The 238,059-nt window shown below is 49.9% G+C and overlaps 2 protein-coding genes, 1 non-coding gene and 2 pseudogenes across 3 annotated transcripts; 4 read left to right on the forward strand and 1 right to left on the reverse strand.

Moving 5' to 3' along the window:
• The first annotated feature begins 46,000 nt into the window (after positions 1–46,000).
• On the forward strand, positions 46,001–46,206 carry LOC119951094 (annotated as a pseudogene).
• A 3,991-nt stretch (positions 46,207–50,197) lies between these two features.
• LOC119951042 (rho guanine nucleotide exchange factor 19-like) lies at positions 50,198–75,906 on the forward strand. Its single transcript, XM_038774077.1, has 5 exons — positions 50,198–50,281; positions 64,233–64,393; positions 67,716–67,842; positions 72,598–72,690; positions 75,751–75,906. Exons 1-5 carry the CDS (start codon positions 50,198–50,200, stop codon positions 75,904–75,906), a joined length of 621 nt encoding a protein of 206 aa, XP_038630005.1.
• Positions 75,907–76,279: 373 nt separating this feature from the next.
• On the forward strand, positions 76,280–77,116 carry LOC119950799 (annotated as a pseudogene).
• A 13,110-nt stretch (positions 77,117–90,226) lies between these two features.
• Positions 90,227–214,559, reverse strand: arhgef19 (Rho guanine nucleotide exchange factor (GEF) 19). Its single transcript, XM_038773088.1, has 16 exons — positions 214,124–214,559; positions 155,923–156,543; positions 145,351–145,788; positions 137,842–137,974; positions 132,229–132,302; positions 123,956–124,203; positions 121,060–121,220; positions 113,972–114,124; positions 112,331–112,460; positions 111,238–111,312; positions 109,323–109,412; positions 107,820–107,983; positions 102,623–102,781; positions 95,848–95,930; positions 93,398–93,502; positions 90,227–91,949 (listed from the first exon to the last, which is right to left on the reverse strand). Exons 1-16 carry the CDS (start codon positions 214,176–214,178, stop codon positions 91,792–91,794), a joined length of 2,847 nt encoding a protein of 948 aa, XP_038629016.1. The 5' UTR covers positions 214,179–214,559; the 3' UTR covers positions 90,227–91,791.
• On the forward strand, positions 94,526–94,597 carry trnae-uuc. The gene has a single exon. It is a non-coding gene; the product is annotated as a tRNA-Glu (tRNA).
• Positions 214,560–238,059: the final 23,500 nt, after the last annotated feature.

Here is a 238,059-nt window from a genome sequence, read left to right on the forward strand (position 1 = left end):
CTTCCCACATACCGCACTCTGACTTTGCCCTGTCATTTCTTTTTTTTTGAACGCAGCCGACAGGCCCGGGCAGGTAAAGCCTGCCGAGAATCGAATTGTCCAGTTGCAAAGAATTGCAGTTCACCCAACACCTGAGCCCGGACATCCACTTTCTGTCGCCTCCAACCTGTCTCCACGTTTTAAAAAAAAAACATATACTCGGTCCTTTGACTTCCTCGCCAACCCTGACACCCCACTCCCTGGGGGCGCGATTCTCCGACCCCACGCCGGGTGGGAGAATCGCGGGAGTGCCAGGCGAATCACGCCACGCCGCCCTGGCATCCCCAAGCAATTCTCCCACCCCCCCCCCCCCAAAACGGCGTGTCGCGCTTTGCGACAGGCCGCTCGGAGAATCAATGGATGGGCCGAGCGGCCTGCCGAATCCGACCGGTTCACGCTGGCGCCAACCACACCTGGTCGCTGCCGGCGTGAACATCGCGCGACCGCTGCGTGTGGGGTCCTGTGGTGGGCAGAGGGAGGATCGAGCACCAGGGGCGTGTTCAGGAGGGGTCTGGCCCGCGATCGGTGCCCACCGATCGTCGGGCCGACGTCTCTGAAAGACGCACTCTTTTCCCTCCGCCGCCCCGCAAGATCAATCCGCCATGTCTTGCGGGGCAGCGGAGGGGAAGACGGCAACCGCGTCATTCAGTCCGCGCCGCTTTGACGCAACCGTGAGATTGACGCGCCGCCGCTCCTAGCCCCCGGGGGGGGGGGGGGGGGGGGGGGAGAATAGGGGGCAAGGAGCAGCTCCGAGAAACACTCCGAGTTTCACTCCAGCATCGGCACTTTGTCTCCCATTGGGAGAATTTCGCCCCCTGCACCCTAGATGGTGCGGAACCCCATCTCCTGAATAAAAGCAAATTACTGCGGATGCCGCAGTCTGAAACCAAAGAGAAAAGCTTTGACAAAGGGTCATCTGTACTCTTTTCTCTCCCTACAGATGCTGCCAGACCTGCTGAGAGTTTCCAGCATTTTCTCTTTGGTTTCACCCCATCCCCTACCCTAGTATATATCATTCTTTTCCCAGTCCTAAGAAACTGCAAAATCCTCATTGCCTGTCAGTCACCTCAATGTCCTAAAAAGTGGCTAGAAGCTAGACTTGGCAGTCACCCAACAACCCCTGCTTGTGAGAGCAATGTGCTATGTACATTTCAGAGGATGAACGAGGGGAGGCAATGTAAAATTAAGGTACAAATCTAAAGGGCAGCATGGTGGTGCAGAGGTAGCACTGCAGTCTCACGGCACCGAGATCCCAGGTTCGATTCTGGGTCACTGTCCGTGTGGAGTTTGCACACTCTCCCTGTGTTTGCGTGGAAACATGAATTGGGCACTCTAAATTTATTTTTAAAATGAAAAATAAGGATACAAATCCAAAGAGGGAGCAGCAGCAGAGGGACCTCGGGGTACGTGGGCAGGGAAATTGGCAGGGCATAGTGATTAATGAGGCATACAGAATCCTGGGTTTATAGAGTCGCAGAGTTCTACAGTAACCAAAAGGGAGCTTCAGCCCATCATGTCCATAACAGCCATAGAGCACCTGTTTATTCTAGTTCCATTTTCCATTGAATCCCTATTGTGCAGAAGGAGGCCATCCGGCCCATCAAATCTGAACGGCCCTCTGAAAGAGCACTCTATCACTGCCCGCTCTCCTCTCCCCCCCCCCCCCCCCGTCCATGATCATGGCCAATCCACCTAACCTGCACATCTTTGGACTGCAGGAGGAAACAGGAGCACCCGGAGGAAACCCACGCAGTCACAGACAGTCACCCGAGGCCAGGATAGAACCCGGGTCTCTGGCGGCGTGAGGCAGCAGTGCTAACCACTGTGCCACCGTGCTGGCCATTTCCAGCATTTGGTCCATGGAATCCAAAAGTAAGGAAGTTACAGCACACTGGCTCAGCTTAAAATGGAGCACTGTGCCCGATGCCAGGCACACACTTTAGGAAAGATGTCATAACATCAGTTTGGTTGGGATCCTGCTATCAGCGAAAAATGGTGGGAATGTAGCCTCAGAACTTTAATGAAGCCAGACTGTGATCAGCTGCTGTACTTCTCTCGATGGCTAAGCAAGGCCATTCTGAAAAGGCATGAGAGCGGGCCCAGAAAAGGTTATTAGAATGGCACCAGGGATGAGGGTCTTCATTAGCTAGGGGAGATTGGAGAAGCTCGGATTGTTCCCTTGAGAGAAGGTCAAGGGAAGAATTGATCGAGGTGTTTGCAATCATGAGGGACCAAGACAAGGGCAGCACGGTGGCGCAGTGGTTAGCACTGCTGCCTCATGGCGCCGAGGTCCCAGGTTCGATCCCGGCTCTGGGTCACTGTCTGTGTGGAGTTTGCACATTCTCCCCGTGTTTGCATGGGTTTCGCCCCCACAACCCAAAGATGTGCAGGGTAGGTGGATTGGCCACGCTAAATTGCCCCTTAATTGGAAAAAAATGAATTGGGTACTCTAAATTTTTTTTAAAACTGAGGGACCAAGACAGAGTAGAGAGGGAGAAACCCCGTCACCACTGGACGAAGAGTCGAGAAGTAGAGGCCACTGATTTAAGGTGAAAGGTAGAAGAACTGAAACAACAGGAGGGGCGAATAGTTTCTGCAGAGATTAGGATCTGGGATGAACTGCCAGTTTGATGGAGGCAGATTCAATTGTGGCTTCCAAAAGTGTATTGAATCTGAAGAGACTGCAGGGCAATGGGGAAAAGGCAGGGGAGTGGGGTGGTTACTAAAATGGTTACTGTGCTGTAACCATTTTATGATTCCATGGTTTGACTCTCCTTTCTGAGCCTTGACCGGGTATAATGGATTTATGCCTCTTTGCACCGCGTTTATTAGAGTCCTGTGTGCAAGTGGGTGAATGAGTACATACGTACAATACTTCAGAATGCCAACAGCAGACGGGTGGCATGGTGGTGCAGTAGTTAGCACTGCTGCCTCATGGCACCGAGGACCCGGATTCGATCCCAGCTTGGGTCACTGTCCGTGTGGAGTTTGCACTTTTTCTCCCCATGTCTGCGTGGGTTTCCTCCAGGTGCTCTGGTTTCCTCCCACAGTCCAAAGATGTGCAGGTTTGGCCATGCTAAATTGCCCTCAGTGTCCAAAACGGTTGGGTGGGGTTACTGGGTTATGGTGGAGGTGTGGGCTTAGGTAGGTTGCTCTTTCCAAGGGCCAGTGCAGACTTGATGGGCCAAATGATTAAGTTCAGACAGGAGCTACAGAACCATATACTGCTCCACTGATATCCAGGTTGTGATTGGCTGGCCAGAGCACTTGGTCAAGCCCTGTGCTTTCAGATCAGGGCAACAACAGTCTTCTGACTCCTTTATTAACATGTTTTTTATTACCACAGCACTTTATTGCATGACATGCAACCCCTCTACCCCCACCCCCTTCCCACCACCATGCGTCCCCCTTTGGGGATCAAAGCTTCCCCTCTGCCTGAGGTAGCACCAGTGTGAGGCTCTCAGTCCGACTCAGATTCTCAAACAAGCTTTATTTACTGAGCAAACACAGCAACTAAATTACATCAACAGCCATTAGTGTCTTAGGTCAAGGAGACAATCAGGGCTCCTCTCAGCTATTGAATGTTCTTGACTCATGATAGCATGAGCTGCAGCTACAGTGCCACGTCGATGACCCTTTATCAGAAGTGAAGGAACAGCGGCACAGTGGTTAGCACTGCTGCCTCACACTTTCAGGGACCCGGATTCGATTCCGGCCTTGGGTGACTGTGCGGAGTCTGCATGGTCTCCCAGTGTATTATGTGGGCTCCCTCGGATGCTCCGGTTTCCGCCCACATTCCAGCGTTGTGCAGGTCAGGTCACGGGGATAGGGCAGGGCGGGGCGGGGGGGGGAGTGAACCTGGGTCGGGTGCTCTTTCGGAAAGTCAGTGTAGACTAGGTGCGCAGTGATTAGCATTGCTGCCTCATGGCACTGAGGTCCCAGGTTCGATTCTGGGTCACTGTCCGTGTGGCGTTTGCACATTCTCCCCATGTTTGCGTGGGTTTTGCCCCCACAACCCAATGAGGTGCAGGGTAGGTGGATTGGCCACGCAAAATTGCCTCTTAATTGGGAAAACAAATGAATTGGGTACTCTAAAAAAAAAATTTTAAGTGCAGACTCAGTGGACTAAAAGGCCTCCTTCTGCACTGTAGCGATTCTATCTTCTCTCCATTGATGTGGACTGTTTCCAACATTTGAAATTCATTGCTTGTTATTCCTTCCTCCACTGCCCCCAGGACTTTACCTGAAGGCTGCTGCTGGTGAGGCAAATGCGTCAAATTAGCTTCCAGCACACCAGCAAACTGCCTCTAGAGACAGGCCCTGGCAAATTGCCTGAGACCTTATTTGTGTTGGGCCCTGGGCTTCTTGGATCAGGTGGAAGTGTGTTGTCATTTGGGTGCCTAGAAATGGGCTGTAACAAATATTATGCCCCAAATATCACCTCGTCTGAGTCCCAGTGCTAAGAACACAAACTAATCCCTCTGCCTCTCTGCCAAACAACGCTCTAAAAATGTAACAATCTCTCTCTGCTTTCTCTTATCACCAGTCAATGCAATTCACCACCCATCCCAAGCATATTATCTTCCCAATTAGAATCTTGTTAAAGGTGGAAGCAATTATCTGTGAAAGTGTAAATAGAGAATGCGATGTCCAGGTCCCTCACAGACTTGTGCCATCAATCACAATCCTCCATGTTATATCTGGCAACACTACACATCCTCAACGGAACATCTACCAAACTCAAAACTAGGGTCATATAACTGAGTCTTTTCTACTGTTCTTACTATAGATTTTCAGGCTTCCAGATTTTCGATTATTCTCTGAGGTGAAACCTTATTTTCACCAGCCTTTAAACCGAGATAGGCTTTCAGTCATCTGTCCAAGATAATTAACAGAGCCAACTTCCTGGTGATTATTTTAATTACTCAGATTATCCTGGGCCTCTATAGGATATCTGCCCCCATCGATAATTAAAAAGCATCTCAACATCTGGCCTCATTTTAATGGTAAATTATTCAGTGAATTCAGTCCAAAGAAATAAGTGATTGGAAATCATACAATACATATACATAATTTATAATAAATAAAAAAAATTAAATCTGCATGTATTCCCTGCTGACTATCCCATGGTTCTTGGCGTCATCTTTACATGAATGAAGAGCAGGAGGAGGCCATTCAGCCCCTCAAACACATCTGATTGTGACCTCAGCTCTACTTTCCTGTCTGCCCCCCCACACACCCCGGTCCCCCATAACCCTTGACTCTCTAATCAATCAAACATCTAACTTGGCCTTGAATGGCATTCAATGACCCAGCCTCCGTAGCTCTCTGAGGACGATAATTCCACAGACTAACCATCTTTTCTCTGTCGACGTTACAAATTATATAAATGTCCACATTTCCAAATGTAACCGTCTTTGCAAATATGTCATGCTATAATTATATCCTTCTGTTGTGCAACAGCAAGTGTTTTGCTCCTCCAATTTCCCCAGTTTGTACATCAGAGAAACTCCGATGTTTCAGCCACCTAACACCACTAATGTCCTTTAGGGAAGGAAATGTGCCACCCATATGTGGTCTGGTCTACATGCGCCTCCACAGCAATGTGGTTGACTCTTAACATGCCCTTAGGGATAGGCAATAAATGCTGGCCCAGCCAGCGATGCCTACATCCCATGAACGAAGAAATAAAAACGTCCTAAATTTTTGCAAGCCTTGTTGCTTCTTATAAATAATATAAATCAAAGTATTATGCAATAATAAGGACAGAACATGTCACTTTAAAATGGAGATTAAATTATGTCTGCTAACCATGGTCCAATTATTGCATTCTCCGCTCCCTGACTCTTTTATTATTTTGCTTTCCAAATTTTTCAATCTCAAGGATCCAACTCCCTCAGCCTTCACAAGTGTTTTCACTTCTCTTGATAGCTAAGCAATATATGTCATCAACAGAACAATCTTTTTGATGATTATTTTATCCTACGTTCCAATTGAATCTCTCCTGTTTTGATTAGTAATAGACTTCTTGCTCCTTCATGTCTCTTCCCGAAGGCAGTTCCAACCCTGTGCCAGTTATCAGAGTCTGCCATAGGAGAGGGAAAGGAGGAAGGTCCTGAATCCACCCCAGCCAGAATGGGGCGTGGACCCTGTGTTGATAGCACCACTCCCTTTTTAAAATAAATTCAGACTACCCAATTAATTTTTTCCAATTAAGGGCCAATTTAGCGTGACCAATCCACCTACCCTACAGATTTTTGGGCTGTGGGGGCGAAACCCACACAGACACGGGGAGAATGTGCAAAATCCACATGGACAGTGACCCAGAGCCGGGATCGAACCTGGGACCTCAGCGCCGTGAGGCTGCAGGGCTAACCCACTGCACCACTGTACTGCCCTGATCGCACCACTCCTAACCACATCAGCCATCCAGCCAAATGAGCCGATCGGCCTTCCAAATTGTGCGGGTTGCTGTGACAACACACCCTTTTACATGCATGTTATAGCCTGGAGCTCTGGATAGTGATTGTCGAGGCTCCAATTTCTTCCTATCTCATGGTTGACCAGGGATCTCTTCCGCTCTCACTGCCTGCCATTAGCGTATGTTGGATGAATTAACATTTGGCTTGGGATGGCATGGTGGCGCAGTGGTTAGCACCAGCCCTGGGTCACTGTCCGTGTGAAGTTTGCACATTCTCCCCGTGTCTGCGTGGGTCTCACCCCCACAACCTAAAGGTGTGCAGGGTAGGTGGATTGGCCACGCTGAATTGCCCCTTAATTGGAAAAAAAAGGATAAGGTATTTTAGATTTTTAAAAAAACCTTACATTTGGCTGCAATATGAACACATCCTTTTTTAAAATAATTTAGCGTGGCCAATACATCTACCCTGCACATCTTTAGGTTGTAGGGGCGAAACCCACGCAACACGGGGAGAATGTGCAAACTCCACATCGACAGTGACCCAGAGCCGGGATCGAACCTGGGACATCGCGCTGTGCGGCAGCAGGGCTAACCCACTGCGCCACCGTGCTGCCCTATGAGTACAGCATCCTTGGGCATCAAGTCCTGGAGTGCCCGGCTCTGGGTCACTGTCCGTGTGGAGTTTGCACATTCTCCCCGTGTTTGCATGGGTTTCGCCCCCACAACCAAAAGATGTGCAGGGTAGGTGGATTGGCTGCATTAAATTGCCCTTTAATTGGAAAAAATGAATTGGATACTCTAAAAATTTTTTTTAAAGTCCTGGAGTGGAACTCGGAACCAGAGCTTCTGGGATGATACCAGAGTTGATATCCTAAGAGACAATCACAGTTTATGTTACAAGCATTGGGCAAGTGAATAACAGACAGTGATAAAATACACTGTCATATTTAATAGGTGTCATTCACATAATTGAACCAATTATACAGTCTATACAATTTGAAATCTTTGGCTCCATTTATCTTAAGGCTACCATCATGGAAAAAAACTAATAAACTTTGCCACCCACATATCCATGCTAAACCCACCACCACCCATTCCAAACGTGCTACACAGCACTCTGCAAACCACCATCCCCAACCTATTTTAAACATTTCAGTTCCTCATCCGAAATCCACCAACTGTCCATCCTAAAGCAGATCCATCTTCGCCCCACCGTCCACCTGCCCCTCAATCTACTTTCTCACAGATTAAACTGTCCTGCCCCACTACCAATGAGGTTCGTGGGACGTTATGTATTGACGCTGTCACGTTGACAGTGCCTGATGTACGCTGACAGGGTTAGACCAGCACCCGGACACAGTTTTACAATAGGCTGCCAGAACACCTAGTGCACATACCGGGATATCCGTGTAACAATATCTTTGGCCCAGCCACAGACTGTCCACGCTTACACATGGAAAGGAGGCTCTTGGCTGAGGTTCAGGAGAGTGGCTGTGTGTGCTACTGACAGCAGGAAACCCTGTTGGATTGGTCCGAGTGCCAATTATCAGACTGTGTAAAGTGGAAGAATTCCACAGACAAAGACAAGCATCAGTTCTGCAGAGACAACAGCCAAAATCCCCAAGGGGTCAATAATGATACAAAAGGCAAGCCAAAACTGTCACACAAAGCTCATTCCTTTCACTTCGCCTCCCTTTAATGAGTGTCCAGGTTAATTGTACTGGAATAACCTGATACCATTTTGAACAATTACGTAACAAATAGGATTCTGTTAAAGGTGAAGGGCCTGTTTGTCTCCCTCTTAAATCATTGTATTCAAGCAGCAGAGGAAAATGAATTGAATCTCATTCAGCCGTGTCATGCAGCTTGAAGTTGATGATTTATTTTACTGTCAGTCAACCAAAAGAGGCCTACAATGTTGATGTCAAAGGAGCCTCTAATTACTGACAGTTTGTCAGAGGGACTTTGGATTACTTATCGTCTGTGGAAGGAGCTTTCTGTCACTGCCAGTCGCAAACAGTCATGTAGAACAGTTGCTGCCATTGTAGTTGCTTGATTGATCATTAGACGGGAGTTTTCTCCATTTTTCCTCTCCACAGATGCTGCTCGACCTATTGAGTGTTTCCAGAACTTCTTCCATCTTGGGATGGGAAATAAATCTGGCCTTGTTACTGACATCCCTGTCCGTGGACTCATTTTTGTAAAATAACCAAAGGTATTATGACCGCACAAATACATCTTTTTTTTAATAAACAATTTTATTGAGGTAGTTTTTGGCTTTATAAACAGTTACAGACATCATCAGAAAGGAAGCAAAAAAGGCAAAAATGTGCAAACATCCACGTACTTTCAATACTTCCATCGTAACCGTATTGCAAAGCCCGCTCCCCTCCCACCCGTACTACCCCGCCATATTTTCCCTCCTACTCTACTCTACCCCCCCCCCCCCACCCCCCTGCTGACGCTCACTCTCCCGCAAAGAAGTCAATAAATGGTTGCCACCTCTGGGTGAACCCCTGCACAGATCCCCTCAAGGCGAACTTAATTTTTTCCATCCCCAGGAAACTTGACATGTCCGCAAGCCACCACTCAGTCTTCGGGGGCTTTGAGTCCCTCCACGCCAATAATATTCGTCGCCGGGCTATCAGGGAAGCAAAGGCCAGCACATCGGCCGCTTTCTCCCCCCTGGACGCCCGGGTCTTCCGAAACCCCAAAAATTGCCACCCCTGGACTCATCACCACCCTTGTTTTTAGCCGCACAAATACATCTGGCCACATTCAGTCATTCAGTTGCCGTGAGGTTTTGAGCAGGGGCAGGAGGAGAGGGGGTTTCTCCTTTGTGAGAATGGATGAAAGCCCCTTCCTCTCTCATCCTGTTCAAGAATTCTCACTTCACTACAATGAGGGCAGGGATTCGAAGGTGTCCAGGATGTGGGTAGGTAGGGGGGGGCTCTTTTCAGAGGAGTGGATTAAACATCTAACTGAAAAAGCATGAGGGCACTTGGTGACATTATCAATGTGCTGTGAATAGATTCTACATTTGCAGGAAGAAAGACGTTGGACCGGATTCTCCATTGCCCAACGCCTATATCGTAATCGCCGATTGGGCGGAGAATCGACTCTGACGTCCAAATCTGGGCCGGCGCCAGTTTGACGCCATTCAGCCATGCTCTGCCCCCTCTGAAATGGCAATATTGCATCGCGTGGCGTGCGCCGTTGCAACGCCGTTGCCGCATCATTGACAGGCCCTCCCGCGATGCTCCGCCCCTGATGGGCCGAGTTCCCGACGGCGCGGGAGACGTGTGGTGTCAGCAGTCGGGAACCCGGCGTGGTGGCTGCAGACTGTGTCCAGCGCCGCCACACTCGGCCGGGATCCATGCCGCTGGCCGGGGGTGCTTCCGTGAGGACTGGGGTGGGGGGACTGGTGGGTGGTGGCCAGGGGATGGCCTGTGGGGTCGCGGATGGCGGGTCAGGTCTCCACACGGCCGGCACCATGTTGTACGGCGTGACCGCTGCAGGCCGTCAGCTGTCAGCCATGCGTATTCGCGGCCAGAGACCCGGCCATTTTCGGCGCAGGAGCTGGGAGTTTCACTGGGACCAGTGAGGGTTTCAGCGCCGGATTTCTCGCTGTAGACCACCCGCGAATTCTCCGTTTGAGCCGGCACTTAGCTGCTGAAATGGAGAATCCAGCCCGTTATTTTTAGTCTATGTGGGCACTGCCAGCAAGCCCAATGTTTATTTCCCATCCCTAATTGCCCTTGAACTGAGTGGCTTGCTCAGACATTCCAGAGGGGCAGGTAAGAGTCAAACACATTGTAGAGGATGTGGAGTCACATGTAGGCCAGACCGGGTAAGGATGGCGGATTTTCTTCCCTATATTCTATTTGTGAACCAGATGGGTTTTTACAACCATCAATGATATGTTACCATGGCCACCATTACTCAGGCTAACTTTATAATTCCAGATTTGCCAATTGAATTTAAATTCTACCCAGCTGCTGCGGGATTTGAACCCGTGTCAAGGGCATTACCTTGGGCATATGCATTATTTCCAATGACATACCATCATGTCACCATTACCAACAGCCCCCCCTCCACCAACCTATAGCTGCATTTAGATACCAATTTTCATGACGTCAGACTATCCCAATGCTTTACATCCACTTCACTGCATTGGCATTGCTGATAGGTGCGCAGCAGGGTCCCACAAACAGGATGGGGACAAATCTGTTTAAATGAGGGATAAGCATTGGCCAGGACATGAGGAGAAGCAACTTTGGACCATTTCAAATAATCGCCGTGGGACCTTTTGCGTCCATGTGAGGTGGTAGACTGAGTTCAGAATTGCAGGAATTACTGAATGAACTGATTGCCAACTTCATCGCTGTGAAATGCTTATTTAGGAAATACTATCTACCCACACCTTCCTTTGAATGTGTTCAGGACTGATCAAAGAGATTAATCATTGACCACAGATCTTTAAACGTCAATGAGTCAGGTATTAAAATTTACCTTTGCTCTCAGGTTTCTTCCTGCTGCTGTCAGTCACAGTTTCGTTGCTTTGACTTTCGGTTCCAATGACTTACAGTCAGAGCAACAGTGGGACATAGTGGGTGGCACAATGGCGCGGAGGTTAGCACTGCTGCCTCACGGCACTGAGGACCCGGGTTCATCCGTGTGGAGTTTGCACATTCTCCCCGTGTCTGCGTGGGTCTCACCCCCACCACCCAAAAAGATGTGCCGGGTCGGCAGATTGGCCTGGCTAAATTGCCTCTTAATTGGAAAAATAAAGAACAGTGGGACACAATTTTTTACACTATCCATTTCCATTTCGAATGATCTTCCCTCTTCCCCTGAAGTTGCTAACTAATGTTGGGGGGGGGGGGGGGGGTATGTGGAGTGAGGTAGGCGGATGCAATTAATTGTTTCCTTTATTATTTCTCACACAATAAAATATGCAAATTGAATGGGCAAGTTTTGGCAGGATAGCTTTGCCCTTGGGAACCGCGTAGCCTGTTTTCACCTAATGTCGACAGACAGGTACTTTCCAGCAGAGTTTATGGGATGTTGGTCAGGAGTGGGAGCCCCGGTGGAACTTTACCCTCGAGCTCAGGTTCTCCCATATCCTGGACCCCTGCCCCCATAGTGAACTGAGATTCCTTCAATAGCAAGACAGGTCGGTGCTTTCACCCCTTTCCCGAGGGGGGACCAGCCCTCCCAGCCCAACTGCACGGCCACCGGAACAAGGCTAAATCTTCACAGTTGTACCAGGAAGAAAAGTCCGAGCTCTACATCAAATGCAAAATGCTGAAACCGGAAAGGTGAGACTGCCACAGTACAAAGAGAAATGCAGCACACCGCAACAAACATTGAGAGGCCCTTTGCAGGGCGGGCATGTTGGGACAACCCACCCCAGGGTGACACAGCAGAAAGTCACAGACAAAACTGGGCAAGATAAATGGGTTTGAAGAGAACTGGATTTGAGCACGATAACAAGAGTCAAACACTTCCCGAGGTCCCAGGTTCGATTCCGGCTCTGGGTTCACTGTCCGTGTGGAGTTTGCACATTCGCCCCCTGTCTGCGTGGGTTTTGCCCCCACAACCCAAAGATGTGTAGGTTAGGTGGATTGGCCACGCTAAATTGCCCCTTAATTGGAAAAAATGAATTGGGTACTTAAAATTTTTTTTTAAATGGACAAAAAAAAAAGAGTCAAACACCACAATTAATGGGCAAGCTGTTTGCTCAGACAGGTGCTGATACCAAACAGGGATTTCAAGACCTTAATAAAAGGTAACAATTTGCTTATTTTTTCCCTTTGAATCAATTGCACTTTAATATTTGCGTATTAATAATACCTTTTGTTATTTTACAAAGATCATTCCAGGGATATGGACATCATTAACATGGCCAGCATTTATTTCTCATCCCTAGTTGTCCTCAAGAAGTATTTCCTTCTCGTTGTTCCTGACCCTGGCCTTCCCTGCAGATATGGTAGGAGTTTCCCTGCAAACTAGGGCAGGCAGTAAACACTGCAATCTGTCCAGACTCAAACTGAAGTCAGAAATACCGAATGTCTTTATCAGATAAACCTTCTACACTAATAATCTGGGGGCTGGTTGCTCACGTGGAAATCGAACAACAACTTGCCTTTTTCGTAACCATAGCAGTCGCTGTGGTGAAGGTTCCCCCCCCCCCCCCCCCCCCCGTAACCATAGCAGTCGCTGTGGTGAAGGTCTCTCCCCCCCCCCCCCCCCCAGCAACACTGTAAGGAATTCCAGGATTTTGACACAGTTACCAGAAAGTGATGACAATGTATGTCCACGTCTGGGTGGTATCTGACTCAGAGGTCTGCTAAAGAAGCCTCAATGAGTTGTTGATTGTTCAAATATCCACAGATTCCTCAATAAACAAACAGATCTCATTTGGGGAGTTGGTGGAATATTGGCATTATCGTGATGATGCTGAAGGGGTAATCCAGTGGCCCGGGCAAATTCCCTGAGTACATGGGTAGCTGGTGGAATTTGAATTCAATTAATAATCCTGGAATATAAAGCTAATCATAGTAGTGATTTGTTGTAAAAACCCAATCTGGTTCCCATCATTACCTGGTCTGCCTTACATGTGACTCCAGACCCATGGCAATGTGGTCCATTCTTAACTGCCCTCTGAAATGGCCGAGCGAGCCACTCAATTCAAGGGCAATTAGAGATGGGCACTAAATGTGATGCCTACATCCCATGAAAGAACAGAGAGAAAGAAAGCTGGTCTACTATCTCAGGGGGAGGAAAGTGAGGGCAGAAATCAGCCAGGAATCATGGTCCTCCATTCTATCAATGGTCTTGGCTTAAAAGTGCAAGCTTGGATATTGAGTAAGGATAGGATTGAGTTTGATGTCATGCCATTAGAGTGAAATAGTTGGCCACGCTTCATTCTCTGGATGCTCACATGACCAATGACCATTTAGATTTATCAGAATGGGTTTGGTTCCTATGGAACCCCACATTTAGCAAGAGAGAGGAAAAGTGTTCACAGATTGATACAAGTATAAAGGCTTCTTTTACCATATCATGTGGGAGATTAGCATTAATGTATTGCCTTAAAATAATAATAACAAAAGGAAGCATGGGGGCGCAGTGGGTTAGACCTGCTGCCTCACGGTGCCAAGGTCCCATGTTCAATCCCAGCTCTGGGTCACTCGCCGTGTGGAGTTTGCATATTCTCCGTGGGTTTGCAGGATAGGTGGATTGGCCATGCTAAATTGCCCCTCAATTGGAAAAAATGAATTGGGTACTCTAAATTTTTTTTAAGATGTCAATTAATGGGCAATTTTGTGTGGCGAATTATTTTGGGTTATGGGGGTGAGATCCACCCAGACACGGGGAGAATGTTCACAGGGAGACAGTGACCAGGGGCTGGGATCGAATCAGGGTCCACAGCCGTCATAAGACAGCAGTGCTAGTATTAAAATAATAATTGAATAATTTCCCCAAGTAGAAGCTACGTATGGTTTTCAAGATAATTTTCTTCTGAACATTTTGATAAAAGGAGGAAGTAGGACATATGCTTCAAGGAAATTAAGTTTCCAATGTCATTTCCCCCAGTCTGGACTCTTTAGGTTGCAAAATGGGGCTGGGCCACCAGAAGCACAGCCTGGAGCAAGCAGGAAGAATTACTCAGTTGAAAACAATCAAGGGCGGAGACTGGAAGGCAGGGTGCCAAAGGTCATCTTCAGGGGAGACAGTGGCGTAGTGGTAAAGTGATTGGACGAATAATCCAGAGGCCCAGGTTAATGCTCTGGGTCGTGGATTCAAATCCCACCCATGGCAGCTGGTGGCATTTGAATTCGATTAATAAATCTGGAATATGAAGCTGGTCTCAGAAGTGGTGACCATGGCAACAATTATTGGTTGTAGTTAAAACCCATACAGATAGATTCATAGACATTTACAGCTCAGAGGAAGTACATTCATGGCCCATCATGTCCACATCGGTCAACAAAGATCTGACTACACTAATCCAATTTTCTAGCGTTTGGCCTATAGCCCTGTAGGAGGGCTGTGCCACCATCTGAGAAGGAAATCTGCCTCCCTTTCCATAAATCTGGCCTGCTTGTGATTCTAGTTCCACAGCTATGTGGTTGACTCTTAACTGCCCTCTAAAATGGCATAGCAAGCTACTTGGTCAAGGACAATTCGTGATGGGCAACAAATATTAATCTTGCCAATGATGCCCAAATCCCTTGAAAGAATTAAAAGACCACCTATCTCAGGATGGAGCCATTCTATTTTTATTCTGCAGTTTCTGGTCTTTTTCCCTCCTATACCCCCAATCCGCAAGGAGAGGAATGTGGGCAGCTGCAATTTGAGTCACCCAAAAAAAAAAACGTGAGTTTCCAGTAATTAGAGAGAGAAAAAAACTTCAGGACTTTCCAGGTAAAGATTGGTGTCTGTCATGATACGGTAGCATTGTGGATAGCACAATGGCTTCACAGCTCCAGGGTCCCAGGTTCGATTCCGGCTTGGGTCACTGTCTGTGCGGAGTCTGCACATCCTCCCCGTGTGTGCGTGGGTTTCCTCCGGGTGCTCCGGTTTCCTCCCGCAGTCCAAAGATGTGCAGGTTAGGTGGATTGGCCATGATAAATTTCCCTTAGTGTCCAAAATTGCCCTTAGTGTTGGGTGGGGTTATTGGGTTATGGGGATAGGGTGGAGGTGTTGAACTTGGGTAGGGTGCTCTTTCCAAGAGCCAGTGCAGACTCGATGGGCCGAATGACCTCCTTCTGCACTGTAAATTCTATGATTTATGACTAGTTTAGCAGCAGTGAGTATAAGGCCAGGCTGTCGCAATACTATTCTCATCAATGCATTGACTCAGATCTGAGACACAGGTTCCTCTGATCCCGCCTTGGCTATTAATGTCAGTCTCTCAACCTTGCTCAAAGCCTCAGGCAAATACAGAGAGAGAGAGAGATCGACTCCTATTATGGCAAAGTTCAACTGTGGTCTGCACACCACCACACGGCAGGCGCCGAGGCGGAGGATGAGCTTTAGGCCTAGTCAGCTGCAGGGAAGATCTGTGGAACATGTCCGTGCAGGGATATCAAAGTTGTGGGAGGGGTACTGGGGGATTTAAACCTCTATTATTGTGGTGATATGATTTGCATAGCTGTCTGCCATTGGGGCAGAACACCGGCTTACCATTGGCCCTTGTCGGTCATGTGCCTCTCGACCGATTGGTTGAGACCAGTCATGTGACAGCTCTCCGATTGGTCGAGAGGCTGAGTTAAACACGCCTCCTTACCGAGGTATAAATAGTCGAAACGCCCGGCGATCGTCCATTTTATTGTAGACAGCCGCAGGGCTAAGTTCTAGCTTATTAAAGCCTAACTTTTGTACAGCAACTCGTCTCTCGTGCAATTGATGGCTCATCAGTTATTATCCTATATTTTTATATAAAACAAACAAACATGGTAATGTGTTGCCAAGTAAACTTTGCAAAGTATGGCAAAACGGTACAAATTTTATTGGATGACTGATGAGGACAATTAGTGAAGGTAACCAAACCAAAGCATTTAGGGCAGGCAGTGGTGATAAGGTTATTGTACTGGTAATCCAGAGGCCCAGTTTAAAGATTTGGGGACAGGTGGATTCACATCCCACCGCGGCAGTTGGTGGAATTTGAAATTGATTGATAGAAATCTGGAATATAAAGCAGGTCTCAGCAATGGTGAAACCAGGGCAGCATGGTATCGCAGTGGGTTAGCCCTGCTGCCTCACGGTGCGGAGGTCCCAGGTTCAATCCCGGCTCTGAGTCGCTGTCCGTGTGGAGTTTGCACATTCCCCCCGTGTCTGCGTGAGTCTCACCCCCACGACCCAAAGATGTGCAATGTAGGTGAATTGGCCACGCTAAATTGCCCCTGAATTGGGTAATTTAAATTTATCTTTAAAGAAAATTTCTTGTCAAAGAAACCTCTGGTTCACTATGTCCTTTAGGGAAGGAAATCTGCCACCCTTAACTGGTCTGACCTACATGTGACTCCAGACCAACAGCAAAATGTGGTTGACTCTTAGCTGCCCACTGAAACGGCCTAGCAAGCCACTCAGTTCAAGGGCAATTAGGGATGGGCAACAAATGCTGACATTGCCAATGATGCCCACAGTCCACAACAGAATAAATAAATAAAATATTTTTTAAAAAATTTAGATTACCCAATTATTTTTTCCAATTAAGGGGCAATCTAGTGTGGCCAATCCACCTACCCTGTACATTTTTGGGTTGTGGGGGTGAAACCCACGCAAACACGGGGAGAATGTGCAAACTCCACACAGACAGTGACCCAGAGCCGGGATCGAACCTGGGACCTCAGCGCCGTGAGGCAGTTGTGCTAACTACAAGGCCACCGTGCTGCCCATAAATAAAACATTTGGGGATCTGTTAGCACTGCTGCCTCACGGCGCTGTGGTCCCAGGTTCCATCCCGATCTGGGTCACTGTCCATGTGGAGTTTGCAAATTCTCTCCGTGTTTGCGTGGGTTTCGCCCCCACAACCCAAAGATGTGCAGGGTAGGTGCATTGACCACGCTAAATTGCCCCTTAATTAGAAAAAATGAATGAGATCATCTAAAAAAATTTTTTAAAACTGTATCTTGCAGGAATTAATCAACTCATTCATCGTACGTCCATTGCACACTGACTGACTTCCACTCCTTTCCTGAAGCACCAGTAACATTTCCCTTCTACCACGGCCATATGGTCCGAATATATCAGTCACTGCCCGGTGCACCAACTGTAAAACAAGAATAAGGGTTGGTTTGTCAAGATTCTGGGTGTACATCCCTGAGGAGATGAGACGGTGAGTCTGGATCAATACTGAGATGGTAGCATTTAACTTTTTTTTCAAATGATGTTTTTTTTTGTTTTATAAATGTAGAGTAGCCAATTCATTTTTCGCAATTAAGGGGCAATTTAGCGTGGCCAATCCACCTACCCTGCACATCTTTTTTGGGTTATGGGAGCGAAACCCACGCAAGCACGGGGAGAATGTGCAAACTCCACACGGACAGTGACCCAGAGCCGGGATCGAACCTTGGACCTCGGCGCCATGAGGCAGCAGGGCTAACCCACTGAGCCACCGTGCTGCCCTGACGTTTTTTCTTTAACGCAAATGCGAGTACCCTCTTAGTGAAATTCTTTTCAATTTGAATTTTTCATTGACACCAGGACGTGTTTAATAATATTACAGTACTTATCACTGCTGCATCACGGCGCCAAGGTCCCAGGTTCAATCCCGACTCTGGGTCACTGTGCGTGTGGAGTTTGCACATTCTCCCCGTGTTTGCGTAGGTTTCACCCCCACTATCCAAAAGATGTGCAGGGTAGGAGGCTGGAGCGGCGTGAACTCAACGGCGTTCACGACGGCACGAACGCTTGGGCTCCATTTTGGAGAATCGCCCCCATCGTGCCTTCAGAACTTCAGGGCATGTATGAAGTATTTTTGAACTGTAGTTACCTGTTGGAATGTGGAAAAGCACGGCAGCCAGTTTATGCACAGCAAGCTCCCACAAGCAGCAATGTGATAATGATCTATTTCTGTGATGTTGATCGAGAGATAAACATAGGCCAGGACACCCAGTTGTAACTCCCCGACCTTTCCCAAAAATGGTCCCATGGGATCTTTTTATGTCCACTTAACAGAGCCTCAGTTTAACGTCTCATCTGTAAGGCTGCACTTTCAACAACGCAGTGCCTCCCCGGCACCACACCCAAGCGCCAACCTAGATTTCAGTGCTCAAACCTGGAGCAGGACCTGAACTCATAACCTTCCGACTCAGGAGAAAGAGAGAGCTATACCAGCTGAGCTATAGCTAAACCAAAAAGACAGAAGGTAAAAGATTGCATGGCCCTTTGAATAAGAGCAGGGCACTCTCTTGGTGCCCTCCTGGTTAATATTTACCCTCAAGCTTCACATTCACAAGCAGTACGCACTTGTATAGAACAAATCACAAGAAAGATCTGGTAGCCGGCCACCTTACATTATTCTGGAACACAAGTAATATCATCCCAAAAGGACACCAAACTTGTTAAATCGACCTCCCAACGAGAGTGGCAAACCAAGCTACAGGTATCTTGTTTTTAAAATTTAGAGTACCCAATTATCTTTTCCAATTAAGGGGAAATTTAGTGTGGCCAATCCACCTAACCTACACATCTTTGGGTTGTGGGGGTGAAACCCACGTAGACACGGGAAGAATGTGCAAACTCCACACAGAGCTACAGGTATCTTGAAGGAGCAAAGAGGGGGGGGCGGCACTGTGGCGCAGTGGTTAGCACTGCTGCCTCATGGCGCCGAGGGCTCGGGTTCAATCCCAGCCCCGGGTAACTGTCTGAGAGGAGTTTGCACATTCTCCCCGTGTTTGCATGGATGTCACCCCCCACAACCCAAAGATGTGCAGGATAGGGGCAGCACGGTGGCACAGTGGTTAGCACTGCTGCCTACGGCGCTGAGGACCTGGGTCACTGTCCTTGTGGAGTTTGCAATTTCTCCCCATGTCTGCGTGGGTTTCACCCCCACAATCCAAAAAGATGTGCAGAGTAGGTGGATTGGCCACGCTAAATTGCCCCTTAATTGGGAAAAAAAATTACTGGCTACTTTTAAAAAATGTTTTAAAAAGATGTGCATGGCAGGTGGATTGGCCAGGCTGAATTGAAATTTAAATTAAAAATGAAGGTAAGAGGCAGAGAGATGTAAGGAGGGAAGTGGCCTGGACAATTGAAAACGGAGTGTTTAGAATCAGGGATGCGCAGGAGACTAGAATTCGAGAAACGCAGATAGAAAGGTGAACTCTACTTTCTCCCCACCATTTTTCTGCTAACTTTCTGTCTTTCGGTCACTGCTGGAGTGACAATTCTGCGATAAGGTTCCATAGATAGGGCGTTCACCCAGTATCTTGTTCAAGTGCCGTACGCCTTGTGCGAGCTTGAGCAGAGATTGAGTGCTGCCCTGGTTGACCCTCAGCCGAGACTGACCCTACCCTCACCTGCCATTCTCACGCATTTGCTTGTCATGAGGAAATGGAATATGCAGCAAGATTCCTGAGTGACTCTGCCCCAGCCTGGGGTGATAGAGATCAATTGCAGCTGAGGTAGTACATTGTAATAGGATATCTATGTGCACCATTCGACATTAACAGAAAGCAGTTATGAAAACTAGCTGAAAGATACACCAGTTAACACATAATGTGGTGCCAGTACAGGGTTTAAAGCGGGCGCCTACATATGTATGGTTACCGTGGAGACCACTACAATAGAAATGGGACGAGTTTGTGTAATTTAGAACACAAGCCATGATTCACAGAACAGGTTCAAGCTCAGCAGTCAGGTCAGCTGCTATCATTTTGATGGTATCTGCCAACGGTGGAGGCAGTTTGCACTGTCGTGTGCATAGAATGGGAGATTAATGAGAAGACGTAACAGTTTGGGTGTTGAATTAATAATAAAACTTATTAACCAGCAGCACTATAAACATTTCACTTCTAATCTCGTCAAGATATTGGAGTTTGTAACCCGAGAACAGTTGTGCCACAAGAGTGGAAAAGACAGACCGGTCGGTCCCTGCCCTGTAGACTTCCCAAAATTCCAGATGGTGTCAAGTGACAGGGAGCCCCTCCTCGTGAGTCACTGCAGAACAGCAAAATCGCAAATGGCCATTGAAAACCTCACCAATCTGCGAATCATCAGATTCAGTCGAGCAGAATGAATCTTGGAAGCACCTCTGAGGCTAAACTATTGCACAGCTCCAGATGAATGAAGCATATTGGCCTGATGTAGCTGTGTGAGCTGGTCTTAGTCAGGATGACAGTAGTGGGCCTATTGTTGACCACAATGTCCTTTGGTTAGGAAGGAAAATATGAGCCAGGTTTCATGGTCTGTGTCACAAACCTGTCAGCGCAGTTGGAATGTGTGTGTGTATGTTGCATATGTGCATGGATGTGATTAGGGCCGGGTACTTGAGCATTGCCCAGTATGATGAACAATCTACCAAGGCTGTTAGACTCAAAGAACAATTCAGCCCAAGAACAGGCCCTTCGGCCCTCCAAGCCTGTCCCGGAAATTGTGAGGAAGAGCCACTTAAGCAGGGCAGTAGCACAGGGACGTCAAGCATACAGTCAGCGGAACAGTTTCATCCCATCTGCCCCTAGGGACCCCCAAGCAGGTCTGGAAAGCTTCATTCTGCCTCAGGCCTGGGAGCGCGGAGGCCAACAATCCAGGGATCAGAGCCTTGAGAATCATAGCACCGCAGAGAGAAACACAGAACAAGCCAGCGTGAAATCAAGCTGCCCACCCCGAGCCCACAGCCGGGCTCTGAGCCCGAAGGCAGTAAGGCCAGCACATCAGAAAGATCCGTGGATTTCCTCAGCTAACTTTGGTTACAAAATAAATAGTGGCAGCTATGCCCAGAGAACCCGTACTGCATAAAAACTTAAGCATTGAGAGCTTGTCTAATGTAAACACAATTGATGGATTTATCTGGCACCAAGGCATCGTGAAGGTTACATTCCAATACCTGTATTGCTGAGAATAAAATAGTATAACATTGTCCACCAAAGAAGCATCAGGATGATATACGAGTGTGAGTGAGTGTCGATTATTCAGTAACTGAAGCTGTTTTTGCCAGATATGATTTTGGATCATAAATCGCTAGAATTTAGAAAGTTAAGGGGTGATCTGATCGAGGTATTCAAGATATTAACAGGGAAGGTCAGGGTAGATAAAGATACCCTATTTCCACTGGTTGGAGATTCGAAAACTAGTCTAAAAATTAGGGCTAGACAATTCAGGAGAGATGTTAGGAAACATTGCTTCACTCAAAGGGTGGTAGAGGTTTGGAACTCTCTCCACAACAGCAGCTAAGGAAGATCAGTTGTTAATTTTAAATGTGAGATGGGCGGCACGGTGGCGCAGTGGTTAGCACTGCTGCCTACGGTGCTGAGGACCCAGGTTAGATCCCGGCCCTGGTCACTATCAATGTGGAGTTTGCACATTCTCCCGTGTCTGTTTCACTTCCACAAAACCAAAGATGCAGGCTAGGTGGATTGGCCATGTTAAATTGCCCCTTATTTGGAAAAAAAATAATTGGGTACTCCGAATATATTTTTTAAAATTTTAAATCTGAGATAGATAGACTTGTGTTCAGCAAAGATGTTGAGGGCTATGGGCCAAAGGCAGGTAAATGGAGTTAGGTCACAGATCAGCCATGATTTCAGCAAATGGTGGGACAGGCTCGAGGGCAGAATGATCAACTCCTGTTCCTATATTCCTTTTTAAAAATAAATTTAGAGTACCCAATTGATTTTTTCCAATTAAGGGGCAATTTAGCATGGCCAATCCACCTAATCAGCACATTTTTGGACTGTGGGGGTGAAAGCCATGCAAACACGGGGAGAATGTGTAAACTCCACACGGACAATGACCCAGAGCTGGGATCGAACCTGAGACCTCGGTGTCGTGAGGCAACAGGGCTAACCCACTGCGCCACCATGCTGCCCCTATTCCTATATTCCTAAATCACAGTTGTAACAGCAGCAACAAAGCTTGGTAAAAGAGGTAGGTTTTAAGGAGCGCTTTAAATGAAGAAAGCGAGTTTGAGAGGCAATGTTTTGGGTGGCACAGTGGTTAGCACTGCTGCCTCACGGCGCTGAGGATCCAGGTTCGATCCCGGCCCCAGGTCAATGTCCGTGTGGAGCTTGTACATTCTCCCCGTGTCTGCGTGAGTCTCACCCCCACAACCCAAAGATGTGCAGGGTAGGTGGATTGGCCACGCTAAATTGCCCCTTAATTGGAAAAACAAACAAACTGGGTACTCTAAAAAAAATTTTAAAAGAGAGGCAATGTTTTTGATTAATTGGATATGAGCACCGCTGGTTGGGCCAGCATTTATTGCCCATCCCTAATTGCCCTTGAACTGTGAGTTTGTCAGCCATGTCAGGGGACATCCACATTGGATCTGGAGTCACATGTCGGCTAGATGGGGGAATCTCCTTCCCGAAAGAAAACAGGTGTGATTTTACGACAATCCACAAATGGTTAGATTTTAAATCCAAAATTTTACTGAATGCAAATGTCACCATCTGCCATGATGGGATTTGAACCTGGGCACCTGATTTATTTGAGCAGTGACAATACCGCTACACCGCCCAGAGCTAGGACTGAGGCAACTGAAGACATGACCACCAATGGTGGGGTAATTCTAATTGGGAATGCTCAAGAGACTAGAATTAGATGTGCACGGGTATCCCGGAGGGTTGTACTGCTGGAGATGATTACAGAGATAGGAAGGGGTGAGGGAATTGGGTGATTTGAAAAGAAGGATATGAAAAGAAGAATAAAAATATTAAAATTGATATTTTGCTTAGCCGAGGACCAATGTAGGTTGACGAGTATAGGAGTGATGCATAAACAGGACTTAGGCCAGCAGAGTTAGAAAATTAAGTTGCAGGGGCGGCACGTGGCGCAGTGGTTAGCACTGGGATTGCGGCGCTGAGGTCCCAGGTTCGATCCCGACCCTGGGTCACTGTCCGTGTGGAGTTTGCACATTTTCCCCATGTCTGCGTGGGTTTCGCCCCGACAACCCAAAGGTATGCAGGAGAGGTGGATTGGCCATGCTAAATTGCCCCTTAATTGGAGAAAAAATAACGGGGGATTCTAAGTTCTAAAGCAAACTAAGTTGCAGGAAACCATTTGAAACAATGGGTATCATGGAAATGTTCTAAAAAAACAAAATCTAAATCTAATTACGTAAAACCTACAGCAGAGAAATAGGCCATTTGGCCCATCTGGTACATGTCAGTGTTTAAGGCACACAAGAGTCTCCTCCTTTATCCTATCATTGTTATGGGCCAGGGATTAGAGAACCCCAAAGTGTATCATGGAGTTCACCTGACCCACAACTTTTAAGAGATTGTGGTATGGGGAGCACACTGCCCACTCTACAGGGGTGGTACAGCCAAAATGGAAAAGTATTTTCAAAAGCAAAACAATGTTTATTCTATGAACTCAAGTTAACCTTTTTAAAACATACAGTGGACATCTTAGCAACCATTAATTCAAATACAACCCCAAAGAATACAACACTAAGTAATCCTTACTTTCCTTTTAACATCCATAAGTCTTTAAAAAACTTTTCAACAGAAGCATATCAGGTTTAAATTAACTACTGAGAACAGTTATAACTCTGAATTCACCAAATGATCAAGAGATAGTCTACCATGGCAGAGAGAACAGCATTGCACATTATGTGGCTAACTGCAGCTCCAATACTGAAATGAAACCAAAAAAACATAGGCACACCCAAACTTTTCCCAAAGTGAAACTAAAAGCTGACAGACAGCCCAGCTCCACCCACAATCTGACATCACTGCAGTAATAAGCACCCATTTCTTAAAGGTACACCCACTACAGTTATTCTATAGAAAACACCCATTTCTTAAAGGTACTCTCACATGACATCAGTTTAACCTATTCCTTAATTCTCCCTCATGTGCTCTTCCAGATTCCTCTTCAATGTATCTGTGCTATTTGTTTTGACTGCTCCATTCAGCAGTGAGTGCCACATTCTTTTTTTTTTAGTTTTAGTGTATCCAACTCTTTCTTTTTTATAAAATTTAGAGTAACCAATTATTTTTTTCCAATTAAGGGACTATTTAGTATGGCCAACCCACCCACCCTTCACATTATTGGGCTGTGGGGGAGGAAACCCACGTCAACACAGGGAGAATACATCCTCATGGATGGTGACCCAGGGCTGGGATCGAACCTGGGCCCTCGGCGCCATGAGGCAGCAGTGCTAACCACTGCACCAATGTGCCACCCGAGTTCCACATTCTAAACACTCTTTAGGTAAAGAAATTCCTCTCGAAGCTCCTATTAATTTTATTGATGATGAATTTATGTATTGATGGCCCAATAAAAGGACATATAAGGAAGTACCAATGTAATGTACCATTATCTATGTGTATTTTAATACCTTGTGCTGAATGTGACTCATACCAGTGTCAGAATATCAGATCAGGGGCAGCACGGTGGCGCAGTGGGTTAGCCCTGTAGCCTCACAGCACCAAGGTCCCAGGTTCGATCCTGGCTCTGGGTCACTGTCTGTGTGGAGTTTGCCATTATCCCAGTGTTTGGGTGGGTTTCGCCCCCACAACCCAAAGATGTGCAGGGTAGGTGGATTTGCCATGCTAAATTACCCCTTAATAGGAAAAAATTAATTGGGTACTGTAAATTTTAAAATTAATACAAAAAGAATATCAGATCAGGAACACAATATAAGACGTTCTTAACTCCCCCACATTAGGAGGGAATTGCCCTACACTAAGGGGCAATTTAGCATGGCCAATCCACCTAACCTGCATGTCTTTGGACTGTGGGAGTAAACCAGAGCACCCGGAGGAAACCCACACAGACACGGGTAGAATGTGCAAACTCCACACAGACAGTGACCCAGGGCCGGGATCGAACCTGAGGCCTCACCGCCGTGAAGCAGCAGTGCTAACCACTGTGCTGCCCTCTCCACAAAACAAAAATGTGCAGGATAGGTGGATTGGCCACACTAAATTGCCCCTTAATTGAAAAAAAAAGATTTGGGTACTCTAAATTTATACAGAAATACAATACAGCAACTTACAACAACAGCATTTATTTATACTGTGCATAACGTTTTGGTCAAAGGCATAGGGCTGGATTCTCCGCAGCCCCACGCCAAACGAGAATCAACTTTCACACTGACATTGGGACCGGCGGTGATCTGGCGGTTCTCTAGGACCCGAGAATCGGCGTGTACACGGAATACTCTGCGCGACTGGGGGCCCATTGCCAGAGGCCAGCCATGGCGCTCGGCGCAGCTGCTGGATGCCCCCGCCGTGCACATGCGCGGACTCGAAACCAGGGGCAGGATTCTCCCCTACCCGGCGTGACGGGGGGTCCCGGCATAGGGGAGTGCCGCCAACCACTCCGGGGTCAGAGAATTCCCCACCTTTGGGGGCTAGCCCCGCGTCGGAGCGGTTGGCACCAGAAGACTGGTGCAAAAAACCGGCGCCCCCGGCAGCGGGGCTGGCCGAAAGGCTTTCGCCGGTCGGCGCATGCGCCGGCAGTGACGTCAGCGGCCTGCTGCCGCTGACGTCACCACAGGCGCATGCGCGATGTGGGTTTCTCTTCCGCTTCCGCCATGGCGGAGGCCGTGGCGGCCGCGGAAGAGAAAGAGTGCACCCAGGGCACTGGCCCGGAGTCTGAGCGGGGGGCCCCGATCGCGGGCCTGGCCACCGTGGGGGCACCCCCGGGGTCCGTTCGCCCCCCGCCTTCCCGGGGGCCCGCTCGCGCCGCCGATCCCGCCGCCACCAGAGGTGGTTCAAACCTCGGCGGCAGGAGCGGCATTCCAGCGGCGGGACTTCGGCCCATCCAGGCCGGAGAATCGCCACAGGGGCCTCGCCGATCGGAGTGGCGTGATTCCCGCCACCGCCACTTCCCGGGTGGCGGAGAATCTCTGCCACGGCAGGGGCCGGATTTTCGGCGGCCCCAGGCGATTCTCCGACCCTGCTGGGGGTCAGAGAATTTCGCCCCAGAAGTGCACGGGCCCATATCCACAGCTAATGCTGCGTAAAGCCCGCCGGGTCCCTGCTAGCCCCCTTAAGGTGAGTGAATTAGCTTAGCATTTTTTGTGGAAAGTCCGGAGTGAAATGCCAGTGTTCTTAAGCGGCGTGGGGACATGGTCCCATTTTGGGAGAATCCAACCCATAGGTTTTAAAGAGCACTTTCAGGGAGGAAAAATGAGATAGAGAGACGGAGAGGTGTAGAGAGTCAGAGGCTGGGAATTCTGTGGAGAGTAACTCACCTCCTGACTCCCCAAAGCCTGTCCACCATCTACAAGGCACAATTCAGGAGTGTGATGGAATACTTTCCACTTGCCTTCATGACTGCAGATCCAACAACACTCAAGAAGCTGAACACCATCCAGGACCAAGCAACCCGCTTGATTAGCACACATCCATCACCTCTAATATCTACTCCCTCCATCACCGACGCACAGACGCGTGTACCATTGCAAGATGCACTGCAGCATCTCACCAAGGCTCCATCGACAGAACCTTTCAAACCCATGGCCTCTACCATCTAGAAGGACAAGGGCAGCAAATGCACGGGAACACCACCATCTGAAAGTTCCCCCTCCAGCCACACACCATCCTGACTTGGAAATATATTGGCGTACCTTCATTGTCGCTGGGTCAAAATCCTGGAACTCACCCCCTAACAGCACTGTGGGTGCTCCACCACAGACTGCAGCTTACCACCACCTTCTCTTTTTTTTTTTTTATAAATTTAGAGTACCCAATTATTTTTTCCAATTAAGGGGCAATTTAGTGTGGCCAATTCACCTAACCTGCACATCTTTTGGGTTGTGGGGGCGAAACCCACGCAGACACGGGGAGAATGTGCAAACTCCACACGAACAGTGACCCAGGGCCGGGATTCGAACCCGGGTCCTCAGCGCCGTAGGCAGCAATGCTAACCACTGTGCCACCGTGCTGCCCTACCACCACCTTCTCAAGGGCAATTAGTGATGGGCAATGAGAATTCTATCACAGCCAGCGACACCTACGTCCCATTAAAGAAGAAAACAATATTCCGGGGCCGCACGATGGCGCAGTGGTTAGCACTGCTGCCTCACGGCACCGAGGACCCGGGTTCAATCCCGGCTCCGGGTCAGTGATCGTATGGAGTTTGCGCATTCTCCCCGTGTCTGCGTGGGTCTCATCCTCACAACCCAAAGATGTGCAGGTAGGTGAATTGGCCACGCTAAATTGCCCCTTAATTGGAAAATAAAAATTGGTTGCTCTAAATCTATTAAAAAATAAATAAATAATATAAAATTCCAGAACTTGGGACAGAACTTCCAGACACCAATGGTGGAGCAATTGGGAACTCACAAGTGTCCAGAATTACAGGAGCATAGATATGCCGGAGGGTTGTGGGGCTGGAGAAGATTACAGAGATAGGGAGGGGCAAGGCCATGGAGGGATTAGAAAGCAAGGATGATTATTTTAAAATGAAGATATCAATTGACAGAGAGCCAATATAGGTCAACAAGCACAGGACCTAAGGGGAAACCTTGCTGCGATTTAAGACACGGGCAGCAGAGCGTTATCGGATAATTGTATTAAAATTCCCTATTTAAAATAATCAAACTAAACTCCAGCAAGCCTATGATAAGAAAAAGTTGAATCAGAAGGTTCAGACTTTGTGTTTAATTGACCTCTTAAATTGCCGAGTGTCTCAGTCAACAGTTTTATCTCAGGGTGTGGTGGGCCACTTCAAACACCAGGCAGAGAAATCTCCAATTAATTCATTTCCTACGTTCCTTCGTGGTGCTTATCAAATACCTCATCGAGTGGTTATTTGGTTGCTAGGCAAGTGCACTCGAAACAACTTTGGAGATCTGCCACCAAATGGCATTGCATTCGAAACCCGGGGAAGTACTTTGTAGAAGATATTTTTGTTGCTTGTGTAAACTCATAAATACTGGACTCTGAGCCAGACTGGAATAACAAAAAGACTAAACTCAGACTGGAGTCAAAAGCAGAAGCAGACTAGAATCGGAACTGGAATTAAATGGGAATTCAAACAAGATCTAGAAGCCGAACCATATTTAGAATCAGACTAGAAGTAATGATTATTTTAAAATGAAGATATCAATTGACAGAGAGCCAATATAGGTCAACAAGCACAGGACCTAAGGGGAAACCTTGCTGCGATTTAAGACACGGGCAGCAGAGCGTTATCGGACATCTATGAATTTGTCTATATATATGTTTCTGGAACATACCTCTTCATTCACCTGAGGAAGGAGCAGTCCTCCGAAAGCCAGTGTTTGAAACAAACATGTTGGACTTTAACCTGGTGTTGTAAGACTTCTTACCAGACTAGAAGTAGGCCGAAATCAAAGTGTTTTATTCCAGGGATCTTTTTGGAGAAATTACTTCATCGGGAAATGCGCTTCTCAATGTGGTGCTGAACCATTTAAACCAAGGCCACATGTTTGGTCAATGCCAGTGCTACCAATATCACCAGGGTCACTCAGCTCCTGACCTCAATTACAGCCTTGGTTCAAACATGGACAAAAGAGCTGGGGCGGGATTCTCTGACCCCCCCCCCCCCCCCCCCCCCCCCCGCCAGTTCGGAGAATTGCCGGGGGAGACGCCGTGAATCCCGCCCCCGCCGGCTGCTGAATTCTCCGGCGGCAGTGATTTGGCGGGGCCGGGAATCGCGTTGCGCCGGTCGGCGGCCGCTGGCAGTGTCCCCAACGGTGATTCTCTGGCCCGCGATGGGCCAAGTGGCTGCCCATTTTCGGCCAGTCCTGCCGGTGTATGTTACACCAGGTATTTTCTGGCAGGACCTGGCTGCGCGGGCGGCCTCCGGGGTCCTGGGGTGGGTGCGGGGGGATCTGGCCCCGGGAGGTGCCCCCATGGTGGCCTGGCCCGCGATCGGGGCCCACCAATCCGTGGGCGGGCCTGTGCCGTGGGGGCACTCCATTCCTCCGCGTCGGCCACTGTGGTCCTCCGCGATGGCCGACGTGAAGATGAACCCCCCTGCGCATTGGCTGGGATGACGGCAGCACACACTGGCGCTCCGCGCATGCGCCAACTCGCGCCAGCCGGCGGAGGCCCTTCGGCACCGGTTGGCGTGGCGCCAAGCCCCTTCCCCGCCAGCCGGCGCGGCGCAAACCACTCGGGCGCCGGCCGAGCCCCTGAAGGTGCGGAGGAAGCCGCACCTTTGGGGCAGCCCAACGCCGGAGCGGTTCATGCCACTCCTCGGTGCCAGGACCCCCCGCCCTGCCAGGTAGGGGAGAATCCCACCCCTGAACTCCAGAGATGAGGGGAGAGTCACTGCCCTTAACATCAAGGCAGCATTTGACCGAGTAGGGAATCAAGGAGCTCGAGCTAAACTGGAGTTAATGGGAATCAGGGATGCAATTCTCCATTGGCTGGAGATATATCTAATGCAAAAGATGATACTTGTGGTTGTTGGAGATTAGCCACCTCAGTTCCAGAACATCACTGCAGGAGTTCCTCAGGGTAGTGTGCAAGGCCCAACCATCTTCAGCTGGTTCATAAATGACCATCCTTCTTTTAAAAATAAAGTTAGAGTACCCAATTCATTTTTCCCAATTAAGGGGCAATTTAGTGTGGCCAAGCCACCTACCCTGCACTTCTTTGGGTTGTGGGGGTGAAACCCACGCAGACACGGGGAGAATGTGCAAACGCCACACGGACAGTGACCCAGAGCCGCGATTGAACCTGGGATCTCGGCACAGCACTAATCACCACGCCACCGTTCTGCTCAACCATCCTTCCATCGTAAGGTCAGATGTGAGGATGTTCGCTGCCGATTGCACAATGTTCAGCACCATTTACATCTCCTCAGATACTGAGGTAGTCCAGGTCCAAATGCAGGAAGACCTGGACAGTATCCAGGCTTGGGCTGACAATTAGCAAGTAACATTCAAGCCACACAAACACCAGGCATTGACCATCTCCATAAAGAGAGAATCCAACCATTGGCCCTTGACATTCAATGGCTTTACCATCGCTGAATCCCCCACTATCAACATCATGGGGGTGGATCAGAAACTGAACTGGACTAGCCACATTAATCCTTTGACTACAAGAGCAGGTCAAATGCTAGGAATCCTGTGGAGAGTAACTCACCTCCTAACTCACCAAATCCTGTCACCATCTACAAGGCAAGTCAGGAGTGTGATGGAATACTCTCCACTTGTTTGGATGAGTGCAGCTTCAACAACATTCAGGAAGTTCGACACCATCCTGGACGAAGCAACCCATTTGATCCGCACCCCTTCCACAAACATTCACTCATCTGCCACTGATGTAGTAGCAGCTGTGTGTACCATACACAAGATGTACTGCAGCAACTCATCAAGGTTCCTTAGATAGCACCTTCCAAACTCACTAACACCACCATCTAGAAGGACAAGGGGACCAGATGCATGGGAACACCATCACCTGGAAGTTCCCCTCCAAGACACGCGCCATACTTTTTTAAAAAGAAATTTAGAGTACCCAATTCAATTTTTCCAATTAAAGGGCAATTTAGCGGGACCAATGCACCCAGCCTGCACATCTTTGGGTTGTGGGAGCGAAACCCACGCGAACACGGGGAGAATGTGCTAACTCCGCACAGCCAGTGACCCAAAGCCGGGATCGAACCTGGGACCTCGGCGCCGTGAGGCCACAGGGCTAACCCACTGCACCACCGTGCTGCCCCGCCACACGCCATCCTGATTTGGAAACATATCGTGTTCCCTCACTGTAGCTGGGTAAAATCCTGGAACTCCCTCCCTAGCAGCACTGTGGGTGCACCTACACCACATGGACTGCTGCAGTTCAAGAAGGCCACTCACCATCACCTTCTCAAGGGCATTTAGGAATGGACTATAAATGGGAATGAGCAGCACGGTAGCATCGTAGATAGCACAATGGCTTCACAGCTCCAGGGTCCCAGGTTCGATTCTGGCTTGGGTCACTGTCTGTGCCGAGTCTGCACGTTCTCCCCGTGTCTGTGTGGATTTCCTCCGGGGGCTCCGGTTTCCTCCCACAGTCCAAAGATCAGGTCAGGTCAAAGTGCAGATCAGATGGATTGGCCATGATAAATTGCCCTTAGTGTCCAAAATTGCCCTTAGTGTTGGGTGGGGTTACTGGGTTATGGGGATAGGGTGGAGGTGTTGACCTTGGGTAGGGTGCTCTTTCCAAGAGCCGGTGCAGTCTTGATGGGCTGAATGGCCTCCTTCTACACTGTAAATTCTATAAATGCTGAGCTAACCAGTGACGCCCACATCCCATGAATGAATAAAAAAGGTGACCTCCTCCAGAGCATTAAAAGTAGCTCTGCAGACGGCTTTGGCATGTGTGAGTTAGGAATGGGAGAATGAAACGTCAACCAGGTGTCCATTGAGGACAAAAGACTAGATTTGGTGGTTGTTCTGCTCTCCCACAGTGGAAGCCCAGGCTACCGCATGTGCTTACATATGAAGTGAAACCATGAGCAAAAGTTGGACCTCAGTAAGTCTCAGCACCCTAGGGAGAGAGATATCTGGGGCCGGATTCTCCGTTATTGGGACTATGTCCCCATGCCGTCGTAAAAACTGTGGCCTTTCATGACAGAAAAACTGGCGTGAAAGGGCCACGTATTTATAACCCTGCAGGGGGCTAGTAACCCATCGAGAAGCTCGCAGCTTTCGCTGCAGATACGGGCCCCCGCATTTCCGGGTCAGAGGCCGCGCATGCGCACGGCGGCGGCCTCCAGCGGCCGCACCGTGCTCCATGGTGGACTCAGACCGTGGAGCTGGACCTCCCAAATAGTGCCCCCAATCGGCCGCGCGCCCGTCCCGGGTTGCCCGCCAAAAATTAGCCTGGAGCCGCCCCGAACGTGGCAGAGTCCCCAGTCGCCATGCGAGTATCCCGAAAGGCTGGACCACATTAGATCCTCACCGTCAGGGCTTCGGCCGGTCAGAGGTGGAGAATGGCCGGGTGGGCCTCCAGCAATAGCCGCAGGCAGGCGATATGCAGAGAGTACGCTGCTTTTCGGGGCCCGGGTAATTGGGGAACTGGCGCCGGTCCCGATTTTGTGTGCGGAAGTGGATTCTCCGCCCTGCCGCCGGCCACGATTTCGGCGTCAGGGTGCGGATAATCCAGCCCCAGAAGTTCCCTATCTTCTTTACATATTTCTAAATCAATTACTTCCTAGATATCTAGCCCTCTTTTAAATGCCTCAACTAATTTTATATCCACAACCTTCTGAAACAGGGGGGTGACCTGGCGGCGCAGTGGTTAGCACTACCTCCTCACGTTGCCGAACACACGGGTTCGATCTTGGCCCAGGGTCACTGTTTGTGTGGAGTTTCACCTCCACAACCCAAAGATGTGCAGGGTAGGTGGATTGGCCGCGCTAAATTGCTTCTTAATTGGAAAAAATATTGGGTATTCTAAATTTTATTCAAAATTTTCTGAAACAGTGGGCGGAATCTTTTTTTAAAATTTAGACTACCCAATTGTTATTTTTTTCCAATTAAGGGGCAATTTAGCGCGACCAATCCACCTACCCTGCACATCTTTGGGTTGTGGGGGCAAAACCCATGCAGCACTCCCAGCACCCCCAGTACCCCCAGCACTCCCAGAACCCCCAGCACTCCCAACACCCAGCACTCCCAGCACTCCCAGCACCCCACAGCTCTCCCAGAATCCCCAACACTCCCAGAACACCCAGCACTCCCAGTACCCCCAGCTCTCCCAGAACTCCCAGCACTCCTAGAACCCCCAGCACTCCCAGAAATCCTAGCACCCCCAGCACTCCAGCGCTCCCAGCACTCCCAGAACCCCCAGCACCTCCAGCACCCCCAGACCCCCAGCACTCCCAGTACCCCCGCAGCCCCAGACCTCCAGCACCCCAGACCACCAGAACTCCCAGAACCCCCAGCACTCCCAGATCCCCAGCACTCCCAACACCCAGCACCCTCAGCACTCCCAGAACTCCCTGCACCCCCAGCACTCCCAGAACCCCCAGCACTCCCAGAAATCCTAGCACCCCCAGCACTCCCAGCGCTCCCAGAACCCCCAGCACCTCCAGCACTCCCAGAACCCCCAGCACCCCCGCAGCCCGAGAGCCCCAGCACCCCAGACCCCCAGCACTCCCAGAACCCACAGCACTCCCAGATCCCCAGCCCTCCCAACGCCCAGCACCCCCAGCACTCCCAGCACTCCCAGCACCCCCAGCACCCCCAGCACCCCCAGCACTCCCAGCACCCCCAGCACTCCCGCAGCCCCAGACCCCCAGCACCCCAGACCCCCAGCACCCCAGATCCCCAGCACTCCCAATGCCCAGAACCCCCAGCACTCCCAGAACTCCCAGCACCCCCAGCACTCCCAGCACCCCCAGTACTCCCAGCACCCCCAGCACTCCCAGAACCCGCAGCACTCCCAGCACCCACAGCACCCCCAGCACTCCCAGAACCCCCAGCACTCCCAGAACACCCAGCACTCCCAGAAATCCTAGCACTCCCAGCACTCCAGCGCTCCCAGCACTCCCAGAACCCCCAGCACCTCCAGCACTCCCAGAACCCCCAGCACTCCCAGCACCCCCAGACCCCCAGCACTCCCAGTACCCCCGCAGCCCCAGACCCCCAGCACCCCAGACCACCAGCACTCCCAACACCCAGCACTCCCAGAACTCCCAGCACCCCCAGCACTCCCAGAACCCCCAGCACTCCCAGAAATCCTAGCACCCCCAGCATTCCCAGCGCTCCCAGAACCCCCAGCACCTCCAGCACTCCCAGAACCCCCAGCACCCCCGCAGCCCCAGACCCCCAGCACCCCAGACCCCCAGCACTCCCAGAACCCCCAGCACTCCCAGCTCCCCAGCACTCCCAACGCCCAGCACCCCCAGCACTCCCAGAACTCCCAGCACTCCCAGCACCCCCAGCACTCCCAGCACCCCCAGTACTCCCAGCACCCCCAGCACTCCCAGAACCTGCAGCACTCCCAGCACCCACAGCACCCCCAGCGCTCCCGGAACCCCCAGCACTCCCAGAACCCCCAGTACTCCCATCACCCACAGCACCCCCAGCACTCCCAGAACCCCCAGCACTCCCAATACCCAGCACCCCCAGCACTCCCAGAACCCCAGCACTCCCAATACCCAGCACTCCCAGAACCCCCAGAACTCCCGGAACCCCCAGCACCCCCAGAAATCCTAGCACCCCCAACACCCCATCACCCACAGCACCCCCAGCACTCCCAGCACCCCCAGCACCCCATCACCCCAGCACTCCCAGCATTTCGAGCACCACAGCACCCCCAGCACCCCCAGCACTCCCAGAAATCCTAGCACCCCCATCACCCCAGCATTCCCCAGACCCCCAGCACCCCCAGCACTCTCAGAACCCCCAGAACTCCCAGAACCCCCAGCACTCCCAGAAATCCTAGCACCCCAGCACCCCCATCACCCCAGCACCCCCAGAACGCCCAGCACCCGCAGCACCCCCAGCACTCCCAGCACCCTCAGCACCCCCAGCATGTTCCAGATCCATTGTAGGTGAGATAGAAGCCAGGAAGCCAACGCCAAGATTTTCCAAGGGCGACCTCACCAGATTTCTGAATGGAGACCAGCAGAGGCGGGACGTCCTGTGTCCGCACTCCAGGAAGCGGCCCACCACAAAGGCGACTCACCCCACCTGGGAGGCAGTGACTATATTAGTAAGTGGCAGCTCCCTGCAGAAGATGACAGGGCAGCAGTGCCCGGAGTAGATGAGTGACTTGCTTCGTGCGACCAGGGTAAATCTGCCACTTCCAATTCCTCAATGCACCCTGTCAGCCATCCCTCGCACCTCCAAGGTGATCTCTCTCTCAGTCACCTCGCGGGTTGCCTGTCATGAGGTCCTCTTTCTGCCCCCACCCCCCCTCCCCCCAAACTACCTTGGTACCTCCCCAGCCCTAAGCTCCCCACATCCCTGCTCCCACTGCAGTTCCATGTATGCCGCTCCTCAACCATCTGAACTGGTACTACTCCCGCCTACACCCTCCCCATCTGTATCCCCGCAGGACATATCGAGCGCAACCAGCGTGAGAGGACACAACCACCCGGAGTCACGTGGGAGCTCCACACCCTCACCCCCATGAGCCGTCCTTGAGCTGGCCGGGGAGGAGCAAGACCGTGCTTGCCCTGATGAAGAATTGGGGACAGTGAGCGACAGTGAGAACCCCAGGGGCAAGCAGTCATTCCTGATATTCCAGGTGAATGAACATCTCGCATCATTTATCCCCCGTGATGTACTAACGCATCTCCCTTCCCTTGCAGGGCAATCAGAGGAGCAGCCCGGACCATCATTGTGCCCCCTGGGAACCACGGACCCGAGCAGCTCCGAGGGGGAATTCTTGGATCAGACACAACGGTACAAGAGGTCTCGCATCCATCACCCGCACCCTCCACCAGCGCGATAGCCACACCTGGGTGGGATTGAGTCGGCAGGTTTCTGGGTCACAGCAGGTGGAGGCAGGGACGTCCCAGGGATCCAGGAGGGATGCCAGAGCCCAGGTCACTGCTGAGCCCCTGGCCGATGAAGTGTCCCTGGGTCCGGTCGGCCCTGAGCTGATGGAACTTCAAAGAAAGAGTGGCGAAAATCAGGGTCGTATGACAGCATCTCCTCTCTGCAAGGCCGACTGGAAGAGTCCAATCGCCTTCTGACCGAGGAGGTTGTGCCGTCAATGCAAAACAGTGAGCCAACACTGCGAGGGTTGCATCTGCATCCTGAGTGGAGACCTTGGTGCAGGACGTGCGCTCCATGGCAGGGCTAAACCCAGGACCTCCTGTGGGCTTCAACCGCATGGTGCAACCGCTGGTGGAAAATCACAGGTGTCTATGCCACAGGGCGGCGGGGCTTCTGGATCTCACTCCAGCTGCCTCTCTGCTTCATGGAGGGGCAGAGGGGCCCCCAGATGGAGGGGCAGAGGGGCCCCCAGATGTCCATAGGGAAGAGGGGCCCCCAGATGGAGGGGCAGAGGGGCCCCCAGATGGAGGGGAAGAGGGGCCCCCAGATGGAGGGGAAGAGGGGCCCCCAGATGGAGGGGCAGAGGGGCCCCCAGATGGAGGGGCAGAGGGGCCCCCAGATGGAGGGGCAGAGGGGCCCCCAGATGGAGGGGCAGAAGGGCCCCCAGATGGAGGGGCAGAGGGGCTCCCAGATGGAGGGGCAGAAGGGCCCCAGATGGAGGGGGAGAGGGGCCCCCAGATGGAGGGGCAGAGGGGCCCCCAGATGGAGGGGGAGAGGGGCCCCCAGATGGAGGGGCAGAGGGGCCCCCAGATGGAGGGGCAGAGGGGCCCCCAGATGGAGGGGGAGAGGGGCCCCCAGATGGAGGGGGAGAGGGGCCCCAGATGGAGGGGGAGAGGGGCCCCCATAGGGAAGAGGAAGAGCATGAGTGCAGCCTGGGACCCTCCACCCAGGGGACCCCAGGGTTGTCCAGGCCATCTGACACCCCACTCACTGTGAGTAACGCACCTCCAGCCCCGAACACCGAGGAGGGTAACACTGCAACGCCCGTGCTGTGCGATTCCAGGCCCCCTCGGGGACGCCCGCCAAAGTCGTATCAGGCAACCTAGTGTGAAGGCAGCAGAGCGCCTCAATCTCAGTTGTGGATCCTGGGGAAACACTTAGACATAGCGGGAGGGTGAGGAAAGGTGAGAAACTGTAGACACCCAGTGGACATGGGTGGGCAGAGGAACGAGTTGAGAGAGATCATCCCATTAAAAAAGCAAAGAGAGTGGTCAGCACTGCTGCCTGACAGCTCCAGGGTCACAGGTGACTGTCTGTGGAGTTTTCTTTTTAAATTTAGAGTACCCAATTATTTTTTTCCAATTAAGGGGCAATTTAGCATGGCCAATCCATCTAACCTGCCCATCTTTGGGTTGTGGGGGTGAAACCCATGCAGACATGGGGAGAATGTGCAAAGTCCACATGGACAGTGACCCAGGGCTGGGATTCGAACCTGGGTCCTCAGCGCTGTGGTCCCAGTGCTAAGCACTGTGTCACGCGCCGCCCTAACATTAAATATATTCAAGAGGCGGCTAGATATAGCACTTGGGGAGAATGGGATCAAAGGCTTTGGGGAGAAAACAGGATTGGGCTATTGAGTTGGATGAGCAGCCATGATCGTGATCAATGGCGGAGCAGGCTCGAAGGGCCAAAAGGCCTCCTCCTGCTCCTATCTTCTATGTATCTATGCAAGCCCAGAGAAGCAGTGATTTTAAGGGCCACTGGCAGTGGGTGCATCCCCATTCCATACGGTGCCAGCTCTTGCAGCACATGGCAAAGGTCCACCGTACCCCGGGACAGGCGCAGTGTCCTCCGGCACTATGGTTCCAACATCTGCAGTTAAGAAGTCCAACATCGGAAGACACTTTGCTGGCACGGCCTCAAACAGGCTGCTCCCTCTGTGGTGCTGCTCCCTGTACAGCTGTGGGCTCAGCCTCCCCCTCCTCAGTGGGGCTCTGGTCCTGGCTGCGTGCAGCATCACGTCTCTGTCTCTGCTTCCGCTCTACCGCAAGTAGTAGAAATAATTAAGTAGGGTACAATCTAAAACATAGATAAGCATGGCCCACGGACCCCACAAGGCCCGCACCTTGGGACTGTGAACCGATGTAACCATGGGACTGCTGCATGCAACACTGTCCACCCCAGGTCCCCCGGGTTGAAAAGGGAGGACTCCTCCCTAGAGGGACCCCGAGTGGGGACCCCCCGCTACCAGCCGGCAATGCTTGGGACTCCAATCAGTGGCAGTGAACCTCAGCTCTGCATATTTCATTGGCACAATTGACTTGTCAATGATGGGCGAAATAGCACATCAAGCACATCTTGTGACAGATGAGGGACAACTGATTAAAGTGAAGCCTGCAATTAGATCACAAGCGCATACCCAGAGGGCACCCTCATTCTCCCACTTCACAGCCCTACACACTAATTCCTGACAGACAAACTTTCGAGACAATTGGAATTAAAATTCAATAGAGTTTAACCCCTTGATCCTCAGAGTGCTGCCTGAGTGTGGGGTTCTACTCTCAGTTCAGGTGTGCTTCCCCAAGTGAGAGGGCCATTAGGCAGGGATGTAGCCCATTCAGGAGAATCCCACCCTGCCCATGCAGTTTGCCCTCTCATAGGACTCCACCCAGGAACCTCACAGTAGCCCCCAGTGCTGATCCTCAGTATTCACTTCCTCCCACCCATGACGGATGGCCACTCCCCCAGCAGTGATTTGGCCCCAAGCCCAGTAAGGAGGACGCAGGAAGCGATGCTGGCCTCCAGACCCCCTTAAAGCAAGGGGCGCCTTGAAGGAAATGGAAGGTACGACCTGCCAGTGACGCCCCCCCACCCCTCCGAGATTAAGTGACTGAACCCCAGCCTTGCCTCTGAGTTGAACTTCTCTACGTCCCTCACGTCCTCTCCCGTGTACAGAGCAGTGAAAACCCTGGAGTATCATGGCTGTCAGAGCCTTCACCTCCGTCATTCCCCTCGGAGGTGAGGCCGCCACGTTCACGCTTTTGTAGATCAGAGACAGAGAGAAAGAGAGAGACACGCACATAGACATAAAGAGAGACACACAGAAAGAGACACACACAAAGAAAGAGGGGAACAGAGAGAGAGAGACAGACAGAGAAAGAGAGACACACACACAAACTCAGAGCATGACAGAGACACGCACACCGACTCATGCAGGCACCCGGTTAATATTCCATGAGGAATATTCTCACGGCGCTGAGGACCCGGGTTCGATCCCGGCCCTGGGTCACTATCTGTGTAGAGTTTGCACATTCTCCCCGTGTATGTGTGGGTCTCACCCCCATAACCCAAAATGTGCAGGGTAGGCGAATTGGCCACGCTAAATGGCCCCTTAATTGGAAAAAAAGGAATCGGGCACTTTAAATTAAAAACAAAAGAAAAAAATTGAACTTTATATCCTCTTGTTCTGGAGAGAGTGCTATCTAATGACCTGCTAAAGTATTAAAATGAGGTTCTCAGGCTCCCCCAGAGTGATTCACACTACTCCACTGAGGAAAGGGAGGGGGGAGTGAAAACTGTAAATCCCAATCATGCCAGAGGGAATTGCGTTTTCCGATTCCCTCTGGATTTTGAGCCCGTGCCAAGTTTCTCACGGACGGAGAGTGTGGGCTCAAAATTACCCCCAGTATTTTAGATAACACTACAAATAAATTGTCACTGGATTTATTTTTAACCATCTGAGCTTTAAGTTTAGCTTTATATCGGGCAGCACGGCGGCGCAGTGGTTAGCACTTCTGCCTCACGACACCGAGGTCCCAGGTTCGATCCCGGCTCTGGGTCACTATCCGTGTGGAGTTTGCACATTCTCCCTGTGTCTGCGTGGGTCTCACCCCCACAACCCAAAGATGAGCAGGGTAGGTGGATTGGCCATGCTAAATTGCCCCTTAATTGGAAAAGAAAAATGGTCACTTTAAATTTAAAATAAAAAATTGAACGTTATATCCTCGTGTCCTGGTTTCTCATATTTCAGTAATATTCTCTAACTACCCGACAAATTCAGGAACACAACACCAAGCTACCCGAGGAATTGGGACCCAATAACTAATTTTGGTTTTGTGAAAAAAATCATACTTTTGATTTTGATCCAGGCAAACCTGGATTTTGTCTGCAGTCGACTAGACGTTAAGCCCCGAGCCTTTTGTCTGAACATTCCTGAGCTTTTCAGGGAATCCCGTGACCAGGAAAGAGTAGCCCTACGCCTCGGATGTCAATGGACATTTCCATTTCCTTGTTTATGTTGAGCTTCCAGGCAAACCTTGGAATGTCCGGCATGTGACTTCCTTCCCCCCCAACCCCGGTTGGGATTCTCTGCAGAGGTCCATGCTTTGAATTGCCACCTCTCCTGGCTGGGCAATCGAGTTGATACTTCTACTCTATTTATTGTAAATCTGGGTGTGTAATTGACTATAAGAATTTTCTACATCAGCCATCTTTGTAGTCTCTCTGAGTGAGGGTGCTATTTGAGAAAAATTATGGGCAATTTTCAATTCTGTATTTACATACTTTGGAACGAAAGTAAGGCTGCACAACCCATCTGGCGTGGCACTGCTGGAATGGCAGAAAGAAGAGATTTTTTTCTCCTAAAAATGTACTTTATTCATAAAATTTGGGAAAGTACACTGTAAACGATTTTGACTTGAAAATTGCGATAAAATTCAACTTGTCTCCAAACAGTGCGTTCCTCTCTGAGGTTGCTGTTGTTTCGCTTCCCGCATAAGGCAGACGTTCACCTGTTCCCATCGTGAGGCTTTTCCCAGAATAGTTTTTCCTAGAACAGTTGCCAGAGGCTTACAACTTGAGGCGGCCACTCGGCGTCAAGCGTGGCTGACCAGGGGTCTGTCCCCCTTTTACCACTTGCCATTGGCGTGGTGCAAGGATTTTACAAGTCCCCCCCATCCACCCAGGTGATGGATGGAAGACGTTCCTAACCAGGGAACTAAATGCGATGAAGGATGACATCAAGGCTGAGATAAAGGCGTCAGTCAAGGTGGCGGAGTGCTAGGCGCCATGCAGATGGCTCTCAACTGCATTGGAAAGAGACTGGAAGCCCAGGGGAGCACCATAGGGGAGCTGGAAAAGGCATCAATGGACCAGAGCGACCTAATTGTTGCCCTGGAGGCCGGGATCAAGAGTTGGTGGCAACCCAGGGGAGGCTGAAAGGGAAGGTTGAGGACCAGGAGAATCGGTCGGGGTGGCAGATCCTCTGACTAGTGAGCCTGCTGGAGAGAATCAAGCGACTACATGGCCCAAATGCTGGGCAACCTAGTTTGGAGGGACAGCTTCCCCAAACCACCAGCGATCGACAGGGCTCACAGGTCGCTCCGAACAATGCCCAGATCCAGGGAGCAACCAAGAGAGATAATAGCTAAGCTGCACAAGTACCTGGACTGGGAAAGGATCCTTCGCTGGGCAACTGGGAGGGTCATAAAATCAGAATGTACCAGGACATAGGGGCGGCACGTAGCCTAGTGGGTAGCACTGCAGCCTACAGCGCTGAGGACCCAGGTTCGAATCCCGGCCCTGGGTCACTGTCCATGTGGAGTTTGCACATTCTCCCCGTGTCTGCATGGGTTTCACCCCTAACAACCCAAAGATGTGCAGGATCGGTGGATTGATCACACTAATTGGAAAAACCCTTAATTGGAAAAAATAGTAATTGGGTACTCTACATTTATATTTTTAAAAAAAGAATGCACCAGGACATTGAGGCGGACCTGGCAGAGAGAAGGGCTGAATTTAACCATGCAAAGTCGGCCCTATATAGAAACAAGGTCAGATTCGGGATGTTATTCCCAGACAGGCTCTGGGAACTTACCAGGGCAAAGAGCATTATTTCACTGTCCCTGCAGAGACGGACTAGTTCATCCATAAGAAAGGTTTGGACAGGCAGCAAGAGAGGAGAGGTGAGGAAGACACAGAGGCGGTGAAGGAAATAAATGAACAATTTTGTGTGGAATTTCATCTGCTCACTATGAACAGGAGAACCAGCTCGCAGGAGCGAGGAATCAAGGGCAGCAGATGGCAGGAGAGGGTGTGGAGGAGATAGAAGGGACACCAGCTGATCAGGTGTAAGAGGGGGTTGGATGAAGCCTAGGAGGAGGGCCAACACGTTAGCGGGAAAGGTAGTGCCGGGAGGTAAGAGTGAGAGGGGAGTCAAGGTGCACCTCCCACCGGGGTGAGAGAGCGTCTCATGGGGAGGGGGGAAGACAGCAGTAGGGGGGGAGGCGGGGGTAGACAGAGAGGATGGATACAGGAGGGGGCGGGGGCAGGGTGGGGGTAGAGGGGGAATCAAACACGGGGGGAACAAAACGACAATGGGAAAGGGCTGTGGAATGGTTTCAACAGGTCACTCACAGAACTGTGGAACAAGATGGCAATGTGGAGGGTCCCTGATGGCATACACACAGTTGGCAGCCATGTTGGGTGGCCCCTGGACAAGGGGAAACCCCGGAGCGCAGAGGCCCAGCCTCATGGAGAGTAAGTGACAGTGGCCATTTTGGTTGGCCCCCTAACAAAGGGAAACCCCAGAGTGCAGGGGTGCATCCGCAAGGTAAGTATGGTTGATCCTGCAGGAGGTGGGGGGGAGAGCAAAACCCCCCATCAGGATAGTCTCCTGGAACATCAGGGGACTTAGCAGCCCAGTGAAAAGATCTAGAGTCTTCGCCCACCTTAAAGGTATGAAAGCTGACATAGTCTTCCTTCAAGAGACACACCTGAGGGAGAAGGGTTGACTGCGAGTAAGGAAGGACAGGGTGGGGCAGACCTACCATTCCTGCTGCCGGCCGAAAGCTGGGAGGCGGTGGGGGGGTGGGGTGGGGGGGTGGGGGGGGGGGGGGGGGGGTAGCCATATTGGTAGGTGGATGATGGTTTTTCTTTCTTTTAAAAAAAAATTTAGATTACCCAATTATTTTTTCCAATTAAGGGGCAATTTAGCGTGGCCAGTCCACCGACCCTGCCCATTTTTGGGTTGTGGGGGCGAAACCCACGCAGACACGGGGAGAATGTGCAAACTCCACACGGACAGTGACGCAGAGCTGCGATCGAACCTGGGACCTCAGCGCCGTGAGGCAGCTGTGCTAACCACTAGGCCACCGTGCTGCCCCCTGGGTGGATGATGTTTAAGGCGACAACGACAATTACGGACCGAGCAGGACGGTACGTCATGGTCAGCGGCGTCCTAGATGGGGCACCGGTAATCCTGGTAAACATGTACGTGGGATGACATGGAATTCATAAAGAAGACCGTGGTGGAAATCCCCGACGTAGTTATGCGGGGTGGGGGGTGGGGACTTTAACTGTGTACAGGACTCACTGACAGACAGGTCAAACCCCAGAACGGGAGAAACGACAGGCATGGCTAGGGAACTGGGAATGTTTATGGAGCAGATGGGGCCAGTGGACCCATGGCGGGTCATGCACCTGGGTGAGAATAAATTCTCATTTTTCTCACCAGTACACAGGGTTTCTAACTGCACCGAATTCTTTGTAGTGGGGAAATCGGTGCTTCCAGAGATAGTAAGAGCGGAATGCTCTGCGATTGTAATCTCCACACTACATGGATGTGAGGTTGCAGATGGGCTGAGCCCAATGCCCCACATAGAGGTTGGACCCTCTTGGCTGACAAGGTCTTCTGCCAGAAAACATCTCAGGCCATAGGCAAGTACGTCACTAACAACCGGAACGGGGAAGTCTCACCTTCCATGTTCCGGGAGGCACTGAAGGATGTGATTAGGGGAGAAATTATCATCTGTAAGACTCGCAGATCAACTTCATTCTTGTGGTCGAAAGTACTCCGAGGCCCGGTGGGCGGCACGGTAGCACAGTGATTAGCATTGTCGCTTCACAGCTCCAGCGCCCCAGGTTCGGTTCCTGGCTTGGGTCACTGTCTGTGCGGAGTCTGCACGTTCTCCCCGTGTCTGCGTGGGTTTCCTCCGGGTGCTCCAGTTTCCTCCCACAGTCCAAAGATGTGCAGGTTAGGTGGACTGGCCGTGATAACTTGTCCTAAGTGTCCAAAAGGGAGGGGTGGGGTTGCTGGGTTACGGGTATGGGGCGGAGGTATGGGGTGCTCTTTCCAAGGATCAGTGCAGACTCGATGGGCCGAATTGCCCCTTTCTGCACTGTAAATTCTATGTCTATGTCTATGTCCCGACCGCAGAGCCTCTGGCGGAGAGGAAAAAGCTACAAATGGACTTTAACCTGCTATCCATCAGGAAAGCAGTGCACCCACTGCGGCAGACACGGGGGACCCTTTACGAGCATGGAGACAAGGCTAGCCGCCTGCCGCTCACCAGCTGAGAAAGCAGGCAACCATGAGGGAAATAGCCCAGGTAAAGGATAACAAAGGCAGACTGGTAGCCAAACCAAAAAAGGTCAATGAAGCATTCGAAGCCTTGTACCGAGGACTGTACACCTCCGAGCCCCACAATGGGGACTCGGGATGAAACAGTTCCTTGATGGACTGGACATGCCAGTCGTGGGGGACGACAGACAGAGGGGGCTGGAGCCACCACCGGGACTGGGCGAGGTCGTGGAGAGCACCAACTCCATGCAGGCAGGGGAAGGCGCCAGGCCCAACAGATTCCCGGAGGACATATATAAAAACTTTGCTGTGGCACGGGCTCTGCACCTGTGGGAGCTATTCGCAGACACTCTGCCTCCAACGCTAACACAGGCTACCATATCGGCCTCGGGTGACTGTGCGGAGTCTGCACGTTCTCCCCGTGTCTGCATGGGTTTCTTCCGGGTGCTCCGGTTTTCTCCCACAGTCCAAAGATGTGCAGGTTAGGTGGATTGGCCATGATAAATTGCCCCTTAGTGTCCAGCGATGTGCCAGTTAGGTGGGGTTCCGGGGATAGGGCATGCGGGTGGGCCTAGGTAGGGTGCTCTTTCAGAGGGCCAGTGCAGACTCGATGGGCCGAATAGTCTCCTTCAGCACTAGGGATTCTATGGTTCTATAGTTTTTTTTTTTAAATTTAGATTAGCCAATTATTTTTTCCAATTAAGGGGCAATTTAGCATGGCCAATCCACCTACCCTGCACATTTTTGGGTTGTGGGGGCGAAACCCACGCAGACACGGGGAGAACGTGCAAACTCCACACGGACAGTGACCCAGAGCCGGGATTGAACCTGGGACCTCAGCGCCGTGAGGCGGTTGTGCTAACCACTAGGCCACCGTGCTGCCCGTTATGGTTCTATAGTTAAGAGAGCTATAGCTTGGAACAGGGCCAGACGTTAGAGCGACCCAGGATATAAAATGGTGCCCAGGGTTAAGAATGGGCCCAGGATTTAGAACAGGCTTTTGATTAGAATGCAGAATCTAGATTGGTTTCCTTCAAACCAACGATTCTAATTCTGATTCCCGACGGGCACCACTATGTAGATTGGGCCCGGTGTTTAGGATGGGAAAAGAGTTCAAAATGGAGCCATTGATTAGAATGGTGGCAGGGTTTGGAATGTGTCCTGTGTTTAGAAAAAGTTCGGGAGGGCAGCACGGTGGCTCAGTGGGTTAGCACGGCGCCGAGGTCCCAGGTTCAATCCCGGCTCTGGGTCACTGTCCATCTGGAGTTTTCACATTCTCCCCGTGTTTGCGTGGGTCTCACATCCGCAACCCAAAGATGTGCAGGGTAGGTGGATTGGCCACGCTAAATTGCCCCTTAATTGGGAAAAATGAATTGGATACTCTAAAAATTTAAAAAAAAGATGTGCAGGGTAGGTGGATTGGCCATGCTAAATTGCCCCTTAATTGGAAAAAATGCATTGAGTACTCTAAATTTATTTTTAAAAAAGGGTTTGGGTCTTAGCTCCTATTCTTCTCAAGCACAGAGTAATCCTGATCTGTAGAACATTCTCATTTAACCTGCGGTAAATGTGGCTGAGAGTATTCCTGAACCTTCTCCTTATCCAATAAAGAAAACAGTGAACATAGCTGAACAGAGAGGGCACACAGCTAGAGGGCAAGGTACATATGGATACGGCTGTGGGCAGAGCACAGGTAGAGAATAATAAAGGCATTTCAAATCACGTGTGGACAATGCTTAAGATCCCATTCATATCTGACCTTTGAACTTCCTGTTTGTGCGACTGAAAACAAAATTTTGGGGACGTGGAGCAGCCTTGCTCCGTCAAACAAACACGATGGCTATAGAGAAACAGCTGCCTCAGCGCATCTCAGGATTATGCTGCCTCAATGGGCGTACAGGGCCGAGGCAGGAATGTTCCATTGAAACTCTTCCAAAACGATACTTAACACTTTCATTACTAATGAGAGATGCGGTCAGTTTCTCACTCAGTATTAGCAACAACTGTACTGAAAATTCCACATCAAAAGCAAATGGCGCACCAGTGTTATGGAAAAACAACAAAAAAGACAAAACCAATCGTTTCTCGGCCTTTTGGCTAAGATCAAGGGTAGTATCTGCTTTGCCTTTTAGCTCAGATCCGGTACGTCTCTCTTGTGGGGGCCATGAATTAGATTCAATTTGATTTGAATTGGTTTTTGGAGCAGGCAAGGAGCTGGATTAGGGGTTTGCCCCTTGTCCACACTCTGAACCCTGGCTTTGTAACTCAGAAAAAGTAATTAAAAAAAGAAAAGGCAAAACCAGTCGGTATGAAGAGGCCATTCAGCCCATCTACCTTATCCTCACGTAGACCTGCAATCCCCTATCACAGCACCTAGCTCCTTTTTGAATGGCTGCAGAGTTTGTTCCTCCACTAGCCTATGCAGAAATCATTCTCGGTATTAATCATGCTTTATGCCAGTGATGGGTAATCTTGGCTGGTGAGTGAACCACATGAGTGACCCTCCTTCATCTCAGTGGGCGGCAAGATTGAAATCAGGCTTGTTCACGAACCATGACCCCATGAATAAGATTAAATACATTTAATACATGCTGAATATTTCATAACAAGTTATAGAAAATGCTTCACCATTTATGTATTAATCGAACTAGCAACAACTTCAAATGGTAAAAACAGAAGTTTACACTTTGCACACAGAGGGAGCGCACTGCTCTCACAGTCAGTTTTTAAAAATAGATTTGGACTACCCAATTCATTTTTTTTTCCCAATTAAGGGGCAATTTAGTGTGTTCGATCCACCTACCCTGCACATCTTTGGGTTGTGGGAGTGAAACCCACGCAACTCACAGTCAACGTTGTGAGCAATCAGCACGCACCTCACTTCACTCGTCCTTGCTTTACGTGGGAATCACTTCAGTCAAAGCGGTAGGTAACAAAACTACACGGATGGAAATCAGTGGAATGCGACGATCCTGCGCGAGGTCAACAAAATGCCTCGTGGGCTGCCCTCAGAATCCAGGTGGGCCACAGGTTTCCCATCACTGCTTTATGTGTACAACACTTCCAGATATCAGCCCTGAGTTGATCCTTTATTAGAATCCAGTCTGAGACCTTTCCTTTCGCCTTGTTGTTTTAACTTGCCGTCGACTTGTCACATGCCGGAACTCAAGATAGCAGTTAATTCTGACCAGGAGCATTTCCACATCCCACAGGAGCTAAATCAGATATTAGACAATTAGAATTCTGCTGCCTGGGTGTATCAGGCCCCGCCTGCCGGACCCACTGGTTCTGGGGGACGGTTCAAGACCCAATGGCATCAGTTGAAAAATAGCAAGAAGGTTTCCCAGTATTCTGGTCAACAATCCCCTCCCTCCCCCCACCAACACAGTGTCTTCTACACATTATGTGCACAAAATGGCTTCTGTGCTCACTTAAAGACTATCAATGCCCTTCAAAGTACTTAACTGAGGGAAATGTTCTGGGATGGTGGTGAATTATAGACCTACTAATTCACACTGTGTTCCAGTATATGTATTGTGTCCCTGTGGGCTCTGTATACGAGCCGTTGCGCGGCTCTGCCCATAGGGGGAGATGAGGAGTTTGTACTGGTCTCCACCCTTGGCTCCGCCCATGGCTCCTCCCACTAACCGGAAGTATAAAGCGTTGCAGTCGTGAGCCTGCCTGCCAGTTCATCTTGCCTGCCTGCCAATTCATCTCGTCGCAGGCAGGCTCTGTTGTAAGATTATTAAAACCACTGTTCACTTCCAATCACGTGTCTTGTGAATTGATGGTCACATCAGATGGTTTTAAGGATTGCGATAAGGGGCGAGACATTTCCTATTCAGTCCCTGTGGGCAGGATTTATTAGCTGGGTACAATTTTTAAATGCAGGATAATCCGAGGATCTAAGGTCTTGACAATTGCCCTTGCCAACAGTCGAAGTCAGTTCTAGTTCTTTGTATTCGAGCTTTCTTGTGAAAGATCCGCTGCATCAACTATTGAGATTAAAATTAAAGTGGCTATTGTTTATTCAGGAGGATTGTTAGGAGATTAAAAGTAATAAACCATAATCATAACTACTTTGTCTTGTCAGATTACCTCAGTATTTTAATTCTTGGAATTACGCACTAAAGCTTTGAATTAATTACCCATTGCAGACCCAGGAATCCATCAGGTGAGAGAGGCACAATGCAGAGGAGTCGATGACAAAGGCACTTTTGTTACAATGAGCAAAACCATTATTTGATTGGATATAATTGTTGTAAACCCACTGAGGTAACAAAGCCTTTCTGTTGGAACTAAGGCGTATCATTACTGTGGAGACATTGTGGGAACTTTGCTGCTGAGGTAAAGTTGCAATTACCATAAGGTCTGCCGATCTGCCATCTCTAAATGGAGGGTGTTCCTCATCATTAAGAAATAATGCCAGATATGTCTTAAGTACACATGTCTTGACAATTAGTCTGCCTTAATGTTTCAGCATGACCTCTGTACCATTTGGCAACGCTCATTGGCTCACAGATTCGTTGTGGCATCCAGTCATTGTTGATGAATGTCTTCCATTTCACAGTGTGAGGCTGATTGATGGTGAGCACAGTTTAAACAAAGGGCTGATCTGTATGGCGGATTCATGGACGTTGTTTAAACAAGTGCGTCATGTGATACCCTGGGATTCTTTTCCCTCCGTATTGCCTTTCACCTGAAGATGCTGCTCAGTGTCAGAATTCAGTCCAATTAGCACTGACGGCCATTCTCTGCATGAGCCACTGGCTATCTGAGCAGAGGAGGCATCACAATGGAGACTTATCTCATCCTCACCTGATGAATAGTCATTGTGGTGATTGTTCCTTTAAGGGCAACACAGCAGAGTAAAGGTCACATGACCTGGGTGGCCAATTGGGTCTCAGAGTGTGAAATGACCCCATGGTGCGATAGGATGTTAGACAAGGAGACATTTTGGGAGCTGACTACAGCCTTGAGGTTGCTGTACAATTCTTATCAACAAAAACCTTTAGTGTTCATTAATGATGTCTATAAAAGTGCATCTTTATACCTGCTTTCCCATTATGGTAATTCCATGGCGCTTAATGTTGATATTAATGTACCTTGACTTCAATTCAGCACAAACCAGATGCCAGTCTGGGACGGGGAGAACGTGCAAACCCTACTCAGTCACCCAAGGCCGGGATTGAACCCGGGCCCCTGGCGCTGTGAGGCAGCAGTGCTAACCACTGTGTCACTGTGCCATCCTGAGTAGAACTGCTTTGTTTGTGATGCCGCAGGCTGTGCACCTGAGCAGGGCTGTGTGTGTCCTCCATCATCTATGGGGGGGGGCTCTGCGGGCGGCATGGTGGCACAGTGGTTAGCACTGCTGCCTCTCGGTGCTGAGGACACGGGCTCGATCCTGGCCCCGGGTCACTGTCCGCGGGGAGTTTGCACATTCTCCCTGTGTCTGCGTGGGTCTCACCCCAACAACCCAAAGATGTTCAGGGTAGGTGGATTGGCCACGCTAAATTGCCCCATCATTGGAAGTGTTTTTTAAAAATCTACGGGGGACTGCTATCAGCTGCCTCTCCTTCTCTCACCTCCTGCTCACTATTGACATGTTCCTCATCCAGTGCCAGCCTTTCTAACCGCGCATAAGGACCCACCGGCTGGTGGAGAGTGTGTTTGAATACTGTGATGGTGTTGGGTTTGTGGCGTTCATGTTATCTGAGGATCTCGGTAATGCTGCAATTATACTGGCATGATGCCCCCTCCTCCGAACTGGCCCTGTGGGAGGTAGAAGGGGATAATGAGAACAGACAGCTGCTGTAACACAGGGAGGAGTTTCCCTCCATCCCCTTCACCTTCTGAATTCAGTAACCTTTCACCCTCGGCACCTTCACTTCCTCAGCAGGTGCCACTCTCTCAATGCCAAGCGCTGCCTCCTCCACTGCAGTCAGGTTGACGGGCTGGGGCACTCGTCCTCCTGTGCCCACCCTCTCCCTCGAGTTTGTGCCCTCCTCTCCGGCAAGGAGAGAAAAAGGAGAGATGACGCAGCGGCCTTTCTCAACAGCTTCTTTAAATAAGATGCTGCATTTATCCATGCTGCTGGCTTCTCTGTGGCTGTTAGGTTGGGACTCTGGGCCTTGCTGATGGGTCAGTGATTCCCTTGGGTACACATTCCCTCGATGTTTAGGAACACTCAGGCTGCCCTGCTGGTGTTTATGCTGGTAGGTGTAGACCTGGAGGTCAGTCATATTGGTGTCACATTGCATTCACCTTGGGCAGAATGAAGGAGATCATCAAACCTCTTACGGCGCTGATAATACTGAGGCAGAAGAAATGCTCTTCATCTTCCAGCCAGGCCTACTTGGTTTGGCAGGGCGGCCTTTTCCTGCCAACTTCCAGGAATAAGCCTCCGCAACTTTCTCGCAACGCCTTCAGCCTGACCTCAAAGATGGCATCGCTCATCTGTGTGGTGGCTCAGAGACAGTTTCCCGGCCTCTCCCTCTCTTCCTGCTGACATCTGCCTGTCTTACGGTTCCATGACAAGCTGACACCTTGCCTCTAAATCGGACATATAGCCTCCCATGTTTCCCATGCTGTCACCATTAATTGGCTGCCAAACGCGCCCTTAAGCCAATCACATCCAACCTTGGAGAAAATCATGCCTGGATCAGGGATGGGACCCGGAATTGGTCCCACATCAGGATCCCGACCCCAAGGGCAGCACGGTGGCCTAGTGGTTAGCACAACCGCCTCACGGCGCTGAGGTCCCAGGTTCGATCCCGGCTCTGGGTCACTGTCCATGTGGAGTTTGCACATTCTCCCCGTGTCTGAGTGGGTTTCGCCCCCACAACCCAAAAAATGTGCAGAGTAGGTGGATTGGCCACGCTAAATTGCCCCTTAATTGGAAAAAATAATTGGGTAATCTAAATTTATAAAAAAAAAAGGATCCCGACCCCAGATAGAAAGCCGTGCTCAAAGAGTTTCGGGTGAGTGTAACAGGCGGCTGAGGGACATGGTTAACAAAGATGACAAACACTGCTGCCTCACGATGCTGAGGACCCGGGTTCGATCCCGGCTCCGGGTCACTCTCCGTCTGGAATTGAAAAATGAAAATCGCTTATTGTCACGAGTAGGCTTCAATGAAGTTACTGTGAAAAGCCCCTAGTCGCCACATTCCGGCGCCTGTCCGGGGAGGCTGGTACGGGAATCGAACCGTGCTGCTGGCCTGCTTGGTCTGCTTTAAAAGCCAGCGATTTAGCCCAGTGAGCTAAACCAGCCCCTGCTGCTGTGCGGAATTTGCACATTCTTCCCGTGTCTGCGTGGGTCTCACCCCCACAACCCGAAAAAATGTGCAGGGTAAGTGGATTGGCCAAGCTAAATTGCCCTTTAATTGGAAAAAAAGAACTGGATAATAAAAAAAATTTTTTTTTTAAACAAAGATGACAAAACAAATTTCCGGCCTAATCTCTCTCAGTTAGAGAGGGACAATTGGTGACATAGCTTGAGGGCACCATTCTGCATCAAGCATGGGGCAGAGACAAAGAGGCAAGTTCCAAGTCAGTCAGAATGGGAGTTGAACCCATGTTGCTGCCATTTATTCTGAACCGTACATGTTATAACCGCAATGGAGGTCCCGGGGTCAGGACTATACGATTTCCTGTGACATCCCCGGAATATGAACGTCCCCTTTAAGACAGGCAGGCTTTCCCTTTTAAGGGGACAGGGTTTCCCATTTATTTATTTTTTAAATTTAGAGTACCCAATTATTTTTTTCCAATTAAGGGGCAATTTAGCATGGCCAATCCACCTACCCTGCACATCTTTGGGTTGTGGGGCTGAAGCCCATGCAGACACGGGAGAATGTGCAAACTCCACACGGACAGTGACCCGGGGCCGTAATCGAATCGGGGTCCTCAGTGCAGTAGGCAGCAGTGCTAACCACTGAGCCACCGTGCCGACCCGGTTTTCCCCTTTACTTTAAAAAAAATGTTTTTATTAAATTTAGAGTTCCCAATTACTTTTTTTCCATTTAAGGGGCAATTTTAGCATGTTAAATCCACCTACCCTGCACATCTTTGGGTTGCGGGGGCGAAACCCACGCAAACACGGGGAGAATGTGCAAACTCCACACGGACAGTGACCCAGAACCAGGATCGAACCTGGGAGCTCGGCGCCCTGAGGGTTTCCCCTTTACAAGGAGAGTCCTAGGTGTGTTAAAAACCCGGTCTCGCTGCAGGTCGGGGAAGGAGACCCTTTGGGGAGTGGAGGAGCGTTGTAATTGTACCAAAATGAACCTTGTTCTGTAATTTCTACTTTTGTCTATGCGTCCAGCCTTTCATGAATTCAACACTGGCGATGAGGATTCAGTGGAGCTGCCATCGACACCGTTGCTACGCGCACATCCCACCTGATCTAGGTTTCAGCAGGCCCCACTACTAACCACTGAAAGGCCACTCATAGGAAAGTTGGAACCTTTTGATGCAGATACAGATGATTGGGGGCAATATGTTGAACGCATGGACAATTCCTTTGAATTAATATGATTACTGGCGATGCACGAAACGCTGTTATATAACTGACTGCTTACAGGGGGCCCACCTACAATGTGATAAAATGCTTGGCTGGGGCCACATGGTGGCACAGTGGCTAGCATTGCTGCCTCACAGCACTGAGGACACAGGTGCGATCCCAACCCCAGATCACTTTAGCCTGGCCAATCCACCTACCCTGCACATCTTTGGATTGTGGGGCGAAACCCACGCAAACACGGGGAGAATGTGCAAACTCCACACAGACAGTGACCCAGAGCCAGGATCGAATCTGGGATCTCAGTGCCGTGATGCACCAGTGCTAACCACTGCGCCACCGTGCTGCCCGTTAAAGGAGACTCTTAGGGGAGTGGAGGAGTACTGTAATTGTATCAAAATATACAATTTGATTACTTGAATTTCTTTCATTTCTACTTTTGTCTATGCGTTCTGCCTACCGCGGGTTCAACAGTACATTAGCCAAGCTAGTTAACCATCCACCTCCTCCCTCACAAATGTGTGACAGACCCCTTTTCAATAAATCTGACTCTTGCAACAGGGTGATCTGCTTAACTCACATTCCCATCCTCTGTGAGTTCAGTGTTTCCCCTAACCCTAACCCAAATGAAGTAAATTTGGGCAGGTATTCAAGTGCCCAAAACTTTGAAAGGAAACAAACCCAAATAAACTGCCCATGTAAACGTGGCAGAGTAGACAGTGCACAGACAATGGGAAGGACTTAAACAGGAGACGGTCAGGGTACAAACTATACATACTCCACAAGATTGGGCAACAAAGTCCAATGTTCCATGGATGAGTATAAAACTTAGAAAAGAAACATCTGCCAAATCTCGGGCTAACAAAACAAATTGTTCAACGAGCATTAGGTGGAGCTGAGCCAAGAGAATGTTGAGATAAGAAGAGGAATGTCAGCACTGGGGTTTCGTGGATGCTGAGAAGTCACGTATAATTGTTGGGCCACATGCCCATGGATTACTGATTGGCTTGTTAAGCCACTTCAGAGGGTTAATAGATCTGGAGTCACATACAGACCAGACAGGTATGGCAGATTTAAAGGGCATCAATGAACCCAGATGGGTTTTTATAAGTGATAATGGTCATCATTAGACTTTTAATTCCAGATTATTAAAGTTTGAATTCAGATTTTTCCAGCTGCCATGGTGGGGATTTGAACCCCTTCTTCCAGAGCATTATGCTGGGTTTTGGGAACGCTAGTCCAGTGACAATACCACTATGCCCCTGCACTGCCCCCCCTCCCCGTAGGTAATGATTGTCCAGTTTATTGTGATTGTCATTTTGATTACTTCAATTTGTGCAATTAGACAAACCATCAGTGTTTCACTGTGTTTCAGTGTTTCACACAGTGTGCACTCTGTATGCCGTTAAGAAAGGCATGGCTAGGGCAGCACGGTGGCCTAGTGGTTAGCACAACCGCCACACGGCGCTGAGGTCCCAGGTTCGAATCCCGGCCCTGGGTCACTGTCTGTGTGGAGTTTGTACATTCTCCCCGTGTCTGCGTGGGTTTCGCCCCCACAACCCAAAAATGTGCAGAGTAGGTGGATTGGCCACACTAAATTGCCCCTTAATTGGAAAAAATAATTGGGTAATCTAAATTTTAAAAAAAAGAAAGGCATGGCTTGCTTCCGGCGCTGAGGATCCGGGTTTGATCCCGGCCCTGGGACACTGTCCGTGTGGAGTTTGCACGTTCTCCCCATGTCTGCATGGGTCTCACCCCCACAACCCAAAGGTGTGCAGGGTAGGTGGATTGGCCACTCTAAATTGCCCCTTAATTGGACAAAAACTCTGAATTTATAAAAACAATAGCAAGTGCCTGCAACATAGTTTGCAACTGTGTTCCTGGGGTAACACAGTGGTGCAGTGGTTAGCACTGCTGTCTCGCGGCGCTGCGGTCCCAGGTTTGGTCCCGGTTCTGGATCACTCTGGAGTTTGTGCATTCTCCCCGTGTCTGCGTGGGTCTCACCCCCACAACCCAAAGATATGCAGGGTAGGTGAATTGGCTATGCTAAATTGCCCCTTAATTGGGAAATAATAATTGGGTCGTCTAAATTTATGAAAAACATAAATAGGGCTGGATTCTCCGATTTTGAGGCTATGTCTGGAGGAAGTGTCTAGTTTTATGCCAATAAAGTTGGTGCCGCCGCCGCACCAATCCTCCAACCGATGAGGGACTAGCAGCTGCGCCACGTAAAAATCCAGGCCTCCACAAAACAAACGGCCGGAGAGTTTCCGGGTCGGTGGCTGCGCGGGGCACGGCGGCGGACGCGCTGTACAACATGGCGCTGGCTGTGCACGGACCTGGCCTGCCAGTTAGTGTCCCCCCTGGCCACTCCCCACCAGTCCTCCCGCCCTCACCAAAGCCCCCCTGCCAGAAGCACGCCCCCCCCCCCCCCCCCCAACCGACTGTGGCGGCGCTGGGGACAGTCTGAGGCTGCCACGCCAGATTCACGAAAACTGAGAGCGCACGCGCCCCGCACCGTCAGGAACTCAACCCATCGGGGGCTGAGCATTGGGGGAGGGCTTCCAAGTGACACGTTGGCGCCGTGGCAATGGCGTGCAGAGCGCTCCTAGATGGTGCTGTTTTAAAGGAGGCGGAGCATGCGAAAATAGGTGGCGCTCCCGATTCGGTCGTAAACAGGGATGCTCCGCCCGATCGCCGATTACGATTTTGGCATCGGCAAACCAAGAATCTCGCCCTTTATCTCTTGGATTCTCCGGCTTTAAGTGATTTCCTTGAGGGATGGCAGGTAACTAACCAATTAATCGGGGACTGAGTTCAGGCATCAGGTGAGCTGAATGGTTTAAACTGATCATAAAAAATTGTGTGCCAGCCAACGTAGAGTGAAGAATGTGGGATCTTCTTTTCCCACTTAAAAAGAACATTCCATCTCTCTTGCTCCCTCTTGTTCCCTCCCTCGGGTCATCTTCACTGCACATTACCCTGGCAGGGACGGTGCTGCTTCCCAGCAATCCAGTTCACTTCAGTTAGCCAGGGTCACTGCACACTGTGAATTGAAGCGAGCGGAGCCAACATGATGGGTTTTTTTTTGTGTTTGACAGAAGTTGGAAGGTCCCTGTTGGAAAAAGGGAAATATTTGAAAAAACTGAGCTGCTGCAGAAAAGGGAATCCAAGTATATCCGGACACGTCAGTGGTCCAGTCCTCTGAGTCAAAAGGTTGATGATTCAAGTCCCATTGCAGAGGCTCAGAGCACAAAAACAGTTTTGCCAACCCTCCAGGATTGGCCTGGAGTCTCCAGGAATTGAAGATCAATCTCCGGGACATGAGTGTGTGCAAGCCTGGAGAAAAATCATCGGGACATTTAATTTATCTTTTGCTGATTTCCAATTTTCATAGGAAGGCAGTGCGTCACAAGGATGAATGTGTTGGCCAACTAATGGTAAGAATCTGGGTGTGGGGGGGGAGGGGGGGGCGCGGTGGGGGGGGGGGGAGTCATGTGATAAAAGTTCTGGGAATTCATTTAATCACAGTTGGCAACCCAAAACTCCAGTAGAACATAGAAAATACAGCACAGAACAAGCCCTTCGGCCCACGATGTTGTGCCGGACTTTTGTCCTAGAGTGCTGGACTGTTGGAAGTCACCATCATTCAGGTGAGTTGATTACACCAAAACCTCCTCAGTGCATAAAAAAGATCCCATGGCTCCATTTTCAAGAAGTGTTGGGGAATACCAGTTGTATTTTTTAGTGTACCCAATTAATTTTTTCCAATTAAGGGGCAATTTAGCGTGGCCAATCCACCTACCCTGCTCATCTTTGGGTTGTGGGGGCAAAACCCACACAAACAATGGGTAAAATGTGCAAATTCCACATGGACAGTGACCCAGAGCTGGGATCGAACCTAGGATCTCAGCGGCATAGAGCAGCAATGCTAACCACTGTGCCACCGCGCTACCAGTCGTACTTAACCATTACAAATGGAACAAAAAGGAATGAAACAGGACGACCATCTGGCATCGATCTAAGCTCCGGAAATGACAATAGCAAACCCAGCCCTGTCAATGTCTATGTTGAACACTTGGAGGAAGCTCTGAGGGTGGCAAGGGTGACGAATATACTCTGGATGGGGCTTCAATATCCATCACCAAGGGCGGCTTGGTAGTACCACCACAGACTGAGTTGGCCGGGTCCTAATGGATGTGGCTGCGAGACTGGGACTGTGGCAGGTGGTGAGGAACCCAACAAGAGGGCAAAGTATACTTGACCTCATCCTCTCACCAACCTGCCTGCCGCAGATACATCTGTCCATGGCAGTATCGACAGGAGTGACCACCGCCCAGTACTTGTAGAAACAAAGTCCCGTGTTCACATTGTGGATACCCTCCATCGTGTTGTGTGGCACTGTCACTGTGCTAGATGGGATAGACTCCAAACAGATATAACAACTCAAGACTGGGCAACCATGAGGTCATCAGCAGAATTATACTCCACCACAATCTGTAACCTCATTGCTCGGCATATCCCCCACTCTACCATTACCACCAAGCCAGGGGATCAACCCTGGATCAATGAAGAGTGCAGGAGAGCATGTCAGGAGCAACTCCAGCCATAGATAAAAATGAGGTGTCAACCTGGTGAAGCTACAACACAGGACTGCTGACATGCCAAACAGCATAAGCAGCAAGTGATAGACAGAGCTAAGTGACCCCACAACCAGCGGATCAGATCTAAGCTCTGCAGACCTGCCACATCCAGCTGTGGATGGTGATGGACAATTAGACAACTCACTGGAGGAGGAAGCTCCACAAATATCCCCCAATCTCAATGATCGCAACAATCTTCAGCCAGAAGTGCTGAGTGGATGGTCCATCTCTGCCTCCTCCAGAGTCCCCAGCACCATAGATGCCCATCTTCAACCAACTCAATTCACTCCACGTGATATCGAGAAACGGCACTGGATACTGCAAAGTCTATAATTCAATATTCCAGCAGTAGTCCTGAAGATTTGTGCTCCAGAACTTGCCATGCCCCTAGCAAAGCTGATCCAGAACAGCTACAGCACTGACATATACCTGAAAATGTGGAAAATTGTTTTAATATGTCCTGTATACAAGAAACAGGACAAATCCCACCGAACCTGCACATTTTTGGGTTATGAGGGTGAAACGGTGAGAATGTGCAAACTCCACATGGACAGTGACCCAGAGCCAGGATCGAACCTGGGACCTTGGCACCGTGAGGCTGCAGTGCTAACCACTGCGCCACCGTGCTGCCCTTAAACCTGTTGGACTTTAACCTGGTGTTGTAAGACTTCTTACTGTGCGCACCCCAGTCCAATGCCGGCATCTCCACTTCATGATTATCAAGCTGATGGAAGGAATCATTTACTATACTGGTTGGAGTCATACCTGGCGCAAAGGAAGATGGTTGTGGTGGTCGGAGGTCAATCATCTCAGCACCAGGACACCAGGACCAGGAGTTCCTCAGGGTAGTGTCTGAGGCCCAACCATCTTCAGCTGCTTCATCAATGACCTCCCTTCCATCATAAAGTCAGAAGTGCAGATGTTCGTAGATGACTGCACAATGTTCAGCACCATTTACAAATATCCAGGCTTACCATTGACCCAGAAACTGAACTGAATTAGCCAAATAAACACTGTGACTAAAGAGTATGTCAGATGCTGGGAATCTTGCGGCGAGTAACTCATCTCCTGACTCCCCAAAGCCTGTCCACCATTATATACATTGCCATTCGTTCTGATTTATTGTACAGTACAAAAAGGCTTCTTCTTAGGTTTCTCTATTTAGAGTCTGTTGCCGTCTGGCTCAGTATACAATCCTCCCTACCCCGCCCCCCTCGTTGAGACTTTCTAAGGTTGTGAAAGGTGCTAGTCAAATGCAAGTCTTTCTTCTACTATCCCAGATGTTCTTCTGGTAAATCGATTTAATGGCTGTTGAAGAGTCTTGTGGTTGAGGAGTTGTTGATGTCGGATCGTCAATTTAAAATGCTCACCAATAGAGCGGGGTTAGGAAGGAGTTCTTCAGGCAATGATTTCCATTTTGTTTTTTTCAACTTAGAGTACCCAATTATTTTTTTCCAATCAAGGGGCAATTTAGCGTGGCCAAACCACCTAGCCTGCACATCTTTAGGTTGTGGGGGCAGCACGGTGGCCTAGTGGTTAACACAGCTGCCTCACAACACTGAGATCCCAGGTTTGATCCTGGCTCTGGGTCACTGTCCGTGTGGAGTTTGCACATTCTCCCCGTGTTTGCGTGGGTTTCACCCCCAGAACCCAAAGATGTGCAGAGTAGGTGGATTGCCCACACTAAATTGCCTCTTAATTGGAAAAAATAATCGGGTAATCTAAATTTAAAAAAAGATCTTTGAGTTGTGGGGGGTGAAACCCACGCAGACATGGGGAGAATGTGCAAACTCCACATGGACAGTGACCCAAGGCCGGGAGTTGAACTTGGGTTCTCAGTGCCATAATCCCAGTTCTAACCACTGTGCCACCATGCTGCCCCATGACTTCCATTTACATAGCACTTTTTTGAAACAATGAAATGTCTTCAGGTGCTTCACAAAACAAATCACTGAGCTACATTAACCTGGCACATGGATGGAGGTTTTCAGGAAGTGCTTTTTATTTTATAAATTTAGAGTGGCCAGTTAATTTTTCCAATTAAGGAGCAATTTAGCGTGGCCAATCCACCTAGCCTGCACATCTTTTGGGTTGTGGGGTCGAAACCCACGCAAACATGGGGAGAATATGCAAACTCCACACGGACAGTGACCCAGGGCCGGGATCGAACCTGGGACCTCGGCACCATGCCTAGCCCACTGCGCCACCATGATGCCCATGGAGTGCTTTTTAAAGGAGGAAAGTGACTTGGAGGGAATTCCAGAGCTCGGACCACCAAGACTGGAGCAATTTTCTGATTGATAATCACAAGAGGCCAGAATAAAGGAATGCAGGTATCTGAGAGTTGTGGGGTTGGAGGAGATTACATATCAGGGAGTGGGTCAAGGCCATAGAAGGATTTGAAAGCAGCGATGCAGAAAGAATACGTTGCAATATATAATAGGCAAAAATAAACATTTGAAGCTGAGATTGGTAGAGGTGTATAACGAACGTGCAGGGCAGTGGGGTTATTTTTGGATTGGCAGGGGGCAGCATGTGGCGCAGTGGTTAGCACTGGGACTGCGGTGCTGAGGACCCAGGTTCGATCCCGGTCCTGGGTCACTGTCCGTGTGGAGTTTGCACATTCTCCCCGTGTCTGCGTGGGTTTCACCCCCACAACCCAAAATATGTGCAGGTTACGTGGATTGGCCACGCTAAATTGCCCCTGAATTGGAAAAAATGAATTGGGTACTCTAAATCAAAAAAAAAAATTGGAGCCCTTTGTGTCGGAATGTGAGACTTAGGAGCAGGAATATGTCGCTCTGTCCTTCTAGCCTGTTCAATTTTTATTTGAAATTTAGAGTACCCAATTGATTTTTTTCCAATTAAGGGGCAATTTAGTGTGGACAATCCACCTTTGGACTGTGAGGGCGAAACCCACGCAAACATGGGGAGAATGTGCAAACTCCACACGGACAGTGACCCAGGGTCGGGATCGAACCTGGGATCTCAGCGCCGTGAGGCAGAAATGCTAACTACTGCGCCACCGTGCTGCCCTATAAACACCCATTTCTTCAAGATACTCTCACATGACACCCTTAATTGGAAAAAAATATTGGATACTCTAAATTTATTTTAAAAGAATTAACCACTAGACAAAAAGTGACTGGCCTGAAGTGTTAACTGTTTTTCTCTTCACAGATGCTGCCGGACTTGCAGAATGTTTCCAGCATTTTCTTTCCATAATTAACTGAATTGAAATGGCCCTTTTCTGATTTATATTCACATAATGGAATTCCATTGGAAATTGTAGTTTAAAATTGGAGCAATTGACACTGGGTAACAAAACGTTTTTCTGATCCATCCCAGTTACTGATAGCAGCGCACTCTCCAGACATAATTTGCCAGGTAACTATCCAGTTATCTCCATTCCAGCTGGGATTTATGTCATTTCTTACGTGGCCGATATTAAACTGCTGAACTGAGTTTTATTTTGTAGTGCATATTTGATTTTCAGATATAGTGAGTGGGCTTTTCCACGCAACCTGCAGCGTGTTTCGGAGAGGCGGCCTGTGTTGTCAGTGGGGGTTTCCTGTACTATGGAGGTGTGGCCTAGCCAGGAAATCTGTGGCGGGGGTTCAACATAAGCGGGACTGGAAGATACCGCCAGCGAGAATGGCCGAGTTTTCGCGCAAGTGTCCTGTCTCTATCCTGTGCTTCTGGATTTTTAAAAATAAATTTAGAGTACCCAATTCTTTTTTTTCTAATTAAGGGGCAATTTAGCGTGGCCAATTCACCTAACCTGCACATCTTTTTGTTGTGGGGGTAAAACCCACGCAGACACGGAGAGAATGTGCGAACTCCACACGGACAGTGACCCAGAGCCGGGATCAAACCCGGGTTGTGAGGCAGCAGTGCCAACCACTGTTCCACCGTGCTGCCCTCTGGCCCAAGCCCAATAGCCTGAAACAAATACAACTTCCAGGATCATTTTATATTCCTGTCCATCTTAACCATTGGAAAAAAAAAATCCTAAGTTCACAGATGCACAAAATAGCAACAGTTGGCAAGGATGACTGAAAGTCTTGAAGTTGTTACGGTGGAGAGAAATATTTAAGAAGGACATTTTCCCGTACAGTAGGATGGCGGAGCCATTGATGGTGGATTGAAGGGGAGGAGTGATGGTCTGAGGAACAGGGTGTTCAGAGGAGAATGGGACGTGAATGTCAAACTGGAAGCAGTTGCTGATCTGCAGTAGGGCAATGCCGTAAAGGGGTTCATAGTATTTACAGTGCAGAAGGAGGCCATTCGGCCCATCGAGTCTGCACCGGCTCTTGGAACGAGCACCCTACCCAAGATCAACACCTCCACTCTATCCCCATAACCCAGTAACCCCACCCAACACTAAGGGCAATTTTTGGACACGAAGGGTAATTTATCATGGCCAATCCACCTAACCTGCACATCTTTGGACTGTGGGAGGAAACCAGAGCACCCGGAGGAGACCCACGCACACACGGGGAGGATGTGCAGACTCCGCACAGACAATCACGCAAGCTGGAATCGAACCTGGGACCCTGGAGCTGTGAAGCAATTGTACTATCCACAATGCTACCGTGCTGCATTTTAAATCTAGGGGGTGGGATTCTCCAATAATGGGGCTATGTCCCCACTCCAGCGTCAAAACACGGGCAAATCACTCTGGACTTTCCTGTAGAAAGTCCAGAGTGATTCTACTACCTGAAAGGGGCTAGCAGGGCCCCGGACTACTCCTTGCAGCTCCGGCTGCCGATACAGGGCCCTGCACTTCCGGTCGGGGGTCCGTGCATGCGCACGACGGCAGCCTGCGGCGGCTGCCCCGCACGACATGGCGGACCCACACCGCGGACTGGCACGAAAAAGCTAGGCCCCCTTGAGATCGCGCTAGCCTGCGGATCGGTGGGCCCCGATCGATAGCCTGGCCATCTGTGAGGTCCCCCCAGGTGAAGGATCCCCCCTTCCCCCAAGCAGGGTGGTCGCGGACTGAGTCCGCAGCCACCTCGCCGAGTTCCCGATGGGTGGGACCATAAGGGACCCATCGGCCAGTTACACTTGAAGAATCAATGGCCCCCTACCCGCGCCGCATAAACTGCCTGTAGGTGATTCGTGGCGATTCTCCAGGGACTGGAGATTCACAATTGCGCTGGATTTTGGCGTCAATGCCCATTCTCCGCCCCCGCGCTGATTGCGATTTCGGCACGAAGGCTCGGAGAATCCCGCCCAGGGTATCTAGGAACAAGGTCAGGTGATATGTGAGCCCAACTTAATGCCCAACGTGTGGTTGGATTTTGGCAAAGGTGGGAGCTTATAATAATAATCATCTTTTTATTGTCACAAGTTGGCTTACAGTAACACTGCAATGATGTTACTGTGGAAAGCTCCTAGTCACCACATTCCGGCAGCTGTTCAGGTATACACAGGGAGAATTCAGATTTCTCAGCTGGTACGGGAATTGAAACCGCGCTGCTGGCCTTGTTCTGCCTCACAAACCAGCTGTCTAGCCCACTGAGCTAAACAGGACAGTATGTTACCCCGCTGCTGGTTTAGTATTTTCTATCCAGATTAACGAGCGATATGTGTTAGGATACCGGACCAGGCCGCAACGTATGTTAGGGTAGCGGACAAGAATCCCAAACAATTCCTTTACATTTGTAAAATTTTGAGGAAAGCATACTTCACTCCAGGAATGATGACTCTGACCAATGGTATCTTTTATGTTGAAACAAACTTTAATTTAAATATGGAATCAGCTACATTATCATCAAAGAACATCTGTGGGAGTCTCCTGGCCACGTTTTCCTGTGTGGCGCACCCTCGGCGGTAACGAGATCCTCCGTTATGGCAGATGACCAGCGGGATTTCCCATTGTGGCCACCCCACGCTGGCAGGAATCCCGCAGACATGGGTGTGCTGCTGGGTGAGCGGAGGATCCTGCTGATGGGGAACTCCGCACCGTAGCTTTACAATTATCCGTTAAACAGGTCTTTTTAAAAATAAATTTAGAGTACCCAATTCATTTTTTCCAATTAAAGGGCAATTTAGCATGTTCAATCCACCTACCCTGCACATTTTTGGGTTGTGGGGGCGAAACCCATGCAGACACGGGAAGAATGTGCAAACTCCACACGGACTCCACACGGACAGTGACCCAGAGCCGGGATGGAACCTGGGACCTCGGCGCCGTGAGACTGCAGTGCTACCACTGCGCCACCGTGCTGCCCTCGTTAAACAGTTCTTACGCACAAGAAAAAACTTAAACTTACTATCTACACCTGCTAATAACTCCAATTAAGCAACCCAAATGCCACTTATAAGTAAAGTTAACAAAACTTATTTGCTTGCTCAGCTGTGTGGAAACTTTTAGAAAGAGACCCTTTCAAGGGCAGATCCAGAACACTTCTGTCTTGTCAGGCTCAAATCCTCCGGCAAACTGCAAAACTACAGACAGGCCTGGCTCCTCCCACTAATTACATCATCTGTGTCCCAATAAGATGTCACACGACCTGCTTAGCTAAGGACTAAATGCAACCCCTCATAAATGACCTATTCTCCAGGGTATCTCCAGCAATCAAAGCACAATTCCATTAACTGCTTTTCCGTAACCAAGGAAGTGGTTGGAATCAATCATGACCTCATCTTTTGGGACTCTTAATTATAGTTGTAGCAGACACACAGTCTGGATACCTTAACCTAGGTTCTTTAATAATATTACTGCAACAGATATGTGCCTCAACCCAGGCTAGTTATAACATTACTGCCACAAATATAAAATATAATATATAACATTTTCTGCATTCACCACCAAATACCATCCTAGATATTCTCCAGTTACCAATCTGCTGTGTTTGAGGTCAATTATTAAATCAAGGCTACGATAACCAAAACAGAGAAAGATTTCTAGGTCCTCGAGTAAGAGTTTTTATGTGGATGGGATGTGAACTGAACAGTTGAATCCACATACATTCAGGCCCTCTGTGGAATAGACTAAATTTGCGCAAGAGCACTTTGTTTATTTTTCTCGATGTTCTCGAAGTTCATCTGGTGATAACAGAGGTGCGAGTGGGAATAGAGTTCGTGAGACTCGGCACTTAAAGTTGTAGTTGTGTTTCCACTGTTTCCACTCCTCAGGCAATGTTTGAAGTTATTACCTCCGAGGAGTCATACCTGGGGAGCTTGACGGTGGCCGTCAATCATTTCAGTGAGTGCCCAGAGCTGGTGGATATGCTGACCCTCACAGACAGGCACATGCTCTTCTCCAATATGCAGGAGGTGAAGGACACGACTGAAAGGTAGGTGCACAGGCCAAAAGGTTACTAAACCCATAATTATTCTTCCAGAAAGCAAATCTGAACATTTTAAGAAAGCATCTGAGCAAAAAGAGCTTACTGAAACACCGAGCATGGGGTAAAGGCATCATCATAGTGTACTACTGTTGCCTCACAGCGCTAGAGACCCGGGTTCAATTCTGACCTTGGGTCACTGTCTATGTGGAGTTTGCACATTCTCCTTGCACCTGCGTGGGTTTCCTCCGGGGGCTCCGAGTTTTCTCCCACGGTCCAAAGATGTGGAGGTTTGGTAAATTGCCCCTTAGTGTCCAAAAGAAAAGATGCGTAGGTTGGGTTGAGGGGTTATTGAGATAGAGCGGGGAGATTGAGCTTGGAGTACTCTTTCAGAGCCCCTGTGCAGACTCGATGGGCCGAATGGCCTCCCACTGCACCATAGGGATCCCATGATTCTATGAAAGTTACCAATTTGAACTCTTATATATGTAGCTGGACAGTGGTGAGTGTTCTATAGTTCATTCAGTATCCCCCCCACCCCTTCTCATTTCCCCCTCGGGGGAAAGCACATATGCAGGAAAATGTACAGGCCTGGTTGTTGGTACCCTTGATTTATGAATAGTTTGCCTCTGTTCATTGTTTGGGATCAAACACCAAAGACCATTTACACAAGATTTTGTAGACAGCCATGCATCTGGATCATAGCAAGAGTTGAGTGCTGCTTGGAGAGGGGGGAGAATGGAGGGAGAGAGAAACACTGAAGCGAGGGTTGCCTGGCCAGCCAGATTATTTTGGACATGAGGACAATGTTAACTGGGAGCTTTGTAGGTTTCCTCATTCATACAGTAAATTGCTTGAAGTGGGCCCCGATGCACATTTATCTGCACACTTGTCTTTCTAGTTAAACTGACTGTAGCTTGTTATGGGACAGGTTTCAACTGGACCTGGAGGAACGTCTGGGGGAGAATATCTTGTTAAGAGACATTAGTGACATTGTGCTTCAGCACTGTGCTAATTTTCACAGAGTCTATGTCCTGTATAATGATCCAGTCTAATGATACTAGGTTGCGCCAGAGATCCAGCGTATTCAACATGCTCCACGACCCACTGACTGCTGTATGATCCTTCCACACGCCTGGCTACACACTCACACACACATACACACACACAAACCCTTAACAAGTCTACACTGCTGTCTGCTCAGTTGCACCTCCTGATCTCCCTCCTTCCTCTTCAGCAGCCCACCCCCCCACACCCCCCTTTCACAGGACCCAAATTGTTAAGGGGACGGAAGGAGGCCATTCGACCCATCTCCGCTGCACTGGTTCTCTGAAATGAGCAATGTCTCTGGTGCCATTCTCCCATCTTCTCCCTGTTACCCTGTACATTATTCCTTTTCAGATGATAATAGAATCACAGACCCCAGAGTGCAGAAGGAGGCCATTCGGCCCATCGTGTCTCCACCAATCCTCTGAAAGAGCACCCTGTCCAGGCCCACTCCCCACTCCATCCCCAGAACCCCGTTGATCCACCTAATCTGCACATCTTTGGACACTAAGGGGCAATTTAGCATGGTCAGTCCACCTTAACCTGCACATATTTGGACTGTGGGTGGAAACCAGAGCACCCGGAGGAAACCCATGCAGACACGGGAGAACGTGCAAACTCCGCACAGAAGTGGAAGCCAAGTCACTGAATGTATTCAAGAAAGAGATAGATGTGATTTAGGTTTTAATGGCATCAAGGGGTATGGGGAGAAAGCAGCAGTCATGATCATATTAAATGGTGGAGCAAACTCGAAGGGCCAAATGGCCTACTCCAGCTCCTAGTTTCTATGCCTCCATTGCATCTTTTGTCGGATACCGTTAATCTGTGCCCTCTCGTCCTCGATCCTTCCATCCGTAAGAACAGTTTTCCCCTATCTCCTCTATCCAGATCCTCTCAATTGTGAACACCTCTCCCAAATCTCCCCAAACCCCTCTTCTCCAAGGGAAAGAGTGCCAACATCTCCAATCGATTGACGTATCAGAAGTTGCTCATCCTTGGAACCATTCACGTGAACCCTTTCTGCTCAAATGCCATCACATCTTTGCGCTGCACTGCTGATGGTTTGTAGCCACCTGGGTTGGCCACTTCCCTAGTTTCAAATGGAGATTCGCAAAGAACGCAGGGAAAAATGGACAGGCTCAGAGAAGCAAGCAGTTTGCAAAGCTTTCCTGTATATTCGACTCGCAGAAAGCAGACAGCATTGAAACCAGCAATTTGAATATTAATGAGCGATTCCCGGGCACAATGGTAACAGTCGAGAACGGTCAAAACAAGACTCCTCGGCGCCAGCAGGAGTCCAAGACAAAAGAGACTAACGAGCACCCAAGGAACGCCCAACGATCAGCGAACAGCCCCATTATTGGGGGAATTCAAACCGATCGATTGGTACATGATCCAATTAATTGGAGGCAGGAACGGGGTCCGCCCAAAAGGGCACAAAGCCCCTGGGGCCTATAAAAGACAGGTCCCAAGTTCAATTCACTCTCTTAGCCGGCCCTCCCAGCAGAGCATCTTAGCAGCTTGGAAGAACTCTTGACCGTGAGAAGGAGAGGCCTAGCTAACAGCTACACCGACAAGTAAGTGTCCAGTCAATGCACGCTACGAGATAGACGCTCCTGACCCTTAGTCCATACCAGTTGGAAGCCTGCAGTCTCAGGATTGAACAAGAAGCCATTGTTCCCTGACCCAGTGGGTTCTTTTCCAAAGATAAGTATTGGCCTGTAGTGGTAGAGATAGTCTAGTTTTGTAGTGTTTATGCATGAGTAGCGATTAACTGTATATAATAAACGTGTTTTGATTTGAACCTTACTAATTGGTGTACCGAGTTATTGATCAGCACTTGAACTTGAACCTCGTGGTGGTATCATAAAGATACCTGGCGACTCTAGAGCAAGGTAATAAAACAGAGCCAATTGAGTGTAAAGCACACTCACCAGAACGAGCAACAGGTTCAACAAGACTGAGTTCTGTTCTGCCTGTCCCAAGACCGTGTGGCTGGGTCCATCAGGCTTCAGGCTGAAATGAAGAGGTTGCAGGATAAAATGTGATGGGAGAAAGTGGCCTATGACTGAGCCGCTAACCAACTGGCCAGTGAATCCCAGATAGGCGGGCAAGTCTAAGTAGCAGGAGGTAGCGTTGCAGTTTGAAAATATGCTGTCAGCTGATGCGGGCAAGAAGGAGGTGGGGGGGGGGGGGGGGGTGGCGGTGACCAGAGAGGGTGTGTGAGCTGCTCGTGTGTAATCCCCATCTCTAACCCCTGCATTTCTGCCTGGTTCTCCAACAGGCTGGATAAGGAATTTGTGCAGGTTCTGAAGAAACTGGAGGAGCAGCCAATCTGCCAGCGGCAATTGCTGAAGTCCTTTCTGATCCTGCCATTCCAATGCATCACCCGGCTGACGATTATGCTCGAGGTAAAGGCCTTCAGTATCTCACTCTCTCTCTGCATTTAAAACCTTTGTACCCAAAGCCATCCCTCTCTTTCTCTTTGTTCTTCCCTTACATTGGGCTGGTTTAGCTCAGTGGGCTAGACAGCTGGTTTGTAATGCAGAACAAGGCCAGCAGTGTTCAGATTCCCGAACCGGCCCCCCTTCCGAACAGGCGCCGGAATGTGGCAACTAGGGGCTTTTCTCAGTGACTTCATACTCGTGACAATGAAAGTTTATTATTATTATTATTATTACCCCCTCCTAAAGACGTTTAACCCCAGTGAGACCAAGTGATCAGTCGAGGTGATGATTTTCACCCTATAGTTTCAGGGCTCATAGACACCTTTTCTTCTTTTTTTTTATAGAGTCGCCAATTTTTTTTTCCAATTAAGGGGCAATTTAGCCTGGCCAATCCATCTACCCTGCACATCTTTTGGGTTGTGGGGGTGAGAGCCACACAGACACGGTGAGAATGTGCAAACTCCACAAGGACAGTGACCCGGGGCCGTGCGGCAGCAGTGCTAACCACTGCGTCACCGTGCCGCCCCGTCTCATAGACATTTTAGCCCATGTAGGAGTGAAGTTGGTTTCCAGCTGCTTACTGTAAAGGCTGCTTGTTCTGCCCATACTTGGTGCAGCTTACCTCTATTAAGACAAACGGACAGCGGTGTGTGCATTGTAAGAGCAGTTGCCATGGTAACGAGATGGAAACTGCCATCTATCGTGGAGTCTTCCCCAAAATCAAAGTGCTGGGTCAGGCGAGAAAAGTGGAACTCACTGGTTCCACAGCAGCTTTTCCCAGCCCGATTAAAACAGCGCTCTTTTTTAAAAATAGTAATCTTTTGGGCTTACACTAACACTGCAATGAAGTTACTGTGAAAAGCCCCTAGTCGCCACATTCCGGCGCCTGTTCGGGTACACAGAGGGAGAATTCAGAATGTCCAATTCACCACAAGCAAGTCTTTTGGGACTTGCGGGAGGAAACCGGAGCACCCGGAGGAAACCCACGCACACACGGGGAGAACGTGCAGACTCCGCACAGACAGTAACCCAAGCCGGGAATCAAACCTGGGACCCTGGAGCTGTGAAGCAACAGTGCTAACCACTGTGCTACCGTGTCTCCCACTCTGTGCAATTTCAAAGCGCTGGCGAGGACCACACAGACAACTGGGGGGAGGGTGGGGCGGGGGGGTGGGGGGGGCTGCTGGTGTGGCCTAAACCTATCGGCAAAGCTGGGATTCAGAGATTAGGGCATCCCAATCTCAAAGAAAGCCCCCCGGGACATCAGGACCAACCGCAGAACCTCTCCAATGGGTTACCAAGAGGTTCCACCCCTCTCCAATTGGGTTACCATTTTGGAGTGTATTCTTTTGCCTTGTTAGTCCTCTCAAAATTCATCAGCCATATCGCGGGTGGTTTGAGAGACTTCAAATCCTGGAAGTGGGAGAGAGGACGGTTCTCCGACCCCCTGCCGGGTCGGAGAATCGCCGGGGGGGCGGCGTGAATCCTGCCGTCTCCTGAAGTCTCCGGCACCAGAGATTTGGCGGGGCCAGGAATCGCGCCGCGACTGTCGGCGGGCCCCCCCCCCCCGGCGATTCTCCGGCCCGCGATGGGCCGAAGTCCCGCTGCTGAAACGCCGGTCCCGCCGGCGTGAATCAAAACACCTCCCTTACCGGCGGGATTGGCGGCGCGGGCGGGCTCCGGGGTCCAAGGGGGGCGGCGCGGGGCGATCTGGCCCTGGGGGGGTGCCCCCACGGTGGCCTGGCCCGCGATCGAGGCCCACCGATCGGCGGGCGGGCCTGTGCCATGGGGGCACTCTTTTCCTTCCGCGTTGGCCATAGCCTTCACGATGGCCGACGCGGAAGTGACCCCCTCCCCTGCGCATGCGCGGACGTCCGCAGGCCACGCCAGCCGGCGGGACGGGAACCACTCCGGCGTGAGCCTAGCCCCTCAAGGTGAGGGCTTGGCCCCTAAAGGTGCGGAGAAATCTGCACCTTTGGGGCGGCCCGACGCCGGAGTGGTTCACGCCACTCCATCCCGCCGGGACCCCCCCGCCCCGCCGGGTAGAGGAGAATCCAGCCCCTGCTGATTCTGATTGTGAGATGAAATGAAAGCTTTTCTTAGCAAAGCCTTGAGGCTGGGGCAAACCTAGTTTCATGGGAAGCCTCCATGGGAAGTCTGGAGGCTTCTCTCCCAAATCTATTGGTTTTAGATGAAGAGTCAAAGGACTCGAAACGTTAACTCTGTTTCTCTCCTAATAGAGCTGGCAGACCTGCTGAGTTTGTTCCAGCGTACCATTTCTAGTTTTAAACTTGTCTTGCATTCTGTCTCTTCACTCCAGCATTTTAAATATAGTTGCTGCAATGAATTGGACTGTTGACATCGGAGGTGGAGAAATTTCTCACTTGTCCCATGCAAGTCAAGTCTTTGGGCTGTGTTGGAGAGAGAGCCCCATCTTTGATGGCTGTCCAGCAACCAGTTATCTTTGGGGTCTGTTTCAGAAAATCCTACTGCTGGCTTCACCAGAGTGAGTGATGGCAGGTGAAAAACTGTGGAGGCAATCGGGGAGGGGAGGCTCATTACCTTTTTGTTGGGCAAACTGTCTGACCTGAGGGCAGCCCCTGTTTGTCTGAGTAGCTGCTTTTACTTTACAGCCTAGACTTGAACGACATTGACGCTACAGTTGTGAACTGAATGTTGTTCTGTCAGCTCTTTATAGGCCTTGCTGCCCATGGGACTGAGTGAAAGCAAGATTCATGTCCTGTGGAAAGGTTTGCACCCAGATCTTGGATAATGCACAGTGGTTAGCACTGCTGCCTCACAGTGCCAGGGACCCAGGTTCAACTCCGGCCTTGGGTGACTGTCTGTGTGGAGTTTGCATGTTCTCCCCGTCTCTGCATGGGTTTCCTCCGGGTGCTGCAGTTTCCTCCCACAGTCCAAAGTTGTGCAGGTTAGGTGGATTGGCCGTGCTAAATTGCCCCTCATTCTGCAGGAATGTGCAGGTTTTTAAAAATAAATTTAGAGTACCCAATTATTTTTGTTTCCCAATTGAGGGGCAATTTAGTGTGGTCGAACCTGGGACTTCGGCACCGTGAGGACACAGTGCTAACCCACTACGCCACCATGATGCCCCTGATGCCTTTATTTAAAAAAAAACAACATACGCAAACAAGCATAATAATATAGTCCATTTTGTTTCTTCAGCGCGGTGGGGCAGCAGTGCTAAACACTGCGCTACCATGCTACCCCAGGGTTGTGCAAGTTAGGTTATGAGGATAGGGTGAGGTGGACGGGGGGGATTTGACCTGGGTGGTGATCCTTCAGAGGGTCATTGCAAGCTCACTGGGTTAAATCGCTGGCTTTTAAAGCAGACCAAGCAGGCCAGCAGCACGGTTCGATTCCCGTATCAGCCTCCCCGGACAGGCGCCGGAATGTGGCGACTAGGGGCTTTTCACAGTAACTTAATTGAAGCCTACTCGTGACAATAAGCGATTTTCATTTTTCATTTTTCATTTAATTTCCGTGGCCGCCTTCTGCATTGTAGGGGTTGTTATGGGCCAGGGTTTACAGAAGTGTATCATGGAGTTCACCTGACCCACAACTTGTAATAGATTGTGGTATGGGGAGCACATGGCCCACTCTACAGGTGTGGTACAGCAGAAATGGAAAAGTATTTTTTAAAGCAAAACAATGTTTATTCTATAAACTCAAGTTAACCTTTTTAAAACTTACAGTGAACATCTTAGCAACCATCAGTTCAAATACAACCCCAAAGAATATAACACTACGTAATCCTTAAGCTGTCCTTTTAACATCCATAAGACTTAAAAAAGAACTTTTAACAGAAGCACATCAGGTTAAAGTCACTACTGAGAGCAGTTATTCGTTTTAAATCACCAAAGGATCGATTTACAGTTTTTAGATTAGAGAGAGAGCGACTCATACACCTTCTGTCTGTGACTGCAGCTATCCAGCTCTGAAAATGAAACTAAAACATACTCTGCAGCAAGCAGCCTAAAACAAAAGTAAAAAGCTGACAGACAGCCCAGCTTCACCCACATTCTGACATCACTGCAGTAATAAACACCCATTTCTTAAAGGTACTCTCACATGATAGGGTTTTCTGATTCTATCCCTCAGTACATGTCTACACATGCAGTGAGAAATCATTACTGTAGCATTCCATTCACTCATTTAAAAAATAAATTTAGCGTACCTAATTCATTTTTTCCAATTAAGGGACAATTTAGCACGGCCAATCCACTTATCCTGCACATCTTTGGGTTGCGGGGGCGAAACCCACGCAAACACGGGGAGAATGTGCAAACTCCACAGGGACAGTGACCCAGAGCCGGGAGCGAACCTGGGACCTCGGCACTGTGAGGCAGCATTGCTAACCACTGCGCCACCGTGCTACCCGCACTCCATTTACTCAAACCATTTACAAATGGCCGTCTTAGAAAAGCTGGTTGGTCTTGTTGGCAGGTACATGAAGGACGCATGGATTAAATATTGGTATTTCACCAGAGCATTGTGCAGCGTTGGAATACTCAACCAAAGCTGCTTTGAACCCTCCTTGTGTGTCACTCCAATCTTATTTTGTTTTATTTGAAAGAAACCAGTTTTTCAGGTTATGAAGGAGAGCGATTACTTCACAAACATGGGCAGGAGGGGGTAGTGGTTACGCAGCAAGGTTTGAGGATCAGAGGAAAAAATATCCTTCTGCTGTTCCTCCTACAGATAGTACAGGAATGTAACGAAAATGTGAAGAGGATGCGACAGATTGAAGACCTCGTGTCTCTGGAGAAACAACTGGAATTTGCCAGGACCAAGGTGTGCCTTGATAGTGAGACACTGAAATGAAATGCGGGAGGTGCTTGGTTTCCTGATGTTTAGCTCCAGATGCACACCATCAGGAAATCGATCAGCAAAATGCATCGACTCCTCACTGCCAGAGGTAGTTGACTCTTCAAAGTCTTGTTGCGAAGGGCGAAGAATATTTGGTACAAAACAGCACGGAATCAATATTTGGAAAACACAGCATCTGTGGAAAGTAACACCAATGGGCAGCACGGTAGCACAGTGGTTAGCATAATTGCTTCACAGCTCCAGGGTCCCAGGTTTGATTCCGGCTTGGGTCACTGTCTCGGCGGAGTCTGCAAATCCTCACCGTGTGTGCTTGGGTTTCCTCCGGGTGTTCCGGCTTCCTCCCACAGTCCAAAGATGTGGGGCGGAATTCTCCACAGGGGGCCAAATTCGTGAAGGCCGTCGTGAACTCGGCCGAGGTTCACGACGGCCTCGGAGCCCACTCCCCGCACCTAATTTACCCCCACCCGGGGGGCTAGGAGCGGGCCTCCGTTTTTCTTGGCAGCGACCTTGTCACACCGAGAATGTGAAGTCATCTGCGCATGCGCGGGTTGCCGGTTCCCGCGCATGCGCGGATGACTTCATCACGCAGACGGCACGAACCCGCGCATGCGCGGTGGCCGTCTTTCTCCTCAGCCGCCCGGCAAGATGTGGCGGCTTGATCTTGCCGGGCGGCGGAGGGGAAAGAGAGCGTCCGTTTTGGACGCTGGCCCAACGATAGGTGGGCACCGATCGCGGGCATGCCCCCTCCCGAGTACAGTCGTGGTGCTCCCGTCCCAATCCGACCCCTAGATGCCCCAAACGGGCATCTGCCGCCCGTTTCACGAATGCAGCGACCAGGTGTGGTTGCTGCCGTGGTGAAACGGGCGTGAAGGGCCGGCCGCTCGGCCCATCGGGCTCGGAGAATCGCCGTTCGCCGTGAAAAACGGCGAGTGGCAATTTTTCCGAGCCCGGGGGGGGGGGGGGGGGGGGGGGGGGGGGGGGGTGGTGGTGGTGGTGGTGGGGGGGGGGGAGAGAGAATCGCTGGGGGTCGTAAAAAATGTCGGGAGGCCCTCCCACGATTCTCCAACGGCACGTGGGGAGCAGAGAAATCCGCCCGTTCAGGTTAGGTGAATTGGCCGTGCTAACTTGCCCCTTAATGTCCAAAATTGCCCTTAGTGTTGGGTGGGGTTACTGGGTTATGGGGATAGGGTGGAGGTGTGGACCTTGGGTAGGGTGCTCTTTCCAAGAGCCGGTGCAGACTTGATGGGCCGAATGGCCTCCTTCTGCACTGCAAATTCTTTGTAAAAAAAATTCAAGTCATTACGATTCATCAGAACCCATATTTGGTTCCTGCCCTTGTACAATTTCTTTTGGAATTGCTGTTTTATTGCTGACCCACACTGAATGTTTGAGTAGAAAGGATTCGTACTCCCAACTGCTTGGCAGCCAACAATGAACGGAAGAAGTTTAAACCAGAGTAATAAATCGTCAGAAATGTCCATGCCACCTTTGCCAACTCTCTCCTACGCTGACCTGACCCTATCCTGCTCCACCTGCCTCTCGGGCTACATAATTTGTTACATTTCCACCTCTCTTCATTTCGGAAGAAGAGCCATACGGACCCGGAATGTTAACTGTTTCTCTCTCTTTTTTTAAGAAAAATTTAGATTACCCAATTATTTTTTCCAATTAAGGGGCAATTTAGCGTGGCCAATCCACCTACTCTGCACATTTTTGGGTTGTGGGGGCGAAACCCACGCAGACACGGGGAGAATGTGCAAACTCCACACGGACAGTGACCCAGAGCCGGGATCGAACCTGGGACCTCAGCGCCGTGAGGCGGTTGTGCTAACCACTAGGCCACCGTGCTGTCCTCTGTTTCTCTCTCTTGACAGATGCTGCCAGACCAGCTGGGTTTATTCAGCATTTTTTATTTTTATTTGTAATAATAATTTTTTGGCACACAACATTATTCATAAAAACTCAGAGCAGCATTAGACAATTCAGGCCCGCGAGTCCGCTCCGCCATTCAATACGATCATGGCTGATCTCATCTTGGCCTCAACTCCACTTTCCTGCCCGTTCTCCATAACCCGTCAACCCATGATTAATTTAGAGATCTGCCCATCTCCTCCTTCAATTCACTCAAAGTCCCGGCATCCACTGGCACTCTGGGTAGTGAATTCCACAGATTCACGACCCTTAGAGAGAAATAATTTTTCCTCAAAAATCTCTTTGTATAAATCTGTTTGAAGTGCGTGTGTGTGTGTGTGTGTGTGTGTGTGTGCCCAGCCCTAAACCTTCAGGGCAAGTTTTGTTGAAGAGCCATAATAAACCGCTTAAGCCTTAGGCAGAGGTTGGTGGGGGTGGGGATTGACTCCATTTCAAAAGGTTCATTCTTAGCCGCCTGGACGGCTGTGAACTACCTTTTCTATCCGCCAAGCCATTGCTGTGATCCTGTCCAGCAAGGATCAAGGTGGGCCAGGGCCGTTTTCAGTGTTGAAACGCTGAGGATGAGGTGCTAAAAAGAGTGAAAAGTAAAGGCCTCTTGTAGAAATTAATCCAAATAACCCTGAGCTTGGCTGACTGTGACAAGGGTTTGGAGAATGTGTTGAGAATTGAGATAGAACATAGAACATAGAACAGTACAGCACAGAACAGGCCCTTCGGCCCTCAATGTTGTGCCGAGCCATGATCACCCTACTCAAACCCACGTATCCACCCTATACCCGTAACCCAACAACCCCCCCCCCCCCTTAACCTTACTTTTATTAGGACACTACGGGCAATTTAGCATGGCCAATCCACCTAACCCGCACATCTTTGGACTGTGGGAGGAAACCGGAGCACCCGGAGGAAACCCACGCACACACGGGGAGGATGTGCAGACTCCACACAGACAGTGACCCAGCCGGGAATCGAACCTGGGACCCTGGAGCTGTGAAGCATTTATGCTAACCACCATGCTACCCTGCTGCCCTTTTCTTTTTGCTTTTCCGGTTTTACCACTGAGCAATGAACAACTCTCTTCCTCCTACTCTGCAGTTTCTTCCTCTTATTTCCCAAACACGTTTCCTGGTCAAAGAAGGTGAACTTAATGAGATATCTGGCCCTGAATCTGGACAGAAACCTGGAAGTGCAACTACTTCTATCTATATTCATCTATTTAATGATCTCCTGTTGCTGTCTAGGAAAGAGTAAGTGTGTCATTTATTTTGCATTTTGTTTCCATGAGTCAAATGGCTACGTTGGCCATTTGCATTGATTCTAAACTTAGAAATGTTTCTGGGGCGGCACAGTGGGGCAGTGGTTAGCACTGCTGCCTCACGCCGCTGAGTACCCGGGCTCGATCCCGTGTGGAGTTTGCACATTCCCCCCATGTCTGCGTGGGTCTCACCCCCACAACCCGAAGATGTGCAGGGCAGATGAATTGGCTCCTTAAATCACCCCTTAATTGGAAAAGAAAGAATTGGGTGCTCCAAATTTATAAATTTATAAAATAATAAGAAATAAGTAAACGTGCTCTTTCAATGCTGACCTTTTCGGGCGAGGATTGGGTGGATTGGACCTGAAAATGCAGATCTTTGTGATAACCCTCACGGGGAAAACGATAACCATCGAGGTTGAGCCCTCAGATACTATTGAAAATGTAAAGGCTAAGATTCAAGACATAGAACATAGAACATAGAACAGTACAGCACAGAACAGGCCCTTCGGCCCTCAATGTTGTGCCGAGCCATGATCACCCCACTCAAACCCACGTATCCACCCTATACCCGTAACCCAACAACCCCCCCCCTTAACCTTACTTTTTATTAGGACACTACGGGCACTTTAGCATGGCCAATCCACCTAACCCGCACATCTTTGGACTGTGGGAGGAAACCGGAGCACCCGGAGGAAACCCACGCAACAGGGGGAGGACGTGCAGACTCCACACAGACAGTGACCCAGCCGGGAATCGAACCTGGGACCCTGGAGCTGTGAAGCATTTATGCTAACCACCATGCTACCCTGCTGCCCCAAAGAAGGTATTCCCCCTGATCAGCAGCGACTGACCTTTGCTGGAAAACAGTTGGAGGATGGCCGTACACTCTCTGATTCCAACATCCAAAAGGAGTCAACTTTGCATCTTGTATTGAGGCTTTGTGGTGGTGCCAAGAGAGGAAGAAGAAGTCTTACACCACACCAAAGAAAAACCAGCATGAGAGGAAGAAGGTCAAGCTTGCTGTCCTTAAACCTTACAAGGTGTTGAATATGGAAAAATCTATTGTCTGCGGTGTGATGTCCGTCTGAGGAGTGTGGTGCTGGTGTGTTCATGTCACTTCAACAGGCAATATTGTGGGAAGTGTTGTCTGACATGCTGCTTCAACAAGGCTGAAGATGCATAATTAAATGGATTATAATAAAATATGATGGAAAATGGAAAAAGAAGTAAATGTTACTGACATTTTACTCAAGTATATCAGATCCCTATCCATGGGGACAGGAAACCGAGGGCGACAATCAGTCAGTCACAAACTCATGATGGGTGAGGGGCCAACTCCTACATTGCTACCAGTTCCACATACAGCCCATTTGATTGGGATTGGCATCCCTTCCACAAACATTCACTCCCTTCATCTCCGACACACATTAGCAGCAGTGTGTACCATCTACAAGATGCACTGTAGGAACCCACAACCGTTGCCACCTAGAAGGACAAAGGTAGCAGCCACATGGGAACATCACCCACCTGGAGGTTCCCCTCCAAGCCGCTCACCACCCTGGCTTGGAAATATATTTCTTTCACTGTCGCTAGGCCCAAATCCTGGCGCACCCTCTCCCTAACAGCACCTACACCAGATAGACTGCAGCGGTTCAAGGGGGCAGCTCACCACCACCTTCTCCAAGGCAACTGGGAATGGAAATTATTTGCTGGCCTAGCCAGCAACGCATCCTTAAATGATGAAGAAAAAGATTACTGGTTAGCGTTGAACCGTTATAAATTTTCGCAAATTAGACAGATTTCTGTAATGCTTAGTTGGAGTCGATCCTATTCATTTTATTTTTACTAATTTAGAGTACCCAATTCTTTTATTTTCCAATTAAGGTGCATTTTAGCATGGCCAATCCACCTACCCTGCACATCTTTGGGTTGTGGGGGTGAGAGACCCACACAGACACAGGGAGAATGTGCAAACTCCACACAGACACGGCAAACTCCGGCACCGGGATCGAACCCAGGTCCTCAGCGCCGTGAGGATACAATGCCGCCCCCTAGTCAATCCTATTAATAAGGTCTTTTTGTTTCTTAAATTCAAAGCCGGAAATGATTACTGGATTTCAACCCTCCAACTATTCTCGCACAACTCAGGATTTTGATTTTCTCTCTCCTTCCGCCAGGAATGGTAGATTTCCTGGACTGGACAATGCCAGCATCTCAAAGGTGAGAGTTAACTGCTTCGAGGCGAAGGTGCTGGTTTTTGTTCTCTGTCTTGTCGAGAATGACAAGGCATCCAAACAGAAATGTTATCGTGGGAGCAGGAAATGAGTAAGTGTTTATGGATAAACAACATAGATAAAATCCTACGATCAAAGCACTGGAAATTCTTAGCAAGTCAGTGTATGAAGGGGCAGGTTGACATTTAAGATAAGTAGTTTGACTTGCCCATCATAACATTTGTTTGCTCTTCCATCTTGCTCCTGTTTCTTCTGCTCGCTTGCATTTTCTTCCCCTCTTACTCTTATAGAAGCCCTACAGTGTAGAAGGAGGCCATTCGGCCCATCGAGTCTACACCGACCCTCTGAACGAGCACCCCACTCCCCCACCCTATCCCTGCAACCCCACCTAACCTTTTGGACATTACACTACAGGCAATTTCAAATGGCTAATCCACCTAACCTAGCTTTCTGTTTTTTTTTATTTTAGAGTGTCCAATTCTTTTTTTCCAATAAGGAGCAATTTAGTGTGGCCAATCTACCGATCCTGCACAACTTTTGGGTTTGTGGCTATGGGACCCACGCAGACACGGGGCAAATGTGCAAATGCCACATGGACAGTGACCTGGGGCCGGGATCGAACCTGGGTCCTCGGTGCCTTGAGGCAGCAGTGCTCACCACTCCGCCACTGTGCCACCCCTCTAGCATCTTAATTGCAAGATTTCTATTTTCTCCAGAAGAATTTGGGGTCCAATTCTAAATCCTAAAAGCAGTCAGTGATCAGGGTATCCTTTTACTGTGGAGAGAGAAGGGAGCAAACGTTTAGATTCTGGATGACTCTTTGTCAACCCCATCCTGACAAAGTCATCCCGACTTGAAACATTAGCTCCCTTCCCTCTCCACAGATGCTGTCAGACCTGCATTCGCAATCATTTGCTCTTTACCTTCTACTCGATTGGTTTTATTAATCCATTTTCATGTGTGTCATTCTGAATGGGATGAATCGTAACCTTGCCCTTCAATATGTCTGCTCTGTGTTTGGACTGTGCAGGAGTGAAATGCAAGAGTGGGTTGCAGCCATTTCTACTTTGCAACAGGTGGGAAGCGAGCCACCAAACAAGGGTGAGTAAGCTTGTCGCATCTGTGAGGAATGCTCCATTATATCAGACTCAGAGTGAGAAAAGACCCCACATTTATCCCCGCCCTGGACATCCCCGCCCTGTTCATTTAATTGTAGTCAGCAACTTCTCCTCTCTTCCCGCATTGGCTAAAAATCAATTTCTTTACTCCTATTTGTGAGGCATTTTGCCGCTGCAACATTATCCATTTGCAATCTGCTCTACATTGGAGAGGTGAGGGTGGATCCCTTACCTTGTGAGATTTAAAGTCCAATATATACGTGTGCTTGCAAAATGGATGACGCCGGCTAGGCTGCATTTATTCCCTGACACTGGTTGCCCTCGTTTTGTTATGATTAACCTTGTCTGTCTGTTGGGGCAGCACGGTAGCATGGTGGTTAGCATAAGTACTTCACAGCTCCAGGGTCCCAGGTCCGATTCCCGGCTGGGTCACTGTCTGTGCGGAGTCTGCACGTCCTCCCCGTGTGTGCGTGGGTTTCCTCCGGGTGCTCCGGTTTCCTCCCACAGTCCAAAGATGTGCGGGTTAGGGGCAGCACGGTGGCTTAGTGGTTAGCACAACCGCCTCACGGCGCTGAGGTCCCAGGTTCGATCCTGGCTCTGGGTCACTGTCTGTGTGAGTTTGCACATTCTCCCCGTGTCTGCGTGGGTTACGCCCCCACAACCCAAAAAAAAAATGTGCAGAGTAGGTGGATTGGCCATGCTAAATTGCCCCTTAATTGGAAGAAATAATTGTGTACTCTAAATTTTTATTTAAAAAAAGATGTGCGGGTTAGGTGGATTGGCCAAGCTAAATTGCCCGTAGTGTCCTAAAAAGTAAGGTTAAGAGGGGGTTGTTGGGTTACGGGTATAGGGTGGATACATGGGTTTGAGTAGGGTGATCATTGCTCGGCACAACATCGAGGGCCGAAGGGCCTGTTCTGTGCTGTACCGTTCTATGTTCTATGTTCTTGTAACTTTGCTCCACTCTTCTTTCTCTTAGGAATCCCAGGAAATGTGGAACATTGGCCTGCGTCAGGATCTGGAAGGATAGAAGTGGACCCGATGTCTGAACTGGCGGTCCAGCCTGTCAATTGTCAGTTATGACTTTGACTGTTGAACGACGATCCTGGTACCTGGTAGTTGTTATTCTTCCAACTACCTGTGAAGCCCTGAGGATTGTGTGCTTTGCTGCAATGAAATGACCTCCTACGATGATCGCTGTGACTGCTGTTATTCTCACAGTACAATGCAAACTAATCTCTTGAAAGTGAAGGAGCAATAATTTATTTAACTTTGCAGCAACTTGGTATGTGGAAATGAGTAAAATCTTTTTTTAAAATAAATTTAGACTACTTAATTCATTCTTTTTTCCAATTAAGGGGCAATTTAGCGTGGCCAATTCACCTACCCCGCACATCTTTTGGGTTTTGGGGGCAAAACCCATGGAAACACGGGGAGAATGTGCAAACTCCACACGGACAGTGACCCAGAGCCGGGATCGAACCTGGAACCTTGGCGCCGTGAGGCCGCTGGGCTAACCCACTATGCCACCGTGCTGCCCATAAATGAGTAAAATCCGATCATTCCTCAATCTAAGGGGCAATTGGAAGACCACTTGTGTGTTTGAAACAATTGCGATTAAGAGGGCAAGAGATTGGAGTTTGATTGAACAGGCACAATTTTAAACTGATGTAGAGAATTATAATTGCAACACTGGGGGATCACATGGCCAAAGAATCCATTGACAGCCACTCAGAGTTCAAGTCCTTTCCTTGGGCAATTCTTACTCCAATTATTTAGACATTATCTGAATGAGCCAGTCCTCCATTTCAAACCTCTTCTACTTTTTAATTTTGGCACTGCACTAGTTTCAGAGAAGACCAGGGGTTGTCTACTGTATGTTGGATTGGTTGGAGCCTGCCCTCGTGGATACTTCTGAAAATGGCGACTTATTTTGGAAGATGGAAACTTTTGATGCTTGCGTTTCTTTCCAATCCCTTATGCAGAGAACTATAGTGTTTACTAAATTTCTTCCAAGTGCACTTAATTTTTCCAAGTTTCCCCCCACCCCCACCCTCCTTCCATATAACTGATTACTCCTGAGTTTGGGAGGAGCTTTCTTTGCCTATTGCAAGATCTCAATGCTCAGTATGAGTGACCAAGGCACAACGTGGCACTTGATTCAAGGCACGTATTGAAATGGAGAGGGATTGAGAGGCTTCTCAATTGGGGTATCTCTGTCAAAGTAGGGACTCTACTGTTGGTTCAAGGGAGATCATCTTGAAAGATGGGTGGATGTAGAATGGTGGTTAGACTGCTTGCTACTTCAGAGAATGAGCGGGGTACTTGGTGTAAAAATGTTCTCTCTCTCTCTCTCCCTCTCCCTCTCTCTCTCCCTCTCTCTGGAGGCAGTGACATACTGGTATTGTCAATGGTCTAGTAAACCAGAAACCCAGGGTAATGATCTGGGGACCCGAGTTTGATTCCCACCATTGCAGATAGGGAAATTTGAATTGAATACAACTCTGGAATTAAATATCTAATGATGACCATGAATCCATTGTTGATTGTCATAAAAAACCATCTGATTCACTAATGAACTTTAGGGGAGGAAATCTGCTGCCTTTATCTGGTCTGGCTTACATGTGACTCCAGACACACAGCAATCTGGTTGACTCTTAACTCAAGGGCAATTAGGGATGGGCAATAAATGCTGGCCCAGCCTGCGACGCCCACATCGCATGAATGAAAAAACTCTGCCTCTCACTCTGCCCCTTCTCTCTGGTTCTCTCCACTCTCACTTCCCTCTCTCGCTCTCTCTCTCTCAATCCCCCTCTCTCTCTCTCCTCCTGTGCTCTCTCTCTCAATCCCTCTCTCACTCTCCCCCTCTCTCTATCTTTCCCCCTTCCCCCTCTCTCTCTCTCTTCCTGCGCTCTCTCTCTCAATCCCTCTCTCACTCTCCCCCTCTTTCTATCTTCCCCCTTCCCTCTCTCTCTCTCTCTCTCTCAATCCCTCTCTCTCACTCTCCCCCTCTTTCTATCTTCCCCCTTCCTCCTCTCTCTCTCCCTTCTTTCTCTTTCTCTCAGCCGTAAAGTGCCACTGATGATCTAATCTAAAGATTATCACTTCACTCTTTCCCAATTCTTCCCGTGCCTGCAGTGTTTGTTAACCCTTCCTCCACTCTGTCTATCCCAGTAATATAGCTGAAATCAGAATTTCGCACTGGGCAGGTACAGGGTAGCTATGAATCAGTGTGGCTGTAACAGTGATCAAAAGGAATGTTTGTTAGTCCAGGTTCCATTTTGTTTCCTTCTCTGCTACGTTATTTTTTAAAAAAAATTTAGAGTAGCCAATTGTGTATTTTTTTTCCAATGAAGGGGCAATTTAGCGTGGCCAATCTACCTACCCTGCACATCTTTGGGTTGTGGGGGTGAGACACATGCAGACACGGGGAGAATGTGCAAACTTCACATGGACAGTGACTCTGTTTCAGTTTAATCTGTTTTTTTTGATGCATCTCCAATGCCAGATGGCAGCTTGTTCCAAAATTAAAAGGAATAACATCTTCACAATTAAATTGTACTCAGTTTATCCTTGTCAACAACATTCCATCTCCACCCCCTTTCATGTCCACTCTACTGATTGTCTTTTATTTAAAAAACCCTTGAATCATCATTCCCCTCCCAGAACAGAGGAACATAGCTATTAGGAGCAGATGGAGGCCATTCAGCCCTTCGAGGCTGCTCCGCCTTTCAATCACATCATGGCTGATCTCTTCCTGGTCTCAAATTCACCTCGCCATCTGTTGCCCATATACCTTTAACCTGTTTTAAAATCAGAAATGTATCTATCTCCTTCTTGAAACCATTTAATTTATTAAAAAATTTTTTAGAGTACACAATTCATTTTTTCCAGTCAAAGGGCAATTTATTGTGGCCAATTCACCTACCCTGCACATCTTTAGGTTGTGGGAGTGAAACCCACGCAAAGACGGGGAGAATGCGCAAACTCCACATTGACAGTAATCCAGGGCCGGGATCGAACCTGAGACCTCAGTGCCGTGAGGCAGCAGTGCTAACCACTGTGCCACCAGGCTGCGCCTTGAAACCATTGAATGACTCAAATTCCACTGCACAATGGGGCAGCGAGTTCCATTAATTCACCACCCTCTGTGAGAACATAGAACATACAGTGCGGAAGGAGGCCATTCGGCCCATCGAGTCTGCACCGACCCACTTAAACCCTCACTTCCGCACTATCCCCGTGACCCAGTAACTCCTCCTAACCTTTTTGGACACAAAGGAAAATTTAGCATGGCCAATCCACCTAACCTGCATGTCTTTGGACCGTGGGAGGAAACCGGATCCGGCATCCAGAGGAAAGCCACGCAGAGATGGGGAGAACGTGCAGACTCCGCACAGACAGTGACCCAGTGGGGAATCGAACCTGGGACACTGGCGCTGTGAAGCCACGGTGCTCGCCATTTGTGCTACCCTGCTGCCCATTGTGCTACTGTGCTGCTCATAAGTAGTAGGAGAAGTAGTTCCTCCTCATTTCAGTTCTAAATCTACCGCCTCTCAACCTATATCTGTGACTACATCTGAAGTTTAACAACTCCCAACTGCTCTCTCCACAATGGTCTGAAGCTCAAACCAACTTTGCTCCGTGAATATCTAAGGTGAGAGCTAGGATTCCTGTAGATGCCTCGGAGTCTGTGTTTAATAAACACACGAAGAGTCCACACCGAGTGAAAATAAGAACAAAGTTTTATTTACAAACAAGATATGTACACTTCCTGGTAGATCCGTACATTGATCCATCTAGTCAGGGCCTTACTGGCTGACCTGATATACACTGGATCATTGAGATTACCCACCCCTCGCGGGGCAGCCCGTACTCTGCAAGGAGCATGGGGAAGACAAGCATTGCCACCCTGTCGATCCCATGCGGTATATATTACATTCCTCCCTCCCCCTAAACACCCACTCAACGAGCAATTAGACGGAGAAGGAGGAGCAGGCTGTTGATGTCAAAGCCTCATCAGCTCCGGTAAGTCCTCATGGAGCTGATGCACCGCATTGTCGACAAGGCTGAACGACGGAGTCGGCATCCGAGACCTCTGGGATTTGTGACTCCATCTTGGACATGAAGACGCAACGTTGGGCATGTCGGTGTCGAGGGAGACTGGAGGTGTCACAGCAGGCTGGTTTGGCAATGGAGCCGGAGGATCCGGGACTGGCTTCTTTCGAGGCACTTCACGAGGGAACATCCTCCAGGAGCGAAAGTGATCGAGGTGTCATTTCATTAGGTGCCCCTGGACCCCATCTTAGTAAGAGACTGGTCCCGTTTGACAGACGACAATCCCCGTAAGCCAGTGAGCACCATTGTTGAAGTCACAAATGTGAACACTATGTCATCAGGTGCGAAGCAACAAAGAGGTCGATGTCGAACTGGGCAATGCCCTTGCAAATGTTGGTTACAACCCACCTTCGCTACAAAATCTATGACCCATTAACATCTCAGCGGGGGCTACCCCAGTTACTGCATGTGCAGAACGTTGGGAACTGCGCATGTGCAGCATGTTGGGAACAGCGCATGTGCGTTGCATTGGGAACTGCGCATGTGCAGCATGTTGGGAACAGCGCATGTGCCTTGCATTGGAACTGCGCATGTGCAGCATGTTGGGAACTGTGATGTGCAGCATGTTGGGAACTGTGCATGTGCAGCATGTTGGGAACAGCGCATGTGCCTTGCATTGGAACTGCGCATGTGCAGCATGTTGGGAACTGTGCATGTGCAGCATGTTGGGAACTGTGCATGTGCAGCATGTTGGGAACGACGCATGTGCAGCATGTTGGGAACGGCACATGTACAGCATGTTGGGAACGGCACATGTGCGTTGCATTGGGAATGGAGCATGTGCGGCACGTTGGCAACTGCGCATATATGGCACATATGCAACATGTTGGGAACTGCACATATGCAACATGTTGGGAACTGCACATATGCAGTGTGTTGGGAACTGTGCATGCGTACCGAGTGTTGGGAACGGCGCATGTTCAGCATGTTGGGAACGGCGCATGTGCAGCATGTTGGGAACGGCGCATGCGCGTTGCATTGGGAACTGCGCATGTGCGGCACGTTGGCAACTGCGCATATATGGCACATATGCAACATGTTGGGAACTGCACATATGCAGTGTGTTGGGAACTGTGCATGCATGCCATGTGTTGGGAACTGCACATGTGCAGCATGTTGGGGACAGCACATGTGCATTGCATTGGGAACTGTGCATGTGCAGCATGTTGGGAACGGCGCATGTGCAGCATGTTGGGAACTGTGCATGTGCAGCATGTTGGGAACGGCGCATGTGCAGCATGTTGGGAACGCGCATGTGCAGCATGTTGGGAACTGTGCATGCGTGGGAACCACACGTGTATGGCACATTGGGAATTGCGCATGTGCAGTGTGTTGAGAACTGCGCATGTGCGGTACATTGGGAACAGCACATGTGCAGCATGTTGAGAACTGCGCATGTGCGGCCTCTTGTGTCTGCCCGGGACCTATGCCCATCCTGGCCCTCCTCCGCATCCTCCTCGTCGGACGAGGCCTGGCGCTCATCCTCCTCCTCCAGTATATTTAGGGGAGGCAGTGACGTGGTGGTATTGTCACTGGACAAGTAATCCAGAGACCCAGGGTCCTGCTCTGGGGACCATAAGACATAGGAGCAGAATTAGGCAAGTTGGCCCATGGAGTCTGCTCCTCCATTCAATCATGGCTGATATGACACGGGTTTGAATCCTGCCATGGCAGATGGTGAAATTTGTATTCAATAAAAATCTGGAATTAGAAGTCTGAAGGACCCTGGGTAACTGCCTGTGTGGAAAATCTCTGTGTCTGGGTGGGTCTCACCCCCACAACCACAAAGAGATGTGGAGTGGCCACGCTAAATTGCCCCTTAATTGAAAAAAAAGAATTGGAAAAAAAGAAAAGTCTAAAGGTGACCATGAAACTATTGTCGATTGTCTGGTTCACTATGATGTCTCTCAGGGAAGGAAATCTGCCATCCTTACCTTGTCTGGCCTATATGTGACTCCAGATTGACAGCAATTTGGTTGACTCTTAATTGCCCTGAAGGATGGGCAATAAATGCTGGCCCAGCCAGCAAAGCCCACATCCAATGGACAAGTACCACAAGTTGGGAGCCCCTCCTAGGGCTCTCCTGGAGGGCTCCTCCAGAGCGGTCCAGGCATCTGAACTGTCTCTCTTCAGGACACCAATGCACCACTCGATGATGCTCCTGGTCGTGACAGGGTAGTTGTTGTCGCAGGTTCCCGTGTTAGCCTGTGGCCTCCAGGTAGGCATCATCAGCCACCACCGCAGCAGAAAGCCCCTGTCGCCCAGAAGCCAACCCCTCACCCGGGGGGAGGGCCTCGAAGGTGTCGGGTACCGTCGAGTGCACCAGGATGAAGGCGTCGTGCACGCTGCCAGGTAGCGGGAGCAGACATGCATGATGTGGTCACACACCAACTGCACGTTCATGGAATGGTACCGCTTACGGTTCATGAAGTGCACCTCCTTATGCAACGGTGGTTGTTGGGGGCTTGTGTATGTCAATCACCCCTTGAACCTGGGGCATCCTCACGATGGGAGTGAATCGCGTTGCCCGGGAAACCTGGTGGACTCGGTCCATATTCAGGTTGACGTGTCGTGCTGTCTGGGCATATAGGGTCTCCGTTATGATGCAGATGCACTTGTGCATCGGCGTCTGGAAGAATCCAATGGCGTAAAGATTCAGAGTGCCCGTCACCTTGACAACCACCGGGATCAGGTGTCCACCCCAAACCCCCCCCCGGGCTCAAGGTGCGCCATGATGTGGCAGATATGCCCTACAGCCTCCTTGGTCAGCCGGTGTCGCCAACGACACGCCTGGTCCAGCACGTCTGTGAATGACAGGCACTGCAGGGTACACATGGGCCTGATGCAGTGCCAACTTCCCACTTCCTCCCCCCCCCCCCAGCCTGTTGGGTGGATGGCTCGCCATCCTCACTGGCTGGCTCCTAGTCCTCTGGAACAGTCTCTGCCGCTGCAGGGCCCTCCCCGAGCAGCTCCTGCTCATACAGCCTCACTGCATCCCCCACCACAGTGGCAGCTGGGCAGATGCCAACCACTCCTGGTTGGATACCGAAATCCATTCTCTGCAGCGGGTAAAGGGTGGACATGTTAGCATGGTGGGTACCCAACTGCCCAACCAGGTCCAGCGAGCTGCACGGTGGCCCCGGCCTGCACAGCAGCCTCTGCCCTGCATGTCCCACCTCCTCCCACAACCCGACCTTTCCCCCTGACGCTTTACCCTCCGCATCCCCGGCCCCGTCGGTGGTTGGCACCGAGGGGGCCTCGGACTCCAGCACCCGTCCCTGCCACCGGTGCTGCGCTCTGCGGCTCCTGTATGTGACCTCCTGTGGGGTCTCCTATGGGCATCCTCGAGTGGGCCAAATGGTGCCCTGCCACAAGGTGAACGTGCAGACTCCGCAAAGATAGTGACCCAGCAGGGAATCGAACCTGGGACCCTGGCGCTGTGAAGCCACAGTGCTATCCACTGTGCTACTCCTCCTTGAGTGAGCCACAAGATGCCCCCGCCACAAGGTGGTGCCTGGTTGTGGGGCCGGGGGGGGGGGGGGGGGGGGGGGTCAGCTGGTGACGCTCTGCGCAAACACAGGCCACGTTGGGCGGTCAGCGTGGTGAGCAGCTGGATGGATGTCTTGCAGGGTGTAGTAATGGCAGTCCATGCCTGGACACCCTGGTCCTGGGGAAACAGCCCGACCCCACGGCTCATTCCCTGGTCACCACCCTCTACTCCCCCCGGGGCCTTAGCAGACACGCCCCCCCCAGCCAGCGGCAGGACTGGCCGCCCACGTCTGTGCCTTTGGGAACATGTCTTATCTTCTCCCTCAGCAGCCACGGCGCCTGGTTCTCAATTTTAAATACCACAAGTGAAGCTCGCCGACGGACTGCCACCTGGCAGAGGCGGGAAACTGCGGGAGGCCGGGGAATGCCAGGTCGGGCCTGTTAATGATACGCCAATGGTCATTACTGTACAATTAGCATGCCCATGGCAGCATGCAGCGTGGAACACGTTCACGCCGTTGTCGAGGAACCGGAGCATGGCATTCCGTTGGACGCCCGGCGCCAGTCGTGGTTTTCAGCTGACGCACATTTCCCCGTCCAATCACGATCCGGTGGACAGAGAATCCCACCTCTTGTGTTTAATCCGGAAGCAAAGCGGGTCATGTTTTGACCGATGCCCGCTTCAAATACATGGTCCATTCCCAATTATAAAACTGATCTTCCCCCACTCTGAAGCCAAAATGTAAGGGAAGTGAAGCAGGGACCATGATGATGGTGCCACACGGCCAGTGAGACTGGGTAAACCTGCCCAGTGCATTGCCCAACCACAAGAGCCCCATGGTTAATTATCTGGCTGCGCTGGTCTGAATTGTGGCTAATTTTGCTCAGCTGCCCCCCCCCCCCCCCCCCCTCCTGTGGAGTCTGTGGAGAAAGTGGGGCAGGGGGTGAGGGCAGCCTCGGCCTTGCTTGCTTTGGGTGTTGTGATCATCTGACCTGCCGCCGCTTGATCTGCGATCGATGGTGCAAGTGAAGCACAGGAGGGGGTGGGCGGCACGTTTTTGTGCATCTGGAGCCCATTGGGAGGAGGAGAGCGGAAAGAGAGACAATTAGCAAAATAAATCACTCTGCTCATTGCAACTTATCACGTGACAGCAATCATGGATCACTTTAATTAATACACCAGAGTAGAAATGTTCCAACAGTGCTTTGATGGTGTACAACATGAAACATCAGACATTTTCTGCACACTGTTGTGTTATTGCAATGTATAAATCAACTGTCAATAACCATATATTGGATCCACGCATCAAATCGTTGTGCTCAGGAATCCTGGAATAATGCTGCGCCCATGCTTTGCATTCACCAGGTGTGCAGACTATTTCAGCTCTCTCCTGGATATGTACAAAGTGCCTTTACAAATGCTCCCTCAGAGGGAAAACTCTGAGATGGCACTGGTGAAATCATCTCAGCTGTCACAAAAAGAGACCTTGACAATAATGCAATGACTTTCAGCCAACACATACCGCCTTTCACCAGTGACATGTTGTGGTTAGGTACGGGTGCCAGGAACGCGGAAGTTAAAAAGATCTTTCAGCGGCATCCAACCCTTTTTATTGGGCACCCAATGAAGGCCCCTCAGAGGCTCCCGAGCTGGACCACAGTCAGGGGGAGAGGAATCGCTCTCTGAGCATTCCCACCTCAGCACAGCTCGTCAATCTGCGCCAGGCAGACTGCGTTGTGTCTCGTGGCCTCTCGTTTCTCCTGAGAAATATATAAACGCGCGAATATCGCCGTCGGACGAATGCCGCCCCCATTCGCCCTCCAGGGTCCAAACAACCCAGGCTCCGAAAGGTGAGTCCTTATCTACTGCCACCAGCTAAGGTGATCGTCTACTCTCCTCGTACAAAAAGCAGGAATGATTCCGTATCAAACTGACAATATTTATAAATTGAACAGCTTCCAAATCTGGGAATTTTGTTACAATAACTTAGCGCTTTAGCAGAAATGTCAGTTACTAGCAATGGCCGGGTGCAGTTCATACCAATTGTAGGCATCACCCCGTCATCATGGACACTCAGCAAATGGGTGTACAGAACGTTAGTGATTACAGTTGCTGTAATGGTTCAGTGAGCGGCTTCAGGGGCTGTTTTCATCGCGAGCAAGCGCTCCCTTTGTAGACATCCTAATCTGCTATTGTTGCGATGTGGGCAATCTGTGGAGAGGCGCATTTATTGTCCATCATTGATTGTCCTCGGAAGCTGGTGGATGATTGTTGATACCATTTGACCGCCTCTGAAGGAACTGAGTCAAGCAAATGGGCTGGCTAATTGAGGAGTCATTCCCCCCCCCCCCCCCAAAAAAAAGAATGAACCGGTTGGCATTTTAACATCTCTAGGCATCAAATTTTCCAGTGCTACATTTGTTTAATACAAAGTGCCATCTTGCCGTGGTGAGAATTGATGCCTAGATTGCTAGAGCTGCAGCGTTACCTCCGTGCCAGCTGTACCCTCGGCTGTGGTGGCATGGCAGGGTACCAGAGGGTGACTGGTGCCTGTATGTGGGCAGAGGAGGCGGAGGGCCTGGGGGGGGGTGGTCCGCGGCAGAATGTGGAGGTTCTGGCAGACATGTTCATGATGTCTCTGCCATTCTGTTGCTTGCCGATTCCTCAGACGATTGAGTCCTCGCCTCGTGCACGTGTCTCTCAACCCTGAGGTCAGTCCCAGGCTGAGGCTGTGTCAGAGTTCCAGAATGTTCCATTTCGAAATGAGGCAAAGGTGACTGATTGGTGGTTCCACACCTTGGAAGAATCTTTTTCCCTCCAGGTCTGGCAGGGGTGGGGAGTTGACCTGAAGGGGCCAGTTTTATTTACACAGGGAATTGGTGACTAAAACAGTGGTTGTTTTTGATGAGTTTGATGGGGCAGAGTGCTAGACTGCTGTATGGAGATAGGAATGGTACCCGCACAGGGAACCCCACAAACACACAGCTGTCTGCACCGAGTCTGCTCGATCGTGGCAATTTGATCAGTGTGACTTATGACCATTCGGCCCCACTGACTTGGAACTGCTGACTCAGTCTCTGCCTGGCTAAACGTGGGCAGTTTGAAGGTTTGTTAGCGTATGTTAAGGGATGTCGCTTTGAAAGCCCTATTGCCTACCTAAAGCAGTGACAGCTTGCGGACTGTGAATGATGCCTCCTTTTTACCCAGCGGAATGTAGAGAACCCCAACAACCTCCCCACCCACACGCCCTGAATGCCAAAGGCTCACCGGTTCTTGGGGAGAAGTGGAGCGCGGTTGCGGGAGACACAAGCCAGATACAAAAACACATCCCCCCCTTCAACTCTGAGGGCAATCATTTTAAGGTTCAGTTTGAATTGTTGCCAATAAATAGGAGACTGACCGATTGCTGGGGCTGTCCTGTTTGGGCAGAGCAAGGATGAAAATGAGGGCTTGACTGTGTCGATGTAGCAAAATAATTCCCAGCACCCGCCATCTCCCCCCCTATCCCTGCTGCTTAATAACCTTCCCCACAGACCCCCAATCTTGACCTACAAGCCTCATGATTCAGATACAAAGGGAATTGGCCCTTTGCCACTCAGAGTTATTGGAGCAGCCAATATGACTTGGGCCCTGTAGCCTCTTCCCTCCAGCCCCCTGAACTGCCGCTGTAGAAACCTATGGACAACCACTTGGTGTCTTCTTAGAAGCTGGGGTGCAAGGGGAATCTAACGTGTGATATGCCTTAGCATTCCTGCCCGCACCCAAAATGAAGTTTGCTCCTTGAGGAACAATGTCAGCGCTTGTCACCCGTGGGCTCCGCACTCGGGTATTCGAACCCCTGTTGTTTCCTCCGCAAAATCTGGGAAGCGTTGAGTGTCCACGCTCCACATATTGTCTCCAACACTGCCCAGCCTCCCGCTACTGAGATTCCTCCTGGAGCTTCTGGGTGGCATGCTTAATCCGATTCTTTTCCCTTAGGTTTCGTATCCTGGCGTTCCGGTTTGTTATCTCTTCCACGTGACTGTTTGGAAACCAGCCTCGCTCTCCATCCGACAATCGGACCCCCTCAATCCAGCCTGGAAAGAGATTTGGAAAACCGGGTCAATGAGAAGAAAGGAACAGTGGCTGGGCAGATAAAAGTGACTGATCGAGCAATTTCCCACAAATCCTGGAGAACCTCAGGTGCTTCTTTTACATGTTTCGGTCCCTCTTCTCTCTGAGGCGGGGGGCGTGGCGGGGGGCGTGGGGGGGGGGGGGGGGCGTGCCCATTGGTGAATATTTTTAAGGCTGGGTGGGGTAGGCCGGTCCCTCGGGATGAAGGGATGAAGGGATATGCAGAGCTGTTGGAAAAGTGGTGATTAAGGCAAAAACAGAATCATGGAATGACAGGATTGTTATGATGCATAAGGGCACCATTCGGCCCCATTGTGTCGGCACTGGCTCTCCAAATGAGGATCATGACTTGGTGTCATTCCCCATCCTTTCCCCCCCATACCCTGTACATTGCATCTATTCAAATAATCATCTAATGCCCACTGAAAAGCTGGATTGAACTTGCCTCCAACACATTCCCAGGCAAAGCCTTCCAGACCCCAACCACTCGTTGTGTGAAAACGTTTTCCCTCACCTCACATTTGCTTCTTTTGCAAATCACTTTAAGGGTGTGCCCTCTCGTCCGTGATTCTTTTTGTCAGCGGGATGACTTTCTCCCGATTTAATCGGGCCAGCCCCCTCATTAGAGCATTGAAAGTTTCAGCATTGGCCGCAGAAACATGGTTTGCAGTCCTCTGAACAAAGGGAACTGAGGGAGGATTGAATTGAGGTATTTTAAAAGTTAAAAGAATTGGATAAAGTAGATACGGAGGGATTATTTTCCCTGGGCTGAGGGAGTCCAGAACAAGGAGACGTGGGCCATGATTCTTCGTTGTGAGTCCGCCCCATCACCGCTGCCAGCGAGAAGGGAGGATTTGGCGCTCGACCAGAAATCTCCAATCCCGTTAGGGTGAACAGAGGGGAAATTCCGCCCGTAATGTCCATGGGGAGTGAGATGAGGGAGCAATTTCTGACCCGGAGAGTTACAGAAATTTGGAACTTTAAAAAACAATTTGGAGTACCCAATAAATTTTTTCCAATTTAGCGTGGCCAATCCACCCACCCTGCACATCTTTGGGTTGTGGGGGCGAAACCCACGCAGACACTGGGAGAACGTGCAAATTCCACACGGACAGTGACCCAGAGCCGGGATCGAACCTGGGACCTCGGCACCGTGAGGTAGCAGGGCTAACCCACTGCGCCACCGCGCTGCCCGAGAAATTTGGAAGTTTGCCGCTAAAGAGGCTGTGCACACTGGAGGAGTGTTCAAGACTGAGTTGAGGGTATCAGAGGATATGGAGCAAAGATGAAATGATGGAAGGATAGATCAGCCATGATCTAATTGAATGGAGGAGCAGGCCGAGGGGCTGAATGGCCTCCTCACGTTCCTGTTTTTGCTCCGGTCTGAGTTCCCGAGCAATACTTTTCTCACCGTCTTTGGTTTTCGTCTTTACTTCGAGGACATCAGCTTTCTCCAGTGCCAGCTCATCAGCTTCCTGCGCTTTGTATGTCTTGACGCACTGCACCTGCGGGATGTCTGCATTGGAAAGGAAAAGGTCAGCTTTTGGGCAGGTGCTTCATGGTGTCAATTCTTGTTCATTACACTGTTGCCGGTTTCACGGCAATTCCGTTGCTAAACAGGCGATGGGTGTTTGGACACCTATGAATGGGGATAGCTGGGACACTGGGGATGGTGAACTAGGTCAATAAACTCTCTCCAGCAAAACAGTTGTGTCTTAGTTTCATCTTTGTCAACCCGGGTGGATTTGATTAGCACACGGTTTGAAACCAGGTTTTCAAACCAAAAGCATTTCCTGTTATTTGTAGAAGCTGAACTATACGGGGCAGTTCCCACTCCCTGTACTGTACTGAGTTGGCTGGTCTTGGCCAGGGCAACAGCTGACACACAGGGTTACAGCCTCAGGTACCTGGGTTAGTGAGCGAGAGAATCAGCCATGGCCAAAAATCCTATAGAATAGAGGAAAGAAATTGCATTCATATAGCACCTTTCACAACGTCAGTGTGTCGCAGGGTGCAAGATGGTACTTTTGATGTGTCGACGCTGTTGTAATGTATGAACAACAATAGCCAAGTTATGCACAGCAGGACCACAAAAGCAGCCATTTTAAAGTGACCAGGTGCTCTGTTCTCGTGACCTTGCTTGGCAAATATGTATTGGCCAGGACAATATGAAGGGCTCCTCAGTACTTGGTAAAAAGTGTCAAAGGATTTGTCACATTCAATCTAACTGGGCAGACAAGGCTTTGTTTTAACTTCTCGTTTGAAAGACAGCGTTTCCGACAGGCAGCGCAGAACTCCCTCGCAGAACTGCACTGTGCTCAGGTCTCTGGAGTGGGGCTCGAGTCCATAAGGTTCAGGCTCGGAGATGAGAGTGAAACTAATCGAGAAGGGCTGGATTTTACCAGCCGTATGGTCACAGGTTAGGGAGCGCATCGGGAGGGGGGGGGGGGTCCAATGTTTACCCTCCACCGTGACATGTTACCAGCGGCACAAACTCCACCCGGTGGCCAACAGCCAGTTAAGTACCCAATTGTCAGTTTCCCTGGTGGTCTAGTGGTCAGGATTCGGCGCTTTCACCGCCGCGGCCCGGGTTCGATTCCCGGTCAGGGAATGATGAATTATTTAAGTACCCAATTAAGGGCCACATTTTGCATTTGACTAGCGCCGGAATGGGCCGTTGCCACCGCATGGGGAGTCTGTGAGGTAAATCCAAGTGGCGTCCCCAAGTGGGGGTGGGTTGGGAGGAGCCCTCTTGAATATCAGCTCCATGGGGAGGGGGTGGGGGGGGGAGGGCCCTCCTTAATAGCAGCTCTTTAGTTGGGGGGGCACTCCTTAACAGAAACTCCCTGGTCCAATGAGAGCCCTCTACCAGTGTCAATGGCCACCCCTTTGGCTACAGTTCACAATTGCACTGGCACCCCTTGGGACGGGGATTAGGGGGGGTCTAATCATTGCAATGGCCACCAGTACCTCAGAAATGGGGGCAGTCGCTCCCTATAGTCAGTATGTGCAATGAGCCCATATCCTCTCCAATGAAGAAAGTCTGCTTCTCTCTTCATAACGTCTCCCGCCTGCCTGTACCTCAGCCCATCTGCTAATGAAGCCCTCCTTACACTCGCTAACTTCTCTCAATCGGATATCCCAGCATCTTCTATTCTTTACTCTTTGTAAACTCCCAACTTATCCGAAACTCACATCCCGCCTGCACCCGTGCCTTCATCGATCTCCAGACCTCACTGCTCCAACTTCAAATTCTTATATTCCTGGTTAGTTCCCGGCAAGAGCTCACCCTTCCCTTATTCTCAATGTACATTATCCTCTGCCTTTGACCCACCATCGACAGCTGTGTCGTTAACTGCCTGGCTCTCACCGGCTGGTCATCTCTTCCTAATCCTCTTCCAGCTTACCTGAAGCCCAACTCGGTGACCAGTCTCCTGGTTCAATGTCAGTTTTCCTCACACATCTGGAGCACCTTGAGATATTCACCGACATTAAATATTTACCTCTTCTGTGCTCCTATGAATTGTGTCTGACCCCCTAATGCCCAACAGAATGAGGCAGCTTCAGGGATTGATTAAACCACCTAGTTTGTGACCAAACATTTAGGGGAAGCGGATTGAGACATATTATTATGTTAAAGTTGCTATATAAATGCAAGTTGTTATTGAAGTTCAGCTACCAGCAGGGAATCTCTATGTAGAGTCAGTCTCACGTATAGAGAAATTATTATCATACCACCCACAATATTCCTTTCATTAATCATTGGGAGTGTTCTAGGAATATTCTGATAAGCACAGAGAGCCAGCATGGCATCCTGCCAATGGTATAAACTCTGACAGTGACCCTGTGTGAGAACCTCACCATCCTTCTCCAGCTCAATTTCGTCTGTGTCAATTGCTTTGTCTGCAAGGAGCATGGCTGTTATCCAACGCTGTTTCTCACTCCTGTGGAAAGATGGGAAAAATACAATGGATTCTGTACATAAGCAGGATTGGATACATGGGCTCTGTTTAAGACTATGATTCGGTACATGGGCGGCATGTGGCACAGTGGTTAGCATTGCTGCCTACAACGCTGAGGACCCGGGTTCGAATCCCGGCCCTGGGTCACTGTCTGTGTGGAGTTTGCACATTCCTCCCCGTGTCTGCATGGGTTTCACCCCCACAACCCAAAGATGTGCAGGCTAGGTGAATTGGCCACACTAAATTGCCCCTTAATTGGAAAAAAAATAATTGGCTACTCCAAATAAAAAAAAAATGATTCAGTACATGAACTCTGTACATGAGCAGGATTGGGTACATGCACATTCTCCCCATGTTTGCGTGGGTCTGACTCCCACATCCCAAAAGATGTACAGGCTAGGTGGATTGACCACGTTAAATTGCCCCTTTATTGGAAAATAATTAATTGGGTACTCTAAATTTTAAAAAAATGTTTTGGGTACATGGGCTCATACTAGAGTATAATTGGGTACATGAGCTCTGTAAAAGGGTAGGATCGAGTACATGAGCTCCGTACATGAGCAGGATTGGGCACATGGGCTACATACATGAGCAGGATTGAATACGTGAGCAGGATTGGGCACACCAATTGGGTACACTGTTCACTGCATGTCCACCAATCCAGTAAATACTGTTCACTGCATGTCCACCAAACCAGTATACACTGTTCACTGCATGTCCACCAATCCAGTATACACCGTTCACTGCATGTCCACCAAACCAGTAAATACTGTTCACTGCATGTCCACCAATCCAGTAAATACTGTTCACTGAATGTCCACCAAACCAGTGTACACCGTTCACTCCATGTTCACCAATCCAGTATACACTGTTCACTGCATGTTCACCAATCCAGTATACACTGTTCACTGCATGTTCACCAATCCAGTATACACTGTTCACTGCATGCTCACCATTCAGTATACACTGTTCACTGCATGTCCACCAAACCAGTATACACTGTTCACTGCATGTCCACCAATCCAGTATACACTGTTCACTGCATGTTCACCAATCCAGTATACACTGTTCACTGCATGTTCACCAAACCAGTATACACTGTTCACTGCATGTTCACCATTCAGTATACACCGTTCACTGCATGTCCACCAATCTAGTACACACTGTTCATTGCATGTCCATCAATCTAATATACACTGCTCACTGCAAGTTCATCAACCCAGTATAATAATAATAATCTTTATTGTCACAAGTAGGATTACATTAACACTGCAATGAAGTTACTGTGAAAAGCCCAAAGTTGCCACATTCCGGCACCTGTTACACAGAGAGAGAATTCAGAATGTCCAAATGACCTAACAGCAAGTCTTTCGGGACTTGTGGGAGGAAACCGGACCACCCGGAGGAAATCCACGCAAACACGCGGTGAACGTGCAGACTCAGCACAGACAGTGACCCGAGGCGGGAATCGGCCCTGGAGCTGTGAAGCAACAGTGCTAAACACTGTGCTACCATGTGACCCAACTGCATGTCCACCAATACAGTATACACCGTTCACTGCATGTCCACCAATACAGTATACACCGTTCACTGCATGTCCACCAATCCAGTATACACCGTTCACTGCATGTCCACCAATCCAGTATACACCGTTCACTGCATGGTCATAAATCCAGTATACATTGCTCACTGCATGTTCACCAATCCATATACACTGTTCACTGCATGGTCATAAATCCAGTATACACCGTTCACTGCATGTCCACCAATCCAGTATACACCATTCACTCCATGTCCACCAATCCAGTATACACCATTCACTCCATGTCCACCAATCCAGTATACACCATTCACTCCATGCCCACCAATCCAGTATACACCATTCACTCCATGTCCACCAATCCAGTATACACCATTCACTCCATGCCCACCAATCCAGTATACACCTTTCACTCCATGTCCACTAATCCAGTATACACCGTTCACTGCATGTCCACCAATCCAGTATACACCATTCACTCCATGTCCACCAATCCAGTATACACCATTCACTCCATGTCCACCAATCCAGTATACACCGTTCACTCCATGCCCACCAATCCAGTATACACCGTTCACTCCCTGTTCACCAATCCAGTATACACCATTCACTCCCTGTTCACCATTCAGTATACACCATTCACTCCCTGTTCACCATTCAGTATACACTGTTCACTGAATGTCCACCAAACCAGTATACACTGTTCACTGCATGTTCACCATTCAGTATACACTGTTCACTGCATGTCCACCAAACCAGTATACACTGTTCACTGCATGTTCATCAATCCAGTATACACTGTTCACTGCATGTTTACCAAACCAGTATACACTGTTCACTGCATGTTCATCAATCCAGTATACACTGTTCACTGCATGTTCACCAAACCAGTATACACTGTTCACTCCATGCCCACCAATCCAGTATACACCATTCACTCCATGCCCACCAATCCAGTATACACCATTCACTCCATGTCCACCAATCCAGTATACACCATTCACTTCATGTCCACCAATCCAGTATACACCATTCACTCCATGTCCACCAATCCAGTATACACCATTCACTCCATGTCCACCAATCCAGTATACAATGCTCACTGCACCATTCCTTTCTCGATCGGCATCTTTGTTACTCTGTGCACACGTTCACACCTGCCACTTGAATTCTTCCATTCCCACTCTGGCCTCTCCCATGGTTCTCGGCAGGTTTAACACGAGAAGTTTATGTTTCCCTGGGGGCTCTGCAGCTGTCTGGTCTGACTGTGGCTTGAAAACTTCAGAGCTAAGCTGTACCCTTCGTACTGATCGCAACCAGCGATGCTGGGGTGGTGGTTTCCAAGGGGAGGTTAAGTTCGATTGACCTGGGGCAGCATGGTGGCACAGTGGTTAGCACTGCTGCCTCATGGCGCTGAGGACCCGGGTTTGAATCCTGGCTCTGGGTCACTGTCCGTGAGGAGTTTGCACATTCTCTCCGTGTCTGCGTGGGTTTCGCCCCCACAACCCAAAAGATGTGCAGGGTAGGTGGATTGGCCATGCTAAATTGCCTCTTAATTGGAAAAATAATTGGGTACTCTAAATTTTAAAGAAAAAAAAAGTTTGATTGCCCTTTCAGGTTCAGTGTGTGAGGAAGGGGGCTGTGCCGATGATACTTATCCTCTTGTGAAATTCATATCAATCTTCCTCCGAGTATCTTCGGTTTCCATTTCCGGCCTACAGCATTTGGGATTCCTTCCTTCACTTTTCCCTATTCCCTATCTCTTTGCCTGGGTTTCACCCATAGCTTTTCACCCTCTTAATTATTCACATGCCTTTTTACCTTTCTTTCCTTTTTTTTCAAATTTAGATTAGCCAATTATTTTTTTCCAATTAAGGGGCAATTTAGTGTGGCCAATCTACCTACTTTGCACATCTTTGGGTTGTGGAGGCGAAACCCACGCAGACACGGGGAGAACGTGCAAACTCCACACGGACAGTGACCCAGAGCCGGGGTCGAACCTGGGACCTCAGCGCCGTGAGGCAGTTGTGCTAACCACTAGGCCACCGTGCTGCCCTACCTTTCTTTCCTTTGCCTTCAACTATTCTGATTGAGCCAAATAAACTAAACATGCTGAGGGCCAGTCCCTTAAAGGGATACTGCCTGAAACAAAAACAAAGAGCAAATGAACATCAAACTGAAAGGTGATGAAAAGGTCAGTAAAGCCCCCCAGACCTTGCGGTGCCCACATGGCACGGAAGGCCCCGATGGTGCCCATGGGCACCGCATGTTCCCTCTCCAGGGTCACCTGACCGCGGATGTAGCTGTGGAAGTTCCCTTGCTGTTATAAGTTGCTTTGTTATGGTCTGGCAACAGTTTCCTATTGAAGAGTTGTGGGTTATTCAGCCCATTAGAGTCAATCTTTGTGATTGGAGGTTCTGCTGCTGCCCCACTCAACGTTCAGTTCGACCAGAGATTTTTCATCCCGTTTGTTCATTTGCCTCTTCCCTTGACAGGTTTCTGGACTTTGGTGTCACCTGCTGGTTCACTGGGAGCTTGCAAGGCCCAGAGTGATTGTGACTCACTGGAGAATTGCCATTCCCCTGGTGTAACGTCTGCATTGTGGCAATTTAGTTGAGCTCAGCCAGCAGGGCAGTTGTGCCCCTCGGTGCTGGAGAAACATCCACCCAAAGATGTTGATCTCTTTCCAAGTGGTAACAACTGAAACTGGGGGTGAAAGCTGGGACTGAACAGAGTTTGACACCCCGTAGCTTGCTGAAACGTATAAAGCCCATGCTAATGATCACAGAACTAACATGTCTGACTCGCTGGAGGGCATTTGACATCTGTCGATCTGTACCCCAGCCCTGAACTTGTGTCTCCAGGTGACTGGCCTCCAGTGTCCAGGAGTCTGCGCCCGAACCCTTGTCACTGGCTGTCTATCCCTCTGCGACTGCCCATCAATACCTGTGTGGCTCTTCCCCATGTGAATTTACTCTTAAAGAGAAGATCTAGAAGATTTAGGGCAGCACGGTAGCATGGTGGTTAGCATAAATGCTTCACAGCTCCAGGGTCCCAGGTTCGGTTCCCGGCTGGGTCACTGTCTGTGCGGAGTCTGCACGTCCTCCCCGTGTGTGCGTGGGTTTCCTCCGGGTGCTCCGGTTTCCTCCCACAGGCCAAAGATGTGCGGGTTAGGTGGATTGGCCATGCTAAATTGCCCGTAGTGTCCTAAAAAGTAAGGTGGGGGGGGGGGGGGGTGTTGGGTTACAGGTATAGGGTGGATACGTGGGTTTGAGTAGGGTGATCATTGCTCGGCACAACATCGAGGGCCGAAGGGCCTGTTCTGTGCTGTACTGTTCTATGTTCTATTTAGGGCAGCACGGTAGCATTGTGGATAGCACAATGGCTTCACAGCTTCAGGGTCCCAGGTTCGATTCTGGCTTGGGTCACTGTCTGTGCGGAGTCTGCACATCCTCCCCGTGTGTGCGTGGGTTTCCTCCGGGTGCTCCGGTTTCCTCCCACAGTCCAAAGATGTGCAGGTTAGGTGGATTGGACATGATAAATTGCCCTTAGTGAACAAAATTGCCCTTAGTGTTGGGTGGGGTTACTGGGTTATTGGGATAGGGGGAGGTGTTGACCTTGGGTAGGGTGCTCTTTCCAAGAGCTGGTGCAGACTCGATGGGCTGAATGGCCTCCTTCTGCACTGTAAATTCTATGATCTGAAAAATTTTGCTCGCAGCCCTCTCGTCCAGGTGATAACCTAGTTAAACCCTCGGTCTTGTCACTTCGAGGAGTGAGGTGGTTTCATGGATAATTGTGAGAAATGTGCTGTGAATTCAGGTGAGGTGAGACTTGTAACAGGAAGACTATCAAGGGACATGACTAGTTTTTCAATTAGCCTAAGTTTTTTTTTCCCCAATTCAGGGGGAATTTAGCGTGACCAATCCACCTACTCCGAACATCTTTGGGTTGTGGGGTGAAACCCACACAGACACAGGTAGAAAGGGTGGCACGGTGGCGCAGTGGTTAGCCCTACTGCCTCACGGCGCTGAGGTCCCAGGTTAAATCCTCGCCCTGGGTCACTGTCCGTGTGGAGTTTACACATTCTCCCCGTGTCTGCGTGGGTCTCACCCCCACAACCCAAAGATGTGCAGGTTAGGTGGATTGGCCGCGCTGAATTGCCCCTTCATTGGTTAAAAAAAAAGAATTAGGTACTCTAAATGTATTTAAAAAAAGACACGGATAGAATGTACAAACTCCACATGGTCAATGACCCGGGACCGTGATCAAACCCAGATCCTCGGTGCCGTGAGGTAACAGTGCTAACCATTGTGCCACCGTGCCGCCCAGCTTAAGTTATTTAACAATAAAGTAGGATTCAGTTATACGGCTATGGGTCCCAGATTCTAGAATAAACTGTCACTGATTGATTACTGATAGCAGGTTCCTGGGTCTTTTGAAAGGTGAAGGTTTAAAAACATTCCTTTTGTTGCAGAGAGCAGGTCCTTATGAAGGAATGTAGGTCACTTCTAGCAAACGTGAATGGGCTACAAGCCAGACTGATCATCTTAAATTGATTGGTAGTATAAGCATTAGCGCACCCAGGATTGTTCAGCAAGTGCGGCCCAATCGTAAACATGGCTCATTTACACCTGCATACGCAGGGACCCATCCTCTGCAAACAAAAGGAATATGTTCAAGCCTTGCACCCATTTTTGAATTACCCAAGTACTTGAGTGCCGTTGTTCTCTATTGCTATATCCATGGCAACACCTCGGCCAATCAGAGCCGTCTTGCCAACTAATCAGCACCGTTTTCCGCTGCAGCATAAATTGTTTGTGGTCATTTGAAATCTGTCATTCTAGCGTTTGCCCCGATGAGTGCAAGATGAAAAGCTTCGACAACACGTCTCTCTTTTCAACAATATTCAAGTTCTGTCCGACAAGCGGCTTTTCCTGCAATTGGGTCTATGTTGGTTCATGTCCGTTAGTTTATGTCCGTTAGTTTGTCTTGAAGGAAAAAGAGGTCTGTCCAATAAAGGATTGGATGAAAAGTCCTGCTTTATAAGAAGTCCTATGCTCCCAGGACCTCCATTACCAGCAGATACTGGCAGTGCCCAATCACTACTCTGTCATGCCAATGCCAGGTCACTCACTCTGTGCGGGCCCGTAGCAGAATCTGCTTCTTCATGCGATGCTTCTCGAGGAGCTGCAGGTGGAAGACGTGCCCCGGGATCCCGTGTACCTTCATATTCAGGTCCTTTGCTCTCAGCTGATGCGTCTTTGCGTGGACGAACACAGCAAACTTCCCTGTACTGAGAGAGAGAGAGAGAGAGAGAGACAGAGTTTCAGTCAGCAACCGCATTGTAAACAGCCTGTTCATTTTAATCTGCCCACGGTCATGAAAGAAAATACAATCCTCTTGGCACCTGGAGGAAGTTGGACCACAAAACAATTGAATACTTCGAGCCGAGGAACAGTTGGAATGGAGGCCGTTGCTATCCTTTGAAGAAAATACAGATCCTTGGGAAGAGAGCAGAGTAGTTAGATTTGTTTGGCATTGCTCCAGCAAAGAACTGGCATTGGCACGAAGGGCAGAATGGCCTCCTTTGTGCCGTTGGTTGAAAGGTTGGAATTCAGGACAATGCCTGGGTCAGGAATTGCAATTGTCCCCTAAAAGTTTGCATTTACATTGTGCCTTCAACATCCTCAAGTTATACCAATACACTTTATAGCGGGTAAATAACTTATGAAGTGTAGCAGCAGCAAATTTGTCCGCAGCAAAATCCTGCAAACAGCATGGTGATAAAGACTATGTAATCTGTTTTTTTTTTAATAAACAATTTTATTGAGGTAGTTTTTGGCTTTATAAACAGTTACAGACATCATCAGAAAGGAAGCAAAAAAGGCAAAAATGTGCAAACATCCACGTACTTTCAATACTTCCATCGTAACATATTGCACAAGCCCGCTCTGTAATCTGTTTTAGCAATGTCAAATGAGGGATAAAGAATGTTCAGGATCCTGCGGATAACTGTCTCTATTCTTCTTTGTAAAATACCGTGGGATCATAGAATCATAGAATTTACAGTGCAGAAGGAGGCCATTCAGCCCATCGAGTCTGCACCGGCCCATGGATAGAACACCCTACCTAAGCCCACACCTGAATCCTATCCTCACACCTCCGCCCTATACCCGTAACCCCACCTATCCGTTTTATGGTCACTAAGGGCAATTTATCATGGCCAATCCACCTAACCTGCACATCTTTGGACTGTAGGAGGAAACCGGAGCACCCGGAGGAAACCCACACAGACAGGTGGAGAACATGCAGACTCCGCACAGACAGTGACCCAAGCCGGGAATCGAACCTGGGACCCTGGAGCTGTGAAGCAACTGTGCTAACCACTGTGCTACCGTGCTGCCCCATGCACCCGAGAAAGCACTTTACTTTGTCCAGAAGTGCATCCTGTTGTCACTTAATGGATAACCTGATTCCCAAGCCAGTCAGTGAAGTATGAAACTAATGGGCGGCACAGTGATTAGCACTGCTGATTCACGGCGCCGAGGACCCGGATTCGATCCCAGCCTGGGTCACTGTCCGCGTGGAATTTGCACGTTCTCCCCGTGTCTGCGTGGGTCTCACCCCCACAACCCAAAAAAAAAATGGGCAGGGTAGGGGAATTGGCCACGCTAAAATTGCCCCTCAATTGGAAAATAATTTTCTTTGAAGTTCGATACGAGGCACAGATTGTTATCTTGATAGTTTAATAGTTTGTTTATTTGCAGAGTGCAGCATGACTCATGCCTGCCCCTCCTATCTGCTCCACAGCCAGTGCCCCAACAATGCCTCTTTTATACCCCTTATGAAGTATCAATTAACAACAAAATAAATGCATAGCCCCTTTAAAGAGGCAGGTTCACGTTATTGCAACTCAGACTGAAAACGTCACGGCAACTTGTTAAATGAAAAAGTCTTTAAATGTGTCCAAGATACTTAATGAATCAAGGCTCCCAATTTGTTAATCCTTTATTTCAACAACACAATTGACATATTATTAACATTATCTATATTTATGCTGGCCACTTTGATGACCTTTTCCAGTAACCTTTGACGAAAAGATTCCATTTGAGCTCCCTTCCCACCCTTTCCCTGACCACTTGGGTCCCTGAGGTTTGAACCCTGTTACTATAAACGATATTCCCGGACTAACTTTGTCAATTCCCTCCAGTTCTTATTTTGGAATGTTCCAATTAGGTGACCTTATGGCCTCCTCTTTTCCACAGTAAATAAACTCAACCTCCTTTAACCTTTGTTTATAATCTCAATTCCTGCTGTTCAGTCGGTGACCGTGGTGGGTTCTGGGTATTTCTCAAGGACTGAGTCTCAATCCAGCTCTCAAGGGCCTGATTTTCAAATCAGCTTCGGCAGCCCCTGTTTTGCTCCTTTCATTCCCTTCTGGTTTTCTCTGCAGGACACAGGGTATGTACATGTGGACACTGTGGGCGGGATTATCCGAGCCCCCCCCCCCCCCCCCCCCCCCCCCCCCCCCGGCCGAGTCGGAGAATCGCCGGGGGGGTGGCGTGAATCCCGCCCCTGCCGGCTGCCGAATTCTCCGGCGAATGAGATTTGGTGAGGGTGGGAATCGCGCTGCACCGGTCGCCGGCCGTTGGCAGAGGGACCCCCCCCCCCCCCCCCCCCCCCAGCCCCCCAGTGATTTTCCGGCCCGCGTTGGGCCGAGTGGCCGCCCGTTTTTTTGCCGGTCCCGCCAGCGTAAATTTGAGTAGGTCCTTACCGGCGGGACCTGGCTGCGCAGGCGGCCTCCGGGGTCCTCGGTGGGGAGGGGGGGGCGTGGGGGTATCTGGCCCCAGGCGGTGCCCCCACGGAGGCCTGGCCCACGATCGGGGCCCACCAATCCGCAGGCCGGACTGTGCCGTGGGTGCACTCTAATCTCTATTCCTCCGTGCGTATAGGCACTGGGTGTGTACATGTGGGCACTGGGTGTGTACGCATAGGCACTGGGTGTGTACATGTGGGCACTGGGTGTGTACGTATAGGCACTGGGTGTGTACATGTGAGCATTGGGTGTGTACGTATAGGCACTGGGTGTGTACATGTGAGCACTGGGTGTGTACGTATAGGCACTGTGTGTGTACATGTGGGCACTGGGTGTGTACGTATAGGCACTGGGTGTGTACGTATAGGCACTGGGTGTGTACGTATAGGCACTGGGTGTGTACGCATAGGCACTGGGTGTGTACATGTGGGCACTGGGTGTGTACGTATAGGCACTGGGTGTGTACGCATAGGCACTGGGTGTGTACATGTGGGCACTGGGTGTGTACGTATAGGCACTGGGTGTGTACGCATAGGCACTGGGTTTGTACATGTGGGCACTGGCATGTACGTGTGAACCCTAGATGTGTATGTGTGGACTCTGGCTGTGTACATGTAGGTGCTGGGTGTGTAGATGTGGACACCGGCTGTGTACACCTGGGGGTGTATGTGTAGACATTGGGGGTGGGATTCCCCGCCGGCGGGATGCTCCATTTTTCCAGTAGTCCGGGGGTTTCACGATGGCGTGGGGCTGCCCCACAATGGGAAACCCCACTGACCGGCCGGAGAATCCTGCCGGTGGGTCGGGGAATAAATGTGGCGCGGCAGGGCGGAGAATCCAGTCCAGGGTGTGTAAATATAAACATTGGGCATGTACATGTGGACACTGGGTATGTATGTGTGGACACTGGGTGTGTACGTGTGGACACTGGGTGTGTACGTGTGGACACTATGTGTGTACGTGTGGACACTGGGTGTGTACGTGTGGACACTGGGTGTGTACGTGTGGACACTGGGTGTGTACGTGTGGACACTGTGTGTGTCCGTGTGGACACTGGGTGTGTACGTGTGGACACTGGGTGTGTACGTGTGGACACTGGGTGTGTCCGTGTGGACACTGGGTGTGTACGTGTGGACACTGGGTGTGTCCGTGTGGACACTGGGTGTGTCCGTGTGGACACTGGGTGTGTATGTGTGGACACTGGGTGTGTACGTGTGAACACTGGGTGTGTACGTGTGGACACTGTGTGTGTCCGTGTGGACACTGTGTGTGTCCGTGTGGACACTGGGTGTGTACGTGTGGACACTGGGTGTGTACGTGTGGACACTGGGTGTGTACGTGTGGACACTGGGTGTGTACGTGTGGACACTGGGTGTGTACGTGTGGTCACTGGGTTTGTACCTGTGGACACTGGGTGTGTACGTGTGGACAGTGGGTGTGTACGTGTGGACACTGGGTGTGTACGTGTGGACAGTGGGTGTGTACGTGTGGGCACTGGGTGTGTACCTGTGGACACTGGGTGTGTACCTGTGGACACGGGGTGTGTTGATGAAGGATAGGGTCACAATCAGGCTTGGTCAATATCCTGTGGATACTCACAGTCCACATCAAGAGGAAAATTGTAAGCTCGCTGAGGCACCGACCCTGGAGTGGGACTGGAACAGGAATCAGTGTCTTCAGGAGAGTTGGGGAAACTGAATGTAATGTTTCGATTTACACAGGTCAGTAGAATAGAAACATGGAATGGTTACAGCACAGAAGGAGGCTATTCAGCCCATTGTCTCTGTGCTGGCTCTCTTGCAGGAGCAATTCTCCGAGTGCCGCTCCCTGTCTTTCTCCCGTAACCCTGCAAATCCTTCCTTTATTATCCAGTTCCCTTTTGAAAGCCTCGATTGAATCTGTCTCCACCACACTCACAGACAGTGCATTCCAGATCCTAACCACTCGCTGTGTGAATCTGCCTCCACCACACACTCAGACAGACAGGGCATTCCAGATCCTAACCACTCTCTGCGTGAATCTGCCTCCACCAAACTCTCAGACAGTGCATTCCACATCCTAACCACCCTCTGTGTGAATCTGCCTCCACCACACTCTCAGACAGTGGATTCCATATCCCAACACTCGCTGTGTGAATCTGTCCCCACCACACTCTCAGACAGTGGATTCCATATCCCAACACTCGCTGTGTGAATCTGTCCCCACCACACTCTCAGACAGTGCAGTGCAGATCCTAACCACTCGCTGCGTGATAAAGGCTTTTCTCATGTTGCCATTCGATTCTTTTGCCAAAGACATCGGCTGTTTTCCCCTTTTGCAAAACAATTTGAATTTTAAAAAAAATCTGATCAGGTTCCGCCATCTAGTGGTGTACAATAGGAATTGCCTCCAGCCAGGTCGAATTGAGCTGGTTTCATCAATGAACTGGACTTTAAAAGCCACAGGACAGAAAAGAAAACATAGAAATCACAGAAGTGGCAGCAGTTTATTCTTATCAAATGGAGAGCACACTTACTCCTTCTTTCGGGAAAGCAGGAGGCAGTCGTTGAAGAGATGCAGGTAAATCGGCCTGGTGGAAAGCTTGAATTTTGATCCGGCCGTATTATTGACCTGGGAATCCACTTCGGTCAGCTCACCGTGCTTCACCAGCCAGCGGGACTGTGAGATCAGCGGGAAAATCTGGGGGGGGGGGGGGGGAGAAAGGCCCGAAAATTCAGAAATCTGCCACTGGAATTGGAGAAGCGCCGACATGAGCCTTATTGATTGCCTGCCAAGAATCAGGCTCCATGATCCTGACTCACCCGTGAGTTGAACTGAAACCATCTTTCCCGAAATGCGAGTGAGTTTTCTGTAAATGAGGAATCGTCTGGCAAGCGTGCAGCGGGTGGGACTTTTCCCATTCAATTTGGGGAGTGAGATGGAATCCAGTCAGTGTGGACAGAGTGAATTCTCCTCTGTTTGCTGGCTCTCCTGGTAAATGTATTTAATCTTATTCATGGGGGTCATTGTTTTTTAAAAAAATTTAGATTACCCAATTATTTTTTCCAATTAAGGGGCAATTTAGCATGGCCAATCCACCTACTCTGCACATTTTTGGGTTGTGGGGGTGAAACCCACGCAGACACGGGGAGAATGTGCAAACTCCACACGGACAGTGACCCAGAGCCGGGATCGAACCTGGGACCTCAGCGCCATGAGGCGGTTGTGCTAACCACTAGGCCACCGTGCTGCCCATGGGGGTCATTGTTACTGAACAATCCTGATTTGAATCGTGCCGCTCACTGAGAATGAAGGAGGGCCGCTCATGCGGCCCACTCACTCGCCTTGGTTGCCCATCGCTGAGTTAAAAGGAAGATAGTGCAGTAGAGGTGTCTGAATCTTCTGAGTAAGAAGTCTTACAACACCAGGTTAAAGTCCAACAGGTTTGATTCAAACACTAGCTTTCGGAGCACTGCTCCGGAGTGAGGAAGGTGCAGTGCTCCCAAAGCTAGTGTTTGAAACAAACCTGTTGGACTTTAACCTGGTGTAAGACTTCTTACTGTGCTCACCCCAGTCCAACGCCGGCATCTCCACATCATGAATCTTTTGAGGCTGAGCTGCACGATCATAGCCAAGTTTTATTCTATATTAAGCCAGCCCAGCACCCCTAAGCTGGGTATGCTTAATGCTGACAGTTAGTTACACACTCTTTCTCACACTGCTCAGCCCACAAGCTCTGTCTCGGCTTGTCGTCAGCAGTCACATGGATGTGTGCCCAAAGGCTCTGGTCTCACGGTTTCCCTCGGATCTGGACCCCTGGTTGGCTCTTTTAACAAAACGTCACTCTCACCTCTTCCACTGACACCACCGTGGATTGGGAGCCACCCAAGGGTGGCCCTGGCTCGCTTCTCAAAGGTTCATCCTCTCTCTCACCCGCCCCCCCCCCCCCCCCCCCCCCCCCCCCCCCCCCCCCAGCGCATAGGTCGAGGAGCCATGTCTGTGGGGCGGGGTGGGCCATACTTTGCCCACGGTAGCTTACCTTACTTTCAAAGTGGATTTTGTTGTTCAGGTGAATGAGTTCCTCTGTCCTCTTCATTGACTGAACGCTGGAATTACATTCCTGCGTGAGCTGAGGGGAGAAAGAGGATTGAGTTACTACACAGCCCACATTTTCCCAGGTTGGCTTGATCTGGGACTATGTTTCAAACTCCCATTGAATTCTTCCTCATCCAATCTGTTATAATATTCACTCATGGATATCATGAGATGCAGACAGGCAGTGATTGACACACAGGATAACCAATGAACACACACGGCACATTGATGTACCATCAATTCGACTCAAGACACATTTAGGATCCGAACTGTGGCTTTAATCAGCTAGTTGTTAGCCCGGTGGTCGACTACAGAGAATGGCCGACCGCTGGGAACTCTGGGTACTTATACCCCGCCTCGGAGGTGGGGCCTACCTGCCTCGTGACCAATTGGAGAGCAGTCACATGACTAGTCCCAGCCAATCGGACGAGAGGCACATGACCAGCCAGAGCCAATGGGAAGCCAGTGCTCTGCACCAATGGCAGTGCTCATATCCATACCACCACACACAGAATAACCAATCACCAGACAGGACACCACCACTATAAAGCCCACAGGGCATTAAGGCTAACTCTCTCTCATAGGACATGGAGATAGTCACAGTGCACAGGCCAATGAACATCATCACCATGTGGTACAGAGCTGGTCTGGTCAAGCCAGTAGGAGGTTATCAGTTAGGTTAATAGAGTGTCAACCCACAGCAGATTATGTACAGCAATCAGCAAGTTCAATAAAACAGTGTTGGACCATCTCCTGTGTCGGAGCCTGTTTTTTGTTTTACTGCATCCAGTTGCAGTCGATGTTAGACCAGCACAGATAACACATCACAATCCTTGCCAGAACCCCCCAAAGCCTATCTGAACTCCCAAACCCCATCTAAAACCACGAGCCACCCCCAAACCCATCACCTCCTGCGCATATCACCAAATCCTGTTGAAACCCACAAAATCAGGACCAAAATTCTCCGGCCGTTACGATTCTCTTTTCCCACCGGCAGCTCACCCCCATCCCAGGGTTTCACGCCAGCGTGCGGTGGAATCAAAGGGGAAAACCTATTGACCGGCAATGGGAGGCCAGAATACCGCTAGCAGAGAAGGATGGGCTACCGAGAAACACACGGATGTGGCACCGGATAATCCAGCCACAGAAGAATTCGGAGTCGGCCATTCGGCCCCTCGAGCCTGCTCTACCATTCAATAATATCATGGCTGATTTGACGGTGACATCAACTCCACTTTGCTGCCCCCATAACCCTGTACTCCCTTGTCAACCACTAAGCTACCTAACTCTTGCCTTGAATATATTCAATGACCCAGCCTCCACTGCTCCCAGTCGAAGAGAATTCCAAAGACTCTCCCCAGAGAAGAAATTGTTTTTCATCTCCATCTCTAATGGGAGAATCCTTATTTTTGAAATTGTGGCCTGTACTTTGAGAATCCCCCTGCGAGGGGAAATATCCGCTTGCCATCTATCCGGCTAAGCCCCCGTAGGATCCCACATGTTTCAATAAAATCACCTGTCGTTCTTCTAAACTCCTATGAGTACAGGCCCAAGCCGCTCAGCCTTTCCTCATGAGGTAACCTTTGTCCCAGGCATCAATTGAGTGATTCTTCTTTGAACTGCCTCCAATGCTATGATATCTTTTATTACAGGAGGTGACCAAAACTATGCACAGTACTCTCAGCGATGTTGCGTCAATGCCATGTACAGCTGTAGCAGGCCTGGCCTGGACTTTGCCCAGGCCTGGCCTGGACTTTGCCCAGGCCTGGCCTGGACTTTGCCCAGGCCTCGCGTGCAACCTCCACCCCGCTACCTCCCGTCCCGTGTCTCCTTCGAGTTGAAATTCAGAGCCTTTTTACCTTCTTGAGTTTGTCGAAGGCCTTTGTGGCTGTCTCTTCCTCTTGGGATCCCTGTTTGGTGCGTTTCAGTATGTTCTGTAATGCAGAGGATTCATCCTTCAGTTAACTCTAGAGACTAGAAGAGTTAAGGTTTTGTTTGCCCGAGAGCAGACGTGAGAGGAGATTTAATCGAGGCGTTCAAAGATGGTGAGGGGCTTTGAGGGGAGATGAGGCAAAACGATTTCGCGCACTGAATTGTTGTTATTTGGGTCGCTCTGTTCAAAAGGATGGCTGAAACAGATTCAGTATTAACTCTCAAGAGGGAATTAGGTATATACGCGAATATACGGGCCTACGGGGAAAGAGCAGACACGTGGGACTGTTAAAGAAACATAGGAATTAGGAGCAGACGTAGGCCATTCAGCCCCTTGAACCTGCTCCCCCATTCAATCAGATCATGGCAGATCTCTTCCTGGTCTGAACTCTACCTCCTACTTCTTCCTCATATCCCTTTAACCTGTGTTTAAAATCAGAAACCTATCTATCTCCTTCTTGAAACCATTTAATGATTCAGACTCCGCCGTACTATGGGGCAACGAGTTCCACAAATTCACCACCCTGTCCAAAAAGTGGGACTGTTCTATAAGAGTGTTTCAGGACAGTCAGATTTTCACAGTAACTTTGTTGCAGTGTTAATGTGAGCCTAATTGTGACAATAAAGATTATTATTAATTAATTAGTGTGGGTCTGGAGAACAGTCCTTCCCACAGTATGTTGTAGAGAGTCACATAATGGTGTACCATGTGCAGAAGAGTCTTAAAGGTGCCGTCACGGGGACAGCACCCATGGGTGGTTGTGCCTTGGATATGTCAATAGTTATGGGTGACCAATAAACGGTCTAGTTCAGCCATACAAGCACAAGCAACCGGCCTCTTAATGAGACGCCAAATAACCTTGTAACAGATGAGTTGGATCATTTTTTTTTTACAAACAGTCAATATAATTAGGACTGATGCCACCCCCACCCCACCTTCCGAGTTTTAAGATTCTATGATTTGTAGATTTGTGGAATTAATGTTTTAAGTCTGACCGATTTGTAACATGTGGGTTTTACCTCCACCAACATCTTCAGTCGCATTATCCTCTGGAATGGCAGGATTAGGAACGAGGTAAGGGGCAGCCGCTGGCAAACGGGATCCTCCTCCAACTTGGCCAGGATACTGGAAAATCTGGGATTCTCCTGTCTGCAAAGGTGACCCACAGAAAAAAAAACACTCAGTCACTAAATGTGTTCACGGGGCAGGTGTGAGTTAACTGTAGCTCAGGTGGGGTGGCAGGCTTACCTCTGTGACACGAGGTCCTTGGTTCAAGTCCCACTCCAGGGCTTGGGCACAAGAATGAAGGCTGCCACCCCGGTGCAGTACTGAGGGAGCGTTGCATTGTCAGAGGTGTTGGGCGGGATTCTCTGAGCCGTAATCGGGCTCGGCGTGGGGGGCAGAGAATGGGGCGTCAGACCCGCGGACCGGAGAATCGTCACCAGTCGCGCGCGCAGTCGACGCGGCGCCGGTCGGGGCCATTGAAAGAGGCCCCCGCAGGGATTCTCAGCCGGCAGCTGGCCACGGTCCTGCTGGTGTGGTTCACTCATGGTTCTACCCGGCGGGCACTCGGAGTGGCGGCTGCGGACACAGTCCGCATGTGCCGCGGATCCGCGGCCGGAAGTGCAGGGCCCTGTATAAACAGCCGGAGCTGCGTGGACTACCCTGAGGCCTGCAAGCCCCCTTCAAACCGGAGCATCACTCTGGCCTTTCCAGAAAAAAGTCCAGAGTGATTTGCACCCATTTTCTCACAGGCTTGGGGACATAGCCCCATTTTCAGAGAATTCCGCCTGTTGTCTGTTGGGTGGGTTGTTAAGCCGAGGGGGTTGGGGGTGGAGGGATCATTCCTTTGAAGAGGAGAGGAGTTCTCCCGGGTGTCCTGGCCCAATGTTGTTCTTTAAAAAATTTAGAGTACCCAATTATTTTTTCCAATTAAGGGGCAATTTAGCGTGGCCAATCCACCTACCCTGCACTTCTTTTGAGTTGTGGGGGCGAAACCCACGCAGCCACGGGGAGAATGTGCAAACTCCACACAGACAGTGACCCAGAGCCGGGATTCGAACCCGGGCCCTCAGCGCCGTAGGCAGCAATGCTAACCACTGTGCCACCGTGCTGCCCAGTCCTGGCCCAATGTTTGTCACCCAACCAAGATCACAAATAACAGATTATCGGGTCAGTGTCTCATTGTGGGATCTTGCTGTGCACAATTTGGCTGCCATATTCCACACATTACAGCAGTGGCTTCACTTCAAAAAGTACTTCATCGATTATAAAGCACCTTGGGACATCTGGTGGCCAGGAACGGTGCTACATAAATGAACATCTTTCTTTTTCTTAACAAAAGAAACTCCAAAACACACCTCCGTTTTCCAGATGGACTGAGTGGATTTCAATCAGGACAGGACCCCCCCCGCCCCCAAAGGACAGGACCCCCCCCCCCCAATATCTAACCCTGGGCCCCCCAAGCTAGCAGCACAGGCAGGAGGTCGAACCTGGTTCCTCCTTGTCTCCCTGTTCAGGACTACAACAGGTGGGTGTATCAATTTGCCGAGCCATCCCTACATCCAATACTTGGTAAAAGTAGATGCTGCCCAAGTGCAGACTGGCCTGCTCGCTCACTGCTTTACCCTGGGGGGGGGGAGAGAAATGTTCATACGTACAGCAGCCGCTGGTAGGTCTGTTCCTGGTAGGCCTGGTTGGTCACGTAAGGCAGGTACACTCTCCTGAAGTCAGGGCAGTGAGCCAGCACAATGTCGCACAGGTCAAAGTTGAGGATGTCCTTCTCCAGCCTCTCCTCCAGCTCCTGCAGGAACCTGAGAACAACAGAAACAGAAGACACTGAACTAAAGACCAAACTGGCAACGAAAAAGATCGTGGCCAGTGTGGTGAATGAGAATTCACACGGTATTATAATCTGTATATATATGCATCAATATTGTAAGTGCAGTTGCACTACCTGACCACCAGGGGGGAGTAGCTCTGGGAGTACTCGAGAGTTTGTACTGGGCTCCTCCCTTGGCTCCGCCCAGGACTCCTCCCCCTGGCGCTGCTGTAAAAAGATCCGTGCCACAGGGTCAGCCAGCCAGTTCACCGAAAGTTCAAAGGCTAACAGGCTGGCTCTGTTGTAAGTATATTTAAACCGCTATTCTAATCCTACAAGCACGTAGCACTCTGCAAACTCGTCACAACCAGAATGATAATGGAAGCAGAAGCCAGCCAGCGACACCCACAGCCCGTGGAAAAAAAAATATTCTGAGCATCCCTCCTTCTCACTCGATTCTCAGAGATTCCAACACCATCTCTCTATCTTCCAGCCCTTTCCCACAATCCCACTTTCCCACCGCCTCTGTCTTGCCCTCAATCCTGTCACCTGAAACAGATGTTATCATCTCTGGACTCTGCTCACGTCAAAACCCCTCCTTGGCAACTTAATCCGCAACTCAATTAAGCATTATCTGGAGAGGAGACTCCAGCTCTCAGTCCTCGTTTCACTGGTACCAACGCGGGTGCGCTGACTGCAGTGTGGACGGACGGGTGTGCCCGAGACTGGCGGGCGGGAATAGACTCCGCCAGCCTCGGCCCTACCTGACCTCCGCCACCCTGAGCCACAAACAGGACTCAGGCTGCCCTTCACTGAGGCATGATGTGGGTATTATCTTGCATCATTGGCTTTGTCACGCAGCTTGGGAGGTGGGGGTTGGGGGGGGGGAATAGGGGGGCGGGGAATCCGGGTTGCTGCTGGAATGGCCAATAACGAGCTGGAGCGTGCAGAGGGGGTCGGGATGGCGGTCTGTTGCTGTGGGGAACGGGCTGAGCGGGGGGGCACGGGCACGTGGCGGACTACAGAAGGGTGATGGCTAGTTGACGGGGGAGGGGGGCAAGTGGCCCTCTGATCCGGCTGATCACCTGGAATGTGAGGGGACTGAATGGGCCGGTCAAACGGTCCCGCGTGTTCGCGCACCTGAGGGGGTTGAAGGCGGACGTGGCTATGCTTCAGGAGACGCACCTGAAGGTGGCGGATCAGGTCAGGTTGAGGAAGGGGTGGGTGGGCCAAGTGTTTCATTTGGGGCTGGATGCAATCCTGGTGGGGAAGAGGGTGTCGTTTGAGGCATCGAGTGTGGTGGCAGACAGCGGCGGGAGGTACGTGATGGTGAGTGGCAAGCTGCAAGGGGAGCGGGTGGTGCTGGTCAATGTATACGCCCCGAATTGGGATGATGCGGGTTTCATGCGCCGCATGTTGGGCCGGATTCCAGATTTGGAGGTGGGGGGCCTGGTAATGGGGGGGGATTTCAACACGGTCCTGGATCCTCCACTGGATCGATCCAGTTCCAGGACGGGTAGGAGGCCTGCGGAGGCTAAGGTGCTGAGGGGGTTTATGGACCAGATGGGAGGGGTGGATCCATGGAGGTTTGCGAGGCCGAGGGCCAGGGAATTTTCATACTTCTCCCGTGTGCATAAGGCCGACTCCCGGATCGATTTTTTCGTTTTAAGTAGGGCGCTGATTGCGAGGGTAGTAGACGCTGAGTACTCGGCGATAGCCATTTCTGACCATGCCCCGCATTGGGTGGACCTCGAGCTGGGGGAGGAGAGGGACCAGCGCCCGTTGTGGTGCTTGGAGGTGGGGCTGCTGGCGGACGAGGATGTGAGGGGGCGGGTTCGAGGATGCATCGAGAGGTGCCTGGAGGCCAACGATAATGGGGAGGTCCGAGTGGGGACGGTCTGGGAGGCGCTGAAGGCGGTGGTTCGGGGGGAGTTGATCTCCATTTGGGCCCACAGGGAGAGAGGGGAACAAAGAGAAAGGGAGAGATTGGTGGGGGAGATGGTGAGGGTGGACAGGAGGTACGCGGAGGCCCCGGAGGAGGGTTTGCTGAGGGAGCGGCGCAGCCTTCGTGCTGAATTCGACTTGTTGACCACCAGAAAGGCGGAGGCTCAATGGAGAAAGGTTCAGGGTGCGGTGTACGAGTATGGGGAGAAGGCGGGTAGGATGCTGGCACACCAGCTCCGTAAGCGGGATGAGGCTAGGGAGATTGGGGGAGTTAAGGACCGGGGAGGAAATGTGGTGCGGAGGGGGGTAGACATTAATGGGGTCTTCAGGGACTTTTATGAGAGACTATATCGGTCCGAACCTCCGGCGGAGAAGGGGGGGATGGGGCGCTTTTTGGACCGGCTGAGATTCCCGAGGGTGGAGGACGGACGGGTGGAGGGTCTGGGGGCACCAGTTGAGCTTGAGGAGCTGGTTAAAGGGATAGGGAACATGCAGTCGGGGAAGGCGCCAGGGCCGGATGGGTTCCCGGTTGAATTTTACAAGGCGTATGCAGACCTGCTGGGCCCCCTGTTGGTTAGGACCTTCAACGAGGCGAGGGAGGGGGGGGGGGGGGGGGGGGGGGGGGGCTTTGCCCCTGACGATGTCTCGGGCGCTGATCTCCTTGATCCTTAAGCGAGACAAGGATCCCCTGCAGTGTGGGTCATACAGGCCGATCTCACTCCTGAATGTGGACGCCAAGTTGTTGGCAAAGATCTTAGCCACGAGGATAGAAGATTGTGTGCCGTAGGTTATCCACGAGGATCAAACGGCGTTTGTGAAGGGGAGGCAGCTGAACACTAATATACGGAGGCTCTTGAACATTATTATGATGCCGGCGGTGGAAGGGGAGGCGGAGATAGTGGTGGCGCTGGATGCGGAGAAGGCCTTTGATAGGGTCGAGTGGGGGTACTTGTGGGAGGTGCTGGAAAGGTTCGGGTTTGGGGAGGGGTTTGTCAGTTGGGTGAGGCTGTTGTATGAGGCCCCGATGGCGAGTGTGGCCACGAATAAGAGGAGGTCGGAGTATTTTCGACTATACCGAGGGACGAGGCAGGGGTGTCCCCTGTCCCCCCTACTTTTTGCGCTGGCAATTGAACCCCTGGTTATGGCGCTGAGGGAGTCGGGGGATTGGACAGGGCTGGTCCGGGGTGGGGAGGAGCACCGAGTGTCGCTCTATGCGGATGACCTATTGTTTTATGTGGCGGACCCGGTGGGGGGAATGCCGGTGGTGATGGGGATTCTCTGAGAATTTGGGGATTTCTCAGGGTATAAGCTTAACTTTGGGAAAAGCGAGCTGTTTGTGGTACACCCGGGGGACCAGGAGGGGGGGATTGGGAGGCTCCCACTGAAAAGGGCGGAGAGGAGCTTCAGGTACTTGGGGGTTCAGGTGGCCAGGAGCTGGGGGGCCTTGCATAAGCTAAACCTCACAACGCTGGTGGAGCAAATGGAGGAGGAGTTTAAGAGGTGGGACAAGCTGCCGCTGTCTCTGGCGGGTAGGGTGCAGTCAGTCAAGATGACGGTGCTCCCGAGGTTTCTGTTCCTGTTCCAGTGCCTCCCCATCCTTATCCCGAAGGCCTTTTTCAGGCGGGTTAACAGGAGCATTATGGGGTTTGTGTGGGCGCATGGGACTCCAAGGGTGAGACGGGTGTTCTTGGAGCGGGGCAGGGATGGGGGGGGGGGGGGGGGGGGGGGGCTGGCATTGCCCAACCTCTGTGGGTATTATTGGGCTGCCAACGCAGCGATGGTGCGTAAGTGGGTAATGGACGGGGAGGGGGCAGCATGGAAGAGGATGGAGATGGCATCCTGTGTGGGCACGAGCCTGGGAGCGCTGGTAACGGCGCCGCTGCCGCTCCCTCCAATGAGGTATACCACGAGCCCGGTGGTGGCAGCTACCCTCAAGATCTGGGGGCAATGGAGGTGGCACAGGGGGGAGGTGGGGGTCTCGATGGGGTCCCCGATACGGGGGAACCACCGGTTTGTTCCGGGGAGAATTGATGGCAGGTTCCTGAGTTGGCACAGGGCAGGTGTCAGGAGGCTGGGGGACCTGTTCATAGATGGGAAGTTCGCGAGCCTGGGTGAGCTGGAGGGGAAGTTTCGGCTCCCCCCGGGGAACACCTTTAGGTACATGCAAGTAAGGGCGTTTGTCAGGCGGCAGGTGGCGGGGTTCCCTCTGCTGCCGCCGCGTGGGGTCCAGGACAGGGTGCTCTCGGGGGTGTAGGTTGGAGAGGGGAGGATCTCGGAAGTGTACCAGGTGATGCAGGAGGTAGACGAGGCCTCGGTGGAGGAGATGAAAGGTAAATTGGAGGAGGAGCTGGGGGAGAAGATTGAGGAGGGGACGTGGGAGGATGCCCTGGAAAGGGTGAACTCCTCCTCTTCGTGTGCGAGGCTTAGCCTCATACAGTTTAAGGCGCTGCATAGGGCTCATATGACCGGGACAAGGATGAGCCGGTTTTTTGGGACCGAGGGCAGGTGTATTAGGTGCTCAGGGAGCCCAGCAAACCATGTCCACATGTTCTGGGCATGCCCAGCGCTTGGGGAATTTTGGAAGGGTGTAGCAAGGACGTTATCGAGGGTGGTGGGATCCAGGGTCAATCCAGGCTGGGGACTCGCAATATTTGGGGTTGCAGTGGAGCCGGGAGTGCAGGAGGCGAAAGAGGCCGGTGTTCTGGCCTTTGTGTCCCTAGTAGCCTGGCGGAGGATTCTTCTTCAGTGGAAGGATGCGAGGCCCCCAAGCGTGGAGGCCTGGGTCAACGATATGGCGGGGTTTATTAAATTGGAGAGGGTGAAATTTTCCCTAAGGGGGTCAGTGCAGGGGTTTTTCAGGAGATGGCAACCATTCCTAGATCTCCTGGCAGAACAGTAAAAACAAAAGGTCAGCAGCAGCAGCAACCCGGGGGGGGGGGGGGGGGGGTTCTGTTCTTTTTGTTCTTTGAATTTTCTGTTATTGTTTTCTTTTTTGTGAAAATGTGAAAATTTGAATAAAAATTATTTTAAAAAAATCATTGGCTTTATTTATATATGTGTTCGTGCAACCTACCTCTTCACTCACCTGATGAAGGAGCTGTGGTAGTATGACTAGGGGTATTACAGTACCTGGAAGTGTGAGCTGCCATTGGTGCAGAGGACTCGCTGCCCATTGGCCCAGGTATGTCATGTGCCTCTCAGCCGATTGGCTGAGAGGTAGATAGCTCCGCCTACGAGGCAGGGTATAAGAACCCGTGTGCCCCGGCAGTCTGCCATTCTTCTGTACGTCTGCTGCCGGGTCCACTTCTTGTGTATTAAAGCTTATCGTTCGGACTTTATCTACGTTTCGTGTCCATTGATTGTGCATCAGGAGCTACGCTCCGAAAGCTAGTGACTCCAAACAAACCTGTTGGACTTTAACCTGGTGTTGGAAGACTTCTTACTGTACTTTCACTGAGACAGCAGCAACCAACATCCCGGTGATTGGCACTTCACCGAGGGGCACAGTTCCATGCATCTGCCACAGTTCTGTATTGGGATGGTTGTGGTACCTGTAACCACCCCCCCCCCCCCCCCCACCCCACACACACACACACACACACCACCCATTCCACCATTGACAATACATCAGGGGCACAAACGCAATCGGCTGCCCACGACAGAGCATTTCATCAAGCAGAAACTATAAAGCCGCCAATTAGGAGCCATCACAGTGTGGTGAACATTTAATTAGAGAACTCTCATCATAATATGCAGTGAGTAGAATTTGCCAAAATATAACTCTACTCTATGGGCAATTCAGTCTCCAGCTGTAAGTAGAGAAGTAAGCATCGCAGGCAGGTTTAATGTGGATCATTGCTGGCTGCCAGATTTTAATCGTGCCCATTGGCCCTGAAGCAGACAGCACTGATACCATGCAACTGTGTTTCAGTAACTGCAGCAAACAATAGTCAAAGCTGCGTTGCTACCCAACTGCCCATGAGCAGAGCCGGAGTGGTAACGTTGGCACAGTCCCAGTTGCAATTTCTAATGTTGCAGGAAAAATGCTGGGTTTCCGAGAAGATCACGCTTTAGTCAGGCCACATTAAAGCACCATCTTTAAAGCTGGCATTGCCCAACCTCAAGCCAATCTCTGAGGGTAAGAGAATTTCAGACAGTCAAGCAAACCGGGTATTGTTTCCGCCTTGAATTATTTCCCCCTCCCCTCCTCGGGCAGGGGTCTTACAGAAACTGCCTTGGCTCCTGCTACAGGGATCTGGGTGCAGCTTCCTCTGTGCTGCTGCCCACCTTGTGGTAAGGTGCTCAATTCCGAAAGTTGCATGTCGAGCATTATCAAGGGGGTGGGGGGGGGGGGGGGGGGTCACACTGCAACATATACAATTCTGACAGGGCGGGACAGACTGGGTGGAAGAATATCATTTCCTCTGGCTGGGGTGGGCGGGGAGCCTGGGGGGGGGGGGGGCTAGAACACGGGATCACAGTCTAAGCATGGGGTAGGCTTTTTTGAACTGAGATGACTTCTTCACACAGAGGTTGGTGACCCTGTGGAATTCTTAATCACAGAAGGCCGTGGAGGCCAAGTCACTGAATATATGAAGGGGCTGCTTTAGCTCACTCAGCTAAATCGCTGGCTTTTAAAGCAGACCAAGCAGGCCAGCAGCACGGTTCGATTCCCGTACCAGCCTCCCCGGACAGGCGCCGGAATGTGGCGACTAGGGGCTTTTCACAGTAACTTCATTGAAGCTTACTCGTGACAATAAGCGGTTTTCATTTCAGAAAGGTGTCAAGGGCTATGGGGAGAGAGCGAGAGGAGGCACATTAGGCCGAATGGCCTCCTGCTCCTATTTTCGATGCTTCAAATTTAGTCCAGTTAAAACCATGGCGCCACAGAATCCCTACAGTGCAGATGGGGGCCATTCAACCCATCGTGTCTACACCGGGCCCTCTGAAAGGGTTCTTCCCTCCCACTGCTGCAACACTTACTTTTCGCTGACTTCTTTGACGTCGGGCAGCTTGGAGAACAGCCACTGCTTTTCCTGAGTGTTGAGACATTCCTGGAGATCCCTGGAGTTCTGGAAATGTTCGACGGTGATGGTGAGACTGCGGAGGTAGGATCCTTCCGAAGTGACCAGTTCAAACTTGGCCTAATGGGCACAGAGATGGCGGCTGAGGTGGAACTGTGACACAGACTGTACACGGTACACAGGCACACGGTACACAGGCACACGGTACACGGGCACATGGTACACAGGCACTAGGTAGACAGGCACTCGGTACTCAGGCACACAGCACACGGGCACACGGTACACAGGCACACGGTACACAGGCACACGGTACTCAGGCACACGGTACACGGGCACACGGTACACGGGCACACGGTACACGGGCACACTTTACACAGGCACTAGGTAGACAGGCACTCGGTACTCAGGCACACGGTACACGGGCACACGGTACACGGGCACACGGTACTCAGGCACACGGTACACAGGCACACGGTACACAGGCACACGGTACTCAGGCACACGGTACTCAGGCACACGGTACTCAGGCACACGGTACTCAGGTACACGGTACACAGGTACACGGTACACAGGCACACGGTACTCAGGCACACGGTACTCAGGCACACGGTACTCAGGTACACGGTATACAGGTACACGGTACACAGGCACACGGTACTCAGGCACACGGTACATCGGCACACGGTACATGGGCACACGGGCACACTTTACATGGGCACATTTTACACAGGCACTCGGTACTCAGGCACACGGTACTCAGGCACACGGTACACGGGCACACGGTACACGGGCAGCCGGTACTCAGGCACACGGTACTCAGGCACACGGTACACAGGCACACGGTACACGGGCAGCCGGTACTCAGGCACACGGTACTCAGGCACACGGTACACAGGCACACGGTACTCAGGCACACGGTACACAGGCACACGGTACACAGGCACACGGTACACAGGCACACGGTACACAGGCACACGGTACTCAGGCACACGGTACTCAGGTACACGGTACACAGGCACACGGTACACGGGCACACGGTACTCAGGCACACGGTACTCAGGTACACGGTACACAGGTACACGGTACACAGGCACACGGTACTCAGGCACACGGTACACAGGCACACGGTACACAGGCACACGGTACATGGGCACACGGTACACAGGCACACGGTACACGGGCACACGGTACTCAGGCACACGGTACTCAGGCACACGGTACTCAGGCACACGGTACACAGGCACACGGTACACAGGCACACGGTACACAGGCACACGGTACTCAGGCACACGGTACTCAGGCACACGGTACACAGGCACACGGTACTCAGGCACACGGTACTCAGGCACACGGTACTCAGGCACACGGTACACAGGCACACGGTACTCAGGCACACGGTACTCAGGCACACGGTACACAGGCACACGGTACTCAGGTACACGGTACTCAGGTACACGGTACACAGGTACACGGTACTCAGGTACACGGTACATGGGTACACAGGCACACGGTACATGGGTACACAGGCACACGGTACACGGGCACACGGTACACAGGCACACAGTACACAGGCACACGGTACATGGGCACACGGTACACAGGCACACGGTACTCAGGCACACGGTACACAGGCACACAGTACACAGGCACACGGTACATGGGCACACGGTACACAGGCACACGGTACACGGGCAGCCGGTACTCAGGCACACGGTACTCAGGCACACGGTACACGGGCACACGGTACTCAGGCACACGGTACACAGGCACACGGTACACGGGCACACGGTACTCAGGCACTCAGAGAAAAGGCGAAAAGCGCCAAAGGAAACGCAAATGAGTTTGACGCTAAACATGGTGGAGAACACCCATTACATTGAATCGGCCAGGAGCCCTGTCAGTAAGGTGACGATCAGCAGTGTAACATAGTCTGAATATTGGAGGCCCAGTCCAAGGACTGGGCAGTAATATCAATGGGCAGTGAGGCTTATATATAGAAGAGATAACAATTAAAATGCTTCTGATGTTTCCACATTTGATCCCTAATGAGGGAAACCAGAAGATGAATCTGAATCCTATTTCTTTTTTAAACTAAATTTAGAGTATCCAATTCATTCTTTCCAATTAAGGGGCAATTTAGCGTGGCCAATCCACCTATCCTGCACATCTTTGTGGGTTGTTGGGGGGGAAACCCACGCAGACACGGGGAGAATGTGCAAACTCCACATGGACAGAGACCCAGGGCCGGAATCGAACCTGGGAATTCAGTGCCGTGAGGCAGCAGTGCTAACCCCCTGCGCCACCATGCTGCCCTTGAATCCCATTTCTTAAACACAAATGGCGACTATGATTGTGGGGGGTGGGGCGGGATCACTGAAGGGGCCCTTTCTCCACTGCACTGATGGAGATTAGACCCCACTAGCCGCCCAGAGCTTCACAAGCTACAGGTCGCTGTTCCGAGACCACAACAGCAGTACAAATAATTCTTACGTCTAGCGATTCAATCTGGATCGCCCCAGAGAGAGGCCAGGCACTTTGTAGAAAAGAATAAAAACTGCTGACTCTGGACAGGGCCTAGGCAACACATTACAGCCTGCTCATGCACCTCAGGCAAGTCTGCTTCACAATCAAGGAATGACACAGTGACGGGAAGAGAGAGGAACAATGAATTGTTAAGAGATGTGAGACAGACAAATGTACAAAAGGAGAACAAATGGACACGGGCTTTGCTGGATATTTGGGTTTTTATCTGGGCCCAGTAATACGTCTGGATACTGCTACAGGGGAGATGTGCACCGTTGCTGTGTTCCTAGATGCAGCCGAAGACAGTGTTTAACACCAAGGGATTCGCTCACCTCCTGCAGCTTGCGTTGCTCGTTGCACATTCGGTCCAATAAGCCACTTAGCCGGACATCGGGGATATCTTGCCAAAGAGCAAATGCATTCCCCCGGGCTGCTCGCTGGGACCAGACTGCGTTGTGTGGTAACGATCTGTACTTGCTGACCAGGATTGGATCGTCTTCCTCGATGACCGTGTCTGCACGTTTCTGCCTCTGGATTTCACGGTCACTTGCGACGTTGCTGTAATCCTGGTACAGGATTGCTGTGACAAACAACCAGTCAAGGGAGGAATACTCAGGCTGCACATTGGACGTTACGTTTGATGGATCCGCCAACACCCGGAACCAGAAATAAACAGACAAAGATGGAGCAGGAAAAGGTGTAAGGGCTGCCTGGCCTATATGGCAACACCCGAGGGCTGGCTCACCAACCGAACACAATCTCCTCGAGGGCCCAGACAATGCTGCCAATTGGACAACACCCTGACTTCTTTGCACTAACTCGTTTGTGATCATTTGTGGTGATTGTGCTGATGGGTTAGTGCGCTGATGGGTCAGTGCGCTGATGGGTCAGTGTAATGTGCTGATGGGTCAGTGTGCTGATGGGTCAGTGTAATGTGCTGATGGGTCAGTGTGCTGATGGGTCAGTGCGCTGTGCTGATGGGTCAGTGCGCTGTGCTGATGGGTCAGTGCGCTGATGGGTCAGTGCACTGTGCTGATGGGTCAGTGCGCTGCGCTGATGGGTCAGTGCGCTGATGGGTCAGTGCGCTGTGCTGATGGGTCAGTGCGCTGTGCTGATGGGTCAGTGCGCTGTGCTGATGGGTCAGTGCGCTGATGGGTCAGTGCGCTGCGCTGATGGGTCAGTGCGCTGATGGGTCAGTGTGCTGATGGGTCAGTGCGCTGATGGGTCAGTGCACTGTGCTGATGGGTCAGTGCGCTGTGCTGATGGGTTAGTGTGCTGATGGGTCAGTGCGCTGATGGGTCAGTGCGCTGTGCTGATGGGTCAGTGCGCTGATGGGTCAGTGCGCTGTGCTGATGGGTCAGTGTGCTGATGGGTCAGTGCGCTGTGCTGATGGGTCAGTGCGCTGTGCTGATGGGTCAGTGCGCTGATGGGTCAGTGTGCTGATGGGTCAGTGCGCTGATGGGTCAGTGCGCTGTGCTGATGGGTCAGTGCGCTGATGGGTCAGTGCGCTGTGCTGATGGGTCAGTGCGCTGTGCTGATGGGTCAGTGCGCTGTGCTGATGGGTCAGTGCGCTGTGCTGATGGGTCAGTGCGCTGATGGGTCTGTGCGCTGTGCTGATGGGTCAGTGCGCTGATGGGTCAGTGCGCTGTGCTGATGGGTCAGTGTGCTGATGGGTCAGTGCGCTGATGGGTCAGTGCGCTGTGCTGATGGGTCAGTGTGCTGATGGGTCAGTGCGCTGTGCTGATGGGTCAGTGCGCTGTGCTGATGGGTCAGTGTGCTGATGGGTCAGTGCGCTGTGCTGATGGGTCAGTGCGCTGATGGGTCAGTGCGCTGTGCTGATGGGTCAGTGTGCTGATGGGTCAGTGTGCTGATGGGTCAGTGCGCTGTGTTGATGGGTCAGTGTAATGTGCTGATGGGTCAGTGTGCTGATGGGTCAGTGCGCTGATGGGTCAGTGCGCTGTGCTGATGGGTCAGTGCGCTGATGGGTCAGTGCGCTGCGCTGATGGGTCAGTGCACTGTGCTGATGGGTCAGTGCGCTGCGCTGATGGGTCAGTGCGCTGATGGGTCAGTGCGCTGTGCTGATGGGTCAGTGCGCTGTGCTGATGGGTCAGTGCGCTGTGCTGATGGGTCAGTGCGCTGATGGGTCAGTGCGCTGCGCTGATGGGTCAGTGCGCTGTGCTGATGGGTCAGTGCGCTGATGGGTCAGTGCACTGTGCTGATGGGTCAGTGCGCTGTGCTGATGGGTCAGTGTGCTGATGGGTCAGTGCACTGTGCTGATGGGTCAGTGCGCTGTGCTGATGGGTCAGTGCGCTGTGCTGATGGGTCAGTGCGCTGTGCTGATGGGTTAGTGTGCTGATGGGTCAGTGCGCTGTGCTGATGGGTCAGTGCGCTGATGGGTCAGTGCGCTGTGCTGATGGGTCAGTGTGCTGATGGGTCAGTGCGCTGATGGGTCAGTGCACTGTGCTGATGGGTCAGTGCGCTGTGCTGATGGGTCAGTGCGCTGTGCTGATGGGTTAGTGTGCTGATGGGTCAGTGCGCTGTGCTGATGGGTCAGTGCGCTGATGGGCCAGTGCGCTGTGCTGATGGGTCAGTGTGCTGATGGGTCAGTGCGCTGTGCTGATGGGTCAGTGCGCTGTGCTGATGGGTCAGTGCGCTGTGCTGATGGGTCAGTGTGCTGATGGGTCAGTGCGCTGATGGGTCAGTGCGCTGTGCTGATGGGTCAGTGCGCTGTGCTGATGGGTCAGTGCGCTGATGGGTCAGTGCGCTGTGCTGATGGGTCAGTGCGCTGTGCTGATGGGTCAGTGCGCTGTGCTGATGGGTCAGTGCGCTGATGGGTCAGTGCGCTGTGCTGATGGGTCAGTGTGCTGATGGGTCAGTGCGCTGTGCTGATGGGTCAGTGCGCTGTGCTGATGGGTCAGTGTGCTATTGGGTCAGTGCGCTGTGCTGATGGGTCAGTGCGCTGATGGGTCAGTGTGCTGATGGGTCAGTGTGCTGATGGGTCAGTGCGCTGTGCTGATGGGTCAGTGCGCTGCGCTGATGGGTCAGTGCGCTGTGCTGATGGGTCAGTGCGCTGCGCTGATGGGTCAGTGCGCTGTGCTGATGGGTCAGTGCGCTGATGGGTCAGTGCGCTGTGCTGATGGGTCAGTGCACTGTGCTGATGGGTCAGTGCGCTGTGCTGATGGGTCAGTGCGCTGATGGGTCAGTGCGCTGTGCTGATGGGTCAGTGCGCTGATGGGTCAGTGCGCTGTGCTGATGGGTCAGTGTGCTGATGGGTCAGTGCACTGTGCTGATGGGTCAGTGCGCTGTGCTGATGGGTCAGTGCGCTGATGGGTCAGTGCGCTGTGCTGATGGGTCAGTGCGCTGTGCTGATGGGTCAGTGCGCTGTGCTGATGGGTCAGTGTGCTGATGGGTCAGTGCGCTGTGCTGATGGGTCAGTGCGCTGTGCTGATGGGTCAGTGCGCTGTGCTGATGGGTCAGTGCGCTGATGGGTCAGTGCGCTGTGCTGATGGGTCAGTGCGCTGTGCTGATGGGTCAGTGTGCTGTGCTGATGGGTCAGTGTGCTGATGGGTCAGTGCGCTGTGCTGATGGGTCAGTGCGCTGTGCTGATGGGTCAGTGCGCTGTGCTGATGGGTCAGTGCGCTATGCTGATGGGTCAGTGTGCTGATGGGTCAGTGCGCTGTGCTGATGGGTCAGTGCGCTGTGCTGATGGGTCAGTGCGCTGATGGGTCAGTGTGCTGATGGGTCAGTGCGCTGATGGGTCAGTGCGCTGTGCTGATGGGTCAGTGCGCTGATGGGTCAGTGCGCTGTGCTGATGGGTCAGTGCGCTGTGCTGATGGGTCAGTGCGCTGTGCTGATGGGTCAGTGCGCTGATGGGTCAGTGCGCTGTGCTGATGGGTCAGTGCGCTGTGCTGATGGGTCAGTGTGCTGATGGGTCAGTGTGCTGATGGGTCAGTGCGCTGTGCTGATGGGTCAGTGTGCTGATGGGTCAGTGCGCTGTGCTGATGGGTCAGTGCGCTGTGTTGATGGGTCAGTGCGCTGTGCTGATGGGTCAGTGCGCTGTGCTGATGGGTCAGTGCGCTGTGCTGATGGGTCAGTGCGCTGTGCTGATGGGTCAGTGCGCTGTGCTGATGGGTCAGTGCGCTGATGGGTCAGTGTAATGTGCTGATGGGTCAGTGCGCTGATGGGTCAGTGTAATGTGCTGATGGGTCAATGCGCTGTGCTGATGGGTCAGTGTGCTGATGGGTCAGTGCGCTGTGCTGATGGGTCAGTGCGCTGTGCTGATGGGTCAGTGCGCTGTGCTGATGGGTCAGTGCGCTGTGCTGATGGGTCAGTGCGCTGATGGGTCAGTGCGCTGTGCTGATGGGTCAGTGTGCTGATGGGTCAGTGCGCTGTGCTGATGGGTCAGTGTGCTGATGGGTCAGTGCGCTGTGCTGATGGGTCAGTGCGCTGTGCTGATGGGTCAGTGTGCTGATGGGTCAGTGCGCTGTGCTGATGGGTCAGTGTGCTGATGGGTCAGTGCGCTGTGCTGATGGGTCAGTGCGCTGTGCTGATGGGTCAGTGCGCTGTGCTGATGGGTCAGTGCGCTGATCGGTCAGTGCGCTGTGCTGATGGGTCAGTGCGCTGTGCTGATGGGTCAATGCGCTGTGCTGATGGGTCAGTGCGCTGTGCTGATGGGTCAGTGCGCTGTGCTGATGGGTCAGTGCGCTGTGCTGATGGGTCAGTGCGCTGTGCTGATGGGTCAGTGCGCTGATCGGTCAGTGCGCTGTGCTGATTGGTCAGTGCGCTGTGCTGATGGGTCAGTGTGCTGATGGGTCAGTGCGCTGTGCTGATGGGTCAGTGCGCTGTGCTGATGGGTCAGTGTGCTGATGGGTCAGTGCGCTGTGCTGATGGGTCAGTGCGCTGTGCTGATGGGTCAGTGCGCTGTGCTGATGGGTCAGTGCGCTGTGCTGATGGGTCAGTGCGCTGTGCTGATGGGTCAGTGCGCTGTGCTGATGGGTCAGTGCGCTGATGGGTCAGTGCGCTGTGCTGATGGGTCAGTGCGCTGATGGGTCAGTGCGCTGTGCTGATGGGTCAGTGCGCTGTGCTGATGGGTCAGTGCGCTGTGCTGATGGGTCAGTGCGCTGTGCTGATGGGTCAGTGCGCTGTGCTGATGGGTCAGTGCGCTGTGCTGATGGGTCAGTGTGCTGATGGGTCAGTGCGCTGTGCTGATGGGTCAGTGCGCTGTGCTGATGGGTCAGTGCGCTGTGCTGAGGGGTCAGTGCGCTGTGCTGATGGGTCAGTGTAATGTGCTGATGGGTCAGTGCGCTGATGGGTCAGTGCGCTGTGCTGATGGGTCAGTGTGCTGATGGGTCAGTGTAATGTGCTGATGGGTCAGTGTAATGTGCTGATGGGTCAGTGTAATGTGCTGATGGGTCAGTGTAATGTGCTGATGGGTCAGTGCGCTGTGCTGATGGGTCAGTGCGCTGATGGGTCAGTGTGCTGATGGGTCAGTGCGCTGATGGGTCAGTGCGCTGTGCTGATGGGTCAGTGCGCTGATGGGCCAGTGTGCTGATGGGTCAGTGCGCTGTGCTGATGGGTCAGTGCGCTGTGCTGATGGGTCAGTGCGCTGTGCTGATGGGTCAGTGCGCTGTGCTGATGGGTCAGTGCGCTGATGGGTCAGTGCGCTGTGCTGATGGGTCAGTGCGCTGTGCTGATGGGTCAGTGCGCTGTGCTGATGGGTCAGTGCGCTGATGGGTCAGTGCGCTGTGCTGATGGGTCAGTGTAATGTGCTGATGGGTCAGTGTGCTGATGGGTCAGTGCGCTGTGCTGATGGGTCAGTGTAATGTGCTGATGGGTCAGTGTGCTGATGGGTCAGTGCGCTGTGCTGATGGGTCAGTGTAATGTGCTGATGGGTCAGTGCGCTGATGGGTCAGTGCGCTGATGGGTCAGTGTGCTGTGCTGATGGGTCAGTGTAATGTGCTGATGGGTCAGTGCGCTGTGCTGATGGGTCAGTGTGCTGATGGGTCAGTGCGCTGTGCTGATGGGTCAGTGCGCTGTGCTGATGGGTCAGTGCGCTGTGCTGATGGGTCAGTGCGCTGTGCTGATGGGTCAGTGCGCTGATGGGTCAGTGCGCTGTGCTGATGGGTCAGTGCGCTGATGGGTCAGTGCGCTGTGCTGATGGGTCAGTGTGCTGATGGGTCAGTGCGCTGTGCTGATGGGTCAGTGCGCTGTGCTGATGGGTCAGTGCGCTGTGCTGATGGGTCAGTGCGTTGATGGGTCAGTGCGCTGATGGGTCAGTGCGCTGTGCTGATGGGTCAGTGCGTTGATGGGTCAGTGCGCTGTGCTGATGGGTCAGTGCGCTGATGGGTCAGTGCGCTGTGCTGATGGGTCAGTGCGCTGTGCTGATGGGTCAGTGCGCTGTGCTGATGGGTCAGTGCGTTGATGGGTCAGTGCGCTGATGGGTCAATGCGCTGTGCTGATGGGTCAGTGCGCTGATGGGTCAGTGTAATGTGCTGATGGGTCAGTGTGCCGATGGGTCAGTGCGCTGATGGGTCAGTGTAATGTGCTGATGGGTCAGTGTGCTGATGGGTCAGTGCGCTGTGCTGATGGGTCAGTGCGCTGTGCTGATGGGTCAGTGCGCTGTGCTGATGGGTCAGTGCGTTGATGGGTCAGTGCGCTGATGGGTCAGTGCGCTGTGCTGATGGGTCAGTGCGTTGATGGGTCAGTGCGCTGATGGGTCAATGCGCTGTGCTGATGGGTCAGTGCGCTGATGGGTCAGTGTAATGTGCTGATGGGTCAGTGTAATGTGCTGATGGGTCAGTGTGCTGATGGGTCAGTGCGCTGTGCTGATGGGTCAGTGTAATGTGCTGATGGGTCAGTGTGCTGATGGGTCAGTGCGCTGTGCTGATGGGTCAGTGCGCTGTGCTGATGGGTCAGTGCGCTGATGGGTCAGTGCGCTGTGCTGATGGGTCAGTGCGCTGTGCTGATGGGTCAGTGCGCTGTGCTGATGGGTCAGTGCGCTGTGCTGATGGGTCAGTGTGCTGATGGGTCTGTGCGCTGTGCTGATGGGTCAGTGTAATGTGCTGATGGGTCAGTATAATGTGCTGATGGGTCAGTGTGCTGATGGGTCTGTGCGCTGTGCTGATGGGTCAGTGCGCTGTGCTGATGGGTCAGTGCGCTGATGGGTCAGTGTAATGTGCTGATGGGTCAGTGTAATGTGCTGATGGGTCAGTGTGCTGATGGGTCAGTGCGCTGATGGGTCAGTGTAATGTGCTGATGGGTCAGTGTGCTGATGGGTCAGTGCGCTGATGGGTCAGTGTAATATGCTGCCCACCGTAAGTGCTGAAGCGAGCAAACCAGATGAAAACCCTTTGATTTCTGGCCAGGAGGGCGTTAGCTGATGTCTGTCAAATTGCTCCAGAATCAGGCTGGGCTGGGCTCAGCGCCATTTTAAATTCCATGAAGATAAAGACGTTCATGTATACAGCTCACTACAGGATGGGTCAAAGTTCTTTACAGTCAATGAAAATGTCAATGGGAATGAGTAAACCTGTTTTGCGATGTTGGTTGAAAGGTAAATATTGAGCCAGATTTCTGGGTATAACTACTCTCCCCCATGAATCACCCTGAGATTTCACAACTTGCTGAGAGGGCAAACAATTCCTCAGTTTAACATCTCATCCACAGAACAACACCATCAACAGTACAGCAGTCCCTCCGCACTGCACTAACGCCAGCCATTGATTTTTGTGCTCAAGGCTTGGAGTGGGTATTGAACCTCCAACTTTAGACTCTGAGGCGAGACTGCCACCAGCTGAACAAGTGCTGACACCATTTTTTTTTTTTCATTCTAAATTTAGAGTACCTGATTATTTATATATTTCTTTCCAATTAAGGACCAATTTAGCGTGGCCAATCCACCTACCCTGCACATCTTTTTGGGTTGTGGGGTGAGACCCACGCAGACATGGAGAGAATGTGCAAACTCCACACGGACAGTGACCCGAGGCCAGGATTCGAACCCCGTTCCTCAGCGCCGTGAGGCAGCAGTGCTAGACATTGCAAAACCATGCTGCCGAACAGCTGACCCCATGGACGACTATCATGTCAACTCATTTTCGTAGGTCAGGCATGCAGACATTATTGGTCTACGCGGTGGCACAGTGGTTAGCACTGCTGCCTCACAGCACCAGGGACGGGTCCAATTCCAGCCTGGGGTGACTGCGTGGGTTTCCTCTGGGTGCTCCCGTTTCCCCCCGCAGTCCAAAGATGTGCAGGGTAGGTGGGTTGGCCATGCTAAATTGCCCCTTCGCAAGCAAAGGTTAGGTGGAATTATGGGGATGGGGCAGGGGAGCGGGCCTAGGTAGGGTGCCCTACGGGAGGGTCGGTGCAGACTCGATGGGCCGAATGCCCTCCTTCTGCACTGTCGTGATTCTATGAGTGTATGAAGCATGGCGATTTCGGGGAGTCACTAGATCGCATGGACACCAATGGAACCAAAGCACAGCAAGAATCAGCATCCTCTGAAGAGGAGGGAAACAGATTGGGCAGGACATGGAATCTTTATGCAACATCGTGCAGGACATTCGCATGAGGAGGAAAGAACAGAGAATTCTCTTTTACTCACAGTGCAGCAGAAACCTGGAGTGTCTCCTTTCGTTCATCTGCATTGCATTCAGTTCCCCCTCTGATCCCACTCTCCTGAACAACAGAAGCAGAAACAGGTCCAGGTCACATTTAACGTCATTCCTTCTCTGACACACAGGGCATTACTTTGAAATATTCATTGTCCGGGATTTCAGACGCTCTGCAGAATCTTTACGATTAACATTTCTATTGTTAGTATTAGTGCTGGAGTTTGTATGAGTTGCTGCATTAGTGACTGTGCACAAGTACCAGAGTGTTTATGAGGGAGAGTGTGAGGCTGTTACGGCAAGTGTGTGCGCGTATGTGTGTGGGGACGATGACAATGTATGTGTGTGAGGCCAATGTGAGAGTGTGTGCGTAAATATGTATGATTGGGTGTATTTGTGAGTGAGTATTTGTGCGTGTCGGTCTGTAGAAGGAGGTTACGCGGGCCAGTGAGTGCACCGATCCCTCAAACGAGCACTCTATGCAAGTCCACTCCCCTGTCCATCCTGCCCTCTCCCCATATCCTAACTTGCACATCCCTGGACACTAAGGGGCAATCTAGCACAGCAAAGGCTGAAGGACCTGAGGCTGTTTTCGTTAGAGAGAAGAAGGTTAGGAGGGGACTTAATTGAGGCATACTGTGTTGTTACTCGTGTCTAAATAAAGCTCGTAGTCTCAAATGTGGAGAAGATGCTTTATTGTGAGTTCGTTCTCTCTTCAGTGCTGTTACCTATGGCTACCTTCAGTGTTCCTAGCTGGCGTGTGTCCTGCTCCAAGTTCTGCCCTCTGTGAAGTGTGTCCTCACTTCCTGTCCCCGTCTATTTATATGGCTCTCCCGTGCCCCCTCTAGTGTTTGCTCAGTTGTATTGCATCTAGTTAACTTGTGATCACCACATCCCCCTTTTTCTCTTTACATATTTTCTGTACATCGTTAAAGAAAATTGTACATCCTGTCCCGGTGTATTTATAGCTCTCCCTCTGGTGTTTGCTCAGTTGTTTTGTATTTAGTCAATCTACGATCACCACATCCCCCTTTTTCTCTTTACATATTTGCTGTACATCGTTAAAGAAAATTATAGAAAACAGTTACTTATGATATGCGTATCTATACAGGTGATGGTGCTATTGCATATTTTACAAAGCCAATGTAGATATATGTCCAATCTTAATAAAAACATTTATGAGTCCAAACTTGATGAATTTGTTCAGAGCTTTTTTTCTTTTTGTTGTTGATGACGTGGTGATATTGATATTGCAAGTCCACTGTGAATGTTGTTGGTGTTCCTTGTTATTTTAAGTACCCAATGCATCATCCCGAGGTGTTTGCATGGTCACCTCACTGATGTTGACTGGCATGGACTTTTTTCTGTGCTTGTGGTATTGATTTATTGTCTCATCCGCCTTGGATGCTGGTGTGCTTGCTCGTTCTGGAGCAGACGTGAGTTTGTGCGATTCGTTGTCATCCCATGACATGTTTGTGGTCTTGTCATCGTTTTGCAGTGTGCTGTGGCATTGTCCTTCATGTGCCGAGTAGTACCATTGTGTACAAGTCGTTGTTTCATTGCTGTTGTCTCTGTCGTTCCTGTTTTTGTTGTTTCCGTTGCCGTACTTGTTGCTGTTTTTGTCGTTTCTGTCTTTGGTGTTGGCACTGTCGTTGTTCCTGACTTTGTTGTTTTCCTTGACGTTCGTGTTGCTGTTTTTGTCGTTTCTGTCTTTGGTGTTGTCGCTATCTTTGTTCCTGACTTTGTTGTTTTCGTTGCCGTTCTTGTTGTTTCTGTTTCTGTCGTTGTCGCTATCTTTGTGCCTGACTTTGTGGTTTGTCTTGTCGCGCTTCATGTTGCTTTTGTTCTTACTGTTGTCGTTCTCGTTTCTGCTGTGCTTCTTGCTATTGTTGTTGGTCTTGTCGCGCTTCATGTTGCTTTTGTTCTTGCTGTTGTTTGTCCCGTTTCTGCTGTGCTTCTTTTGACTTTTGTTTTTCTTGTTATACTCTATTCGTGTCCCGAGTGGATAATTTGAGTCATTGAGCATTTCGTCTCGAGAGTGGTGCGAATGATCTGATGTTGCATCGGTGCAGGTGACATCAATCATTTGTGGAGAATTGGATTCCTCATCTTTGCTTTCTTGGTGCTCCTCTTCCGGAGTCAAATTCTTCTCGATTTCATTTGACGCGGTGTCTCTTTAGACTCTTGGTGCTCCGCTTCTGGAGTTGAAATCTTCATGATTTCTGTTGATGTTGTCTCACTGGACTCCAGGTGCTCCTCTTCTGGAGTCAAAATCTGCATGGTTTCTTTTGGCTTGGTCTCTCTGGACTCCAGGTGCTCCTCTTCTGGAGTCAGAATCTGCATGGTTTCTTTCGGCGTTGTCTCTCTGGACTGTTGGGTGGCCCGACTCTGTGCTTCTGTACAGACAAGCTGAGAACTGTCAGTCTCGCTGTGATCCTGTACGTCGAGTGCGATCACCTTGTTACTGTTTCGCTCTGTGCTTCGGTACAGACAAGCTGAGAACTGTCAGTCTCGCTGTGATCCTGTACATCGAGTGTGATCACCTTGTCACTGTCTTCGCATGCAGTGGGTAGAGGTGCATTGTCTTCTTCTTGTTCATGTGAGCTTGTTAGACTTTCATAGTCTGCTTGTGGTTGCTCAGATATGGCAGGTTGACCTTCATGGTCTTGTGCATGCATGGTGTCAGTGGTTAGATGTACGTTGCCTTCTTCTTGTTCCTGTGAGCTTGGTAGACTTTCATAGTCTGCTTGCCGTTGCTCAGATACAGCGGGTTTACCTTCATGGTCTTGTTCATGCATGGTGTTCGCCAGGGAGTGTGTGCTTGCATCCCTTTTGGAGTCTTTCATCACTCGCACTATGGAGCCTGTCATCGCTCGCTCTGTGGAGTCTTCCTGTGCTCTCTGTGTGGCGTCGTCTTCGTCTAGGGTATTGCTGTCATCCAATGTATCGACGAGCTGCCATGGCATCATGGTGTTGGATTCATCTACCATGAGTAGAGTCGTGTTGAGCTTTGCAACGGTGTCGCTGGTGCTGTGATCAGCATGTCCAAATAACTCCTCCATGTCTGAGTAGTATTCTTTGAAACCCATTTCATCTTCGTTGGCTTCTTCTACCACGAGTTGATTCGTGTTGAACTTTGCGACCGTGTCGCTGATGCTGTGATAAGCATATCCGACTGACTCAGCTGTGTCTGAGTAGTATTCTTCGAAAACCAAATCATCCTGGTTGGATTCTTCTACCACGAGTTGATTCGTGTTGAACTTTGCGACCGTGTCGCTGATGCTGTGATAAGCATATCCGACTGACTCAGCCATGTCTGAGTAGTATTCTTTGAAAACCAAATCATCTTGGTTGGATTCATCTACCACGAGTTGGTTCGTGTTGTGCTTTGCGACCGTGTCGCTGATGCTGTGATAAGCATGTCCGACTGACTCAGCCATGTCTGAGAGGTAATCTTTGAAAAACAAATCATCTTTTGTTGTTTCGGAATTCTTTTTGTTCTCTTCACTTTGGGTGGTGCAGACTGCTTTTTTCAGGGTGTTGTGCAAGTTGTTTTTAACTGTTGGTTTAAGTTCAGGCGTTTTTCTGTGTTCTGAGGCAAGAAAATTTGTGTTTACCACTTTAAGTGTCTTGTTTTCAATTTTCGGGCATTTCCCTTTTAAGTGGGCGTGGTCGGGATGCTCAGACGTCATGACGTCACGCGCAGGAATGCATTGCGCATGCGCAAATCGGCCTTCCTCCTTCACTGTGCGGTTTTGTTTCCATTGCGCATGCGCGGATTGCGCATGCGCATTACGATCCGCGACCAAAACTTTTTTTGACTGCGCATGCGCGGCTTGCGCATGCGCATAACGATCGGCACCGCGATATTTTTTAAACTGCGCATGCGCGGCTTCCGGTTCCTGCGCATGCGCAGACGCAATTTGTAGTTCTTTGCTTACCGGAGACTGCAAAATGTGCTCCGACGCCATTTTTTCGCGGATTTCAGCGATTTTTCTGTCCCATCTGGACTGGATTTCTAAAAGTTGTAAGTTACCTTCTCTTCCCGATCTGGACTGGGTTTCAGCGTTTTGGCTTTGTGATAAATTCGTGTTATTTCTTCTTTTTGATCTGTACTTTTCATTCGCGATTTCTTGTTCTTTTCGTGATTTTTTAAGTTTTGCATCACTCAGTCTCTGTGCAGTTTGGACTCTGAGCATGCCTTGCTGTTCAAATTTCTCACAGTACTCTTCAAATTTGTTTAGTACCGTTTGTAAGCTGTTTCTGTCTTCACCTTTTGAGTATTTAAATCCATTATAAACTTTCGTAGCTTCATGTCCTTCGATGAGAATTGCTATTTTAATTTCGTCTGAGGCTGCTTCTGCATCATATGCTATGATACCGATATCGAACCATTGTTTAAACGTTTCCCAGACACTTTTTACATTTCCAGTCGTGTCCAGCTGAAGTGTGAATCCAAGGCACTTCCTCCCATCAGCGATGCCTTCCCAAGTCGAATGTCCAGTAGGAGATTTCCATGCCATTTTGAGCTTTCTGTATCTGCCACTGAGTTGTCCTGTAGTAAGCGTCTGAAGCCACTCCTGGGTACCATGTGTTGTTACTCGTGTCTTAATAAAGCTCGTAGTCTCAAATGTGGAGAAGATGCTTTATTGTGAGTTTGTTCTCTCTTCAGTGCTGTTACCTATGGCTACCTTCAGTGTTCCTAGCTGGCGTGTGTCCTGCTCCAAGTTCTGCCCTCTGTGAAGTGTGTCCTCACTTCCTGTCCCCGTCTATTTATATGGCTCTCCCATGCCCCCTCTAGTGTTTGCTCAGTTGTATTGCATCTAGTTAACTTGTGATCACCACATCCCCCTTTTTCTCTTTACATATTTTCTGTACATCGTTAAAGAAAATTGTACATCCTGTCCCGGTGTATTTATAGCTCTCCCTCTGGTGTTTGCTCAGTTGTTTTGTATTTAGTCAATCTACGATCACCACACATACAAGATGATCAGAGGATTAGATAGGGTGGACATCGAGAGCCTTTTTCCTCGGATGGTGATGTCCAGCACGAGGGGACATACCTTTAAATTGAGGGGAGATAGATATAGCACAGATGTCAGAGGTAGCTTCTTTACTCAGAGAGTAGTAAGGGCGTGGAATGCCCTGCCTGCAACAGTAGTGGACTCGCCAACACTAAACGCATTCAAATGGTCATTGGATAGGCATATGGACGATAAGGGAATAGTGTAGAGGGACTTTAGAAGGGTATCACAGGACGGTGCAACATCGTGGGCCGAAGGGCCTGTACTGCGCTGTAATGTTCTATGTTCTAACCCACCTAACCTACACAGCTTTGGACTGTGGCAGGAACAAGAGCAGAAAGTGCAAACTCAATGTATGAGTGTGTGTGACAATGTATGATTGAGTGTATATGTGTGTGAGTAATTGTGTGAGTGTGCCTGTTAATCAGTGATTAACCTAAAGTGGACAATCACAAATGATGCGCGTGCCTTTATCTCAGAGATATCTCCATGTCCCAGTCCCCAGTGTCTGACCCAGTCCCAGGAGTTAGCGTCTGTTTGGAGTCCCCGGATGCTGGTCTATAAAGCAAGCCTAGATGTTACCTTGGAATGGTGCGTGTTTTCCTAATGCTGGGCGGAGGACTGTCAAAGATGAGGCCTCCTCTTTGTGGCTTTGGAGACACACTTCTGTTGATCGCGATGAGGGACTTACTCTTTTGCTTTGCGTTCCGTCTATCTGTGAACATGATGCAAGACAGGGAACAGTGAGCTACCCAGAACATCAAGATGCCCTGCCACACACACATACTCACACTTCACTCGCATACACACACACTTCACTCACTCACACACACTCACACACACTTCACTCACTCACACACACTTCACTCACTCACACACACTCACACACACTTCACTCACACACACACACACTTCACTCACTCACACACATTTCACTCACTCACACACATTTCACTCACACACTCACACACACTTCACTCACACTTCACTCACACACACACTTCACTCGCATACACACACACTTCACTCACACACACACATTTCACTCACACACTCACACACACTTCACTCACACACTCACACACACTTCACTCACACACACACACTTCACTCGCATACACACACTTCACTCACACACACACATTTCACTCACACACTCACACACTTCACTCACACACTCACACACACTTCACTCACACACACACACTTCACTCGCATACACACACTTCACTCACACACACACATTTCACTCACACACTCACACACACTTCACTCACACACACACACTTCACTTCATTTTCATTTTTCACACACACTTCACTCGCATACACACACACTTCACTCACACACACTTCACTCACACACACACACTTCACTCGCATACACACACACACTTCACACACTCACTCACACACACTTCACTCACACACTTCACTCACACACATGCACTTCACTCACACACACTTCACTCACACACACACTACACACACACACTTCACTCACACACTCGCACACGCTTTACACTCATACACACTTCACTCACTCACTCACACACACTCACACACATTTCACTCACACACACACTTCACACACACTCACCACTCATACACATTTCACTCACACACACTCACCACTCACACACACGTCACTCACACACTTCACTCACACACACATATTCACGCACACACTTCCCTCACACTCATACATACAATTCACTCACTCACAAACACACAATTCACCCACAGCCCAGGAAATACCAAGCAGAGGTTGTGGATGTGAATGCCAAATGACTAATATCAGACACCGCCATACCCTTCACAACAAGATTCAAGAGCTGATTGGGCAGTGTTCCAGAGGCAGTGAAGCCAGTCACGTGTGTGAGGGAGCTCCCCACACTTTCCACAAGCTGTCCGACAAAATTTGACACCGAGCCACGTGAGGAGATGCGATAATAATCTTTCTTAGTGTCACAAGGAGGCTGACGCGATATTCGGACAGGTGATCAAAAGCTTGGTAGAAGAGGTAGGTTTTCAGGTGCATCTTAAAGAAGGAAGCGCGGTGGAAGAGGTGAGTTTAAGAAACAAAGACTGCGCTGAGGGTCATTGCTGGGAATGAAGAGTAAAAACCTGCGCACTGAGTGGCATCGAATGTGAAGCATTCCCATGACAACCGACAAGGATGATACGAAGTAAAAAGAAAATCATTGTAAATATTGGAAACCTTGGGCGGGACTCCCTAATCCCGCGTCGCGTTTCACGATAGCGTGAACGGGCCGACCCGACGCCTAATTGTGGCCCGCAAAAGGGGCCAGCACGGCACTGGAGTGGTTCACGCCGCTCCAGCTGCTGATCCTGGCACGAACTGGGCACCGCGGGATCCGCGCATGTGTAGTGGCGCCGCATGAGCAGTGGTGCCGGCGCCAATGCGAGCATGCGCAGTGGCTTCCTTCAACGCGCCGGCCCCAACGCAACATAGGGCAGGACTACAGGGGTCGGCGCAGAAGAAACGGGGTCACCAGTCAGAGTGGCCGGCCTGCCAATTGGTGGGCCCTGATTGCGGGGTCGGACCCCCCTATAGGCCGCCCCCGACCCTTCCACGCCTAGGCCCTGCCGGCTGAGAGCTGGTGTGGACGGCGCCGATGGGACTCGGCGTTTTTACGACGGCCGCTCGGCCCATCCTTTGGCGGCCCGGCCACGTAGAGCGGCCCCCCGACTGCCGCCAATAGCCCCGATTCTCCGCTCTGCAAGAGAATCCCGCTCCTTAAATAGAAACTGAAAATAAGCACAGCATCGAAAAGAGAAAAATATTGAGAGAACGCTTCTGATCTTTTGACAGAGCCTAAGGATAACAGTCGCAAAGAACTGCTGATACTCTGCTGTTGCAGTTAGGGATTTGCTTCTCACCCGGGTCTTAAATAATTAAAAAATAAATTCATATTTTGAAAATTCTTGGAAAAAAAGAATTGGTTACTCTAAATTCATTTTCAAAATGGCTGGCCATGAGCTGAGTGGTCACATGAAAGGTGGCTCTCGTTTAAGAACTTCGACTACGGCCTTTTAATCCCAACAAAAAGGCCCCAAAAGTACTCATAATCCCCCAGACTAACCCCCCCACTGACCTCCGAGCCAAGTGAATGGGTAAGAAGCAGCCCCCCAGCCGACAAGCCAGTAAAGACGAGGGGAGGGAAACCACAGCCTCGGAGCAGGGAACCGCACTTGGAGGCACAGAACCGGTGAGGGTTGACACCGCAGAGCTCCCGGCGCAGACCCAGGCGGTGATGGACAAATGTGTCATCATCTCCCAGCTCCAGAGACATAGGGAGACGAGGAAAGATCTCCTGCCAGCGATCGAGGTGGCCGTGGAAGCTGCAAAGGCCCCAATGAGGGAGGCAATGGACAATATGGAGCGGAAGCTAGAAGCCCAGGTAAAGACGTCACGGGTCTTCGAAAAAGCAGCTATGGACCAAGTGGACCAGATCGCAGCACTCGAGGCCGAGGTAGCGAGCCCGCTCAACATGCAGAAGGGATTGAAGGATAAAGTCAACAATCAGGAGAACCGATCCCGTCGGCAAAACCTGATGGGAGGACTGCTGGAGGGAACGGCGGGTAGAAGATCAGACCGGGTTTGTCAAGGGCAGACAACTAACAGTGAACATTAAACGCCTGCTGAATGTGAAGAAGGCCTATAGTGTGCTAGCGTTTATTAGCAGAGGGATTGAATTTAAGAGCCGTGAGGTGATGATGCAGCTGTACAAAACCTTGGTACGGCTACATTTGGAGTACTGTGTGCAGTTCTGGTCACCTCATTTTAGGAAGGATGTGGAAGCTTTGGAAAAGGTGCAAAGGAGATTAACCAGGATGTTGCCTGGAATGGAGAGTAGGTCATACGAGGAAAGGTTGAAGGTGCTAGGCCTTTTCTCATTAGAACGGAGAAGGATGAGGGGCGACTTGATAGAGGTTTATAAGATGATCAGGGGAATAGATAGAGTAGACAGTCAGAGACTTTTTCCCGGGGTGGAACAAACCATTACAAGGGGACATAAATTTAAGGTAAATGGTGGAAGATATAGGGGGGATGTCAGAGGTAGGTTCTTTACCCAGAGAGTAGTGGGGGCATAGAATGCACTGCCTGTGGAAGTAGTTGAGTCAGAAACGTTAGGGACCTTCAAGTGGCTATTGGATAGGTACATGGATTAGGGTAGAATAATGGAGTGTAGATTAATTTCTTCTTAAGGGCAGCACGATAGCATTGTGAATAGCACAATTGCTTCACAGTTCCAGGGTCCCAGGTTCGATTTCGACTTGGGTCACTGTCTGTGTGGAGTCTGCACATCCTCCCCGTGTGTGCGTTGGTTTCCTCCGGGTGCTCCGGTTTCCTCCCACAGTCCAAAGATGTGCAAGTTGGGTGGATTGGCCATGATAAATTGCCCTTAGTGTCCAAAATTCTATGATTAACCTAGGACAAAGGTTTGGCACAACATCGTTGGCCGAAGGGCCTGTTCTGTGCTGTATTTCTCTATCTCTATCTCTACTGGTGTTTAATGCGAACTACTGGTGTTTAATGTGAGCTACTGGTGTTTAATGAGAGCTACTGGTGTTTAATGAGAGCTACTGGTGTTTAATGCTAACTACTGGTGTTTAATGCTAGCTACTGGTGTTTAATGCTAGCTACTGGTATTTAATGCTCGCTACTGGTGTTTAATGCTAACTACTGGTGTTTAATGCTAGCTACTGGTGTTTCATGCTAGCTACTGGTGTTTAATGTGAGCTACTGGTGTTTAATGCTAGCTACTGGTGTTTAATGCTAGCTACTGGTGTTTCATGCTAACTAGTGGTGTTTAATGCTAACTACTGGGCAGGAATAACATTGAGAAAAATGGCATGCTTTTCAAACCATTCTTGAGCAGAAGGATGCCATGTATGTATGCAGGTTTATCAGGAAGGCACAACGGCAAAATAAAAATAAATAAGCTAACTAGACACATCCAAAGTCAGAATCATAGAAAGTTTATGCCACAGAAAGAGGTTTGTCAATAATATGACATTGACTTGATGCTGGAATTTGAACCCATTAAAGCGGATGTGGATATGTTTCTTGCCGGAGGTGGAGCTCTTTAAAGACATTAGGCTGTTGGCACCTTATGGCAAACACCTGCAGATGTTCAAACTATGTGGTTCGTGTTGGGAGGCTCGCTTGCTGATATATTTAAATAGCTCACTGGGTTCTGGTCTTATCCCCATGCCGTTTAAACCACCATCAGTCAGCTCTCCCCATCAAAGAGGAAAGCAGCCTATGGTCATCTGGGACTATGGCAACTTTACCTTGACTTTGCCTTCTCCCCATGAGCTGCACAGAGTGTGATGGCAATACTTTTAAAAGGCAGTAAGTCAGGACTGAGATAACTGTGGGAAACTGGTTTCACTCCAGCTGTAGGCTGCAGTTCAAATGATTAAGTGCTGATCCTCCTGAAAGGTACAAGATTGTGTTGGAGCTTGACAGGATAGACCAGTGATGGGCAACCTAGGCTGGTGAGTGGGCCGCATGAGTGACCCTCCTTCATCTCAGTGGGCGGCAAGATTGAAATCGGCCTTGTTCACTAACCACGACCCCAGGAATAAGACTGAATAAGACTAAATACATTTAATCTATGTTGAATATTTTGTAACAAGTTGTAGAAAATGCTTCATCATTCATATCTTAATAGAACTGTCATCAACTTCAAATGGAAACAAAAAAAGAAATACTAACGCTTTTTGAGTGGACGCAGAGGGAGCTCAAGGCTCCCACAGTCAGTGTTGTGAGCAATCAGCACCTACCTCACTTCACTTGCCCTTACTTTATGTGCGAATCACTTCAGTCATATCGGTAGGAAAACAAACCACGCAGACCAAAACAAACAGAATCTGGCAACCCTGCGTGCGGGTAAAGGTCAGCAACCAATCATGGGCTGCGCTCAGAGCCCAGGTGGGCCGCATGTGGCCCCCGGGCTGGGGAACCTAGAACATGGGGAGTGGGGGAGAACAATCTCAGGATAAAGGCTCGAGCAGTTAGGGTTGAGAATTTGAGTATTGCTGAAAAAGGACATTTTATCGAAGTTTTTTGTCTTGCACTCATCAGAACATTCGCAAGAATACCAACGTCAGAGGGAATAACAACCGTATACTGCGTGAGAAGGGAGTGCTGCTTGATTGGCTAGTGGACTCTGATTTTTTTTAAATGCGTTTATGGCATATGGGCGTCGCTGGATAGGCCAGCACTTATTGTCCATCCCTAGTTACCCTTCAGATTGGTGGAGGTGTTGCCATGGGCAATGTAGCAGCGAGTGGTGACTAACTGTCAATTGCAAAGCATTGTTTAAAATTTTGAACCAAGCATCTTGACTCTGATCGGTCAAAGCATTGCCCTAAGGTATGAATCGGTGAATGGCTATCACTCATTTTGTTAAGCTGAAACAGGCGCAATGGATGTATATGTTCTTTCTGGCTACAAAGAACAGGGCTCAGTGTATTAATATATGTAGCTTGCTGTGCATGCAAATACGGCACACTGCAAAGTCCACTGACAATCTTAAATTGGTTGCCAGAGTAAAATTTAGCACACTGAAGATTATTTAGCAACTGTCCAATCACAAATTTACATCTAATGTTGGACACAGTGTTTTGAGATTTGCAAACACATGCTGGTTGGGAATCTGTGGAGTTCTCTGCATCAGAGGATTGTGGATGCTCCATTATTGAATAGATTGAAGGCTGGATAGGCAGATTTTTGGTCTCTCAGTGAACTAAGGGATATGGGGAGCAGGTGGGAAAGCGAAGTTGAAGCTAAAGATCCACCATGATCGTACTGAATAGCAAACAAGCCATATAATCCTGCTCCTTTTTCTCATGTTCTTCTTTTTCTTTTTTTTAAAAGTTAGAGTACCCAATTCATTTTTTCCAATTAAGGGGCAATTTAGGATGGCCAATCCACCTACCCTGCACATCTTTTGGGTTGTGGGGGTGAAACCCACGCAAACACGGGGAGAATATGCAAACTTCACTCGGACAGTGACCCGGAGCCGGGATCGAACCTGGGACCTCAGCGCCGTGAGGCTGCAGCACTAACCACTGCGCCACCGTGCTGCCCTTTTCTCATGTTCTTAAGTTGTTCATAGAATCATTCAAAACTCACTGATAGTTGACTTGAAAGAAAAGGGAATCTCAATGTGACTTTGTTTTATGAGGAGGTCCTGTCTTACTAAGCTGGCTGAATGTTTTGAGAGGAAGTTAAAAAGTTGGTGGCTGGTCGAAGTATCAATCGAACTATCATCTGGACTTTCAAAAGGCCTTTGATAAAATGGGTAACGTAACTGATGTTGGACTAACTGATCCACATTCAGTTTTGCTACCTTCTTGAACAAAGTTGTTACACTGGTCGTTCTCAGTTTGCATATCCAGATGTCTGTCATTACAAATTAGTGGAGCTGCCTTGGCCAACACTCCACCCTCAGTATCACTAAAAGGAAGATTAATACTCATTAATACTCATTCATCGTATCTTCATTTCGTAGAACCTTGCGAAGTGCAAAATGGCTGGCCCTTTCCCACATTTCAAGCATGGGTTTTGAGTCGGTTTGGAGAGTAGAACATAGAACAGTACAGCACAGAACAGGCCCTTCAGCCCTCGATGTTGTGCCGAGCAATGATCACCCTCCTCAAACCCGCGTATCCACCCTATACCCGTAACCCAACAACCCCCCCCCCCTTAACCTTACTTTTTAGGACACTACGGGCAATTTAGCATGGCCAACCCACCTAACCCGCACATCTTTGGACTGTGGGAGGAAACCGGAGCACCCGGAGGAAACCCATGCACACACGGGGAGGACGTGCAGACTCCACACAGACAGTGACCCAGCCAGGAATCGAACCTGGGACCCTGGAGCTGTGAAGCATTTATGCTAACCACCATGCTACCGTGCTGCCTAAATGATAGGAAATCTATCTAAATGATAGTAATGATAGGATGCTTTCAAAATGCAAGCTACCTTATTCCATTCTGTTTTCCAGTGCAGAAATCATTAGACCTCCCCGTTTCGCGATTAAACCTTACCTTCGAAGGAAAGGGCGGATGTCTTCTCTCGAGATATGGATCTTCCTGACAGGGATTTGCTGAGTTTCAAAGCTTGTGCTACCTTCTTTTGGGAGAGATGCAGTCTGTTTATCAGTTCCGACGCTGAAAACCGCCGCTTCTCCTGCTCGATGCAGCCGGCGATGAACGAAATCGGATTCAAACTGTTTGTGGCAGGTAAGTGACATTGGCTCTCCGGGTCTGGCTCCAGTCCAGGCAGTGAATCCGATGGGAGCTCATCGGAAGAGGCAGAGTCGTCCGAAGCATCATCCTCCAGTGAGAAGCTGTTTATTAGGAAATCATTGTCTTTCAAGTCATTGTCGAACAAGGTCCCAGAGAATATGGACCCACAGTCTAGGCTCTCACTGCTGAAGGACTCATCACTTGGGGTATTTGTGGAGTAAACTCTCACTTTTCTCCCTAGAAAAATAACAAGGTTGTGTCAGCAAAAAGCAGAACATGCAAGCTCCAACCAAATGCTAAATATACTCGAGGCATTTTGAAGCAATGATCTGAAATGTCATAACTTCTGCACCGGGGAGCATCTGCAACTTCACCTTACACTCTTGAGCACGAATGAGAGAAGGAAAAGTTCTTCTCTCACATGTCACTGCTTGTCCATCACAACCTTTCACATCTGTCACCATTGTACCTGCTCTGGCCTGTTGTGCCATGAACATTTCCTCCAGCTCTAAGTCTGCCACCTTCTTCACCTTTCCTACTTCTTCACCATGTTGTGATTCAGTCATCTCACAGTCTCCTAACTCTCATTCATTCTGCACCACCACGCAAAGGTTTTTGTAACCCAAGCCTGGTCTCACCCAATCACAAATTGAGTGTTTTGACCAAGCCGATGTCCCGCACTGAAGAATTAAAAAAAAACATTTTTGTTCGAGTTTGGGCAGCACAATAGCACAAGTAGCTAGCTTCACAGCGCCAGGGTCCCAGGTTTGATTCCACACTGGGTCACTGTCTGTGTGGAGTCTGCACGTCCTCCCCGTGTCTGCGTGGGTTTCCTCCGGGTGCTCCGGTTTCCTCCCACAGTCCAAAGACGTGCAGGTTAGGTGGATTGGCCATGATAAATTGCCCGTAGTGATCAAAAAGGTTAGGAGGGGTTAATGGGTTACGGGGATAGGGTGGAAGTGAGGGCTTAAGTGGGTTGGTGCAGACTCGATGGGCCGAATGGCCTCCTTCTGCACTGTATGTTCTATGTATCCAATTCATTTTTTTTTTCCAATTAAGGGGCAATTTAGCATGGCCAATCTCCTACCCTACACATCTTTGGGTTGTGGGAGGGCAGCACGGTGGCGCAGTGAGTAGCACTGCTGCCTCACGGCGCCGAGGTCCCAGGTTCGATCCCGGCTCTGGGTCACTGTCCGTGTGGAGTTTGCACATTCTCCCCGTGTTTGCGTGGGTTTCGCCCCCACAACCCAAAAAAAAAAGGTGCAAGCTAGGTGGATTGGCCACTCTAAATTGCCCCTTAATTGGAAAAATGATTGGGTACACTAAATTTAAAAAAAAAAAAAAAATCTTTGGGTTGTGGGGCTGAGACCCATGCAAATACAGGGGGAGAATGTGCAAACACCACATAGACAGTGGCCCTGGGCCGGTATCGAACCCGGGTCCTCAGCACCATGAGGCAGCAGTGCTAACCACTGTGCTACCATGCCGCCGTGAGTCAGCACGGTAGCACAATGGTTAGCATTGTGTCTTCACAGCGACAGGGTCCCAGGTTCGATTCCCACTTGGGTCATTGTCTGTGCGGAGTCTGCACGTTCTCCCCGTGTCTGCGTGGGATTTCTCCAGGTGCTCCTCCCACAGGACCCGAAAGACGTGCTGTTAGGTGAATTGAACATTCTGAATTCTCCCTCAGTGTACCCGAACAGGGGCTGCAGCGTTGCAACTCGGGGCTTTTCACAATAACTTAATTGCAGTGTTAATGTAAACCTACTTGTGACAATAAAGATTATTATTATTTCACTTGCTCTGTGGAAGTTGGGATAACTCCGCCTCCTCATAACGGTGGCCCGGAATTGGCAAGGCTTTCAATGGTGAAGCTGTCGCCAGCCGTCATTGTCATCCTGAATCTGACCACAATTGCAGGACTTCCCACGAGCGAGGAATGATGGGAAATTTCTGAAATTGTGGCCAATCATTCACTGTTCCAGCACAGACAGAAATGTGTGGACATCCCTACCCAGATCCAGCAATCAGATAATTTCCCCCCTCACATATCATTGTTAGAAACACATCTTGTTCAATGAGATGTAACTGTGGATGTGATTCTACCTTCACCCTGTGTGTTTGTTGCAATCTTAATTTCAGTAACATTTCTTAAAAGTGATTTGATTATTAATGCTTTTTTATTTCCTGGTTGAAAGTTTTCCAAATAAGTTTTCACAAAACCTCCAACCAGGGAATAAAATGCATTAATGCTCAAATCACTTCTAAGACATTAAGACGCATACATAAGGAGGCCATTTGGCCCATCGTGTCTGCACCAACTCTTCGCAAGAGCATCCTACCTACGCCCATTGCCCCGCCCTATCCCCACAACCCCAAACCCGCACATCTTTTGACACTAAGGGGTAATTTAGCATAGCCAATCCACCTAACCTACACACCTTTGGACTGTGGGAGGAAACTGGAGCAGACACCGGGAGAAAGTACAAACTCCACACAGTCGCCCAAGATCGGAATCGAACATGGGTCCCTGGAGCTGTGAAGCAGCAGTGCTAACCACTGTGACACCACGCTGCCCTGTGCCACTCTGCCCACCACAGCTTGAGTGGATGCCTGTGTCAACATATACACAAAGTTTCCTGAAATCCACAGGGCAATTAGCCTCCGTAAAGAACATCAGTGGCTGACAGCTAACAAATCTCTGTCTGAAATCCATAGCCACTGCTGAAATGCACTCCACACCCTTAAAAAACTGACAACCGCCCATGATGCCCCTCCTGATTCACTGAAAACATCACCAACCCAGCAACTAGGCAACTGACCCGGGTGATGAAGTTCGAGGTTTCAAACTTCCCTGGAACATTTGGACATCCCTCAGGTGTTTGAGGATGGGCCAGGAAAGTTGTGGCCATTGGCTACACAAGTGCAATGTGAGGAACAGCTCAAATTATGACAGTGACTATCCAGGTCAGACCATTGCCCATCTACTGAACCTCTGCCTACAGAGATCAATCCCTGGTCACATCATAATCACTCATGCTCTGCCAGCTGAAGCCTTTGTATGGATATTTAACCTCGACACTGGACTACATGTGTTTCCTCAGCCAGATAAATACAAAAAATCCTGGTTGGCTGTCTGTGAGAATTCTTTAATGTGATTGGTTGCTTAAAGAGTTCCCCACCAAGGTAAAAAAAAACAACAATGTGCCGTTGAATAGCAGGGGCGTTTCTTGACACTGCAGAAACTACCGGCTAAAATCGCCCATACGTGGACTTTTTTTTTGCGTTAAATCACACCCTAGATCTCTAAATGAGGTTTCTTCAAATCTCTTGAACAGTTTCACCATTGACCACAAAAACGTAGACCATTACCTTACTTTCCTTCAGATGTAAGGAAACCGGATAGTATTAAAGATTCTTAAGTTAAATCAACATCACTCATTGTCAGGCTCATTTTTGATTGAAACATGCCTTTAGCTCTCCGATAGCCAGCCACCTGACTGTCAGTGAGGGAAACTGGATGGCTTCACAAGTATTAGAGGTAATTCCCATCTTGTACCGAATGGTCTCAGAGCAATCTCAAGGAAGCATGTGTGGATATTGCCCTGATTCCATAGCAACAGTTAGTCTGCCAAAAATTGTTATCTTAATAAATATTCACAATGTAAGTAAATATGAGGGGGTTCCTCCAAAAATTGTTCCGTTCCTATAGCAACCGTCATCCGGTCATGTCTGGCTTTTGGTGGAACAACATAATGAATCTTTAAGAGCTAAAAATAAGAGTTTTTGAATATCACGTGCCCCACTTCATAACTCAAATCTTCTCACAGACACACACTCTATCACAGACAGTCACAACCTCAGGCCTTACACACACACATCAACAATCATTGCCAGGTTTCTCTGTTTCAGAGGCTAAGTGCTGGCACCGGGACTGAATCTCATGAGTTCTACTGCTCTGAAAATGACAACCGTCCTAGAGCGATTCTGGATATCCTAATGGGCTAGCTCCGCCGCCACCTGGAACTAGTGCAATTCCAACAAACACGGGCGTGTGATTCGCCGGGATCGGGATTGGCACTCGAGAGCCTGACAAGCAGGAGCTGCATATAGGCACTCCACTCCCCACACACCCGCACCCCAGCCAAGAAGATGGCTCTGGTTGTGCTGGAGCACATCCATCCTGTTGAAGGGTCAGTTGGGGCCAGAGGGTAACTGAGGGGCTGGCCTGGGGAGGCACCCATACGACCCCTGGCGCTAAGTTCACAGTGGGCAGTCAGCGATGTGCGCAGCCTCATGGCTGCCCTGCCGGCCGCGGAAATGGTAATCCGTGCCCATCCAGTCTGACTCGAGGACCCACCTCCTGGCCACCCCCCCCACAATTCCCCCCGGCCCTGGCAGAAGCTCCCCGGCCAGTGGCACAACTGTCAGCACATCAAAGCGCTGTTGGACACTTTCCGTACCCCCTCTCTCTCCCTCAGCAGCCATGGCGCCTATTTCCCGATTTTAAATAACACAAGTGAACCTCAGAGGAGGAGCATTTTGGGAGGCCCAGAAATTGCCTGGTCTGGCCAGTTAATGATATGCCAACGGCATTTACTGTACCATTTGCATACCCACACCGGGGAATGCATTCACGCCACCGTCGAGGCACCAGAGCGCCTGGCGCCGGACTCAATTTTCGGCTGACGCACGGTGCTCTGTCCGATCGCGCTTCGTGATTCCGGCATCACTGAAAAGAAAATCCCGCCCATGTCTTTTGTGCACTAAGACATACACACATACGCTTTCTCACATGTAAACTCACCCTCTTGTTTACTCAGCCAAACATACACTCACATATATAGGCTCTCACATTCTCAACTGCTATCATTTTTACACATTTCCATATGTAAACTTGCATACTTTCACTCATGCACAATTAATGTTGTGCACACATGTACTTACTTACTTACAGCATTGCACCCTGGTAGACGCATACACTAGTGCTCAAGGTTGCATTTTTATATTGATATAAAGGTACCAATCACTCATAAGGGAACTCGCATGAAAACATTGATACAAAGGTAGAAAACTTGAAGATATCAGCAGCAGAGCTGTATGTTCTGTGTTCTGCTCACAGGCCAAAGTGAAACTGAGACTGGATCACAAGATACACCTCCATTCTACTGATGTCATGCTGCTGTTCCTTAAAGATAGACAATTCTCAATACACTGGCGCAAGATGTACATTCATATGTTATTTTCAACTTACAATTAAGCACATGTGCACCAGTGGTGCACGGACTCACAAAAGCACATACTTATGCAAATACCCACACATGCAGAAACATGTCCTTATGGGCATATACATATGTACACATACAAACTTGCACTGTACGTGGGTGGTACATGCACACTTGCAAAGACGGAACACACTGCTGCAATCCCACACTCTTGAGTACATTTACACTGATTAAACACATAGTAATGGGTAATGCACTTCGACATTGCCAACCACATATCCATAGCATCACTCAGCTCTCTTATTTCCAAGGGTAGTATGGTGGGGCAGTGGTTAGCACTGCTGCCTACGGCGCTGAGGACCCGGGTTCGATCCTAGCCGTGGATCACTGGCTGTGTGGAGTTTTCACATTCTCCCAATATCTGTGTGGGTTTCACCCCCATAACCCAAAGATGTGCAGGTTAGGGGGATTGGCCACGCTATATTGCCTCTTCATTTGAAAAAAAAAGTGGGTACTCTAAAGAGCAGGAGTAGAGCATTTGGGCACTCAAGCCTGCTATCATTCTATAAGCTCAAGGCTGATCTCATTAACTCCACTTTCCTGCATGCTCCCCCTCCCCCCCCCCCCCCCCCCACCCCCACCCTCTCCCCCGGAATCCTTGACTCCCTGGTTGATCGCAACTCTGTCTATCGCAGCCTTGAATATATTCAATGACCAAAGATGCTTGATTTTCAGAAGGCTTTTGACAAAGTCCCGCCTTAGAAATTGGTGTGTAAAATTAAAGCACATGAGATTAGGGATAGTGTTTTGAGATGAATAGAAAACTGGTTGGCAGATAGGAAACAAAGAGTAGGAATTAACGGGTTCTTTCCAAATTGGCAGGCAGTGACTAGTGGGGTCCCGCAGGGATCGGTGCTGGGGCCCCAGCTATTCACAATAAAAATTAATGATTTAGATGAGGGATCAAAATGTCATATCTCCAAATTTGCAGATGACACCAAGTTGGGTGGGAGGGTGAGCTGTGAGGAGGATGGCAGAGTTCCCTCAGTGTGATTTGGACAAGTTGAGTGAGTGGGCAAATGACTGGCAGATGCAGTAAATTTTGGATAGATGTGAGTTATCTACTTTGGCAGGAAAAACAAGGAGGCAGACTATTATCTGAATGGCCGTAAATTAGGAGAGAGGAACGTGCAATGAGACTTGGGTGTCCTGAGACACCAGTCACTGAAGGTAAGCATGCAGGAGCTTATTAGGCTTGTATTCACTGGAGTTCAGAAGAATGAGGGGGGATCACATAGAAACATATAAATTTCTAACAGGAGTAGACAGGGTAGATGCAGGAAGGACGTTTGTCCAAAACCAGGGGTCTCAAACTGAGGATACGGGCTGGACCATTTAGGACAGAGATGAGAAGAAATGTCTTCACCCAGAGAGTTGTGAGCCTGTGGAATTCGTTACCACAGGAAGTAGTTGCGGCCAAGGCGGCATTCTCGTCTCCGGGATGCCCGGAATGTGTTCCCCAATGGGACGGAGAATTGGGCATCGGGGCAAAATCAGGGTCAGTGCCAATACCATGCCCCAACACCCCTACCCTTGCTCGTGGCATGAACAGATTTCATGCCACACACAAGCGGGAACATGGAAATAAATGCAGTGGGCCAAGGAGCAATTGTTGCCCCCTTGACCCACTCTGAGATCCACTGTGTAGAGACCATCTAAGCCCATCCCCTCTCCACCCCACAGTGCACAGCTGCCCCCAATTCCAGATTGCCTGGGTGTGCCCCCACTCCAACGTACAAGGGTGATCCGACCCATCCCTCCCAGGGACCCCGTAATAGGGTGACCCCCACAGGGACCCGTACAATAGAGAGACACCCCCCCCGCAGGAACCCCTGCAATAGAGAGTTCCCCCACAGGGACCCCTCTGATAGGTGGACTCCAAACACAGACCCCAGTTATAGGCGGACCCACCACAGGAAACCCTGTAATAGGGGGACCACCCCAGCAGCCCCTTGCCTAAAGGAGCCCCCCAACACACAGACATCCCACACACAGACCCCCTCTTCCAACAGAAAGGGATTCCTGCCTGGAAGTTAGAGAGCAGTCCAGACAGGGGGCTGTGGGAAGTATCAAGCTGTAATACTCACCTTGCAACTCCACCTGTTCATTCCTCCAAGGAGAACCACCATGCTTTAGTCTGGTTCCCACAGACCCACTGTCTGCTGCTTTGATCCATTCATGTCCCTTCACACTTTAGTGGTCTAAGTGGTGAAACCCCAATATTTGTAAACATTGGCCAAATCAAAGGGAGGTAAGTGCGGTGAAATTGTATGCCTGAGTGATTGAAATACACTTAGTGCACTTTCATATCTTTGATGTGGACAATGTGTACAAACTGAGGAAGGAGCAGTGCTCCGAAAGCTAGTGATTTGAAACAAACCTGTTGGACTTTAACCTGGTGTTGTAAGACTTCTTACTGTGCTCACCCCAGTCCAAAGCCGGCATCTCCACGTCATGAATGTTTGCAGGCAGTGGATCTGTGGGAACCAGGCGCAGCCACAACTGCTGTCCTGAGAGGAATGGCCATGTGGAGCTGCAAGGTAAGTATTACAACTGTAATCCTTTCCTCAGCCCCTGTCTGGACTGCTCTCTAGCTTCCAGACAGGGCTCACTTTTCTGGGGGGGGGGGGGGGGGGAGGGGTACAGTCTGTGTGGGAGTTGTTTGTGTGTGGGGGGGTGTCAGTGGAGGGGGTTCCTTTAAGCAGGGGGCCCTTGGGGGGACTCCCCCTATTCCAGGCGTCTCTGGGGGTTCCCCTATTACAGGGGTTCCTGTGGGGGTCTGTCTATTACAGGGGTCCCTTTGGGGTCTGCCTATTACCGGGGTCCCTGTGGGGGGGGGGGGTCCGCCCATTACAGGGGTCCCTGGTGAGGGCGGGCGGGTTGGGTCACCCCCATACTTGGTTATGGTGAGGCACCCAGGCAATCCCGGGATGAAGGGGCTGCCATGTGATGGGGGGGGCTGGGTTGGGGAAATCTGGGTTGTGGCGGGAGGTTGGGACCAACCTGCGGTGCGGGTGGGTGGGTGGCCAGCCACAGCACTCCACTATTGGCGGCCCAATATCGGGACAGCCCCCAGAATCCCTCGCATTCTACGCCATGCTTAAATTTGCATGATGTGGACACTGAATTGCATCACGGTTTACAACCGCATGCGAATCGTAAAACTGGTGCAATTGAGTTCCCAAGGGAGAACAACGGTCTCCCAAATGGAGAATCCTGCCCTGTAGGTTTTCAAGAAGCAGTTAGACATTGCATTTAGGGCAAAGGGGATCAATGGGTCTAGGGGAAAGCGGGATTAGGCCATGATCATAATGAATGGTGGAGCAGGCTCAAAGGGCCGAATGGCCTCCCCGTGCTACTATTTTCAATGTCTCTATGTGCAGATTTGGTGGAGTGGCCATGATCAATGCACAGGGTCATGGGGATAGGGCGGGGGAATGGGCCTCGGTCGAGTGCTTTATCGGAGGGTTGGTGCAGACTCGATGGGCTGTACGGCCTCCTTCTGTAGGGATTCTCTGGACCCTATTCTCCATTGCTCCCTGGGGAAGAGAGTTCCAAATAGTAACTACCCTCTGAGAGAAGGAATTCCTCCTCATCTCAGTTCAAATGGGAGACCCCTTCTTTTGAAACAGCGCCCTCTAGTTCTAGATACCCCGGGAGGAGAAACATCTTCTCAGCATTCACCCTGTCAATCCCGTCAGAATTTATATGTTTCAATACGATCGCCTCTCATTCGTCTAAACTGCAATGAGTATAGGCCCAGCCTGCTCAACCTGACCTCGTGAGGCAACCCCTTTATCCCAGTAATCAGCCGAGTGAACTTCCTGTGAACCACCTCCAACAACATCTTTGAGTGAGCGCAGGGTGTAACAGGAGGGTGGGAGTGTTCTTTCAAATTTTTTTTTAAATAAAAGTTTGGTTTAGAGATGCAAACAGTTTAGTTCGTGGGTGGGGAGGGGTTGGAGGTGGGGGGAGGGGGGGGGGTTGTGTGGACGGTAACAAATGATACAAAATATTTTGAAACAAAATATTCTGGTGACTGGAAATGTGGAATAAAAGTTGCTGGGAAGACTCAGCAAGACTTTGCAGCATTTGCGGAGTGACGATGTTAATCTTCTCTCCGCAGGTGGTACCAGAGGATTCCCAGCAATCGCAGTATCTTACTTCCAGGCAGTAGCCTTGTGGGGAAGGAGGGGAGTTGCTTTGTCTGTTGTTAATGGTTTGTGAAGATTTGCTCCACAAAGTATTTGACGTTTATGAATTTGCCACACTTGGCAGTCAGGGCCGTATTTACAGATGGCAAATGACAGGGATCAAATGTTGCCCATGACTGGTGATTCCATCAGATAACTCTGGCAGGGGTGCGAATGATAAAATAGCTTTTGTAGGGCGGCACCGTGGCGCAGTGGTTAGCACTGCCTCCTCACGACGCCGGGTCCCGGGTTCGATCCCGGACCCGGGTCACTGTCTGTGTGGAGTTTGCACATTGACCCCGTGTCTGCATTGGTCTCACCCCCGCACAACCCAAAAGATGTGCAGGGTAGATGGATTGGCCATGCTAAATTGCCCCTTCACTGGAAAAAAAAGAATGGGGTACTAGAACATAGAACAGCACAGTACCGGTCCTTCAACCCACGATGTTGTGCCGACCATTTATCCTAATCTAAGATCAACCTAACCTACACCCCTTCAATTTACTGCTGTCCATGTGCCTGTCTAAGAGTCGTTTAAATGTCCCTAATGACTCTGACTCCACCACCTCTGCTGGCAGTGCATTCCACACACCCACCACTCTCTGTGTAAAGAACCGACCTCTGACATCTCCCCTTTACCTTCCTCCAATCACCTTAAAATGATGTCCCCCTAATGGCAGCCATTTCCGCCCTGGGGAAAAGTCTCTGGCTATCCACTCTATCCATGCCTCTCATCACCTTGTACACCTCTGTCTTAAGTTAAAATTCTAAATTAAAAACTCTAAATTTTAAAGAAAACTTTACATTTTAGTAAATGTTCACACTTTGGTTTCAATTCAGTCGTGAGCATAACTGGACAGCAGAGCTAGGGCAGAGAAGCAAGAAATATTTACTTGTTGTTTTCTCCTGGTCTGACCCTTGCGAGGGCCGTCTCTGCAGACCACTGGGCTCGCCCCTCTCAGACTTTGCCAGCAGTGTCTCGAGGGAGCCGTCACTCTTGGAAGTGGTCGTGAAGTTGCTCTTGGTGGGCAGGCTCTGGTGAGGCCAGCTGTCAGCCTTGCCCATCACTTGCCGGCCTGACAGGGCAGGCCCATTGCCCTCGCTGGCATGGTACGGAGACAAGCTCTCTGCCGATCCGCGCCCTGGAGTGAGTTCTGACTGCGAAGCTCTGAAGTACAGTTGAGGGTCCCTTTCATCATTCCATTCAGTGAACGGCGAGGCATATTGTCTTTTCAGGTCTGCTTTGGGTCTCAAACCTTGCTGCCTGCAAAGAGGATGCGTGGATTCCCTCTGAGTCTCTGCGTCCTGTCTCTCCTCTGCTCTCCCCTCCTCACCGTTTGGCCTCTCTGGCGCGTCAGGACCGAGGGAAGTGTTGATCCACTTTTTGCCAATCAGCATAAGGTCCGGCAGCACATTGTCCTCCTTGCGGATGGTAATATGGTTCTTCAAGCAAGGGCTGTCCTGTAGGCAATCCTTAAGCGGCTCCATTTCCTCGCCATTGGAAATATGCATTTCTGCAGGACATAAAAGGGAAACCAATCAGAAAGTGAGGAACAGAATTGAAACCAGTAACAGCGCCAAAGCTGAGAATGAGAAAAATGTCTAGTATTATTGTAATTATGACTCTCATTAAACTTGCCTCATACCTCAGTCACAAAGTGCGCTGGCCCCTGTATAGCTGAACACTACACTGTGAAAGGTCCCAGGGTTTGGACATGTTCAGTTTGGTGGTCACAACTTGGACAGGCAGTCTGGGCAGTATAATTGATCTCTGGAGGCTAGGGGGAGACAAAATCAGACAAGGCCTCCACTCCGCGGACTCTTTGTTGAAAAGTGCATCCGTGTGGGGACCAGGTGCTGGCGCTAGGCAGTCGAAAGGCCCCCTAGATTCACAGCCGAGGTTTCATCCCTCAACAATGGCCACTTGGGCAAGGATGTGTACTTGGCATTAGGGGAATAATGCCTTAGCTCTCTGGGACCATCCAAACATACAAAGTAGGAGCAAGAGTAGGCCACTCGGCTCTTTGAGCCCATTCTGTCATCCAAACAAAATCATGGATGACTGGATTGTAACCTCAACTCCACATGCCCACCTACCCCGATAACCTTTCACCCCCAAACACTAACCCCCCCCCCCCCCCCCCCCCACCCCCCACCCCCATCACCCTATCCCCCATCCCTTCCAACACACCGTTTATCAAGAATCTATCTGGCTCTGCCTTAAAAGTATCCACCACCTTGTGAGGGAGAGAGTTCCAAAGACTCACAACCCTCTGAAAGAAAAAATGTCACCTTATTCCTAAGACCAATTAACATGACAAGCAGGATAGACCATAAGACTGTAAAACATAGGAGCAGAAGTAGGCCATTCAGCCCATTGAGTTAGCTCTGCATTCAATGAGATCATGGCTAATCTGAAATCCTCAACTCCATTTTCCCACCTTATTTCCATAACCGTGGATTACCTTTCTGATTAAAAACCTGTCTATCTCAGCCTTGAACACACTTAACCACCCCATCTCTAGAGCTCTCTGAGGTAAAGAATTCCACAGATTCACTACCCTCTTGAGAGAAGAAATTCCTCCCCATCTCTGTCTTAACTCTGAGGTTATGCCAATTGATCCCAGACTCTCCCACAAGAGGAAACACCCTCTCAGCATCTACTTTGTCAAACTCCCTGAGAATCCGATATTCTCATTCTTCCAAACTCCCATGAATACAGGCCCAATCTACTCAACCACTCCTCGTAAGAAAATCCCTCCATACCCGGGATCAACCTAGTGAACCTTCTCTGGACAGCCTCCAAAGCTAGTATATCTTTCCTTAGATAAAGGGAACAAACTGTTCACAGTATTCCAGGTGTGCCCTGACTGTAGAATCCTTACAGTGCAGAAGGAGGCCATTCAGCCCATCAAGTCTGCAAAACCCTATGAAAGAGCACCCTACCTAGGCCCCCACCCCTACCCTATCCCTGTAACCCCACCTAACCTGCACATCTTTGGACTGTCGGAGAAAATCCAAGCACCCAGAGGAAACCCATGCAGACACAGAGAGAACGTGCAAACTACACACAGACTGTAACCTATGGCCGGAATTGAACCTGGGTCCCTGGTGCTGTGAGGCAGTAGTGCTAACCACTGTGCCATCATGTCACCCACTAGTGTCGTGCATTGTTTTAGCAACACTTCCCACAGTCCATTTGTCTGGAGTAGATATGGTTAACTTTAGGGCATATCTTCAATTGGATGTCATTGATGTCAGTGTGAACAAAGAACAAAGAAAAGTACAGCACAGGAACAGGCCCTCCCACCCTCCAAGCCTGCGCCGAACACACTGCCCGTCTAAACTAAAATCTTCTATATTTCCGGGGTTTGTATCCCTCTATTCCCATCATATTCATGTATTTGTCAAGATGCCCCTATTATACCTACTTCCACCACTTCCTCCAGCAGCGAGTTCCGGGCGCATTACCCTCTGTGTAAAAAATTCCCTCGCACATCTCCTTTAAACTTTGCCCCTCGCACCTTAAAACTTTGCCCCCTAGTAATTGACTCTTCCACCCTGGGAAAAAGTTTCTGACTATCCACTCTGTCTGTACCCTCATAACTTTTGTAGACCTCTATCAGGTCGCACCTCAACCTCCATCGTTCCAGTGAGAGCAAACCGAGTTTATCCAACCTCTCCTCACAGCTAATGCCCTCCATACCATCCTGGTAAACCTCTTCTGTACCCTCTCCAAAACCTGCAAATCCTTCTGACAGTGTGGCGACCAGAATTGAACACTGTATTCCAAGTGCGGCCCAACTAAGGTTCTATACAGCTGCAGCAAGACCTGCCAATTTCTATACTTGATGCCCCGACTGAATGCGTATGCCTTCTTGACTACTTTCTCCACATGCCTTCCACTTTCAATGACCTGTGGACCTGTACACCAAGTTCCCTGTGCTGGTTACTGTGGGAAGCAATACTGTAGAAGTGGGCATGTGCAAGCTGAAGGGACACAGAACAAATTTATCCCTTTTGCTGCTTAAAACCAAAGGAGCATTTATTTCCAAATGAATCAGAAACATCCACAGTCAGCCACAATGTACACATCTCCAGTGTTCATAGGTAAAGAAATCAAATCCATCAAGATAAAATTAACTATATCTACTCCGAGATAAGCAGTAACCTGCTCACCTTCACCCAGTCAGAAGAAGGATTACTTGTATTTTATCTAACGTCTTTAACTTGGCAAAATTCCCCAAGATGTTTCACTGGAGATGGGGGCAGCATGGTAGCATGGTGGTTAGCATAAATGCCTCACAGCTCCAGGGTCCCAGGTTCGATTCCCGGCTGGGTCACTGTCTGTGCGGAGTCTGCACGTCCTCCCCGTGTGTGCGTGGGTTTCCTCCGGGTGCTCCGGTTTCCTCCCACAGTCCAAAGATGTGCGGGTTAGGTGGATTGGCCATGCTAAATTGCCCGTAGTGTCCTAAAAAGTAAGGTTAAGGGGGGGGGTTGTTGGGTTACGGGTATAGGGTGGATACGTGGGTTTGAGTAGGGTGATCATTGCTCGGCGCAACATTGAGGGCCGAAGGGCCTGTTCTGTGCTGTACTGTTCTAAGTCTAAGTCTAAGAACTTGACACTGAGTCATACAAGGAGATAGTACGACAGGTGACCAATAACGTGGTCAAAGAGGTAGGTTTTAAGGAGGATCCTGTTGTAGGAAAGGGAGATTAAGCAGTTTAGGGAAGGAATTGCAGGGTTTAAGGCCTAAGCAGCTTGATATGGCCGCACACTTGTGGAGTGATTAAAATTGGGCCTGTGAAAGAGGCTGAAGTTGCAGGAGTGCAGAGATCTCGGAGGATAAGGCAGGAAGAGTTAAAGCAATAGGGAGCATCGAGACCACGGTGAGAAACAAGGATGAGAATTTTCAAAACGAGCCAGATGGGTTGGACAATGAATACAGGAGTGACAAGTGATCAGGACAATGCATGTTGCAATACTTGCAGCAGAGTTTTGGATGAGCGTAGGTCCACAGAGATCGGAAGATGAGGATTTCACAGCAGATGCAGGGGCATGGACAGGCCATATTCCAGAGATGGATGCTCTTTGTGACAGAGAAGATATGGAGCTGGATTTTCCAGGGGCATGAGGGGCATATTGTTTGCTCCCGAAAGAAAACTCGCTCAAAAGGCTGCCCTGCTGTTTATTATACTATGATCGGCCTTAAAAGATGAGGGACGAACTTCGGGGAAAGGAAGTCCAGTCCTTAAGAGCTGCGGCCAACGTGATTGGTAGCCAGTCCTTCCAGTCCCTACAACAGGTCCTGGGAAGAAGACAATATGGATCTCGGGAATGGTTAATGCGGCTCCTTTTGGGCGGAAAATAATCGGGCACCCTAGGGAGGGGGTGGAGGAGGGGGTGGGTTATGGAGGCCAGGCTGAGGGCAGTACGGTGGCACAGTGGTTAGCACTGCTGCCTCACGGCGCTGAGGACCCGGGTTCGAATCCCGGCCCTGGGTCACTGTCCGTGTGGACTTTGCACATTCTCCCCGTGTCTGCGTGGGTTTCGCCCCCACAACCCAAAGATGTGCAGGGTCGGTGGGTTGGCCACACTAAATTGTCCCTCAATTGGAAAAAAATAATTGGGTACTCTAAATTTAAAAAGAAAAATGGAGGCCAGACTGGGAGGCACAAAGACAGGGTAAAATCTTGAGCGGGTACGTGGGGGTGGTGGTGTGTGGCGGTGGCGCTGTAAGGTAGTAATGCTAACCAACTGGGCCACCATGCTGCCCTCCCGTCCATAAGGAACACCTTGGGGGTTGGCAGGAAGTCGGTGGGATGGGTACTCATCATTTCTGGTCTGCCCCACCATCCCCGTCTTAAGAGCTCCCACCGGGGTGGGGTTTAGCCATAAAACTACCCCATGGGTGTATACAGTTTGGTTCAGTGGAGAGAGTGGCCAGGGGGAGAGATGGAGTCAGTGACTGGATGACGGAGATTTTAGCAGTGACCGGCCTTCCCAATATTTAAATTCCTGCTCACCCGCCTGTTGGACAAGCAGTTGTGACAAATCAGAGGCAGTGGGGGAGTGGAGAGAGGTTAGTGAGGTAGAGCTGGGTATCATCAGTGCACGTGTCGAACCCAACATGTTATTGGACAAGACCGCTGAGAATGAAAACGGAGGACAGCACGGTGGGGCAGTGGGTTAGCCCTGCCAGGTTCCCAGGTTCGATCCCGGCTCTGGGTCACTGTCCGTGTGGAGTTTGCACGTTCTCCCCGTGTTTCTGTGGGTTTCTCCCCCACAACCCAAAGATGTGCAGGGTAGGTGGATTGGCCACGCTAAATTGCCCCTTAATTGGAAAAAATGAATTGGGTACTCTAAATTTAAAAAAAAGAGAATGAAAACGAAAGGGGACTAATGATAGGTCCTTGAGTCACTCCAGAGATAGTGGCAAGGGAGCAGAGAGCCATTTCAGGAGATTTTCTGGTTGGATAAATCGGAATGAAACCTGGCGAGTGTCATCCTAGCTGGACAGCAGAGGAGAGAGCGTTGGAGAAGGATTATGTGGTCAACTACAAATCAAAGATGGCCAGCAATTTGAGAAGAACGAATAAGGATAGTTCACCACGGTCACGCAGGAAGTTATTTGTGACTTTGAGAAGGGCTATTTCACTTAGGTGGCAACGTGGGAACCTGATTGAAGGGAATCAAAGGTAGAGTGGCAAGATTTTGGAATGAAAGTTAAGTTCGATTTGGGGCAATCGTTTGCAAGAACAGTGTCCGAGCGTGGGCTGTTTGTGGAGGGAGACGGGACCTAAGGTGAGTGGACCATTAGCGAACAGTGAAGAGAAGCTGGGGATGAAATTTCACACAATCAGAGAATTGTTACAGTGTAGCAGGAGGCCATTCAGTCCATCGTGCTTGCACCAGTTCTCCAAATGAGCATCTTAACTTTGTATTCCAGGGTGGTACTGGCAGTTTCAGCATTGACATAATCATGCACAATACCATGATACTTCATGTGGTCCAGTCAGATCAGCTAACACAATTGTTGCCATAAACATTCAATTCTGCATCCTATCAAATCAATATTTTGCTCCATAGCAGTTAAAGCTACTTAACCCCCATCCAGTGCCCTCCCTTCTGCCCTGTGAATTTTTTCAACCTACCATAATTATCGCTCTTCACCCCATGTGACATTCCTAGTCGACCTAACTCCACCTCCGTAACCTTTCCTGATTCTGCCCCGACTCAGTTCGTCAGTTGCTGAAACCCTCATCCGTGGCTATTTCTATCTTTTCCTAACCTCTCCACCCTGCATAAACTTGGGTTCACCGAAACTCTGCTCCCTATATCCTAATTCGCACCATGTGCTCGCTGATGCACATTAGCTCCGGCACATCAATGCCTCTGTTTTAAAATTCCCATCCTTGTTTTCAAATCCGTAAATGACCTTGCAACCCCTCCCTATTTCTACAACCTTTTGAGGTCTCTGCAATCGCCCAATCTTTCTCACGATGCATGAATTACATGAGATCCCCCAGCCACACCGAAGCACTGGGTGGAGAAGCTGACCTCCGCTCCAACCGGACCTGCCTGCGAGCGATCAACGAGGTGAAGGCTCAAACATCTGCCCCTGCACCCGTCTGCAACTCCGACAGGTCTGATACCCCAGATATGGCCACTAGGGGACTGGGCTCCAAATCCATCTGTAATATCTCCAACAGGGGCTGAAGAAGGAGACCCAAAATCTCACCAGCTCAGGACATGCCCAGAACATGTGCACATGGCTTTCCGGGCCTCTCCCACAGCGCTCGTACTTATCATCCACCCCCTCAAACAACCCACTCAACCTAGCCCAAGTTAACTGTGCCTTGTGTATCAACTTCAACTCTATCAACCCTGGTCTCGCGCACGACGAAGTGGCCAACCCAGCTCCTCCTCCCACTTAGCCTTAATTCCGACCAAGGACACAATGTCCTCCGCCATTACCCTCCTGTAAATTCCCACGGTACTCCCCTCTTCCAACCCCGCGAGCATCTTTCCAACAGTGTGGGCGGCGGCGCTACCGGAAACAATGGGAAATCCTTCCTCACAAAGTCCCTCACCTGCAGATATCGAAAACTTTCCGCCTGCGAAAACTCCTCCAAGCAAGCGAACCGCCTCTCCGAAAATCAAGTCCCCCATGCCATCCACCCTCTTATTCCCCCATCCCTGAAACCTGGTATTCCCAGCCTTGCTGGCTCAAACACACGACTATCACAAATCGGCGCCTTCTTAAAATCCTACCTAATTTAAAAAACTGCTGAAATTGACGCCAGATTTTCAACGTCGCGACCACCACCGGATTGCCTGCATACTTCCCTGGAGAGAACAGCAGCGAGGCCCTTACCAGCGCCCGCAGCCCCGTCCCCTTAATATGAGCCCGACTCCATCCTCACCCACATTGTCTCCTGGTCCCCAAAAGAACCCAACACCTTCTCTGCGTTCTCTGCCCGATAGTAGTAGATCAAACTCGGCAACACCAAAACCCCTATTGCCGGTCCCTTTGTAGGACCATTCGGAATTCCCGCTTTAAATCTCTTTGCCGCTTCTTTCTTCCTCTAATACACTCTTTAAAACCTACCTTTTTAGCCAAGTATTATCATCTATGTGACTCAATGTTAAATGTTGTTCGACAATGCTTCTGAAGCATCTTGGGATATTTAACTATGTTGCGTGTCAGACAAGGTTCAACTGGTAGTAACCGGCCTCCCAGTCACAAAGTTTCAGGTTCAAGTCTCACTCCAGGGCATGAGTACAAAATCAATATTAATAAAAATAAAAGGATAAAGATCTTCGATGCACTGGGATGACTTCCAGTCAATGTCTTTCTGAAGTTCAGGCTTTTGTTTTGGTACTTCTTCCTTCTATAGAACATAGAACATAGAACAGTACAGCACAGAACAGGCCCTTCGGCCCTCGATGTTGTGCCGAACAATGATCACCCTACATAAACCCATGTAACCCGTATACCCATAACCCAACAATCCCCCCATTAACCTTACACTACGGGCAATTTAGCATGGCCAATCCACCTAACCCGCACATCTTTGGACTGTGGGAGGAAACCGGAGCACCCGGAGGAAACCCACGCACACATGGGGAGGACGTGCAGACTCCACACAGACTAGGCTAGAGATGGTTTTCTCTGGCAAGGTTATCTACTTTCTCTGCAAACTCATCATAATTTCAGGTTCACATCAAAGGATGTGCCAGGCACTCACTGCTTTCAGAACAATAGAGCAGTTCTTTCACTTCAGCAAGCAGGAAAGAGAGAGAGAGTTCCTTTCACTTTCAAGGTCAAAACACTTCTGCTGAGTTATCTCAGAAAGCATTACGCAGGAACCAATCACTGACTGTTGTCAGGCAGAACACTGTCCCTGGCCAGTCCACTAGTTTCCAGTTAACCAATCGGACTGAATCCCTCCAAAGCTGGTTCCTAAGATACACTTGGTGCCGAGGGGTCTGGTTTCTCCTTTCCAAAACGCAAAACCTGGGAACACAGTGTCCTGGCAAACAGACTGTCTCAACATTGAATCTTCTGCTAAAAGGTACATCCCGATTATGGGACCGTTGACCAAAATAATAAAATTGAAATAAAATGAATGGGGACAAAGAAAATACATAGGAAGGACTCTTACACTATCAGCAATCAGTAAAGGTGAGATTCTGCAGGCTTTTCCAGTAATATGGACATTAGTGAGGAGTTAGAGTTTTCAGTTTATATGAGGAAAGAATTGGAGGAGAAAAAATAATCACTTTTTAAGGGCCCTTCCTGTTTCCTATTTCTTTTACTTTATTGTTATCGTTTTTTGGTCCATGGATCTTTAATAGTGACATATCTTTAAGTCGAGCAGAGGAAATGAGGAACTCAAAAGTTACAAAATAATACACTGTGCTGTGAAGTTTTAGCTTTTCAACAGAAGAACTCAGACTTTCTGGCACACAAGAGATTGGAGGGATTTGGTTCGAGTGTTTGGCTGCTGACGTCCCGCCCGGCAACAGACAGCAATTGGGTCCTGCTAGGTGGAGTGTTTTCAGAGAACACAAGAGAAAGCACCTGGATGCTAAAAGGAGAGGCTGTATGTTGCTCTCTCACTCTTTCTCTTTTTCTCTCTCTCCTGAATGTTTTCTGCCTGTTGGTTCTGAGTCTGCAGAGAGGTCTCGAGAACCTGATGAATCCACAGGTAAAACCATTACAGACTGAAACCAAAAACATCCAACTGGAGGCCTAGTCTAAAAGAATCTAACTGGAAGATGTCCATCTGTGCAGCACGGTAGCACAGTGGTTAGCACAATTGCTTCACAGCTCCAGGGTCACAGATTCGATTCCCGGCTTGGGTCACTGTCTGTTCGGAGTCTGCACGTCCTCCCCGTGTGTGTGTGTGGGTTTCCTCCGGGTGCTCCGGTTTCCTCCCACAGTCCCACGATGTGCAGGTTAGGTGGATTGGCCATGCTAAATTGCCCTTAGTGCCCAAAAAGGTTAGGTGGGGTTACTGGGTTATGGGGATAGGGTGGAGGTGTGCGCTTAAGTAGGGTGATCTTTCCAAAGGCCAGTACAGACTCGATGGGCTGAATGGCTTCCTTCTGCACTGTAAATTCTATGATAAGTTCCATGATAAGTTATGTCTTCGAGTATTTTAAAAATACCCAATTAAAAATAATTCCGAATTAATTTCAAGTAGGGCTGGAATTGACCACGCTCTACCCCAGGACGTCGTAACACTTTAGACCAAATGCAATTGTAAAGAATTAGATTCAACTTGTGAGGAGCTTAAAATGACTATAAATCAACAAAATGGGCAGACCAGGCAGGTCTGGAGAACAATCATACGATAAAAAAAAGGCAGAAAATTCCATCAAAAGAAAGCTGTTTCAATTCGTCTCCTTCAGTAAAGAAACATCCCTTTATAAGTTGAGACAGGTTTGTGATCTGTCTGACTCCTACGCCTAAAGTTTATCCACTCATGTTGTCTCTCTCTGTGAGCGATGCTCTCTCTTTTCCAGAGACTAGCTCCAGTGTGGCATCTGTTGAGCGTGGGCGTGTTGGTGCGGGTTACAGAGTAGCTTGCTCTGACTTGACGGGGTGTGGTAATATTCTCCAGGCAAATGGCATTGATCCACAGAATCCTTTCTGCACACTGTAATATGTGGTTATTTACTGCGTTCCCATCCTGACTCTCATATGCATCTTTGTTGCGATTTTCAAAAGAGAAATCTCTGCCCATCCAGGCTCAGAGAAAACTACAGGCAACGCACCAACTCCTGGAGATAAAAACAGCTGTCTGGGATGAGATGTATCCTTTCTGACAGGGTGAGGACCAGGGGGAAGCTTTCTGAATGCCAGAGATACAACGGGAAAATGCCCTTTCTCATAATCCAAACATCCTAAAATAATTTGCATTCGGTGATGACTGTTTCGAAAGGCACATTCCAGCTTATTGCCTGCATCATCAACTTTCTATGTGCAACTGTGATAGAAAATTGTGTAAAATTAATTTTAATAAGAACAACTTTCCACCCACACATGCCTGCAGCACTTGGTCGGCATAAAGTACACAGCATCGTGGTGTCTCAGCCATGCTGACAGTTGCACTGAAATCGTAGCATCCCGGAGTCCAAACTGTGATGAAATCAGGGTCATTGTTGGAATTTGTATTATAATGATGACAAAGACAAATATAATCAATCGTTGTAAAAACCCATCTGGTTCATTAATGTCCTTTCCGGAAGGAAATCTGCCGTCCTTACCTGGTCTGGCCTACATGTGACTCCAGACCCACCACAATGTGGTTGACTCTTAACTGCCCTCTGAAACGGCCCAGCAAGCCGCCCAGTTCAAGGGCAATTAGGGATGGCCAACAAATGCTGGTCTAGCCAGTGACACCCACATCCCATGAAAGAATAAAGAAAAAAATATTCCATTAAATTCAAACTATACCCTACACAGCCCTTTGAACTAGCATTGTTGCAAGATTATTGTTTTCATGCACTGCTTAGATACAGATCACAAAGATTCGCAGGCCATAAACGAAGTTCACACCCACATCCCCATTCATTTTTCATGCTGCTTAAACCATTGACAATAACTGACCATGGTATTGGGAGTTTGGGTTTATTCCACACAGCACAAAGGAAAGCTCGTTCCAAACTTTCAGACTCTGGAAATTCAAGCGACTCAAGCTAATATGTATGAAATGTGAGCGCGCACAACCAGCCGTCCTTCCTGGGCTCTGATGGCCAGTTTGCCCAGGTTTGGGAATTTCAGGATATGACGTTTACGACTAGTCCACAGGTTGCACTTGCTGGTGGGGGTTTCCCCACATAGAACAATATTATCTGGATTCCTTCAGCAGCACCTTCCAAACCCGTGACCTCTGACACCCACTTGATTGGCACCTCGTCCATCACCTTCAATATCCACTCCCAGCACCCGCTGACGCACAGTAGCAGCCGGTTCTACCATCGACAAGGCGCACCGCAGAAACTCACCAAGACTCCTCTAACAGCACCTTCCAAACGCGTAACCGCCACCACCTAGAAGATCAAAGGCAGCACGTACCTCTGAACACCATCGGCTGCAAGTTCCCCTCAAAGCCACTCACCATCCTTTTTTAAATTTAGAACACCCAATTATTTTTTCCAGTGGTGCGCACTGCTGCCTCAAGGCACTGAGGACACAGTTCCATCCCAGCCCTGGGTCACTGTCCACGTGGAGTTTGCACATTCTCCCTGTGTCTGCGTGGGTCTCACCCCCACAACCCAAAGATGTGCAGGGTCGGTGAATGGCTATGCTAAATTGCCCCTAAATTGGGAAATAAAGAATTGGGTACTTTAAATTTTTTTAAAAATATCTCCAATTGCAATGAAGCTTCATGAACATTTCATTGATCTGTTTCCTATGATCTAGCAACTCTTCCCAGCACTTAATAATAATAATAATAATCTTTATTGTCACAAGTAGGCTTACAGTAACACTGCAATGATGTTACTGTGAAAAGTCGCCACATTGCGGCACCTGTTCGGGTACACGGAGGGAGAATTCAGAATGTCAAATTCACCTAACAAGCACGTCTTTCGGGACTTGTGGGAGGAAACCGGAGCACCTGGGGGAAACCCACACAGACACGGGGAGAACGTGCAGACTCCGCACAGACGGTGACCCAAGCTGGGAATCGAACCTGGGATCCTGGCGCTGAAAGCGCTACCATTTTGTTATTTCTCACACCATTCTCATTGAAGTAAAAATTGCATATTTACAATCATTAGGCTACATTGTCGCACAGAGACCATTACAACCTCAACTCAACCCAGAGGAATATCATTAGGAATAGATTCAGTGGTTGCTCCCTTTGTTGTTGGCACAGAGACAGTGACATACGTGAATGGCACCGACTCATGAGCATTACTCTGCACAACTCAACGGTTTATAAAATAGATGATAGCTGCCTGAAATTGGTAGGCAGAATTTCGAACCATGGCAATCACTAGGACAAGGAGAGGAAAAGTGGAGTTAAGCCCACAGCCAGATCAACCATGGTCTTATTGAATGGCGAGCAGTCTTGATGGGCCGAATGGTCGAATCCTGCTCCTATCTCTTAAGTTCTTATGTGACAGCCTCTATGAAAGTTTCACAAATGAACCCAGTCTCTTATGAAGCAAGAACTAGACTTTTATTTCCTGCCATGAATACTCATCATAGTCCAGATCTAATAATTATCATCGAATTACAGTAACTTGCTGACTGGAGAATCTGTGGGGTGTCTTCATAGACAGGGAAAAATAACAGACTGTTAAACCATCCCACCCAGACAAAGAAATTGCTTGTCTAGATTTATGTACAGATAAACATATACACAAAGTGAGAAAGATTAACAAGATATCAATACAGTACGACAAGAATCAAATTTACAGCAAACATAAACAAAGTTAACTCTTTAACTTTAAATTGGCCCCGAGTTTGAAGTAATCCCAGGAGCGGTTTGGAGCAATGAACTTTGGATGACCTGCTTTTGTTTAGCACAGAGGAAAATTGCACCTAATAAACCCTTCTTTATTTTCTTTGGAGAGCGGAATGCCAAGGGAACACGTGATTCACGTTTTACAGTGCTTCATATTCAGGGGCGGCACAGTGGCGCAGTGGTTAGCACTACTGCCTCACCGCACCGAGGACCCGGGTTCGATCCTGGGTCACTGTCCATATAGCGTTCGCACATTCTCCCCGTGTGTCTCACCCCTCAACCCAAAGATGTGCAGGGTAGGTGGATTGGCCACACTAAATTGCCCCTTAATTGGGAAAAGAAAATTGGGCACTCTAATTTTTAAAAAATGCTTTTTATTCTTCTGTTTTGCTACAGTGCCCTCTTGTTCTCCTGATCAACGTTGCTCCCTCAACCAACCCCGCAATAGAGGAGGTGAGTTGGTCATTCATCTCATTGTTCTAACCAGTTCTGTACAAAGGTTTGCTGTGTTGCCATTCAAAGCCAAATGGTTTGAGATTGTTCTGAGATGTAATAAAACGTGACGTAAATGCAAAGCTTCCTTTTACGTTTTATCTCTGCACTTCTCCAATCCTGGCCTCCAATTTTAATCATACCACTATTGGTTGCCATGCCTTCAGTGACCTGGGCCTTATTTTATGGATTTGCCTCCCTGAGCCTTGCTGCCTCGAAAAGAAGAATCTATCGGGTTTTACCTGTTTTTTCTCTATCCCAGTACTAGGAGCATCGAATCAGCACTTGCTTGAGTAGGGAGGGATGAATGATCCAGGATTCCTGTCCTTGATCGCTTTCTAATAACTCCTACTGGAAGCATGTGTATGGACGTCAGATGTAACAGGGGAGGTGGATGGACAAATCTTTTGCCTGCTCCCCTTGATTGATCACTTAAGCTGCAGAAGGAAATGTTCTCGTTGGATTTCTATGGCCCAGGGCAAAATCTGGCAGGTACCTCTGAATCATCTGTACGATGTGTGGGCCGCTTACCGGAATTATTTTAAATGACTGTCATCACGGCCTCGAGCCCGGGAACTTCATAGCCATGTGACATGTCTCAGCTGAGCCACTTGTTCTGGGTTGATGTGAGGGAAAAAGGACTTCTTACTGCAGCATCTGTGCAGGAGCCGTGGAATCCCACTGTACTTCCAACAGGGAATCCGGAATTTCAGGCTCTTATTTCACTGGAACGACGGAGGCTGAGGGGCGACCTGATAGAGGTTTGCAAAATATGAGTGGCACGGCTTTTTCCCAGGGTGGGAAAGTCAATTACGTGGGGACGTAGGTTTAAGGTGCGAGGGGGAAAGTTTGCGCGAGGCAAGTCATTTACACAGAGGGTGGTGAGTGCCTGTAGCAGGCTGCCAGGGGAGGTGGTGGAAGCAGATACGATAGCGATGTTTAAGAGGCATCTTGACGAATACATGAATAGGATAGGAATAGTGGGATATGGGCCCCAGAAGTGCAGAAGGTTTTCGTTTAGACAGGCATCATGATCGGTGCAGGCTTGGAGGGCCGAAGGGCCTGTTCCTGTGCTGTACTCATTGGCAGCACAAGTCCCTCCATCAACATCAAAGACGTTTGTATAAATGCACAACAAAAAGAAGCAACCAGGGGTAGAGGGCGGCACGGTGGCGCAATGGTTAGCACTGCTGCCGCACAGCACCAAGGACTCGGTTCCATCTATCCATGGAGAGTTTGTGTGGCGCTAACAATTATACTCAAAGCCGAGAGACAAGTACAATAGAGGCTTTATTGCTGTGCGATGCTATTCCTCCATCTGCAACTGTAGACTAGGGTCTGAGTCGTACAGGCATACATCCCCTACTGCAAGTACACATCACTACAGTGGTTATATCACCACAGTTTGCACATTCTCCCCATATCTGCGTGGGTCCCATCCTCACAGCCCAAAAAGATGTGCAGGGATGTGGATTGGCCACTCTAAATTGCTCTTAATTGGAAACAAAATGAATTGGGTACTCTTAAATACATTTAAAAAAACAACCAGGGGTAGGGCCTAACACAAGAGGTAGACCTTATTTTTCAGTGATACGTGGTGATGCGTAGGTACGTGTGATTCATTTCTGGTGTCTGAGAGAGTAAACAAATCACATTTTGCTTTGGCCTTTGACAAAATGAATCATCGCGATGATGGTTATCCTGAGAAGGATCTCTACTCGGGGAAAAGATTGAGAAAAACAAAATGTCCCCAGGCCCTGCCTAACCCGTGGCCATTTGACTCTTGATGTGAGGTGTATTTTCCGACCTATACAAGTGACACACTAACAATGGAAACACAGGAATTAAAGCCTTGATGGGGTATGTAAAGGAACCCACTTACATGAGGTACACATTGTTGACCTTTGACCTACATTGCCACAAATTACTGTTCTCAATTCAGAGAGGTAATGACAAATTGAAAAGCTCTGTTCCGGTGATACAAAGCAAATGTATTTTTTAATTGGGGCCGGGATTTTCCAAAATCCTGACCAAGTGTTGACGCCGGCATCAAAGCCGGCGCAAGCGACGCTGGCATCAACGGGCCTCCAGGACCAGTTATTCTCCCCATCCTCGGGGGCTAGAATGGCGGCGGAGTACTGTGCGCTACTCCAGAGCCGAAAGCCGGCCCGCCACGGCCGGCATGGGTCCGCGCATGCGCGCCACAGCCATCTCTGCGCCGGCCTGCGAGCAACATGGCAGAGCCCTACAGGGGCCTGGCGCGGCCAAACATAGGCCCCCACCAGAATCAGCTCACCCGCCAATCGGTTGCCCCCGATCGCGGGCCTGGCCACCGCAGAGGTCCCCCCCCCCGGATTCGGCTCCCCCGACCCCCCACCAGGACAGCCCCCGAAGCCAGAACGCTGAGGTCCCGCCGGGTAGGACATACGCAAACGACACTGGCGGAGCTCGGCGGGCACTCAGCCTGTCGAACGCGCATAATAGCCGCGAGGGCAGCTTTCAGCAGCCGGCGACCAGCGCCGCAGCGACTATGCCATTGCGATTGGTGCAGATGCAACGGTCGCCGGAGAATCGGTGGCCCAGCGTCGGAGTGGCGGGATTCGCGCGCTTCCCCGGCGATTCTCCGACCCCCCGCGAGCTCGGAGAATCCCGGCCTGGATTTCTTTCTATTATTTTTTGCCACAAGCAAAGACCAATGTGTGAGAGAGGCAGAGGTGACTAACAACAAGTATCAACAACAGATCACCAAAGGAAGTGGATGATCATATGTTTAGTCAGAGAGATACGTTTTTGAAGGAGTGGAGTAGCCAGGGAGGATAGGATTAGATCACAAAAAAAAACACTGTGACACAAAAAGTAGAACAAGGAGCATTGCCCCAATCAGACTGAACCCACTACTTTGCTCTCCCATTTGACCCAGAGGTGAGCTTCCAACCCCACGTCCTCTCCGTTTACTCCAACCTTTGTGATATTGTTTGTTTCTGCTGCTGTCTCAGCAATTTTGCTGTTGAAATCCTCACCCGGGCTTTTGTTACCTCCAGACTTCACTCAGGTTCACCCAAAACTCTTACTCATATGTAAACTAGCATCACACATTCATGCACCACCCCGGGGCTCGGTTCTTGTTGATCTGCTTTGCCTCACAGTCCACCAATGTCGCAAATTAAAAGTTCTCAAAGTGCCGCGTAGCCTCATCCCCTCCCTATCTCTATAACCTCCTCCAGTCCTACCTGCAAAACCCTCCAAATGCTTTGCGTTCCTCCAATTCTGGCCTTTTGTGCATCCCCAGTATCACTCACTCCACAGTGCCTTCGGCTGTTTACACCTAAGCTCTGCAATCCCTGCCGAAAACCTATTTGTCTCTTTCTCCCCTTCTAAAGATGCCCTTGAAGTACTATCTCTTTTTTGGCCACCTGCCCTAACTTCCTGAATCTCAATCCCCATTTATTTCCGAACAACTTTATTTGGGACTCGAAACGTTAACTCTGTTTCTCTCTCCATCGATGCTGCCAGACCTGCTGAGCTTTTCCAGCACTGACCGTTTTTATTTCAGATCTCCAGCACCTGCAGTATTTTGCTTTTATTCACGATTATGTCCTTACAGCCCCTTTGCCTTGTGGGGTCGGTTTTTGTCTGACCACCCTCCTCTGAAGTGGCCTTGGGATGTCTTCCGATGTCAAAGGTGATATATAAATGCAACTTGTTGTTGTGATACAGTTAGACATCTTGTTGGGTGTTGCCGGGTGACGCTGCCAAGGATCAGGGTGTGTAGGATCTGCAGGGCAGGTTACTACAAGCAGGAGAGAGACAATGTAGCGAAGCCCAAAAGGGAAGCACGGCTGCTGATCCCAGTCCTGCCCACACCTGAAGTCCGTACTGGAGATATCCGATAGCAGTCAAGAACGTGAGCCCAAAAAAGGAAAAATACAAAAGGCTTGCATTTATATAGCATCTTTCATGACCACCAGACATTACAAAGCGCTTTACAACCAGTTTGGAAGTGCCGTTACTGTTGCAGTGTAGGCAATGTGGTAGACACAATGGGGCGATTCTCCGATATAGAGGCCAAGTGTTCGTGCCGTCGTGAACGCTGTCACGTTTCGAACAAGGCCCGGGTACGACCTATTCTGGCCCCCACAGGGACCGGGACTCGGAGAATCGCCGCTCCAGCCTCCTTACGCCGTGCCAACCCGCGCATGCGCAGTTGGGCCGCGCCAACCCGCGCATGCACAGGGTCTTCTTCTGCGCGTCGGCCCTGACCCAACATGGGGTCGGTGTTCAGGGGCCGGCCGCGCCAGGAGATAGGCCCGGGGAGGGGGGGGGGGGGGGGGGGGGGGGGGGGGGGGAGGTCGGCCCGCCGATCGGTTGGCCCCGATTGCGGGCCAGACCCTATCGGAGCCCCCCCCCCCCCCCCCCCCCCCCGGTGAAGGAGCCCCCCCCCCCACCCACAGGCCGCCCCCCGAGCATTCCCGTAGAGTTCCCATCGGCAGCGACCAGGGGTGAACGGCGCGGCGGGACTCTGTCGTATCGGCGCGGCCGCTCGGCCCATCCGGGCTGGAGAATCGGCGGCCCCGCCAATTCCAGTGGCACGCAGCTAACGCCGCGCCAAATGCGCCGCCGCAAATGGCGGCGATTCTCCGCACCTGGGAGAATTGCGCGCCGGCGTCGGGGCATCGTGGCGCAGTTGCGCCGATTCTCCAGCCCGGCACGGGGCTCGGAGAATCACCCCCAATGTGTACGGCCAATTCCCTCAAACAGCAATGTGATGATGATAAAGTTGATTGAAAAATAAATATTGGTCAGGACATAGAGGAATAAATCTCTTGCTCCTCTCCAATATCGGGTCCTAACCCTAAATCCCAAGAAAGGAGAAGAGGCCTCAGTTTAACATGGCCTTGGAATAGGTCCAGAGGAGGTTCACAAGAATGATCCCTGGAATGAAGAGCTGTCGCATGAGGAACGGTTGGGGACTCTGGGACTGCACTCGTTGGAGTTTAGAAGGATGAGAGGGGATCTTATTGAAACTTACAGGATACTGCGAGGCCTGGATAGAGTGGACGTAGAGAGGAGGTTTCCACCCGTAGGAAAAACTAGAACCAGTGGACAGAATCTCAGACTAAAGGGACGATCCTTTAAAACTTAGGTGAGGAGGAATTTCTTCAGCCAGAGGGTGGTTAATCTGTGAAACTCTTTGCCGCAGAAGGCTGTGGAGGCCAAGTCACTGAGTGTCTTTAAGACAGAGATAGATAGGTTCTTGATTAGTAAGGGGATCAGGGGTTATGGGGAGAAGCAGGAGAATGGGGATGAGAAAAATATCAGCCATGATTGAATGGCGGAGCAGACTCGATGGGCCGAGTGGCCTAGTTCTGCTCCTATGTCTTATAGTCTTAGCTCCTCTGAAAGACAGCCACGGCAACAGTATAATAATAATCTTTATTGCCACAAGTTGACTTACATTAACACTGCAATTAAGTTACTGTGAAAACCCTCTCGTCGCCACACTCCGACACCTGTAGGGTACACAGAGGCTAACCACAGGGCTACCATGCTGGTGGTACAGCACTCCCTCAGTACTGCATTGGAGAGTCAGGCTTAATTTTGGTGCTCAAGCCCTGAAGTAAGACTTGAACCAAAACCTTAAAATTCAGAGACAAGCGTGCTACCATCTGAGGCACAGCTGACGCACACAGTTGGAATCACTTATCCCTCCCTAGCCCAGGGGTGATTAGGCCAATTGTTGTGTCCTGACTACTGTCACGTCATTAGAGATCCAATAATGGAGTACTGGCTGAGGTCAGAGCCCGAGACCTTCAGCGCCACTGGGAGGAGCTCATTTCCCGCTGAACCATCAGTATTACGAGCATTCATGTCTGCGCCCTCACTGCTAGGCCTCACCATTGTACAGGATATTCAAAGCAGGCTCTCAGACACAACCTGCACACATTCCCACTGCTGTCAATCCTTTTGAAAGGTGGTGGCACAGTGGTACAGAATCACTGACTGACAGAATCACACTAGTGCAGAAGAAGCCCATGGTCTGCACCGACGCATGGAAGACACCTGACCTGCCTATCTAATCCCATTTGCCAGCCCTTGGCCAATAGCTTTGAATGTTATGACGAGCCAAGTGCTCGTGTAGGTACTTTTTAAAGGATGTGAGGCAACCTGCCTCTACCACCCTCCCAGGCAGTACATTCCAGACCACCACCACCCTCTGGGTAAAAAGGCTCTTCCTCACATCCCCCCTAAACATCCTGCCCCTCACCTTGAACTTGTGACCCCCTCGTAACTGACCCTTCAACTAAGGGGAATGTCGCTCCCTATCCACTCTGTCCATGCTCCTCTTTATCTTATACACCTTGATCAGGTCGCCCCCTCAGTCTTCTCTGCTTCAACAAAAACAACTCAAGGCTATCCAATCTCCCTTTATCATTTATGTTCCATCCCAGACAACATTCCAGGTGAATCTCCTCTGCACCCCCTCCAGTGCGATCACATCCTTTCTATAATGTGGCGACCAGAATTGCACACAGTACTCCAGCTGTGGCCTCCCCAACGTTCTATACAACTCCATATGACCTCCCTGCTTTTGTAATCTGTGCCTCAGTTGATGAAGGCAAGTGTCCCACATGCCTTTTTCACCACAATATTAACCTGCCTTTCTGCCTTCAGAGATCTATGGACAAACATGCCAAGGTCCCTTTGTTCCTCAGAACTTCCTAGTACATGCCATTCATTGAATACTTCCTTGTCAGATTACTCCTTCTAAAGTGTATCTCCTCACACTTTTCAGGGTAAAATTCCATGTGCCACTTATCTGCCCATTTGAACATCCTGTCCATATCTTCCTGTAACCCAAGACACTCAAGCTCCTTGTTAACCACCCGGCCAATCTTTGTGTCATCCGCAAACTTACTGATCCTACCCCCCACATAGTCATCGATATCACTTCCATAAATAACAAACAATAGGGGATCCCTGTCGTGTGCCACTGGACACTAGCTTCCAATCACTAAAGCAGCCATCTGTCATCACCCTCTGTCTCCTACAACTAAACCAATTTTAAATCCACCTTATCAAATTCCCCTGTATCTCATGTGCATTAGCCTTCTTAATAGGTCTCCCATGTGAGACCTTGTCAAAGACGTTACTGAAATCTAAATAAACTACAACAACTACACTACCCTCATCGATGCCCCTGGTCACCTCGTCAAAAAAATCAATCAAATTTGTTGGCATGACCTCCCTCTGGTGTAGAGATTTCACATTCTCCTATGTCTTTTTTTTTAGAGTTCCCAATTTACTTTTTCCAATTAAGGGGCAATTCAGCATGGCCAATCCACCCACACTGCACATCTTTAGGTTGTGGGGGCGAAACCCACGCAAACACGGAGAGAACGTGCAAACTCCACACGGACAGCGACCCAGAGCCGGGATCGAACCCGGGACCTCGGCGCCGCGAGGCAGCAGGGCTAACCCACTGCGCCACCGTGCTGCCTACATTCTCCCATGTCTGCTTGGGGTTCACCCCCCGCAACCCAAAGACGTGCAGGTTAGGTGGTTGGCCACGCTAAATTACCCCTTAATTGGAAAAAAATTATTGTGTACTCTAAATTTCTTTTTAAATGACCCCACTCTGATAAAGTCATGCTGATTATTCCTGATTAAACCTTGCCTCTCCAAGTGGAGATAGATTCTCTCCGTCAGAATTTTCTCCAGTACTTTCTAGTGGGCGGCATGGTAACACAGGGGTTAACACTGTTGCTTCACAGCACCAGTGACCCGGGTTTGATTCCCGGCTTGGGTCACTGTCTGTGTGGAGGCTGCACATTCTCCCCATATCTGGGTGGGTTTCCTCTGGGTGCTCCGGGTTCCTCCCACAAGTTCCAAATTACGTGTTTGTTAGGTGAATTGGGCATCCTGACTTCTCGCTCCGTGTACCCGAACAGGCGCCGGAGTGTGGCAACTGGGGGATTTTCACAGTAACTTCATTGCAGTATTGATGTAAGCCTACTTGTGACACTAATGAAGATTATTATTATTATAGTTTCCCTACCACTGATGTGAGACTCACTGATAATTGTAAGCTATTTTCAGGTATGATGTTAAAGAGTTTAATATTGCATTAATAAGGGCAGCACGGCGGTGCAGTGGTTAGCACTGCTGCCTAATGGCGCCGAGGTCCTAGGTTCGATCCCAGCTCTGGGTCACTGTCCGTGTGGAGTTTGCACATTCTCCCCGTGTTTGTGTGGGTTTCACCCCCACCACCCAAGGATGTGCAGGCTAGGTGGATTGGCCATGCTAAATTGCCCCTTAATTGGACAAAATGAATTGGGTACACTAATTTTTTTTTAAAACATTGTTTTAATAATAATGTTTTGTTTTAAAATACCAAATCTCTATTTCTTTGTGCAATCACTCCTGGAGTGAATCATTCTTTCTGCTCAGTCTCACAAGATAAACTAAAATATTGGGATTTCAGTCCTGTGTACTAGCCGCTGTTTGGGTCTGGGGCCTTAATAAATGGCCCAACCAAACATTCATTTCCAGGGCACTTAGGGATGGGCAACAATGCCGGCCCAGCCAGCGACACTCATATCCCATGAAAGAATTTTAAAAGGGCTCCTTTTTCCCTGAAGCTCCCCTGCTTCTGCATCTCGATTCTCCGCACCCCGACGGCAAAATCGCGGCTGGCGCGGGGGCGGAGAATCCACCTTCCTGCACGGAATCAGGACCGACACCTGTTCCCCGATTCTGTGGGCCCCATAAAGCGGCGTACTCAGAGAGTACGGCGTGCCATCCAGGACCTACCTGGGGCCATTGCCTGAGGCCTACTCCGCCATTCTCCATCCCTGACCGGCCGATGTCCCGACGGCGTAGATCTATTGTGGTCCAGCCGGTCAGGATAGTCACGTGGCGGCTGTGGACTCAGTCCGCGGTCGCCCTGGTTGGGCACGCGCCAATCAGAGGGCTTGAGGTGCCTTAAAGGCGGCCGGGAAATGTTTGTGCGGGCGTTGAGGGTCGGGCACGCGGCCGATCAGGGGTTTATTTTTAGGGTCCAGCTCCAAGCTCCGAGTCCACCATGGAGCACGACACGGCGCCTGGAGGCCGTGCACATGCACAGCCTCCGACCCGGAAGTGTAGGGCCCGTTTCTGCAGCAAAAGCCGCTAGATCTACGCCGGACCTCTGTGGCCCTTTCATGCCAGTTCTGCTGGCGTGAAACTCCAGCGTTTTGACGCTGACGTGGGGCAATAATGGAGAATCCAGCCCCTGATGTATATTCTGCTCACTGCAGCAACCTGGCAAGAAGGTGGGTGGTGGTGAGGGAAAATCCTATATGATGCCCACCAACATTATAGAGTGCAGTCCATGTGAGATCAGCACCTCATCGCCAAGTGTCAGCTGCTAATGGAATTGGCGCCAGCCACCCCTCTGGGCAATGAAGGGAAGAAGCTGCCAGCACGAACCAGCTTCAACTGGGGGGAGGGAATGGGAGTGCCAGGTAGAGTAGATGGCAGGTAGCTGGTGAGTAGTGCCAGGTAGAGTAGATGCCAGGTAGCTGGTGAGTAGTGCCAGGTAGAGTAGATGCCAGGTAGCTGGTGAGTAGTGCCAGGTAGAGTAGATGCCAGGTAGCTGGTGAGTAGTGCCAGGTAGAGTAGATGCCAGGTAGCTGGTGAGTAGTGCCAGGTAGAGTAGATGCCAGGTAACTGGTGAGTAGTGCCAGGTAGAGTGGGCCGGTGGAATAAAACTGCAGCTTGAAGTAAAATGAAGGGATTATCAAATTGAGTTGAGGTGCAGTACGGTGGGGGAGGGGGGTTGATTAAGGGGTGAAACATGAATTGGACATGTTAGAGGAAGAGAGTCACTGTGGATGAGTAGATTGGATGGAGAATCTAAGTGAACTGGGTCAGAGTTGGCAGACAGCGTCCGTAAACAGATATTCCGATGTGGGAAAGTGACTGTTGATATAATTCTTGGGGAATTGTTTATCCTGCAAAGAAACAGTTGTCGCTTTCTTTATCTCTTTAGTTTAAAAATCTTTCCAATCATGAAGTACACGGAGGTGGTGCCGTAGTGGTATTGTTGCTTGTCTAGCAATCTAGAAACCCTGGGTAATGCACTGAGGGCCTGGGTTCAAATCCCACCACAGCAGACAGTGAAATCGGAATTCAATAAAAATTTGGAATTGAAACTCTTATGAGGACCATAAAACCCATCTGGTTCGCTAATGTCCTTCAGGGAAGGAAATCTGCCATCCATACTTGGTCTGACCCCACACGTGACTCCAGACCCACAGCAGGTGTGGTTGATTCTTTGTTTGACAAACTGTCCTCTGAACTGCACTCATTTTAGGGATGGGCAATAAATACTGGCATAAGGGACACCCACATCCCGTGAATGAATAGAGGAAAAAAATATGCTAAATTGTTTATAGATATTATAGAATTTACAGTGCAGAAGGAGGCCATTCGGCCCATCGAGTCTGCACCGGCTCTTGGAAAGAGCACCCTACCCAAGGTCAACACCTCCACCCTATCCCCATAACCCAGTAACCCCACCCAACACTAAGGGCAATTTTGGACACTAAGGGCAATTTATCATGGCCAATCCACCTAACCTGCACATCTTTGGACTGTAGGTGGAAACCGGAGCACCCGGAGGAAACCCATGCACACACGGGGAGGATGTGCAGACTCCGCACAGACAGTGACCCAAGCCGGAATCGAACCTGGGACCCTGGAGCTGTGAAGCGATTGTGCTATCCACAATGCTACCGTGCTGCCACTAGAAATAGCCACAAAAACAATTTGACGTACAAATGTAGAACCTTTCAGAGGAGCAAGCTCCCAGGCTCCATTTCCAAGCCACACACCAACCTGGCTTGCAACTGTATCTTAATCACTTCACTGTTGCTGGGTCAAAACCTAAGAGCATTATAGTGTATTCACGTCCGACAGAGTGTAGCAGTTGAAGAAGGTGACTCGCCCTATTTTCGCAAAGGCAGTAAGGATGGCTAATAAATGATGGCCATGAAAGAACAAATAAAAGTACGCAACCAGATTTGGGCCTTCTGTGTTTGAAATTTCCTTCTTTAGAGTTACATGTGTTTGGATGTTATCTTTCCCAGTGCTACTGAGGTAATACTGTATATACCAACAGTTTAAGTTCTAAATCCATTGGGACAACTGGTTTTCACTTGTGAAAGGTTTATGGTTACGGCCTCTCTTGAATCATTAGCTTTTTACCAAGCTATTGGTTACCCATCTCTCATTTTCTAGGTTGACATGTTTGGAAGACACTGCTGAGGGTCGCCTACCTGGACTGTCCCAGCTACCTAGCTACAACTCGTGGTGTGAGACTGTTTATTGTACTATCTGTGCCCTATTTGAATGTCTCAAGCAAATATCCAATAATACATTACATCCAGACTTCAGGGGCTGATTCCTGACAGAGGCGGCCTATGCGAAGGGGGAAGGGTGGAGTTTCTGCGAGGAAGGCTTTCCCTGCATTCTGTGGCATTTTGACTGCACAGTGTGTGCAGATTTGATTTCATAGAATTAACAGTGCAGAAGGAGGCCATTCGGCCCATCGAATCTGCACCGGCTCCTGGAAAGAGCACCCTACCCAAGGTCAACACCTCCACCCTATTCCCATAACCCAGTAACCCCACCCAACACTAAGGGCAATTTTTGGACACTAAGGGCAATTTGTCATGGCGAATCCACCTAACCTGCACATCTTTGGACTGTGGGAGGAAACCGGAGGAAACCCACGCACACACGGGGAGGATGTGAAGACTCCGCACAGACAGTGACCCAAGCCGGAATTGAACCTGGGACCCTGGAGCTGTAAAGCAATTGTGCTATCCACAATGCTACCGTGCTGCCCAAATTTGACGGGGCCCCGCCTGGAAATCAGCCCAATTGACAGATTTGTCTTCCGATCAGGCAGGGAGCATTTGGAGGAGGTCACAGTTGTCGCCTCAGGCTGCTAATGGGAACCGGGTGAAGGTGGGGGGGGGGGGGGGGGGGGGGGGGGGGGGGGGGCAGAGGGGGGGGGGGGGGTGGTTGTAAGGTGATGGGTGCTCTGATGGGAGGAGAAGGTTTAGGGAATGGTGGAGGAGGGACTTCCATTCTCCCCAAAACTGCCCTCACCCCCCTTCAGTCACCAGGATTCCTAAGGCCCAGGGAACCCAGCCAGCCAGGGTTAAGCAGGTTAAATCATTGACATAATTTCCTCCTGGGAGTGTGTTGGCTGTCACACCTTCTTACTCCTGGTAAAGCCAGAGGGCTTGGAGTTAGGGTTGGGTTCGAGATTCATAAAGTTTTGCCATTTTACTTGACTCCAACTCACCTATTTTTGGGGTTAAGATCAACATCCCAGAAATTTATATTTGTCTCAAAGTCTCCAGTTTTAAAATTATTTTGCGCAGTAATTTAAAGGGGCCAATACAGGAACATCAGATTGCTGTACAGTCACACAGCTGAGGGAAAACATTGGCTAAGACCAGTGAACCCTCTGATATTTCTTTGATGTGCACAGCCTTTCTATTGCATGGCACGGTACATTCCATTGCACAACTGCACACCCGCGCAGCTTATAATAATAACAATCTTTATTAGTGTCACAGGTAGGCTTACATTAACACTGCAATGAAGTTACTGTGAAAGGCCCCTAGTCGCCACACTCCGGGTACACTGAGGGAGAATTCAGAATGTCCAATTCACCTAACAAGCACGTCTTTCGGGACTTGTGGGAAGAAACCGGGGCACCCGGAGGAAACCCACGCAGACACGGGCAGAACGTGCAGCCTCCGCTCAGACAGTGACCCAAGCCGGGAATCAAACGCAGGTCCCTGTGAAGCAACAGTGCTAACCACTGTGCTACCGTGCTTATTAGGAACATTGGTGAAGATACAACTCAAATTGTTAATATGGAACTTGACACCTGCCATTTCAGCTCAAGCCCCGATAATGGCATGTTAATGAGATGTTAATTGTACATTAATACAATGTTAATTACATGGGGCCTCACAGTAGCAGGGGCCTCACGGTAGCATGGTGGTTAGCATCAATGCTTCACAGCTCCAGGGTCCCAAGTTCGATTCCCGGCTGGGTCACTGTCTGTGTGGAGTCTGCACGTCCTCCCCGTGTGTGCGTGGGTTTCCTCCGGGTGCTCCGGTTTCCTCCCACAGTCCAAAGATGTGCGGGTTAGGTGGATTGGCCATGCTAAATTGCCCGTAGTGTAAGGTTAATGGGGGGGATTGTTGGGTTACGGGTATGTGGGTTTAAGTAGGGTGATCATTGCTCGGCACAACATCGAGGGCCGAAGGGCCTGTTCTGTGCTGTACTGTTCTATGTTAATAAAATGTTAATTGTATTATCAAGGTTAAGGATACGCAGGTGAAGTGCATTGATATACTGTATTGAGTACCTTCAGCACATAAAAAGAAAGTCCTAACGTGGGCATTGATCCTGTTCATGGGCCTAGCCAAGGTGGTCATTACCAAGCCCAGGCAGCAGGCGGTCGAGGGTGCCATCTGACCTGACTGTCTGCCTCTCTGGTACATTGGTACATCTGGTATGGCTATCTGTGCAGCTGTGTGGCCTTGGAGAGGAAGCTCGTGGTGTCCATCGACACTCTTCAGGCCTTCCGCGCCCAGTGGGCACCACATGGGTTTGTATGCATCATTACTCCTGGGAATTGCGTGTTATTTGAAAATTTAAGTTTCCTTTGATGTTTTAGTTACAGTCATCCCCTCTGATTTCTGCGTCATTTATTGGTCATTTGTTCAATTTAAAGAAGTATAAAAAGTAAGCCCCTAACTTGCACATCAAGTGTCTGCCGATGCTCGGCTTACAGTCAGAGCCATCCACGGCCTTAAAAAAGTGGTGCTTGGCCCTGACTGAACTCACGGCAGCTCAAGCGAGTGGTGGACTGCCATTTGAATTGACCCCTATTCGGACAAAATTTCACATTGGTCCCAGGTCCCGAAACCTCACCAGGGAACCTCAGCTCATAATTTGAGACATTTCACAGAAATTTCCTCCGTGTCTTTGAACTCTGCACAGAAAGGGATTTTCTGCACAAGAAGCTGCTGAACTCTCTCCATTTCCTCGCCGTCGTCAGCCATGTGGCGTTCCTGTCCTGGCGGCCGGTGGGGTCCATGTTAAAGGTCTCTGTTTTATGTTACAGTGCCCCTTTAAGGAGCTTTCAATTTGTTTATTAGTTTATTTATTTAATTTTCACTTGAACGAGGGTATAGAAAAACCGTAAAATGCAGTGAATCTAACATTGAACCAGGGAAATTTGAATCTCAACACATCAGGTGATCACGAGAGAGCCAACTTCACCCAGGCAATTATTTATCTTGAGGTAGCATCACTGGACTATGTGAACTATATGCTGGTCAACAAATATTGGTAGTTCTGACTCTGAACACGGTGACAAACTGATCTTGCGCCTGCCCCTGGAAGGAATCCAGGATCCCACGAATATGGGAGCTGTTGTGGTGCTTCGAAAATTAAGCCTGCAGGCCTCAAATGAAGAGCTTTATTTGAAGATATTGATGCTACAGCCGCTATATTTCACTGCCCCTTTTGCTCGCACAAACTGACGATGGCGACACGGGATCTGTCTCTTAAAGGGCCCCTGTTTCACTGCAAGGCTGCTGGTGAGGAAATACTAGAAATAGCATGAATAACATTTACCTCCCCCTTTAAATAAAAGGTCCCTGACACAATAAGCAGTATAGCATGAACAATCAATCAATAAGAGCAGGAAATATGTCAGACGCATTGGAGGTCGACGTTCTCCGTGTGGTTGTCGGTGAACCTCAGGCACCTGCTTTTTAGTTCTTGCAGCAGCCTCTGGTGTCTTAGTTTGGATGTTGCCCGTGGGCATCTTAACCATAGTCGACATAGTGTTCTGAGGTTGATTCGGCTTCTGGTTCTCAATTGGAATACTGCTTTCCCCAGTTGGTTCAATTACTGCAAGACCTCGGAAAGGTCCAGGTCGTCCCTTGGCACAACGTCATTTGGACTCTCTGTCAGTTCTGTCTCTGACAAATTTAGTTCTTGTCGCCAAAAGTTGATTTTTTTTTCAATTAGAGTGGCCAATTCACCTACCCTGCACATCTTTGGGATGTGGGAGTGAGACACAGGCAGACATGGGGAGAATGTGCAAAGTGCAAATGCATTGGCTCAAGCGTTTAGACAATGAACCTTCTTCTCCAGTTACCTTCAATGAATGTTTCATCGCTTGTACAAAACATTCTGCCAGCCTATTTGTGGCAGGATGCTAAGGAGTAGATCGGATGTGTTAAATTTCATTCTCGTTCAGGTAGTTTATGAACGCGTACAAAATGAACTGTGGTCCATTATCACTCAGAGTATCTGCTGAAGATTTCACCCAATCTCTCAATTATTTTCTCTGCTGACGGTGTCTTCTTCATGCTGGCTACTTCAGGCCAGTATATGAGCATCAACTAGAATGAGAAACATGGGCGGGATTCTCCCGTACCCGGCGGGGCGGGGAATCCCGGCGGGACGGAGTGGCGTGAAGCACTCCGGCGTCGGGCCGCACCTTCAGGAGCTAGGCCCGCCCCAGATTGGTTACCCCGCTGGCCGGCGGGATAGGGGCTTGACGCCACACCAACTGGCGCCGAAGGGCCTCCGCGAGTCGGCGCATGCGCGGGAGCACCAGCGCGTGCTGGCGTCATCCCCGCGCGTGCGCAGAGGAAATGGGTTCCGTACTTAGAATGGCAGAGGACCACGGCCTCAGGTGCGGAACAATAGAGTGCCCCTACGGCACAGGCCCGCCCGTGGATCATTGGGCCCTGACGCCAGGCCACCGTGGGGGCACCTCCCGGGGCCAGATCTCCCCGCGACCCCCCAGGAACCCCGGAGCCCTCCCGTGCCGCCAGGTCCCGCCGGTAAGGGACCTACTCTGATTTACACCGGCGGGATTGGCTACAGACGGGCGGGACTTCGGCCCATCGCGGGCCGGAGAATTCGGGCGGCCCCGGCGCCCATTGAGTTGGGCCGACCCCGCCATTCTCCGAGGCAGGCGGCGCGACTCACGCCGGGCTGTTTTTTTTGGGGGGGGCAGGAGAATTGGGAGGACAGCGGGGGCAGTATTCACGCCGACCCCTGGCAATTCTCGCATCCAGCGGCAGCGGGGGGGGGGGGGGGGGGGGGGGGCGGAGAAACCCGCCCCATATGCCCATCAAATGGTCCGGCATGTACCCATTGCCAAGCCTCTTCTGGCCACTCCCATGGTTCTAATGGGACTAATGGCAGCAGCTTTCACGCTTCTGCGCAAGACAAACACATCCCCACCTTCTCCTTGATTTAGGCATCTAGCCCGTCCACCAAAAATAACGTCTGGCTATCTCCTTCATCCTTACAATATCACAGTGGCCTTTGTGGATTTGATTGAATACACATTTTCTTAGTGGTGGTGGAATGATGCTGCTCACTCCTCACAGGAGACAACCTCCCTGTTTGGATAATTCAAGTCTTTGGGTGGAAAATGGCTTTAACTCACAGCAGCACGGGGCAGCACGGTAGCATTGTGGACAGCACAATCGCTTCACAGCTCCAGGGTCCCAGGTTCGATTCCGGCTTGGGTCACTGTCTGTGCGGAGTCTGCACATCCTCCCCGTGTGTGCGTGGGTTTCCTCCGGGTGCTCCGGTTTCCTCCCACAGTCCAAAGATGTGCAGGTTAGGTGGATTGGCCATGATAAATTGCCCTTAGTGTCCAAAATTGCCCTTAGTGTTGGGTGGGGTTACTGGGTTATGGGGATAGGGTGGAGGTGTTGACCTTGGGTAGGGTGCTCTTTCCAAGAGCCGGTGCAGACTCGATGGGCTGAATGGCCTCCTTCACACTAAATTCTATGATCTATGAACTCAGGGTTTGTTCCTGAAGACTTTCCCCAAAGCACCATGTCCATGATCTCTGACAGTACTGGATTATTTCTGGTATGCATCTTAACTTGCCCTGCGGTTACAAGGGTGTTACCTATTTGCTTGATGTAGAAAATGTTTCAACACGATCTGCTTATTGGGTAAGGGTAGTCGGGAGGGTCCATCTGCATTCACATGAAGACTTGACTGACTTGACCGTGTATGTGTGTGTTGACAAGAGCAGTGGCCACTTCTGCATCCTGTTTGCTGCTATTGATGTAATCCCAGTTTGAGGCCCAAGAATCATTGTTAGTGGACGATGGCCCGTCAATAAAATGAATTTCTTCTCATACAGGAATTGGTAAAACCGTTGAATTCCAAAAATGATTCCTAGGGCTTCTCTCTCTCTCTCTGTGTTTTCGGCCTGGCTCAAGATCTTAGATCAGTTTCTCTTCAGCTGTGGGCGTTAGGTGGGAAACCAGTGTCCCAACCTCATAAGCCTATGTATCATATGCCAATTGCAGGGGTAAATGTGGATCAAAATGTGTCAGGGATTCTGACTTGAGTAGTGCCTCTTTGCCTTGAGTGGATGCTCTCTCACATTGATCCATCCATGTCCATTTTTTATTTTGACACAGTAAATTGTGTAAGGGTTTTAGAATAGTGGCTAGATTAGGGACAAACCTTCCATAATAATTTGGTCATCAATAAGTCATCAATCAAGGGCCGATGGTACTGCTGTGCACACAGTAGAGTATTAATGGTGACTTTAAAATTGCCACAAATTAGGGCAGCACGGTGGCACAGTGGTTAGCACTGCTGCCTCATGGCGCCGAGGTCCCAGGTGCGATCCTGGCTCTGGGTCACTGTCCATGCGGAGTTTGCGCATTCTTCCCGTGTTTGCGTGGGTTTGTCCCCACAGGGGCCTCACGGTAGCACTGGGCCTCACGGTAGCATGGTGGTTAGCATCAATGCTTCACAGCTCCAGGGTCCCAGGTTCGATTCCCGGCTGGGTCACTGTCTGTGTGGAGTCTGCACGTCCTCCCTGTGTGTGCGTGGGTTTCCTCCGGGTGCTCCGGTTTCCTCCCACAGTCCAAAGATGTGCGGGTTAGGTGGATTGGCCATGCTAAATTGCCCGTAGTGTAAGGTTAATGGGGGGATTGTTGGGTTACGGGTATACAGGTTACGTGGGTTTAAAGTAGGGTGATCATTGCTCGGCACAACATCGAGGGCCGAAGGGCCTGTTCTGTGCTGTACTGTTCTATGTTCTATGTAACCCAAAGATGCGCAGGGTAGGTGGATTGGCTGCAATAAATTGCCCTTAATTGGAAAAAAATTAATTGGGTACTCTAAAAAAAATTTTAAATGGCCACAAATGCATACAGATCACCATAGGTACGATTAGCGTGGCCCAATCACTCAAGTTGATGGGTTCAAGGACTCATGTTTTGACCAGCCATTCTAATTCTGCCTCTACCTTGGGTCTGATTGCGTATGGCACTGACCTAACCTTTAAGCACCTCGCTTGACATCCTTTCTTGATCTTCAGCTTTACTGAGATATCCTTCATGGTTCCCAGATCACCATTGAAGATAATGGCATGTTTCTTCAAGGCTCTGGCTAGAGCTGATTCGGAATCTGTCATAAGATTTACCTCGGTCCAATTTAATCTGATCCAGGGCGGCACGGTGGCGCAGTGGTTAGCACTGCTGCCGCACGGCGCCGAGGACCCGGGTTCGATCCCGGCCCCGAGTCACTGTCCATGTGGAGTTTGCATATTTTCCCCGTGTCTGTGTGGGTCTCACAATCCAAAAAGACGTGCAGTGCAGGTCAATTGGCCACAGTAATTTGCCTCCTAATTAGAAAATATGAAGTGGGTACTCTAAATTTTATTTTAAAATATTTAATCTGATCCGTTCCAGCCAAGTTCTTCCCATTAGTGCTGGGATAATTTCCTCTGACTATCTGTAAGGAGAAATCTGCCGCCTGTCCATCTAATTGCTCCGTTACATCAGTACAGCCCCTCAACTGAATCACTTCTCCACTGTCAAGCTTTAACACTATTTTCAATGGTTTCAGGGCCAGATGTCAGAGCTTTTCTGGATAAACAGTTCCATTACCTACGGGACAGGGTGGCACAGTGGGTAGCACTGCTGCCTCACAGCTCCAGGGTCCCGGGTTCAATTCTCCCACAGTCCAAAGATGCGCAGGTTAGGTGGATTGGCCTTGCTAAATTATCTCTTTGTGTCCAAAAGGTTAGGTGGGGTTACGGGGATGGGGTGGAGGCATGGGCTTAAGTAGGGTCTTCTTTCCAAGGGCCGGCGGAGACTCGATGGGCCGAATGGCCTCCTTGTAAATTCTATGATTCTGACAGCTGCCCCAGGGCACACCTGCATCTTCACTGACTGACCATCCAGTAATGGAGTGGCCCAATATTGGTTGGTTGCACCAGCGATAGCCAGTATCTTTAATGACAGTTCATCTTCGGACAGTGAAGTGAGTTTCTCCTCACATCCTTGTTGTACCATGAGGACACTTTTTCCTTTATTCAGTTTCAGATTTATTCGGCTCTAGCTTTTAGCAATTTTTTGCCTGAAACGTATTTATTTATCAACAAGCACGTGTCATGCGGCCCTTTCTGCCACAATTCCTGCACATGGTGGCTTTGCACGAACAATTTGCTGCTGAGTGCCTGGTTCTTGCACACCAATGGCAAGTACGAGTCTGTGTCCGTGTTCGTGTTTCGGCTGACATCTTGCGAGTTCTTCTGCTCGGACTCAACCGTTGAACTTCTTTGGCTGATACTTCCATGGATACAGCAATTTCAACACTTCCTTTAAGGTCAGATTGCTTTCAGTTAACAACTGCTTTTGACTAGCTTAGCTCCATAAACCACTGACTAACCTATCTCCGATGTATCCTTTAACACATCCCGAATTCGCAGTGTTCAGCAAGTCTTTTCAGGGGAGCTACAAACTATACATTCTGTAATCTCATCAAACGGTCCCACACCACCAAAACCTCCTGCCATTTTTCTCTATGGAAGGACCTTTGTGTGCACGATGTGCTATGAATTGTTAACACTACCTTGCTTCCTTTCTTCCTGAAACAAGGCAAACCGGAACTTGGCCTGTTTCCCTTTCATGTTTAACAACATCCCCAGCTCTAAATTTGTTGTTGCTGGGTACTTGCTAATCACGTAGCTCCAGGTACAGTTACGTATCGCTTTGGGCACAGCACGTGGGAAACTTATTTCCAAAGTTGTTTTCTTTGGATTCCTCAATGATCTTTCAGTTCCTCTGCTGGCTGTAACCAAATGTTTGGCTCCCCTGTCGCCAGCTTTCATGAAGCGCTGATTTTGATTATTTGTTTTTCGTTTTGGGTGCCGACAAACACTGTTCATCGCATCCTCGTCGCCAGTTTGTAAGTGGTGGTTCTAAAATGAAATCTGCAGGCCTTAGAGTTTCGAACAAACAAAGCGTTTATCAGGAGATGTTAAAACTACAATCTGCTATGTTATACTTCCCGTTTGCCCACCCAAACGGCCAATGAGATCACGATATAAGTCTCTTAAAATGCCCCTTTTCCACTGAAAGGCTGCTACTAAGGGAACACTTGTACCATGAGTACACACAACAGCTGTGTTTTGTTCAGAATACTTTCTTGGAGTACATCTTGTTTTAGGATGTGAGCACAACAGTTCTGTCTGCAACGCCAACTATGAACAGAGCTAGTGCTAGAGCTGTAGAAATGATAGCCGCGTATTGCATGCCTGGATTGCTACCTGTGTCAATAGTAGAATCGGTATCTACAGAGGCTACCTGTGCACAAGTCACTCACTGCGCACAGTTCTGGGAATGAAAGGAGCCTCCTGGTTCTAGGAAATGAAGGTATTGGCTTTTCCAATGATGTAAGTAACTTTTGTCACGCAATGCTGACAACAGCAGCATGTAGAGGCTTGCAGCCAAGGATTGAATCGTGAAATGTGTCTGTTGCCACAAGAGTTTTCCTACGGCGCGTAGGCAGCAAGAGAATGAAAGCATGACCAAGATTTAGCTCCCTGCTTTGATCCCGCCGCACCATTTTGAAGTGGAAGTGACTTACTTTGGATCCAGAAATATTTTGGTGGCAATCTCCATTAATGTCTCCTGGCTGAGCCAGATTAAGGGGTGTACACTTTTGTAATGTACCAGTTTGTCATTCACAATACATCTGAATCAAATAGATACAGAGTAAATAATGTAGCTTTCTACGCTGACTTTGGTAGAAATTATGTGGAATGTAAATGTTTCTGTATAAATGTGACCACGGGGTAGCACGGTGGAGCAGTGGTTAGCGCTGCTGCCTCATGGCGCTGAGGACCCAGGTTTGAGCCCAGCCCTGGGTCACTGCCCGTGTTGAGTTTTCACATTCTCCCTGTGAATGCGTGGGTCTCACCCCCACAACCCAAAGGTGTGCAGGGTAGGTAGATTGGCCACACTAAATTGCCCCTTAATTGGAAAAAAGTAATTGGGTACTCTAAATGTAAATAAATAAATAAATGTGACCATCTGCGCAGCTAAACAGAAATTTCAAATTTAGAATATGCGCAGGTTAAAATTTGACTTCCATCTTTCATACTCTGTGTGGAGGAAGTAAGTATTTCACCTTGAAATTCTTTGACTGGTGTATTGGAGTCAAGTGGGGAGTTAAGTGAAAAGATTTATGAAGAAAATGCTTGCGGGCAGCACGGTGGCACAGTGGTTAGCATTGCTGTCTACGGCGCTGAGGACCAGGGTTCGAATCCCGGCCCTGGGTCACTGTCTGTGTGGAGTTTGCACATTCTCCCCGTGTTTGCGTGGGTTTCACCCCCACAACCCAAAAGATGTGCAGAGAGGTGGATTGGCCATGCTAAATTGTCCCTTAATTGGAAAAAATAATTGGGTACTCTAAACTTAGAGAGAGAAAAAAGAAAATGCTCGTTGGTATGTAAGAGGCAGGCATGTATAATGTTATACTCTATAACAGGCTCCTTGTCAAGAAAAGGATTTGTGTCTAGCTTCATGTTTCGTTATCTGCCTTGGGATCCAATTCACAAGCAATCCCAGGTCATGGGTTAGAGGCAGTGTTCAGATCCGAAGGCGATGCAACCTATCGTAGCATGGGAAGTAACAGAGCAGGCACTAAAGATTTTGAAGAAGTATAAGGACCGCAGCCATGGTTTGCATTGAAGTCACCAACATAAGAATGAGTTGGATTGAAAGCTCATGGAGAAGAGTCTCAGATATTAGGAGATAGATTAAAAGCAGGCCTTCCTGATGTCCAGGTAAATCAATAAAAAAAGCTAGGCTGGGTGCGGGAGAGAATGACTCAGAATTTTGGAACATCGCCCTCGTTTCGAGGAAAGAGGAACCTTCAAATGATCAGGACTGGGATCAAAGCCCTTACTTCATCAACGACACGTACTGTCGGGGAATGTTCACCTTGCAATAGCAAAAGGCAGGATGCTATGTTGTCAATTTCATTGTGACGGTTCATTAATGTCATTGTTCAGACTAAGATAAACAAGTGATGGGGATTAATTGCCTGAGCATATATAAATAGGGGATAGCTGGGACACTGGGTTGCGTGGAGGCCAGTTGTGAGACTGAACAAGTTAATAAACTCTCAATAAAGGAGAGCTGCGTCTTGGTTTCAACAGCCAGCTTTGATTATATTGGCACGATGCAGGTTTGAGCAGAGGAGACAGGGTGAAGAAATGGAGGGCAAAAAAGGAAGGCAAGTGGTTCAAACAAACCAAAAGAAAATCAGGAAGGTAATAAAGAACAGATCAAAAAGAGGAGAGAATAAAATTAATAAGATTGTAAAACGGACAGAAGCTAGCTTGAGTTTTATTTGCATGAATATGCAAAATATTCTGAATAAAATTGATGAAAAAGGAGGAAATTGTTATGCAGTGCATAGCGCAGTACAAATGCTCCATGTAAAGTTCCATTGCTATGAGCAGCCAGTTTTTAAAATTTAAATGCACAATACAGGCAGCACGGTGGAGCAATGGGTTAGCCCTGCAGCCTCACGGTGCCGAGGTCCCAGGTTCGATCCCGGCTCTGGGTCACTGTCCGTGTGGAGTTTGCACATTCTCCCCGTGTTTGCGTGGGTTTCGACCCCACAACCCAAAGACGTACAGGTTAGGTGGATTGGCCACGCTAAATTGGCCCTTAAATGGAAAAAATGAATTGGGTACGCTAAAAAAAATTTTTTTAATGCACGATGCTGTTAAACCCTCTCACAGTACTTGACACAGAACAAGGGCTTGTGTGGTGCCTTCCAGGGTCTGACTGACCATGCACACACATAGTTTTAGCAGGAACATGTTACAGAGACAAGGCAAGGGCTGGGTCACAAAATATCCAGGAAAGATTGTGTATCCATTAAACGAAAGATACGAATAGTGCAACAGTAACCAGAATTGAATTTTGGGGAGATGCTAAAGTTTTAAAAAATAAATTTAGAGTACCCTTTTCCAATTAAGGGGCAATTTAGCGTGGCCAATCCACCTATCATGCACATCTTTTGGGTTGTGGGGGTGAATCCCACGTAGACTCGGGGAGAACGTGCAAACTCCACACGGACAGTGACCCAGGGCCGGGATTCGAACCCGGGTCCTCAATGCATAGGCAGCGGTGCTAACCACTGTACCACCATGCTGCCCGGGAGATGCTAAAGTTGTTCTAATTTTGTTGGAGTAAAAGAATAAGGAAGGAACTGTGACATTATTATAGACTACCAAACAGTGGAAATTAAATAGAGAGACAGGTATGTAACAAATTAGTGGGCAGCACGGTAACACAGTGGTTAGCACTGCTGGCACGGCGCCTAGGACCCGGGTTCAATCCCGGCCCCGGGTCACTGTCCGTGTGGAGTTTGCACATTCTCCCCATGTCTGCGTGGGTCTCACCTCCACAACCCAAAGATGTGCAGGGTAGGTGGATTGGCCACGCTAAATTGCCTCTTAGATCATAGATCATAGAATTTACAGTGCAGAAGGAGGCCATTCGGCCCATCGAGTCTGCACCGGCTCCTGGAAAGAGCACCCCACCCAAGGCCAACATCTCCACCCTATCCCCATAACCCAGTAACCCCACCCAACACTAAGGGCAATTTTGGACACTAAGGGCAATTTATCATGGCCAATCCACCTAACCTGCACATCTTTGGACTGTGGGAGGAAACCGGAGCACCCGGAGGAAACCCACGCACACACGGGGAGGATGTGCAGACTCCACACAGACAGTGACCTAGGACGGAATCGAACCTGGGACCTTGGAGCTGTTAAGCGAATGTGCTATCCACAATGCTACCGTGCTGCTATTAATTGGAAAAAAAAGAATTGGGCACTCTAAATTTATTTAAAATAAAAGGTATGTAACAAATTTGAGAAAGATGCAGGAACCAGTGGGGGTAATAAGAATGACTGGCTTTTAATTTTCTAAGGATCGATCGCAGTAATGTAAGTGACAAAGAAAGGAAGTGATTTCCAGAAGACATTTTCTAGATCAGCATGTTTAAGTGCTGTGGTGAATGTATCATACCAATAATCCCCCAGTGTATTTGTATCTGTGCTGTTGCCCTTGTATTTGTATCTGTGCTATGCTGTTGCCCTTGTGGGCTTCTCCTATGGGCCATTGTATGGCATTATCCATAGGGGAACATGTTGGGGAATGTATGGGCTCTGCCCATGGCTCCTCCCCTTGAAGGGAGGTATAAAGAGCAGTCAACCTGTAGGCGGTTCTCAGAATCGGTTCAGTCGCAGGCAGGCACTGTTCTAAGTTGATTAAAGCCACGGTTTACTTCTACTCATGTCTCGAGTGAATTGATGGTCGCATCAAATGCTAACTGTAGGTGGCTTAGTAACACTCTTGCCCCGGGATTCAAGACCTGCCCCTGGACCTTGAGCATGAGCTTTAAAGCTGGCACTCCAGTGCAGCACTGAGGGGGCACTGCACTGACAGAGGTGCTGTCTTTGGGACGAGATAGTAAAACGAGGCCTAGCTCTGTAAAAGATCCCATGGCAGTATTTTGAAAAGGAGCAGGTCAATTATCCCCGATGGCCCGGCCAATATTAATCCCCCAGTCAACATCACAAAAACAAACTAGCTGACCTTTAAATTGTAAAGTAGGACGCACAATTGTTATACAGGCCAATTTGCACGCAGCAAGTTTCCACACACAGCAATATGACGATGACTAAATAATCTGTGTTTTTTGGGACATTGATTGAAGGGTTAGCTTTGGCTAGCTCAGCTGGCTGGATATGATGCTCAATAGTACTGACAGCGTTGGCTCAGTTTCTGTATTGGCTGAGGTAGTTCTTGCAACCTGCCTTTTCGAATTGCCCCATTGTGGTAGCACGGAAAGACTGCTGGTGATAGAGGCGTGTGCGGAGCTATCATTAGTAACCCTTGGACAACTGAGGGTGCAACAAGAAGAGAGAGAGAGATAGAGAATGGCCAGCACACCACGGATAAATCTCAGCTTCCCTTCAAAATCCTGCTGTGGGATCTTTGATTTCCCACATGAGTTAGCAACAGGACCTCAGTTTAACATCTTTTTCGTAAAACCGCACCACTGACAGTGTAGCACATGCTTAGTACTGCAGCACACTGTGTGTCCACCCAGAGGTTTATGCTCAAGCCCCTAGGGTGGCTCAGGGGCTAGAATGTTACCACCTGAGTCAACACATAAGACGAGAAAGACTAAACTGAAGTGTGGAGAAAGATTGGTCAGAGAAGATAAAGGACAATAATGAAAGATTTCATAAACGCAGTGAAAGTAAAAACAGCGATTAAAGGTGTGGTAGTATGACGAGGGGTATTACGGCACCTGGGAGTGTGAGCTGCCATTGGTGCAGAGGACTCGCTGCCCATTGGCCCAGGTATCGTGTGCCTCTTATCCCTATTGGCTAAGAGGAAGGTAGCTCCGCCTATGAGGCGGGGTATAAGAACCCGTGTTCCCCGGCAGCCAGCCATTTTCCTGTACGTCTGCTGCCGGGCTCACTTCTTGCTAATTAAAGCTTTTCGTTTCGGACTTCACCTACGTTTCGTGTCCATTGATTGTGCATCAAAAGGATAGAGCTATTCAGAGACAAAAATAGGAATAGCATAGGAGGGTGGAAATATGGCAGAGATGTTAAATGAATACCTTGCCTCAGCTTACAAAGGAGAGCCTAGTAGTCAGGAGGAGTACGAAAGGAAGTGATGGAAAAACTAGCAAAGATAGCTATCAATGAGGAAGTAATTCTGAAAATGTGGTGGAACCCCAAAGTGGAAAAGGCACTAATCCTGCTGGCTTGCATCCTAGATTGCTGTGGAACTTTAATCACAATCTTTAAAGGCTCTCTAAGTGGATGAGTGAGGTGGAAGTTATGCCAGTGGGACTGAAGCATTGCCAATGTAATATCTCTGTCAAAAAGGAATAAACTAGGTAACTATAGACCAGTGAGCCTAACATTGGTAAGCTTCCAACAACTATAATATAAGTCAAACATCACCTCCAAAAAAAACAGCTTGTATTTGTAAGAGGGAATTCATGCTTCATAAATTTAATATAATCGTTTGAAGAAACAATCAAATATATTTTGAAAAAGGCAATACAATAGATCTTGCTGACCTGTATTGGCTTCTGATCCAGCCTTGACGTTAAAAATGTCATCCTTGTTTTCCAATGGCCTAGCCCCTCCCTATCCCTGCACCCTCCACCCACCATCCAAGCCTCCAAAGTTCTCCACTCCAGTGTTCCTCCACTTCTGGCCTCTTTACCCACCCCCAGTTTCCAATGCTTCAGCCATGGGGAGGCCGTGCCTTTAGCTGCCTTAGACTAAGATCCATGCTCTGGAGTTCTCCTCCTCAATCTCTCCATCTCTTTTCCCTCCTTTGAGACCCTGATTAAAACCTGACCCTTTGATTAAAATCTTGGTCAGCTGTCATATCTCTTTATGTGACTCAGCATCAAGCTTGGTTTAATAACGCTCCTTGTGAAGTGCCTTCGGAGGTCTCACCACAATAAAGGCACTACACAAATGCAACTTGTTTCCGTGTTCAGTGACTTTGAAAACTTGCTGCTCAGGAAACTTGCCAACAAATCAAAATACAGACTTTTATTGAAGTGTAGCAGCTTGGATAGCTGTTGGCCACAGGACAGAACGCAGTGCTAGATACTTTTCAAACTAGAGGAATGCAAACAGCCATGTCTCCGGTAGTTAGTTTTAGGCCTCTTTCTCTTTTCAATACATATTTCGGTACAAGGCCAAAATAACAAATTGTTCACATGGCACGCAAAAGATGAAATGGCCAACTTCAGAAGACGACAAGTGACTTCAAGAAGACATAGACGGGTTAGCATATTGACAGGTAAATGTTATATTGAAATACATTCAGACAAATGTGAGTTGATATTGTGAGGAAGAATGAGCAGGAAATACACACAATATGGGGACAGGGGATTAGCTCAACTGGCCTGATGGTTAGCACATGGTTTAGAATAACGGCACGGGTTTGATTCTCGTTCTGGCTGAGGTAGACTTGGGCCCTGCCTCTTTGCCCTACCACCAAGAGTGGAAGGCAATGGTGAACCATCACTGACAAAAACGGCCAAGGAAACAGCTCGGGATGAAGCAGGTCAACACACAATGAGCCAAGGTCCTGCCTTCCGAAATTGCACACCATTGTAAAACCAGGAGCAGAAAAGCTGGGAATCCATAGGGAGTTCAGAGACACAAAGCTGTTTCGAGAACAATAAATTAGATCGAAGGTTTTATAAACAGGAGCTAAAGCAGAGATGTGATGTTGAACTGTTACAAACGATTGGTAGGCCACTGTTAGAGTTTAGCGTGCCCTACTTCAGGAATGGATACCCAAGCCATGGAGGAAATATAAACTAGATCTATCAGAAAGATGCCAAACACGAGACCAGCTAGGGATCACTTTTCAACAGAATAGAGAGAGTTAAGGAGGTAAGATAAAGGTGTGCACATTTATAGATGGATTTGGACAGGATAATTACGAAACTGATGTTTATAAATGTACTGTCATTGCCAAAGGAGAGATTGATTTTTTTTCATATATGGTTGTTCGAACATGCACTGCCCCTAACAGAAACAGGGGAGGAAGCACGTTCCTAATTGTCTTTCACAGGGGAGTGGATAGATATTTGAAAAGTAAAATAATAGGGATGAAGACTGGGATGAGGGCACTAACATGATGTGTAAAAACTGGACACAATACTCCAGATGTGGTCTCACCAACACCCTACACAATTGCAACAACACTTCTCTACTTTTATACTCCAGTCATTTTGCAATAAACACTAACACTCCATTTGCCTTTTGAATTACATGCTGTACCTGCATACCGACTTTCTGCGATTGATGAACAAAGACACCCAGAGCCCTCTGCCCGGCGCATCTTGAATCTGCTTTCCATTTAGATAATAATTTGTTTTTCTATTTTTTTCGGCCAAAATGAACAACCTCACACTTACATTAAACACCATCTGCCAAATTTTGGCCCAATATCCAAGCCTATCTATATCCGTCTGCAAAATCTTTCAGCTGGATTCTTCCACCCCGCGCGCCACAGGCGAGACGCAGACAATGGAGAAGTCCATTGACCTCGGGCGAGATTCTCCAGTTGCCAGGCGGACGCAGCGAGAGAATCCCGCCCTTTACCTCCTCTTCACTGCCTGCTTTCCCACCTACTTTAGTATCATCCACAAATTTTGCTATGTTACTCTCTGTCCCTGCTTGTAGATCATCTATAGCTTATAATGCAGAACAAGGCCAGCAGCGCGGGTTCAATTCCCATACCAGCGGAGAGAATTCTGAATTCTCCCTCTGTATTCCCGAACAGGCGCCGGAATGTGGCGACTAGGGGCTTTTCACAATAACTTCATTGCAGTGTTAATGTAATCCTACTTGTGACAATAAAAGATTATCTTGTCTTATATAGATTGTAAACAGTTGGGGCGCGATTCTCTGCTCCCCACACCGGGTGGGAGAATCGAGGGTGGGCCGGGCGACTCACGACACGTCCCTCTGGCGCCCCCCGCGATTCTCCCACGCCCCGCTCGGAAGAATCGCTGCTCGCCGTTTTTCACGGCGACCGGCGATTCTCCGACCCGGATGGGCCGAGCGGCCTGCCGTTCCCGACTGGTTCACGACGGCGGCAACCACACCTGGTCGCTGCCGTCGTGAACATGGCGCCAAACGTTGGTTTGACGCTTGTGGGGGGCGGAGAGGGGCGTGAGCACCACGGCCGTGCTCGGGAGGGGACTGGCCCGCGATCGGTGCCCACCGATCGTCGGGCCGGCGTCTCAAAGGGACGCACTCTTTCCCCTCCGCCGCCCCGCAGGTTCAAGCTGCCACATCTTGCGGGGCGGCGGAGGGGAAGACGGCAACCGCACATGCATGGGTTGGCGCCGGCCAACCTGCGCATGCGCGGCTGACGTCATTAGAAGCCGGCCGCGTCATTCTTGGCGCGCCGGGCCTTGACGCTAGCGACAAGGCCTGCCGGCCGAGAATAACGGAGCGGTGCTCCTAGCCCCCCGGGTGGGGGTGAATAAGGTGAGAGGAGCGGCCTCCGTGGCCGTCGTGAAACTCGGCCGAGTTCACGACAGCCTTCTCGATTTTCCATGGGAGCGGAGAATTCCGCCCTTGAGGTCCGAGGACTGACCCCTGCCGCACCCCGCTAGTTACAGTTCGCCAGCCAGAGAAGGACCCATTTATCTCGATCCTCTGCTTTCTGTCAGTCAGCCAATCCTAAATCCAATTTAGTACTCTACCCCCAATCTCCTGCGATCTCACCTTTTGGATCAGTCTTTTATGCAGAAACTTGGCAAACGCCTTCTGGAAGTCTAGATATACCACCTCCACAGGTTCCCCATTATCCACCTTGCTAGTTGCGCCCTCAAAAAACTCAAGGAAGTTTGTCAAGCCTGACTTACCCCTCATGAAACCATGCTGACAATAGTGGATTGAAATTTGTCTTTCCAAATATTCAGTCATCTCCTCCTTAATGATTGATTCCAGCAACTTCCCCAACACAGAGGTCAAGCTAAGGTCTATAGTTTCCTACTTTTTGAATAGGGGCATCACATTCACATGTTTCCAATCCACTGGGGCCGTTCTAGAATCCAGGGAATTCTGAAATCCTTACTGCAGTATGCATTAGATACAAAATAAATCTTCCCTACGCTATACCGTCAAGGGCTCCCAGGTACAGTTTTTTTTAAGATAGGAGTGTACCTTCCTGTACACTGTCAGATACAGTGTGGGCGCGATGCAGAGAGATTCTTCCTTTACTCCAGGAATATCCAACCCTTACTTTATTTGACTGCACAGCTGGGTGTCATGGGGCCTTAGGCACCATACATAAAGTTTACAATTTTTAAAGGACCCCCTGGTTGAATTCCCGTACAAAATTTCCTCAGCCCAAGAGGCGCCTGGGGTGGGATTCTCTGACCCCCCCTGCCGGGTCGGAGAATCGCCGGGGGGGGGGGGGGCGGCGTTAATCCCGCTGCCGCCGACTGCCAAATTCTCCGGCGCCGGAGATTTGGTGGGGGTGCAAATCACTCCATGCCGGTCGGCGGCCGCTGGAGGCAGCCCTGCCAGCAATTCTCCGGCCCGCGATGGGCCAAGTGGCTGCCTGTTTTTTTTTATTGCCAGTCCTGCCGGCATGAATTAGAATAGGTCCTTACCGGTGGGACCTGGCGGCGCGGGCTGCCTCTGGGGGTCTCGGGAGGGGGGCGGGGGGATCTGGCCCCAGGAGATGCCCCCACAGTGGCCTGGCCCGCGATCGGGGCCCACCGATCCGCAGGCAGGCCTGTGCTGTGGGGGTACTCTATTCTTCCACACCAGCGGCTGTAGCGGTCCGCCATTGTTGGTGCGGAGACAATGACCTCTGCTGGTTGGTGTGGCGCCAAGCCCCTTCCCCACTGGCCAGCGCGCCGCAAACCACTCCGGGACCAGCCTAGCCCCTGAAGGTGGGGAGGAGTCAGCACCTTTGGGGCGGCTCAACACCGGAATGGTTCACGCCACTCCTTCCCGCCGGAGTTGCCCGCCCCGCCGATTACGGCAGAATCCCGCCTCTGTTAACCATTATTCTCTGTTTCCTGTCCCTCAGCCAATTTTGTATTTGAGGCACTCAAGCAGAAATCAGCTGATTATTTGAAACGAAACAATCTGTAGGGTTGAAGGGAGAACGGCACGAAGTGAAATGCTCATTCGGAGAGCTGGTGCAGACACAATGGGCTGAATGGCCTCTTTCTGTACCGTACCACTTCTGCGATTCTGCGAAAGCTATATTGTCATTAATCTGTGCACATCCCAAACCTACTGCTCCCACAGATCTTCATACTTTAGTTTAGGATTCATCCACCAGCAAGGCAACAACATTAAATATGGCCCTTTCCAAACCTCCAGAACTGAACGAGCTAGCAAATGACAAATATGGGCTCAAGTAGGGCTGAATCGTTTGGGCTTCAATAGGGCATGTGCCAGGGTGGGGGAGCTGGTTGTGGCCTTAACAGTGGACACCCTTATTCCACTGGTCCATCAAAACATCCAGCTTGGATTCAGAGTAAATCTTCAAATTCTCTGCCCCATCAAGGTCTCCCAGGTTAGATTCAGCATAATAATAATCTTTATTGTCACAAGTAGGCTCACATTAACACTGCAGTGAAGTTACTGTGAAAAGACCCTGGTCGCCACATTCCGGCCCCTGTTCGGGTACACGGAGGGAGAATTCAGAATGTCCAAATTACCTAATAGCACATCTTTCGGGACTTGTGAAAGGAGGAAACCCACGCAGACACGGGGAGAACGTGCAGACTCCGCACAGACAGTGACTCAGCCGGGAATTGATCCCGGATCCCTGGTGCTAACCACTGTGCTACCGGCATAGGTTAGATAGAGAGTAAAAGTCTCTCTTTGCTGCCCCAGCAAATATTCCAAAGAATGATATCACTGCACTATCAGGGTGACACAAGGTAGTCACAGCACAGTATAGATACAGAGTGAAATTCCCTCTGGTCCTGCCCAGTCAAATGGCTTGCCCTCTACTCAGGTCCGCTCGGGACTGCGTTGAAACTGTCTGAAATTAAAGGAAAGATTGAAACAATTCCGCAGATTGGAAATCTGATATGAGAACAGAAAACCCTGAAATGAGGGAGCTCGACTTGAGGTGCACATCGGAAAATATTTTGGTCATTATTCCTCCAGCTGGCACAGAGAGGAGACCAGTGCCCACTGGCTCCAAAAAATTAATCGACAATGTGTTCACCAGCTAGTATTAAATGATTTAATTGTGTTGGCAATACAGGGTTAGCATCCAAGTTAGGGATGAAAGCCAGCCCTTCTCAATATGATGGCAGCTGCCTGGAGAGACTAATCTCCCACATATGTCACTAGAAGGAGCCTCTTTCAGACCTGTAGAGTCTGCCTGGCAGCCTTCCAGCAGCTTGTTCACTCTCATGGAGAAAAGAAGAGGAATATTTCCTTTCTGTTGCGAGGGATGAGTGGAGGTGGGATAGCCTGCAGTTAAGTTTGTTGCCAATGTTTGTAGGGGAAATGGGCTTATTAAAAAAACGATTGCGACAGATGTCAGCTTGCAGAATCTCAGCACGGTATTGTGTCATAATATCATTGCAAATCTAGGGGCGGAATTTAATGGACACATTTCTAAGTTAATTTAGTGGCAATTTTTCGAGGAGTTTCAGTTCCCCGCCTCTATCATACAACATTTAGGGCAGTGGGTTAGCACTGCAGCCTCACGGTGCCGAGGTCCCAGGTTCGATCCTGGCTCTGGGTCACTGTCCATGTGGAGTTTGCACATTCATCCCGTGTTTGCGTGGGTTTCGCCCCCACAACCCAAAGATGTGCAGGGTAGGTGGATTGGCCACGCTAAATTGCCCCTCAATTGGGAAAAAAAATGAATTGGGTACTCTAAATTTATTTTTAAAAATAAAACATTTAGGGGAGCGATTCTCCCAAAAAAAATCAATGTTAATTTGTGGCGGGTTTTTCAAGGAGTTTCCCGTCGGGAGTTACCCATCCCTATTCAATGACACTTTAGTCCACACTTCTAATTTTTTTTGGCACTGGAGACTTTAGCTCAGAGATCAGGCCGCCATTTTGAAAGGGCGCCCCAATCTCTAAGTGAGAGCACACGTCCCAATGTTACCCCTCGTACACACATGGACACTACCTCACACCCCGCAAGTGAGGTCACCCCGCTATGGGGTCCCTGGGGGCCCCCCTCTTCAGGCCCCCTCAACACCCTCTCCCTTCTAGGACCCCCACCCATCACCCACCTAACCTCCCAGAGGCCCCTACTTACCTGTCCTGCACTACCCCACCCTTCAAATCCACCCTCCACCCTCATTTCATGGACATGGCTCCCCTCTTGCCCTTGCAGTGCCACCCGAGCACCCAGGCAGTGCTCCTGCCAGCTTGGCAGTGCCATCCGGGTACTTTGGCAGTGCCAGAGTAGCAGTGTCAAGGTGCCAGCTGGGCAGTGCAGAAATTCCAGGGGGAGGGCCAGATAGCCACCCTGTACTTACCCTGACCACCCAGGGTCTCCAATGACCCGGTAGACACCCCCGGTTGCTGTTCCTTTCGAGAGGCTCACTGCAGGCCTCGCCCAGGATTCTCCAGCCATGCTGTGCTGTCGCTTGAGTGCAACGCAGCCGGAGAATCGTGCACTTAGTCACTTTCTTTGGGCCCTGGGGAGTTTCTCACCACGGGGAAGTACTCCACAACCCACCAAAGTGTGGACACCCCACCAATGGGTCCCTGCCCCCCCCCCCCCTCTTCAGGCACCCCACACCCTGTTACAGCCACACCCCCCCTCCAGGACCCCCCAATCTTCCAGAGGCCCCTACTTACCAGTCATGAACCCCATCCACCTTAAGATCCCCCCCCCCCCCCCCCCCCGCCCTCCATCATAGAACATAGAACAGTACAGCACAGAACAGGCCCTTCGGCCCTCGATGTTGTGCCGAGCAATGATCACCCTACTCAAACACACGTATCCACCCTATACCCGTAACCCAACAACCCCCCCCAACCTTACTTTTTTAGGACACTACGGGCAATTTAGCATGGCCAATCCACCTAACCCGCACATCTTTGGACTGTGGGAGGAAACCGGAGAACCCGGAGGAAACCCACGCACACACGGGGAGGACGTGCAGACTCCGCACAGACAGTGACCCAAGCCGGAATCAAACCTGGGACCCTGGAGCTGTGAAGCATTTATGCTAACCACCATGCTACCGTGCTGCCCAGTGGACATCCTCCTGGACATGATCCCCCTCGGACCCTGACCCTTGGCAGTGCCACCCTGGCACTGGGTACCCTTTCATTACTAACCTGGCACCAATGCAGTGCTCCTGCCAGCATGGCAGTCATAGAACATAGAACATAGAACGATACAGCGCAGTACAGGCCCTTCGGCCCTCGATGTTGCACCGACATGGAAAAAAAAAACTAAAGGCCATCTAACCTACACTATGCTCTTATCATCCATATGCTTATCCAATAAATTTTTAAATGCCCTCAATGTTGGCGAGTTCACTACTGTTGCAGGTAGGGCATTCCACGGCCTCACCACTCTTTGCGTAAAAAACCCACCTCTGACCTCTGTCCTATATCTATTACCCCTCAATTTAAGGCTATGTCCCCTCGTGCTAGCCACCTCCATCCGCGGGAGAAGGCTCTCGCTGTCCACCCTATCTAACCCTCTGATCATTTTGTATGCCTCTATTAAGTCACCTCTTAACCTTCTTCTCTCTAACGAAAACAACCTCAAGTCCATCAGCCTTTCCTCATAAGATTTTCCCTCCATACCAGGCAACATCCTGGTAAATCTCCTCTGCACCCTTTCCAAAGCTTCCACGTCCTTCCTATAATGAGGCGACCAGAACTGTACGCAATACTCCAAATGCGGCCGTACTAGAGTTTTGTACAACTGCAACATGACCTCATGGCTCCGGAACTCAATCCCTCTACCAATAAAGGCCAACACACCATAGGCCTTCTTCACAACCCTATTAACCTGGGTGGCAACTTTCAGGGATCTATGTACATGGACACCGAGATCCCTCTGCTCATCCACACTACCAAGAATTTTACCATTAGCCAAATATTCCGCATTCCTGTTATTCTTTCCAAAGTGAATCACCTCACACTTCTCCACATTAAACTCCATTTGCCACCTCTCAGCCCAGCTCTGCAGCTTATCTATGTCCCTCTGTAACCTGCAACATCCTTCCGCACTGTCTACAACTCCACCGACTTTAGTGTCGTCTGCAAATTTACTCACCCATCCTTCTGCGTCCTCCTCTAGGTCATTTATAAAAATGACAAACAGCAACGGCCCCAGAACAGATCCTTGTGGTACGCCACTCGTAACTGAACTCCATTCTGAACATTTCCCATCAACTACCACTCTCTGTCTTCTTTCAACTAGCCAATTTCTGATCCACATCTCTAAATCACCCTCAATCCCCAGCATCCGAATTTTCTGCAATAGCCGACCGTGGGGAACCTTATCAAACGCTTTACTGAAATCCATATACACCACATCAACTGCTCTACCCTCGTCTACCTGTTCAGTCACCTTCTCAAAGAACTCGATAAGGTTTGTGAGGCATGACCTACCCTTCACAAAACCATGCTGACTATCCCTAATCATATTATTCCTATCTAGATGATTATAAATCGTATCTTTTATAATCCTCTCCAAGACCTTACCCACCACAGACGTTAGGCTCACCGGCCTATAGTTACCGGGGTTATCTCTACTCCCCTTCTTGAATAAAGGGACCACATGGGCAGTGCCAGGTTGCCAGCTGGGCAGTGCCAAGGTACTCACGGTCCAGTGGGTAGGCCAGGGGGCCAGCCTGCACTACCCCTGACCACCCGGGGGTCTCAGTTGGCTGGGAAACCCCCTGGGTGCTGTTCCGCCTGGTCCACGTTTTGTGTGACTCAGTACTGAACTGCACCCGGCTGAAGCCTCGCTGGGGAGGCTGGTAGATCTGGGAGGCCGGTAGATATCGGGCGAACTCGCCTAAGTAAGTTTAAACCCTACTTAGGTGTGCGCCGTTTAGTCACGCCACTTTCGGGCAGTTGTCCGATTCCAACGGCTCGCGGGACTTGGGTAGATCCGACGCGGCATGAAGGCTGCCGGGAAGTCCGTGTGAGGTCGCTCCCAGCATCTACTGGCCGCACTGTGCTCTTGCTCGAACGCAACATGGCCACAAAGTCATGCCCTAGGTCTCATGAGTTGTAACCACTCACAACCACACAACCATAGAATTCCTACAGTGCAAAAGGAGGCCATTCAGCCCATCGAGTCTGCACCACTGCCAACCACTGTGCCACTGTGCTGCATTGGGTGAACTGGCAACACCTAACAGGGTGAAATACTGCTCACGTTAGTAAACAACGGATCTTGAATCCAGGATTCTGAACTACTAATGGGTACCCATGAATGAACAATAGGAATATAGGATCAGGAATGGCCTATTTAAGCTTGCTCCGCCATTTAATTAGATTGTGGTTGATCTGTATCTTAAATCCATTTACCGACCCTGTTGCCATATCCCATAATACCCTTGCTTAACAACAATCTATCACTCTCAGTTTCGAAATTTTCAATGCAATATACCTTAAAAAGCTATTTCGGGGTGAGAATTCCAGATTTCCATTAGCCTTCGAGTGAAATGCTTGTTGTTATCATCCCTCAAGGCCGAGTTATAATTTTAAGGTTACACCCCCTTGAAGGGGGCTCCCTCCTCGGAGGAAATAGTTCATCCACCAAACAAATTCTTTGATCATCAGAAACATGTCAATTAGATCCCTCCCCCCCGCCCAATAATTTTCTACTCCTGAGGGAAAAGAAGTCTATGAAACCTGCCCGCATAATTTAACCCTTCGACTCCCAGTCTCATTCTGTTAAATCTATGCTCCACCCATTCAAAAACCAGTATATCCTTCCTGAGGTGCTGACCCAGGACTGAACACAGTTCTCCAGAACTTTATACAATTGCAACATAACTTTCGCCTCTTTACATTTCAGCCCCGTTGAGATGAAGACTAACGTTCCATCAGCCTTAGACATTTTTCTTTCACTTGTTCCCCAGCTTTCAGAGAATTTGGTTCTTGGTCACCTGAACCGCTCTTGTCCTCCACAGTTCCTTAATTCTCGCCATTATAAAAAATACTCTGAAATGTTTTTCCTTGGTCAAAGGTGGATGATCTCACACTACCCCACATTGAGCTCCATCTGCCACCATTTTGTCCAATCACTCAATGTCCCTTTAGGGGCATTTACATAGAACATAGAACAGTACAGCACAGAACAGGCCCTTCGGCCCTCAATGTTGCGCCGAGCCATGATCACCCTACTCAAACCCACGTATCCACCCTATACCCGTAACCCAACAACCCCCCCCCCCCCGAACCTTACTTTTATTAGGACACTACGGGCAATTTAGCATGGTCAATCCACCTAACCCGCACATCTTTGGACTGTGGGAGGAAACCGGAGCACCCGGAGGAAACCCACGCACACATGGGGAGGACGTGCAGACTCCGCACAGACAGTGACCCAGCCGGGAATCGAACCTGGGACCCTGGAGCTGTGAAGCATTTATGCTAACCACCATGCTACCCTGCTGCCCCATTTGCGGCTCTACTTTAAGCATCTTCCCCTGTTTATATACAAAGGGCCGTTTTGGAGGATAAGTGCCGCCGCCGGTGTGGGAACTATGCCGTTTTACGACAGAAAAATCGGCGTCGAACCCTCACCGATCCTGGGACTGGTCAGGGGCTAGCAGCCGCGCTGAGTAAAACTCACGGCTCCCATGATATAAACGCCTGGAGAATGGTCAGGTCCATGGCCGCGCATGCGCACGGCGACGACCTTCAGTGACCCCCCTGGCCACCTCCTGGCCAAGTCCCCCATCCCTCGCAGAAGCCCCCCCCCCGGCCAGCAGCGTGGCTCCCGGCCGACTGTGGTGGTGCTGGATACACTCCGCAGCCACCACGCCGGGTTCCCGACCACTGTGACCACAAGAACCGGGCCATCAGGAACTCGGCCATTGGCGGCGATGAATCATGGAGGCGGATAGGGGGTCAGACCCGCGAATGATATGCCAACGCCATTTAAATATCGTGCGGCAAGTGACGCATTTAAGCTATTTTCGGGGTCCCTGAGGATCCCCATTTGGCGTCAAACAGGCGCCTACTGCAATTTTGGCGTCGGAGCCTAATCTCCGCCCAATCGTGTTTCGTGATTTCGGCCTCGGTCGAAAGTATTTGCCACAAAAATGGGCATTCAGCCCAACAGCTCCATGCCGAGGTTTATGCTCCAGAAGAGCCTTCTCCCACCCCCTCTTAATCTAACCCCATCCACGTGTCTTTGATCTCCTTTCCCCCATTGTGTTTATGTAGCTTCCCTTAAATATAATCAATGCTAGCTGATTCAACTACTCCTTCTGGTAGAGAGTTCCACATTCCAACCACGCTCTGTGGAAAGAGGTTTCTCCTGAATTCTCAATTGGATTCATGACCAAATAAAATCTATTTATCACCTCTGGTTCTGGTCTCCCCCTGCAAGTGGAAATGGGGGGTCAATGATTTCTAAAGAAAATTGAATGGGCACTTGAAGAAAATACTTTTAGGGGGGCTACAGAGATAGAGTGGGGGAATCGGACTGACAGGATTTCTCCAGAGAGAGCCAGAATGGACTCTTTGGGCCGAATTACCTCCCTCTGAGCCAGAATGACTCTATAATTCTTTTTTACATCTACCCAATCACAATCTTAGAAAATGCTGCCAGGCCATCCTCCTTCCTTTATTTTCTCGAGAAGAAACCCAGGCCTATACAGTTTTTCCTCATAGATAAAACCGCTCAGCTCTGATATGATTACAGCAAATCATTTTGCACCTTCATCAATGCCTCTGTATTCTTTTTATCATATAGCTTTTATTATTATTTTTCCATTCTTAAGGAGCAATTTAATGTGGCCAATCCACCTACCCTGCACATCTTTGGGTTATGGGGTTGAGACCCACGCAGACATGGGGAGAATGTGCAAACTCCACACGGAAAGTGACCCAGGGCCGGAATCGAACCTGGGACTTGGGCGCCGTGAGGCACTTTTATCAATAGGATGTCAAACCTGTTCACAATGCAATCTATTTAAAAAAAAACAAATTTAGAGTGCCCAATTCTTTTTTTCCCAATTTAGGGGCAATTTAGTGTGGCCAATTCACCTACCCTGCACATCTTTTTGGGTTATGGGGTTGAGACCCACGCAGACACGGGGAGAATGTGCAAACTCCGCATGGACAGTGACCTAGTGCCGGGATCGAACCCGGGTCCTCGACGCCGTGAGGCAGCAGTGCTAACCACTGCAGCACCGTGCCACCATCTCAATGCAATCTAACCGGGGGTTCCACACATGTTTGATGTAGCATCTGTATTTTTATGTTCCTAATTCTGCCTGGTCTACTACTGTGTCTGATTTCTGCCATATCCCTTCAAATTCAGCCTCACCTAAATTAGAAACTTTAGATAATGAGTCAACTCACTCCCTCTCAAACCTATTATGAACTCAATAAGGTGATTGTTAGTTCAGCAATCCCCTAACTGTTAGATTGTTGGCTAATTCTGGCACATTACTCAACATTCAATCTAATGAGGCCTGTCTTCCTGTTGGTTCAAGAACATCATTTCAGCAAATGTGCTCAAGAAATGTTCTGCTTTTGGGATTCGCTTCTTCCCAGTCTCTGTAAGTCTCAGCACTTCACAGCCAATGAAATATCTTTGAAGCACTGCAGTTGTAATGTAGGAAACACAGCGGCCAAATTGCGCACACTCAACGTCCACAAACAGCAGTGTGATCATGAGAGACGATTCTATCCCTTTGTGATGTTGACTGAGGGATAAATATTAGCCAGGGCACTCCAGGGATAACTCCCACTGCTCCTTTTCAAAATGAAGCTCATGGAATCTTTTACACCCGCCCAAGCCGGCAGATGAGGCCTAATCCTAAAGGCCACACCTCTGACAGTGCAGCATATCCTCAGTACCTGGTGTCAACCTTGATTTTTGTGCTCAAGGCCTGGAATGGGCCTTGAACTCAGAACCTTGTGACTTAGAGGTAACTGAACCATGATTGACACTGGAGGGATATCTATGCGTTAAGGTTGGAGAAACTGCTTACATTTGATTTAAGCTGTTGAATTGACATTTTTTTTATTCATTCAGGGGATGTGGGCATTTATTGTCCATCTCTAATGGCTTGCTCGGCCATTTCAGAGGGCATTTAAGAGTCAACCACATTGCTGTGGGTCTTGAGTCACATGTAGGCCCGACCAGGTAAAGACGGCAGACTTCCTTCCCTAAAGGTCATTAGTGAACCAGATGGGGTTTTACAACAATCAACAATGGTTTCATGGTAATCATTAGATTTTTAATTCCAGATATTAATTGAATTCAAATTTCACCATCTGCTGTGGTGGGATTCGAACCCAGGTCCCCAGAGCAGTATCCTGGCTCTCTGAATTACTAGTCCAGCAACAATACCACAACACCACCACCTCCCCCAAAAGGAGATTGATAATGGAAGGAGCAAGCGTTGGAAGAAACCAAGGCAGCATTATTGACAAAGAATGCAGGCTCTCAGAGATCTATTGATCTTTCAATTAATGGCAGACGAACATACGAATTATGGGCCAAATGGCCTCCTTCAGCACTGTAGGGGTTCTAAGGTTCTATAACATGATCTATATGACAGTCCTGAAAATCTGGCTGGTCGGTGGTGTCAGATTGTCATTTGTTCAGATTGCCGAGAGACTGTGGACCTTGATCCAGCTCACACTACGCTTCTGTGTATTGCACATACAATTATGAAAAATTTTACAATGTAGATATATAGCAGCAAACCAAGAGGAAGAGAGCGGGCAGCACGGCGGCGCAGTGGTTAGCACTGCTGACTCATGATGCCGAGGACCCGGGTTCAATCCCGGCCCTGGGTCACTGTCCGTGTGGAGTTTGCACATTGTCCTTATATCTGCGTGGATCTCACCCCCACAACCCAAAGATGTGCAGGGTAAGTGGGTTGGCCACGCTAAATGGTCAGCACGGTAGCATAGTGGTTAGCACAAATGCTTCACAGCTCCAGGGTCCCAGGTTCAAATCCCGGCTTGGGTCACTGTCTGTGCGGAGTCTGCACGTTCTCCCCGTGTGTGCGTGGGTTTCCTCCAGGTGCTCCGGTTTCCTCCCACAGTCCAAAGATGTGCAGGTTAGGTGAATTGGCCAGGCTAAATTGCCCTCAGGGTCCAAATTGCCCTTAGTGTTAGGTGGGGTTACTGGGTTATGGAGATAGGGTGGAGGTATGGGTTTGGGTTTGGGTAGGGTGCTCATTCCAAGCGCTGGTGCAGACTCGATGGGCCGAATGGCCTCCTTCTGCACTGTAAATTCTATGAAATTGCATTCATTGGAAAAAAAAATGTTTAAAAATTTTTTTTTTAGAAATGAAAAAAAAAACAAGAGGAAGAACAGATGATAAGAACATGCAATACATGAATATTGGTGAAAATATGTTAATCAGGGATCAAGCCATTTAAATCGGAGAAACGTGCTGGGAACTAGTGATTTCCCTAAAATCGAAGAATACTTGGATATATGCAAACTCAGGAATTTAGGGACAAATTGAAGATTGAGGTAAGTAATCAAGACCAATGGGTTTGTTGATGTCCAGTAAGGTTGAAAAACTAGTCTGCATTGGCTTTACGTTTATTCTGAAAACAACTTGGGGGGGGGGGGGGGGGGGGGGGGGGGTGTTGGGAGTCAATAACAATCACATTTGTATGGCTTTTACTCGTGAGAGAAATAAACATCCACAGATGCTGCCAGACCTATTGAGTATTTCAGACTTCCAGCATCTGGAATATTTTCATTTTGTATCATCGGCTAAAACTGACCTATGGTGACCACGCACTTCTCCAAGGAGCAAAACTATAGCAGGAAGGAAAAAAATAACTTGCTTTTGTGTGGCTTTTGCCACTACTCCAGGATGGACTGTCATCGCTGTTTGCGGGAAAGGATAGGTGGAAAGGAGGCCAAGAAGGAAACCTTGCAGGGCAGCACGGTGGCACAGTGGTTAGCATTGCTGCCTTCGGCGCTGAGGACCCGGGTTCGAATCCCGGCCCTGGGTCACTGTCCGTGTGGAGTTTGCACATTCTCCCCGTGTCTGCGTGGGTCTCACCCCCACAACCCAAAAGATGTGCAGGTTAGGTGGATTGGCCACGCTAAATTGCCCCTTAATTGGAAAAGATAATTGGGTACTCTAAATTTAGAAAAGAAACGAAGGAAACCTTGAAATAGTTCACCTTGCTTCACAAAATATTTGATTCATTAGGAGTGCAGTTTGGAGGGGGGCTCAGAATAAGCACATGGAACGGGGCAAGAACCAAAGGTTGGACACTCCAGCAATAGATGTCAGCTGCTGCCAACCCAGATAGCAGAGACAAAATGGATGTTTAGGAATATCCAACTTTCTTGTTTGTAAAGGGCCAGGCACACGCAATGGGAAGTTGGCTAAAATGGAATTAACCTTAGATCCATACGAACAAACATTAAATTGCTCACTTCATGGCCTTGTGTTTGACACTAGATTTTTTTCACCCTTTGTCCTTTCTGTCTATTACTACATGTCTCTTGATTGGGTAGGTAAAGCTAAAATGGCACCCCGGATAAGCCAATCCTGGACAGACATGAACTTGGCCAACCCAACCACAGACAGGGACCACAATAGAGCCGTAGTAATCTTAGTTTCTGGTTTCTGGTTTCAAAGGGATCTCTCAGATAAATAAGGCAAACAATCTAATTAATACATTGATTAAATACATTGAAGAATGATTCAGACTCTGAGTCACGTTCTCCACAGGGAGGAGCCTAGCCGGGGGATTAAAGAAAACTCAATAATAGTGATCAAAATTAGCTCCTCATTGAGCTACTTCAGATCAGGTTATGGTGTGATTCTTTAGCCAGGTTACAAAGGGTTTGGTTCAGACCCCTGCACTTCGCTGAATTAGCTGATCTCAGCCCAGGGCAGCTTTGGAACTGGACGGAGGCCAGGGTTCTGCTCCTGATCACTTCCCTGAGATGCGCTCGCGTGCGTGAGAACGAGAGATGAGGACAGAATTGAGTTTCACCACAATGTGACCTTTCACCTGTGCTTACACTTGAGTGTGGATTTTGACTCCTGATGAAGCTGGTGGCCTTCCCACCCTTGAGAGGCCTTGGTTGATTTTCCAGGCCCCATTCACACCCCAGCAGCTAGCTGCTCCCCCACCCCAGTCAGGCAGAAAGAGGCAGTTGGTCCGCTTTACACAAATTCAAAACCGTGGGGACTGCAGGCTGCCCGGCAGCACCAAGGTGAGTTGAGAGGCTGAGAATTATCAGGACTTCAGTCCATCAGTACTCCAAAGTCTTGTTCATCTTGGTACCATTAGAGTTGACTTACCTCAGAGGATGTCCACCCAGCAGATTTTACCACCTACAGCTGCCCTGTTCAGTCGGCAGTTACAACCCCATCAAATATCTATGGGTCTGACAGGACCCCAATTTGCACATATTAACAGGGAATCCCAACTGAGATAGGCAAATACTTCAGGCACCTAAATCAAAAGGCCCAGTTAAGATGGTGGCAGATGGAGCTTGAGTAGGGTCAGGGTGGACGCCTTGCACTCCCATTAATGCCAGGCAGGGATGGGTTAAAATACCCTTTCACTGTCGACCCTTGTACACGAGGAACAGCAACTTTGGTGGGGTATATGGGAGGACTGCTGGTACTGATCGGATAATCACAAATCACAGCTCATTTTGGCAATCTCAACATCAGCCCCAGGAGTCCTGGTACATACAGTTACTGTCAGATCCCGACTGATATAGAACAAGCTCTTTATATAGAGGTGAGGTTACCTGTCGAACACTGGCCATATAACAGAAGCTCTTTATACAGGAGCGAGGTTTACCTGTCACATCTTGCCTCTGTGCTGTAAGCACTAATCTTTCCAACTCCCAGTCTTTACTGTTTGCTTCATATTTGGCTTGGTTTTTTTTTGGTGAGCAAGTGAATTCTTACCTGAGCCGTGTGAATCACAAATGAAGGGAATTGTGTCCATCCCTTCCTGCATTCAGTCACATCGAATCTCCCAGTGCCCCTAGCCACATGTTGGAGCTGAGAATTAGTTGTCTGAGTCCCACACACTGAGTGCCCTGACCAGCAGAACACACACTCATGACTCCTGAATTCTTCCCTGGCTTGTTATTCACCGAGGCTGAAATAAGGCCCCATTTTCTATGAAGTTCACCAAACTCCGAGTGGCTCCCCAAACCCCAGAAAACTGTCGCAAACCCAGGCTACAAAGATAAGGCTGATGGACCCCAGGCGTGGAGCTGTCACAAAGATAACGACCGAGCCATTAACTCAATGTAAATGAGTTACAGCCAAAGAGTGATCTGCATGGCCCTGTCTGGTTCACTGACTATTCGGGAGTGGAAATGGTTAGTCTGTGTGACAGACCCTGTGAAGAGGAATGTACATCTCCTCCCCTCAACACAGTGAGATTAATAAAACTCCGAGATCACTCACCTCTCAAACGCTGTCGTTTCCTCCCTTGCCTGATCCTTCTGTGCTCTAAATCCATTTCATATCCCGTGCCTGTGGTTCGGTGCGTGGCCAGCCCCTCAGCAGTTGCCTGTGTGCTCCCTGGAAGTCCCCATACAGCGCTGTAGCTTTAGCACCCTCCTGACAAATGGTCAGACTGACGTCCAAAACAAACAACTTGACCGCCTGTCGGCAGACACTCTGACATTCCTTATCTGCAGAGTAACAAGATCTGTGTTCTCAGCACCTGCCGCCTGACTGAAGGAGGAGGTTCGCTCTGCCTAAGGCAGTCCCCGAGCTCTGCTTAAAGAGTCGTTTCTCACTCTTTGGGTTCCGTACAAGGCAAGAGATCTGGTCAGGGTGCTGTGCTAACATGCCTGGTAACCTCCCACTGAAGTGTTTCAAACAGGTTCTACTGGTGTGGAGCTGTACAGACAGAGAGCACGAGAGGGAGAGAAAGAGAGAGGTGCTGTTACATTCTCTAAGTAACATTCCGTGCTCATTAAAAGGCAGTTCCCACATGGCACTATGTAAATAAGGTACATGAACTTGCCCAAGTAGAACTAAACATAAAAAACTTGGCTCTGCCTCTGATCAATATGACTGGGGAACAATAATCTGGCATGGCTGAAAAATCAGTTCATTGAATAATTTATAGACTAAACATGACTCCCCTTCACGCCCACTCTTGATTCTATTTGGTTGCCATTTGGAATTCTCCGGAAACAAGAAGTTTACACTGTGAAGCTGAGGCTTCTCTCAAGCCATTCTAACAGAAGGAGGCCCATGTGCCGGGCACTAGCCCTTCAGCTCGGGCTGTTTATTCTACTTCCTCGAGACCTTTTTACATTTAGAATGTTTAGCTTAATCGACGGTTGCCTCTTTTACAGAAGCAGCGAGTCCAAACGTCAATCCGCACAAATGTCAAGTCTCGTCCGAGAACAGGTTTCAGAGCACAAGTCACCAGAGCTGGGAGATGGTGTGACTTAGACATACGAGGTGAGAAGTTGTCCCTTTCTGCAGTTAAAAGGAAAGATTTGTATTTATACAGTGTTCTTCAAAGGACTTGACTGATGGTCAACAATCTGAAAGGGCACAAACACAGCTGCCATCTTGCGCCTAGCAACGGCCCGCAATTCCTTTGGTAAATGACCAGTTACTCTGATTTTGAAGATGTCAGTTCAACAAGGATACTGGTACTCCTTGCTCTTCTTCAAATAGTGCCATGGGATCTTTTACACCCTGGACCCTGGCAGCAAAGGGGGAACATCGCTGATAAGATCTTTCAGCCATGGTGAACTGGGAGGAAGGGAATTGTACAGAACCTCCTCGGGCTGTATGACTCACGTTGAATGTGTACAGTGAATATTACATGTATCACAATTGTATTGAAGCACCCCAGAGTGCAACTTGAGCTATGCAGACAACCTGGATACCATTGCACCATTTGTAACGGCCATTTTGAAATGTCTGTAATGTTTCTGCGACTGTACTGAAACACCTCAAGAGTGGAACGTGAGATATGTAGAGAACCTGAATCTTATTGCACTCTGTGTATTGGCCATTTGGAAATGTAATGTTCTTTCAGATATGCCAGGAAAGGCTTCATTACCCTCATCTATAAGCACAAGTGGAAAAGGGAGTAAATCAGAAATTGGTGACCCATTTCGCATTTGAATGTGGAGGATAAAATTCTACCCAAGGTCATTGTCAATTGGGTCAGGTCTGCTCTGGAGTTGGTGATCCACCCTGATTCAACCTACCCTGTAACCAGAAAAAAGATCACTGACAGTCTTGCGCCTCTCAGGGATACAATCACCGATGTGTGGGACAAGGCTGTGGATATCTGCCTCATTGGCCTGGACCAGGAGTTGAAAAAATATTACACGCCTCCATGATGGATGAGCTTTGGGGAGGGATTTCGCAATTGGATCCAACCGCTCTACACGAACATCAGTTGCACAGTTTCAGTCAATGGGTGGGAAACAGTACGCTTTCCAATTAAATCAGGAGTCAGTCAGGGCTGCTCTTTGGTGCTGTTTGTGTGTGAGGTAGAATCTTCTGCTGAGTCCATGAGGAAGGATTCAGACATAAGAAGAGTGACAATCTCAGGCCGTGGAGGCACTCAAGTCAAAGTCTCCCTGTATATGGATGACATCACTGTCTTCCGCTCAGTTCTGCTGTCGCTGCGCAGGCTGATCAACATCTGCCACCAGTTCAAACTGGCTTCGGGTGCCAAGGTCAATCGTGACAATCCCTTGTCCCCTTCAACGTCAGGTCAGACTGCCTGAAAGTGCTGGGGATATGGTTTGGATGGACCAGGGCATGTGTTAGAAACTGGAAGGAGCGAGTAGGAATAATGAAACAAAAACTGTGAGCTACGCTCCCTCCCCATTGCAGGTAGAACCTGCTCATCAGGTGTGAGGTGCTCTGGGTGTTGTGTGCGTGGCATGGATCTGGCCCATTCCTCACTTCTGGGCTGTGGCAATCACCAGAGCCATTTTCTGCTCCATCTGGAGGCCGGAAATGGACCACATTTGCAGAGACACAACATACAAACCTCCACACCTCTACACAGTGGGCTAAACAGCTGGCTTGTAATGCAGAACAATGCCAGCAGCGCGGGTTCAATTCCCGTACCGGCCTCCCCGAACAGGCGCCGGAATGTGGTGACTAGATGCCCACTTGTGACAATAAGTGATTATTATTATTATATTATTATCTCAACATCTCCTGAATCCTGATGGCCACCTTTGTGTGTGGCTGCATCAGACCGAGCGTAGATCCTGGGCACACTGTCGCTTACTGCTGAGGTTCTACCTGCCCCGGTGTTGTGAAGGATAGATCGAGCCAGGTCGCCGCGGATCACTTCAAGTAGTTGGACCAAGCCGTACCACCTGTCCCTCATGGAAAAATATACTCAGAGAAACACCTTTGGCCACACTTCCATCAGGCAGTGGTCTGCACGTAATGTCCTATAGACCCTTTAGGAAAATGAAATGATGGGTCCTGTCGGATGGATCCCTGAACAGACTGTCAAGGTCATTTGGCAAAATGCCTCATCTCTGGAACTTTGAATCACGCACCAAGGCTGAGATTGGATGGTGATGAGAAAGGCCCTCCCAGTCACATTCTTTCCACAGAGCCCAGTGTCTTACCCCATCCACACGTTGCCCTCGAGGTGAAGACTATTGTCCACCACCTTGTGGAATGTGCCTTTGCAAAGAAGGTCTGCAGAGAGATGAGGAGGTTTTTGTTGAGGTTCATCTCGAGCAGCTCTGTTCCCAGGGAGGCACACCGTCGAGACGTACTTCAGCTCATAGACTCAAAGGCTCCCTCCAGTGCAGAAGGAGATCTTTTGGCCCATCGAGTCTGATCCTCGGAAAGAATACCCTATCTAGGCCCACTCCACCACCCTATCCCCGTAACCCCACCCAACTTTGAGACACTAAGGAACAATTTAGCATGGCCAATCCACCTAACCTGCACATCTTGAAATGAAAATGAAAATCGCTTATTGTCACAAGTAGGCTTCAACTGAAGTTACTGTGAAAAGCCCCTAGTCACTACATTCCGGCGCCTGTTTGGGGAGGCTGGTACGGGAATAGAACCGTGCTGCTGGCCTGCCTCGGTCTGCTTTCAAAGCCGGCGATTTAGCCCTGTGCTAAACATCCCCTGGATTGTGGGAGGAAACCAGAGCACCCAGAGGAAACTCACGCAGACACAGGGAGAATGTACAAACTCCACACAGTCACCCAAGACCAGAATTCAACCCAGGTCCCTGGCACTGATTGGCAGCAGTGCTAACCACTGTGCTGCCACAACTGTTGCTGAAAGATCATCAACTCAGTGAAAGACGCTCTTTGGTCTGCCTGAAACATGTTGATTTTCCAGCGTAAAGAGTTGTCCTCAACCGAGTGTGGAAGACTGGCACATTCCAAGGTCCAGGACTACGTGCTGAGGGATGCACTAAAGCTTGGAACAGCCACCGCAAAGGCGCAATGGGAGAAGGTCACTGACTAAGGTCTTTCAGCCATAGGAAATTGAGGGGAGTGGAATTGTACAGAAAGCCCCTGAGCAGTATGACTCACATTGAATTTTTATGGATCAGAATTGTATTGAAGTACCTCAGAGGACAACTTAAATGCCTTTGCACCATTTTTAAAGACCATTTTGAAATGTCTGCAATGTTTCTTTGGTTGTATTGAAGCACCTCAGAGTTCAACATGGGGCTGGATTCTTCATTTTGAGTGACTATGTGCTCCTGTCAGTAGAGACTCACTCCTGGTCACCACTTGCGCTTGGAGCAGCACCGAGGTGCAAGCCAAAAGCAGCTAAGTGCTTTCACCTTCTCCTTCTCACAGCTGAAAGCACTTAGCTGCTTTTGATGTGGTAAACAACTGTCAATCATAGCAAGAGTGTTTATTAACATCGTGGTTAGCATCAAAGCAGGGTAAAGGGAAAGATAGATAACAATCCAACACACATGTCTCTGGAGTAATAAAACTGTCAATCACTGGCTAAAGCAATGTATTGTTATATAAAATTGAATGGAAGATTTGCATTTCAAAGGCTGTCAAGGGACTTGAAGTATACTGAGCTTTCCAGCAAGTCTCTGACACTTGTAAGAACTGCTGCTTTAAACGCTTTTGACTGAGGCAGCAGATGTAAGTGAAAATGCAGCGATTTTTCACTATACTGCCTGAGCTGCTGTTCAGCTTCAGACAGGGGTATCTGATGGAGGTCTCTGATGGGGGTCACTGATGGGGGTCACAGTTTGGGGTCTGATGGGATGCCTGATGGGGGGGGGGGTCTGGGGGGATTGTGGAGGATTTGCTTGTGGGGGAGGTGGGCCTTCCGATGGACTTTGGGGACACCTCTGGTTATGCACTGATCCCCTTGATCCACCATGGGGTCCATTATGACAGGGCCATGCTTGGGAAAACTTGCACCAAATCCTGTGGGGAAGATTTCCCTCTGTGGGGATCGGTGCATAATGGTGGGGTGGAGACTCAGGCTTCCAGTCCATTAATCGGATGCAAATCGGTGAAAATCACTCATTTGTATCCTCCTGCCAGCAGGGGGCGTGTAGCTCACTGCTGCGCGGTCGACCAGAACCCACGGGACTGGTGCCCGATAGGATTTTCGGCCAACGCTCTATTCGCCGCCCGGTCCGGAAACCCAATACCGGAATCGAACAATGGGGAATCCACCCCATGATGTATGCAGAAAACGGGAATATTATTGCATTTTGCACGATGTCCATTTTGAAATTCTTGTAATGGTCTTTCAGATATTTTACAGAGATTTTTTCAAAGACAAAGCAAGAGCTTCAGTCTAACATCCCATCCAAAGATCTGCACCTCTGACAATGCGGTAGTCCCTATCAGTGCTGCGTTAAAGTCCAGTGCAAGTGCTGCAGCTTGGAACCACGACCTGCTGACCCGGAAGCAGAATGTTACCAATTGAGCCACGTTAGAACAAAGCAGCCTTAAGTGGCACTGACTTGAGGGTGTGAATTTTATTTGACTCTGTCCTATCGCAACAAGCTGCAGCAGGAGTTAAGTCAGGGCCAATTTTCACAAGTTTGATCCTGGCAGTTTCTAGCCGCACAAAAATTCTTCAAGTAATTGTGTTTGGATATCAAGATGTGACTTGGAGATTTTCCACAGCCTAATTAATGGAGGCTTCAGCAATCCTGGTCTAGCAAATAATTGGTGATGGTTTAGTGTCTTCTGACAGCTAAGGGGCAAGTGACAAACTTGTCTGTGGCAGAGGAACAGTTCAATAATGCTATTTACTTCTAGTAGTGCTGAGACGAGAAACATCTTGCCGAAGCTTTTCATCTTGAACTCGCCAGGGCAAATGCAAGAATGCCAAATTTCAAACGATCACAACCATTTATTCCACACATGAGATTGCGCTGGAGAACATAAGTGCGCCTATGAGAGAGGGAGAATAGGAAGTTGTGTGAAGCAATATTAGACTGTGACTGAATGCACATGAATGAGGATTTGAGAGAGTGTGAGACAATGGGCGGGAGTTACTGCCTGTTCGCAGTGGCAGGAAATTCAGGTCCCACGTGGCGTGCGGGTTTCCCGAAGGCAAGGGTTGCTGTCAACAGGAAAACCAGCTAACAACAGCGGGACTGGTAGATCCCGATGGCGGGTTGCCACCCCCGCCGAATAACACACGGCAGGTGGTTGATTGCGTGTACACACAACTTGGTGTGTGCGGGGATTCTGCACGGGTGTAGAATGTGCCAGAGTAAAACAGAGTGGGGTGAGTGAATGAGAAATTGTGTGAGAAAGTATCAAGTACAACACAATGCCTAATGGCATTTCTGCATTCACAATTTTATTCATTTTCACAACGAATTTGGGCGGCAGCTAAATTAATTACACATGGAACAACATTACTGCACAGTTGTCAAATGAATTCCACCCGTGGAAAAAGATGGCGTACTGAAGCACAGAGGGCACCGTCCTGAGGGAGAGGCGCAATGTCACAATAACGAGTGAATCAGGGGCTTCGTTCCCCCCTTTCTGATTAACACTGCACTGAGTGAGTGAGGAACTCCGCACTCTACCTGATCTGTGCTGCCACAAGGGATTTTACACCCACACTTCCGACTGTGTCTCAGTTCTTGAGCTTTCGGGTGTGATGTGGGGGTGTGGGTACATGGCTACGCTGTCAGACTATGAATTGCAGGCCTTGTTCACCGTCTCCCAGGTAATTATAACACGTCAACTCGCACTCTTAAAATATCTGGAGTTTTTTTCCCCCTTCATGTCATCCTAGATTATGTAACAACTGTATTCATGCATATCAGACACGCTGCTAATTGCATGTTGCTGAGTAACATTGAGTAATCGTATGGGGGTGAGTAATTCTGAACGACCCCCTCCAGAAACACTGTAGCACATGGAATGATACCCAAACCGCTCATCACTCACCTATTAAACTGCAGGAGAAACTTCTCATTGGACAACAAAACATGGACGTTACAACTTGTTATCATCCAAATTAAGTAATTCTGTTATCCCTCTTCCCCCCTCATACCCAGGAATGGAAAGGTGGTTCAACCAATAAACAGATGTAAACATTTGGATATATATGATGCAGGAATAATTTTAATTGAGTATATGTGGATTTTAAAAAATACACATCATTGACATTAAATCCTAAGGACTGGCTCAAAAGCAGACTTGTTTTAAATGAGAGCCTGAATTTGTTCCAATGCCCGAGACTTGATACCAAATAGCAAAAAAGATGCCTGTCCTCCTCATACAGGTCTCGACAGGCAGCCGACAGATTATTTTCTGTTGCCTGGGTACCAGCCAAACTCTTCACATCACCACAGAACAAATAGGAAGAGACAAGCAGAGCTCCTAGATAGGGGAAATGTGGAGGCTGATCGCGCAGAGCAACTGGCAAGTCTCATCCAGTTTGCAGGTAATACTGAAAGGCCCATGGCCTCAATTGAAGCAATGGTTCCATTAAAAGGTTCTTGAAAGAGGCCCTGTTCAGAGTCACTCTGAAGCCAGCAGCTTCTGAAGAGATGTGCTAATACTGATTAAAGTGTTTTTAAGCTACAATTATAATTTTAAGTTTGGAAATCACTCCTATGAAGTCTCTTCCTACAGTAAAAGCGTTTTATAAGTGAAAGTTATTTTTTTGTTGCGATGAACACAGGAAGCTACGCAGATTTTGCTTTGTTGAGAATGGTATCAGACCGTCTAAACATTGCAAACGTTCAGGGTGATAGTTATCCAAAGCCCTGGGATTCCTCGCATGCCTTTGTTTTAAAATGCTTGCCATTCAACTTCTTTGTGGTTCACTGGGTAAATACCTGTGGTACTAGGCATGCAGGTCAGGAAGCTCTCGGTTCTACCTCTGGTCCTTGAGTAATCAAATTTGGGGGAGGGGTGACCGTTATGATGAGGAGAAAAATTAGTCAGGGTTTCCATTTCTGATCATCATAAAATGTCTGCCCCTGGAAAGCGCAGGTGAGACCAGGTTCAGCTGTCATTCCTTGTGATAACTTATTCTCCAGGCAGTCACTGTCCAGGCTCACGTGTGAAGAATTCCTAATTTAGGTGCAGTACTTGGCGGAATTAAAATTTGCATCCCCATGTTAAAATACCTCCATCTCCTCTCCCCTTCCCAACTCTGAAACCTCCACTGGTCCTCCAAACTGCCCAACTGCAGGTACTCTGGCATTTTAACCAGTCGCCCAGTCGTGCTTTCAGATCCCGAGGGCCCAAGCTCTGGAATTCCTCCCTGATCCTCTCCTTTAAAATCTTCCTTCAAAAAAACTACAGGCGGGGTGCTCCATTGTCCAACGCCGATATCGTAATCGCCGATTGGGCAAAGAATCGACTCTGACGCCCAAATCGTCGCTGGTGCCGGTTTGACACTGGTCAGCCATGCTCCGCCCCTACAGAAATGGCGTCTCCGCGTCGCGCGCCGTGCGCTGTAGCAATCGCGTTGGCGGGTCATCATCCGGTCCTCCCGTAATGCTCCCCCCCCCCCGGATAGGCCGCGTTCCCGACACGTGTGGTCTCAGCGGTTGGGAACCCAGCTTGCCAGCTCCAGACTGTGTCCAGCGCTGCCACACTCGGACGGGATCCGTGCCGCTGGCCGGGTGGTGGCCTGTGGGGTCGCGGATGGCGGGTCGGGTCTGCGGACCGCAGGCGCCATGTTGTGCAGCTTGACCGCTGCAGGTCATCAGTCATGCGCGGCCAAGGACCCGCCCATTCTCCGGCCATTTTCGACGCAGGTGCCGGGAATTTCACCTGGCGACGCTGCTAGATTCCGGGAACGGTGAGGGTTTCACACAAAATCTTTGGTCGTAAAAGACCACAAATGCTCCGTTGGCATCAACACTTAGTCGCTGAAACAAAGAATCCAGCCCTACATCTTTGATCAAGCTTTGAGTTCCCTGTTTGCTACGATCTCCTTCTTTGGCTCGGTCGCCGTTTCCATTTGAATACACGCGTGTAAAGCTCCTTGAGATGTCTTCCTGCATTAAAGGTGCTACACCAATGCACAGGTTGTCCTTGTTGATGTGAACACAGAAGTGGTTCGAGGTATCTGCAAAGGTTTAATTTTGTAGAGGTTGCTATTGGTTACCGCCTACCTAAATTTGTTATTCTTGCAGAGGACCCTAATTTTTTTATTTTTTTAAAAATAATTTTTATTCAGATTTTCCAACAACAAATTTTATCCCAACAATGAAAAAAGAAAAACAGAAACCCCTCCCGCCCAATACAAAGCAATAAATTAACAGCAAAAAAAGTAATAAACATATAATCGTAAGAACAAACCCCCATAACCAACCCATAGTCCCCCCCCCCCGGGTTGCTGCTGAAATTGGCCCCCCTCTAACACTCCGCCAGGAAATCAAGAAAGGGCTGCCACTGCCGGAAGAACCCTTGCACCGACCCCCTCAGGGCAAACTTGACCCTCTCCAGTTTAATGAACCCGGCCATGTCACTGATCCAGGATTCCGGGCTCGGGGGCCTTGCTTCCCTCCACTGTAGAAGGATCCTGCGCCGGGCTATTAGGGACGCAAAGGCCAGGATACCGGCCTCTTTCGCCTCCTGCACTCCCGGCTCCGATGCCACCCCAAAAATAGCGAGTCCCCAGCCCGGTTCCACCCTGGATCCAACCACCCTGGACAAGGTCCTCGCCACCCCTTCCAGAAACCCTCCAGCGCCGGACAAGCCCAAAACATGTGGGTGTGATTCGCTGGGCTTCCCGAACACCTCCGACACCTGTCCTCACCCCCAAAGAACCGGCTCAGCCTGGTCCCAGTCATATGCGCCCTATGCAGCACAGTTAGCTGAATTAAACTAAGCCATGCGCAAGAAGAGGAACAATTCACCCTCCCCAGGGCGTCCGCCCACGTCCCCTCGTCATCGCCTCCCCCAGCTCCTCCTCCCACTTCGCTTTCAGCTCCTCCACTGAGGCCTCCTCCCCCTCCTGCATCATCTGATAAATTGCAGAGATCCTACCCTCGCCGACCCACGTCCCCGAGAGCACCCTATCCAGAACCCCCCTTGGCGGCAATAGCGGAAACTACGCCACCTGCAGCCTAAGAAACGCCCTAATCTGCATATACCTGAAGGTATTCCCTGGGGGGGAGACCTCACTTCCCCTCCAACTCCTCTAAGATCGCAAACTTCCCGTCCAGGAAGAGGTCCCCCATCTGCCTGATGCCTGCCCTGTGCCAACTCAAAAACCCTCCATCTATCCTCCCTGGTTCAAACCGGTGGTTCCCCCGTATAGGGGACCAAACTGAGGCCTTCACTTACCCTATGTCGCCTCCACTGCCCCCAGATTTTGAGGGTAGCCACCACTACTGGACTCGTAGAGTACCTTGCTGGGGGGAGTGGCAGAGGGGCCGTCACCAGCGCCACTAAACTCGTGCCCACACAGGACGCTGCCTCCATCCTCTTCCATGCAGCTCCCTCCCCCTCCATCACCCACCTACGAATCATTGCCACATTCGCAGCCCAGTAATACCCACACAGGTTGGGCAACGGCAGTCCACCCACCTCCCTGCCTCGCTCAAAGAATACCCTCCTCACTCTCGGGGTCGTCCGCGCCCACACGAACCCCAAAATGCTCCTATTAACCCTCCCCCCCCCCACCCCGCACAATCCCCCTCCAGTTCCTCGATTCCCTCAGTGCCATGGCCAGGGGTTCAATCGCTAGAGCGAAGAGCAGGGGAGACAAGGGGCACCCCTGCCTCGTCCCCCGGGACAGCCGAAAGTCCTCCGACCTCCTCCCATTCGTCATCATGCTCGCCACCGGAGCGCTATACAACAGCCTCACCCACCTAGTGAATCCCTCACCAAACCCAAATCTCCTCAACACCTCCAACAGGTAACTCCACTCCACCCTATCAAAAGCTTTCTCCGCATCCATCGATGCCACTATCTCCGCCTCCCCGTCCACCGCCGACATCATTATGACATTAAGAAGCCGCCGCACATTGACATTCAGCTGCCTCCCCTTCACAAAACCCGTTTGGTCCTCGTGAATGACCTGCGGGACCACATTCTCCACCCTCCTGGCCGGTATCTTGGCCAGCAGCTTCGCGTCCATGTTGAGGAGCGAGATCGGCCTGTAAGACCCACACTGGAGGGGGTCCTTATCCCGCTTCAAGATCAGAGAAATTAGTTCTCTGGACATCATCGGGGGCAAAGCTCCCCCCTCCCTTGCCTCATTCAGGGTCCTCACTTAACAACGGGCCCAACAGGTCTGAAAACTTCTTGTAAAACTCCACTGGGAACCCTGTCAGGCACCGGTGCCTTCCCTGACTGCATACTCCCCAACGCCACGCTCAGCTCCTCCAACTCAATTGGGGCCCCCAGACCCTCCACCCGCTCGTCCCCTACTCTCGGGAACTCCAGCTTATCCAAAAAAGTGGTCTATCCCATCCTCCTCCCCAGGGGGCACTGACCGGTACAACTCCTCATAAAAGGACCTGAACACCCCATTGATGCCCCTTGCACTCCGCACCAGACTCCCTCCTACATCTCTAACTCCCCCTATTCCTCTCGCTGCCTCCCGCTTCCGGAGCTGGTGGGCCAGCATTCGACTTGCCTTCTCCCCGTACTCATATACCGCCCCCTGCGCCCTCCTCCACTGCGCCTCCGCTTTCCGGGTGGTCAATATGTCAAACTCCGCTTGGAGAATACAACGCTTCCTCAAAAGCCCCTCCTCCGGGGCATCCGCATGCCTCCTGTCCACCCTCACCATTTCTTCCACCAGCCTCTCCCTCTCAACTTTCTCCCCCCTCTCCCTGTGTGCCCTAATAGAAATCAGTTCCCCCCTAACCACCGCCTTCAACGCCTCCCAGACCACCCCCACTTGCACCTCCCCATTGTCATTAGCTTCCAAATACCCCTCTATACCCCTATGGGCCCGCCCAGATACTTCCTCCTCCGACAGAAGCCCCACATCTAACCTCCACAGCGGGCGCTGATCCTTCCCCTCCCCCAGCTCCAGGTCCACCCAATGTGGAGCATAGTCCGATATGACAATCGCCGAATATTCCGCCCCCACCACTCTCGGGATTAGCGCCCTGCTGAGGACAAAAAAGTCAATCCGGGAATAAGCCTTGTGGACGTGGGAGAAAAACAAGAACTCCCTACCTCCCGGCCTCAAAAACCTCCAAGGGTCCACCCCTCCCATCTGGTCCATGAACCCCCTCAGCACTGTGGCCGCCGCCGGCCTCTTACCCGATTTGGACCTCGAACAATCCAGAGCCATGTCCAGCACTGTATTAAAATCTCTGCCCAATATCAGGTCTGGAGTCCGGCTCAGCATGCGCCGCATGAAGCCTGCATCGTCCCAATTAGGGGCGTACATATTAACCAGCACCACCCGCTCCCCCTGGAGCCTACCGCTTACCATCACATATCTGCCACAGCTATCCGCCACCACACTCGACACCACAAACGACAAGCTCTTTCCAACCAAAATCGCCACCCCCCGGTTCCTCGCATCTAACCCTGAATGGAACACTTGTCCAACCCACCCTCTTCTCAGCCTCACCTGATCTGCTACCTTAAGGTGCGTCACCTGGAGCATAGCTACGTTCGCCCCTAGCCCCTTCAAGTGCGCCATCACCCAGGCCCTCTTCACCGGTCCATTCAGCCCCCTTACATCCCATGTGACCAGCCAAAACTGGGGGGTCTTCCCTCTCCCTCTGCGCTGGTCAGCCATAACTCTTCCTCGGCCAACCACGTGCTCGCAGTCCCCGTTCCCCACGTTGGCAGATCCTCTTCCCGACCCCCCCCTAGCACCATCAGTTCTCCTTCGGCCCTTCCAGCAGCAACCCGGTACCTCCCCCCTATTCCCCCCTCCAACAACCCCCCCCCCCCCCCCCCCCCCCCAGCTAGGGCCCCCCTAGCTGCGTTATCCCTTCCATCGTACTTCCGTAAGTCAGCTGACTCCTGCTGACCCCGGCTGCTCCCGCCACCCCAACGACCCCCCCCCCCCCCCGGTGCAACACAACCGCCACTCCCCCGGCCCGGTGCCGGCCCCTCCCACCTCACCTCCAGCGCGGGAAAAAGCCCGCGCTTCCATCTAAAACCCCAACCCCCCCCCCCCCGACCACAATGCGTAAAAGAGAAGGGCGCGCGACCCAAAGGGCCCACGATACAGCTCCCCAGCCCTCCACCAGTGAAAAAAACAAAGGCACCAAAATAAATAATTAAAAAGGCCCAAAAAGCGAAAAAACAAAAAGGAACCAACAAAAAAAAGGAAAGAAAAATGCGGAGATAATACAATGTAGGATAAAACGGCAGAGTTCACTCCTCGTAGAAGCTGGAGTAAATGATGTTGTTTTATTCATTCAAAACTCTTTTAGACCCTTGCCGGGATTCTCCAACCCCCCCTCCACTGGGCCGGAACATCCCCGGGGGGGGAGGAATCCTGCCCCGCCGCCCCGACACCGGCTGCTGTATTCTCCGGCGCCATTTTTGGGGTGGCGGTGGGATTCCCGCCACGCTGGTCGGTGATTCTCCAGGCCCCGATGGGCCGAGCGGCTGTCCATTTTTGGCCAATCCCGCCGGCGTGAATTACTCACCTCCCGCACGGCGGGACCTGGCAGGTGAGTATGCATGGGTGATCCTCTGGGGGATGCGGGGAGATCCGACCTGGGGCGGGGAGCCCCACGGTGGCCTGGCCCGTGATCGGGTCCCACTGATCTGTGGGCGGGCTTGTTTCGTAGGGGTACTTCTTTCTTCCGCGCCGGCCTCTGTAGGACTCCGCTATATTGCCCTGGGGCCGGCGTGTATAAGAGACCCCTCCGCGCATGCTCAAAAATACACTGGCCGGTCTGCGCATGCGCGAGGTCACACCAGCCACTCACGCCGTCTCTTCGGCGCCGGCTGGAGAGGTGGCAACCCCTCCGCCATCCACCTAAGCCCCTGAAAATGCGGAGAATTCTTTCGGGGGCTGTTGATGCCGGAGTGGTTGGCGCCGGTTTTCCCGCCGGCGTGGGGGCTTAGTCCCCAGAAGGGAGAATCCCGCCCCCCCCATTTTTACGCTCTTCCATTGGGAGAGAGAGACGGCATCTCCTCAAAATCTGCAGAGGAGACTTTGCTCTGTTCTTTCTAATACGTTGCCTTGTTACTCACTAGTTAAGTACTTAGATTGCGTGCACCTTAATACCAGACACTTTTGAGTTAGTCAATGTGGTAATTCCTCGCTGCTCCTGCCAGTGGTGGTTGAGCTCACAAAGAAACATTTCTCCTCCCAAAGACGCTTAATGCCTAAAAAGGACTACAATTTAGATAAGAAGTTAACGTTCAATGTTCTTATTTACTTTGTGACTGTAGATTAACTCTGACATGACCCAAGCCATTGTATAAGTGTCCTGACACATGGCCAAACTTGATGATTCTAGTTAACAGTAATTTGGCTGCCCTGTTTTTGCTGACGGTGATGTCAGTATAGAGCTGGGCTGCCATTACTCCTGATTGCAACTAACTGGGTGAGGCCTTTCCACAGCGAAAATATCTAACCTCATGATTCATATGTTTTAGGAGTATAACTGTTCATTTGGGGATTGAAATTTTTCAATGTAAGAGTGAAAAAGACTGGGTTTGAGAACTGGTAAACTGACACGATAATAGCAATTCAAAGGATAGTTCATATTTACTTCAAGTTAAAAGTGTGAAAGCAAAAAAAAATAACAGGTGGTCCTTCCTTAGTTTCATTATGGAGCCAGTCAGTCTGGCAGGAATGCAGTTGTACCCATTAGAAATATAGGGCGCGGGCAGCACGGTGGCACAGTGGTTGGCACTGCAGCCTCACGGCGCTGAGATCCCAGGTTCGATCCCGGCCCTGGGTCACTGTCCGTGTGGAGTTTGCACATTCTCCCCGTGTTTGCGTGGGTTTCGCCCCCACAGCCCAAAGATGTGCAGGCTAGGTGGATTGCCCGCGCTAAATTACCCCTTAATTGGAAAAAAATGAATTGGGTACTCTAAATTTATTTACAAAAAGAAATATAGGGCGCAATTCAACGGAAAAAAAATCTATGCCCAATTTTTTTGGGCTCGGAAATCTCTCTCCGCTGAGACTGCACTTGGTGAGCCCAGCTGAAAAGGCTCCCCACAGATCGGGGGGCCATTTTGTCTGTCTGCCTCCCCCCACCACCCCACTGCCTTTCAGCCCCCCCCCCCCCTACCGTTTGTGACTCCCACCCAACCTGGGAAGGCCCCCAAGAACACCCCCTCACCACCCCCACCCCCACCCCCCTCCACCTGGTAAGGCCTCCCGGGGCCTGATCCCTGGCAGTGCCAACCCGGCACTGCCAGGATGCCCGTGTGCCAGAGGGACTGCCGACCACCCGGGGACCTCTAATGGCTGGGAAATCCGCCCCCCCCCCCGCCCTCAGGTGCCATTACAACGTCTGTACTAAACAACACCCTGACGAGGTCTCTCAGGCGCGGCCATTAGATCGCGGGCGCCAGGGGACTCTGCAAGCGCATACTTAAATGTGTCGAATGGCGCATTCAAAGACGCACATCAGGATCACAACAGTGAGGGCGAGATCCAGATCACAACGTCCCTTGAGATTTTGTTAAATCTCACGAGGCGTTTCCTCGCGAGATTCAATGGCCTCATCCCAACACCAGTACGGCTGCGAGAAATCCAATAGGAAATTCAGAAAAGCTTCTCTACCCAAAGAGTGGTGAGAATGTGGAACTTGCTACTGCAGGGACTGGTTGAAGTGAATAATTTAGATGTATTTAAGGTGGAGCAAGATAAGCATTTGAGGGGGCAAGGAATAGAGGGTTCCGAGGGGGCAGGGAATAGAGGGTTCCGAGGGGGCAGGGAATAGAGGGTTCCGAGGGGGCAGGGAATAGAGGGTTCCGAGGGGGCAAGGAATAGAGGGTTCCGAGGGGGCAGGGAATAGAGGGTTCCGAGGGGCAAGGAATAGAGGGTTCCGAGGGGGCAGGGAATAGAGGGTTCCGAGGGGGCAGGGAATAGAGGGTTCCGAGGGGGCAGGGAATAGAGGGTTCCGAGGGGGGGAGGGAATAGAGGGTTCCGAGGGGGCAGGGAATAGAGGGTTCCGAGGGGGCAGGGAATAGAGGGTTCCGAGGGGGCAGGGAATAGAGGGTTCCGAGGGGGCAGGGAATAGAGGGTTCCGAGGGGGCAGGGAATAGAGGGTTCCGAGGGGGCAGGGAATAGAGGGTTCCGAGGGGGCAGGGTATAGAGGGTTCCGAGGGGGCAGGGAATAGAGGGTTCCATGATGGATTTAGGTGAGGAGAGATGGGAGGTTAAAATGGAGCAGAAACATTGGCATGGATAGGTTGGGCTGAATGGCCTATTTCTGAGCCATCCGGTTACAGCCTCCCAGATTTGGCCGGGAGTCTCCAGGAATTGGAGATCATTGCCCAGGACTGGGCTGTGGGCGACCCGGGAGAAAAATCATTGAGATATTAAAAATATATTTTATTTAATTTTCTTTGAACATTTCTCTTTACCAGATATAAGAACATTGAAAATGAGCCAAAAGCTTGACAGTCGAGCATCATCCAATTGGGTAATGAGTCTTTTGCTTTCCAATTGGTGGAGGGAAGCCGTGAGTCACAAGGATGGATGCGTTGGCCAACAAATGGCTGGAGCATGGGGGGCAAGCCATTTGATGAAAACTCCAGGAATAGACTTAACCGCAGTTGGCAAGGCAACCCTAATCAAAATGTGGAGATGCCGGCGTTGGACTGGGGTGAGCACAGTAAAACGTCTTACAACACCAAGTCCAACAGGTTTATTTGGAATCACGAGCATTCGGAGCACTGCTCCTCCATCACGTCACTCAGACATCTTACTGAACCCTGAGTCACTCTGAATCAATCATTGTTATATATTTGTTGTTGCCGCAAAAAGAAAAATAATAGAGGTGCCACAGCTTTAAGTTCATAAAAACACAGTGCGGGGTTAATGAAGAGAACATCTCTTCTGCTACAGGGTAAATTGGTGAACTTCCCAAAAACCCACAAAGTGCTCCACTGACATCACTGCTTATGTGGCATTTCACCAGCAAATAGTTTTACTCAAATACATAACACCCCTCCCCTTTACTCCTTTAGTGCCAATGACTGTTAGTGCCAATGGTGGCACGGTGGCACAGTGGTTAGCACTGCTGCCTCACAGCGCTGGAGTCCCCGGTTCAATTCCAGCCTTAGGTGACTGTTTGGAGTCTGCACGTTCTCCCCCGTGTCTGCGTGGGTTTCCTCCGGATGCTCCGGTTTCCTCCCACAGTCCAAAGATGTGGCTTGGCCATGCAAAAATTTCCGCCCTGCCCCAGGCCCACTGATGAGTGGCTAATTCAGTTTAGACCTGGATTTAACCTGGGAGCTTTTTGCCTGTATGATTGGGAGTAGAAAATCCAACAAGCCATTGCGGGGGAATAGCCTGACCTTCAACACTCCCTTCCGGTGTAGGAAAGACAGCCTGTGCAGACCTGCCTGAAACACAGGTTGTAAAACTGACAGCTGCACCGTACCTGACACAACACATTCCTGGCAGAATTTGCCATTCCTGCTCCATTCTCTATTGAGAGCTTTATAAAACCCTCTGCTTCTGAGGCTGGCTGACAGCAAAAAACATTATGCAAAGCGAATACAATTCTCACTTTCCATTCCATGTCCTGGCTACATCACCAGAGTGCTCTAGAATCATTCTGATGTGTCAAGAAGTGAATTAGGCCTGGATTTTAAGTAGGCTTACAAAGGCTGGCCTACAGGTACAGGAAGTAATTAAGAAAGCTGATGTGTTAGGCAGGTTGGTTCGACATGGACTGCACTTGATGCAGTGTGGCGAGAGACAGACCTCTAACACTGGAGAAGATCCAACACGATTTTATTCAACGTTATAACTAATATATATGATCAGCTGTGGGTTGACACTATACTGAACTGACTGGAGACCTAGTACTATCCTGACCAGACTTACTAGCTACCGCCTGGTGTTTGCACTGGCTAGCTCGTGGACTCTGACTGTCTCAGTGGCTGGGTCCAGAGAGAGCGGGAAACCTAGTGGCTTTATAGTGGTAGTGTCCTGTCTGGTGATTGGCTGCTCTGTGCTGTGAGCTTACTGGGCATCCTGTGTGTTAATCACTGCCTGTCTGCACTTCATTATATACAGGAGTGGATAATATGACATCTCCCCCTTTTTTTAGATAAATAAATATTAAGGTGTGCGTGCGGATATATATGTATATGTGCCTGACTATATACAAAAGGTGTCGAAATGAACATGTATACATCAATACGAATGCCGATAGTGCAGATACATGGCAAACGAAACAATGTTTACAGAGGTCAAGTCGATGAGGTAACAAAATGTACAAAAGTTCAGACTATAAATTTAGTCTTTGTGGTGGGCGACAAATTCTTGTTTATCGCCGGAGAGGTGGATCAGGAGCCGCCTGCACTTGGATAGGCGGGATCGCTGCCATCGCGGTGGTCACGGGGGCTGTCAGGATTGCTGGCAGATCGGAGGAAGGGTACTTGGTCTGACGCGGATGGTGTCGAGATCGGATTTCGAGATGAGGTTCGCCGATGCGCTGGTATCCAGTTTGAACCAGATGTGAGCCTTGTTAACTGTGAGGACAGCACACCACTCGTCGTCGGGATCCACGCTGAGGATCGAGAGGTGCTTCGCCGCCGTGGTGAAGGGCAGCGCATGCTTTCTTATGATGCCCACCCGGTGTGGCGACTTGAGGCACTCAGCATCAGGGTCTGTTGGGCTGTCGGGATCGGAATCTGGCATTCCTTTCTGTATTGAGCGGACAATTCTGCGCTGTAGCTGGGACCGCTGGCTGCTGAGCGGTGGAGCAGATCTGCAAAGGGCTGCGTAGTGGCCAAGCTTGCCACACTGTAGACACCGGCGTCCGTTTGCCGGACATTGCAGCTTTAAAAGGGCGGAGCCACAATTCGGACACGTCATGACGCCAACGTCAGCGCGTTCCGTGTGCCATTGCGCATGCGCAGTCGATCGACGTACGCACCTGCGCAGTCGGGTCGTTGGTCTCGTCATCCCCTCGGTCGTGGCGCTCATGCGCAGGGACCCGGGAAAAGCGTGCGAAACGGCCACTCTCCTCGATGCTCAGGCCCTGCATCTGTGCGATGACCTGCACCCTTTCCGCCTCGTGGGAGGCCAGCTTTGCAGTTTCTGCCACCCTGATGTGGGAGTAACGATTCTTAGCATGCTCATGGACAACGCACATCTCAATAGCGACAGAGAGGGTCAACTGTTTGACTTTCAGGAGCTGCTGCCGAAGGGAGTCGGAGTGGTCCCCGAAAACGATCTGATCCCAGATCATGGAATCAGCTGTCGAGTCATAGTTACATGACTGCGCTAGGAGGCGGAGATGGGTCAAAAAGGACTGAAAAGGTTCATCCTTACCCTGAAGCCTCTGCTGGAAAACGTACCGTTCAAAGTTCTCATTCACCTCGATGTCGCAGTGGCTGTCCAACTTCAGCAGGACTGTTTTGAATTTCGTTTTGTCTTCGCTTTCAGCGAACGTAAGGAAGTTGTAGATGTGGATGGTGTGGTCCCCCACTGTGGAGAGAAATAGCGCGATCTTCCTGGCATCTGATGCGGCTTCCAGGTCGGAGGCCCCGATGTATAAGAGGAACTTTTGCTTGAAGATCTTACAATTGGCGCCGATGTTGCCGGAGATGCGGAGCTGCGGAGGAGGCTGGATGTTTTCCATGTCACCGGATGGCTGCTTGCTGTTCAATGCTGATTCACTCGAGGTAGGTCTGTCAATATCAGTATCACTCTGGTACCATGATGTGTTAGGCAGGCTGGTTCGATGTGGACTGCACTTGATGCAGTGTGGCGAGAGACAGACCTCTAACACTGGAGAAAATCCAACATGATTTTATTCAACCTTATAACTAATATACATGTTCAGCTGTGGGTCGACACTATACTGAACTGACTGGAGACCTTGTAGTAGCCTGACCGGACTTACTAGCTACTGCATGGTGTTTGCACTGGCTAGCTCGTGGGCTCTGACTGTCTCAGTGGCTGGGTCCAGAGAGAGCGGGAAACCTCGTGCCCTCTGGCTATATAGTGGTAGTGTCCTGTCTGGTGATTGGCTGCACTGTGCTGTGTGCTTACTGGTCATCCTGTGTGTCAATCACTGCCTGTCTGCACTTCATTATATACATGAGTGGATAATATGACAAAGGCTAATAGAATGTTACTGTTTATTGTGAGGGGAATTGATTAATAAAGTAGGGAGATTCTACTTCAGTGGCACAGGGCTTTGGTGAGACCACATCCAGAGTATTGTGCACAATATTGGTCCCCTGATTTAAGGAAAGATGTAAATGCGTTGAAGCAGTTCAGAGACGTTTACTGGAATAATTCCAGGAATGGGCAGGTTGTCTTCCAAGAAAAGGTTGGAGAGGTTAGGTTTGTATCCACTAGAGTTTAGAAGTGTAAGAGGAGAACTTTAAGATCCTGAGGGGTATTGACAGGGTGGATGTGGAGAGGATGTTTCCTCTTGTCAGAGAATCTAGAACTGGGGTCACTGTTTATATATAAGGGGGTCGTTCATTTAAGACAAGAGAAGAGGGGAAGTTATTTTCTCTCAGCGAGTCGTGTGACTCTGGAAAGCTCTTCCCCCAAATGTAGTGGAAGTAGAGTCTTTGAAATGTTTTAATGCAAAGCTAGATAGATTTGTGGGGTGGGATTCTCCCGCAATCGGCGAACTGGCCCAACGCCGGCGCCAAGAATGGCGCGAACCACTCCGGCGTCAGGCCAACCAGAAGTTGCGGAATGCTCCGCACTTCCGGGGCTAGGCCGGCGACGGAGAGGTTGGCACCACGCCAACCGGCGGCGAAGGGCTGGCACGAGTTAGCACATGTGCAGAACCGCCGGCGTGGTTCCACGCATGCGCCGACTGGCCAGCGTATTCTTGCGCATGCGCAGGGGGTGTCTTCTCTGGGCCAGCCATGGTAGAGCCCTACAGAGGCCGGCGCGGAAGGAAAGAGTGCCCCCACGGCACAGGCCCGCCCACAGATCGGTGGGCCCTGATCACAGGCCAGGCCACCGTGGGCCCCCCCACTCCCCTGCGGCCAGATCCCCCCCCCCCCCCCCCCCCGAGGACCGCACCAGTCGGCCTCCCAGCCAGGTCCTACCGTGTGGGACCATGTCCATTTCATGCCGGTGGGACTGGCCAAAAACAGATGGCCGCTCGGTCCATCGGGGCCTGGAGAATTGCCGGGGGGGCTGCCAACGGACCCTGACCGGCGCAGCGTTGTCCCCGCCCCCACCCAACCGGGCTCGGAGAATCCTGCCCCTGATTAACAAGGGAGTGTACGGTTATTGGGGGGTAGGCAGGAATGTGGGGTTGAAGTTACACTCAGATCAGCCAGATCAGCAGGCTCGAGGGGCCGAGTGGCCTACTCCCGCTCCTCATTGTATGCAGGTAGAGTTCTCGAGACTTACACTGGGGAGAATGGTTTGCTCACAGCCTATACCCATCATTCTACAAAGGAGGAAGCAACAGCTTCCACATGAACACTTTGAAAATACTGCAGCTTTAAATATGCTACAGGCAACAGCATAGCTCATTGGGTGCAGGAACCTGTTAAACCCACGTACTATGCAAGCTATGTAAGCTACACTCGGAATGTCATATTATACAATGGACCCTCACACTATACAGCACCCACCAGGACTCTAGCACAACATACAGCATGTAGTTGGATCCTCACACATTAAACAGCAAGCTCCTGGACCCTTGCACAGTATACAACATTTATCCAGAGCCTCACACTCTGGGTAGAGGGCCAGGAGCAGGTGGAGTTGTGTGACCCATTTATCTCAACTCTTTGCTTTCTGTCGATCGACGACATTTCTATCCATGTTGCTACATCGGTTCTTGCATAATACATCTGAATTTTTTTTGTGATAAGACCGCCCACTGGTCACTTTATTGGACACATTGTGAAAATCCAAGTGCACTATTTTTCTAGCATTTTTACCTGCATTATTCATGCATTTTTTCCTTGCCGGAGAATACGGCAGCCGGTGTCGGAGCAGCGGGGCGGGATTCACGGCGGGGCGGGATTTACGGCGGGGCGGGATTCACGCCCCCCAGGGATTCTCCGACCCGGCGGAGAATCAACGATACCATCTTCAAAGAGGTTGTCTGAATTTCAAAGAAGAACATCTCCTTGCAATTGAACGGCTCAGCAGTTTCTGCTCATTGTTACTGTGGCAAATAAATGGACGGTGAACGAGCCCTCTCAGTCATCCATCCCATTGGAGACTATTGTCCAGCAGAGACTTTTGGACACAGATTCCACTGAATTCTAACAGAATTGTACACGGTGTAATATGTAGATCGTCCTGTATTCCAGCCGCCCACATTTTTGCTTCAGGACATCATTTTATTTGCAAATGGGAGATTTTTAGAGCATTCCCCTGCGCCCTCGGAAGACGATTTCACGAGTGAAAAGTCTAACCTTTCGGCCCCAGAAAACGTACAAAAAGCAGATAACCTGCAAAATGCTGAAAAGCTTCAAACCTACGGAAGAAATAAGATTACTCAAAGTGCCAATGCATCTTTTCAGAGAGCTATATCTTAGTGTCTTGGTAAGTAACAGCTCCTCTGCGTGAAAAGGTCAGGTTTTCTTGTCTATAGTCTTTTGAGAGTAACTGTTCCACATAGTATAATTGGGTCACATACTCAGAGAGTCAGGATAGCTACAACAGTCAAAAACTCAACAGGCATAAACATAGTCAGTCCAAAGAACTTACTTTTGAACAGTCTTTTTATTAATTATTTACATTTGATTGGTAACAACTTTGTTACACCAGTATTTACACACACATGAAGCAAAAACAAGAAATAAAAAATAAAAGGGATCCATTGAGAATGTATAAAGAACTTTGGCGGGATTCACCGTTTGCCGATGCCGGAATCGGGAAACGCGATTGGGCAGAGAATGTGTACCGACCCCAAAATTGCGGCGATTTGACGCCAAATCGCAATTCTCCGTCGCCTCAACAACAGCGCCAATGTGTCCCAGAATGCACATATAATAAACACTATTGGCATATCATTAGCAGGCCCGACCTGGCATTCTCCCGGGCCTCCATGATTTTCCACTTCCGATGGGCTGAGTTTCCGACGGCGCGATTCACGTGTGCTTTTAAAAATCGTGAAACCGGTGTGGCGGCTGCTGAGGTAGAGAGGGTACAGCAATGTCCAACATCGCCATAGTTTGCTGACAGTCGTGCCGATGGCCGGGGGCTTCTGCCAGGGCCACGGGGAGTAGAGGGAGGTGGCCAGGAAGTGGGCTGAGAGGTCAGGGTGGACAGGCACGGAACACCATTGCCGCAGCTGGCAAGGCTGCTATGCAGCTGCGCATGCCGCTGACAGCGCACTGTGAAATTAGGACCACGGGCCATATGGGTGCTCACCCAAGGGCATCCCCCCATAGGTGTCCTCTGGCCTCAGCCAACCCATCAGCCGCTCCAGCACAACCAGTGCAGCTTTGTTGGCTGGGATGCTGTGTGTGTGTGTGGATTGCAATATGTATATGCGGTTGCAGCTTGTCGGCCTCCTGAGTGTCAATCACAAATCCGGCACTGTCTCTCATTGGGATTGATTGTGTTCCACGTGGCGCCGGTGCTAGCCCCTTAACAGTCACTGAAGCGGTCCCGGTGTGGCGTCAGTTTTGTTATTGTGGAAGTCCACGAACCTGCCCCAGCATCAACACTTAGTCTCAGGAACGAAGGATCCAGCCGCTTATTTCTTGAAGAAACAAGTTTAGTGATTTTAGCTTGTAACTGCTGGCCCATTTTGCATAATTTCTTATCATAGTATCATAGAATTTACAGAGCAGAAGGAGGCCATTTGG

The sequence above is a fragment of the Scyliorhinus canicula genome, chromosome 16 (genome assembly GCF_902713615.1).
Source record: "Scyliorhinus canicula chromosome 16, sScyCan1.1, whole genome shotgun sequence".
In the NCBI taxonomy this organism is placed as follows: domain Eukaryota; kingdom Metazoa; phylum Chordata; class Chondrichthyes; order Carcharhiniformes; family Scyliorhinidae; genus Scyliorhinus; species Scyliorhinus canicula.

Excerpts from the sequence above, each read along its gene's own strand:
- arhgef19 (XM_038773088.1), bottom strand. The coding sequence starts at position 214,178 with ATGGATTTAGAGCACAGAAGGATCAGGCAAGGGAGGAAACGACAGCGT. Across the intron at positions 124,204-132,228 it reads CTCCAGGTTTCTGCTGCACT|CAATCCTGTACCAGGATTAC; the intron begins GTGAGTAAAAGA and ends TGTTTGTCACAG. Across the intron at positions 109,413-111,237 it reads CCTTCGACAAACTCAAGAAG|CTCACGCAGGAATGTAATTC; the intron begins GTAAAAAGGCTC and ends TTCTCCCCTCAG.
- LOC119951042 (XM_038774077.1), top strand. The coding sequence starts at position 50,198 with ATGAAGGAGATCATCAAACCTCTTACGGCGCTGATAATACTGAGGCAG. Across the intron at positions 50,282-64,232 it reads CTTCCAGCCAGGCCTACTTG|GCAATGTTTGAAGTTATTAC; the intron begins GTTTGGCAGGGC and ends TCCACTCCTCAG. Across the intron at positions 67,843-72,597 it reads GGCTGACGATTATGCTCGAG|ATAGTACAGGAATGTAACGA; the intron begins GTAAAGGCCTTC and ends TTCCTCCTACAG.